Source organism: Schistocerca nitens, chromosome 2 (assembly GCF_023898315.1).
Source record: "Schistocerca nitens isolate TAMUIC-IGC-003100 chromosome 2, iqSchNite1.1, whole genome shotgun sequence".
NCBI classification, from domain to species: domain Eukaryota; kingdom Metazoa; phylum Arthropoda; class Insecta; order Orthoptera; family Acrididae; genus Schistocerca; species Schistocerca nitens.
In genome coordinates, this window is record NC_064615.1 from 677335715 (window position 1) to 677624072 (window position 288358).

Sequence of the window (288358 nt, forward strand, 5' to 3'; positions counted from 1 at the left end):
GTTTTTCTAGTTTGAAACAATTGTTGCAGCACGAATTTCGTGAGGTTAAATTATCGTTTTAGGATTTCCAATGTTTCTAGCCCATGAGGGTCCTGAAGATGCGTTTACTCGATGCCCATTCTTCAGACGGCCGATTTCCGGCGTGTTTCTAGCTTGAAAAATAAGACTGTAACACGAGAAAACTACACAATTAATTCATTATACAGTAATACAGGCCACTGATGATGCTTCATAAATAAAAGAAGCGAAACGTGTATGTCAAAAACAAATCGCCATTCATTTAGTTGCAAACACGGCAGATACCTCCACGTACATTATTTCTACTTTTATTACGGTAATTTTGTGTTAAATATCTGACCTCATTTGAACCCAGTCCAATCTACATATCATAAACGTATTTTTGCGTGCATAGAGAACTGGTACTCTGAGGGACTCCCAGTTTCTATTACCATCCGCTGGTCAGCGCAAAATATGAGGCTTCAGCCTAAAATAACGATATGTGAAATTTAAATCGAATTAAGAGACTCGTCGAACAAGTTGGTGACGCTGTATCTATGAGGCCACGAGTTAACAATGTCAAATGAAGCTGCCGTAGCTGAAGGGGGGCAGTGTGTCGTAGTCAGCGTTGTGGGGACGTCGATTCTCCGTGTGCTGTGTCACTGGAATCGTTTGAAATAATTTCGTGGTAGCAAACAACAGACTCACTCACCTTAAAAATTTTTAAGTAGTGCTTGAACTCGTCTTTTCCTTTTTTTCTTTTGCAAGCGGAAATCTTTCGTTTTAGCATTTACTTATTGGTAATATGTGTTCGAAATAGCCTCAGACCATCAAGAGAAACTGTGGACCTGACCCTCCAAATAAACAAGCGAAGTAAAAAAAAAAATATAATAAACGTCGAATGAAACAAGTCTACTGCTACCAGTCTATTAATTTACTTCCGGAGCCGGCCGTTGTAGCCGAGCGGTTCTAGGTGCTTCAGTTCGGAACTGCGCTGCTGCTACGGTCACAGGTTCGAATCCTGCCTCAGGCATGGATGTATGTGATGTCCTTAGGTTAGTTTGGTTTCAAAAATGGTTCAAATGGCTCTGAGCACTATGGGACTCAACTGCTGAGGTCATTAGTCCCCTAGAACTTAGAACTAGTTAAACCTAACTAACCTAAGGACATCACAAACATCCATGCCCGAGGCAGGATTCGAACCTGCGACCGTAGCGGTCTTGCGGTTCCAGACTGCAGCGCCTTTAACCGCACGGCCACTTCGGCCGGCTCTAGTTTGGTTTAAGTAGTTCTAAGTCTAGGGGACTGCTGACCTCAGATGTTAAGTCCCATAGTGCTCAGAGCCTTTTTTTTATTTCCGCAACAAGACGTTCCGCAGGTTGAAACCTCCATCGCCAGGTGGATTTGTGTGGATTAATATGGCCTGTATGTCTTGTGTCACGACTTCGGGGTAGCCTGTGGCACTGTTTCCAGTGCTCACAGGCTCTGTTCTCTGTTGTTACACATCACATATTCTTCTTCACCCGATGTCTTTAATGTGTGGTGGTTTATATGTGATGTATAACGACAATATCGTGCTTTCCCTTTTTTATTATTATTATTCTGATCTACAGAGAAGAATCACGTAACTGAGAAAAGAGCCTGTGAGCTCTGTAGACAGTGCATACATGCCACATATATCGACCTGACGATGGAGGTTTACACTTTCGAAACGGCGTTGTGTAAATAAACAGAAAACTTTTCATTCGATATTTATAAAAGTCACGGCAAAGCCTAGCCTAAAATGTTCGCATTAAAGTTAATTGCCGCCACGAAAGCTGTGTATCTGGGAATCTACATGTGTATATTCATAACTAGTCAAGTATTTGTCAAATGAACATTACTTAATCTCAAACTACTCCAGACTGAACGGATTTTATGAAATTCGGGGTGACTTCTCGAGTGGTATGAATTACCAGGAACATCATCTGTGATTTCCTCCACACACGATTGCAGAACTAAACCGAAGACAGTAGGACATACATTATGTGATTAAAAGTATCCGGACACCTGGCTGAAAATGACTTACAAGTTGGTGGCGCCCTCCATCGGTAATGCTGGAATTCCATATGGTGTTGGCCGACCCTTAGCCTTGATGACAGCTTCCACTCTCCCAGGCATACGTTCAATCAGGTGCTGGAAGGTTTCTTGGGGAATGGCAGCCCATTCTTCACGGAGTGCTGCATTGAGCAGAGGTATCGATGTCCGTCGGTGGGGCCTGGCACGAAGCCGGCGTTCCAAAATATCCCAATGCTGTTCTGTAGGATTCAGGTCAGGACTCTGTGCAGGCCAGTCCATTACAGGGATATAACCACTGGGCCACAGGCCGAGCATTATGAACAGGTGCTCGATCGTGTCGAAGGATGCAATCACCATCCCCGAATTGATCTTCAACAGTGGGAAGCAAGAAGGTGCTTAAAACATCAATGTAGGCCTATTGCTGCGATAGTGACACGCGAAACAAGGAGGGGTGTGAGCCCCCTCCATGAAAAACACGACCACACCGTAACACCACCGCCTCCGAATTTTACTGTTAGCACTACACACGCTGGCAGATGACGTTCACCGGGCATTCGCCATACCAACACCGTGCCATCGGATCGCTACATTATGTACCGTTATTCGTCACTCGACACGACATTTTTCCACTGTTCAATCGTCCATTGTTTACGCTCCTTACACCAAGCGAGGCGTCGTTTGACATTTACCAGCGCGATGTGTGGAATATGAGCAGCCGGTGTCCCTTCACGTGTCCACTCCACTATCATATCGGAAACTGTGGACCTAGGGATGTTTACGAGTGTGGGAATCTCGCGTACAGACGTATGACGCAAGTGACACCCAATCATCTGACCACATTCGAAGTCCGTGAGTTCCGCGGAGCGCCCCATTCTGCTCTCTCACGATGTCTAATGACTACTGAGGTCACTGTTATGGAGTACCTGGCGGTAGGTGGCAGGACAATGCACCTAATACGAGAAACGTATGTTTTGGGGGTTGTCCGGATACTTTTGATCACATAGTATATGTAACATACTAATATTGTCGAAGTCGATCTGTTCATGGGTATACGGCTCTGTAATTATTCTCACAGTCTCCCTTTTTTGCAATAATTGAATAAAACTCGTTTCGTAAGATTATTGCTTGAGGGGAAAAGGGGGTGGGGGACGACTCATTTTTAACGTTCCAATAATGTAGCAAGAATCACGAAATATGTGGTTGACGTATGATTCCTCTTTTTTTATGCTGCGGAGAAACTGGTCAATTATTTCTTCATCTATAACGCTAAATCGGAGTTTCGTATGCACAGCAAGCGGTCATTGCGCTTATCAAGCGTATAGAGCACTTGCTGCAGCCATTTAGTCTAAAGTGACTTGAGCAGACTTTCTAATGAAGTCTGATTATAACCTGTACGGCAGACTAACAGGAAGCTAATAAACTCGACGCCTACAGGGGACGTTCAGTCGTGCGTGGCGGGCACGCTTCGCATGAAGTACGGCCCAGCAGGCAACTACTGCTCGCACGTCGCAGGCATTAAGATTGCAAGCAGTGCTCTACTTCTTCCAGGCTGTGAAGTTCACAGTTGTTCGCTCCCTTCAAGACAGGAAGATATCGAACCGCTGGCCACACTGGTGAGTTAAGAGTTCAACACAGCTATCAGAAATTAAATTAACAGTTCATAACTAAACTAGTACCAAATCGTCATAAACAGGTGTATTTCCGAAATCAAAGATATAATTTCAGCAAATCCCACGATTGCGTAAATACTAAATAAACTCTGAGGCCACGTTATAGGATGCAGTCTCCTGATATCGTAACTTTAGATTCAACTTCTTCCTGCCTAATCAATTGTTCAAGCACAAATGTTGTGACCCATTATCGGGCGCCGAGGGACCGATGGAAACGCAGTTAGGTCCGGGCAGACAACAATCTCCCTCACCCTCCTCCTCCTCCTCCGCCTCTTCATCATCATCATCATCATCATTGCCACCATCATGTCAGGCACCGGGCGAGGTGGCAATGTGGTTGAGGCAATGATGGACTCACATTCAGATGACGGCTTAAAATCCCCATCTAATTCAGGCATTTACGTGGCTGTTCGTGTGATGTACTAAAATACAAAGCCCCGTTCGTCTCTCCGCTGTATACTGTTATGTGTGTATTTGTGCAATTCTGAATTATGAGACTGGAAGATACTTCGGCTTTAACGACTCTCCGACGACAAGAGCGTTACAGACGGAGCGCAACTTAATCTGGATAATGATGAAAAAGGAAACTGTCTGTGCTCTTCACGAAGGAAATATCTCAACATTCATCTTCAGCGACTTTTGGAAACTAAGCAAACATTAAAAATTTTTATCTGGATGGATGCGAGTTCAATGTTTTTACTACTGAGGCCAGCTTGGCCAGCGACCGAAAATAGAAACTCTTATAGTGATGTAGACTGGGACAAGCCTCTTGCAAAAGGCTCATGCCTCGTACAAAATGGGACGTTTCCCCGTGTAGTGTGTAATGTCCTAGGTGGTTCTGTCCTAGGTGGTTCTGTCCGAGTAAGTGGCTGAGAGAGTGCATGTACAGTCTGCACAAGGAACCATTCAAAAGAAACACGTTTACGACACGAGTTGGTTACGGCTCGCTTGAGAGGACTGCCTGTGTCATTCAATGGAATGGCACACATGGCGCTACCAGTTAGACACTAGTACTTAATCAGTCGGTAGTCAGTTCTAGGTGACTAACTCTGCTGGTCGCCAGAGACTAGTTCCCCGATTCCGAGAAACGAAGTGCGTTTTTACGATGGCGAGTGAACTAGTTCTCAACAATAACATGATCAAAGGAACGCTTCATACACAACAAAATACACTGCCGGAAAAAAATAGTGCACTTCCAACTTACTCAAGATTTATTGTTGCAACCAGTGCGTATGTGGTACACGAAATGATTTCATTTATAGATCAATAGCAGAAGCAGTTCTGAGGTACCAGGTACTGACCATGCTGAAACACTCATATTAGCACAAGGTGTAGCCTCCACAGGTGGCAATGCAGGCGCGACTCTGGCATTCAGTCGAACGTACAGATGGCGAACATTGTCCTGGGATACGTTATGGCATGCCTGCCAGAACCGTTCACATAGTTCTGTAAGAGTTGTTGCTTGACGAGTCGCACAAGTCACTTCTCGTCGCATCATATAACACATGTGCTCGACTGGAGACAAGTCCGGTGATCGTGCTGGTCCGCAGTTGCTGCACGGGCAGTGTGTCTTGGGCGGATGCACTCTACGAGACAGCGCTCACCTAGATCTACTTTGTATAGGCAAACGACCATCTCTTGCGTACAGGCAGAATCTGCTTTCATCGCTGAAGACCACGGAAACTTCCAAGTGATCCTCTGACTGTACCAGTCGAGCCACGCACGTCGATGCTGTGGCGTGAGTGGGAGACGGGCTAAGTTGAGCATCCCCGTCGTTCCACCACTAATAAGTAATAAACCGGTTCGTTGACACGTCTGGGCTCACAAGCCTTCTTATCTGTGCTAAGGTAGCTGTAGGATCTGCAACTGCTGCCTCTAAAATACGACGATCCTGGCGGGTATCTGTACTGCGTGGACATCCAGTACCTCGTCTATGTGTGTTTACATGACCACTGATACCAGCATCGCCGCACAACTGACGCAGCACGTCCACCTTGGGTGGCAATTCTCCGAAAAGATCATCCTGCCATTCAGTAGGCCGCAACTGAACCCCTTTCAAACTCGCTCAGTTGGCTGTTGGAAGCACAAGGTGTCTCTGTGGCATGGCTCCCTGCTTGCTTCACACTTTTGCATCACACTGAGCTTCTTGGCGCTGAGCATTCCCTATTAAAGGGTAGACACAGATGGCGCGCTGTAGCTGTGCCACTAAGCTAGCTATCGACGGACGACGTTGAAACCATTATGAGTACATTTGCTATCCTCCAGGTGGCACATCCCATCATCGGTTAAAAATTGACGTCTTCTTTGTAGGTCTACTATTTTTTTTTCAGCAGTACAATATGGAAAAAGAAAATCACACTATTCGCACGTGATTGACAGCGATCTAATATCATGGCCTGCACGCGTTACCCAGTGTTTCTTTAATAGAGCGCGAAATATTCCCCTGTCACTATTTCTTTCAGCTAAACCAGTCTCGATAGTATAAGATAATCCATCGGCATCGCAACATGCCATTAATGTAGTACAGTGATATGATTTGTAACTGAAGGTGTTGAACTACTATATACCAATTTTTAAATGAGTAAAACGTTCGGCGGTCTTTTTCCAGTCATCTCCTTTTCGTTCAGACTTACACATTCCCTAGGGTACATCTTTAAATATTTTTGTGGTCTCCGCTACAATGTATTCAACAGTGTTTCTCCTCGTGCAAAGTACAATGAAAGTGAAGCAAATGCACAGTCGACAACAAAACATCCGTAAGTGAAACAGTTTGCACTGGCTTTATGGACGGACTGACATTTGATTCTGAACGCAAATAATTGCATTATACTTTGGCAGAAAGAATCACTACAAGCAGAATATAGTATTTGAAATAATAACAGTCGTAAAACATGTATTACGTAACCGCCCAGTGCGACCACATAAAACCAGATGCACGGCTAAAAGTCAGGCTGAGATATATTATATGGATCACGTGAAAAAATTCAATTTCGTTCAGCAAATGTCTTAAAGAAAGGCTGGACCGATCCTCGAGTGATGCTCCTCACTCTTTGATCCTTACCAGATGGCGAGTTTAGTCACGGGTCAGTTCAGATGCATTGTGCAGCGAGAGATTCACTGTTAGCACTACAAGGGCACGCGTTTAAAGAAGTCATTCAACGTCTTACGTGCTCCCACATGTAATTCGCAAAACGACCGCTACGTGAAAGTCAAGTTCAGAGCTAAAGCGAGGACTTCCAGATACCCATTCTATTTCTCTCTCTCTCTCTCTCACACACACACACACACACACACACACACACACACACACTATTCGCAAATAAAACAGTTAAAGGAAGGATGAAAGGATAGTAGTATCAGAAGTATCCTATGCTATGAACCGTAGTTCGCCAACGCAATACAGCCCCCCAGATAGGAGACTACACGCATTTTTGTAACTGTGAGATGGAACATGTGTTGTTGAAGATAGTAGATCACTTGCAATTTGCGTTATGTGAACAAAATTCAACCGTGGTACTACCCAATTCTTTAGAAAATCAAAATTACAATCTCACCACAGTTACTTAAAGGAAATAGGAATCCCGGGATCACTGGTGATGCACAAGCTTGTGATTGTTTTACAATTTTAATTTGACTCAAAACAGACTTTATTATAGACTTCAGTTTGGACATTTGCCCTCTTACTGATGCAATATACAAATCTTCACGTTGATTGAATTACATAAACACGAAATAAGAATCATATTATTTTGCGTCCGCAACCAAAATCATTGATAGTAGGCACGGTGAATAATCAATCACAAACAATCGTTCTTGTTTAACCATGTCTCAAGGGTCTAGTAACACTATACACAGCCACATAATACCACAACTTCGTAAAGAACAAAGAGATCTTAAAGCTTAATAAAACTGAACTTCCTACATAAAGGTCCACAGTGAAACATGCTTATACTAAAAATACAAAGTGGGCCGATCGAGGTCGCCAAACTTGCACACAGGAATAATAACAAGTTGCACGTTCATTAAAGATACACAAATGATTAACATAAGTTTTAAATAAGAAGGGCTAGTAATAACTCAAGCAATAAAATGACTTACAGAAACGCCAATATTAACAACGTGGCCTCACTTAATTAAAGGGCATAAAGACTCAGAATGATTCCCACATTGCACTTAATTTTAGAGAACAGCGTTAAGGCCCATAGCAGTGTTTGGATGCAATAACGCTACGGCCGGCATGCAATGCGAGGGTTCACTCCCTACGGCTTGTGAGCAGGGTCACATAGCAGGCGGTATATATTTATATATAATCTGGCCGGCCCCACAATGAGCGGTCCTGACAAGAATCCATAACCGCGCCGACGCCAGGGAACGAGCTGTCTTAAAAAAAATGGCCTGCAGCACAAATAGATCGCAGTGAAAACAAGGTCAAATTACAGCCACACTGGAATATATAATAAACACGCCCCCAAATTCTTAAGGAGCAATACTCTAAATTACCCGTCTCCCAGTAAATTAAAAGGAAACTTCAAGATCACTTCCAGTTACCTTAAGGCACTTTCAACATTAAATAAACATACCATATGCTGCCGTGACAAATGATTAAAACATTAACTCTTCGGCTGCCAGGCACGGAACCGCGCGACCGCTACGGTCGCAGGCTCGAATCCTGCCTCGGGCATGGATGTGTGTGATGTCCTTAGGTTAGTTACCTTTAAGTAGTTCTAAGTTCTACGGGACTGACGACCTCAGATGTTAAGTCCCATAGTGCTCAGAGCCATTTGAACCATTTTGAAAAACTATTCTGTAATATTCGAATACAGTATTAGTCGTGTGCTGCTTGACACATATCGATTAAATATACAGGGTGTCCAAGGAGGACTTGTCAGTATTCAAGGACATGACAGCAACTACGATCCGGAGCAAAAAAGTCTAGTAAAAAAGCGCTCTAGAATGCATGCCATAAGAGATATGAGCACTTTATCTTCGATACTGTGAAACAAATACTTTCTGATGAAAAAGTGCTCATAGCTCTTACGGTATGCTCCACAGAGCCCATGTTTACATGATTCTTTTTTTTCCTTGTTCTGGTGGATGCTACCACCTCTCAAAATATGGTAAACAAGTAGAAGAGATCTAAGGTCTGCTTCACAGTATCGAAGATAAACAAGTGCTCTTAGCCGTTTAAGTGTGCATTACCAGGCTTTTTTTGTCTCGAATGCTCGTTCCTGTTATATACCTGAATACTGACCATTCCTGCTCGGACAGCTTGCACAGGCGTGAAGCTGTAAAGCGACATGAAATACAATCAGCACGCAGGGTCGTTTGTAGAGAAGGCAAATGATCGATTTCGGTTATTGGGAGACCTTTAAGAAAGTACAGGTCATCTACAAATGAGGCATCGTGAGACTTCTAAGAAAGTATAGATCATATACAAAGGAGGCATCATACAGAACACTTGCGTGACCCATTCTTGAGAAATGCTAGAGGCTTTAGGGTCTCCACCACATCGGGTTAAAGGAGGGCGTCGAAGCAATGCAGGGGTGTGCTGCAACGTATGTCATCGGAAGATTCGAACAATACGCGAGTATTATGGAAATTCCGTGAACCTAAATGGAAATGTTTTGCGTGAACAAGGCATTCTTACGCAAGGGGTGAGGAAGAAGATGAGTAGTTTTGGGCCGCAAATAATATACTTAGCAACACAATAACCACTGGGAAAAGAAGAAAGGTCGGAAGTACATAGTTCACAAATTTAAGGAATTTAGAATTTATTATTTATGATTCTTTACTTTAAGACCCATTTTATATTTGAAATTTCATTAATAATTGTATATATGAGTAATCACAAAGCATCGAACTAATGTGACATTTGACTCTGAAATTGAGAAACAAATATATAAATGGTTCAAATGGTTCTGAGCACTATGGGACTTAACATCTGTGGTCATCAGTCCCCTAGAACTTAGAACTACTTAAACCTAACTAACCTAAGGACATCACACACATCCATGCCCGAGGCAGGATTCGAACCTGCGACCGTAGCAGTCGCGCGGTTCCGGACTGCGCGCCTAGAACCGCTAGACCACCGCGGCCGGCTAACAAATATATAGTATCAGGTTCGATAGAAGTGGTTGCTATTCTCAGTCGTTCATATGTCAGTATGACTATGAAGCATGGGATATTTGTCTCTGGGCAGATATGACTAGCAACAGTCCAGTAAAGATACATGATTAAATTTTTCTTTTAGGTGGATCAGACAACAACTCTATGCATTCCATAGCAAAATCTTATGGCAACGTACTGACCTGAGGTAGGGGCGAAATTTTTGCAACCAGACAGTACAGTACAACCACATTATAAGAAACTTTCTCTACTGTGGGTGGCTGTGAGGAGAATGAGCGCTATGACCGATGCGTAGCGGCAAAGGGCGAGGGAAGCAGCTTCTGCATCACGTGTTGCATTAACTAACGCATTTCGATTTGTACCGATCATAACCTATTGTAGAATTGCACACGAAAGTAAAACGATTTCGTGACACCCCATTATCGAGAAGTTCACGTTCAAACATGCTTCTTAACTGTAGCAATGGATATGATATCGCATTAAATGTTTTATAACAGAATTACAGTGTTGTTATATACCAAAGATCTACAGTAATTGCAATCCACATGAAGATTTCTAACTTCTACTAATTTTTAGTGATCATAAGTACGGTAAAAAGATTCTATATCACAACTGTACAGACATAACACAAAATATCCTTGTATTTCCATAAATTAATTTCATTACACGTCTATAGATGTCCAGTTTCGCAGTTGCAAGGTAAGAGACCAGCACGCATGACGGATTGGCCGATTACGAGAATGAGACTGTGGGTGTTTAAATATAGCACGAGCGGCAGTCTTACGAACGGTGCGGACCACCATCGTGTGGCGAGAGTTTCAAATTTAAAATGTTCAGTTTATCGTACGTTCACATAAACAGAATTTTATGGAACTTTTCTTACCGATCGTGTGATAGTTGCTCACTTCTCGGTCAGCACTGATACTTGCTATATTATAAAATTTAGAGAACGAGCATTTGCGGCCGGCCGAAGTGGCCGTGCGGTTAAAGGCGCTGCAGTCTGGAACCGCAAGACCGCTACGGTCGCAGGTTCGAATCCTGCCTCGGGCATGGATGTTTGTGATGTCCTTAGGTTAGTTAGGTTTAAGTAGTTCTAAGTTCTAGGGGACTAATGACCTCGGCAGTTGAGTCCCATAGTGCTCAGAGCCATTTGAACCATTTTTGAGCATTTGCGAGAGATTGCGGAACGAATCTACTACCACAAATATTTGAAGGCGTGCTGAAAAGTAATGCCTCAGAATTTTTTATTCTGTTCTCAGTGTCGGTTGAGGTATTACATATCATGCATATTACTAGGCCGACTTTCCCGTTTCGCTGACGCAATTTACACCCCTTTGCTAGAGGGCTCCGAATTGTACCATGTGCCATGGCGGTTTGTAACGTAACTATGCCGGTGCGTGAGAAACAGCGTGGTACAATCGAGTTTCTGAAAGCACGAATTCGAAGCTCTCCTTCAGCAAGACAACGCTAGACCACACAGGGGGGCTGTGACATCTGTAACAAGCCAACGTCTTCAGCTCATTGTCATCGATCACCCGCCGTACAACCCGGATTTTTATCTGTTTTCCGAAGCTCAAAGAACGTCTTCGAGGCCTTCGCTTTGACAGCGACGAAGCGGTGCAAGCAGATGTGAGGTTGTGGCTACGTCAAAAAAGTCAAATATTCTACAGCGACAGTATCAACAAACTGGTCTCTCGTTGGGTGTGTTTGTGGCAAGGGTCACTATGTTGTGGAATAAGAATGTACACACGAAGAATAAAAATACAGAATGTTAATAACGCTTGTTTTATTAAAAAAGGTTTAAGAGATATTACATAAACATTCTGAGGCATTACTTTTCAGCATGCCCTCATACATTTCGCGCAACGACCGCGAGGCAATATAATAAAAATCAGGACTCAAGATGGGAGCATATACACTCCTGGAAATTGAAATAAGAACACCGTGAATTCATTGTCCCAGGAAGGGGAAACTTTATTGACACATTCCTGGGGTCAGATACATCACATGATCACACTGACAGAACCACAGGTACATAGACACAGGCAACAGAGCATGCACAATGTCGGCACTAGTACAGTGTATATCCACCTTTCGCAGCAATGCAGGCTGCTATTCTCCCATGGAGACGATCGTAGAGATGCTGGATGTAGTCCTGTGGAACGGTTTGCCATGCCATTTCCACCTGGCGCCTCAGTTGGACCAGCGTTCGTGCTGGACGTGCAGACCGCGTGAGACGACGCTTCATCCAGTCCCAAACATGCTCAATGGGGGACAGATCCGGAGATCTTGCTGGCCAGGGTAGTTGACTTACACCTTCTAGAGCACGTTGGGTGGCACGGGATACATGCGGACGTGCATTGTCCTGTTGGAACAGCAAGTTCCCTTGCCGGTCTAGGAATGGTAGAACGATGGGTTCGATGACGGTTTGGATGTACCGTGCACTATTCAGTGTCCCCTCGACGATCACCAGTGGTGTACGGCCAGTGTAGGAGATCGCTCCCCACACCATGACGCCGGGTGTTGGCCCTGTGTGCCTCGGTCGTATGCAGTCCTGATTGTGGCGCTCACCTGCACGGCGCCAAACACGCATACGCCCATCATTGGCACCAAGGCAGAAGCGACTCTCATCGCTGAAGACGACACGTCTCCATTCGTCCCTCCATTCACGCCTGTCGCGACACCACTGGAGGCGGGTTGCACGATGTTGGGGCGTGAGCGGAAGACGGCCTAACGGTGTGCGGGACCGTAGCCCAGCTTCATGGAGACGGTTGCGAATGGTCCTCGCCGATACCCCAGGAGCAACAGTGTCCCTAATTTGCTGGGAAGTGGCGGTGCGGTCCCCTACGGCACTGCGTAGGATCCTACGGTCTTGGCGTGCATCCGTGCGTCGCTGCGGTCCGGTCCCAGGTCGACGGGCACGTGCACCTTCCGCCGACCACTGGCGACAACATCGATGTACTGTGGAGACCTCACGCCCCACGTGTTGAGCAATTCGGCGGTACGTCCACCCGGCCTCCCGCATGCCCACTATACGTCCTCGCTCAAAGTCCGTCAACTGCACATACGGTTCATGTCCACGCTGTCGCGGCATGCTACCAGTGTTAAAGACTGCGATGGAGCTCCGTATGCCACGGCAAACTGGCTGACACTGACGGCGGCGGTGCACAAATGTTGCGCAGCTAGCGCCATTCGACGGCAAACACCGCGGTTCCTGGTGTGTCCGCTGTGCCGTGCGTGTGATCATTGCTTGTACAGCCCTCTCGCAGTGTCCGGAGCAAGTATGGTGGGTCTGACACACCGGTGTCAATGTGTTCTTTTTTCCATTTCCAGGAGTGTAGACGGTCGTTTCCCTCGCTGTACTTGCGAGTGGAACAGCAATGGAAATGAGTAGCTGTGGAACATGGTACCTTTCGGTTTGCACCGTAGGGTGGCATGCGGAGAATATGTGCAAACGTAGAGGTAGATGAATGGTCTGCTGGCAAGCAGAATGCAACCCCTCATGTGGTTTTCGATGTAATAGTACCATCATACCCGCTTGTATCAACGAGTCCCAGGTAATCTTTTTCAGTGCTTAGTTCGTCAAATGACAGTTTTCATGCACACGTAATATGTTAGAACTTCAGGTGTGGAGTGATGGATTATGCATCCTGTGATGGGGACGTTTGCAGTTGTTCACCGGTTGCTCTTCACAATTTTTAATTTGCGAATGATTTGCTGCTTTGTGGACCGCTCACTCGATGCTACAATTCGCAAAATCTGGGAAGTAGTATGCAACAGTTGTCTTTGGCGGCGACGCTCTTGCCGGAACAGGGATATTCAGGGACACTGTGGCACGTGATGAGTGAAGTGCCTGCACCACCTTGAAGATTTAGTGTTCCACGCACTGAACACCCGCGATCTGGCCCTCTAGGCTCTTCAGTCGCGCCGATGCGATAGATCTGACATCATCTGTCACGTGACACGCCAAACTTACATTCGTCATACGAAAGGAGTGTGCCCCTCCAACCCAGCAGTCACCTCCAATTTAACTGCTGCTGGTCGTATAATGTTATTTGAGCATTATGATTGATGTTACTCTCCAGAATGAATTTTGTAGCATAATATTCACTGGACTTGTTTGGTTAAAATGGATAAAAGGTTAGTTAATGAAACTTCCTGGCTGATTAAAACTGCTTGCCGGAATGGGACTTGAACCTGGGACCTTTTTTTTCTATAACTACCAAAGGATTTAAGTTTTTTCCCAAAATGAGAATTTCACGTGTATTACAAGAAAGTGAACATACGACATTAACGTAATAATATGAATGATTTTTCAAATTTTTTGTAGTGAAAGTGACTTGCTCAGTTTTTGTTAATTATCCTGTGTTTATAATAAAGTTAGATGTGATATACAAAACATAATTTTATTTTCTTACATTTACATTCAACAATGCTTTGTCACTGCTGCACACTCAAGCATAGTCTTGAAACAGTTGCATTTAAGTATATTTTCTTTGTAACTTTGCATGATTTTTCCCAACTGTCTTACTGCATCAGGTGATTGCGTTATTAACTTGAATGCTAACCCTTCATCGTCATTTTCCGTTCTTAACCCATCTCGAGAATCGCTCACAAATAGTTGTCCATCGTCGTCTTTATCTGGTTTCTAAATGAGATTTAACACACAGATTTTGCAATGACAAATTGTCCATAAATTCTTGTATATAAGTGCCCTTGAGTCTGGCGAGGAAAAAATGTCAAGTGTCCAACAAGACAAAAAAAAAAAATGATACTGTCTTTAGCGTGAAGGATAAATTTCCATCTGGTCGCAAAGCTTGGTCGACTTTTATAATATTTATGGACTTTCTCGTAATAGTAGTGTTTTTTCCCTCTCAGTTCCAAAAAAAAAAAAAATGGTTCAAATGGCTCTGAGCACTATGCGACTTAATGTCTGAGGTCATCAGTCGCCTAGAACTTAGAAATAATTAAACCTAACTAACCTAAGGACATCACACACACATCCATGCCCGAGGCAGGATTCGAACCTGCGACCGTAGCGGTCGCTCGGTTCCAGACTGTAGCGCCTAGAACCGCACGGCCAATCCGGCCGGTTCCCAGTTCCAAAGAATAGTCGTTCTTTGCCTAAATTTCTGGGTGCCATATTTGACTATGCACTTCGCATAAAGCTAAAAGAATCACTTTTACTTTGTATTTCTTAGCCAAATCGATGATATTTGTAAGTAAAATCTTTGCCTGGACATTTCTTCAAAATTGCGACTAATTTGTGTGAGGTTCTTTGGTTATCATATGACGCTTACGAGCGAGTTGGATTAATTGCCGATAGATTCTAGCTAATGATTGCTTCAATATGTCGTCTCCTATGGAGCTAGATACAGACATATCAGTAATTTTTTTATTTATTATCGATGTAAAACGGCAGCCTTAAACCTGAAAGCCGAAACATCTGGAAGATATTTTCTGTGATGCGGCTTGCACCTTTCCATGGTATTCTGGTTGCAGCTTTTCAAAATATTTTCATACAATGATAGCATGGAGCTCTCAGCCCCAATTGGCTGTTGATAGATGGGGCGGCTGTATTGAGAAAAGGCATTATAAACAAACTGTACCGCCGGCCGCTGTGACCGAGCGGTTCTAGGCGCTTCAGTCCGGAACCGCGCTGTTGCTTTGGTCGCAGGTTCGAATCCTGCCTCGGGCATGGTTGTGTGTGATGTTCTTAGGTTAATTAGGTTTAAGTAGTTCTAAGTCTAGGGTATTGATGACCTCAGATGTTAAGTCCCATAGTGTTTAGAGTCTTTTGAACCATTTTTTGAACAAACTGAACCTCTACGATCACTGCGCCACGGAAAGTATTTGTTTCAAGTATTTTTCAGGTACAGGTTGGACTGTCCAAGCATCACTCACGACCCGCTCTCACAGCCTTACTTCTACCAGTAGCTTCCTCCTACTTCCCGAGGCAAACCTCATAGGTTCGAATCCCGGTCCGCCACACAATTTTAATCGGCCAAGAAGTTTCAAATCAGCGCACACTCCGCTGGAGAGTGAAATGCATTCTGGTGGTTGGTTAACGGTTATGCTTTAGCTACTCGGATCTAGTCGGTGTTAAGTTCTCAATAGGTCCTGTGTCCAGTGGAGTGTCAGCTGATCGTGGCGGTGGCTGCACCACGAGATTTGTGAAAATTAGCGATACTGTGACATCTGCGTTGAGTTGCGGGCGGGTGCGCACGTTCTCGCGGGATGGTGTTGCGGCACGCACTATCGCAGCGGCAGGAGAAAGTCACGGAGCGCGTGTGATAGCGCATGCGTGTGCGTCCATGTACGTGAGTTACGACACAGGCACCGCCCCAGCCAGGCTGTGATGGACGAGCTGCTGCACAGTTCCCGTGTCAAAGCAGGCTGTCGGCGCCGAGAGTCTTTCAGTGACGCAAAACAGGTGATCACTAGTCTCGCTCGGAACAAACCATTACAATGCTAAGAAGACGATTCATGACGCGCTGGACGCTCCTTAGCAGCTCTGTGACTAAGCGGTCCGCCGGGAACGGTGCAAACTGTTACTCACTGTTACAAGCTGTTACACGCTTTTAGAGTAAAATGGATGCCTCATAACAGCGATTTGCTGGGCCAATACTCGTTGTTATGTTTCCAGGGACGTTCACAGAAGCTTCTATAAACGTAACAAAATAGTCGTTGATGTACATAGCAGTACAAGAGCATAAGGGGCAATTGACTGTTGGCATTTAAAAATAATCTCAGCCAGCGTGTACACTGGCATGCAGACCTTGAGGACGAAAGTAACTTTCGCATGATCAGTACTGCCAAGTAACACAGCTTGATGAAACTTTGACCAAACATAGAAAGAAATATTGCAGTACAGTAGAAAATATAACTGAAAGAATAGGCATTGAGACAATCAGGAAAGACCCTTTTATTCAAGGGCAATAATTCACGATGGTCCCGTAGAAATTACTAAAGATGGCATATGGTTCTTAACAGGGGATTCCATCACCACGGCCAGCAATATTCTCTGCGACATGCTATTTAAAAAAAATAAAAATAAAAAAAGGCTCTGGGCAGTATGGGCTTTAACATCTGAGGTCATTAGTCCCCTAGAACTTGGAACTACTTAAACCTAACTAACCTAAGGACATCACACACATCCATGCCCGAGGCAGGATTCGAACCTGCGGCCGTAGCAGTCGCGCGGTTCCGGACTGAGGCGCATAGAACCGCTCTACCACCGCGGCCGGCTAACATGCTCCAGTGCTGGCCAGATGATTGGTAAGGAGTTCCTGTGGTAGCGGCGTTCAATTCCTCCACAACTGCTGCATTGCCGTTGGTGGATGTGGACTTGCTGCAATGCGTCTTCCCAATGCAAACCACACCTGCTCGATGGGATTTAAGTCGGTGGAACGGGCAGGCCAGTCCACTCGCCGAATATTCTCTCGTTCCAGGAGGTCCTCCACCTGCACAGTTGGCTGCCGCCGCGTATTGACATTCATAAAAATGAAGTCAGGGCCAAACGTACCCCTGAAAAGACGCGGTTGGCGAAAGATTAGTTTTACAATAACGTTGGTCTGTAAGTGCACTCTGTTTAAAGATTTGGAGGTCAGTACACCAATGCAACATTATGATTCCTCACAACATAACACCTGCGCCACCAGATCCATCATATTCGACAATATTAGGCATAACCTCACCGCGAGAGGTGGGAACACGTAATGGACCTAGGAACGTTGCCGAACATGGTGGTACAGGTGTTACGGTGTGACGTGACATATTGTTGCATGGGTGTACTGACCTCTACATCTTTGAATACGGCACACTCATCGGTCACCATTATTGTGAGACTGTACGCCATCCCCGTGAGCCTCTTTTCAGCCGGCCGGGGTGGCCGAGCGGTTCTAGGCGCTACAGTCTGGAACCGCGCGGCCGCTGCGGCCGCAGGTTCGAATCCTGCCTCGGGCATGTCCTTAGGATAGTTAGATTTAAGTAGTTCTAAGTTCTATGGGACTGATGACCTCAGCAGTTAAGTCCCACAGTGCTCAGAGCCATTTTTGAACCTCTTTTCACGGGTGCATACGGCCCTGACTTCATTTTTATGGATGACAATGCGTGAACGCAGATGGAGAAGCTCCTGATACGAGAAGATATTCTGCGAGTGGACTTGCCTGCCCGTTTCTCTGCCTGCCCGAGCATGTGTGGGATGCGTTGGGGAGGCGTACTGCAGCACGTCCACATCCACCAACCGACTGTAACTTACCAACCATGTCCCACCTTCACTAATGTCCACAGGACCGTCATGAATCGCCGTGATTTCAGTGTAATTACTGACTTAGAATAGAAGTGTCATCCCTGATCGTCTCATTTCGTATTTCTTACAGTTACCTTTCGTACTACATCGTAGCAATTCTCAATATGTATATCCCAGTGACACATCATACAAAATTTACTATCGTCTTTAAGTTTCGTACACCAGTGTATGCAATTGGAACACCAATGTTGAGCGATTTTCGTCGTTGAGAGAGAAACTGGGATTCATAACTGCGTATTCAATGACACAATAAATGCAATCAGTACATAAGAGTGCCAACTTTGAAACTGGTACTACTACTTTTTCTATAGTGGCAAATGTAGTAAACTGTGATGTATTATCTACTGAATTACAGAGCTACAACATTTTGAAGCAGCTGTCCGAAATTATATTAAACTACAGAATCACAACATTACTGAAGTATGTGCAGCAAATGCCCGTGTATTATCCACCGGAGGAAATCTGAAAAGACACTTGTAAAGGGCGAGGGTAAATTGCAAAATGCTAATCTACGCCGTCTGAGCCGGCCTGGGTGGCCGAGCGGTTCTAGGCGCTACAGTCTGGAACCACGCGACCGCTACGGTCGCAGGTTCGAATCCTGCCTCGGGCATGGATGTGTGCGATGTCCTTAGGTTAGTTAGGTTTAAGTAGTTCTAAGTCCTAGGGGACTGATGACCTTAGAAGTTAAGTCCCATAGTGCTCAGAGCCATTTGAACTCCGTCCGAACAGACCTCGAGAGGCCCAACGGTACCCACCGACCACTGTGTCGTCCTTAGCCGGTAGGCGTCGCTAGATGGGGATATGGAGGGGCATGTGGTCACCACACCGCTCTCCCAGCCGTTGTCAGTTTTCATGATCGGAGCAGCTACTTCTTAAAGAAGTCATCCCTCTTGCCAACAGCGCTCCGCACACCCGAATGGTCGCCAATCCAAGTGCTAGCCAAGCCGAACAGAGCTTAACTTAGGTGATCTGACGGGAACAGATATTACCACTGTGGCTGGGCCGTTGGCACAAAATGCTTATCTACAAACTCTTAATTAATATTCGCCTTTGAGGCATGCCGTAAGGGGAACTGATGAATGGCACAGAGCCAATTCAAATAAAAGTAATTCGATGTATTACTAACGTGTTCCACAAGCAGAACAGTACTCCATTAATAGTCATCAAATTCGAATAAGAGAATAAGAGACTCGATGTACGATGTCCAGAAAAATTAAAGAATTTATAGTAAAAGTAAAAATAAGTAGGGCGTTTGACATAAAGTGGACCGTCCACATATTCATAATTGATTCAACATACCGACGTAAGGTTTTTGGTAAGAGAAAGTAAGATTTTGCAGTACCACGAATAGTCGTTACGTTTCTATATGAGAGATAGTAAAGGCACATTAGTTTTAAATAGAGAGCAATTTTTATTATTTACTTATTATTTCTTTATTTTTTGTTTTCGTGGCTACCAGTATTTAAGCATAAAATTAAATTATTGGGCTTGCTATCTACTGAACTCCTTTCTGAGCCACTGTCAGCTTTAACAATGAGAGACGTCTTATTGGCGTGCCAAATGTGAAGTTCCTCGCTGTGTAGCACCATGTTTTAAAGCAATTCACACAGAAAACGACTTACAATTACGTGAAAATAAAATTTCATTTTCTTCTGTAATACATTCTAACGTAACGTTAACACCACTCACGGATTACGCCTGTGGTCTGTTACTTCTATTAGATCCTAATCCACTGTAGGTTTTGTTCATAAACTTAAGTCAACTAAGAAATGTTTTAACGAGTGAGTCCAGGGAAAGTTATCCGCTGAGGCAGAGGAGCGCACACGAAACATACCTACTTAAGGGGGTAAGGTTCCTACATGATTTTGTAACTTTTTGTTGCGAATGTGTAATTAAGCTGTGCCTAGCCGGTGCAGCTGCGAAGGTCAGGGGAGGGGAGGGGAGAGGAGGGGTACTTTGCAACGTGCGGCGTGCAGAAGGCACGGCGGCGGGCGCCTCCCACCTCCAGCCAGCCTAGGTAGCCACAGCCGGCGTCGCGGGCGTGCGTCAGTCGCGAGCCAGCCATGGCCTGCAACAGGAGCGTCGCCTTCAAGGCGGTCGAGCTGGTGAGTGCCGCGCACGCGCTGTCTCCTCCTGCCAGGCTGCTTCTCCGGCCGGAGAGTCGCGCTGTCAGACGAGTGTCGGTGTCGAAAACATTGTGTCACCGGGGCTGTCCACGTGACCACGTCTGACTTATTACACTACCTCAGAGACCATCCGCGGAGGATTCTGTCGATTACAGTGGGATACTGTTCTGAGGCAGGTGTGGTGGAATTTGACAACTACATCAGCATGACAACTCTGCAGTTCACATTTGTTTGGCAGACTATTTCTCGACCGTTCCACTCTCTGATAGCACGTGGGAGAAAGGAACACCTAAATCTTCCCGTGCGAGCTCTGATTTCCATGAATTCGTGGTCACTTTTCCCTTTGTATGTAGCAACCAACAACATATTTTAACATTCGGAGCATAAGCTTGGTAAGAGAAACTTTGGTAAACGACTAAAAACAAAGAAAATTTTAATAATTATCACCTCGACTCGCTTATCATATTTATGACTCTCCCTCATCTGCTTCGCGATAATACATGACGAGCTGCCAATCTTTTAACTTTTTCGATATCCTCGTCAGTCCTATCCAGTAAGGATCCCACACTGCGCAGAAATACTCCACAACGGGACGGGCAGACGTAGTATGGCCAGTCTCTTTAGTACGTTTGTTGCATCTTGTAAGTGTTCTGTCCATAAAAGGCACTTTTTGGTCCGCCTTTTCTACGACGTTTTCTATGTGAATATTCCCGCGTGTTTGTAATTATAATTCCTACATATTTACTTGAATCAATAACCTTTAAATATGCGCAGTTTACCGTGTAACAGAAATATAATGGAATTTTTTTTAAAGGACCTCACTTTTTTTTTACTTTCCGCAGTATGCAGATACCTTGTCTAAATAATTTTGCTGTCCGTTTTGATATTCTGAGGACTTTAGTGGACGGTAAACGACAGCGCCATCTGCAAACGATGTTACAGGGTTGCTCAGATGTCTCCAAGTGTCGTTTATCTAGGTTAATAACAGCAGAGGGACTGCAATACTTCATCGGCGTATCCCAGGTGTCACTTCGATTTCACTAAATGAACTTCCCGTCAATTACTATGAACTGTCTCCATTTTGAGAGGAAATGATGAATTCAATGCAAAACTGTGGTGATACTAAGCAGGCACACAATTTGATTACAAGCCACATCAGGAAGATTCGCAGACGATCAGTCGAGGAGACAAGGCACGGTGATTCACAATACAATATCGTTCATTTGATATTTTATTTAACAAAATCACAGAATTGTTTTATATCTTTAATCTGTATTGGCCACCATTGGCCGTCATCAGAACAATTGAAAACAGCTCTGTTGGTCACCAAGTAATGTTTTGTCAAACTGTATAAAACTTATGGTGCAAGCACTTTATCCAACGTGGCAATGCATCTCTTGCCGTTGCTGCCGAAACAGACCAGTGTACTGTCATTGTGCCGCTCTTCCATTGGATACAGTGAACCCAGACACGACATACATATCAACCAACTCTTGACCAGCATGCCTATCCATACTCCTGTGTCTTACTGTCAATATACAACTAACACTGTCGGAAGAAAAACCGAGACATAACCAAGTAGCACTGAATGCAGACTCGAGGGCGAAGAGCAGAGTGGGCAGTACTGTTGTTTACAGCAAATACAGGGAGTTTGAAAAAGAACTCTCTAGCTTTAATGTGTCCTAGAACCTGTACAAAGTGACATACGCTATTCTAGTTTGTGGCTCCCCTGCAGTTGGCAGGTCTGCTTGACCTTTAGACAGCACCAGTGTAGTTTTTTTACTCTGTTGCCTCAGTTCAGTCCAGTGGGCGTGCAGTGCAGTGCAGAGCAACTCAGCAACAATGTGTATTTCGCAACAGAAAGAGCAGTGTGTCATTTAGCTTGTGAAAAATGAGTCAGTTATAACAGTGTAACATGATTTTACACGTCTGTTTGGTGGTGAACCACCTGCGTGTGACTCTTTGACACACGCTTTCGAAAGAGTCACTCGCTTTCCAGGTAGGAGGATAGGCAGGGCTGGCCCAATACCTTGGCCACCACGAAGCCCAGACTTAACCACACTGGAATTTTTCTTTTGGGCCACATGAAAAATGTTGTGTACAGTGAATAGATCAGAGACATCAATCATTTACGGGAAAGAATCGTCGAGCAGTTGTAGCAGTTACACCTGAAATGTTGGTGAATACGTGGCGAGAAGTGGAATATCGTCTCAACGTGTGAGGGGCAACAAATGGATCCCACGGTGACGTCTACTAACATTAAACAAAACTTGAAGGAATTCTCTTTCATGATACGCACTCATTGATGTAATTTTTTATTAATTTCCCCAATAATAATATACTTAAAACTAGGGAGTTCTTTTTCAAACGCCCTGTACAGCGAGTGAATGGTTTAAGTTTGTTTCCGAACACGAGACACCACGGCACACTGTCAACATCTGTGCTGTTGTACACGTATATTTAGTATAATATAGATACAACGTGGGTATAGTGGGGTGCTGGATGTACATGGAATTATGCTGTAACGTGCCACCCGAGATGACAGGTTCCTTACACCAAAATAGTCAGGAAATGTCCCTGAACAAACTCACAAATTTAGTAAGTGGTGTTCCTGTTGATCCTGTGTGTGTGAGCCCTTGGTTGGCAAAATCACGAGATACCTCCTGATAACGTGTCGGACCTCCTTTTGCCCGGCGCAGTGCAGCAACTCGACGTCACATGGACACAACCAGTTGTTGGAAGCCCGTGCAGAAATACTGAGCCATGCCATCTCTATAGGCGTCCATAATTGCGAAAGTGTTTCCACTACAGGGTTTTGTACACGAATTGACCTCTCGATTATGTCTCATAAATGTTCGATGGGATGTTTTAAAAACATATAGCGAACAGTAGTGGTTGGGAGACACGGTGCCCGCATCTCGTGGTCGTGCGGTAGCGTTCTCGCTTCCCACGCCCGGGTTCCCGGGTTCGATTCCCGGCGGGGTCAGGGATTTTCTCTGCCTCGTGATGGCTGGGTGTTGTGTGCTGTCCTTAGGTTAGTTAGGTTTAAGTAGTTCTAAGTTCTAGGGGACTAATGACCACAGCAGTTGAGTCCCATAGTGCTCAGAGCCATTTTTGAGACACGGTGCATTGTCATCCATAAAAATTCCATCGTTGTTTGGCAACATGAAGGCGATGAATGGCTGAAAATGGTCTTCAGGAAGCCAAACATAACCAGAGGACCTAGTCCACTCGATGAAAACGCAGCCCACAACATTATGGAACTAAATGCCTTGGGTTCATGGCCTCGTGGGGTCTGTGCCACACTCAACCCTACCAAAAGCTCTTACCAGCTGAAATCAGGACTCATCTGACCAGGCCACTGTTTTCCTGTCGTCTAGAGTCCAATCGGTATGATCATGAGCACAGGAGACGCGATGTCGTCCTGTTGGCAAAGGCACTCATGTCGGTCGTCTGCTCCCATAATCCATTATCGCCAAATTTCGCCGCACTGTCCAAACGGTTACGTTCGTTGTACCTCTCCTATTGATTTTTGCGGGTATTTCACGACTGTTGCTTGTCTGGTAGCACTGACATCTCCGCAAACGCTGACGCTATCGATCGACAAGTGTAGGCCGTCAGCTACTGTGTTGTCCTTGGTGACAGGTAATGCCCGAAATCTGGTATTCTCGGCACACTCTTGACGTTGTGGATCTCGGAATATTGAAATCTCTTACGATTTCCGAAATGGGATGACCCATGCGTCTAGCTCCAACTGCAATTCCACATTCAAAGTCTGTTAATTGTCGTCGTGCGGCGATAATCACGTCTGAAATTTTTTCACATGAATCACCTGTGTACAGATGACAGCTCCGACACTGCACAGCTATTTTATACCTTGTGTACGCGACACTACCGCCATGTATATATGTGCATATCGTTTCTAAAGACTTTTGTCACCTCAGTATAATGTGCGAATTCACAGATATGGTGATACCACTAGAAAAATACGAACTATTAGGTAGCTCCGAGGCTAAAAGTCGCACTCTTTCAACAGCCATGTCCATTTGTGCATGGTATAGCTCTTAAGAGGAGCATTGACCTTCATGTGTCGTGGCCTGGCGACGACGAATACTGCACGAGAAAGCACAACGCATCAGTGGTGCCGATTTATGCCGCAGGATCAAATATAAGATGTGATCAGAGACAGTGTCATAATTTATACTATATAAAATCGAAGAATGCATTTGCCGTTATCACTAATTCACTTAGCACTAAGTTTGTTAAGATATGTCTGCGTACTATGGCTTTCGAACGTGTGAATGGGGGAACACTGTCTCCGTAGTCTCTGCCTGCGTTTGAAAACGACCAGTCTTTATGGTGTTTTTTTTTTACATTAGTGAGAGGTCTTTCCCTTCCTGCTTTGCCTCACTGAACTTCCTTGGTCACGAACAATACTAGATATTTTCTTATCAGGAAGCACAGTCAGGCTGTAAGTGGGCACATTTAGCTGGCTGCGACGTTCTCTGTAGCCCGTAGTAAGACTGAAAGCCCATTCACGTGGGCTAGCTCTCAGAGAAAGACACAAGAAGTACAATTCGTTGCAATTTTCACCACTTTACTCTCCTAAATCGGTGCGAAAATTGAAAACTGAAATATGTAAAAGTATAAATGGTTTTGGCAAATTGTCCTTTTCTGGGGTCGTTACCCTCGTGATCCTCACATTAGATCCGCGTCTGTAAAGCTCATTGATATACTGCAACGTTTCTCCCGCGACGCTCGTCGAAGTGTCATTCAGATTCAGGTAAAAGATATCTCTATTTTTATCAGTATTATAGGACATCATTCCTCACCTTCACTTTCAAAGTAATGGCACACAGTTTTCTTGATTTTCTGAAAGCAGATTGATTATATTCATGATTCCAATACACCATATTATTCCAACTCTTCTGGCTACAAAATCATATTTTTCAACATAATCTCCGTTCAATGTGACGGCACCACGCCACGTACTTGGACGGCCTGCATGCCTGCACAGTACCGCTCTCCTGATCGTCGTCGGAGCCAACGTATTGCTACAACAATGACATCCCCACCATCCACGTACTGTTCCCGAGTGCATCCTTCATTGGGGGAAACAGGTGGAATTCGGAAGGTGCAAGATCCAGGCTGTAGGGTGGAAGAGGATGAACAGACCAGTTAAGTTTTGTGAGCTCCTCTCGGTTGCGCAGAATTGTTTTGAGGCCTTGCGTTGGCATGAAGAAGGAGAAGTTCGTTTGCCTTTTTGTGCCAACGAATACGCTGAAGTCGTTTCTTCAATTTCCTGAGGTTAGTGCAATACACTTCAGAGTTGATCATTGCACCATGGGGGAAGACATCAAACATAATAACCCCTTCAGAGTTCTGGAAGACCGTCTCCATTATTTTACCGGCTAAGGGTGCAGCTTTGAACTTCCTCTTCGGAGGAGAGATGGTGTGGCGGCACTCCATGGAGTGCCATTTTGTTTCTGGTTCGAAGTGATGAACCAACGTTTCATCGTCTGTGATGGTGTTCAACAAAAAATTGTCACGATCAACCTCAAACGCGCAAGTAATCGCGCACAAATTGTCCTCCGTTGCTCTTTACGGTCTTCTGTTAAGGCAGCGAGAAACCCAACGGGCAACACCTTTGAGTACCCCAACTGGTGGACGAGAATGTCAGCTCCAACAACAGAGACGTTCACGTGAGCAGCCAGGTGTTTGGTTATGATCCGTCGGTCACCTCGAATGAGAGTGATCGCTCGTTCCAGCCAACACTGCAGGAGTCACAGCGGTGTGCGGCTCGCAGGCACGCAGCGGATTGGAAGGTTTGCACGATCTTGCTGCGATGATGGGAGACGCCTCCTCCAACGACTTACCGTGAATTTGTTCACTGCCACGCTTCCGTAGACAATGTGCAAGCGCCTTTGAATATTTTCGGGGGGTCTGGTTTTCCCCCAAAAGAAACTCAATGACAGCTCTCAGCTTGGAACTCACCTTCGTTACAGACGCCATTTCAAGGGCTAGGTAATGCCGCGCCATCTATCGAAACATCACGAAAACATATACCACGGTGTTCCACAAAAAATTCCGCGTTTTTTCAGCCGCAATTGACCGAGAAAGAAACACGTTGCATTTCTTATTGAAGGCCCCTCGCACGTGAACTACATTTCATTCATTTCTGATGAATCCTTCGTGGTACAAGAATTCGAATAAACAGCAGGATTAGCTGTAACGAGTGAAAATTGTTGCCTGCAATGAGTAAAAATTGACGAAATTCCTGACATCTCTTAAGAAAATCACCAGTTATAGAATATTCGCATGAGGGATACCGTCCACATACGAAGTCATGACAGATGATACCGACATAACAGGTGCACATTTCAAGCATCATGTTAAATGTTAAATTACCATTAATACTGAGAATTTTGATGTGCACCATCATGTCGATAAATAGGTAGATTACGAATCAAGACATAATTATGCATATGCTCTTCTGTTTACGAATCTACGATGCTTGATCGACTTCATCTACTGGTGCGGACAACGGGCAGAAGGTCCGTGTAAGGCGAAGCGTGCGAACCTGTTTTTAGAGAGAATGCTTCTATGGTCCCTTTCAACTACGTATCAGCTTGTGTAAAATCCTTCTGGATGGGTGTTGGACCGCGTCATTAAGAAACGCTGAAGCAAATATAAAACCGAAGTTTCGACTGTATTTGTAAAGGCCTTCTTCAAAGGCACTAAACTGCTGAAGAGGACGACTTCAAAAACGATCGAAACCTCGGGTTGATACTTGTTTTAGAGTTTCATAATGACGAGGCCTAGCTCCCAAAAGGATTTTATTCAAATTGACAATCGTCGTGGAAGTCCAAGCATTTATACATATGGGCTGTTTGTGCACTTCTTATTGAAAACGAAAATCACAGATTATATTATTTGCTATTTCGTACAGCACAACAAGTTTCCAGCGTGTGCTTTTCTGCCGAAAAAGTAAACGCCCTTTCTGAGGATGTGAACTGATGGGTGTACCTTGGTCAACTTTGAAATGCATTTAATGCAGGTGTACATCGGGTCATGAGGCGCATCGTTTATGTGATGCTGAGCAGCATGTAAAAACTTGGCAGAAACTGAATGTACAAGAGCGTTGTGCAGGTAGAGATTGTGAGCAAACCTCATTTTACATTGCTTGTTATGGCTTATCTTCTGCCACACCGAAATTAAGTTGTACTCTACGAACTAAGGAATCAGCTATAAAAAACAATACTTCTCTGACTGCTTTAATTTGAAGCTTCATATACATCAGCTATAAATCAAATAAAAGTAAACAACAAGATCATTTACCCAGAGAAAGCTATCTGCAAGCCAGACACGTTCCAGATCTGCTCGATCATTCAAGAGCGCGCCGCAGACGCCCAGCTGAGGAAGAGAACGGCCAGTGCCGCGCTGCATTCAGTGGTTCGACTTCCATTAAAGACAATCGCTTCCTGCCGATAGCCCACCTAACGCCCTGGGGACGAGCGTCAGGCTCGGCCTGTGTACGATTCATGCTATGACGCAGCTAGCTTTCCGAACAAGAGTCTCTGCAGTCATTGGGGAATGCTAGGTTGATTCCCAGCTTGCAAGCTGTTTTTAGTATTCGCAAAAGTGTGTAACGCTGTCTGCAGTTCATGAAAATACAGGGTGGCTAGAACCAGTCCAAAAGTTTTTAAGAGTGTCATAGAGCAGGTTGTGCTGAGAAATAACTATTAAAAAATTCGATACGTTGGCCCGTTTATGATTTAGTTAGCGCTGAAGTTAGCCAGTCAGGCCGTTGCGCACGCTAATTGAAGCGGCCCACGAGTTACCGTAAGTGTCAGTTGTTGGCACTGCGTACGTGATAGCGCATGAGAATGCTCAGCATTTGGCTCGGATTAGATTCTTACTGCTGTCCCACATCTAGTTTTTGTATAGGTGTCTTGAGCGGCTTTAGGAAAGCACACTAGAAACACATTTGGCGACACTGTCTTTGCCGGGCTGCTTGAATTTGCTCGTTTAACGGCCTGATGGGCTAACTTCAGTGTTAATTAACTCAGAAACGACGCAACGTATCGAATTTTTTCTTAAAAATTATTTCTCAGCAGAACGCACCCTCCAATACCCTTACAAACCTTGCAGCCTGTTTCTAACCACACTATATACACGCCGCGTTTCGGAGCTCTATCTCAGTGATTAGATGACCCTAACTGAATTTACGATGCAGTGGTCAAATTTAATCAAACCTGTTACCAATCTGAGGGCTGACTTCGAACTCACAGAGCAGTGGTACTGTTAGCGGTACTGCGATTCGGTCTCTCCCCAACGAGGCAAGAAATTGCTTCAGGGCAGTCTGATGATCACGAACCACCTCCTCTCCTGTTGCCGTAAAATAAATAAATAAATAAAAAATAAAAAAAAGGTTATGAAAATTTCCTACGCCAGTGCATTTCGAACGACTTACTGCCATACACCAAAGCAGCAATGTGCAGCACAGACTGCGGTTACAGAGCCACGTATTTAAGAAGTTAATAAATATGAACTTGTTATTTTTTTCTTCACATCAACATACAATTTCGAATCTTTCGTAGGCCATTAAGATTTGAAAGTTTGCAAGTTCGTAACGTTTTCATGACATTCTATCAATATTTCTAATGCATTATGTTAATGCCATAGTATGGATGATATTTGATTTGAGCGTTGTAATGTGTAACACAAACAACTGTTTGCATGCTGTTTAAAATCCACGTGAAATGAGATGCGAGCTTTGAAAATGCATACTGATCGATACTGAAATGTTGTCGCTGTTTCATCTTAGTTTACGCAATTGCAATTTCACCGCCGTGGCTTTCTGAGTAACAGGCCGAGCATGGATAAAATGTACTCTTTCTTTCAGTTATTGAAAACACCGGACCAACAGATTAACCTACAATTTCTTATCTTAAAATTAAAAATGGGCGTCAAAATTTTCTACAACGTTATATCTTTACCAAGAAAGTTAAACTATAAGACATAGCAGCCGATACAGATCTGCCCCTAGTTGGCCCAACGCTTTCCATTGGGCCAGATCTGATTGGACCAAGTCCATAGCAGTCGCATTCAGGAAGAGCTTGGTTTAATTTGCTATGCTGCCGTCCTGTCATCCACCGCTCCACCAAATCAGTTAAGGCGAATGTTGTGACAGTTTCTTCGAGGAAAAAAAAAATAAAAAACCAACTGGCTCTTTATTCAGGAAAAGTAATGAGTGTTATCGACAAGTCTGTAGTTAATCCAATATTTTTAGATTTCCAGGTTTTTTTTGACATATTCCTCACAAGACGCTTTTAACAAACTGCGTGCTTATGAAGTATCGTCTCAATATGGGACTGCTTTCCTGGTTTCCTTTCAGAAAGGCCACAGTTCGTAGTAATTGACGGAACTCATCTAGTGATACAAGGATGATATGTGGGGGTTCTTCATCTATAAGTATATAAATGATGTAGTAGACTACAGAATAGCCTTTTAGATTATCTGCAGATGATGCTGTCGTTTATCGTCTATTAAAGTCATCAGAAGATCAAAACGAATTACAAAATTATTTACACAAGATTTCTGTATAGTGCGAAAAGAAGCAACTAACTCTAAGTAATAAAGAAATATAAGGTACTAAAGTACTAAAAAACCCACAACATTTCGGTTACACAAAAAAATCATCAATTTTAAAGGTTATCAATTCGACAATCCTATGGATCACTATTACGAACACCTTAAATTGGAACCATCACACAGAAAATGTTGTGGCGAAGACGAACCAGACTGCGCTTTATTAGCCGAACCTGCAACACATCTACTAAAGAGACTGCCTACACTATAGTTGTCCGTCATCTTCTGGGATACTGCTAAGGCGTATGGGATTCTTACCAGATAGGATTGATGGAGGACATCGCAGAAGTTCAAAGAGCGCCGGCCGGTGTGGCCGTGCGGTTAAAGGCGCTTCAGTCTGGAACCGCGTGACCGCTACGGTCGCAGGTTCGAATCCTGCCTCGGGCATGGATGTGTGTGATGTCCTTAGGTTAGTTAGGTTTAATTAGTTCTAAGTTCTAGGCGACTGATGACCTCAGAAGTTGAGTCGCATAGTGCTCAGAGCGATTTGAACCATTTTTTAGTTCAAAGAGCGGTTATCTTGTATTATCGCAAGATAGGGGAGTGTGTGTCTCGTGTACCACACAGGTGTTGGAGTCGCAATAATTAAAACAAGGGCGTTTTGGTTGCGGCGAGATCTTTCACGAAACTTCAATCACCAACTTTCCTCTCCGATTACGAAATTATTTTTTTTACTCTCATCCACGGAGGGAGAAACGACTATCGTAATAAAGAAAAAAGAGAACTCGGATATCGCACGGAAAGATTTGGGAATTAATTTTTTCCTCGTGGAACGGTCGAGAAATAGTTTGGCTTTGCTTCTATGAACCATCAGCCATCCATGTACGTGTGAACAGCAACGAAGTCACAAATATGTAGTCATGCAGACTTAGTTGACTCCAATCCCAATCCTCACACATCAGTAATTATGCTTCCACTGTACGTAGATGGCACATCAAACGATATTCACTGGCCGCGTTCTTGTTTTGTAACCCGCCGCCCCTACTCCCCGTCAATGATAAGGTATAGCCCAATTACAATTACTTGGCAGTTAACGTGTGCCACTTGTCTCTACCACGTCGCCACATCGACTGCTGGCTACCGCTTGGTTATAAGCGACACATAAACACGTAGGATCATTTCACAAATGCTATTAATGTGTACCGTGGAGCAATGTTGGAAGCGGCCGATAAGAGGTATGACGGAAATTCGAGATACTCTGTTGACAGCGGATATTAAGTGACGAATGACCGAACTGCGGCAGACGAAGAGGTTTGTAGGCCTGAATTTAAATTCATGTGCTAAACTCACCACCTTGTGCAATATATCCGAGAGAACGGCAGTCAACAATCTGCGGCAGAACTAAAATCACGATCGCTTTGCTCACAGCGATTAGAGCTAACCTCTGAGAGCAAACCCAAGATAGAAAATTTTCAGTGTCAGCACTAAAAGCAAACTAATTTCCCGCTATCACTGATTAGCTGAAACTATCTTCACACTGGCCGCCGCGTTAGCAACCGAAGTGCAGTCCTCGTTGGCATTCGGTTGAAGATTATAGGAGACACAGAGTACACACGAAAAAAGAATGATACGAAGAAAAATAAAAGCAAATAAAACAGTCTGCAGAATGATGAAAAGGACGCTTAGCATAAATAAAAAATAATAATTTAGACTAATTAACTGACTAAAAATAATAATCAGTCTTTTGATTAATTTAGAAATTAAAAAAGAATTCGCACTATTTGACGAGATCCGAACCTACGATCTTCTGCACGTCAGGTCAAAACGCTAATCACTGCACTTCGCCACTAGGCTACATTTGTGCTGCTATATTTATGACTCTACTGTCGCAGTCGCAACGATGACTTGCAGCCTTAAAAAATTCGGCTTCACGTCATGTCGTACGAGGCTTATGTAATGCAAGGCGATCTCTGTGATTATAATAACCGTATATGTGACGATAAATCGCTTCTTGTATGGAACAATCCAGTAGTGATTGGTTAGCGCTGTGCATGAAACGTACGTGCGCGCGCGCGCGCCATCAAGAAAGAAAGCCGGACAAGGAACTACATGTGAACTGACCAACTAGTGTGGCAGTTTGGCAATGGCGAACGGTTCGGGCGTGATGCTGAGCGCTGATTGGAGTAAACCAGCTCCAACGCATGATGTGTTAGATACCAAGTAATTTTAATAGGGCTATAATTTGGGAGCGTCGTGCAACAATAATATACTCTCAGATGACTGTATTGTTTATGGATATTAAAAATTACGTGTACGGTTCTTATCCTCTTTGGGCCATTAGTGTAGCATCGAAATTTCTGATACGAAGAATTTCCTGGAAGAATTCGTTCAACGATGATACTTTACAGTTTGACTTGAAATTTTTAGCGACGTATTACATCTTTGGCTAACAGATTTAAGCGTTGACTATTCTCAGTTGTCGGCATGATTTGGCATATTTTCGAATTTTTCCTTTTTGACATAGTTATTGAATTATTACATGCACAATAATTCCGTAACCAAGCATTCGATAATAACCAAATAAATAAATGTCTCTATTTCTCGAAAACTTTGCTTCTTAACTAGACTTTAAAAGTACTCGTATTGTATTGCCTGACGCCACCAATGGCTATACTTTTGTCGATGGTTTCTGTTGCTGCCTCTTTGCCTTGACGGCCGCGGGTAGACGCCGTGAAAAGGCTGTCTGCAGTTCATGCTGTGTGTTATTCGACAGAGATTGAGGTCAACTGGTCACTGAATAGACAGTAAATGAATGCTCTGCGACACGATGCACGTGGTCAGTGTGGACAGAGACTTCCTGCATCGTCTTTAATATACTCCTGCTACGAAAAGTGGGTCAACCAAAAGAACGATTCGGAACGGCGGCATTTTGTTGCAGGAGAGGTCAGTGATCTTGTTTTATTATTTATTGAACAAAACAGCGTACATCACGTTTATATTAACCAAATACGGCAGGTTTCCGCCAAATTAGTTCATCCTCGGATTTAAGATTAAACTACGTCACTACTGCTATCACCAGCCTCAGCTGGTTTGCATGTCTACCAACGCTCACCAGCTCACGCCAGTGGTAGCAACAGTCTTGTGTTTTAGTCTTAAATTTGAGGATGAACTAAGATGACCGAATCTGCTTGTAATTAGTATAAAAGTGATCCAGACTGCTTTGTTTATTAAATAAAGGGCGTTTCCTGCTTAAGGAGCCGGCCGAAGTGGCCGTGCGGTTAAAGGCGCTGCAGTCTGGAACCGTAAGACCGCTACGGTCGCAGGTTCGAATCCTGCCTCGGGCATGGATGTTTGTGATGTCCTTAGGTTAGTTAGGTTTAACTAGTTCTAAGTTCTAGGGGACTAATGACCTCAGCAGTTGAGTCCCATAGTGCTCAGAGCTATTTGAAACATTTGAACCTGCTTAAGGGATGTAGCCAGATATGAAGACTTCACTGCAGTTTAGTGCGACAAACTACCATCCCCTGATGGGTACATACTATGTTTTATTTCTTTACTCTTTCTGTGATGATGTGATGTGCTACAATGAGTACTGACCTAGTAGAGTGAGGAAAAACCACTGTATGAGTCAGCGAAATGCGTAATAATAAACAGAACTAGCCTTGATATAATAACGTATATAATATTTTAGAGAGTTCAGAGGAAATAGAAAGAAACTCCTTTTTATGTGTCAAAACCGTCACAAGCATACAGTTTCCTAGAAGGTTTTGACGCTAGTGATGTTCAGAGACGGTTTCCGGACTGCCATTTACTAAATTTTGTTTTAGAGAGTTAACTGAAAACGTCGTCCGTTCATATTACTGCACCTCTGGTATTAGCGTTCAAAAATGGTTCAAATGGCTCTGAGCACTATGGGACTCAACTTATGAGGTCATCAGTCCCCTAGAACTTAGAACTACTTAAACCTATCTATCGTAAGGACATCACACACATCCATGCCCGAGGCAGGATTCGAACCTGCGACCGTAGCAGTCGCGCGGTTCCGGACTGAGCGCCTAGAACCGCTCGGCCACCGCGGCCGGCGGAATTAGCGTGCTAATGATTGTCTAATATGGCAGGTATACGCTACACCAACGAAGGCCAACGAACGACAACCAAAATTTGCATAGTGTGTACGGGCGGCAAATCGGACCCAATGAAGCTGTTGGCCTTGGCTGCTGCTAGGATTACCGACGGTAAGATCAAAGCACTGGCGGTGAGTTTGGCTTGGATCCCACCTACGACTGTGGATGCCGGGACGAATGTTCTTTGGTTCCGTAGCGATTTGCTGTATGTTGAATTGGCATGTACTTACTGTGTCTAAAAATATTGGAGTGCTCAATGGAATAGAGAGACTATATTAAATTTGACAGTTTTTTCGTGAACGGGAATGTTTATTGGACACTGCGAACTCCAAGAGCACAAACAAATAGGAAAGACTGGGCGCTTGGAAGGAAATAAGTGAGCTGTTTAAAAAGTAAGGCGGCCGAAGTGGCCGAGCGGTTCTAGGCGCTACAGTCTGGAACCGCGCGACTGCTACTGTCGCAGGTTCCAATCCTGCCTCGGTCATGGATGTGTGTGTTGTCCTTAGATTAGTTAGGTTTAAGTAGTTCTAAGTTCTAGGGGACTGATGACCTCAGAAGTTACGTCCCATAGTGCTCAGAGCCATTTGAACCATTTTTTAAAGAAGTAACGTGCACGACGTGAAAAAGAAAATGGAGTCTTTATGGATATATTTTTAATGAACGTGCATTATTCCCAAAAGCTGTCACATTTAGAAAGTTAGGGGCTTATGCAATTGAATAAAAATTCGAAATCTGTAGCTCTCACTCGCAAAAAATTATAAAATAGCCTCTATTCCAATTCGGCTATAAGGTCAGACATTACTCGCCCCATCACACTTCTCACTACTTTTTAAAAGAGAGATAGTCCACCAGCGTCGTATCTTCTTCTTCTTTTTCTGAAGATTAGCTTCAGATTTCTGCACATACAAAGGCTACTAAATCCTTTTCTTCCCTGATAATGTAGGCCGGTGGAACTGTTATTAAAATACGATACTGCGGTGCATGTGTTGTTCACAAATGCGATGTAGTGTTCCTTCCGATGTGCATGCATGTCCGAAGGAAGGGACACTGTGGCGACTATGGACATCCATCGGCTGCAACGTTATTAAAACGCTACTTGCCAACAATGATAAAATGGGTGCAACCTGGACAAGTTATCAGAACCAACTGGGATTCCATATTGCCGAATCCTTTGGTCTCAACCCCTTGGTTTGGTGAGGATGACAGGCCGAACGCCAATGCGTTGGCGACCAACTTACGGCCGAATCCATTGGATGTTGTTCGGGCACCTGTAGAATTTTTGTCCCATAAAAAAGTATTTCTTTATATATCCTCTAAACACTCCAAAATTTTGTATAAGATTCGTAGTTTTAAACAACTTTGATTTCATCAGGAGCCGTTGTCACAGCGAGCGTAGACTGTAAGGAAGGAGAGGCACACTACAGTGAGTCGCAATCACATTAGCTTTTATTATGCTTGCCAATCTAGATTTCGGCTATAAACAGCCATCATCAGTGCATTTTCGTTACAATTCAACACAATCACGGCAGTTCATGTCGGTATGTGTTCTTACAGGTGTATAGGTAGAAGGTTAGCTCATCTCACGCTCTGTTAAAAACTAGTGACAGCAATCACGATGTGAGAAACCTGTTGATAGACTGTAATCAAAAACTTTGCCTCCTGTCGTTTTCTAAAATAATCTTCATTACATACAGGGTGAGGCTACTGTGTACTTCCGTAGTTGATAAGGTTAATCTGCTGAGGTTTTTGCATATAAGGAATCTTTATCTCAGCAACGAAATCCTGATCGATCTCTAAAACCCTGTCGATAGATTTCGGATTCGCCCTGCATACTTAACAGTGACTGGTGCGGTTAATGCGGATCGGTTCTAAGTGAAACGACGATATGGAAAACACGGACGCCCATAAAGAACAAACGTAGCTGAGTTCTGGTTGCGTTGACTGCTTTCTCTCTTGTCTTATCGTTAGGGCCATTACACGTCGAGGAAGTGCGCAGTGGTTCAACGCTTTTGTGAAATTTACCGGTAGTCAACTGTTGGTTCTCCCGCCTCTATTCTCGTACTGGGCAACTCTTAAGTCTATCGCTACACATGTGGTAAAAACGGATTGCCCACAGCTGTGAAGGCTCTGATAAAATATAAAGAATTTAAGCTAGCGCGTACTTTTATCTGAACTCATCCTATTTTTTTCATTTTTTCTGGCGATCGCCGGACTGTCTGGATAGAAATTCCATTCAGTAACAGTAGAATGTCAAAGCTGGTTATCAGAATAATCTGAATACCAAAGTACCGCAAAATAGCGCGTTTGAAACGTGGTACCACTGATGATGACCTGCGATTGTGTTCTATTATGTCAGTAGTATTCACTATGCTATGGAAGAAAACACCAAATCCTATCCCGGACGGCTCGGAGGTTCAAGTCCTCCCTCGGGCATGGGTGTGTGCGTGTTGTCGTTAGTTTAAGTTAGATTAAGTAGCGTGTAAGCTTAGGGACCGATGACCTCAACAGTTTCGTCCCATAAGTCCTTACCAAAAACTTGCAACTTCCTATCCCGGAGCCGAAGGAAGAACTTCCGGCTGGAAGGCTCTCAACATGCTCACCACTAGGCTCTCAAATTGCAATTATAATCCTGTCCGATGGGGCTACTTCGATGGGAACTACATTGTGATTATGGGAATGTCCAAACGGCAGAACCACCTCCTGACGAGCGCAACACTTAGCGTAACACGAGATAGATATAAGGAGCCTTTGAGCAAACGTGATATGAATTACGTCAGAACTGAACCATCACCTCGAACACTGTTTCTCTAAACTCTGACGTGACATTAAGTCTGATTTACAACAGTTATTTGGCAATAACTTTCTGCGAAATTTCTATGAAGTGGAGGGCAATTTTGTCTTCGGCCATCGTTGTCGGTAAGCGCGATTCTCGTAGCGGATGTAAACAAAATCTGAAATACCGGGTGATCAAAAAGTCAGTATAAATTTGAAAACTTAATAAACCACGGAATAATGTAGATAGAGAGGTAAAAATTTACACACATGCTTGGAATGACATGGGGTTTTATTAGAACCCCCCCCCCCCCCAAAAAAAACGAAGTATTGCTAGACGCATGAAAGATCTCTTACGCGCGTCGTTTGGTGATGATCGTGTGCTAAGCCGCCACTTTCGTCATGTTTGGCCTCCCAGGTCCCCAGACCTCAGTCCGTGCGATTATTGGCTTTGGGGTTACCTGAAGTCGCAAGTGTATCGTGATCGACCGACATCTCTAGGGATGCTGAATGACAACATCCGACGCCAATGCCTCACCATAACTCCGAATATGCTTTACAGTGCTGTTCACAACATTATTCCTCGACTACAGCTATTGTTGAGGAATGATGGTGGACATATTGAGCATTTCCTGTAAAGAACATCATCTTTGCTTTGTCTTACTTTGTTATGCTAATTATTGCTAATCTGATCACATGAAGCGCCATCTGTCGGACATTTTTTGAACTTTTGTATTTTTTGGTTCTAATAAAACCCCATGTCATTCCAAGCATGTGAGTCAATTTTTACCTCTCTATCTACATTATTCCGTGATTTATTCAGTTTTCAAATTTATACTGACTTTTTGATCACCCGGTAGATGCATTCGCCGTCTGAAGTGGTCTTTGGAGCATCTCCTACAGAATAGAAAACATACGTGTCTTCCGCTATGACTGAACACTTTCATTTGTAGGACTTGATTGCAGGACAGATCAAAACTCGAGTTTTGAAGACCATTTGCTTTTGAATAGAGTTTAAACATAATCGCGGAAGTACTGAAGATGAAAAATGCTACTGGCGTCCATTTTTTATTGCTTTATTGACATTTATGTCTCTACCCTAACAATCATCTACATACGATTTCAATCCTTAGTTTCTCTTAACAGGTTAATTAATTTGTGTATGTAGGTTTAATACAGTATCTTCTGGTTAACTAAATAACAAACAATAAATACTGTAGAATATTACACCAATGTTGTGTGTGTTTCATTTATAATAAATAGAGAATACAACGAGTGAGAAAGGAAGTTCAGAATTAACGTTATGTGGTATCACGTTAGTTTAGAATAATAAAATAACAGAGCAAAAGAGAGAGAAATAAAACTGTAATCTGAGTTCCATACAACAAGCCAGATAATTAATATATTATATCAAAGATGAAAGTTCTGGCAGTATATGTCAGCCAGTTCCTGTCTCATTTTGACAGTTATTCATCACGTAACGAAACGAGAGCAGCGGTGTTAGCGTTCTACGCCTACAGTGGATCCGTGTTTCTCTCGATCCGATGTAGAGTGATTATCTGATCTGATGTCGTCCGACGTCGTCGGTCATGCGTGACTTATTGGCCTCAATTAACGTCCGAATGGAAGTTGCACTGCAGTTCTGGAGGTATCAAGAGTGACTCAGAGAATGATTATTTGCATTGTCTTCTTCTGAAAAAAAACGCACTCCAATGATGACAGATTTTCCAGGGGAGGTACAGAAATTTGAAACCCAGCATTAAAAATATTGCAATAGATATTCACATGTTATTAATAATTGCTCCCCAATATATTTCCACAGACCAGGTTCTTGTCCCTGTTATGGTAGTGTTTGTTGTACTAGTCCCTTACCCGACCCTCATTCCTCACAAGATCATTCTCAAACACTCTGTCAACCTGCGCCGCCATTATGTGCTATCGGTTTGAGTTATCGAATTGGAAAAAAACTTGTTTTGGGATGTCAGCTCGTCGGTCCATAATCGGGTTTCATCTGCTGATGTCGCATCGGGCTTCGGCTTCCATTGTACGCACTTACATTGTAGCCTTGGTGTTTGCTTTCCTTCCGATGTCGGTCGACGGTCGCCTGACATCGGATCGGGAGAATTACACGTCCAATGTAGGTGTGGCTTAAGGCGGCAGGCTAGAAGCTTGTCCGCACAGCTTTCGAGTCTTGTCCCTTTTTCCACTCCTAACACTCGTATGATGATTCTTCAGTCGCTTTCGAAGATCCTGGTAAGCGCTTAACTTCAATGAGTATCTTCGCAGTATACATTGACGAACGAGCATCCCGAATGATTACGGACTGTTGACTAAAACACACACACACACACACACACACACACACACACACACGCACACACAAGCGCGCGCCCCCGGAGGTGCTTTCCATTTTTGATCCAAAATCAATAAAAATGTGTCATGGGTGTCCGCAGATATTTATCCAAGAGGAGACAAAATTTTATATACCGTAGATCGTTCAGTGAGTTTGAGAACATGACGTGCCACAAGCACAATTCTGGCAGCAACTATCCAAAACCAGCTGTATCTCAAATGATTGATGATTACCCACTTCATAGTTTCAAGGTATATTACTTTTGATTCCAAAATAGTAGATGCAGTCTTTGGAAATTATTATCACGAATGCTACTATTTTCATTCAACATTCTGATATTATATCATTATGTAATTACGTCCGGGGTAAACAATGAATTATGAAATATAGGTAGAAAGTATTCGCAAAGATTGTTACGTCCCCCTAACATTAGGCTGACACTGAAGTTAAAAATCTGAAATACAAAAATTCAGAACAACTGAGAAAATCCTGAAGGGTATCAACAAAAGTAACTGACAAAAATGACACTTTAATTTTCCATGGAGAGGAGAAACAAGGAATAAACTTTGAAAAACGCTTATTGCACTTTGATGACTTCCATAGCACCATGTTCGCTTACGAAACTTGACATCTGACCACAGTACTGGTTTTATTGCATTACTTACATACTTCCTATTTTTAATGTCGACTGGCATGACTAAAGTTGAATAAAATGTGTTCCGGAAGCTACATTGTGGGGGTTATTTGGAAAAAGTGTAAATCAGAGCCAGCATTCGTCTTAATCAATGTAGGAAATCTATCAAAACGACCCTCAAATTAGCCTGTAGAACCGGCTTTTAACAGCTCAAAGTTGGAATGAGTCATCCGGCATCTATTCATTTTGTCCTACTTTAGTGCAGAATTCGTAGCTTTGTGAGTGAATCTGAGATTGTGTTGCACCCGTGAAGTTGAGAAGTTCGCAATGGCTGGAGAGGACATCTTATCAAAATTTTCCCTCTCTTCTATCGCCAAAACGGTGTTTTTTTCAGCTGGTGTATTTAGCTCCCAACCGTAAATGAGGACATAGACAGTAAGCGTGGCCGCATTGTTCAGATAGGACTACAGTAGCTTCTTTGTGTACAATTGGCTGTATATTCAGCTATCTATTACGGATCTCCTCCCGCCGGAGGTTCGAGTCCTCCCTCGGTCATAGGTGTGTGTGTGTGTGTGTGAGTGTTGTTCGTTAGTTTAAGTAGTATGTAAGTCTAGGGACCGATGACCTTAGCAGTTTGGTCCCATAGGAATTCACACATTTGAACGGATCTCCTTTGTCTACGGAAAACGGTAAACTAGTAATGCGATTACGTTGTGCAATCTGTAGTTCGGTAAGGGGTGTTTCAGAAGTGCTAGGGAATAAATGGCACTATTTCAGCACAGTTCTGATAAGTTTATTGACTGCATAACAGCGCCAGAATCGCCGCCGCATCTAGCGATCAGTATAATTTTCCGTGAACAGCAATACAACTAATAAAATCCAAGAAACACGGTGATTGCTAAAGTCGCAGTATTTCTCGTCGGGCTCAGCAGTGTCAAACTTGCTCTTCAGCTGAGTTGTTGACAGAAATTTGTGAGAATTATGTAATGAATAAAAAAATTCTACTCAAAAGAGTCCAGGAGTAGGCATATGGCCCCTCTTCACCCCTCTCCCCCACCCCACACACACATTGCGGATGCATATGAAAGGAGTGTATTACCTGCTAATTTAACAATTGCCGGCGGCAGAACGCAGAAGTAAGCTTTCTTTACATACTGCCGAGGCCGTAGGCGTCCGACAATACTCGACAGTACACGTAGCTCGGCTTTGTATAGTCAAGTTATTGTCACGGTGCGTTACTACTGCTGTGTATTCTTACCATATGCTGAAATGGCCAGTGATCGCGCAAATATGTCGATAAGTACTCTCAGACGGAAAAGTCTTAATTAATAACGTACTTCAGTTCTGTCGAGCAGAAAAACGAAAAGGTTCGCTAATATCGTTAGAGCACTGGAGAGAGCAGCAGCCGCATTAGCCAAGAGTGTAAGGAGTGCGCATAACGTTGTGAACGAAGGTACGGAAGCCAGCCGGCCGGAGTGGCCGTGCGGTTCTAGGCGCTACAGTCTGGAGCCGAGAGACCGCTCCGGTCGCAGGTTCGAATCCTGCCTCGGGCATGGATGTGTGTGATGTCCTTAGGTTAGTTAGGTTTAATTAGTTCTAAGTTCTAGGCGACTGATGACCTCAGAAGTTAAGTCGCATAGTGCTCAGAGCCATTTTTACGAAAGCCAGACGGAGCGCACAGATAATTGTGACACCAAGGAAGAACAGACTGAGGAAGAAAACGAAGTGTCTCGACGACTTTGGTAAGTGTTTGCTGAAAAGAAAGTTCTTGGAAAATTACGATGTTAAAAGAGAAATATCCACTGTCTGAAAGCTATACAATTGGGTGAAGGATGATACAGACGTTAATTTCACGGGGAAACGAACCACTTCCTGGAAAATTTTGGAAGGATATGGGGTTTCGTTTTAAAAAATGTAAATAGACGAACATTTCTGGATGAGAGGCAGGCATCTGTTACATTTTAAATTCTTGCTACAGTCGTTGGTTGCACGATTCCGTTACTCCGCTTACTCTAAAGACCTCTACACGCGCACCAATTTATCGGCTGACCCACCGGAAGATCGACCAATTCCATGGCAGGCTACACTCGTCCCGACCGTCTGCACTCCGCGATTACAGTGCCGCCATGTTGTGATTTATTTGTGGTCCATTGCTTTTATCTTCTACGATACCCCACGGTTTTACACAGGAACAAAAACGGGGATTTGCAACGTGATTTATTGCTAACTGAAGAAATACATCATGGCAAAGCAAAATAAATTAAAGGCGTTTACGTAAACGTTATTAATACATTTATGTATATAGAACAGAAGATGACGTGTACCATTAAGAAACTGATTCAGATTCGAAGAAGAAATATTACACATGGTGGTGGCGCACATCATATAATAAATACAACAGCAGATAGATAACAAAGAAGTGAAGGTTAGCAACTGTTAGAACAGTAAAAAATATCCCCCTGTAAAAAAAGTGCTTCGTTTCTTGTATCTATATTGTCAAACTCCTCGCACGACGTTTGCAGTCCTTAAATTTGTCCACAGACGCTGTCCTCAAAGTTTCGTCTGCCTCCCACCCTGTTAGCATTTAACTCCGCGTACAGTGACAAAAGACGAACTTTCGTCGGGCGGTTGGCAGGACAGCGCTACTACACACGGCATAATTTGTTGGGCGGAGAGAGGGTGGGGGAGTGAGGTCGGCTGTCGAGTGGTCCTACCAGCCCGACATTACGACAAGGAAAGTTCGTCGGTTGTCGGTTGGTCGGTCGATCGGTTGGTGCGTATGTAGGGCCCTAAAACACAGATGTGTTTGCTTACTCGGTGCTGGACGCGAACAAGCGAGTGGCACCTACCTAACAATGGCAGCAGACGGGGACGCGGTCGCCGCGCGTGCTGCTTTACACGGGAAAGCCAGCCCGTTTCACATATACAGATTAATCCAAAGCGCAATAGTTTCAGTTTTTTCATGGCTCGAAAGCCGTTATTGGTATACTGTGTGGGTATCTACGCAGGCCCGTAAATGTCCAACACTGTAAAGGCGATATACCAAACATGCAGCGCCTATCAACGGGCAGCTGTTTATCTATCAAGTAACGTCCGGCAGCTCTTTCCATATCTTCGTCAGTGTGTCATTTTGGTCTACTAGCGTCGGCGGGCATCGACAAGAACAGCCTAATTTAAGCACATCTGATGACGAGGTAAGACATAATTCTTAAAAATGTCTACGCCACCTACAAAATTTCAGTGGTTGTTGAGTGCAAATATTGGAGGTACGTGCTGCAAATTGTTTGTTAACGAACTTGGCCCTTTCACTCACGGAACTGCAGCAATACCCACTTTAAACTTCGCTCTCAAGTTTGCATTAAAAACGGCTCACTTCTGTCTCGTGTTGTTTTTCCGTCAGAGTTAGCTGCACGTTAACAGCGATACACCGAAAAACGGATAGGTTCACTGAGAGAGCTGGCCGATATGCACACCGTGTATGAGTTCCCTCAATGCACTGGAACAGCGGCGTACAATCTGTTTTGTACGTTTTGCTGATGGCATATTACAGTATTTTTCACTGCTGTCTTAGGTATTTTCGTAGAGACGAAGTATTCGAAAATATCTCTTGACGACCTCGGAAACGTTTTCCGTGGAGCTTTGGATCACGCTGTATACTGTATCTTTATGAAATCCCATCGCTAATCTGAAAATTAGGTGGCACAGGTTTTCGAAACAATTTATGTCATGAGCATAGAATTTATCTTCTCTTGCACTAAAACAACCCTTAAGTCGGTGTTGCTAATAATGTGTGAACCAGACGAATCCACGTGTGGTACTGAGGCGCGGTCAGGTGAGGCAACCAGTACCAAGCTGCACATAGTATGCAGACATATCTCATTTTTGTGACATTACCGATTTCTTACCAAGTCTGTTTGACACGTTGCGTGTTACAACATAATCTAAATCTTAGTATATAAATTATCTTGTCATAGATTCTTGAGGGATGTTCACAGACTCGCTAAATGGTTTTCTACCACAATGTACTCAATCTGCAATTACAGTCACATCGGTACGTTGCTTATCACTCTGCAGTATGTGGCACAAAATATGTTTTGTGTGTCGTGTTATGACGGATCGTTTCCGTTCGATTTACGAATGGGGGATGGGAGGAAATAGTATTCAAAGGAATGTGTACGATTTTTTATGCGTCTAATTTCATCTTGTTGGTTTCTGATATAGAGTATTAATAAGACGAAAGAGTATTCAAAAGGTTCCTCTACTGCAACTGGATTTAGAAGCTTCATGTCTTTCTTGCGGTATTTGCCAGTTTAAATTCATCAATATTCCTGACACACACTCCCATGCGTAAATACAGCCTGTATGATAACAGTCTGCCGCCATGGCAGCCACTGGTGTGATTGCAATTCCCTTTTAGTTTGCGATCACTACAACTACGTAGTTTCGCTGCGATGCTATTTTCAAGTGGAGGTCTTGCACAAACGTCTCTCTTCTGTGCTTGAGCTCTCTGCCGACCTAATAACATACTTAACACTGAGGTGACAAAAGTCACCGGATACCACCTAATACCGTGGAGGACCTCCTTTTGCCCGGCATAGTGCAGCAACACGACGTGGTATGGACTCAACAAAACGTTGGATGCTCCTGCAGAAGTATTCAGCCATGCTGCCTCCATAGCCGTCCATAATTGCGGAAGTGTTGGCGGAGCAGGATTTTGTGCACGAACCAAACTCTCGATTATGTTCAATAAATGTTTGATTGGATTCATGTCGGGCGATATGGATGGCCGAACTAATCGCTATCAGTTGTGGCCCGGTGATACGGCGCATTGTCGTCAACAAAAATTCCATCGCTGTTTGGGAACATGAAGTCCATGAATGGCTGCAAATGTCTCCGGAGAGCCGAACCTAACCATTTGCTGTAAATGATCATGTCAGTTGGACCAGGGCACCCAATCTATACCATGTAATCACAACCCACACCATTATGGATCCACCACCAGGTTTCACAGTGCTTTGTTGACAAGTTGGGTCGACGGTTTCGTGGGGTCTGTACCACATTCGAACCCTACCATCAGCTCCTTCCAACTGAAATGGGGATCCATCTGACCAGGCTGCCGTATTCCACTTTTTTAAGATCCAACCCACATGGGCACGAACCCATGAAAGGCGCAGCTATACCATGACTTTCGTCACATCAGTGTACGTTTCATATACAAGTTCTCAATCATTCATTCATCATTTTGCTTACATCCCATCAAGAGAAATGATTTATACGAGCGCTAAAACAGGTTTGTACTGTATTTCCTAACTAGTAAATCGGAACGAACTGGGCGAGCTGCTCAAGAGTATTCAAAAGTGAAAGAAAGTGAATTTCAACAGTAGTTGGAATGCATATCCACAACACCCAATTTTTTTAGACTTTAGTGTCATGGCGTGATCGACTAAGGTGCCTTGAAGGTCATCTTCAGACTATGATTGATAAGATGGAAGAACGTAAGGCAGCGTCACTCCTTCACTTAGACACTACTGGATCACTTCGCACTCTAAAGTCAAGAGCACTGGGACTGTAATAGTTCGTTGTCGATTAATTTGTGAGAGCAAGACATCTTGATGTCTTGGCGAATGATCAAAAAATATCCAACAGAAATTAGTACCAGCAAACTCCACAACCAGCAGAGTGGCAGGTAATACGTCACAAATACATCAAACCTCTCCGCAACATTACGGAAAAAGATATAAAGACATCGAACGCACTTTTTCGCTAATAACATCGCACACACAAAGAATCAAAGTATGTAAATGTGACCGACATACGTATCTGGTAAACTACAGTCCAAAGGCTGAAGTACTAGAGCAGACTCATCACTAATGATTGGACAGTTTATCAAAACGAGGGTAATTGACCGCCAGAATTTCTATGACAGTTTAATGCAAGTGAGTTAATGTGGCAATACATTAAGAGAAGATATGCAGCAGTCAGTAACCGTGGATGTACAAAAGAAACAAAATGTATCTGTAGTAAGAAGTGTAGTGAGAAAGCGTATAAATTGATAAAGAGAGCAACAAGAATGGAATATTTGAGAGTTTTGAGTTTACTAGCCAAAAGTTACTGTTTATCTTAATTGTTATTTATAAACATTTCTAAAAGCGCAAACGCAAATACTTGATAAAAATTAGTTTTGAGCAAGGAAACAGAGACAGAGAGAAAGATTGACAGGATTTGATCACGAAGAGAGAGAAAAGAAAAAAGAATGAGCCGAATAACAAAAGAAGCTGTTTACGAGAAATGAACGTTTCGAAATGTTTAGCGTTAGTAAGAAAAACGCGTTTAATAACAGTATCAGACGATATAAGGCAACAGACTTGCCGCAGTGGTTACAACGGTTCCCATGCGATCACCGAAGTTAAGCGCTGTCGGGCGTGGTCGGCACTTGGATGGGTGACCAACCGGGCCGCCATGCGCTGTTGCCATTTTTCGGGGTGCACTCAGCCTCGTGATGCCAATTGAGGAGCTTCTCGACCGAATAGTAGCGGCTTCGGGCAAGAATACTATCATAACGACCGGGAGAGCGGTGTGCTGACCCCACGCCCCTCCTATCCGCATCTTCCACTGAGGACAACACGCCGGTCGGATGTTCCCGGTAGGCCACTCGTGGCCTGAAGACGGAGTGCTCATCAGACGATATAAACGTAACAGAAAAAAGACGAAATCAGTAATTAGAAAACTATTGGCAGTTGCTCCATCCAGTTATAACTTAATTGCACAGAAAGCTAAGGAACTTGTTCAATGACGATATTCTGATTGTGAGAGTAGTTATGCTTTTCATCGGCAGACTGCGCTTCGTTTGTTTCAGTACCAAAATTCGCATGTGTGCATTTACACGGCAATTAAGTAAAACGCGCCCATCTTTCTCCGGATATCTAACAGCAAGTCCATATTATTTTACAATTGCACCAGTCAGGAAGTGTCCATGACCTGTTGGTGTAAAGATGTAACTCTTTTGGCAATAATTATTGGGCATTTATCTGAAAGTTGCATATGAAAGCACTTCCCAAATTACTTATTATTCACTTTCTCTGTTAATTTTATATTACTTTACTCTCACAATATATGACACGTTTACTCTGATACAGAAATTCAGGAAACTGTATATAAATTAAAGGGAATGACCGTGAAAAGACAACATTGATTCGATATAAATGGGGAATGATGGCAACTTTTATTGTTTCGAAAATAACAGTCTTACTAAATCTTAGTCAATATGTTAGGATCATACCAAATGTTAGACAATGCCGTTAAGGGTACAAGATACTACATAATTTATTGTGGATGTTCAGGAACTGCCTGCAAAGTGTAAAACTGAACACGTAACGAGCGAGGATGAAATAATAATATAACAAGTGCTCGCCAAGTTTACTGTGTTATTTTTATATTGTATGACGCTCAGGAGTAGTGGTGACCTGTTCGGAAAGGAAGACACCGTAACGTTCACCAGACGTAAACAATGAGTAACGAAAAACAAGAAGGCTCCCCCGCATGTCAGCCAGACGCGCCGACAAAGCAGCTACGGTGGCGGACTGAATAACTACTTCAATATACATCAGTATGAGCCTGCTTACTGCAGCCAAACTTTGGTCTCCTCCTACAATTTAGCTCCCCTTTTCCTCCATTACCAAATCTACGATTCCTGGATGCGTTCGATCCGGTCTTTAAGTTTTGCTGTATATTATGTTTCTACTAAGTTATGTTAACAGAACAGCCGCCACAAAGGGACCAAGGAATGGTTCCACTGACAAGTAATCACAGCACGCGTTAAGACGTTTATCCCAGTGGGAGACGAGACGATTAATTCCTGTTTTACAGAAAACGGTCGGCCGCTGACGCATCCACAACCACACTCACTCTTGCTTGCATTTCCTCCTCTGACTGAAACCGATGTTCGTGCACGTCTTTCTCCAGCTCGCCAAAGACGTGAGAACCGCACGGTGAAAGATCCGCACTGTACGAAGCATGTTACACTGATTCCCAACCGCATCGCTGAAGCGTTGCCTTCGTCTGATTGGCAGTGTGGGGGCAGGCGTTACTTTGCGACAGGATGAGTCCGTCCAAAAGCATTCCGATAGACCGAGGGAAAATGGCAAAGCCAACAGTGGGAACGTCCACATCTTCTCCGCCAAGGTTATTCAAAGCTGCTCGTACAAGTTCCTCAATATAGCCCAGATCTTTCATAGTATGAGTTTCACATCTCTTACGATTTAAGACATGTGCGAATGTCGGTTTCAGTCGGGTGCGGAAGTGCATGAGTGGGTGCGGTTGTGGATGTATTAGCGGCCGACCGGAAAAGGAACTGATTGTCTCGTCTCCCAATGGTATAAAAGTCTTTACGCTTGTGGTGATTATTTTTGAATGGAACCATTCCATGGTATGGTGGTGGCCGGTATTCGGTTTTCATGTGACTGCCGCTTATTGATTCAGAACCTCATCATTAGTTACTCGTTATCATATAGCGAACGTTTCCTTTGTTTGGTTTGATTACTTCGTCAGCCGACAAATGACAGACAGTTGTCCCTAAAATGCGAGGTTTGGTGCCTTACAAGATTTTTCGGTACTTAACTTTCACCTTCGGACATGCTTTCTGTAAACGTTACAAAAATGCCGGTGATGTGAATTAAACGTTAACTTGCAAGTCGATTACAAGTAGCTGGATGAACCAGTTTCCAAGTGGATGTCGAGAGTATACCAGTTCCAAAACGTCTATACATAGTAAAGAATTGTATTAAAATCAGTGTTCTGGTTGAAGACAGCTTTACTGTTGTACAATCATTACCTTCTGGTAAAACAAAACGCATGCATGGTATCCGCATAAAACGATGCGCTTGGAATACAAAAGAGAATGACAGCAGCATTCTTTCATTGCGTAGCACAAAATACCTTGGTCCACTGTTTGTTATTACTTGAAACATGAAGCAGAAAAAAATTACTCTCCTGGAAATGGAAAAAAGAACACATTGACACCGGTGTGTCAGACCCACCATACTTGCTCCGGACACTGCGAGAGGGCTGTACAAGCAATGATCACAAGCACGGCACAGCGGACACACCAGGAACCGCGGTGTTGGCCGTCGAATGGCGCTAGCTGCGCAGCATTTGTGCACCACCGCCGTCAGTGTCAGCCAGTTTGCCGTGGCATACGGAGCTCCATCGCAGTCTTTAACACTGGTAGCATGCCGCGACAGCGTGGACGTGAACCGTATGTGCAGTTGACGGACTTTGAGCGAGGGCGTATAGTGGGCATGCGGGAGGCCGGGTGGACGTACCGCCGAATTGCTCAACACGTGGGGCGTGAGGTCTCCACAGTACATCGATGTTGTCGCCAGTGGTCGGCGGAAGGTGCACGTGCCCGTCGACCTGGGACCGGACCGCAGCGACGCACGGATGCACGCCAAGACCGTAGGATCCTACGCAGTGCCGTAGGGGACCGCACCGCCACTTCCCAGCAAATTAGGGGCACTGTTGCTCCTGGGGTATCGGCGGGGACCGTTCGCAACCGTCTCCATGAAGCTGGGCTACGGTCCCGCACACCGTTAGGCCGTCTTCCGCTCACGCCCCAACATCGTGCAGCCCGCCTCCAGTGGTGTCGCGACAGGCGTGAATGGAGGGACGAATGGAGACGTGTCGTCTTCAGCGATGAGAGTCGCTTCTGCCTTGGTGCCAATGATGGGCGTATGCGTGTTTGGCGCCGTGCAGGTGAGCGCCACAATCAGGACTGCATACGACCGAGGCACACAGGGCCAACACCCGGCGTCATGGTGTGGGGAGCGATCTCCTACACTGGCCGTACACCACTGGTGATCGTCGAGGGGACACAGAATAGTGCACGGTACATCCAAACCGTCATCGAACCCATCGTTCTACCATTCCTAGACCGGCAAGGGAACTTGCTGTTCCAACAGGACAATGCACGTCCGCATGTATCCCGTGCCACCCAACGTGCTCTAGAAGGTGTAAGTCAACTACCCTGGCCAGCAAGATCTCCGGATCTGTCCCCCATTGAGCATGTTTGGGACTGGATGAAGCGTCGTCTCACGCGGTCTGCACGTCCAGCACGAACGCTGGTCCAACTGAGGCGCCAGGTGGAAATGGCATGGCAAGCCGTTCCACAGGACTACATCCAGCATCTCTACGATCGTCTCCATGGGAGAATAGCAGCCTGCATTGCTGCGAAAGGTTGATATACATTGTACTAGTGCCGACATTGTGCATGCTCTTTTGCCTGTGTCTATGTGCCTGTGGTTCTGTCAGTGTGATCATGTGATGTATCTGACCCCAGGAATGTGTCAATAAAGTTTCCCCTTCCTGGGACAATGAATTCACGGTGTTCTTATTTCAATTTCCAGGAGTGTATATTTGCAGAACTGTCTGTGATGACAGATCACTAACGCAAGCAATCAGAAAACTTATACCGATAGCCTTATACTCCCCCAAACAGCAATTACTTGCGCCAACTTAAAGGCAACTGTGTCTGTGCGGGCGACCAGCAAAGCACGCTACACTACCGTGTTGCGTACAAGCTGGTTTGTGAGTCATAGAAACCTGCAGTGCATGAGAATTGGCTAGTGGGAAGTCCGTCGTGAGGAAGCACATGAACACGCGCTGCTGCTATTCCTGTTTTGTGGGTTCTGCTGCTCCGGTAACAAATGTGCTATTCAAAATTAGCTACCAGACATTTACGATCACGTTTAAGAATCAAACACGAGCTAGAATGGAAAAAAAAAAATCATGACTCTACAGCAGTACACAGTGAGAAAGTTTTATGGTCTCCTGAAAGACTATTGATAATTATACTTCCGCATTTGTACGTCTATAGACACGTTCCATGTTCTCCCTACTCCAACTTCGCTGTCACGTATATCTTCGCGACGCCCGCTGAGCACGCGTTGTGTAACTCTTGAGCCGTCACGCGAACTGATTCCTAACGCCTTTGTTTGGGGCATACATAATAACTTAAAGTCTTTAACCCAAGCGAAGATGTTAATTGTGAACCACTGTAAGTAACAGCCGGACGAATGGAATTACACTTCGATGTGGCAATAGTCGAGTGGAACGCGAGGTTGCATAATAGTGGAGTGAGAAGCATGTGATTCTTTGGAATGAGATTTCCACTCTGCAGCGGAGTGCGCGCCGATATGAAACTTCCTGGCAGATTAAACCTGTGTGCCGGACCGAGACTCGAACTCGGGACCTCTGCCTTTCGCGGCAAGTGCTCTACCAACTGAGCTACCGAAGCACAGCTCACGCCCCGTCCTCACAGCTTTGCTTCTGCCAGTACCTCGTCTCCTACCTTCCAAACTTTACAGAAGCTCTCCTGCGAACCTTGCAGAGCTAGCACTCCTGAAAGAAAGGATATTGCGGAGACGGGCTTAGCCACAACGTGGGGGATGTTTCCAGAATAAGATTTACACTCTGCAGCGGAGTGTGCAATGACATGAAACTTCCTGGCAGATTAAAACTGTGTGGCGGACCGAGACTCGAACTCGGGAACTTTGCCTTTCGCGGGCAAGTGCTCTAACTATTGAGCTACCCAAGCACGACTCACGCCCCGTCCCGAGTTCGAGCCTCAGTCCGGCACACAGTTTTAACCTGCCAGGAAGTTTCATGTGATTCTTGGTTGGAAATGGGTCGTGTCAACCTAGGTCGTTAGCAGAATATTAGCAAATCTGTTCCCATTTCTGTACCACGGGTACAGTCAGAATAAAAGTACTTACTTCCATGTCAAGATCACTCGAAACAACACAGGTTTACCTACACGACGACTGTCTAAGTATTAGATCGTGACTTGACAGATGGAATAACCCAGCATTCCCAAGTGGTGACTTAGGGAAACAGTAAAAATATGAAGCAGCATCTATGCGGGCAACGAATACCGTTCAAGGAAACCTAATTATTAGTCGACAATGATAGACTTTTCTCTACATTCGTCATGTCTGGAGTAGATCGGAACTGTTTTCAACATAGCTGCTGAATGTGTAAACGTTTTAGAACTGGATAACATTGTCAACAATACAACTTGGCGAGCCTCTACTTCCCCCTCTGCCACGAGGGATTTCCTAGGTGGTGTCAGACTACCCAGTCTATTAATCTATCCGGTCCGAGCCCATTTCGCCGACAGATATTGCAATAGCCCGTTCGCCCGATCTCATTCTCTGATATGGTTGCAGCTCCATTCCAAGCGGTTTACTGTTAATGCTTCTCACTGGGTGGGCTCTATTTCATGGTTTGGTTCCCGTCTTCTGAAAATCTTTGCAGCAGTAAAAAATGGCCGTATATCATGTATGAGAGGGCGAAGTACATTGTTAAAATCGTTACTAAAAAAACTTAGCGAATATCGTGAAATTTCGCAGAAGCCTACGACCTCACCATAATTGTTCTCATTGCCCTCTTTCGTCGAAAAACAAGAATAGCGACTGCGTACTTTAACTAAAGGACAACTTCAAAACAGAAAATAAGTCTTTCTGTTAAAAGCGAATGCATTGTACAACTTTAGTTACATTGGTGTTTATTACCCTTTGTTTCAGAGAACCCCTGTACCTATGATACATGGTTATTTAACATGTCCTTACGTATTTAGACCTGTTTTAAAGAAAAATTTGTATCTGTGGCAAAATGTATTTCAAAATACGTCTGTCGCGAAGAACGAATGACAATTCTGTAGTAAGAGATCAACGCTTTTGCAGCCTGAGTTTCTTACGCAAGGGTGAGGCAAGACAATAATAAACAAAATTTCTCGTTTTCTAAATTGTCCTTTCATGTACTGTACATAGGAAACAAAATACCCATATTTATTTATTTACATTCGTAGGTATTTTTCAGAAACAGACACGTCAAGATTGAAATATGCACGTGATATGCTCGTTACATGAAGACTGATATTTGTATTGAGTAAACCTTTTTTTGTTGAATTCCATCTAAAGATATAAGAGCCTACAGCGTTATCCGTGTTGATTGTATATAAAAATACCTTTGTAACTCTTTCGTTTGTAGTGTTGTTGTTGTGGTCTTCAGTCCGAAGACTGTTTGATGCACCTTGCCATGTTATTCTGAATAACTATTGCAACTTAAGATTCTTTTGAATCTGCTTACTGCATTCATCTCCTGGCCTCCCTCTACGATCCCCCCCCCCCCCAAACTTACCCCCAATACTAAATTAGGATTCCCTTCACGTCTCAGAATGTGTTCTATCAACCGATCCCTTCTTCTAGTCATGTTTTGCCACAAATCTCTTTTCTCCCCAATGCTGTTCAATACCTCCCCATTAGTAACGGTTCTCACCAACAAATCTTCGGCTTTCTTCTGTAACACCTCATTTCAAAAGTTCCCATTCTCTTCTTGCCTAAACTGTTTATCGTCCATGTTTCACGTCCAAACATGGCTAGATTCCACACAGATACTTCCAGAAAGTATTTCCTGACACTTAAATCTATATTCGATGTTAACAAATTTCTCTTATTCAGAAACGCTTTTCTTACCATTGCCAGTCTACATTTTATATCCTCTCTATAGCGGCCATCGTCAGTTGTTTTGCTGCCCATATAGCAAAACTCATATACTACGTTTCCTGATCTAATTCCCTCAGCATCACCTGATTTAATTCGACCACATTCCATTATTCTTGTTTTGCTTTTGTTGATGTTCGTCTTACATCCTCCTTTCCCCACACTGTCCATTCCGTTTAACTACTCTCCCAAGTCCTTTGCTGTCTATGACTAATTCTTGAATTTTAATTCCTACTCGAATTTTTGCTTTTATTACCGTTACTGCTTGCTCAATGCACAGATTGAATAAAATCGGTGATGACCATAACCTTGTCTCACACCCTTCTCAACCACTGCTTCCCTTTCATGCTCCTCGACCCTTTATAACTGCCGTTTGGTTTCTGTACAAGTTGTAAATAGCCTTCGGTCCCCGTTTTTTATCCATGCTACCTACAGAATTTCAAAGAGGGTTTTGCAGTCAACATTGTAAAAAGGTTTTTACAAGTCTAGAAATGCTATAAACTTAGGTTTACCTTTCCTCAACCTATCTTCGACGGGAGCTTAAGCCCAATCTTCCTTCCTTCAACTTACTTTGTAAGATAAGTCGTTGGGTCGGTATTGTCTCGCGTGTTCCTACATTTCTCCGAATCTAAACTGATCTTCCACGAGATCGGTTTCTACTAGTTTTTCCATTTTTCTGTAAAGAACTCGTGTTAGTATTTTCCACTCGTGATTTATTAAACTGATAATTTGGCAATTTTCACGCGTGTCAGCAACTGCTTTCTTTGGAATTGGAATTAGTACAGTCTTCTTGAAGTCTGAGGGTATTTCGCCTGTCTCATACATCTTGAACACCAGATGGAAGAGTTTTGTTGAGGCTGGCTATCTCAACGTTATCAGTACTTCTGACGGAATGTCGTTTACTCCCTGAGTTTTGTCTCGAGTCACATCTTTCAGTGCTCTGTCAAATTCATCTCGCAGTACCATATCTTCCACATAATCTTCACCTACAACCTCCTCCATTTCTACATTATTGTCCCTTGTATAGACCCGCTATATACTCCTTCCACCTTTCCGCTTTCCCTTCTGTGCTTAACACTGGCTTTCCATCTGAAATTTTGATATTCATGCAACTCTTCTCTTTTCTCCAAAAGCCTCTTTAATTTTCCTACAGGCGGTATCAATCTTTTCTTTAGTGAAATAAGCTTCTAAATTCTTACATTCGACGTCTAGCCATTCCTGCTTATACATTTTGCACTTCCTGGCGATCTCATTTTGTAGATGTTTGTATTCCTTATCGCCTGCTTAATTTGCTGGATTTTTATATTTTCTCCTTTCACTAATTAGTCTTCAACGTCATTCAAGGATTTCTTCTAGGCCTTGTCTTTTTACCTATTTGATCCTCCGCTCCGTTCACTATTACATCTCACAGCTATCCATTCGTGTTCTACTGCACTCCTTTCGCCTGTTCTAGCCAATCGTTTCCTAATGTCCCTCTGAATCTCTCAACAACCTCTGGTTTTCTCAGCTTATCCGGGTTCCATTTCCTTACTTTCCTACCTTATTGCAATTTTTTTCGGTTTTAATTTACAGTTCATCACGAATAAATAGTGGGCAGAGTGCACATCTGCTCGTGGGGAACGTCTTGTTTCTATACGTTAGCTGTTTTCTTTCTGTATTGAGCACAGAAAATAGTGTTTGATGTTTAATATTATGAATTTCTGCACAGGTGGACCCCAATACAACAGTAATATTCTTTTTTTTTTTTTTTTTTTTTAATTTGGCATCACCTCGACATAAGTATTGAGTTTCTGCAGAAGTGGACCCCAAGAAAATACTAAGTAATTTTTTTTAAATTTCGGCATTAATCTACGTAAAGATCGACCATTAATTAAAAATTGTGCGATTTTGTATATGATATTAAATACAAAAGAAAAGTGCAGCACATCTCACATCTAAAATGTCTCAGATAAAACCGAACTTGAATATGGGAATAATTTGCTGAAAGTCGTCGTCTAAAATATAAATTGAAGCCAGAGCGGCGCAAAGTTTTGCCTGCAGCCAGCCAGTAACTCACTGGAAGTACGGCCGATACGCTGCAGAGCGAACTGCACCCGGACCGGCCGTCGATTACGACGGCAGTAGGGCCTCATGCTGGTAGCCGCGCTCGTGACGCAACACACACCGGAGCTGCTGCTGTGTCGCTAATGCGTCGGCCAAGATGTTCAACCCAAACCAAGTCGCGGAAATAGACCTCGTGACAAACAATCAGCAGTTTAAGTATCGCTGCTACTTAGTTTGAATTGATAACATCTCACACTGAATTATTATTGCTAGTTAATGAGATGTGCTTCAATGTTCATCTAAGAATAGAACGCCTGAGATCGATTTGCTGCTACCTTTCTTCGGTCTGTTATGATGTATCTGTGTCATGTAGATTTGTGTAATGAACGGTATTTCACTCGCAAACTTGCTGCATTTTACGAACTTTACGCAAACATGTTTCTCGGTGAAATTCAAGTGTTGAATTTCACTTGAATCTTCTGTGTACACAGTCTCACTTATTCATCATTAAGAGAACTATGGAACACGTAGAAGCAAAATGTACGCAACGTCAAAATCAGGTACGCCCCTCCTGTTGTATGTCCCGAATCGGATTCTGCAGCCCTATAGAAAAATAATGCGTAGCCTATGCATACGAAGAGAAAAATCTGATGCTGTTTTGAAGCCACCGCAAACGAATTCAACTATATTTTGTCGACACCACGCAGCTCTTAAGCTGCAATAAATTATTAGTCACAAGACAAACATTCCGAAGAAGGCAGCTGCTGACAAGTGTGGATACTACCGAACCAGGGTTTAGGAAGTCAAGGCACGGTTTCCAAACACAGTCTTGACTACAAAACACTGACAAGAATTGTTTACAGAAGATTGGAAGCAACTGGTAAAAGTCGACCTCGGCGAACATTAGTTCAGCTTTCCGAGCACTGTAGATACACGCGAAGCAATATTGACCTTACGACTTATCTTAGAAGGCAGATTAAAGAAAGGCAAACCTACGTTTATAGCATTTGAAGAGTTAGAGACTGCTTTGGTGAATGATGATTAGAACACACTCTTTGAAATTATGAAGGTAGCAGGGATGAAAGACGGTGAGCAAAAGGTTATTCATAGCTTCTACAGAAAGACATAGAAGGGAAGCTGTAGCTGAGAAGAGAATGAGACAGGGTTGCCGTCTGTCCCAGACGTTATTCAATGAAGCAGTTGAGTAAGCAGGAAGGAAACCTACAATAAATTTGGAAAAGGAGTTAAAGTTAAGTAATAACAAATAAAAACTTGCAGGCTTGCCGACGACATTGTAATTCTGTAAGGATAGCATAAGACTAGGAAAAGTAGCTAAACGGAGTGAAGAGTGGTTTTGAAAAAGAGTTCGTAACTTGAACATCGACATCACTAAAACAAAGGTAATGGAAAGCAGTCGAATTAAATCAGGCGAAGCTGATAGACAATAGGAGATAAGAGACTAAAGTAGTAGATGAATTTTGTTACATGGGCATCAAAATAGCTTATCAAGACCGAAGTAGAGAGGAAATGAAATGTAGACTCACTAAACAAGAAAAGCATTTTCTGAAAAAGAGAAATTTGGTAACATGGAGTATATATCTAAGCGTTCTGAAGGTGTTTGTTTGGAGTATTGCCTTGCAGATAAGTGAAACGTGGACGACAAACAGCTCAGACAAGAAGAGAATAGAAGCTTTTAAAATGTGAGGCTACAGAAAAAAGTTACACTTGTGCATGCATAGACTGGGTAATTAATGAAGAGGTACAGAATCGAACTGGGGAAAAAGAGAGTTATTGTACAACTTGACTAACACAACGCGTCCGTTGCTAGGACACATTATTAGGCATCAAGAAACAGTAAATCTGGTAATGGAGGAAGCATGGCGTTTAAAAATTGTGGAGGGACGGAGGAGGATATTAATGTTTAACGTCCCGTCGACAACGAGGTCATTAGAGACGGAGCGCAAGCTCGGGTGAGGGAATGATGGGGGAAGGAAATCGGCCGTGCCCTTTCAAAGGAACCATCCCGGCATTTGCCTGAAGCGATTTAGGGAAATCACGTGGAGGGACGCCAAGGCATGAATACAGTAAGCACATTCTATGGATACAGGTTGCAGTAGTTCGTCAGAGATGAAACGGTTTGCACATGATAGACTGACGTGAAGACCTGCATCAAACATCTTCGGACTGAATATAACAACAACAACACAGGCAGCCACACACTGGCACTTCGCGTGAAACGCGGGAAACAATCTGCCAAGTAACTTGTCTCTGACCCACCCATGCTGCATTCAGGAGACTTAAGTATTTATCAGTCATATTTCTCGATAGGCACACCTGTTTGGACAGAAGAGAAACAAATAATACTATCGGTTTCTGTTTCTTTTTCTTTCATAATCTCTTCGGCTTCAGGCTGTTATTTGGGCCAATCAGCTTCCAGACTACACTTTATTTTATTTTAAACTGCCGTCATGCCATTCTGTTAGCATATTGTCATTCCCATTTGATATTGTAAGAGTTGCATTTATACAGTTTTAATCGTATTGACGTTATTGTTACGATTGTGTTAATTGCTGTTGTTTTTGGTGGTCTTCAGTCCGGAGATTCTTTTGATGCAGCTCTGCACGACAGTCTGTTCTCTGAAACTGTTTTCATCTCCGCATAACGACAGCAGTCTTGTCTGTCTTGCCTTACAACTTTTACCCCCCCAACCACTTTACATTCGGTGATACATTATGTTTCATCAATCTATTCCCTCTTTTGTCAGTTTGTTTTTCCACAGTTCGATTCAGCATTTCTTTATTGATTATCCTATCTACCCAAATAATTTTCAGCGTTCTTCTACAACACCACATTTCAAACGTTTATCTTTTCTTCTTATCTTCATAGTTTGTATAATGCTCTACACTCCAGAAAGCTACTTTCAGAAATGACTTTGTGAACTTCAAGCCCGCATCTCGTGGTCGTGCGGTAGCGTTCTCGCTTCCCACGCCCGGGTTCCCGGGTTCGATTCCCGGCAGGGTCAGGGATTTTCTCTGCCTCGTGATGGCTGGGTGTTGTGTGATGTCGTTAGGTTAGTTAGGTTTAAGTAGTTCTAAGTTCTAGGGGACTGATGACCATAGATGTTAAGTCCCATAGTGCTCAGAGCCATTTGAACCATTTTTGAACTTGAAATTCGATGTAAAGACGTTTCTCTCACTCAGAAAATATTTTCTTTTCTGTTCACAGTCTGCATTTCATATACTGTTTACTCCTGTCGTCGTCAGTTTTTCGTTCCCGAAACAGCAGAATTCGTTTCCTACTTTCGACCTCTCGTATTCTAATTTAATTCCCCCGATTATCACCTGACGTAATTCGCCCACCAGTCAAGTCAAATAGTGATTCTTTGCAGAAAGTTTTGTAGAAGTTTTTTGAACAAACTTTCTAATGGGACTTCTTTGGTTTTTTCGCTTATGACTCTGAAACGACGCAATTTTGTGTATTTATTATTAAAATAAAGAGAGTAAAATTTCCCTCAAAACGGGTCTGGATGACGTTTTTCGTCAGACCAACCTTGCGGCGTGTAGCGCGAGTTGAAGTTAGCCCGATTTCAAAGCTGAGCTATCTCAGGACGTTCCCCCCACCTCCTTTCTGTCCTACAGTAGTGTCGTGGTATTATTGGAGATGGTAGCTGATACTTACCGTGATGGAGGGGTAGGATGTTTGTGAAATAGCACTGATCTCACCCCCCTGACAGGGGAAAGCCAGTTCTTTGTGTTGGTTTCCTGTGTCGGCAGTTATTTACGAGTTCGCCCCCGTATGTCTGTTTAGAACATACTCGTTTAAAAGTGTAAAATAGTCGCACATAATGAGTTCAAGTGAGAAGTGTGTTGTGTGTGATGGTGTACAGGGTGATGGGAGAAAAGCGTCATAACTTAGGCCGGAAGTTGACTTGAAGAATGTTCTTGAGGCAAGTAGGAAGAGGAAGTATGGGATAGTTGCCCTTTTGAAGGGCAAAACTGTGGTTAAGATTGGTGAATCATGTCGAAAAAAAGTGGCCTAAGGAAAAATTAAATGCTGCGGAGGCTAAGAGGGTTGCGGCTGGTTGCAGTCGAAAAGAAACTCGATCTGCTCAACCGAATTCTGATTTTAAAACCAACTGTACTTTGTATGGGTCGGCTATTACGCCAGAATTCTTGGCTCAACAAAACAAGCTCCCAGTCAGTCGAAGGAACCTAGTGTATCGTGGGCGTAGACTGGAGCTGTGAGAGACTATTCTGAACCTCGCTGAGGGACCTAACAATGAACTATGGTGCTCAATAATACACTGGATTTGGCCAGTTCCTGACTTGTTTGCAGGTGATGACCAATAATAGATTAATGCATGAATGTCCTGCATGACAATCCCAAGCAGATAGGGAGGGAAGGAAAAGGTCCATATGCCAACGAAATTGAGGGTACTATGCAGCAATTTTTCAACTACCTCAGTGAAAATGATGAGTACAGTAGTGTCAATTTTTCCTTTAGCAGTTAATAGACCAGATCTATGGTGACTACCATCCTGATGTCAAGACTGTGAAAGACCAGCTTTTGAAGTATTGAAGTCATATAATGATTGCACTATCTGTGAAGAAATGTCACCCTCCAGACCACTTTCTTACAGAGAACGAGTTCCTCATCCCTGATAACGTTCTCGATTTCGTTATTCGACGAATGATGTAGAAGAAGCGAGGAACTTGAATAAATGGAAGACCAAAACTATGGATATAGCACACAGCATGGCGCCAGCTATCAGACAGATTCTTTCTTGTCACCGTTAAAAGATGGCCTGCTTGCATTCATCTACGAGAAGTATGGTCCTAGGAAACTAGATGATGTCTTGTCTGCTGTAGTATACAGTGCCCAGAAGTAGTGCATTTTAAGGTGTTACCATCTGGCAAAGGGATTTGGATTTTGGTCCTTTCCACGTCATTTCAATTTGTCTTCAACAACGCTGACTACAATACCCAAACTCTTCGTGGAAATTAGCACTTTCCATGTAATGAGGAGAACTGACTGATATCAACTATCTTTAAGAATTTTGTACTCGGTGTTTTTGAAACAAACTAGAGTTGATTTCTTCAAAGATGAGGCAATAACTGTATCACTTCCATACTTCTTCAGCAGTTGGGCTTTCACAGTCTTGACATCATGGATCTGGTCTATTAACTCCCGAGGGAAAACTAATGCTCATCATCATTTTCGCGAGTTAGTTGGACATTTGCTGCATAGTAACAGCAATTTCAGTGGCATATGGAAGTCGTTGTTTTCGTTCTAGCTGATTTGGATTGCCATGCAGCACCTTCATGCACTTCATATGGTACTGAGCAACTGCTGCAACCAAATCAGGAACTCATCCAATCCGGCGCATTACCGAGCGTCCTGAATCACTACACTGCCTCTCAACAGTTAAGAACACTATCCCACAGTCCTAGGTTACACACACGGTACACTAGGTTCCGTCGACTGGATGGGAGCCTGTTTTATTCAGCCAGAAAATCTGGCGTAAAGCTGATCCACACAAAATACAGTTGGTTCAGAAATGAATATCTGTTTGATCAGATCGAGTTCCTTCTCGACTGCAGCCAACGCAATTCTCCTTGCCTCCGAAGCATTTCATTTTTCGTTAGTCTACTTTTTTCGACATTGTACATGAACCTTAACCGCAGTTTTGCCCACCAAAAGGGCAGCTACCCCTTGCTTTCTCTTCTTACTTCTTCAAGAACATTCTCCGACACCATTTTGGACTTAAGTAATAACATTGTTCTGCCATCACCAAGCACACCATCACATAGAACAAACTTCTCACTTGAACTCATTATGTACGACTGTTTTATACATTTAAAGTTAGTTAACCAACCGCAAATACGTTCTAAGCAACCATCCGAGGTGAACTCGGAAGCAACTGCCGGCGCAGACGACCAACGCAAAGGACTGGCCTACTCCTATCATACAGGAGAGGTCAGTGCCCTCCTATAAAAATCCTACCCCTCCAACCCGACATGTATCACTACCAACCCCTCCAATAACAAGTGACACTACTGGGGGATGGAATTTGGCAAAGGGTGGCAACAAAGTACACCTTACTGTTGGTCTGACGAAAAAAGCCACAAAGTCTATTTTGTGTGGGATTTTGTCCTCTTTATTTACATAAATATTGAACTTTGCAATTGGTAGACAAAATTGGAACTAATTTTTTTCCAGTGCAAATCGACATTAACGTGTCAGAATATCTACCATGTATCGCTGCCATACGATAACTACAACCCACATTAACGCGTGAGAATATCTACCATGTATCGCTGCCATACGATAATTACAAGCCACACCGGACCTCTTGTGAGTAGCTGCACTTTAACAATAATTCTCATAAAGTGTCTCTGCAGCCTTCGTGCACCATAGGTGCTTCATAATCAAACTATGTGGTTGTATGCAATGCTATTAATTTTTTGTTGGGAAAGGTAAAAAGAGGAAGCTAAAAGACTTATTAGAAACTGTGCTTGAGAAAGTTGCAGGAGCTGCCGGCTATTTTAGTCGCACAGTATACAGAATGGAGGAAAGATGCGAAAGAAGGAGAAGAAAATTTTATTTTTAGGTAATATTGCCGAACAGTTTGTCACGGGAGTGGTACGTAATATCCACAGGACACACTGTCTTTATTTTACACCGTCAGCGTCATATTAAACGACGTTGCCCACTGCGTTACTTTTTTTGTTATAAAACTTGCTCCTGGCAGCATGCTGTCGGACTTGCTTCTGTTGGTTGGCCCTACGTTTGTGTGACTATTTTTCGGTAGTCTAGTGACTACTGACTTTGCAGGTCTATATTTGTCGAATTGTTGGCCATACTGAGAAAACCTGCTAATGTGGTCGGTTGCAGACTCGTTAGGTGTAAAGTATCTATCTGTGTGTAGGCCTCCACTGTGGAACTGCAGCTCCCCTGCCGTGCGGGGTCCTTCACATCAGTCCCTGCCACTACCGTTGTCCCAACCGAGCGAGATGGCGCAGTGGCTAGCACACTGGACTCGCATTCGGGAGGACGACGGTTCAATCCTGATTTAGGTTTTCCGTGATTTCCCTAAATCGCTCCAGGCGATGGTTCCTTTGAAAGGGCACGGGTCGACTTCCTTCCCCGTCCTTCCCTAATCCGATGAGACCGATGACCTCGCTGTTTGGTCTCTTCCCCCAAACAACCAACCAACAGTTGTCCCCTCCCCTTCCGCGCCACAGCGCCTGCACATGTATGGATCAAGTTATTTTGTGCGCGCTTGTACTGTAAAAAGACTTTGTAAGGATGTCTGGTTAGATATAAGAGATGGTCTGAAAACCCTAATCTTGCAAGAAGAAATAAATGTGTACATAAACATTGGGCCTTCTCGTCTCAGTTCTTAGTTGCTCCAAAATAAAATAATTACAAAATTCACAGTGTACTGCTACCGCTCTTTCAACCAGCAGATGCAGCAGAGTCAAATCAATAGTTTGAACTGTTGTTTCTTTTGCAAGGAAACATTACATTTCTGGACATGGGTTTCTATTCAAACGTTCATCTACTTGGCTCTTCCAGTAGTTTATAAAGCACAGTTACAATCAGCCTGCACAATGAGATTTTTAATACACAAGGTCATCTTAAGTCATATCCACTGTGTACAATCAACGAACACACTACTAACTCTGTCACCTGAAATGAGAAAAACTGTTTCGTCTTTAACATTCGCTACACAGTTGTTTGGCATTTCTCGCAATGTCTGAGGTCTCTACTTGCACGGAAACGCAAGTGGAATGGACAACAACTGCTCTTCCTGTAACCGAGAGCGACACTTAAAAGATACCGCTTATCATCTAGACAGCTGGCAGTCAACGACAGTCTTGCAGTGAAAGCACTAAGCCGTTTTCTTGCGCCACTTTCTACACTGTTTGTATACTTTAGAACAGTGGTTGTCAAAGTTAACTTCGGGCCATATCCAGTATGTATCGATCTTATTATTAATTGGTAACATACTGAAATTAGTATGTTGCAAGCCTCCAGCAGACTAGCTATACTCATGGCTCGATAAATTGGCCGCCGGCCCCCAACGTCTGATCGTTAAAAGCCGTCACATTGGGAACACATCATGTTGACTGTTCTATATTTCATATTGCTGCCACCCTCAGCGACCATGAAAGTTTGACATTGTAATTGGCTGGTGAAGTGGTGGTGTGTTGTCTGTGTGAGCCGACGATTAATTGATTAAGAACAGTAACTGCACTGATATTTAAATGCACTGTGAGATACGATCACAAACTTTTACTAAATCTTTTGAACGTGATTTTCCTTCTACTCACTGCGCTGTACTATAACAGAGTCAGTTTAATTTCATATTCCTCACTAAAAAAAATATGTAACGTACTTTAAGAATGTCGTCCCTATGAAGCGCGTTCGCGTTCACGAATCCACGTTACTTCAGTGTCAAAAATTTTACCACAGCAGCTGATCGGTACAAGTCGCGCATGTCCTTGTGTCGGCAGTACTGGAAGACAAACAATAAAACATTCCCCCCTCACACCTTCGAACCCTGCAGCGGCCGCGGTACTTACCCCTCTGCCCCTGAGGTAAGCGAGCAACTTTGCTTAGCTCACGGCCGAATTCACCAACATGAATTAAAATCAAGCACATCTTAAAATATTACTGTATCTGTAAGTATTTTTGTTTGTTACTGAGCAGGAAAACTACGCTCTTGAGAAGCTCTCAACGTTCGTTGAGGTTTCCGGATTCGGGTTGAGGTTTCCGGATTCGGCTGTTAGTTACTAGGTGGATGTTATTATAAAATATGACTGAGAACTGCGGTCTTCAGAACATGTCTCTATGAACACTCCAAAGCGTAAAATGAAAGAGCGACTAAAACAACAACAAACAAAGAAATAAAAACATGTACATTACTTCTTGTGGACAACTTTTGTTCGGCGATAAATAAAACAGTCCTCCTTACTGTAAGGTGAACATCAGAATCAGTAAGTCTGAGTAAAGTACACTGCCGAAACAATAAGAGATCAGACCAAGCATCACGCAGTAGGTCCGTATGCAATTAAGCAAAGCAGTCATCCCAGAATTTTCCTTGCGTGATTTAGTGAAGCCACAGAAAAAACCTTAATCTGCATTCTCGAACGGGGAACTGCAGAGTGTCCAATGTTTCACCACTGCGCAAGCTCTCTAGGTGTACGGTAACTCTTATCCACTGACAGAGTAGGTGGTCACCTCGCTAACAAAGATTGCTGACACATACGTGGCTTGGGTTCCGAGAGACGACTTCCCTAGAGCAATGAAAACTCTGGCCACGACATCAGAGCGACAGTCTTAGCCTATGGAATGCCGTCCACCAATTGAGCTCTTTGGTGCGCACGAAATGTCGTTTACCATGAGGAAATGTTGTCCTCCCAATGTTTGACAGTGTCTACAATTCTGAAATTTTATTCATGGGGATCCAGTGGTGTTTGCTACCCCGTCCTGCGACAGACCATCTTTCGCCCATTTCAAGGGCATATCAGGCCACACATCACGGAAAACCACACTGCTATGTGCCATCTTTGCTGTTACCGAAATAAATACTAATTTTGGAACACCTTTGCTTGAGAAATTGTCCACCTGCCAATCATGCCTCTGTCTGATTTGTCTACGTGCTCAGAACTGCCTATATCTATTCGTGAAACAAAACTGAATGGCTCTACTCCATGTTGTGCAGACAATTATTATGCGAATGTTTATGGGTGTCTTCAATGATCCTTTGATTTATGTATGACCATAAACAAAATTAGTGCTGCTTTAGTCTTTCGCTGCATGGGGCATGAATCACTACAAATGTTGCCAAGATGACTAACGCCGCTCTGGAAATCAGAAAATCTGTCTTTGTCGTTGGATAAATATTACACAGAAGCACAAGCTCAACTTCAGTACTTCACAAAAAAGATCATCAAATTTATTCTCCTTCAAGCAGACAGATGCACAGGCGTACCTGAAACTTAATGTACATTGTTGGCATGTAAAATTGCAACGTCTGGAATGGCGGCAAATAACGGAGTTTGGATTCAGTGCTGCTCCAAATCCGCGCCAGGTTTCAGCAGTCGTAGTGGCTAGTGAGCGTTGGCTTGCTGGTCTCTCGGCAACCCATGACCAGATGTTGTTATAGGGTCAGATTTCGGGACTGTTGAACAACCTCTGTACAAAGTAGGTCAGTACATTATCGATAACATGCGGTCTTACGTTATCTTGCTGAAAGATAACGTTACGGAGACCATGAAGATATGGCACAGCCAACAGATTTAACACGTTATAAATGTAACATCTGCTGTCCAAGAGCTAGCCACGCAAACCAGATATGATAGCGTTCACCCAATGGCACCCCATACCATTACGCCAGTCGCTGGGCTCCTATCACTTGGACAAATGCAATCTGGCAAAGATCGTACTTCTCACAACCTTCACACACGGATACGTCCTTTGTGAAGCTGTACACAGAATCATGACTCGTCTGAAAAGACGATGTGAGGGGCTACGTCTGTGCCCAGTGTTGTTGGGCGCACCACTATCGCTGGGCCTCTTTCTGCTGCCACCTGAAAAGAAGCTGCAACAATGGTCTCTTAGCTGACAGTCCTTCTAGACGTCTTCTCACTGTTCGACTGGATACATGTCTTGTTAAAAACGCGCCAATTCCCTGACGTAAGGTATGTGACGTGGCTTTACGATGCTCTACAGCCGTGTGAGTATAGCTCCTGTCCTCTCGCGCGCTAGACGCGTGGTGCAATTGAAAACTTGCGTGATACTATGACGCTCCTGGACTCATCGGTTCTATATCCGCATGAGAGTCGTGCGATCTCACTCAAAGTGAGCAAGATTAGCGTGGAATAATGGGCCGCACTCTCTATAGGGCACGATGTTGCCCCTGTCTAATTCCCACACGAGGTTTGACAAGATCATCTTGGAAACAATAAAATTCAAATGTAATTTCTGAATGAGAATCTCGCTGAAAAATCTTTCCTTATACTGAGAATTCAGATGGTTTTATTCCAAATTACTTAATGTGGTTGCATTGAAATGCTTTTCATTTCCATCAAGGATCCATTATACTCCATACCAGTTTGACGTTTGTTCGACGCCACCTCATTGTGTTCCAGTTTAATAGCCAGAAGTGTATTTTAAACTAGTACACTATCAGGAAGGAATATTACAGTTTCCGATTAGAAAGTGATTAGTGATGACGGGTTAGATCTGTTTCATGCAAAACAGCGTGTAAAGAGTGCGCGTCTCTTGTAGTAACACTGTAGATGTCTTTTCTAACTTCCACCCTTTTGCCTTCACTGCGCTTAACTCACTTTTATTGGCAAAGAAGTAGTCTAGCGGCAGGCGATTGCCACTGTAACTCTGGCGATCTGTAGCATCGCTGGATGATGGGTTCCTATCCTCGACTCATTCCTCAAGAGGCGCTCTACAACCCCTCGAAGCCTGTCAGTATATTTTTGTTACACTCTGTATGTTTGTACGAGGCATTACTCTGATGCCAATAAATAACAAAACAAAAATTACGTATCCCTGCATTCGGCTTCGTAAGTTCAGAGAAATCAGCCACATTCCACATTCCTAGTTTCCGGAAAGCTTTTGACACAGTGCCACACCGAGAATTGTTAACGTAGGCCCGATCATGAGTAACAGGTTCTCAGATAAGCGGGTGGCTCGAAGGTCCCAACGTTGTACTGCGGGGCGAGTGTTCACCGGAGACAAATGTATCATCAGAAGTGACCCATGAGGATGTGACAGGACCGGTTTTGTTCTGTACATTTAAACGAGCTGACGGATACCATTCTGTAACTAGTTTCTGATGACACTGAAGCGTAGAGAAAAGTGTCGTCTTTGAATGATTCTAGGAGGATATAGAATGACTGGTACAGAATTTCTATTTGGTATGATGTATGACAACTTGATCTAAATGTGAAAAAATGCAAGGTACTGCAGACGAGAAGGAAAAACAAAGAAACAGTATTAATGCTGTGCTGTTTGGCCCAGCCACGTCGATTACATACCTAGGCGCAACATTGCATAGTGACGTGAATTGGAACGAGGAAGCGAGATAGGGTGTAGGTAAGTCGTATGGTTAATTTCTGTTTTTAATGCCGACGGCTTTACTGTGGCTGTTATTGACACCGAATTAAAGAAGAAATTTACTGTTACCAGTCACTTTTTATTCATATCCACAAAACGTTTCAAAGGTTTAATCCCTCCACCATCGGGTGGATTTATAGTGTTAATACGATATGTGTGTGATGTGTGTGTTGTGTTACAATTATGGAGTAACCTGTGGTACTGTCTTCAGTGGTGACAGGCTCCTTTCTGTGTCATCATACAGCATATGTAAACTGTTATATTTTGTAAATAAAGATTATGAACGGAAAACATCTGTGTTTACAAAATGCAACAGTTGTTGTGACTCGAGACCACATGTGTTTACAAAATGTAGCAGTTTATATGTGATGTGTTACACAGAGAAAGGAGCCTATGGACACGGGAGACAGTGACACAGGTTACCCCAAAGACGTAACACAGACATGTAGTATGAAAACATATAAATCCATCTGATGATGGAGAGATTAAACATTTGAAACGCGTTGTGGATAGAAACAAGCAGTGACTCGTAACAGCAAACTTGTTGTTACTTTCGAACTGCTGTGTATTGGAAGAACTCTAGGACAGTGGAGCTCATATAGAAAGGAGAACAATTGTGTAGCCCATTGTAGACTACTGTTCGTGTGTTGGGTATCTCCACCACGTCGGATTAAAGGAAGACATCGAAATAAGTCATAGACGTGCTGCTAGATTTGTTATCTGCAGGTTCGACCAATACGCGAGTGTTCTGTTTCTTGAACTCAAATATGAGTCCCTGGAGGGGAGAGGACATTCTTTTTTGCGAAACCGAACTCAGGAAGTTCAGAGTAGCAGCATAGTGCGACAGACTGGGAAACGATTCTACTGACACCAACGTACACTCTTTGACATAAAACTCGACCGGAGGCCGGTCGCTGCAGAGGCTAAGTCCGCGCCGATCGCGACATGGGACAAATAAACTGACCAACTCGCTAATTCTCTAAGTCCAGTTATCTGCACAATCTGGCAACACTGTAGACTGCGGCACTTCCTGGAGTAAATCATGTTCCACGATAGAAGAATCGTAAGCTGTTTACACCTATGGTCTAGCGGTAGCGTTCGTTGTATCTGTTCAAAATGTCTGTGGATCCAGACCAGCTGGCGCAAAGTCTTTTTATAGCCTCTTCTGTCTGAATGCTGAAGACGTGAATGTAATGGTAGCGCAGATTCAATCTATTTCGTCTTCTGACACACCGTTAACAAAATTTAATCCAGTAACCATTTGAGGCAGATTTCCTGCAGACTGTCCTCTGGACGCCGCATGCGGCAAAGCCCCGGGATCCATTTGCTGGCTACCGGTAGCTGCCGTGGTGACAGCAGCGGCGCTGCACTCCCCCGTTCTTTATCGAATGCGCCTGCTACCGCTCATCGATTTTAAAACGCTTTATTATTAAATGTTGCTCCACAGAAAATTTCTGCGATTTCCATTCACACTCGAAAGCAACGGAGACAGACGCCCGATTAGTAGGTGGGTATTATATTACATTAATCGGCAAGAGCTGAGTATGGCCCGAAATTAATTTTATAGACTGGGACGAAATTAAACCATCCCACTACATCCGATGAGTTTACAAAAGCTTCTTTTCCTTTCAAAGTCAATTACTTGCGCAACTTTTGGCCAATATTCGGATGTTTTCGTCAAGCAAGAATGAGCGTCTGTGGTGTAAAGTATATTACAGTTTTTGTTTCATTCCTTATGGTAAGTCTATGCGATAAACTGTATGAATACCTAGCAATGCATGCTCTGTAGCGGTGCAGGAACACTGCACATTTGGAGTTCCATGTATGGTTTCATAAAGTATTTAACGTTGATCGGAAGTGATAGTTAAGGTCATCAGATTTAAACCAGAAAAATGTATCGTTTTGGAGGTTTCAGAGAACGGAAAGAAACTGCTAACGCCGGTGTCAGAAAGTGTCTACAGTTAAATGCTATTGCAAAAATTTAGAAGAGAGGAACTATATTAATCAACATGTGCACTTCATAAACAACCTCCTGACATGTTAGACCTGTATGACGAACAAACCTCAAGTTTGTTTCGTTGACAATCGGTTTGAATCTTTTCGGGAATTACTTTACAGTGAAGCACCTTGGCATCTGCAAAGGAGACATCCGTGATATTAACGTAATTTACTAAGTCGAAATTCCACGAAGATTGATGTGTAAAGGCATTCTTCAGACTTCGTATAAGGAATTTTTACTAGCAGTTTGCAACTCCATTTATAAAATGGAAAAGAAAAGGTTCTATTCAGGGGGTTTCACCGAGCTTGGAACTGCAATCTCATATAGCATTAGCATCGCAACGCATAAGGGAACCACTGAGCTAACGACACATTGGCGGTAATAGGCGGACTATAGTCATTGCGATATTGCTTGAGCCTCAAAACGCAACCTTAAACACACAAACAGGTGTTTCTTATGTGAAGAACGCCGTTCTTGGAGTGCAGAAATTAAATATACTTTCTAAGTGTCTCATCTTACAGTGGGCTATATCGTATGAGTCTTCGATGCGGAAAACGAATGTCAAGTGAATTTAGCGAGGTAATGCCGGGCTACACCCGGAAGTAAATGCTCTATCACAGTGTTGACAAATACTTGCTACGACGCTACCAATTCTCGGCTCTCTTACGAGGCAGCTCTTCAGCGAAATGCCTGTCGGGATTTCCGATACGGTTCTTCAAGCGGGAGACGCGCCCGCACGTTTGGCTTTTATGCGGCGTTCTCCCCTGATGGTTTCTGACGTCGCCTTGTGGGCCCTGTATAAATTTGAGGCATTCAATCATCATTAACCCAGAATGATACAAGTTTCACCTTCCGGCGTGGAAGAAGTTGTTCACATCGACATCATATCATTTCAACGTAGGGAAAGCAAAACGGATGATTCAGTGTTTCTCATTCAGCATAAAGCATGTGAGATAATTTTCCGTAATGTTCATAATCATCTCAAAATACAAACGAAGTAAAAATACATCGGAAGCTTATCGGAATTGAATATAATATGAGATATAAAACGCTTTGCACCTCGATGTCGAATAACGCCCACGTGCAGTCTTTTGCAGCATACATATAGACTGTCATGATTACCACTAGAATGAAGGAATACATTGGTAGGGATGGAAACAAGAAGAGATGCAGTCAACAAATATTCGGTTCCTCATGGCATTCATTTCATTTGAAATGTAAGAAGAGGTAAAGCGGGATATCACTTTCGTTAACACGAAAGAAATGCCGCACATATGGATAACGAGGAAGTCTGCGTCTTCATACGTTTCCTTCTTGAAATCTGTATACTCTATTATATACTAAGTAGCCTGATCATGTTTCGGTAATGCTACACTTTTGTTTGGTCTCTTAACGATGAACAGATTCTAAATGCATGTCTCTCCACGAAAGTAGTTGTTTGAACCCTTCCTGCGTTCTTTTTGTGTTTTTTTTGCTTGGAATTCATGAAGCAGACCGCTGTGCCCCCCCCCCCCCCCCTCGAGGGTTAGGTCTCAAAACTATACCGTTTTTTATCCAAATAATAATTTATCCAGACAGCATCAGCACAAGAATATCAAACAAAGCCTTCCATTTGCAGTTGCAACACTCTAATCAGCAGCTGACCCAAGGGTAATCCACGGTCATGGTCCGAAATTGGCAGCTCTCTGCTACTGTGGCAAAGTCCGTACTACATTTTCGATTCTGCAGCACCAGTTTATCTGATAACGCTGTGTTAAATCAACAGGAGTAGTTGAAGAGTTGTGCCAGCATATCTGTCCTCCCATTGTCAACTTCATGTATCTCACTTCTCCTGTAGCGTTGATCACGAGGAGCCGAAGTAAATGAGTGGCTATGAAAGAAGGGAATACTGAATGTTACATCATGCAGAATACACTCTTCATGTGCATCGATACCAAATAGGGATATGAAAACTCTTGCGAGTGAGAGAATGACAGTAGTACTCGTAACAAGAGCATACAAATAATGAATTAAGGTTATTGCAATGCAGAACGAGAATGGCTGCGAAAATAAAAATCTACAAAAATAGGTTGATCGTTGAGTTGGCACAATGGATGTTTGCAGAGGAAAAGGAAAAGTCGGTACTTCTCGCTAGTGTAATATGAACCAGCAACTACTCTTTCCCTAGTACACGACTCAAGCAGGTCGCCAAGTAGCTACCAAGGCAGTGCTGCATTCTGTTCTCTGACATTGCTCTGAAGAAGGTTAATGCAGATAGTTCCGATTATGAAATACAAAATGTATTGCGGGTTAGTTCCTAAGATCGCAATATTAAATTTGGGATGTAGATGGCACATGAAAGTGACGACTATCCAGATTATTCGTCAATATAAAAAGACAATATCTTGGGAATTGAGCATGGTCCTTCGACACCAATCCTCAAAGAGAGTGATTCACCACAGGCGTGCCAAACCCTTTCAAAAAGTCTTCCAAGTACCAAAAACAGTAGCTATATGAAGAAAGCATTGCGCTGATCAGAAAAGTCTTACTGCTTTCCACAGCCTGTTTCTGTCAGCCCTAGTGGATCTGCGCAGACAGACGCCAAGCCCCTATAGCTCATCACACCACTGAATTCTACGAATGAATTGTGTACTTATAGTGATCAGCATCAGTGAAATTTGTTATACATGACTAGAACATCAGGTGTTATTGTGGATAATAGTCCAACACATGGAACTAATGTGGTGGATTCACAAAGAAGAATGTAACGTGAGACTACTGATGAAGAAAGGGAACAATGGGAAAATGCGCTGATGCGCATTTTCATACGTTTTTATCTTCATAGCTGCCATAATTAATACGTCAATAATAACTTCGTTTATTGCTTCAGTGACTGTTACAGTCTTGTTTCACACCGAGATGATGGGTAAAGAACACAAATTCTGGTCCCTGACAGTTAATTCCAGTCTCTTCAGGGACTTAGTCTTGTTCTGTTGTTGATGTAAATTGGTATTCGCAAAGAATACTACCATCGCAAATCCTGAGAGGTTTCTAGAGCACATATGATACGGAGGTTCAAAATTGTTCAAATGGCTCTGAGACTATAGGACTTGACTTCTAAGGTCATCAGTCCCCTAGAACTTAGAACTACTTAAACCTAACTAACCTAAGAACATCACACACATCCATGACCGAGGCAGGATTCGAACCTGCGACCGTGGCGGTCGCGCGGCTCCAGACTGTAGCGCCTAGAACCGCTCAGCCACCCCGGCCGGCTGATACGGAGGGTTAAGAGTAGTCTCTTAGTTGTGACCTTCAGAATAGCAATTGCCGGGCGGGGTGACCGCACTGTCTAGGGAGACGTGTCACAGATTTCGCGGCCGCTTCTGCCGGAGCTTCGAGTCCTCCCTCGGGCATGGATGTGCGTGTCGTCCTTAGAATAAGTTAGTTTAAGTTAGTCTAAGTAGATTCTACAACTAGGGACTGATGACCCTAGCAGTTTGGTCCCTTACACACTAGAACTTAAAAAAGAGCACTAGCGGAAGGAATTGATAAGATTAAGATTTTGCAGAAAAACTGGAACTAATGAAAGAAAGAGCTATAGTTATATAAATTGAGCACTTTACTGCAGTAATGCCTTGTTCGCACAGTAGTAAATACTGCCCTTGCCATAATCATAGCTGACGTATACAGCTCGTAACGTGAAACATGAGAGTACGGCTACCTTTTGCATGAAGCGACCATTTTGAAATGAAATACGTTTCCTAACTCAAAACCACTCCTTCTGTGATAATTATTCACAATATTTGATCCAGATGACAAGAAAATATTAAATGGATGTAGCAGATACAAAACAGTCCCACAGCCGCAAATCATTGTCATACCAACACATTTGCCAAAAAATGTGTACGACGTTGTGAGTCCTTGATTACGTTAATGGCAAGAAGATTCCGTTTTCTTAGCAGGAATTCTTCCCGGACGGATGCGGATACAATGCAATCCGAATGACAGATATGGCGGTATGCCTACATGTTTAAAAAGAGCAGGAAACCTAATTGTTAACCCTTTGAGTAATATGTTGTGACTTGGCAAGACAGCCAAGCCACTATGAGGTGAAGCCGAAAGGCACGCGTTAAAGCTCACGCAGGCTGGCGTGAAGGTCTGGAAAATGACAAGGTCTTTATAGTAGTAAAAATAGTACGTAGCTTCTGGAATACTTAACTTTAATCCATAATTGGTGAACATCTACCTGACGGTACATGCATCACAAGATAAATAGCAAATGATAATGGCGCCTTGCGAGGTCGTAGCAAATGACGTAGCTGAAGGCTATGCTAACTATCGTCTCGGCAAATGAGAGCATAATTTGTCAGTGAACCATGGCTAGCAAAGTCGGCTGTACAACTGGGGCGAGTGCTAGGAAGTCTCTCTAGACCTGCCGTGTGGCGGCGCTCGGTCTGCAATCACTGATAGTGGCGACACGCGGGTCCGACGTATACTAGCGGACCGCGGCCGATTTAAAGGCTACCACCTAGCAAGTGGTGTCTGGCGGTGACACCACATAATATTCCCACGTCTGTGACTCGTATCATGGTTATGGACCTTGTAATACCACTGTTCATGCTTACCGACTGTTACCTACATCATCAAATAACAGCAGGAACGGAGAGAAATACTTTCGGAGTAGACGCCTTGATATTTGAATTCATTTTTGGATGAAGCAGGTTTTCTTTTTCAATAAAGCTATTGTTTCTATTTCCAGGCAACATTACATATCCTTCTTACTTCTGCCGCAGCAGTTATTTTGCTGCCCACATGGGAAACCACGCCTACGACTACTATCGTCTCGTTTCCTGACCTAATACCCTCTGCATAGCCTTACTTAATTTTACTGCTGCTCATTGCCCTTTTATTAAAGGATATACACCAAGGAAAGAGAAATAACATCTACATGTAATGTTTACCGCGATGCAATCAGGAAATTGTGCTTATAAAAGCGCTCAGATCCGCTGAACGAGTCTTTCAATTTGCAGCACACTCCAGACCGAATGAAAGAAAATAATATTAACAGGAGGAAGTTGACCATAGCGAGCGTGGGGAGGGTTTGACGTAGTGCCGTAAGTTGGACCAGTTTCCGTCGAATTTAGTTACTGATAGACCAAAATATGGTCTTGATACAAAAGCATCAGTGTACTCATATGGGAACTACTTCCAACGTGTAATTGATAGAATAACTGGTCACGTTAGGTAGCGTTTCGCTTGCGACCATCACTAATTTTAATTTCAGCCCATTCCTTGATGACGCGCTGAAATATTTTCGAACTTTTCTCATTGCTTCCGGCCTCAGAAATTTCCTGAAGCGTTATATCGTGTGTTAGTCACACCGTAAGTTAGACACCAATAAAGCTCTAACTTGCTTTAGAGCATCAAATCATTTGAGCAGCGATACTAAAACACAGAAGACCATTTCTGAAGAAGGGCCTGCTGGCAGCGGGTCCTGGAATACAACACTGTGGGCAGTAGCAATGGCCATGTTTTACGTCACAAGATGCAGAAGTGATTTATATACTTCTCGAGGAACTCATTTCATGAATGCTTTCGAATCTGGTAGCGTATGGGAAGGGTGTTTTTGTTATAATAAAAAGTCAGGTAACGCAGATTTCACTAGTTCCGTTGGATTTGAGAATGGGAGTCAGTTTTTGGGTAGTCGAGTGATGTGATCATGGTCAAGACCGACTGCTGTTTCTACATCACAGTGGCTGGCGCAGCGTTCCTGTTTCGTCAGCACAAACACCACGTGACTGGGCATACTGCTCATGACGTCACATGCTGCGAGTGGCAGTGTTAAGAGGGCGCAGTGTTTTTTCAACATGTTACTTGAGTAATAAGTCAAATGGATTACATGAATATTGCAAGTGGGACAGAAGCCTTAATTTACCTTTTATTGCTTATTTGTGGTCTGCCTTAAATGAACAACAGCATCGTTTAATATCTTGCCTAATGATTGTCGTTTCTTTCTTAATAGTGATTATTGACAAAGCATTTTAACGAAGTTTAAATATTTTTGAGTCAGATAACTGAAAAAGGACATTATTTTATTTTGTCAGTCTTTGTTTCTCCACTGGTAACGATGCTAATATCATACATATCTGAGGTTCAGGAAAACTTATCTGAAAGTATATGACAGGTTTCCTGCTATTATGCAATGTCGCTTGTTTCAGTAGACATATAGATAACACGTGGCAGAGTTTCTCGTCATCCGAATCACGTAAATTGGAATAACAATCAGAGGGTTATTATTAAATTGCAGGCACATGGCCACACCACATATCTAAAATTTGGAGAGCAGAATCTCTCGCGATAGATTGGATGTCTGGATCCTATCATGAAATATTCAGGCTATAAAAACACGTTCTTTTTGCTGTCAGCGTGTTCCAGACTGCAACGATGTAGCATCCTTTAGCAACCCTGTTGGCATAACAATGATTTGCAGCTGTGGGACAGATTTATCCTGCTAAATTCGCCTGATATTTTCTTGTCATCTGTATGAAATATTCTGAATATTTTGTGAGTACAAGGTCATTTCATGCAGAAGCTACCCCTTGTCTCATCCTTCACGTTGCGAGTCATCAGTTATCTACTGCAGCCGCGATTATGGCAATGACAGTGTTTATGCAGGAATTCCTTGGCAGCACGGTTGTAAAGTAGTGACTTTATAAAATGGTAGTTGTCTCCAAAAGCAGTTCCAGGTTTTCGGCAAAAGATGTATCAGTTCCTTTCGGTAAGTTTTAAATCAGGTGCTACCTGTCACATGAAAGTGTGTTCTAGCAAACTCGCAGGGGTTGCCACGATCGTAGACCTGACTAATCTTCAAAAACGGTTCAAATGGCTTTGAGCACTATGGGACTTAACAACTGAGGTCATCAGTCCCCTAGAACTTAGAACTGCTTAAACCTAACTAACCTAAGGACGTCACACACATCCATGCCCGAGGTAGGATTCGAACCTGCGACCGTAGCGGTCGCGCGGTTCCAGACTGAAGCGCCTAGAACCGCTGAGCCACAACGGCCGGCCCTCGCTAATCTTATGTCACATCAAAATTACTGACAAAATTACTGAACAGATTCGAAGCATCTGTAAGAGCCAAGAATTTGTCCTTTTTTTTAATCAACTCGGTGTGAAATAAGAGGGAAAAACACTACAGGGACAGTGACTAAGTTTGTTAGTATGCATTATCTGTGGTATATCTGGAGGTGAAAACGTATGAAAATGCACAACTGCACTTTTGCGAACTTCTGTTTTATTTTCACATCAATAGTATTGTGAACCCACTATCTGGTATCAAAGCATTACATTAGCATCCATTATAAATAATCATTTTGATAGTACACCTGATATTATAGATGAGTAGGTCAGAAGACAGGAGGTAGATTACGTCCGTTTGACGTCAACAGTCTGGAACATTTTATTTTATTATTATTTTTTTTTAATAGGACAATATTACTCTCCAATCATTTTTAGATTAGTTACAATAAGGTTACGCTGCAAGAGAATTCGCTTGTATTTTTCAATATGTGGTCTGTTGTCGGCTTGAAGGCCTTCCATCACATCGGCAACTTAGTGCAGCTCCACCGAGGGCTGTCTGGAGTAGGGTGGAGATAGCAATGAGAAAGCTGCGAGCTGTCGAAGGCGATCTTCACACTGTTAGTGCGATTGGGACTTCGTATGTACTTGACGACGTTTATCACCTGTGCGGTCAGTCACCCAGTTTCAGAATTCATGTTGAGTAATCCTGCTCAATTCCCAAAGTTTGTCTTTTTATATTGACGAATAATCTGGATAGTCGTCACGTTCAAATGCCATCTACATCGCTAATTTAATATTACGATCCTAGGAACTAACCTACAATACATTATGTATTTCATAATCGGAACTATCTGCATTGTTAATGCAATGTCAGGGAACAGAATGCAGCAGTGCCTTGGTAGCTACTTGGCGACCTGCTTGAGTCCTGTACTAGGGAAACAGTAGTTGCTGGTTCACATTATATTACACTAGCGAGAAGTACCGACTTTTCCTTTTTCTCCGCAAATATCCAGAACTAAGTTCAGTAACAAAATGCTAAGAAGATAATTGCATTGTGCCAACTCAACGATCAACCTATTTTTGTAGATTTTTATTTTCGCAGCCATTCTCGTTCTGCATTGCAATAACCTTAATTCATTATTTGTATGCTCTTGTTACGAGTACTACTGTCATTCTCTCACTCGCAAGAGTTTTCATATCCCTATTTGGTATCGATGCACATGAAGAGTGTATTCTGCATGATGTAACATTCAGTATTCCCTTCTTTCATAGCCACTCATTTACTTCGGCTCCTCGTGATCAACGCTACAGGAGAAGTGAGATACATGAAGTTGACAATGGGAGGACAGATATGCTGGCACAACTCTTCAACTACTCCTGTTGATTTAACACAGCGTTATCAGATAAACTGGTGCTGCAGAATCGAAAATGTAGTACGGACTTTGCCACAGTAGCAGAGAGCTGCCAATTTCGGACCATGACCGTGGATTACCCTTGGGTCAGCTGCTGATTAGAGTGTTGCAACTGCAAATGGAAGGCTTTGTTTGATATTCTTGTGCTGATGCTGTCTGGATAAATTATTATTTGGATAAAAAACGGTATAGTTTTGAGACCTAACCCTCGAGGGGGGGGGGGGGGCACAGCGGTCTGCTTCATGAATTCCAAGCAAAAAAAACACAAAAAGAACGCAGGAAGGGTTCAAACAACTACTTTCGTGGAGAGACATGCATTTAGAATCTGTTCATCGTTAAGAGACCAAACAAAAGTGTAGCATTACCGAAACATGATCAGGCTACTTAGTATATAATAGAGTATACAGATTTCAAGAAGGAAACGTATGAAGACGCAGACTTCCTCGTTATCCATATGTGCGGCATTTCTTTCGTGTTAACGAAAGTGATATCCCGCTTTACCTCTTCTTACATTTCAAATGAAATGAATGCCATGAGGAACCGAATATTTGTTGACTGCATCTCTTCTTGTTTCCATCCCTACCAATGTATTCCTTCATTCTAGTGGTAATCATGACAGTCTATATGTATGCTGCAAAAGACTGCACGTGGGCGTTATTCGACATCGAGGTGCAAAGCGTTTTATATCTCATATTATATTCAATTCCGATAAGCTTCCGATGTATTTTTACTTCGTTTGTATTTTGAGATGATTATGAACATTACGGAAAATTATCTCACATGCTTTATGCTGAATGAGAAACACTGAATCATCCGTTTTGCTTTCCCTACGTTGAAATGATATGATGTCGATGTGAACAACTTCTTCCACGCCGGAAGGTGAAACTTGTATCATTCTGGGTTAATGATGATTGAATGCCTCAAATTTATACAGGGCCCACAAGGCGACGTCAGAAACCATCAGGGGAGAACGCCGCATAAAAGCCAAACGTGCGGGCGCGTCTCCCGCTTGAAGAACCGTATCGGAAATCCCGACAGGCATTTCGCTGAAGAGCTGCCTCGTAAGAGAGCCGAGAATTGGTAGCGTCGTAGCAAGTATTTGTCAACACTGTGATAGAGCATTTACTTCCGGGTGTAGCCCGGCATTACCTCGCTAAATTCACTTGACATTCGTTTTCCGCATCGAAGACTCATACGATATAGCCCACTGTAAGATGAGACACTTAGAAAGTATATTTAATTTCTGCACTCCAAGAACGGCGTTCTTCACATAAGAAACACCTGTTTGTGTGTTTAAGGTTGCGTTTTGAGGCTCAAGCAATATCGCAATGACTATAGTCCGCCTATTACCGCCAATGTGTCGTTAGCTCAGTGGTTCCCTTATGCGTTGCGATGCTAATGCTATATGAGATTGCAGTTCCAAGCTCGGTGAAACCCCCTGAATAGAACCTTTTCTTTTCCATTTTATAAATGGAGTTGCAAACTGCTAGTAAAAATTCCTTATACGAAGTCTGAAGAATGCCTTTACACATCAATCTTCGTGGAATTTCGACTTAGTAAATTACGTTAATATCACGGATGTCTCCTTTGCAGATGCCAAGGTGCTTCACTGTAAAGTAATTCCCGAAAAGATTCAAACCGATTGTCAACGAAACAAACTTGAGGTTTGTTCGTCATACAGGTCTAACATGTCAGGAGGTTGTTTATGAAGTGCACATGTTGATTAATATAGTTCCTCTCTTCTAAATTTTTGCAATAGCATTTAACTGTAGACACTTTCTGACACCGGCGTTAGCAGTTTCTTTCCGTTCTCTGAAACCTCCAAAACGATACATTTTTCTGGTTTAAATCTGATGACCTTAACTATCACTTCCGATCAACGTTAAATACTTTATGAAACCATACATGGAACTCCAAATGTGCAGTGTTCCTGCACCGCTACAGAGCATGCATTGCTAGGTATTCATACAGTTTATCGCATAGACTTACCATAAGGAGTGAAACAAAAACTGTAATATACTTTACACCACAGACGCTCATTCTTGCTTGACGAAAACATCCGAATATTGGCCAAAAGTTGCGCAAGTAATTGACTTTGAAAGGAAAAGAAGCATTTGTAAACTCATCGGACGAAGTGGGATGGTTTAATTTCGTCCCAGTCTATAAAATTAATTTCGGGCCATACTCAGCTCTTGCCGATTAATGTAATATAATACCCACCTACTAATCGGGCGTCTGTCTCCGTTGCTTTCGAGTGTGAATGGAAATCGCAGAAATTTTCTGTGGAGCAACATTTAATAATAAAGCGTTTTAAAATCGATGAGCGGTAGCAGGCGCATTCGATAAAGAACGGGGGAGTGCAGCGCCGCTGCTGTCACCACGGCAGCTACCGGTAGCCAGCAAATGGATCCCGGGGCTTTGCCGCATGCGGCGTCCAGAGGACAGTCTGCAGGAAATCTGCATCAAATGGTTACTGGATTAAATTTTGATAACGGTGTGTCAGAAGACGAAATGGATTGAATCTGCGCTACCATTACATTCACGTCCTCAGCATTCAGACAGAAGAGGCTATAAAAAGACTTTGCTCTCGATCCACAGACATTGTGAACAGATACAACGAACGCTACCTCTAGACCATAGGTGTAAACAGCCTACAACTCGTCTATCGTGGAACATGATTTACTCCAGGAAGTGGCGCAGTCTACAGTGTTGCCAGATTGTGCAGATAACTGGACTTAAGGAATTAGCGAGTTGGTCAGTTTATTTGTCTCATGTCGCGATCGGCGCGGACTTAGCCTCTGCAGCGATCGGCCGTCGGTCGGGTTTTATGTCAAAGAGTGTACGTCTCGCGTAATGACTGCGAAGGGAAACCGGTGGTCGTACGTAGGCATGTAGAGAGTCGTTTCTCCCATACTCCATTTGCGAGTAGAACAGGAAACGGAATTGAACCGTCAATTAGGGCGGTTCACAAACAACAACTCAAGTACACATGTTATTCCAAAACGTTATCGTGTTAGTAGGGTCAGGAGGTGCTGGTGAAATAACACACACTGCTAAAGATACCTTTTTATTTTAAACTTTCGCAATAATAAAATTTTAAGTCTGGCATTTCTTTAAAAAAAATATTTTCAAAACAATTTCAGATAGCTTGACAATTTTCATTATGAAAAGGAGATTACCAGATATGACATTAACAACTTGCCAATAATGAGATTTTAACTTAACACATATATATAAGACAACAGTAAAAAAAACCTTTTTATAAATAGCTCTATCTAAAGGATATTGCAAGGTTTGACGTTAACAATAAGAAGATTTTAAACTTGTTCTATCAATAACGGAACAATTACAAAAAAAATGTTGAGTAGCTAGCTTGTACTAAGCAAAAATAGTTGTCTCTCGCCAGTTACATAACTTATATTTGTTACAAGATAAATGTGAATAAGCCAGCACACAAACCTTCACATGAAAGGCAGTTGCCAAAAAAAAATTTCCTTAGCTTGGTGAGGGTGTGACACGTGTAAAGGGGCCCAAACCACAATAGGCGGTATAGTTACTGGTGGTCTACAGGGCCATAGCAGATCAGCCCCAAAACTTGCATTACAAGCCGCCACCTCCCTGAGTTACTCAAAACCAGAAGATGTAACAAGGGCGGTGCCTACACAGACCCGAACCACAGAGACCCGCGACACCGACCCTAAAACACCCAATCGAGGTGTGAATGAAAACAACCCGATCAGAAGCAATTACCACATTCCCGCGGACAGGCTACGAAAACTGCTGTGGGACGACCCCAACAAAACAACTGGTGAAGAAACTCATACAGTTCGCTAGAACTTGGAACCTTCTCTTATATAACTTTATATAACTCTGTTACACAGAGACAGTACTCAACGTCTCACACTCCACCCCATCGCCGGGAACAGGTCGCACTTCCAAATGCTCGTCAGAGCCAACCGCTGCCAGTGGTTTCAACGGCGGATAAGAAGACATACGGTCCCACGCCCTGATCTCCTGCACCACGGCTTCTAAGCTCCATAAGCCTCGTACATGCGGGTAAGGCAGACTTAGCCCCTGACGGCCAAAGCACGTGGCGAGCAGTTGACGACCCCCAACAACAGGGCCCCGCTCGCGCCACCACCTCTCTCGGTCACCGCCCAGTGCTTACTCCACGACCGTCACGCGACCGTACACTTGCTCCCCCTCCCGCCAGAGGGCGCTAGCGATCCAAACAGCGCACACAGTAGACGCGAAGCGAAAGCACTCCGCCTGGCGCGTTTTTCGAAGAGCCGGACGCAACTACGGCTCAGGAATGACTAGTAACGGTACAACTTATGGTGATTTGCGGATTATGTATGTAGATGTGCCGGCCGGGGTGGCCGAGCGGTTCTAGGCGCTACAGTCTGGAACCGCGCGACCGCTACGGTCGCAGGTTCGAATCCTGCCTCGGGCATGGATGTGTGTGATGTCCTTAGATTAGTTAGGTTGAAGTAGTTCTAAGTTCTAGGGGACTGATGACCACAGAAGTTAAGTCCCACAGTGCGCAGAGCCATTTGAACCTTTTTTTATGTAGATGTAGGAAACCTACATCTCGGCTTGTAACGTCTTAGTGGCTAATGCGAGTCCAATGCCTTCAACAAGGCAGCACTATACTCGTTCATGACCCTTCGATTAGCCACGCAACTGCAAAAATGAAGTGCATCGGCACGCGTGTTAGGAGCCACCTGTGGAGGACAAGTGGCGACAGGCGGGCGCGCTGAGGCGAGAGCAGGAGGCGAGGCGAGGCGCACGCACGCGGCGACCGCCGGCGCCCACGCCTGCCGGCTGCTCGTATGACTAGGCGCGGCGGCGCTCGTTAAGTGTTGTCCGTGCGTCTGCCGTGGCGCAACGTCCGCCCCAGAGGAGCCGGGCTGGGCAGATGGCACATGGCGCCCGGCCGCCTGTCTGCTCCGCTCCGCCCGAAGGACGGTCGCGCGCCGCCGGTCACGCTCCGTGCAGTCACTGCCGACTGCTGGCGGTCTCGTCACGCCCCGGCCAAATCAAATATGGCCGGCGGATGCGAGGCGTCTCTAGCGAACAGGCTCAACAGTAGACGGAACGCGCAACGTGCCTGTGATTAGGGACACGCAAATAATATCGATACTTCACGCTATCCGGCACTCTCCTCTCCATACCCGTACTTCTTAACTGATACTTTTACTCACATCATCGGTTTGTAGCAAGAATAGTATCGAATGATCTGACTAATAATTGATTACATTTTTATTATTTACCCAAAAATTTTTGCCGCCTGACTCAATTCTAATACTTTCAATATCGAACGCGCGACCATCAACAATCGACTGAGCGGTGAGGGTGCGAGCGGCAGAGTGCACGAAGACATTTGCGACGCTTTCACAACATTGGCGACGTTTCTTTCGCAGTTCGCTCGCTTCCATTCCCCTTATTTTGACTGTCAGCCTTGTTAATACACTCTATGACACAAAAAACCACGCGCGACGAAGGATAAAATACACTCTATGGCAGAAAAAAAAACCACGCACCTCGAAGGAATCCTCCGACTGGGATTGAAATTGGTAGATCAGATGTACACGTACAAACAAACAAATGATTACTATTTCAGAACGATTGCATGATTTATTCAAGAAATCGAGCTTCGCAAAGGAGCAAGTCAAGAAAGCCCGTATGCGAGCAGTTATGCAGCTTGGTAATTGTTAGTAAGAGTTGTTGGCAGTCCTCCTGAGAGATATCGCGCTAAATTCTGTCTAATTGACACATTACATCGTCAAAATCACGATCTGGTTGCAGTGCCCTGCCTATAATGCTCCCAATATTTTCAACTGGGGAGAGAACAGGCGGGGTAGGGTTTGGCAAGCGCTAAGACAAGCTGTAGAAATTATCGCTGTGTACTGCCGGGCATTATCTTGCTGAAGTGTAAGTCCAGGAGGGATGGACAGAGCAACAACACGGGGCGTAGAATATAGTCGACACACCGCTGTACTGTAAATATGCCGCAGATGTCAACCAAAGGGGTCCTGCTACGAAAAGAAATGGACGGCCCCCACAATTACTCCTGGTTGTCGGGACCTACGGCGGGCGACAGTCAGGTTGGTATCCCGTCGCTGCCCAGGCTATCTCGAAACACGTCTTTGGGCTAGAATCTCATTGACTGGAGTAGAGCTGTCTTCAGTGATGAGGCTCCCTCCCAACTGAGCCCCGACTACCAGCGAAGTAGTCTCCGGCGACGCCCCGCGCAGCGGTGGGACACCAACTTGACTGTCGCCCGCCATACGGCCTGACAACCAGAAGTGATGATCTGGGATGTCATTTCGTTTCATGGCGGGACCCCTTTGGTTCTCGTCCGCGGCGACCTTACAGCACAGCGGTACGTCGAAGACATTCTACGCCTCGTTCTGTTTCCCTTCAAGGCAAATCATCCTGAGCGTACACTACTGCAAAATAATGCCCGCCTGCACACGGCGAGAATTTCTACTGCTTGTCTTCATGCCTGTAAAACCCTGCCTCGGCCAGCAAGATTGCCGGATCGCTAACGATCGAGAACATTTGGAGCATTACGGGCAGGACCCACCAACCAGTTCGGGGTTCTAACGATATAACGCGCCAGTTACACAGATCTTGGCGCGATATCCCTCAGCAGAACAAATTGCAAAGCCGAATAACTGCTTGTATAGGGGTCAGAGGTGGACCAACGAGTTAATGACTTGCTCAATTTGTGATCTCTTTCTCTTGAATAAATCATTCAATTTTCCTGAAATTGTAATCATGTTTGTATGTAGATGTACATCACATTTACCGACTTCCGTTCCATTCGGATAATTCCCTCGTGGTGCCTCGTACTTTTGTCTTTGTAATTTACGGGCAAGAAATACTTATTCAGCAGACAGAATGCCGCCTACCAAAAGTGAAGCTTGGCAGTATTTTGGTAACGTGGATAATAATTACGTGAGGTGCCAAATAAGTTTCAAAAATTTGAAGTCCTCGGGAAATACTTCTGCTGCTGATAGCTGTATACGTACCCGTCACCCGCCTCCAAATCCCGTAAGGACGCTTACTCCCTTTGCTGCACAACGGAATCACAACAGTATTTTAAGGCTACATATGGACAAAGAAGACCCGTGATGAGTTGCTGATTCCAGCTGCTTTCAGTTTTACACGGCAGAACTACTATACTGCTCTCTCAGAAACACTGCCAGATTATGCCGCAAGACTGTACATTTGGTACTTAATCGTGGGAGCACACCAATCCATACAGTTCTCTGCGTTAGAAAGGAAAAAAAGTAACATTTCATCATCGAAACTAAGACATTCCCAAACTCTACGGGATGAGACACAGCGCCATTGGCTTCAGCGTCCCAGCGCCGAAATAACAGATAATCTTAAAATATGTGGAGCTTATGAAAGTAATACCTCTCCATAATCTACGGTTCCCCACAAGGGAAGTTTAAAATTATCGTAGGCTGACGATATTTTTGAAAATTCAGTGGAGGAAATGATCGTTTCATTAAATAACAGTAGTGACAAGAGACATTTCAAGCATATCTGGTAGCAAAGAGAGTCATGTCAGTGCAGTTATTCCGCTGTTGCAACGGAGGTGATATACACGTGGATTCAGCTGAACGTTTGGAATATGTGATTTACAATGGTTAAGTAGCTGCATAGTGACGTTGTAATTTCTAAGCTTTAGAGTCCAGTCGAAGTTCATCTCAGCAACTCAGTTATCAACGCACAAAAGAATCCTATCTTATGTTTGCACCATAACTGTTGTAACACTGCGGTTGCGGTTTCTGTATCGCTATTCTTCTTTCTCCAAATACCGTTAGACTTATAAGACGGGGGTTGAGTAAGTAATGCAACTCATTTTCTTATCGACCAGTTTCAGTTGACAAAATGGGAATTTGGTGTGGGACATCGTAGAGTATTTCCGTTTCAGCCCCTATAGCTTCATTAAGTTGACAGATGGCGGCTGTGAAGGAGGTGCGTTCCAAGCAGAGAGCTGTCATTGAATTTCTTTTGGTGGAAATCAAGAGCTTCACAGATATTTATAGGCGTTGCATAATGTGTACGGAGACCTGGCAGTGAAGAAAAGCACAGTGTTGGGCGAGGCATCTGCCACATTGCAAAGTCGCGCAAAGCTGTCCATCTCCCGCGTGCCGGCTGCCCGGACACAGCTGTGACTACTGCCATGTTGGAACGTGAGGAGACACTCATTCGAGGCGATAAACGGATTACAATCAAACATCTCGCTGCACAACTGTGCGCCTCTGATGGTAGTGGTGATACACTCGTCCACCAGTTGCGGTACTCAAAGATGAGTGCCGATTGGGTTCCTCAGCGCCTAACAGAAGACCGTAAAGAGCTACGAAGGACCATTTGTGCGGAGTTACTTGCGCCTTGTGAGGCTGATCGTGACAATTTTTGTCGAACTCGAACCAGAAACAAAATGGCAATCCATGGAGTCGCGCCACACCACCTCTCGTCCGAAGTAGTAGTTCAAAGCGACCCCCTCCCCTCCCCGTAGGCGATAAAATGGTGGCGACGGTCTTCTGGGACTCTAAAGTGGTTATTCTGTTTGATGTCATCCCTCATGGTGCAACGATCAACTCTAAAGTTTGTTGCCCTACCCTCTGGAATTTGAAATGACGATCTCAGCATGTCCGTCACCACAAAAATTAAAACGAATTTCTCCTTCTCCAGGACAATGCAACGCCTCAGCCAAGTCTGCTCAACCGAGAGGAGCTCACAAAACTTCACTGAACTGTTCTTCTTCATCCATCCCACCTCCTGGATTTCGCACGTTCCATCTTCCATGTCTTTGACCCAATGAAGGTTGCATTCCTCGACAGGCAGTACGTGGATGATGAGGACATACACTGTTGTATTGAGACGTTGGTTCCGACGACAAGTAGTGTGGTACCATGCAGGCGTACAGATCCTCTCAGTAGGGTAACTCAAGGCCGTCGCACTGAACGGTGCTTATGTTGAAAAAAAGGGCTCTGTAGCCAAAAGAGTGAGGGATAATATGGTGTACTGGAACCCTGAATAAAACCAACACGCTTTCTGAAAAAAATGTGTTGATTGCTTCTTGAACGCCCCTTGTATAATATTTCTCACCCCTATTAACACCCAAAAAATTTTAATATTTTCTTACGTTAGAAATAAATAAGCTGACCATAAAAATCAATACTTCGTTAATTATAAAATCAATGAGCTGTCTGTCGTAATGAAACCATATTCGAGACCGCTTAGCTCGTGATGGGCGAGCGGAGCATTAAGCGTCACATTTAACTCATATTATTTCATGTTTGAGGTATCTGACAGCGTTCCTGTTTGGAAAAGATGAAAATAATATTTATTCTTAAGATTCTGTTCGCATATGCGTTCATCCAGATTCAATATGAAAAAGTATTCCGCAGACCGAAAGTTCGGTAACGCATTTTCCGTAAACATCCCGTATATCTTCTTTATTAATTTTCTACCGTAAATAACAAAAAAAAACAGAACATAGTACGGCTCTTCTGGAATCAGTACATTTTGCCAGTTCCATCTTTGGGCCGTGAATAGTTTGCGAGCTGAATGGAAGGAAAGATTACGCGCGTGTTCCGTGGGGAATGTGGCAACCGTTATTTGTGCCTCTCACCCTCCAGATGCTCCTTTCGAAGTATCAGTCCTAAAGTAATATCGAACAAAGCTTAGTAAAGCACTGATGTGTTAAAGAATACCTTTGTTTTTAGCTTATCGTTGAACAAACTTTTTCCATGTGGTAAGTTCCGTTCGCGCCTTATGCTTTTCCTGTGTTGTAATCGCAAGATTACGCGTTACTGTTAAGAGGCGACTGTAATAAAGTCGCTAGCTGGTGAGTTGTATTAGTTAATGATAAGCGACACAATCTCCAGTGCTCAGACAAACGGCTGTTCAAGACATGCGGTCTATTCAATGAAGGACGAAACAGTGTGCGGTACCAGGAAGCAGTAGTCAGTTCGTAGTGACTGGCGTTTTGGTCCGCGAAGATGAACAAGAACTAACAGTTCATCATGAAAACTACTGTTTCTCTTTGTTTTCTGCCAAATTTATCGTCACTACTGCATAAAATTTTGTCGTACAGGTTGAGATTCCACAAAATGGGCTCCCTGACAATTGGGCTTTTGATAACAGGAAATTAAAAAAAAGCAGTGTTAAGCACCGTATCCTCGATAAAGAGGAAGATTTATTCACTGGCATAACATCGCCACTTTGGCGGAGACCTGGGTGTTGCAAAAGACATACACAGAGCGCAGACGTACCTGTCTGCTGCGTAAGACCAAATCTGGCAGTTTATAATCATTACATAATGTATTGCTAACTAACTTTATGGACCGCTACGCCACTGCCAACGCCAAATCTATTTCCACATTTCAAGAAAATTCCGTCGTGTAATTCAAACAAGCGACGCGGTGTTGTTCTCACCCACGACAATGCTCGTCCTCAAAACACGGCCGCAACGCAGCGGCTCATTACGGACTTTTACTGGGAAATATTTCCTCATCCTCTCTCAGCTCCGACCTCGGCGAGTCTGATTTTCTACTATTTTTGCTCCTTAAATCTTTCCTCGATGGCATGGCATGCTAACAGGGGCCTACTTGCTTATCATTGGGAACAATTTTTCTCAGTTACGAGGATCAATTAGCTCGGGTGGAAAAAAATCTGGAAGATAGTCACAGGGTATTGGTTGAAATCTCCATCCGACCGTCGTCAGATCTCTTACGGCAATTCCAGGATGGTTCCTTTCAGACGGAGAGAGCAGACTTACTTCTTCGTCTTTGTCCCAGGCGAACTTGTGCTACGGCTCCGACCTTCCCGTCGACGGGACGCAGAATCCTAATCTTCCTTCCTTCCTTCACTTTGCAATACATAGATCTCTTACATTACAGTTTGTAACTTCGTGGTCATCTGCTGCCCGCCTTAGTACCCTGTGTTCGAACTTCTCATGTTTTAAGAATGTAAAACAATATTTCACCGAGAGGGTGGCAAGAACGCTTGATGTTATGAAATGCTAAGTCTTATTAACTCCAGAGATATGAAATAGTCACTTAAACAATGAATGTTCCGTCCGTCTGCTTAGGTGGGAGGTAACGTGCTTGCCTCCCATGCACTGGGCCCTGGTACGATTCCCAGCCGGTTTGCAGATTTTCTCCGCTCGGAGCCTGGGTGTTGTGTTATCATCATCATTTTACCCTCATCATCGGCCTCAAGTCGCCCAATGTGGCTCCGACTGAAATAAGACTTGCACTTGGCGGCCACACCCGAATTGGACTTCCCGGCCAACCACGCCATGCAATCATTAATGAATGTTCCGAATTATCGTAAAGAATGCAGAATTACAATACAACAGAAATTTCAAGGTGTGTATGTCCTATATTTTGCCATGACAATGTTAATAGAGAAAAAGTAATAACTTAGTAAAAATGTAACGCAGTAAAGACCGAGCCATGTTTAAGGTACAATCTCGAGCAGTTCGTAGGTAAGACAAGTTCTCTGATCTTTATGCCTAACAAACTGTCTAGGCCATTTGCACTTTTCGTAAATCATATGCTTGCCACATCCTTCGCAAGTGAGAAGTGCAGTACACACCCAGACATGAATTCGAAGATTCTGCCGCAATTTTATGACTGGTAGCATGAAGAAAAGAAACACAGACAGGTTCAATCTTCTTTCCTGACCGGAGGGTCCTACGTGTGTATCTGTGCCGTATGACTGTAATAAATGCTTGGGCAAGTGTACTGTCGTGTTGGCGTTGTTATGGGCGAGTATGGAATGAGAGAAAGGGAGATTGTGAACTCTGCTACCGTCTCACATCCAACTCCTCTTAAAATGCACTAAGGACGTCACAATCAAGCCGACTGACAAACCATGTGACATCCAAAAGTACAGTTATTACATTTTACCGAGATTTTAATCCGTATCTTCAAAGTAGTCTCCTTGGGAGTGAATACACCGATACCACTATTTCTGCTACTTTTAAAATGTATCATGGAAGTCTTCCTTTGTTGTGTGTTCCTGCGATTCCACTTGGATGTCTTCGGCCTTTCAGCTTCATTTTCACCTTAAGGAGCAGGAAGCCACGCGGAGCTGTCACGAGTACGGTGGATGGGGAACAACTGTCATTTTATTTTTAGTCAAAAAATTCAAAGTAATGTAGGACGTGTGCGGTCGTGCATGATCATGGTGGAATACCCAGTAGTCAGTACGCCGCTTCTGTAGACGTTTCCTCCTCACGTCTCTCAAAAACGTCTTCGAACGCTTTATTCGCCATAGGATCAGGATGGATGAACTCAAAAACAGTCCGATCCGTATCAAAAATACAAGAACTTAATGATACTGCTGACTTGAGCTTTTTTGGTGGAGCTGAAGGAGAATTCCGCACATTGCGACGATTGCTGCTTAGTTTCAGCTCACAGGCATAAACCCAAGTTTCGTCACCAGTGACAAACCTTCGAAACCAAGTTTGGATCGTCTTGAAGCAAACTTGGCCGCTATCCTTTTCTTCTTCTGACAGAATACGTTCGCAGCTATCATAACTTATTCCCGAGGTTCTGCAGAGATCTTGGATAGTCTCTCTACGATCTTGCAGAATCAGACCCCCTACTTTCTGAACATTTGCTGGTGTGAGGCTAATCGACGGCGGAACGAAAAGGTCGTCATTAGCCGATGTTCGACCGTTTTAGAAACGCTTATAGCAGTCTTAAACCTGTGTTTGACTTAATGTTTCGTTTCCAAAAGCTTTCTGCAACATTTAGTGCATTCTCAAATTTAAAACAAAAATTTATACAAACATGCTGCGCTTTCAGGTCAACAGTAGCAAAACCGCAACTTCACGGAGACACAAGAGTAACATGACCATGACAATTACCCAGACAACTCCGTTCGACTTCAATTGCCACAAGGATTCGGGTAGGGTGTATGGGGATACATGTAGCGATATTTCAATGTACCTGTAACATTTGTGCACAAAATTCAAATTTCGGGAGCTTCCAGGCACAGCATCATATCATCAGCAGTGTCAAATTGCTCCACTCTGTGAGACACTGCAGAGATGTTCGAGTAGGTACTATGCATTTAAAATAATGAAAATATAAAATTACTTGTGCTGGAGATTATGATTGTTTGGCATATGCTTTGTGCAAATATAAAAGGATTTTAGACCAAATCCTTATCGAAGGGCCTAAATGTCAGTTTAAATGGCAGCCTTCAGAATTCGATCCTCCCACTGTTGCTGTCTGACCTCTCGTCTTTGATTTCATAATCCTAGGGACAATTTTTTTGCTGATTTGAGCTTTCAGTTAAAAGCTATACTGTTTGTTGTCTTGCACTTAGTTGTTTTCTACAGTAATAACGTAACATGCGCGATTTTTTTTCTGAGCAAAGAAATGCCGAGATCGACCTTCAAAGTTGATAGGAGAAGCTCTGCAGGACCTTGTGGAAGGGAAAGAGTGAATATAATGAAAATATTAGGTTTGTGTTTGGTATTCAAACTACTGGAAAGGCGTTAACAGCATGGAAAACTTTATGTGCCATTATGAACTTAACAAGCCCTCCCACAAAACTGAAGAAATATAATTCTTTACTGCATTCTGTTTGTAAATCAGTGCCAGAGTAATCTATGACAGATGCAGTGAAAGAAGTTGCGAATTTCAATGATGAGTGCGTAGCAGGAATGAATTAAACTCTCTGTGAGTGCAAGAAAATCTTAAATTCTATTTCCCGTAACTTTTTTTTTTTTTAGTCTAATGTACCTCTTCACTGAAATCCTTTTTTCCAGAACAACGAAATTATAGCAGTCAATTGTTCTAGAACATGAGCATGAACTGACCTTTTTTTTACCTTTCTAGCTATATCATAAAGGAAACTACGATCTGTTTTATTTTAAAAATTTGCCTGAAAATGGGCCATTATTAAAACATATTTCAAAATTACAATTTTAGTACACTAAAAAAGTCAGCGTGTTGCCAAACAGGGCAAATGTACGTGAAAAAAATCAGTGTTCTACTGTTAAAACTTCATGTGATAAGGTACATTGAAAACGGTCAATTCAACATGGCAGAGACAGGAGGTATATTCTCCCCTTAACCCACTACAGTAGTGTGTTACAATCTGGAGGAGAAAATACCCAGTCGGGGTTCCATCCTACTATCTCCTTGTGGAGCGGCACCGTACAAGATGCGTCTGCGATCTCAGTGGGTACGCGGATCCTACTGTGTACAGAGTCAGCAAATTTGTCCAACTGAAGAATAGTGAAAAGAATACGCACTATATTGAGATTCAAAGAACTTATCAAACCAGGTACTTAGAAAATGAATCGACACGAAACTGCTACCGAGGTTTTTCTGCAATGGCTTTGTAAAAGGCTCATAGACAATTCGCATTGTACACAATTTAAAGAGCTGGAATGCAGATTATTTCGGAATCAACAACGTTCTTAGTTTTGCTCACGAGGCAACACACCAAAAGGGACACTGCCCATCTAATAATTGTAGCCTGACACTCAAATAACAGATAACAACACATGAGACTTGGCGTCGCAGCTTCTAGTGATTTAGATGAAACTTCCGACTGTACCACGATGTGTCTGATGTGACCTGGAAGTTGCCTCATACTCGTATAAAGCGTTTTACTACAGGGGGACTGAGCATAGAAATTAATTAATTAATATGGGCGCAACACAGTGGCAAAGTGGTCGCAGAGGCACGCGTAGAGCACTTGCCGAGATACGAGAGGCAGCTAATTAAGTGCGACGGCCACCGACAGACAACACGTGTCTCACGACAGGCAGAGTCACCTGTAGCGGATGACTGAGGGGGCACTGTCGACGTGCTTCGCACCCCGCTCCCACGGCTCACAATGGCTCCAACTCGACCTTGTCGGCCGCTACACTTGCGAAACGGAGTTCCCTCAAGGAAAACGACACAAGGCAGGCACCCAGTTCCTAATCCTCTGTATCTCGTGTGAAACGTGACGCACCTTTACATTTCCAAGTAGCAACTCACTCGTACTTTTCCTACCGGAGCTGATTTTCTTCTTTGAATACTCAGTCCAATGTTGAAGCTCTCCAGATGTTTATGCTAGATGCATTGCCATCCTCACTTACAAAGAGCGATATTTGCCCTTAGTGTCATCTCGTAGGTTATAATGACTCATGAAATAGAGAGTTGTGTGCATGTGATGCTTGGTATTCTGCTTTCATCCTCAGATCTGGATCTGGACGCAATCGTATCAAAACGTAGACAACGAATGTGGCTATATGATTAGGGTTCTGGTTGTACACTTTTCATACGCCTCACTAGTATGGATACGTTTGATCACGCACTAGAACGTAATGGAGAACGTGTATGAAAGCCATCAGGAAACGCAAGACACAATAACTTTCAACAATCAGGGCCAAGATAAACGGTAGACGTTGCAATCTGAAGCGTTATTAGGCGTAAGCATATTGCAAAAAAATGGCGCAAATGGCTCTGAGCACTGTGGGACTTAACATCTGAGGTCGTCAGTCCCCTAGACAGAACTACTTAAACCTAACTAACCTAAGGACATCACATACATCCATGCCCGAGGCCGGATTCGAACCTGCGACCATAGCGGTCACGCGGTTCCATACTGTAGCGCCTAGAACCCCTCGGCCACCGCGGCCGGCGCCTATTGCAGGTGGTACATCTCTACCCTTCTCCCACGTGAGAACGGGCTTTCGTAATCAGTTTAAGTCAGAGCTGAAAGTGACGGTTAAAAAAATGTTTATGGGTAATATTTCCGAAATGGACTGTCCTGCCCACAGTCCCGATATGAACCCAATGAGTTGGGATGAGTCAGAACGTCGGCTTCGTATCAGACCCCAAAGTGGAACATGACTACGTTCTCTGGTATCGGCTCTTGGGGAAGAATTATCTGCCATTCCTCCACAGACATTCAAACACCCCTTTGAAACTGTTCCCAGCAGAGCTCAAGGTGTCATAAAGGCAAAGGGTGGACACACTTCATATTAATATTCATTAATATGTGTCCGGATACTTTTTATCGGAAACTGTGTTTTGACTTATGATTAATAACTGATACCGTGACTATGCTGTAAACTGAAACCAACAGTTGTAATAAAGGCTAATTAAACAGCTGTGTGACAAGCATGTTAAAAAATACATTACAGCTGCTGGAAATCGTCTTTAAAAATGTTTTTCAGGATAAAATAGAATGGGGAGCTGCGTCAAATGTGTTTCACCGCTTTTGATTTTTATAACAGATTACATTGTTAGATATAGTCAGGTTTACTCCAGATTCCTTCTAGTTTCCAAAGGATGATGATGATGTTTGGTTTGGGGGCGCTCAACTGCGCGGTTACCAGCGCCCGTACAATTTCCCAACCTTTGCTCAGTCCAATCTCGCCACTTTCATGAATGATGATGAAATGATGAGGACAACACAAACACCCAGTCATCTCGAGGCTGGTGAAAATCCCTGACCCCGCCGGGAATCGAACCCTGGACTAGTTTCCAAAGGAGTAGGCCTGGAGACCTAAGAACTTTCCGAATATTTTACGTGAGATATAGACGGTTCTTAAAAACTCTATATCTTTTATTTCATTGTCTTTACTACTTCCTAGACTTTTAGACAAAGTGCTTTTCAAATTATTTGGTCTTTATACCAGTCCACCAATGATGCCTTCCATGACATCTGTTTTTACGTTCCACATTCGACTGACTAGATGATTGTATTTTAGTTTCTTCTGAGTCGCCTTATCATTAGTATTCCGATCACAAGGGATTGCAGACATCGATTAAGTTGTGATCTTTCATTGGCTGAGTAAAATAATATGTACTTCCTTTCGATACGTATATATGAGGGGCGTTCAATAAGTAATACAACACTTTTTTCCTCAGCCAATTTATGTTAAAAAAATGCGGAATTTGCTATGGGGCATCGAGGAATATTCATGCTTCATCTCCTATAGTTTCATGAAGCTCTGATAGGTGGCGCTATACGTAGCCTTTAACGTAGGTGCGTTCCAAGCAGAGAGTTGTCATTGAATTTCTTTCGGTGGAAAATCAGAGCATCGCAGATATTCACAGGCGCTTGGAGAACGTCTACTGAAACCTGGCAGTGAACAAAAGTGCGGTGAATAGTTTGCCGAGAGTAGTTTGGCGAGGCGACTGTCATCATCGCAACGAGGTCGCTCTAACCTGTACGACTCCCGCGTAACGGTTGGCTGGTCACAGCTGTGACTCTTGAAATGTTGGAACGTGCGGACATTCACATTCGAGGTGATCGACAAGTCGCAAAAAACATCTCTCTACACAACATGGCGTCTCTAATGGCACTGTTGATCACTCGTGTATTTGTTGCGGCATTCAAAGGTGTGCCGCGCGGGATTAGCCGAGCGGTTTAAGGCGCTGCAGTCATGGACTGTGCGGTTGGTCCTGGCGGAGGTTCGAGTCCTCCCTCGGGCATGGGTGTGTGTGTTTGTCCTTAGGACAATTTAGGTTAAGTAGTGTGTAAGCTTAGGGACTGATGACCTTAGCAGTTAAGTCCCATAAGATTTCACACACATTTGAACTTTTTTTTTTCAAAGGTGTGCCCGTTGGTTCCATGTCGCCTAACAGAAGAGCATACATAAAGTGCAACGAAGGAACATTTATTCGGAATTACTTGCGCATTATGAGGCTGATCGTGACACCATCAAAGACGATGAAACATTGGTCCATCACTTCGAACCAGAAACAAGTGGCGCCACACCATCTCTCCGCCGAAGAAAAAGTTAAAATCCGCACACTTAGCCAGTAAAATGATGGCGACGGTGTTCAAGAACTCTGAAGGGGTTATTCTGTTTGATGTCCTCTTTCATCGTGCAATGATCAGCTCTAAAGTGTATTGCGCAACCCTCAGGAAATTAAAGAACCGACTTCAGCCTGTTCGTCGCCACAAAAATGCAAACGAACTTCTCCTACTTCATGACAACGCAAGGTCTCACACAAGTCTGAGGCAACAGAGAGGAGCTCACAAAACTTCATTGCACTGTTCTTCTTCATCCACCCTACAGCCGCGATCTCGCAGTTTCCGACTTCCACGTGTTTCGACCATTGAAGGATGCACTTCATGGGAATCAGCACGTGGATGGTGGGGACGTTATTGCTGCAGAAGGACATTGGGTCCGATGTCGACCAATGGAATGGTACCACGGGGCGAAAGACCATCCTAGTCAGGTGGCATATGGCCGTCGTATTGATCGGAGATTATGTTGAAAAATATGGTTTTGTAGCCAAAAGAATAAGGAACACGCTTTCAGAAAAAAAGTACTGCATTACTTACTGAACACCCCTCGTATTTGCCAATACTACAGGATGTGCGACGTCCAGCTGTCGTGACTGCCCTACGTGCTTGGCCGTACCATTTGTGGGAGATAACTGGTACTCCTAGAGCTCGGCCTCTTGAGGTTCTCGCTATTCGTCAAGATAGCACAGCTTTGTATTACATTACTCGCCGTTTGAGTCTTATCAATACAAAAAGTGTATCGTCAACCCGTTACATACGTAAAATGTAAAGACCTTTCCACTAAGGGTATCTTCTTCAGAAGGGTATCAACTATAACATTTAAGAGTTTCATTAGATAAACGTCTAAAATACTTAATGCTTGACCTCAGTGAAAAGGAGAACATGGAATACAACTGGTACTTACATAAATTCCATGATGTTAAAACTGTAAAAGTACATGATGAGTTGAGGAGTTCCAATCAAACAGCAGAAAATATGAAATTAAGTCCTCCATGGAAACAGTAAAAATTTTTACAACACGTACAGGATGTTAAAAGAGCAGACATCAGATTGGACGTTTAGCAACTAGTGACTATGCCAGGTAATCACAGCGTAGAGGGCGCCTCCACCACTTACTGGGCACTAGTAGCGTGGTAAACGCTCTACTATGCAGGGTGGTCCATTGATAGTGACCGAGCCAAATATCTCACGAAATAAGCGTCAAACGAAAAAACTACAAAGAACGAAACTCGTCTAGCTTGAAGGGGGAAACAAGATGGCGCTATGGTTAGCCCGCTAGATGGCGCTGCCATAGGTCAAACGGATATAAACTGCGTTTTTTTAAAAATAGGAACCCCCATTTCATATTACATATTCGTGTAGTACGTAAAGAAATATGAATGTTTTAGGTGGACCACTTTTTTCATTGGGGTAGATTGCTTGGTTGATTTGTGGAATGGGACCAAACAGCGAGGTCATCACTCCCATCGGATTATGGCAGGATGGGGAAGAAAGTCGGCCGTGCCCATTCAAAGGAACAAATGGTTCAAATGGCTCTAAGCACTATGGGACTTAACATCAGAGGTCATCAGTCCCCTAGACTAAGAACTACTTAAACCTAACTAAACTAAGGACATCACACACATCCATGCCCAAGGCCGGATTCGAACCTGCGACCGTAGCGGTCGCGCGGTTCCAGACTGAAGCGCCTAGAAAAGGTCGGCCACTGCGGCCGGTTTTCAAAGGAACCATCCCGGCCTTTGCCTGAAGCGATAGAGGGAAATCACGGAGAACCTACATGAGAATGGCCGGACGCGGGTTAGAACCGTCGTCCTCCCGAATGCGAGTCCAGTGTGCTAACCACTGCGCCACCTCGCTCGGTCGCATGGGTAGAGATTTGGAATGTATGGAGGATGTGTAAAGGCTTCCCAACGAAAACTTCTGCAGCATACTCGAAAGAACTCTGGCAACATGTGGGGCTGCTCATCCCCGATCACTACCCATAAGATTTTCATATTTTTGGAACCTGTAGAAATTCGTGGCTGTCGATTTGCTTCGGATGAAGGGGTGAACGCTTCGGTACAATCATGGTTCGATAGGAAACCTGAAACATTTTTCATGATGGCACTGACCGTCTTGTCCCACAGTGCGAAAAATTTATTAAGACTTACTGCGATTACTTTTGAAATAATAACACACACACACACAAATTGATGAAAGGAAAACAGTTTATCGCTTACAACATTTTAGCTGTTCATAACTGCAACACGAGGCATGACCTTTTAATTTATTACTTCTTTACCACTAACTCTATTCGCAACACACCTTGGAGACACTATCCACGTATACCGCCGAGTAACCTGCACAATTACATCATTGACGATACATAGTTGAGAAGATATTAAGTTTTATACAGTGGACTCCAATTCTTTAAAGAATTAGGGGTGGAGGGTTACTGATCATTAATAAATGTTTAGCGTCCTCTCGTCAGCCAAGAGACAGAATTCAGAAACAATACTGGAAGTAACGTCAGCAATGACTTTATCTGGTGTGATTCAGGGAATCCGTAAACAGAATGAACAGAATTACACCTGAAGCGGCTCTTCCAGAGTACGAGTGCAGTTTCTTAAAACGGTTCCGCTTGTTATCTATGGAAGTGCTTCGCCAACTGTGACACGGATGTCAGATCGCCATTAAGGCTACTTGTAATCAAGATTAAAACACGCGGGACGTGAACAAGAGGCAGCCGCCGTAGGCAACTGAGAGGTCTCCGATTAGCGAAACCCCTCAGCTCGGTGGCGTCGGCAGAGCTAGAGGCGAGGTCGTCGCGCCTCGGCCCTGGGGTCGTGCGAAGCGGCCCGAGGTCGTTCCCAGGGCCTGGAGGCCGGCAGGTCGCACGCTTCCCTCTCTTGGCCAACTCTTTCTGGAAAACACACACGACACCCTCGTGTCTCGCTTTCTGACAAAACTGCCGCAGACTCTATTCGGTCTTTGGTTCTCTGACACGACCTTGTGTTCAAAAATGGTTCAAATGGCTCTAAGCACTATAGGACTTAACATCTGAGGTCATCAGTAGACTTAGAACTATTTAAACCTAACTAACCTAAGGACACCACACACATCCATGCCCGAGGCAGGATTCGAACCTGCGATCGTAGCAGCAGCGCGGTCCCGGACTGAAGCGCCTACAACCACTCGGTCACTGCGGCGGGCGACCTAGTGTTACTTAAATAAAATGGAACACACGATATCTTCCGCACCATAGCTGCAAGCCAAGAAACTGATTCGATATCCCACGTGTTTGATGGATCTCGGAATTACGGTTCTGGAGCGCCTTTAGATTATCTCTGTTTCACAGCCATAGCTCCTTCACTGGACATGAAATGATTTCCAACATTGCAGCAACGATTTTTTCTTTTAAAGGATATCGGTTTCAGTGTGGAAATTATTTATTTCACAATTGCAGTTTTGGCCTTCGGGCCATTTTCAAGTGATAGTGCAAAATATTTTGCTTCAGCATGTGTCAGACTTTAGACTCCTCGTCAAAAATAGGCCTTTCCGCTGTAGAAATACGGTAACATCAGACGAGTGTGAAGCTCTGTACATAGTGAAAATATGTAAATTGCGTCAAATGTTACCAATGTTAATATCATTCGCGTACATCGCTACAAATCAATGTTCTAGCACACTGTTTACATGTTAACTTAGGCCTCAAGTTTGCATATAACATTTCACGTAATTTACATCATTTCGCCATGTATAGAACTTAAAAATGGTTCAAATGGCTCTGAGCACTATGGGACTTAACATCTGTGGTCATCAGTCCCATAGAACTTAGAACTACTTAAACCTAACTAACCTACACACACATCCATGGCCGAGGCAGGATTCGAACTTGCGACCGTAGCGGTCGCGCGGTTCCAGACTGAAGCGCCTCGAACTGCTCGGCCACACCAACAGGCTGTATAGAACTTAACACTCATCTGACGTTACCGTATATCTACAGTGAAAAGGCCTATTTTTGATGATACATGTATACATATGGGATGATTTTAAAGTCTGAGATGTGCTGAAGCAAAATCATTTGCAGTACCACTTGAAAATTGCACAAAAACCGAAACTGTAATTGTGAAATAAATGGTTTGTACAGTAAACGGCGAATATGATATCCTTTAAAAAATTCTACATGACTTTGAACCACGACCATGAGAAGTTAATCGTTTTTCTTTTAGGTATGGCAACAAATAGAAGTCACTAAGTACCAAATCCTGTGAAAAAGGATGATGTTACAACAGTTCAGGCTTAAAATTCCTCGGTTCTTCCATCGTAAAAGCATTTTCTACTGTCCTGATGAAAGATGATCTTTCCCTTTCTGTTGACGTTCAATTGTCCTTCGCCATTACAGAATTACAATCTCATCAGCAAACTTATGAAAAAAAACTTTTAATGCTTAGATCGCAATTTTTTTCCTTATACAATTTAAGCACGATAACTAGTTTCGGGCCGGCCGAGGTGGCCGAGCAGTTCTAGGCGCTACAGTCTGGAACCGCGCGACCGCTACGGTCGCAGGTTCGAATCCTGCCTCGGGCATGGGTGTGTGTGATGTCCTTAGGTTAGTTAGGTTTAAGTAGTTCTAAGTTCTAGGGGACTGATGAGCTCAGAAGTTGAGTCCCATAGTGCTCAGAGCCATTTGAACCATTTGACTAGTTTCGGTTGCTTTCCACAACCATCTTCAGATCATCCAACCGCAAAAACGAGGTGAATATGCAGTAAAAACTGGCGTCATTGGCTGTAGTCATGCAGTTACATGCATTCGTGATGTGAATATAGTGACAACAAGACAATGACATTATGAGTTACGTAGTTCGTCGTTAGGAGCCAGGAAGCCAGGTTGTAAATCATAATCTTGCAATATTTTTTTATTGCAGTAACTGTACATTATTTGATACTCCGGAAGGAAACAATCCACTACGACAATCACTAAATTTCAATTCCGCCAAGCGCCATACACGTATCTTGGCAAGGTATCAGCAAGCAAGCTGACACGGAGCTGCCCCCATTCCTTACGAGTGTACAGTGACATCAAAGACAACGACGATATTATAATAGTAGTTGCCCACAGAAAGTAAGATTCATGTACTGCACAGGATGGATAGAGGAGAATTGTTCAAAAACATTACTGCTGAATTTAATGTGAAGTATTTACAAGGATGTTCAGACGTAGGCGTTAATCACGTGAATGACTGGGTGCGAACCGCCAGTAACCTCTGTATGATTATCGCCGTATGTTCCTTTGCACACAGTGACGATGGTGGTGATGGATTCGCTGACGATATAGAGACTCACTCTGAGGACCTTATGACAATATAAACGCAACTGCGCAAAATATGGTTTATTTGGAATGCCAGGTGATCCTGTGTGATCATGCTGCACATTAACGACAAACGAATCCACTTCAAAAGAAACTAATTATTTCAACGAATAAAATTCCCTTTTTTCCAGTGTCAGATAAACATTTGTGTAGAAACAACATTTAATATGTGTCTTTTCTTGAAAATAAATACTTTTTATCTGACTTTCCGGATTTTCGCTCATCCGAATGACCTACGGCTGTACCCCGTCCTGATGAACGGGATTCCACCGTACCTAGGTAGAGGTTGAGCACTGGCCAGGTCAGCGCTGGCAGACCGCGACAGAAATGGCGGAAGCGCGCCGATGCGCACAACCTGTCACAGATAACGCCGGGTGACTTTCACGGCGGCGACACGCGCCTTCGCTCTGGACAGTTAGTGCACAGCAGAGCGCACGGCGTTGGAACTTGCTACTGGTGCTGCACACTTGTCCGGGCTACACTGAAAAAAAAAAAAAAAAAAAAAAAAAAAAAAAAAAAAAAAAAAAAAAACACCACAACAACAACACGATATTACATGTCATACACATTACTCGGTCGACTTTCCCGGTTAGCAGACTTGCGGTGCGGCCGTGGGCCATACGGATAAGCGAACATCCGGAAATTCAGGAAAAAATAGAATGATAACGGGTTAAATCCTATAAACACTCACGTTATAATTGTTTTCCAGTAAAGACACGAATTAAATATCGATTCCACGCAAATGTTTATCTGCTGCTGGAAAAAAGTAGTTTACACATTGAAATAATCAGTAAGTTTCTTTTGAAGCGGATTCGTTTGCGTTTATGTGCAGCATGATCACACAGACTCACCTGGCGTTCCGATTAAACCATTATTTTGTGCAGTTCCGTTGTTTATGTGTCACAATGTCTTCCGACAGTCTCAGTATCGTCAGCTAATCCACGGAAGTTGTTACCCTTTGCCGCTAGAGGGCTCCGAATTGAACAGTGTAAATGCGGTGTACAACGACAACTATGTCGGTGCCAGAGAAACAGCGTGATGTAATCAAGTTTCTAAGCGCAGATAACTTCGTCCGCTTATGGAGCTCCCTCTCCTCCAGCCTGACCACACAAGAGCGCTGCGACATCCGCAACAATTCGACGTCTTGGGTTCACTGTCATCTATCATCCACCATACAGTTCCGACTTCGCCCCATCCGATTTTCATCTTTTCCCACAGCTTAAAGAACACCTCCGAGAACTTCACTTGGATCTCCGTCTACAAACTGACACACTCTACAGTGACTGTATCAACAAACTGGTCTCCCGACGGGAGAACTAGGTTCGTCGCCTGGGTGACTATTTTCAACGAACATCTATATGGTGATCGTTTCTCCCTATGTAGGTCGGTGTGAAGAAAATATTTTCTCATTGGGAGGAGAAAGTTGGCCATTGAAATTTCGTGAGAAGATCCTCCGCAACGAAAAACACCTTTGTTTTAATGATGTACATCCCACATCCTGTAACATTTCAGTGACACTCTCTCCCCTATTTCGCGATAATACAAAACGAGCTGCCCTTCTTCGAACTTTTTCGATGTACTCCGTCAGTCCTATCTGGTAACTATCTGGTAAGGTTCCCACACCGCGCAGCAGTATTCTAAAAGAGGACGGACAGGCGTTGTGTAGGTAGTCTCCTAAGTAGATCTGTTACATTTTCCAAGTGTCCTGCCAATAAAACGGAATCTTTGGTTAGCCTTCCCCACAATATTTTCTATGTTTTCCTTCCAATTTACGGCCTTTAGATTTGACTGATTTACCGTGTAACCGAAATTTAACAAATGCCTTTTAGCGCTCACGTGGATGACCTCATACTTTTCGTTATTTAGGGTCAACTGCCAATTTTCACACCATACGGATATCTTTTCTGAATCGTTTTGCAATTTGTTTTGATCTTCTGATGACGTAACTAGTCGATAAACGACAGCGTCATCTGCAAACAATCTAAGACGGCTGCTCAGACTGTCTCCCAAATCGTTTGCATAGATAAGGAACAGGAAAGGGGAACGCTACAATTCACTTCTGTTTTACTCTATGACTTTCTGTCAGTTACTACGAACTGTGACCTCTCTGACAGGAAATCACGAATCCAGTCACATAACTGAGACGATATTCCATAAGCACGCAATTTCACTACAAGCCGCTTGTGTGGTACAGTGTCAAACAGAAATCCAGAAATACGGAATCAATCTGAAATCCCTTGTCAACAGCACTCACCACTTCGTGCGAGTAAAGAGCTACTTGTGTTTCACAAGAACGATGTTTTCTAAATCCGTGTTGACTGTGTGTTAATAGACCGTTTACTTCGAGGTGATGCATAATGTTCGAACACAATGTATGTTCCAAAATCCTACTGCATATCGACGTTAATGATATAGGCATGTAATTTAGTGGATTACTCCTACTGCCTTTCTTGAATATTCGTGTGACCTGTGCAACTTTCCAGTCCTTCGGTTCGGATCTTTCGTTGAGCAAACGGCTGTATATGATTGTTAAGTGTGGAGCTATTGCATCAGCATACTCTGAAACGAACCTAATTGGTATACAGTCTGGACCAGAAGACTTGCTTTTATTAAGTGATTTAAGTTGCTTCACTATTAAGAGGTTATCTTCATCTGCTTCTATGTTACTCATGTTGGCAGCTGTTCTTAATTCGAATTGTGGAATATTTACTTCGTCTTCTTTGGTGAAGGAATTTCGGAAGGCTGTGTTTAGTAACACTGCTGTGGCACCACTGATTCGATAGTATCTCCATGTTGTGGGATAAATATGTATACATGAAGAATATACATGTAGAATGTTAATAAAGTTCGTTTTATTTAAAAAGATTTAAAAGTTTTCACATAAAAAATTCGGAGGCATTAATTTTCAACACGCCCTCGAACAAAATATATTTACTTATTAAAAACACTTACGCAGAGATTTTTTTCAGTCATTGATATCGTCGCCCAAGTAGCGGTGGTTACCCAACAGAAAATGTTGATGCCATTTGTGGAAGTCGATTTAGCTTGGAGCATCATCGCTGTTGAGATCGTTTATGGAAGTCGACTTAGCTTGGAGCATCACTGTGGGCGGTGCAACGTCGAATTTAATTCCTATAGGAGTGCAGCAGATGAAAATTTCTCTAGCGGTGGCATACTTTCACATAACACATGGAAAAATCATATGGGTCAAATAAAGTGACTGTGTGGTCTGACTTATGTTACTATGGGAGGACTATAGAAGTTTTTAGTCAAAATTGAATAGAAGGCTATTCATGGTACACACACACACACACACTATCCGATCGGAAGTATATGGGCACCTACACTGAAGCGCCAAAGAAACTGGTATAGGCATGCGTATTCAAATACAGGGATATCTAAATAGGCAGAATACGGCGCTGAGGTCGGCAGCGCCTATATAAGACAATAAGTGTCTGGTGCAGTTGTTAGATCTGTTATTGCTGCTACGATGGCAGGTTATCAAGATATAAGTGAGTCTGAACGTGGTGTTAATAGTTGGCGCACGAGCGATGGGACACAGCATCTCCGAGGTTGCGATGAAGTGGGGATTTTCCTGTACGACCAGTTCACGAGTGTACCATGAATGCCAGGAATCCAGTAAAACATCAAATCTCCTACATCGCTGCGGCTGGAAAAAGATTCTGCAAGAACAGGACCAACGACGACTGAATAGAATCTTTCAACGTGACAAAAGTGCAGCCCTTCCGCAAATTGCTGCAGATTTCAATGCTGGGCCATAAGCAAGTGTCAGCGTGCGAACCACTCAACGAAATATCATCGATAGGGGCTTTCGGAGCCGAAGACCCACTCGTGTGCCGTTGATGACTGCACGACACAAAGCTTTACGCCTCGAATATTCAAATTTATGTAAATTACTAAGGGACCAAACTGCTGCGGTCATTGGTCCCTAGACTTACACGCTACTTAAACTGACTTATGCTAAGAACAACTCACACACACCCGAGCCCGAGGGAGGACTCGAACCTCCGGCGGCAGAGGCAGCGCAATCCGTGACATGGCGTCTCAAACCGCACGGCCACTCCGCGCGGCTTTTACGCCTCGCCTGGAGCCATCAACACCGACAGTGGACTGTTGATGACTGGAAACATGTTGCCTGGTCAGATGAGTCTCGTTTCAAATAGTATCGAGCGGATGGGCGTGTACGGGCATGGAGACAACCTCATGAATCTATGGACCCGACGTGTCAGTAGGGGACTGTTCATACTGGTGGAGGCTCTGTAATGGTGTGGGGCGTGTGCAGTTGGAGTGATATGGGACCCCTGATACGTCTAGAAACGACTCTTATAGGTGACACGTACGTTACCATCCTGTCTGATCACCTGCATCCAGACAGGACTTCAGCAATTCCAGTAGGACAATGCGACACCCCACGCGTCCAGAACTGCTACGGAGTGGCTTCTGGAACGCTCTCCTGAGTTTAAATACTTCCGCTGGCTACCAAACTCCCCACATATGAACATTATTGAGCGTATCTGGGATGCCTTGCAACGTGCTGTTCACGAGAGATCTCCACCCCCTCGTACTGTTACGGATTTATGGACAGCCCTGCAGGATTCATAGTGTCAATTCCCTCCAGCACTACTTCAGACATTAGTCAAGTCCATGTCACGTCGTGTTGCGGCACTTACGCGAGCTCGTGGGGCTCTACACCATATTAGGCAGGTGTACCAGTTTCAAATGGCTCTGAGCACTATGGGACTTAACATCTATGGTCATCAGTCCCCTAGAACTTAGAACTACTTAAACCTAACTAACCTAAGGACATCACACAACACCCACCCAGCCATCACGAGGCAGAGAAAATTCCTGACCCCGCCGGGAATCGAACCCGGGAACCCGGGCGTGGGAAGCGAGAACGCTACCACACGACCACGAGATGCGGGCTGTACCAGTTTCTTTGGCTCTTAGATGTATTAGTGAACATTATATGGTGTGTGTCAAACGGCTTGAACATTGCTGGGAACATTTACCGTGTCGTGTCCAGATGTCTATGGGGGAATGACAGTCCACTTTTTCCTCAAGACCCCACACTAGAGGAGATAGTGTTGTTGGACGCTGGGAAATGGAGTGTAGCCGATCTCCTCATCCATCTCAAAGCTGTTCCATTGGATTCGTGTCGGGACGTCGGGCGGGCGAAGCCATTTTAGAAATGTTATTATCCACAAACCATTTCCTCACATATGTTGCATTGTCATACTGATATAAACAATCTTCGTTTCCGAACTCTTCCTTTACTATAAGCAGTACATATTGCTGTAATGTGTGTTAATATCCTTTCACATTTAGCACTTTTCAAGTGCAATAAGGGGACCACGCTCTAACCGCGAAAAACACCCCAATACCATAAAACCACCTCTTCTGAACTCCACTGTTGGCACTGTACATAATGGCATGTACCGTTCTCCAGGCGTTCGCCAAACTCAAACACCTCCATCGGACTGCAAATGGTATAGCGTGATTTGTCACTCCAAATCACTTGTTTCCAGTCATCCACTGTCCAGTGGCGTCGCTCTTTATACCACCTAAAGCGCAGCTTAGCATAAACTGCAAAATGTGTGGCTTATGAGGAGCTGCTTGACCACTGTACCGTGTTCTCTTTAACTCCCTACACACCATCATTATGCTAACTGGACTGCTGCTAGCAGTTTGGAACTGACGAGTGATTCGTTCCGCTGATTTCATGCGATTTTTTACAGCCACCTGTTCGTCAGTGCATGAGGTCAGCCTGGTGTTGGTTTCGCTGCGGTTGTTCCTTTGCGTTTCCACTTCGCAATCACATCACCAACAGACGACTTGAGCAGCTTTAGAAGGGTTGAAATGTCCTCATGGAATTGTTGCTCAGGTAACATCCAATGACTAGAATGACTAGTCCACGTTCGAAGTCACTGAACTCTCCTAGCCGACCCATTCTGCTGGTACTGCTTCTCTACTGACAACACAGTACTCCCCTCATTCTTAAATTGATCAGCCAGAATATTATCATCACCTAATAGCCGAAATGTCCACCTCTGGCACGGATAACAGCGGCGACGCGTCGTGGTCCGGAAGCAATGAGGCCTTGGTAGGGCGCTGGAAGGAGTTGGCATCTCATTTGCACGCACAAGTCACCCAATTCCCATAAATTCTGGGGAGGGGGTGATGAGATCTGACGCCACTCAGGGGCATCCCAGATGTACTTTACCGGGTTCAGATCTAGAGAGTTGGGGGGAGGAGGACGGCAACACATCAATTGGAACTCCCCGCTGTGTTCCTCGAACCACTCCATCACACGCATGGCTTAATGAGACGGTGCATTATCTTGTTGAAAAATGCCACTGCCGTCGGGAAACATGACTGTCATGTAGGGGTGTACGTGGCCTGCAACCAGCGTACAATACTCCTTGGCCCTCATGGTGCCTTGCACGATCTCCACTGGACTCATGGATGCCGACGTATATGTTGCCTAAAGTATAATGGAGCCGCCGCCAGTTTGTCTCTGTCGTGTAGCACAGGCGTCAAGGAGCTGTTCATATGGAAGACGACGGGTTCGCGCCTTGCCATCGACATGATGAAGAAGATATCGAGTTTATCAGATCATGTAACGCTCTGTCATTGCCCTGAAGTTCAGTGCCGGCGGTCACGCGCCCATTTCTGTCGTAGTTGCCGCTGTTGTGGTGTTAACATTGGCACATGCATGGGTCGTCGGCTGCGGAGGCCCATCGTTAGGAGTGTTCGGTGCACAGTGTGTTCAGACACACTTGCACTCTACCCAGCATTTGATTTTGATGTTATATCTGCCACAGATCGCCGCCTGTTCTATTTTGCCAGTCTGCCCAGCCTATGACGTCCGACATCTGTAATGATGGGTGGCCTCCCAACCCCAAGACGTCTGGACGTGGTTTCACCCAGGTTTCAGCACATGTTGGAGACACTCACCACAGCACTCCTCGAACACCCTAAAAGTCGTTTAGCTTGCGAAACGTTCAAGCCCAGCCTCCAGGCCATAACAATCTGCCCCCAGTCAAAGTAAGATAGGTCGCGCGCCTTCCCCATTCTATACACGGACGACACGCTCACTGATACTACATGTACCATGCTTGTGTCTGACTAGCAGTCATTCCTCGCCAGGTGACGCTGTTATCTTCTGGACGTGTTACATCGATAGTAGGTCGTTGGTAATAATGTTCTGACTGATCAGTGTAGCTGTGTGGAGTGGCCGCGCGGTGTGTGTGTGTGTGTGTGTGTGTGTGTGTGTGTGTGTGTGTGTGTTGTTCTTAGCATAAGTTAAGTCTAGGGACTGATGACCTCAGAAGTTTGGGCCCTTAGGAATTGACACAGTTGAGTTGATCAGTGTATGTACCGACGGGGCCGCCTCTCGGGACATCTAGTGAACAGTTCCTAATTGGGTATGAGTATCTGGATACTTCTGATCAAGTACTGTTTTTATCAAGCTCAACCAGTCTGGTCGGCAGGGTGTTCTACAGCTGTTCGTGCATGAGATCCACAAGGCAGTAGATTACGGCGCTCAAGTTAATGCCATCTTCATTGACTTCTGGAAGGTTTGCAACAAAGTTCCACACTGTCACCTGGGGAACAAAATACAAATTTACGGAATATTGGATCAGTGTTGTGATTGGGTTCAGGAAGGCATCTGGGGCATCGAAACTGATGGTTTGGTGTGGAATATGTGGATCTCAGATTCTTGGGCGCTCCTTCTTGCAGAGTACACTAACGGCAGCCTGTTATCCGAGTTTATTAAACGAGGATGGTGCTTCACCTCCTTACGGGCTTGCTGTCTGGGAATATCCAGATATCCGTTTTCGCAGGAGATGGATAGGTCATAGAGACCTGGTGGAGTGGCTGCCATGTTACACGGATTTAAGTCCATTAGATCTCTATCACTAAACCCCAACCCCAATTCTTCACAGAATGGAACTCCCATGTATAAAGCGTCAGTCTCTCAAGCTATGTGTGATACGGTAATAGGCTGTAAAGTTGGAAAGTACATCCAGTTGTATATGCGGATAATGTCTGCAAAATGTGTTGAGATGTATTTAGTAGCAAAGAAGTAATAAATGAAAACGCCATGCCTGATGCTGAAGTTTCTAGTCTGGGTAATTTGTACACCCTTGGCTGGGCTGCCTCAAGAAATACGCACTGTTTCTAAACTTCATATCTGACATTGTGTCAAACCTTTAACATAAGCTTATACTTTGTAATGAGTAGCTTCGACAGCATTCTAAATTTTTAAATTCAGTCAATAACTGTATGAAATACTGAAAACCAAATTTGTCTCGTGAGAGCAGACGTCCGAGGAGTTTACACAGTAGGATAACAGAGTCTCTGAGAGCTGAGAGATCACTCTCCACAAGATTCTTCAGTCATATTTCTGGGCGTGAAGGAAGGGGCTGTGATGGAATAGTGTAAGGCTGCAGCTGCACTTTTAATATTTTTATTGGCAACGAAAGAACATAAACGAACATGTTTGTGTTGGATAAATGAATGAATTAGCATGCACGAATTTCACTGTAGAGCTTGAAATGAAAGACCCATAACAATACAGAATTTTCCGACAATGACAGTGGTGGAGATGGAAGAAATATTCTTTGTAACTGGACCCAAAATTGGCAAGCAAGACACCATTATGTGTAAATCCATTAGTATTAGAGACTTACTGCTTATGACTTACAGAGTACTAAAAGAAGCTTCCGATAAGAAGGCCTAAATACTTACTAAACAATATTTAGGACAAATCTATATTTATATTTATTACGAATGATCTGTGACCGAATGTTTGTAGTATTTCTTTGTTTAAATATTGTTGTAATATATTAGTTTAGTCCAGGAGTGATCAAGCTGACTCACATGAAGTCTGTCGACCATGTCTGTTTGGAGGTTATGGCCTTCATCCAGTGGAATAGTGGAACACTACGGGAGTCACGTGGAGACTGGGACGTTTTCGAATGAAGTGCTCAAGGGAGCGATTCTAGACAGCTTTACACGAGTTATGGAAGGAGGCAGATCTTTCTTGGTAACGATTGGTATTCGATCATGGAAATGTTTGATTCTGAGTGGTGAATAGTCGCTATCATACTTTACTTCTGAAGGCATTTTGTATTTCGAGTGGTCTGAAGTGCTCCAGAGTAGGACTTTTTCCACTTGTATTATGGGAACTGAGGATAGGCAGAGTATGAGTTACTATTTTTTGTGTCTTGTATGATAATTTGTAAATCATCATGCTGAGCTCATAACTGTCTTAAGGGGCTCCGGAAAGGCTCAAAATCATGACAAGTTCACTTTTTTACTTTTTTGCGTTTTCTGAATCTGCAGACTATTACCCTTTAATAGATATATAATTTATTCAATTCCGAAGACTACAACTATTTTTAAATTTTTTTTTGAAATTTGTTCTACATGGGCGTGACCCACTGTGGCGCTGTTAAACTGCTGTCAAATGGTGTTATTATTAACATCCGTGTTCATCAGGTACATTATAGTGATGTGAGATAAAGTATGTGTTGTGGCTAACCTGTGATGGTTCAATATACACTCCTGGAAATGGAAAAAAGAACACATTGACACCGGTGTGTCAGACCCACCATACTTGCTCCGGACACTGCGAGAGGGCTGTACAAGCAATGATCACACGCACGGCACAGCGGACACACCAGGAACCGCGGTGTTGGCCGTCGAATGGCGCTAGCTGCGCAGCATTTGTGCACCGCCGCCGTCAGTGTCAGCCAGTTTGCCGTGGCATACGGAGCTCCATCGCAGTCTTTAACACTGGTAGCATGCCGCGACAGCGTGGACGTGAACCGTATGTGCAGTTGACGGACTTTGAGCGAGGGCGTATAGTGGGCATGCGGGAGGCCGGGTGGACGTACCGCCGAATTGCTCAACACGTGGGGCGTGAGGTCTCCACAGTACATCGATGTTGTCGCCAGTGGTCGGCGGAAGGTGCACGTGCCCGTCGACCTGGGACCGGACCGCAGCGACGCACGGATGCACGCCAAGACCGTAGGATCCTACGCAGTGCCGTAGGGGACCGCACCGCCACTTCCCAGCAAATTACGGGCACTGTTGCTCCTGGGGTATCGGCGAGGACCGTTCGCAACCGTCTCCATGAAGCTGGGCTACGGTCCCGCACACCGTTAGGCCGTCTTCCGCTCACGCCCCAACATCGTGCAGCCCGCCTCCAGTGGTGTCGCGACAGGCGTGAATGGAGGGACGAATGGAGACGTGTCGTCTTCAGCGATGAGAGTCGCTTCTGCCTTGGTGCCAATGATGGGCGTATGCGTGTTTGGCGCCGTGCAGGTGAGCGCCACAATCAGGACTGCATACGACCGAGGCACACAGGGCCAACACCCGGCATCATGGCGTGGGGAGCGATCTCCTACACTGGCCGTACACCACTGGTGATCGTCGAGGGGACACAGAATAGTGCACGGTACATCCAAACCGTCATCGAACCCATCGTTCTACCATTCCTATACCGGCAAGGGAACTTGCTGTTCCAACAGGACAATGCACGTCCGCATGTATCCCGTGCCACCCAACGTGCTCTAGAAGGTGTAAGTCAACTACCCTGGCCAGCAAGATCTCCGGATCTGTCCCCCATTGAGCATGTTTGGGACTGGATGAAGCGTCGTCTCACGCGGTCTGCACGTCCAACACGAACGCTGGTCCAACTGAGGCGCCAGGTGGAAATGGCATGGCAAGCCGTTCCACAGGACTACATCCAGCATCTCTACGATCGTCTCCATGGGAGAATAGCAGCCTGCATTGCTGCGAAAGGTGGATATACACTGTACTAGTGCCGACATTGTGCATGCTCTGTTGCCTGTGTCTATGTGCCTGTGGTTCTGTCGGTGTGATCATGTGATGTATCTGACCCCAGGAATGTGTCAATAAAGTTTCCCCTTACTGGGACAATGAATTCACGGTGTTCTTATTTCAATTTCCAGGAGTGTATATCGCTGGTGTGATTGTCGATCGTTTCATGTTTATTTACTCTGTCGTTATCTCGAAAATATTCGTAATTAATTCTGTTTCTTGAGTCTCTGTTTTGTTGAAGTATAATAATGAGTAAAAGTAAAGTTATTAGAAATCCTCTGAAGGCTTTTAAGAAAAGGAGAAATGTTGGAAAGCCAAAGGTATGTGTTATTACTGTAAACAATAAAGACGATAACCAAGTGAGTGAACCTAACCTCTCAAGTACACCTGCCCATAGCAGTCAAAGTGGGAAAGAAAATACTTCACAGAAGAAGCTTGGTTCAATGAGTGAAAACTATGAATGTTTTATGGGCGAATCGGATGTGAATGAAATATTTGATATGTCGGTTCTCAAAGGAATTTTTTCAAACTGTGTAAGATGTATTCATTGTAGTGAAGTTGGTCTGGAACTCTCCATAATAAAGCACGTAGGACTTGCTAGTGAAATACAGCTGAAATGTGATAAGTGTTCATACATGACCACCTTTTGGAACAGTGTTGCAGTAACTGCAACTGAAGAAAATGGTAGCAAAATCTACGAACACAACAACGAGCGATGCTTGCTTTAGACAAAGAACACCTTCGCGCTGCAGAAAGGGCTGTAAAGAGTCTAGAAATACAAGCAAGAGTAAACAGGAGGAGGAACAAGAGGAAGCTGGAGGAGGAGTTTGCAGAGGATGAAGATAATCCATCCTACGGACCTGGAATGCACTAAAAAGTTAATCCAATCTTTGTCGCTCGATTCCCAAAACTTTTATTTTCTCATACTAATTACATGTTTTCTAAGGATCTTCCAAACATATTTGTTTCAAACTTTCAGTAAATGTTACACAGTACCTTCTGCATAATTTAACACAGCCTTTTTCCAGAAAACTGTATATTTTTGAATATATAAATAAAAAATTGCAAAAAAATGTGAATTTTCATTACAATTGAAAAAAAAATCATATTTAATAACTGAACTAAAATTTTGTAAAATCCCTGTGTTAAGTTGTAGCCCATATTCCAATAAATAATCTGTAAAAAGTTCAACTTCCTACCTCAAATACTTTGTGAGGAAAGATGTAATTTATAAGCGTTATTTTAACATTGCAAGTATAGGGCATTCCGGAGCCCCTTAAGGTGGTGAGTATTTCGTGTATTGTGATTACGAAATGGACTTAGTTTTCACGTATATTTTACTACAATTTAGTTTGGGGACTTTGCTACCATTCTCGTAACACTCTCAATGTAACTTTACTGCATTTGATAAGGGTATTTTCTGTCTACATTTTAAGTTCTCATTTATTTCAGATGTCCTTTCTTGAATTAACTTTATTTCAACATAATTCTCTGTTGTCCGCATCAATGGCAGAAGTTGCAACAGAAACTCGTTATTAAATTATTCATTTAGCTTTTATTTCGTATTTCTGTATATTTTATTAACTTGCAATTCTTGTCAATGCATAGACTACCTGACTGCAAGAGACAGCTACAGATTATTATCTACAACGAATTAGTTGCAGGGCATAAAAGCACACGTGCAGGGTTTGATACTATGACTAAATCGAGCTATTCTTTTTAAACAGATCTGTGCTTAGCCCAAGTACCTTAAGTACGAGTAACTGCAGATACAAAACATAACTAGTTTCTCGTGTGGGATGCTGATAGGAGGAGCAACTACGCTAGCATTAAGGGAAGGTCCCCTATTTTGGGGAGGCTCCTCAATTTGGGGAGGTCGTGTATTTCCGTCAAGTAGGTGGCGCCACAACGTGACGAAGACTGGAACTAGAGGACAGACACGTGACTGACCTTGGAAGTCCACGTTTTCAATAGAGCGCCATTGTATTGTGTTGCTACAATCAGGAACGCTTTGTTCACGTTCCTGAGGGTTTTATTCGTTGCTAGGAAGCTGGAAATATGTTATAATATGTCAGTACATGATTGAATAATTATACATAATTAAATTTACACCGCTTTAGGATTGCAGTAGTATAAATAGTTTTGTTGTTCACAAACTGAGAAGTGCATTAATGGAACATGTTTGGGGGAAGTCTGGGATTATTAATATGGGACTTCCCAAACTGGGATCCTAAATTATTTGTTGGAACTTTTAAGTTCGTCCATAAGCACGTTTAATCACAGTTGCTGTCTATAAAATTAATTATAGTTAAATCCTACTCACGTATCTGTAAACATGTTTTCATTTTGTATGCTGAATGGCGCACCGCAGAAATTATTTTAACAGAAATTGGGACCCAAAACAAATGAAGGCACCATTTTGGATATGTGCAGTAAGGAAATGGAAAGCTATAAAACATCTCACATCTTCGGTGTTCATCAGACAACATTGGAACTCTATGATAAACAAATGTCCAGATGAATGTATGGACACCAAAATAGGAAAAAAAAATCTATTTTTCCTCGAGAAGTAGAAGATGACATGAAGAATTACAGCATCCGCATGAAACAGCGATTCTATGGTCTCTCTAGAAAAAATGTCTGAAGACTTGCCTATCAGCTTGCTATAAAAAATAACACTGGAAACCTGTTTTCGAAAGAAAAATTGCAAATTGATAAAAATGGTTACGCAACTTCCTAAAAAGGAATCCTGAAATCTCTGTTAGGTCTCCCCAAGGACTTTCAGTCGCCAGAGCTAAGGGTTTTACAGCCAAAGCTGCCATCAAGTTTTTTGACATTTATTAGCCAGCCTTAGCTTCAGTCACGAGCAACCCAGCCAGACTGTTTAACTGTGATCAAATTAGTATCACAGTTATGCATCATAAGCACACTAAAAGTGTTGCACTGAACGGGAAAAAGCAAATCGCTTCTCTACAGGTTGCTGAAAGGAGTGCACTCATTACTGTTGTGACATGCATGAGCCTTTCTGGACACTTCATACCACCTCTGATGATCTTCCCACGCAAGAATATGAAGATGGAGTTAATGTAGGATAATCCACTAGCTTCCATTGATGCATGCCATCCTTCAGCAGGGATTCAGACAGACATTTTTATACAACGGTTCCGTCATTTCTCGCTCCATGTGAAACCATCGAATGATGATCCTGTGGTTCTCGTCGTGGATGGACGCTTCGTTCATTTCAGAAATACTGACGTCATTAATTTGGGCAGTGATAATCATGTCTTCATTGTATCTCTGCCGCATCTATCACCCATAAAACGCAACCATTAGAGTTTCGTTTATGGGCTACTGCAGACATTTTATGCTCCGGCGATTGAAAGATGGATCAAGAGCCATGTTGATCGTGTTGTAACAGTGTTCCAAGTAAGCGATATTTTCCGAAAAGCTTATGTACAGGCAGTGACAGCAGAAATAGCAGCGAACTATTTTAGGAATCTGTTTTTGTAGAAGAACTGGCTGATTCTCCCCAGAATAGTCCATCTGCAAATGAGGATCCACAAGAAGGAACTTCGTGGGGATCTAAAAAAATAAAAGAATGGGGAATAATATGGCGTACTGGAATCCTGAGTGAACCAACCTGCTTAATACTTTCCATTACTTATTGAAACCCCCTCGTAATAATGATATTTTATAAACAATTTAGTTTTATGAACGAAATACAATTTAACACTTTTGTTTTTACCCCACAGAAAATTAAATTTACCGCTCAGCGGGTCATTACGCAACAGGTTGGGAACCACTGTCTTAACCATATGGTGCACATGTCCGCTGCAACGGACAACAGTTAATGGTCGCTTCTTTGGTGTTTTCAATCAGCCCTGGAGCTGCAAATGCACACAGTCCACTCCTGTGGCCATTTCCTATTAGTGCTGTGCTTTGCGTGCATTTGTAGTCTGAGGACTAATTGAGAACGCCAAAACGAATTTAACAGCTTTCCACTGCAGACGACAACTGCACCACAGGTTAAGGTACACATTTTGGAGTCCATGTTTACTAGACTTTTTTTGCTTCGAATGATCGTTCATGTTCCCTATCCCTGAATAATGACCATTCGTCTTGAGACACCCTGTATGAGCATCCGCAGTGAAAATGGCAAAAACGTCGCGATTAACCGACTCTAGACGTTGGATGATAATCGGTGCTAGACGCATGGGTCATACAGAGAACATCGGAGATCACAAAATAATTCGGATTTATGAGGTCAGCAGTGTGTATGGTAATTCTTGAGTAGCTCAGAGACAATGTTGGAATACGCGAAAACCGCCGCACAGGACCACCACAGGAGACTGACCAGCGGACGTCACATCGCCCTCGCAGAGCGACGGTCTCCTCTGACAACGCGTTACATCGACACAAGCGGATGCACCGCGCATAGGCCTGCCGACGTCCGAACATCACATCCGGTGACTTCCCATGTCTTGATTACTTGGTGTATATAAGAAAAGTATGGACTGTACAGTACTACAGACTTCACACGACATGTCTTCGTATGTCATCAGCATGTTATGTTAGTTATGCGTAAGGTCGTGACATAAGGGGACGTGTCTGCATTAACCGTATTGAAGTAACTGCGGCTGCAGATGTAAAATCAAATTTGTGGCGGCTACTCACATCGGCATATCAGAGTATAATATGTGGCTTAGGTTTGACAGAAGCAGAAAGAAACAAGCTGCCTATTGACATAAGTGTTATACTGTACCAAAAAAGAGTCACTTTACCTGTCTCTAACTTACGAAGAAACTAGCTTGAGAGAAAAGAGAAATACAATGTTAAATACTACAATAATTTACCCTCGCCTGTCACGAGACGCAAAGATGAAGGCAACAGCGTGTAAGCGTCACCTAATGAGGTCAGCGTTGGCGATAACCGCTGTCTGTTAATCGACAAGCTACGCGCTATTAACAGCCAAAGACTTCCGTTTCAGAGAAATCAACATCTTTTTCTTGTTGCTACGAGTAGCAAGCAAGGTGAGGTATGGCAGTTACTTCAATTCTACCGATAGAAACCATGGACTCAACAGTTATAGTTATTACGCTTCTCGTGTTTAGGGACATGAATCAAGATTTCTGATGATTTCTTTATGTTAAGCCGATCGGATAAGAAAGTGCTGTAATTCACGAAATAAAAAGCTGAAGAGCCGTGCGGGATTAGCCGAGCGGTCTTGGGCGCTGCATTCAGGGACTGTGCGGCTGGTCCCGGCGAGGTTCGAGTCCTCCCTCGGGCATGGGTGTGTGTGTGTTTGTCCTTAGGATAATTTAGGTTAAGTAGTGTGTAAGCTTAGGGGCTGATGACCTTAGCAGTTAAGTCCCATAAGATTTCACACACATTTGAACATTTTTTGAAAGAGGTGAATAAGGTAAAATATGTTCTTAGATTTTGTGTATATCTTGCCTTAGATGACAGAATCAGTGAGGAGACTTCATTGTTTGTGGCACACTGAAGGGCCCCCAGAGAAAAATTACGAGATTGTAATCGAAGGAAAGAACGAGCTGTGTGTATGAACTAGTGCGAAGTTTGATACAGAAAAACGAAATTATTTCCTTTGAGCACATGTTGCTGACTGACTGCAGATTGTATTACAGCTAAGTTTCGTGCTACTTTCTCTCTGTCTTCAAGGCTGTTCCTCTCAAATACATGGTTTTTGGTGTACTATCTGCTAACCAATCAACACGAACATCCTAACAGAAAGAATGTATCGATCATTAAAATATATACATTTGCTTGGCAAAGCCGTGAAATGTCTCGACAAAATCACCCATGCATTAACTAGTTGAGAGGCTCGTTATTTTGACAGAGAGAAAACTCATCCACAAATTCCACCTTATTCGCTGGTAGAACAATCCAAGTGCAGGACTAACAGCGAATGCACATTCGAAGAAGAAAACCGCTCTCCTAGAAGTGAATATAATTTACTATGTAAAATAAAATTTGCTGGCTGCAGCTGAAAATAGACGCATCCATCAAGACCCATGCCCACCTATCAGTTCCAGTATAATGTGAAACATTTGCAATCGTAATTATTTTTATAAATTGTAGAAAATAAGACAGTACTCAAGTACAGCAAATGTCGATATGCTTACATGTTGTTAACGACGACATCAAAACAGATAAATTAACGTTTAGGAATAAGCAGACTCAAAAAGTGAGAAACTATGTTTATTAAGTGACTTTAGCAGAAAACGTAGTGGTCTTCATATTCAAATCAACAAGAGAAGGAAACACAGGAGGAAATTGCTGAAATGATAGAATTTTTTTCCCCAAAGTATTAAACGCCTTACGTCAAGCCTTAAAACCTACATTAGCTGCTGTTAATTCCGAGAGAAATCATGAACGGACTGGATCCTATACCACTTTACTGAAAATTAAACAAACGTACAGTGCCTGAGAAAGGCTGTTCTTTAAGAAGAAAAGGAAAATAGTGCATTTGAGGATTAAGACATTACTATTTCTCTATTACAAGACAATAAACAAACACCAAGCGGCATGTAAAGGCAAAAAATTACCATTTATTATACGTACATTATAATTTTTCACTTTTCTGGGAGCGAAGGACGACGGTTGAGTTCGCAAAGTTGCTAACTTTGCCAACCCTAGCAAATAAAAAAAGCGACACGCTGTGGGATTGTAGCGCACTGTGAATCGTGGGGGTGAAACTCATATAGGGACTTCCAGCAACACCATCTTGGTTCGCTGCAACACCACTTGGAGCGCTGAACGTTTATCAGTTCATCATATCGCTTTCTTATTGGCTGATTTTTAGTCTTCTATGTTTCTTTTTGTTTGATAGTTAACAGACGCTGGTTTCACCACATTTCGCTTCTGATTACGAATTCTAGTGTGTATTACACTCTTTGAATTGCATTGTAAATATGTTCCTCGTATTCTGATTGAGTTCTGCTCGCATCCGTAATATTGGGTGGGGTAAATGGTTCCATATTTTGTTTTGTTTCACATTGTGCTCTGTGGTCTTTTGTGTATTTGTTATGCTTACGAATCTGTGTGTGAAATGGTCAATTTAAATGCATGTTAGGTGCATTGCTTTTATGATACTTTAATTTTCTTTGCATCCGTTTCTTGCATTTAATGCAGAGCTCTGTGTTAGGAGGTTTTGACAGCATTAATATTCAGCTTCATTGCATCTTGTCATAGAATGAGTATACAATTCTGCTTAGAATGGTGCTGCTTCTTGCCACTGAATGCCATGCATTTCACAGTGGCTTGCAGAGTATGGGTGGAAATTTAGATGAGTATGCTTTGTAGTATTGATGACTAGGGCATTATTTCTTGCAAATGATGAAAGTGCGCCAGTGGTTAAGCGAAAGTTTTCACACGTTATTATCACGTACTACAAACAGCACATTTTTGCTGAAGTCAATAAAAATTTCACTGGCCTGCGTTAAATGCGGGAGTACGAAAAACGAGTCTGAACAAAAATAACGTAGAATGCAAACAATATAGTTATAATGCATTTAAATCGACCAGTTCACACACGTATTCGGAAGCAGCAATAAATAAACATGGCCGGCCGAAGTGGCCGTGCGGTTAAAGGCGCTGCAGCTTGGAACCGCAAGACCGCTACGGTCGCAGGTTCGAATTCTGCCTCGGGCATGGGTGTTTGTGCTGTCCTTAGGTTAGTTAGGTTTAACTAGTTCTAAGTTCTAGGGGACTAATGACCTCAGCAGTTGAGTCCCATAGTGCTCAGAGCCAAATAAACATGAAACCACAGAATAACATGCGACAAAACCAGCTTCTCTTCAATTCTTCATTTGTGTGGCCATATTATCCGTAGTTGCTCTTCAGTACTTGAGGGTATGTTTATTCTGTCGTTGAAACTACAAAAGTGCCTGTTTCTTTTCACCAGACGTGTTTCGCTTTATTGAGGTAAAGCATCATCAGTGGTCTGTTCAAAAATGATTCAAATGGCTCTGAGCACTATGGGACTTAACTTCTGAGGCCATCAGTCCCCTAGAACTTAGAACTACTTAAAGCTAACCAACCTAAGGACATCACATACATTCATGCACTCGGCAGGATTAGAACCTGCGACAGTGGTCTGTAATTAAGTTCTTACTTAATCACAGACCACTGATGATGCTTTACCTTAATACAGCGAAACGCGTCTGATGAAAAAAAAAAAAAAAAACACCACACGCATTTTTGTAGTTGCACGACAGAACAAATATACTCTCAAGAACGGCTTCTCTTTCGTATGAAACAAAAACAAATATGAAATCGCTTACCCCACCCAGTATTAAGGATGAAAGCAAAAATTAAGCAGAATATTCGAAACATATTTACAATGCAATTCCATGAGTGAAATGTACACTAGGTCATAATCCGGACCGTAATTGCCATTTTATAACATCCAAATGGTCGAAATTGCGATATTAGATTTTACAGATAAATACACTTTACCAACCATAACGTATAAATGGAAAATGTTATCATCTAGTACTCGTATTTCGCAAAGCAAGAATACAGATTATTGCGCCATGCTTACCCCATGTCGAAGTTCACTGCCAGGCCACTTGGAGCGCTAATGTCGGTCACTATTTCCATAACATGGGCCCTGCACTTTGATATTTTCATGTTCTGTGCTGTGAATGCAATATTAATTCTGGTGTGCTAGCTGCCCTGAGAGAAAGAGATGGGTTAATTTCCCTAACACCTCTTCTCACCCTACAGCAGACCCTGTATTTTTTACATGCTAGGTGACAATCATGTATTTATGCCCCCAGCATCCCATGCTAAAGTGCCATGTTATATATTGGATCTGTAGTATAATTTCGCTTGTGGCGTTTGCTGTTGTTTTGTAAAGTAGACTGCAATTTTGGTCTTCTATTACAAGACTCAAGAATCATTATTCCCCATTGATAGTATAGTGCGAAATAGGCTTCGTAACTAAAGTTACAGACATTCATAGTTACAGATATAAAAATACAATTTGAATTTTAAGAAGAAATATTAACACTATTTTTTGAAAGAAATTTTTTGTACGGATCTTTTATAGAATTGATTTTCCGACGTCCAATAACACAGTTTAATGCGCAACAGTTTCAAAGACTCAGACTAGGGCGCAAGTAGTAATTATTTCCGATTTCAAGGGACTTGCTCTGGGTAAGATTGGCTGTTTCTTAAAATATCAGTTTTCATTCTGGCGCAAGCTGCTGTAAGCAAGTAAAAGGCGTCCTTTTGCAAAGACATTTAATTTCCGTGTGTTCACATTATTTCATCACCCTGATAATATAATTTATCAGATGGATTTAACGATCTATCTGCCTTCGAAGATTGAGTCATTTGTACTCACTGAAGCTCAGGATGTTTTACAGCCTGGAAACAGATTTGCATTTCATCAGGTGCTAGACCAATAATACTCTTGCCTGTAGCCGTCAAGAGGTCAAAGTACATCACTGGTTCAGTGTGAACTCAATCCACATAATGGAAAGTATGCGGTCCCATGGTGTAATGGTTAGCACTCTGGACTCTGAATCCAGCGATCCGAGTTCCCCGCCGTCGCCGGCCGGCCACGAGACCGACCCCGCACCGCGCCCGCCGCCTGAGGTGGACGCCGAGCTGCAGCTACTTGGCGAGTATAAAACTTTGTACCCTTAACGTTTAAAAATCGGAAAATCATGACGACGCTTAATCGTGAAGACACGATCCAGTGCACGTTTGATAGGAATTTAGAGAAGCCGACTGCTTTCGACATCCACAATTGGATAGTTGATGACGTAAAAGTGCCAATAGAGGACATTCTTGGAATTCAGTTGGACTTTATTCTGTACGCTCTGTTTATAAAAATAAGAAATCCCGCAGAAATTGACAGACTGGTGAATACAAATGGGGGAACTTGGAAATTTAAACACAGAGATGGGTCACTAAGCAACGTTCAGATGCAGCCTTCTGGCTACGGGATCCGTAACGTCAAAATCTACAATTTACCGTTTGAAGTACCGGACGAAGAAATCATTAAGAGCTGTAGGCTTTATGGGAATGTTTTTGGACTAACAAGAGAAAAATGGGGGAGCGCTTACCGAATACAGGTGGACTCGGGCGTCCGAACGGTAAAAATGGACCTCAGAAAACATATCCCGTCTTTCATTAACGTTTGCGGGCACAGGGGTTTCGTTTCGTATACCGGACAGCCGCAGACCTGCTCCATCTGTCACGCTACAGGACATATGAGAAATGAATGCCCGCGAAAAAGACCACTACAGCTGCCCCGAGAAGATACATACGCTGGGAGAGCACAGAATCTCGCTGCCGAATTTCCCCCGATTAGGGACGCGGACGCGCCACAGCAGGAGAACGCGGGCAGCGGCAGCCCAGCCGGGGCGGAGACAACGGCGGCGGCCGCGCAGCCCTCCCCCTCGGGCGAGGGTGAACCGGTCCCTGTCCCCGCTACGGGCCAGCCGGCAGGAAACGCAGATAAAAAGCAGATTAGCGACACCAGCTCGGACGAGGCGGAGCAGCAAGGTCAGCCGATGACTGAGCGCGCGCCACAACAACAGGTGCAGGAGGAACTACGAGAGGAACAGGCCACCGAAAATATGCAAATCGACGCGAAGACGCCCGCGGGCGGGAGCGCCGTCCCGACCGTGGAGCAGACGCGCGAGCAGTGGATAAAGGAGAAGAGTAACCACCTGAGAAAAGTTTTAAAGCTCAACCAAAACGACGATGTCACCGCAAAGTCCTCCACCAGGGGAAGCAGTGACAAACCGAAAAAACAACAAAATACAGACGACGAACAGACACAAACGACGAAAACGGTAAACAAACCCGCAAAGAAAAACAAGAAAAGACGCAGCTCCAACTCGTCACAGGACCGAAGAGAAAACAGCCAGAGAGATGTCCGCATGGACACAGACTATAGCACCGACTAATAAACTAAATGAGCAGGCAGGCAAATACAATCTATAAAGTTGTCACAGTTAACATAAATAAAATGAGCACATCTTTAAAAATTCGAGCCCTCGCGGACTTCCTACGCCATAGAAGAACAGACGTTGCACTATTGCAAGAAGTGGTTACGACTAAAATAAACCAGATACCAGGATATGCGGCAATCACAAATATAGACCCAGAATCCCAATGCGGTACGGCAATAATGGTACGGAACGGGATCGACTTTGGCGGGACTAAAATGTTGTCAAGCGGCCGAGGGATAGCGCTAAGCATAGAAAAGACGCTCTTTATCAACATATACGCACCTTCTGGTACAGACAACAAGCGAGCAAGAAGCACCTTCTATAATGAAGAAGTAGCCGAACTGCTGATGCAGAACAATAACAACATCATCATTGGAGGAGATTTTAATTGTGTCGCCGCAGCTGAAGACCAAATACCTGTAGCAAACATGTGCCCAGAACTGCAAGAACTGATCCGACGACTGAAAGTAGAAGATTCGTGGCGCCTTCTCCATCCAACACACACTGAATTTACATACCACCACAAAAATGGTAAAAGCAGACTGGACCGTATATATATCAGCAGAGCAGCAACTAAAAATGTTGCGCACGTCGAAGTCTATCCTGTCATCTTTTCGGACCACTGCAGCTACGAATGCAGCCTGCATCTCCAAAAAGGAAAGAACGTCAGCAAAAGAAGCACGTGGAAGCTAAATACGGAACACCTGCAGGACGCGGAACTGCGCAAGCAAATAGTGGAAATGTGGCAAGAATGCCTGGCACAGCGCGCACGCTACAGCAGCACGACCGAGTGGTGGCTGGCACGAGCGAAGCCGACAATGCGCAGCCTGTTGATAAGATACAGCGCGGAAAAGTCATTCTGGAGGCGAACCACGGCCGAGTTCTACCAGCAGTGCCTGAAAGACGCACTCGACGCACCAGCAGACGACCAGCAATACCTGCCGCGAGTGAGGAGAATCAAGGCAAAACTCCTTCAAATAAAGAAACAGCAAATAAGAGGCGTCCTCACCAGAAGTAAAACATATGGCGAGGTGGATGAAGAGCCACTCACCATGCACCACCTAAATAGGGAAAGGGAGAGAGGCGCAGGAAAGTGCGTAAGTGAGCTTCAGGACAAGCAGGGAAAGACGCTCACGACGAAAACGGAGTTAACAAAACACATCGAGGACTATTTCCGAGACATGTTCCGTCGAGAAGCGACAGACGACGCGGCAACTGCTGAAATCCTCCAGCAGACGAGGAGCGTGCTCACAGACGCAGACAGGGCGTTGCTGACAGAAAATGTCGACGTGGATGACATCAAAGAAACGATGAGGACCAGCGCAAGAGGAAGAGCACCCGGCGCCGACGGCATCCCGCTCGAGTTTTACCTCGCATATTGGGACGTGCTAGGAGGGCAATTCACGGAAATGGTGAACGAGATACTCGATAGGGCGGAAATTCCACCTGGGCTGACCGAAGGGACCATAACGCTCATCCCTAAGAAGAGAGCCGCCCGCCGCATTGAAGAGTTTCGTCCGATTACGCTCCTCAACGCCGACTATAAAATAATAGCCAAATGCATCGCAAACAACTTGAAATCGGCGATGAGGAAAGTCATCAGTCCGTGGCAAACATGTGCGGTACCAGGGAAAAATATATTTGACGCCACATGCACCTACAGGGACATAATAGCACAGGCAGCCACCACCAGAAGCGCAGGTGCCATAATTTCGGTGGACTTCAACAAAGCCTTCGACAGGATCGACCACAAATATCTCGTAGAGACACTAAACAGACTCGGGTTTGGGCAAAAGTTCATCGCAATCATCCAGAAGATACTAAGTACTGCGAGATCGACAGTAATAATCAATAGTTGGAAAACAAAACTGATAAAACTGGACAGATCCGTGAGGCAAGGCTGTCCATTGTCAATGGCTCTATTCGCTATAGCACTGGACCCGCTGCTGCGGAAACTCACAAACGACATCAGAGGCTTCTCCGTAGGAGGCAAAGCAGTAGCATGTATAGCCTACGCTGACGACCTAGGCATCTTTATTGAAGACCAGGAAGATATTGGGAGAGTAGAAACCATCATGAATACATTTCAAAAAGCGTCAGGCGCCCAAACCAACCCCAGAAAAACAGTGCTACTGCCGATAGGGAATCAACGACTCAAACCAGACAGCCAATGGTATAAAATAGCAGAAAGCCATAAAGTTCTTGGAATATATATACAGTCTTGTCCACTTAGAATGGCCGCATACAACTGGAGGGACGTGCTACACACCATAAGAGGCCTCTCCAGACAGCACGCGAACCGGAAGCTAACAATCCACCAGAAAACAGAACTGATAAACACGACGATCCTGTCGAAAGCTTGGTACCTGGCGCAAATCTTAAGCATCCCGACAGAAATTGCGCGAGCACTAACGAGCGCAGTGTACTACCTGTTGTGGCGTCGAAATATATTCAAAGTGGCGCAAGCAACGTGCTCGCTGCCAACAAAAGAAGGGGGACTAGGTCTAGTTGATATAAAGACCAAATGTGCAGCCCTTCTACTGAAACGAACGCTCGCCATCCAGGACAAAAACCCTGACAGCGTCACAGCCGAGATAATTGGAAGATACAAGCCCGCATCACAAGAAGCGCCGGTCGACACGAGACACATTCCCTGCAGAATGCGACACGTCAGGCTGCACTACGCCAACAAAAGTTACGTTCTGGACACCGTGGCGAACCCCAGCCACAGAACAGCCAAGAGAATATACTGGGCCCTCAGGGGGAAGCCGGCAAAAAACAAAATTGAACAAAAACTCCCGCAATACAATTGGAAACAAGTATGGGGGAACGTCTCAGAAAACATGTTGCCTAAACATGCGAAGGAGACATGGTATAAAATAATTAACAGAACGGTACCAACCAACCAAAGACTGGCGGAAATAAAACTCGTCGCAAGTGACAAGTGTGACGTATGTGGCATGACCGACACCCTCGAGCACCGATTCACGTGCGGGAATGCCATCAACATCTGGGAAGCGTGCCAGCAGATGGTGGCCCACATCAACAGAACGGCGCCGGGAAGCATCACAGTGGAAGCAATCACCGCCCCAGACTGCAACCCATTTCCACGACCCAAGCGACTGGCGACTCTCTGGATCCTCGCCATGACGGCACACGCCATCGTAGCGCGGAGGCAGACTGACCGGCTGGCCTTCCTGATGGACCTCTGGGAGGAGAACAAGACGGCCCAGCAGCACAGGCGATACCACGACAACTTCAAAAACTTCCTGCAGATTCCACTGCAGACAGCAATCGCCAGAGTCCTTCCCAGCCTGTGACCCTCAGCACCGCCACCAGCCACCTCACCACACTCACCACAAGAATAACGTGTGCAGTGATAGTGAACAAGTGCAACAAAAAAGATAAAGTGCTTTCTCTTCTCGCATCAAATAGTGAAGTATAGTAGTATAAAGTGTTTCTTCCTAGTGGAATCAGTGACACAAAGTGCTCCTTAGTGGAAAGTGCCAACTACTCATTATTATTAGATATTTGATTTCCTTTACTTTGTGCCTATAAAATTCTATTGATTACTCACACTATCCCTTCTGCTTCTCTTATGTAATATGACAAAATTTTCTCTCTTCTTCAATTAGGTATATTCTGTAGTATATGTAAAAAAAAAAAAAGTTTCTTCCACTTCTGCTCCACTTATCATGGTGACGTTTCCTTCATACTGTCCCACTAAACAGTGTAACTAGAGGAAAAGATCAAACCAGAATACACAATGTGCCTGTGTCATCACAAGTGCATCACATACAGAAACATAAACTCAAATCAATGCAACGATGCCAAATATAAACTGTTATGCCTGTCCTGCAATGTCTACCCCCCTCAAAAAAAAAGACAAATGGCCATGTAAAAGGGTTTAAGGAACAAACAATAAGAGAAAAACGAAAAAGGAAAATATAAAAACGAAAACATATGAAATGACAATAATATTAATCGTCACTAGGATAATAGATTAATAGAATAAAATGTCTTTTTTTAAATGTATCGTTGTTAAAATATTTAAATAAATATATATGGTTACAAAAAAAAAAAAAAAGTTCAAATCTCGGTGGGACCTAAATTTTTCAGACGGTTCTTCAGTTCACACATAAACTGCTTGTCCTTCCTCACAACATAGTTTATATACGGTCGTAATTTGTTGATTTCATGTGCACCCATCTGTCTGAAAAATTCAGGTCCCACCGATATTTGAACTCAGACCGCTGGATTTAAACTCTAGATTGCTTATCTTTACACCATGGGACCACATGCCCTACTTGAGTTTTATCAGTTTAAATAATCGTTGTTTTAAAGTGCTCGGTCACCAAATAAGGAAAAAAGGGACCAAGTAAAATACAAGTTACCGAGGATTTCGAAGATTTAAGTGAAAAAGCAACAAAAATTTTAACAGTCGCAAAAGAATGTCAGAAAGAAATAGGTAAGGACATTTTTTCCAGCTCTTTACTACTTGCATCTGGCTGCGGAACACATCCTTTCTAAAAGCACGCAACTGATTTTGTTAGCAGAACGTAAAGGGATCTCCGACAGACTGTCGCTTGCTCAGACTACAGTTGGTAATGAAATTCTGTTTTTCAAAGAAATCTTTGTAGTAGAAAGCCATTCACATTACAAATTTTTAAAAGTGATTTAAATACTAGTGAAGAAGGCTCTGAAAACGGTGTTAGGTACGAAGAGATTTTGCGGCACTCACGACTTTGGAAGAGCAAAATCTTTACGTAACAAGACATTTTACTAAATGGCGCAAAATCAATCATACATGCAAACTTCTCAGATATCGATCTCTCCAAAAATAGGACAGAAAATTGCGTATATGAAGTACGTAAAAGCTCGACGCCAGATACAATTACGTCAGCAGGTCCCATGGTGTAATGGTTAGCACTCTGGACTCTGAATCCAGCGATCCGAGTTTAAATCTCGGTGGGACCTAAATTTTTATTTCTTATTTTGCATTCGATTCTTTGCATCAACACGTGTATATTCCGTTTATGCTAATCAAATCTAGATACAGTAGAAATCAATTTGCACAACCGTAATATATAGTTGACTCTTTACGGGCAAAACTTGAATAATTGAAGGCGATAACTTAAATAATACAATACTGCACCAGATACTGTTTCATGCACAGCGCAATTTATTCCCATTTTTAAGTGGTGTCGGAGTTAACCTTATATTTGCTCGTATATTATGCCTGCGTGTGTACTGTTCTACTTTTCGTGTCCAGTTGAGTGCTGTCGTACAATGCGTTACAGGAATATATTCTTATTTTTAAGTGTTGGGGGGATGACATTAGTATTTATTTGTATATATGCAGGGCATCACGTACAAGTACTAATGATAAATCGTGTAATGCACGAAAAAAGTAACTGGTGCAGAAGTTGATTATCAGACTCTTTATTGACAATGATCCACGGTTTCGAAAAATACTGTTTACGATAAGAGTGCTGAGCGATTCTAGCTATTAAATACAATCACCATTACCTGCAAGGACGAAGCTGTTCAACGGCTTTCGAAATTTAGAAACAATTAAAACAATGATTCATTTGAACCTATCACGCAACTGATTCCATTTCCGATACACATACGATAACAACGAATATTTATTCAATCTAGCCCGTAAAGAAGATCTTCACGTTAATGGTTTCGGCCAATTTTGGCTATCAACTGACCTGGCGATGTACTGTAGTCACGAAGTGTTACAAAACGATACTTTTCGTGGAAGTTATCGACTGATACAGAAAAGCATTATACCAGAAAATATTGCCGTATTCAAATACATTTACACATGGGAATAGAGCAAATACATCCTGAAATTTTTTTTTATCCATTAAGCTTTAGAGTGTCGTATTTCTCCTACTGGCACTGGTGTTAAAAATTACTCCATCTCAACCTTCAGTGCCAGTCAACATTCCCAAAGATTTTATAAATGTATTCCGTTCTTGCCTTCTCACTCCCCTCGCCACCTTCCGGCACGAGAAAAGGAATAATATTGGTATGTTTGTTTCTTAACGATTGTTTAGACTCTTTTACCCTCGAACATTTTGGTTCCAAATTTAATTTCGTACACATCGAGACTTGCTTTCTCAACAGTTCTGTATATCAAAAGTTGCATGTATCTTCTGTCTTTCGCTGATGTTTTCTTAGCATAAACTGGTAACACATTTCTTACTTTCTTTGGGTTCAGTGATGGTTTTCATTTTCACATATACATTTTATATCGACTGAGTTCATACTTTGTTCACCAATTTTGCTCAGTGTGTGTGTATCTCTCCTGTCACTCGCATTGCAATTTCTTGTCTGAATATCTTTAAATTCTGGTTTGTAGTTAACCCCCCCCCCCTCCCAGAACGGAATCTGAATGAGTCTAGAGTAAATCTAATGTGCAAGTTTGAGAACGTTTTCTGAATGTTTGTGCTGCGTGTATCTGAGGCAGGACCTGGCTATCAGCTCGGTATTCACCTAGTGTGATGAGAGAAACCGAATAAAAACCACAACCAGGCTGGCCGGCTCACTACCCGCCGTCGTTAATTCACGAGGAGGATTCGAACCTAAACTGATTCGCCTCCCGGAGCCCCAGAAGTGGGGCGTTAACGCTCTTGCCTATCCAGTTAGGGGTCTTAATTGAATATCGATTCCATACTGCACATAACATGAATAGTGTCGTCCTACATGGTAACCAAAATCACAATTTTCTTGTAGTGCTGTATGGTTATGATGAAAGTGGCGGTGTTCCGAGTGCTGCAGAATAGGCTGTATACATTGCAGGACGCTGAAACATTGTAGGTATGTTCACTAATTGGTGCACTCGCGGAGTATGCTGAAAAAATAATAAATCCACTTCCTGCCAACAGGTGAAAATATGGCGCTGTAAGCAGCCAGAATGCGATGTGGGTGTAGAAAAGGGGAGGACCTATTAAAACATTGATTATGGATGGTCTGGCACGTTTATTAGAATATGATCTCAAGACACAACATTTGTTCAGTATGGTCTCCCGACTCAGGCACCTGCGGAATCCGTTAACACAACATGATTGACAGTTGCTTGCAGCACATCCAGTGCAATCAGAGCGATATGTCGTCATATGCTATCCTTCAGATCAGATATCCCCACAACCAGGATTCACTTGGATTCAGGTCGGGGGATCTGGACTGTCCAGAGATGATGCGGTCATTCCCGAAGATTTCTTGAAACAAATCTTTCACCTGGAGGGCGACATTCGGAGTATTCCCCTCCTCGCTTGAAAACAGTGGTGTGGACACAGTTGCGTCCTTGTAAAGCTGAAATCACGTGTTGCACAAGGAGGTTCTTATGAAGTGCAGATGCCACTGTACAATTAACAGGCCCGTGAGGTGTCATCTATTGGAAGAAAAACGGACCGAGAGATAAGGAGCTTGTGATACCACACCACACAGTCATATAAGCTGAGTGCGATGGATGTTCCTGCACCACACGTAGCGGAGTAGAATCCCATGTACGACAGTTCTAATATTCCACAGCCACATGCTAGCTATTTTCACGTTTGCCAAAAAACGAAGGGTAAAGTCACAGCGTTGTGGCCTATCTTGGAGCTTCATTTGTTGCACATTCTAAATCTCGTTGGGATACCAGTGTCAAATGCACCCAAAATCTCTCGACCTGTTGACCAGGGGAGAGAGAATTCCCCAACAACTCGAGTACTGGCTGCAGAATTTGAGGTATATGCTGTACGGTCGGCTAGAGGTATATGCTGTACGGTCGGCTATAGCTATAGCAACTTCATCGCCAACTGCAATGGGAATGGATCGCCTCCCTCTCCCTTCTGTACCGACTATTAACATGTTTCTTCAAGTATCTTGATCACATTCTTTAGTCTATTTATTGAAAAGCAGCCTCCTCACAGCTGCTTCTGTCAGCGATATTCTCGCAAGGGCCCGCATCTCGTGGTCGTGCGGTAGCGTTCTCGCTTCCCGCGCCCGGGTTCGATTCCCGGCGGGGTCAGGGATTTTCTCTGCCTCGTGATGGTTGGGTGTTGTGTGATGTCCTTCGGTTGGTTAGGTTTAAGTAGTTCTAAGTTCTAGGGGACTGATGACCATAGATGTTAAGTCCCATAGTGCTCAGAGCCATTCTCGCAAGGCAGTGCTGGCATTGCTGCCGTTCTGATAAAACAACTTTACCAGCGGTGTATGGTACAGCCACTGCACTTCGTACAGAAAACGTCCGCCTTGTTACCCCTTTACACAAACAGTCACTTCACAAACGAAATCAAAAAACATTACTAAGCGACAAACAGCGTACTAATGTCAAAACAGGAAACATTTCACATTCTGATTGCATACACCACCCTATTTTCATCCGGTGACAGAAAGTGGAACTATTTTAGCCTACTCCGCGAGTGCACTGATTAGTGAATTTTCCAGTATCTGCAATGTACACAGTCCTCAATGCAGCACTCAGAACACCGTCAGTTTAATTATAACCACTCAGTTATTGATATTTAGAAGTTAGTTCTGGCGTTTTACTTCCTACTAAAATTTTTGCCAACTTTAGTCAGCTGATGACAGTGTCGACAACTATTTTGCAACAAAAACAAACACATGGACTGTGCTGCCGAGTCTCATGTATCCAACAGTGCTTAGCACTTTCTCTGCAATAACGAAGGGTCGACTCAAATGCAGACTGCACCTATGGAGAAATTACGGACCACGCGGTTTCAATAGCTGCTCAAAGCTTGCATCAAGCTAGCATAGTGTACATTTTCCACGTTGAAACATGATCAGTTTAACGTAGTATAAACTGAAAAAAGAGAACTTCCCTTCTAGCAAAAAATCAGGAGTAGTTTATTATTGCAATTTGTTAATATCAAAATCACATCTGGCTCAGTCATGACGCCATCTCCTTCTACTGCTCCTGCTACTCTTCTACATATACATCTATACCCTGCACGCCACCTTATGGTGTGTGGCGGAGCCGGCCGAAGTGGCCGAGCGGTTCTAGGCGCTACAGTCTGGAACCGCGCGACCGCTACGGTCGCAGGTTCGAATCTTGCCTTAGGCATGGATGTGTGTGATGTCCTTAGGTTAGTTAGGTTTAAGTAGTTCTAAGTTCTAGGGGACTGATGACCTTCGAAGGCATAGTTCTCAGAGCCATTTAGTAAAGGAAACCAAAGGGAATTTTGGAAAGGCAGTTAAAGTTCTGGGGTAGAATAAAACCTTTGAGGTAGATCGACGAATTGTAATTTTAACAGAAACGGCAAAGGAGTTAGAAAATCGATTGAACGGAATGGGCAAGGTATTGAAGAGAGGTTGTAAATGAAAACTGAAACAAGGGTAATGGAACGGCATCGAGTTAAATCTGTTGATGCTTGGGTAACTACATTCGGAAATGAGACGAGTATTGCTATCTGGGCAGCAGAATAACTGACGATGCCACAAGCAAATAATATGCTTGTACTGGCAATAGCAAGAAAAGCTTTCCTGGAAAAACAGAAATGTTAACATGAATACAAATTCAAGTGAACGAAGTCTTCTTTCGTATTATTTGTGAAGAGTTTAGCTCTGCTTGGAAGCTGAGATAAGTTGAGATAAGAAGAGAATAGCCAGCCGTGATGGCCAAGCGGTTGTAGGCGCTTCAGTCCGGGACCGCGCGACTGCTACGGTCGCGGGTTCGAATCGTGCCTGGGCATGGATGTGTGTGATGCCCTTAGGTTTAAGTAGTTCTAAGTTCTAGGGGACTGGTGACCTCAGATGTTAAGTCCCATAGTGCTCTGAACCATTTGAACCCAAGAAGAGAATAGAAGCTTTTCTGGTGTGCTGCTCTACGGACATATCGCGCGACCTGGTGATGGATTTGTACGAGCTGTTTTATATGAAACGGAAACAAACATTGAACCATTTACTCAATCCAATATTAGTGACGGGAGTAAAAATTAAGCAGAATGCGAGAAAGATATTTACAGCGCAATTCAAAGAGTGCTGTACTCACAAGAAGTCAGGTACACAATGCGATGAAACCAGCTTCTTGTCAAGTCATGTCAGATGATTTTCAGGTTTTCATCTCTTCTAAAGCACAATTATTTCCATTTGATAAGGGTCACACAATCGAAATTGCAATATTGTGTTTAAGAAATAAATAATTCTTCAGCCAGAAGGCGATCACGACGTCACAAAATTTTCCACGATTGTGAATGACAATTGCGAGAAGTTAATCTTAGTTTTTGATTGAGATTTCTTGAATATATTACTTTACAAGGTGACAAGAACGTTTCCAGCCACAAACTTCACCGTTAAACTACGAGGCTCAGCCATAAAGTATAAATGAAAAATAGTATCATCTAATACTCGTATTTCGCAAAGCAACATTACGGATTTTCACGGCAAATTTCCCCATATTCGAAAATAACTGCCAGGCCACTAGGAGCCCTATTGTCGTTCTCTGTTTCCGTATAGTAACATTGGCCCAAAAAGTTTGTACATCCATGGAGTGAACGTGGTCCACTGTACATGTTCTCAACATCAAACGGGGCAAGTCAAGTGATTTTGGGGCTTCAATTTGCAGTAATGGCAAAACTTGAATATTACAAGTATTCGGCTTATTTTATGTGCGTTTATGCACGTTTGAGTTTTAGTAACAGCTACTGTTGTTGCTACGGATGTAAAGAGAAGTTTGTGAAAGGAGGGCCAGACACTCTTCATAGGTATGTACAACAAAGTATAATTCTGAAGATCATACTGATATGAAGTACTTTATATGTTGAAAAACATTGAGACAAGGTAATATATGTTACTTCTCTATGAAAAGCAAAAGAAAGAAAGAAAAATAGTAATGGAAAATCAGGTGGTACAAATAGCTTACCGAGTACACTGCAACAGTTTCACAGTTCCAAATCCGTTGCTTTATCGCGACACTCCCGCTTCTTCCACTGTGTCATTTTAACGACATTAAATACAACAGAGATTCAACTATATGAATAAGTGCAATAGATAACGTTGTTGGCTGTCACTTGTTACCCCGCTACCGAAAAAACGTAAATCAACTGCTTTCCACATCTTTGAAGCTAATTTGATATGACCTAAAATGCGCTGATCCGAAATCACTTGGTTTGAACTGCAGCAAATGATGATGTGGACAGAATTCTCGTTCTGTGCATCCGAATGCTCACTTCATAGATATTTATTTACACTCTACGGGTACGTCCCCAGACTGCACAAGTGTGAGCAAACCACAAAACATTTTTTTAGCTATTGCAGTAAGCACTGTTTTGAAGCTTGTGCTGTAGAAGTAGAAATTAATAGTAAGTTGATAGTAACATTCACAATATACTGGGATCCAGCAGGTATTTTATTTATGAAACAAATTTACGCAATTTGAAAGTTTTTCAGTTCCAAACAGAATTAACTGGACATTTTAAATTAAACGTTTAGGGAATATTTATTCTGCAGCATATTTAAGATGCGCTTCATTTCATATTACTCTCCCTCATACACTTAACAAAATTTGTTCAAGCCATCAGAGCTGCTTTTCACAATAAAAAAAAAAAAACTGGCGAAGAATACCTCCTAATGCAAGACACCGTTTTATAGTTCTACAATTACTCAGACATGCTTCAGTGCTATATGCAGTGCGATTTTTGCTATTTTCTTTCTGAAAAATTACTGTTGCATGTTAACCTCTCGTGTAAGTTTTATGCGTTCTTGTCTCAAAAGTATTTGCATTTGCAAAAGAGGCGGCTATTAATACTAACAATCACCTCTTTTGTGAATGTATATACTTTTAAGATAAAAATGCATATGACTTGCGCAAGAGGTTAACATGCAACAACATTTTTTCAGAAAGAAAGGTACGGAAGGTAGGAAGATCAGGATTTAAAGTCTCGTCGACAGCTATACCATTAGTCGGAGCATAAGCTCGAACTGTGTCAATGTTAGTGAAGAAAATCGGCCGTGTCCATCTGTCTTGGTAGTCTTTAGAGAAATCACGGAAGAAATAAAATAAACAAAAATCCCACTGCAGATGGCACTGAAACATGTCTGGGTAATGGACGAAGTATAAAACGGTGTCTAACATTAGGGGGGAGTTCATCTCCATTTCTTTTCTAAGCAAGCACACAAATACGAAGCGCTACAACATCCGAAAGATGGCTATTCATAAAGACACGCGGAGCCTTTAAAGCCACTATGTTAACATCTGTAGTTAAACTACAACAGTAATAACTGAAAAATGAATTGAGTATCTTATGATGTACTTACGAAATACAGACTTGGTGTTAATGAAAAACGTATATCTTTTACATAGCCTACAGTTCCCAAGAAAAGCGTTCCAGAACATATATAATCGAATTTACACCCCCTTTTTTTGGCTTAATTTATTGGAAATATTAGCAGACATACGAAAACAACTGCCGATGCTACTACACACAGCAGTTCATTTTGCGTTGCAGAACTTTATGATACAGTGAAGTTTAAATGCGTATTGAAATAGTTTTGTAAATCGCTCCTGTGAGGTTGTGTCGAAGCAAGTTACCGATTGGAGGTGATTTCGCCAGCGATTTATCGGTCTTTTTTGGAAGGCCCTTCAAGAGAATGTTTACGCTGCAGCGTCGCGAATTGCAGATCATCCTATAGTGGCGCATTTAACGTGTTGCTGTGTTGCCGTCCTAGCGGGTCGATGAGATCCGCGCCAGATGAGGTTAGTTTGCAGCTGCTGCATGTGTAAGCTAACACCCGAACAATAAAACGCCAGCTTCCATGTAATTGTAACTCGTAAAAACGACGAACTGCGAGCAAACTATACAATTGCCAAATACCATTTAGAACAATCCGTCGAAAGTATAATTAGTATACGGCAAAACTCCGTTAATATGCGTCACACGTGGATCAGGAAAAGAGCGCAAGTCAGGGAGGAAAACTGTCTCAAACATCGGATATTTTATCTGCGTGAGGTATATGAAAGTTCCGAGATATTAGGGATTCCGCCGTACAACCAAAACATTGAAACGACTCAGGCCAATACTCACAGTAGGTCGTCCGGCGATGTGTCCTCGCCTCTCATATAAGAATTTGACGTTTACAGTTGACTGGAGTTGTCATCCTTCGTTGAGGTGTCAATCAACAACAAAATTCTCAAAACCATCCAAACGATACATTTTTTTTTCTTTTTCTTTAGTGTAATACCATTTCTACATCCCGCCAGCTTTCTGCAATCACGTCAGGCAGTCGGTGGATAGCATTCTAGTCCGCTGATAACCAGAAAATCTGTTTTTAGCAATATATACTTTTATCTGGCTCAAAAACGCTCTATGGAGTTCAAGATGCAATGGTTCGGTGATAATCTAACGACAATGGGACCGCACCGTTTGCCATTTCATCTAAAAAGAACCAATGTGCAGTGTGAACAATTTGCTTATGTAATTAAAGGTTAACTATAATAGAATGGACATTGACTCCCACTTCTAGCAGTCATTTTGTAATGTCTCACGTTTTTCAATATTTTCGTGATCCTGATTCAAATCTGATGGTACTGTAGGCCTACGGCGCATTGTTCACAACACTGAAGGGTTTAGTTACGTGGTATATCTTTGAACCATTTTCGAAAGACTTCTTCAGCGTTCGTGTCTTTATTGCAATTTACACGTCTTTTAAATTCGAAAATCAAATGAGCACTCTCCATAAAATCACTGTTGCTACATACAATAATCTCCCAATTTTTCCCGTCGGATTCCTCCTAACATGTGACTGGCCTACGGGGAAGGCTTGTCCTTTGTCAGTCATTATATTTTGCAGTTCATACTTTTTGCGTCTCAGGTTCTGCTAAACCGAAGTGTTATTAAGGTAATAAACAACATATTTCTCGCCTCTGAAATCTTGAATTTGATTAAGATAACGCCTCATCCACAAAGAAGTAACATCTCTGTTATCACGTTATTTCGTTTTTATTTTCGCACTTAAAATCACTATCTCTCATTAACTTGCACAAAAACAACTTCTCTAAAAAGTTGGCAGATTTTTATCATTGTTACCTTCCTTACTGCAGGCGCTTCATTCCTGAAACGCATGCACCTCCGACCGAGCGGCACATTCCAAATGCGATTGGCGTCTTCTGTCTTGCTTTGAGTGGACACTTTACTGGGTGATATTTTTCTTACTCACTCGACTGAGAAACACCGGAAAACTCTTTATGTTACTTCTGAAGTCTGCCGTACGCCTAGCGACCGGTATTTTTCTTTTTAAAGATCTTTCGAAAATATGAAGCACAATAATTATGTTTGTTACCGGTTATTAACAACTTCCCGCACATAATTTTAACCAAAGAACACGGAACAGCTTCACGCATTTTCGCAGTCACCAACAACAAGACAACAGGGGCATGACTGGCTCGACAGGAAAGCAACTGTCGAGTAAGATATGAAACAAGAAGTACATGGGTGAAACATTTAGCACAGTGATTAGGAAAAACACTTACGACTTGCATTGCTTCAGCGTGCCTCAGTGCATCATTCAGACTGGAATAAAAACAAAATACCAAATTATAAGTGGGGCCTATTTTCAATGGCGCTACAATACCCGGCGGATGCGCACAGCATGGACGACCAATCGCCGAGCTTGCGTTTGTTTATGAAGCGTTTGACGATGAGCAAGCAAGTCAGCCTGGGTGCCCTGCAGTAGGAGTTTGTTGAATTTGTTCAAGGGAATGCCGGCTTCTGTTTCTTGTATACAAGGCGGTATTATTTGAAAAATTCACTACAGAGCTATCCGCATTCTTGCCCTTTGGCTAAACTGCCTTTTCTTAGCCGCCAGAAGCAGTAAGACTTCGAGCATGTTGAGTACTACAGTCATAATCTGCATGCCAGTTTTGCAACGTGGAAGAGGGCAGATAGTAGTTAAAAAATCTATCTGTACTTAATTATGAATCTATCTGTAACGCACATCACTTCTAACCCAGCCACTGGAGATGGACAAGCATCCCCGAGGCGAAATGCACTTTCCTTCTTAGTATAACTAATAAAGAGCTGTACTCGTATTTGGTAGGATGGAAACTCAGACCCCCAGCAGGAAACTCAGACAGGCTTCCGGTAGTTATGGAAATTCTGAAATCAGCTCTATTCGCTATTCATTCCAGAAGATCTACTTCCGTCAGACGCAAAACCGTCTGGGGAAGTCAGACAATTTACCTTAATTACATTTCATTTCTTTCTCTGAATTATTTTGTGATTTTTTAGCTCCAGATTCTTACAATTTTCTCGGCTACACATTTCCTCAGTAAAGTTGTTAAGCAATCTCATTGTCTAACACAAGTTTGTATTTAAATCTTTGATATTTCTCCCATAAAGTTCACTTTATAGATATCACGTTTGATAGATTTTCACGAATTATGTTTGTTAATTTTACTTTAAAAGCCTCTCAATAAGTTTTCCTGTTTTTTTACAGTTTTCCTTCCTATTTAATCCTATTTTGCCACTTTCATCTTTGAAAAGAATACTTGATACCTTTAAGTAAGTGTTGATAAAAGTTTGATAAAAATTTCTGGTATAATTTTTGATGAAATTTTCTTGTGTTTCTATAAGCTAGAATTTTCAAATGTTCTTTTGATTTTTCAGATTACTTTTGATACTTCTTTCCTTTGTTGTCTGCATTTCTGAACTGCTCTAGATGTCCTCCTTGTATTTTTGAACATCTCCACTACCTCCATTTTTGTGCTCTTTGTTCCAGTGCTGCTTCACACTCCTTGTCCCCCCCCCCCCCCCCTCCCCCCGGGTCCTCTTTTTATTTTTGCCCGATCCTAATGTTTTCTCTACCGCTTTAGTAATTTGTACCTGGAGTTCTTAGACTATGGATACATACAGACTAAGCTAGTACCTTCTGCTACACCGGATGCTAAAGGTATGAGGTCATCTACGAAACTTAGGTAATCGACTACTTACTTGTTCTTTTTGTAACCTATTCTCAGTCTAGAGTCATATGCATTTTCGTCTATTCACTAATAACTTAATAAAGCAGGCATTTAAAGAGAATTGGGAACAGACCATCTCCTTGCCTAAAACGTTCTGATCTTGAAGCTCCTTGACTGTTGTCTGAATTTTACTTTGGATATCGTGTTGGTGAATATTGCTTTCATAAGGTTTAAGGCCTTGCTCTAGGCCTCTGGAAGAGGGAGTGTCTGTCAACCTAGTCGTAGGCCTTTTTGAAGATTTCTACATAAGGTGAGGCTATTTAAGTTGTCTGTAAGGATGGTTTTCAGGCTCTGTGTCTGTTTTGTACATGATCTTGACATCCTGAATCCCTCTTGATACTGTCCAGTCCTGTGAGTAATCCCATAGAGAAGATTATATAAGTCACTGGCAGGAGGTCAACGTCTGACGTCTCTGTCTTCTTGTGTAGAACATGGATTATGACACAGGTTCAGTCATTTGGAAGTCTTACTATCTCCCAGGTCTCGGCAACGATGTTATGAATAACCTGCATTGAATCGTTCCCTAATATCAGTGACGCCATTATATGGATGTGTGGAGTAGGCTGTATCGTTCTACATACATAACAGTTTTTACCGTGATGTTGCTTGATAATGCTCAAGGGAGCGAAATTAGCTAATTGCTAAATTACGAAATGAAACGTTTATTTCAAAATAAAACAACAGCTTAATCAAGAAAAGGTCTTCTTTCAAGAGATATCCTCTTCCCCTTCCGTTCAGTTAGATTTGAGTTCGGAAGTAATCATCTGGATCTCCTCTTTAGGTGGTGGAAGGCTATCCAGCTTAGTAAAGGTCATAGGGTCAAAGTGCAATTCCCCTGCAGCTTCCCGCGAGTTGAGTTCGTTGAAATATTCTGCTAGTGCTGCCGTGCAATCATGATTATTGAGTTTCTATTCCCCGTCTGGCTTATGGAGGCGACGTGTCTACGCTGAATAGGGAGTTACTGCGGTTTGATAGCTTGATAAAGCTCTCGCGTTGCTCCTTTGTAAGCGCCTGTCCACTTAGTCGATGGTGTTCTTATTGTACTGCCTCTTGGTGTTTCTAATGATCTTGGCTGTGATTTTCCTGGTTGTTAGGACGATCGCGTAGTCAGCCATGTTCTTATTATTGTTTCATTTGAGTTATGTCACTTGCTGTTGTCCACCACTGATTTTTGTTCTTTTGGGCTCTGGGATAGTAGCGGCTGCCAGATATACCATGGCCTTCTCTAATTGAGGCTAGTGCTCTTTACTCTTGCTAGTTAGGGACTTGGTGAAGTTGTTATCTTGCAGACGGGCTGGATTGAATCTCGAAACTACTGGTTTACTGCGGTTGTTATTTCTGCGCTTTGTGAGCGGGTAGAATTTTCTTTGTCAGTACCGTTCTGAATCAATGTTGCTACTTCTCAATAGCTTCATTTTAAGTACTTCCTTGCTGCTTTCCCTGCTAACGGCGACATGATCTAGTTTAAAGTCCCCTAACATAAGAGTATCATGGAGAGCTGCATCAAACCAGTCTCAGGACTGAAGACCACAACAACAACAACAACATACTGTTGTGATATCTCTGTGTTTCGGTTTTCTGGGGAGATCTTACAGCTCAGTAGATTTGAGGACCAAGTCGCAGTTTCTACACCTGTCCATCAGTCACTTTCCATTTCTTGTGTTCTCTTGTGAGCATTGTACTCTCCGATTTTGTCCTTTGAAACTCCTCTGTTTTCCAGTCTGGGCGTTAAAGTTTTCCACTAGAACAGCTGCATGACGTATTAAAATCTTATCCATTATTTTCTCTAGTTGTCTCCAAAAGTGTTCTACTTCTTCAATATCCTTCCTATTTATGTCTTTTGTGGAAGCAAAAAAGTTAGAGATCGCATATTATGCTTTGTTGAGAATTTTAAATAATTTGGTAGATGTTTTGCCACTTGTAGATAAGAAGTAGATACGGAGTTTACCAATCTGTTGTTGACGAAGAAGCCTGTACGTAGGTGAGGTCTCTGACCTGGTTGTCCTTTGTAGACCCTGTGAGTGCATCGCATCTTCATCTGTAAATTTAGTTCCTTGGAGTGAATTTATTACTATGTTGTATTTCGTGAGAAAATTTAATGCATGTTTCAGTTTCCCTGTCTAAATGAGGCAACTGATGTTGGTTGTTGCCACTTAGATAATACGTTGCTTATTCTTTCATAAAGCTGCAGACATCCCAAAATCTGTAGCCCTGCTTGCTCCACCATTTGTGAGTTGATTGATTATCACCTAGGCTATCCGTTCCGTTAGCCGTTTGCTCCATGTTACCTGTATGTAAGCCATGAAGCCACCAGCATTAATCAGCTTGGCTATCTAGTTTTCTGCTGGGATTGGTTACCCAGGTGCTCAGCTCGTGTAGATTGCATCTTGGAATTGTTGTGAAAATGGTTCCCCTGCTGAGTCCAACATGTTCTGGAACGAAGATTGGTAACTACGCATTTCACCACATTTTCCAGGGCTAAGAGCTCTTCCCAGGTCAATTTCTGGAACCCTTCTTGTTTGCCACCTCTAAACATGTTTTCTAATAATTTCCAAGCGCCTGGGTTTGCAGTCAAGTTAATGTTGTCATTGTTCTTTGCATGATATTTCACGACTTTTCTAGTCGTCTTCGTCAGGTGTCGAGTACAAGTTACGTTGCTCGCTGTTTAGACTCCAACGACATTGCGCTGAGATTAGATTAGATTCAGTTGTCGTTCCATTGACCCAAAACTGAGATAATTCTCTTTGGTGTGGAAAATATCAGGAAGTATAACATAAAAAACACAGAACATTTGAATATAATATTCCCTTCCTTGGCCATTTGACTCAAAATATACGAATACATTAAACTAGAACTGCTAATACGTAGGTTGGAACTTAAATAGTGGCAACATTGCTGTGGAGACGCTATGCAATGGAATCTACTATTGTCGCTGACAGCACACGTTGTTAACATACCTACCTACCTTACCTCCGAGCAAATGGACTCGCCCGTCCCACGTCACCGGCTCGCACAATCGAGGGACACAGTCACTTGTGAGCCAGCGGTCCAACGTAACAGCGTCACTATGTTTTCGAAACAGGAACAACGGAACTAGATCAAGATTGAATGTGCCAGAAGTCATACAGCACGACAGTGTCATCAAGGCCTTCAGGAGGCGTGCTACGAATTGGCATTGCCGTCATAACAGTGGCACGTTGGTTCAAAAAATGGCTCAAATGGCTCTGAGCACTATGGGACTCAACTGCTGTGGTTATCAGTCCCCTAGAACTTAGAACTACTTAAACCTAACTAACCTAAGGACATCACACACACCCATGCCCGAGGCAGGATTCGAACCTGCGACCGTAGCAGCAGCGCGGCTCCGGACTGGAGCGCCTAGAACCGCACGGCCACCACGGCCGGCAGTGGCACGTTGGGTAAAAGCCTTCAACGAAGGTCGGCAAACAGTGGGAGACTTGCATCGGCCGAGTCGTCCTGGTGTCTCAGAAGACGAAGTGCATACTGTTACCGCATTAGTGGACAGTGATCGACGCCATACTATTCGTGAGCTCGCCCACGAAACCGGATGCGTTACGACGCTGCTCAGACGCACAAGGAGCGCTATAAGCGCGAAGGAGAGGCTTTCTTACGCCGTATTGTAACACTGGATGAGACATGGGACACATCATACGAGCCAAAACTGAAACGCCAATTCAACGAACAGCGTCATTCTGGGTCGCCGCGAAAGTCGAAAGTGCGTCAGAGCCCCAGTGTGGTGAAAGTTATGGCGATTCTCGTGTACGACTGTGATGGTGTTATCCTAACGCATTACGGTCCTCCACGGCAGACCGACAATGCACAGTATTACTGTTAGTTTTTGGAGCACCACCTGGGACCACCTTTGTGGAAGAAGAGGCGGCACTTTCTGCGCAACCCACCCATCATTTTGCATACAGCGCAAGCTGTGGCTGCTCTGTTCGGTCGATGGGACCTGGCTTCAGAACTGTTCCAGAGATTCGACAGGCAGTAGACCGCTCCATTCGCACCATCAACAGAACAGGCTCTGCTAACGGTATACTACGCCTTCCACATCGCTGGCAACGGGCTCTACACAACGCTGCTGATTACTTTGAAGGGCAGTAACAGGTGCAAACATGTAATTCTTTTGTATCGGTTGTGAATAAATAGATGCCACTATTTAAGTTCCAATCCTCGTATTTACAAAATCAATATACTGTCAGAATGAAACATAGTTATGCACTTCTAATAAATTTATTACACACAAAATACCTAATCTTAACTATTGTGACCAAGTGCTGTCAAAACTAAGTTGGTCTAACAGTCCTAGTTAAGATATTCATCTACAGAAGGAGCTGCCTACCAAAAAGTCTTTCAAACTCTATCTAAACTGTGCGTTATCTGAAACCGAGTTTTTAGTGGTTGCTGGCAGTTTATTGAAAGTGTGTCTTCCTGTATGTTGGACTCCTTTTTGGACTAAGGTAAGTGATTTTAGGTCTTCATGTAGATTGCTCTTATTCCTGATATTGGTACTATGTAATGATCTATTGGTTGGAAATAGGGACATATTATTTGCAATAAATTTCATTAAGGAATAAATATACTGAGAAGCGGCGGTGAGAACACTCTGTTCCCTGAACAGGTTTCTACATGATGTTCTTGAATTCATATCACAAATGAATCCTAATATAACTTAAAAACTTTTACTCAGTATGATGAGTTACCCCAAAATACGATTCCACATGAAAAAGTAGAATGAAAGTAAGCAAAATCTGCAAGTTTTTTTCCATATGACAAAATAGAATGAAAGTAAGCATAATCTTCAAGTTTTTTATATTTATATCTACTTCATCTGACATTATTCACAATGCAAATACAAACTTGTTGAGGCGCTTCGGCAATTCTGTGGTATGCCCATTCCAACTGAATTTAATATTGAGCTGTAATCCCAGAAATTTAATACTGTCACCTCTTCTGTCTGCACGTCTTCATATGTAGTACACATGCTTGAAGGAAATCCCTTCCAGATTCTGAACCGCATATAGTGGGTCTTTTCAAAGTTTAATGACATTGGATTAGCTTTAAATCATGGAACCTTGAGGAACACAGCATGTAATTAATTCCCAATCGGATGAAGACTGATTGCTTACCCCACAGGTATTTCACGACGACACCCTTTGTTTCTTGTTAGTTAGCTAAGACTTGAACGATTTTGCAGCAGTGCCAGTGACACAATATTCTAATCTACTTATGAAAAAGCTGTGATTCACACAGTCAAAGGCTTTTGACAGAAAATGCCAGTAGCTTCTAATTTGTTACCTAATGAATTAAGTACATTCTCACTGTATGTGAAAATTGCTTTTTTATATCAGAACTGTTAAGAAACCCAATCTGTGACCTTGACACTACCTTATTTGCAGTCAAATGCATAAGAAGATGCTTGAAGACAGTCTTTCCAAATATTTTTGAAAAAGCCAAATGTTCTGCTGATAAGAGATCGATTACATAAATAACTTAAGATAGAACTCAACTCATGAGAACACACTTTGATTAACTTCGTTGATATTTTATCACTACCACTAGAATACTTTGCTTTTAAGGATTTTATGATTGATACTGCTTCTTTGGGAGAAGTGAGTGCCATTTCCATTTTATTAAACTTATTTGTAGAGACTGGTCTCAGATATTCCGCTGCACTATTTCCTGAACCTGATAATCCCAAGCTGTCGCTAACAGAAACAAAGTACTTGTGTGTTTGCAACACAACATGCACTTTTTACAAATGTCTCTTTTATTTTTATAGCTATTTTGTTCCTCTTCCTTTCTGGCCCCACCTACCTCTGTCTTCACTATATTTCATACAGTTTTAATTTTGTTGCCTGATATTTAGTATCTTTTTCTCATAATAAAGCTGCTTTTATTCCTGGATTATTTGCGTCAATATTTTGCGGTTTTCTTTGTAATGCAATTACAATGCCAACATCAGAGCTGTTTATAGATAGTAGATACAGTTCCCTTTTTGTCCCACATGATACCTCTACAGCAAAACCAACGAGACTTGTTCATTTCTCCACTTCCCATGCCACTATCCCATCAACTACTTTAAAGAAACTGAAACAACCCTCAAACCACACCCTGGAACTAACAATCCTATGGCAAGTCATATAGCAGGGTGTTATAATTAAACTTTCCCTATTTAACATGTTATAACACAGAAACTAATTACCATATGAGGACCACACTTGATAGCTTTAATGTCAAGGACATGGGGAGCAGAAATAATGTAAAATCAATTCAAGTGACACACTTTTAATGTGCTGCTACGGTACATCACACCATCACATACCGGTACCGTTACTGCTACAAAAGGGGCTCAATATGACGCCCATTAGTATCCAGAAGAGTCTGAAAGCGCAGGATTGCATTCTTCATAGCAGAAGGAAGCATGTCCGTAGCTCTCTTGATATCCTGCGCTTCAGATCAGCACATGTGTGAATGTTCCCCTGGTAAACCCTGTCCTCCAGATAACCCCACAGCCAGAAATCACAGGGAGTGAGATCAGGTGATGGTGCCGGCCAAGCATTTGGAAACGATCGGCTGATAATTCGATCGTTTCCAAATGTGTTTCGGAGAAGCTGGTGAACTTCACTAGCGGTGTGCAGTGGGGCCCCATCTTGCATGAAAACTGTTAATTGAGTTCAATGCGTCTCTCTCCTGTAGGGCTGGTATAACATGCTGGCGCAGCAGTTCAAAAAAGAATGGACCAATGATGAACGTAGATGTGAAGCCACATTATACGGTGACACATCACTATACAAAGGAACTTCATACACAGTGACTCTAGGTGAAGATCTCCACACTTGGCAATTCTGTGTGTTCACCTCAACCGTCAGAGAAAAATGAGCTTCTTCTGTTCATAGGATGGTACATCCACTGGTTCATCAACTTCAATCCTTGCGAGAAAGTGGAGAGCAAAGTCAACACGTCGTTGTGCCACCTGTCGTGCAAGCTGCTGTACGACATGAATATTTTACGTATACCAATTGGGAATGGTTGGAAGCACCTTTCGAACAGTGGACCAGAGGTGTTCAACTTTTGTGACACAGCACACGCACTGCCTGATTATCGGAAACTGCGCGTTGTCTGCCATAGCAACAGCGATTTCATCCACCACCTGTGGTGCACCCAGTCGTCGGCCTCTTCCCGGAGCGACGCCCGGTTCTCCAGTTGATTGGAACTACTTCATCATGCTCCGCACAGCAGGTGGAGAAAGAGGGCCCTTCAGTAATCCCTTCAGCCGGCGATTTTCTCGTAGTGCAGCTGCAACATTACTGTTGGTTTGATAATAGAGCTTCACCAATAATGCCTTGCTCCTTTAGTTCAAGCTCATGTTGACACGTCAACAAGTGCACTGCGACTGCTCAGGTGTGTGAGACTATGGATCACGATGACGGATCATGGAACCTGGGATCTATAATTGGAACTAGTCGGTGGCGCTGTGACGCATGGAAATCATGCACCCCATACTCTGGACATTAATGCTACCAAGTTTGGTACTCGTACGATAATTAGTTTCCGTTACATAGGGAAAGTTTATTTATAACCACCTGGTACTTCTCACTCATGGTAAACAAATTTAATCTTTAGTCTATATTACACGAGAATAACTTTCTAGACTAGTCAATTAACACATAAAATTTCTTAGAAAGGATAAGCCTACAATTTGGATACTAATTCAAAAGTTCCAAAGAAAAAGAAACGATTAAGTCTGTAAAAAAAGAAGCGATTAAATCTGTATTGTTTACGTGACGAAACAAAGGTAAATAATGAACGAACTGAGCCTACACTACATGAACTTTTCACTTATTTACAAACTTTTTCACTTTGGCTACTTACGATAGGGTCAAGTGGATAGTGTGTAAGAATATACCAACAACACAAGCTGTACTTTAATGAAATAATTGCATAACTTACTGTATACGGTAATGTAAACAAAACTTAGGCCAAAATTCGCGCGTATGAAATGTTTTATTTTTCCGAAAAATACACAAATAAAAGAGAAACCTTCAATACGTACTTTGCAACAGGTACAAACTTACTTATTTATGATATAATATTGCCTTAATTAATTGTTATTACACAATTAAACACTTATCTTTATTAGAGTTCTAAATGTACACGACTCATCAACAAAAGATCTTGTAAACAAGTATAACCTCGATGTTGAGCGCTCTAAGTGACACATTCCAACGACTTTGTGATGTTCACAGTTTGCTTGGAGTTCAAGCAGCGAACTACTAAATGCGCACTCAACGCCTGACAAAGACAACTACGGAAGTTGTTGAAATAGATATAAAGAAAAATGAAAACAATAATGGCTGCATATCCGAACTACTGGACATCATTAATTAAACCGAAACATCCTGAAAGATAAAGTATTTCTTAAATGAGCATTCTTTGAGGTGTTTGGTCTACAGTTAACACACGAGTCTTGCAACATGCATTCCTTCATTTGCAGAACTTCAAGATATAACACTTACGAAAAGTTGCTATAGAGACACCAATCTAGCAACAGGGAGCACCCTTTTCGTCCATATGACGGCAGCGGCGACTCGTGGTATGGACTGCACGATACACTTAAATGTTGGGGAACAGTCCCAATCCACGACCACTCGAACTCCGCGCACAGTTAAACGACACCGGGAGAGTTAAGTCTACAGACTCCGCACTTTGCTTAGAGGTGTTCGAGATGTGCTCAGTAGTACATATGGCAGGTTACTTGGGTGGGTATAAGCACTTTCTGGTCGTGTAATGTTCCTTAAACCATTATGTCTCAGATTGGGAGCGACTGGCTGGTGCATTGCCCTGCTGGTGGACGGGCCGCATGTGAGAGACTGTATTGGACTGTAGACTGCCGTAATTTTCGTCGTTAACAGGCGATGAGAAACGCACCAGCATCTCCAAATCATGCAGAAATTCCTTGCAAGGTTAAACGGCGCCTTCTTCAAGCGGGACGCAGTATTTTATGTGTTTTTCGAAGTATTCATTGGAGTGCACTGAGACTCGTCATGCCATGCTGCCAATACAGTGTTTAATGCCCATGTTGTCTGTGCCGTCTGATGGACAATAAGCAGAGGCACCTGTGGGAGGTAGGCTGTTTTGGATGGTATGGTTGTTCACAGGTTGATACTGTCCAGCAATGAACTGATACGTGATATGCTGACCCCACTGTTACGGTCTATGATGGTCGATAACAACGTTTGTGAGCAACACGTAGCTCGCCACACCAATGGTCTGTGGTGGAAACAGCTTTCGCCGTCTCGAGATACGCAGGATACATGCTTAACACAGTAGAACATGACAATACCAGTACCTGCACGACCTCGGATACAGTCTATACGTCTGCCAACCATGATCTGGGTGCGATCAAATGCGCTGGTTTCGCACAAAAAAAAGGTTCAAATGACATTCTAGCTCAAATGACATTCTAGCTCATTGAGGAAGAGTGTAAGGGACTTGACCATTGAGTTATCAATGGTACCATCCCAACATTCACCGTAAGAGTTTTGTGGAAATCATGAAATCCTAAAACAAGTTGCTTGATGAGGATGTCGACGGCTCTTTCAACGGATTGTATACCAATGTTAAACGTAGCGCTACCTCGCTCTATAAATATTGGATTTTATGCCTCTGTAAGAAAATCTGTTGCTAGCTTTCAGCGATTTATCATTGACGGCTGCAGGCGGAAATAATAGTCGCCTATAAAGTTGCGACAACACTGAGACGTTGCCATAAGGACGTTACAAAATCACGTTACGTGACTGGTTGAAGCAGGTACAAGATGCTGCCACGTTCACCCTTCTGCAACTGTCAGGAATCTTCTTACACCGACTCCACTATGGGGGCGAGGCTAAATGTGCATTGTATGTTTTCACACAGCCCCCTAGACCCTGAAGGGAAATTTTCTGAGAAAAAGACGCATACAATGGTCCTTTCAACTCTGTCTTGCAGACCAGTTCGTCCTTTTGGACGTCCCTGGAGACCGACAACTGACTGGGCTGTGATCCATTTTAGCAGCTGTAAAACGCTGGATTCACATAGGGTACAAGGTGCCGAATTCCAGTCTGTCGGCCAGTAAATCTTAACGTAACTTGTCAATTTAATGTCCGATGCCATCTGGACCTCACGCCAGTCAGAGTCGCTTTTATTCAGATACGTAATTTAAAATTTGCGTAACAGATTTCAAAGAAAAGGCCCTTGCAAGTGAATAATGGGCCCAGGCTTTGCAAAACCACGGCTGACCAGGCACCTCCATGAAAGTACAATCTCATTTACTGGTAACGGTCAGGTGAGGTGCACAAGCCATCACCACCCTATACTGTGAGAGAAGACTCCCCTCAGGAGTCCAAATCCATTGAAAAATTTGAAAGTAACCTACCAGTCGCCCCTGCGAAAGAAAAACTGTGTGTAACTGCTAACGGTCAGGTGAGGCCCCGAGCTGTTGCCTCCTTATGAACCTGAGCGAGGGCACCCCTGCGAACCCCTCTGCCCAGAGAACACTCAAGACGACCGACGAAACTGAATCGAGAACACTTATCCTCGCTACACGGAGGAAATTTTTATTACTTTAATGAAATCGAAACTACTCGTACACTGCCATAGTAAGAGTTACGTTTAACTATACAGGAAGGGGCGGGATAATGGTGCTGGCTACTTATCATATCGCAGTTATTTCCGTTGCGTCTGATATAATCTTGTTCTCAGTTCAAATCAACTGGTGAAATTAATCTTAAAAGGCAGTCAGAAAAATGGCAGATGCCATCCAGACTGCCGACTATCACGTGTGGCTCCCTTACGCAAAAGAGGGATCCTCAGTTCGCTTGATGACGAGGTCCACGTCTTTCCTTGGGCATATAGTACACTTCTGAACTTCCACCAGTGCTGGGCACAAATGACAACAATCAAAGATGGCAGCGAAAACATCGATACACAATTGTCGCCTACTGACACCACACCTCAAGCGTAGGGAAAAAGTACTGTGAATGATCATCCTGATCACAAATCAAACTCTACAGTGTTATCTGATGTGAGGCATGAGCTGCACTTGCTGTGTGACTGAGGGAAGGGGGAGGAAGCCACACTGTCTGTCCTGTAACCACCAGGGTACACCCAGCCAACAGCCCACACGATCATTTCATTTTTCTTTTTATCACAGTGTAGAGCGCGCACAAAATATCTTGGCGCTTACCTGCTCGGGTGGCGCAGTAGGAGAGGGCACAACGGTAATGAAGGGAGCTCTGTTGTGAACCACAACGGTGCAGTAGGGGGATGCAGTTTGACACCAGAAGCCAACGTACAAACGTGTATCTCATGTAACTCACAGTTAGGCAGCCTGAGAAAGATCGCATTAACGTGTTATGTCAATATGACCACTAATCTGACGAATATAGACACGCAATGTCAACAGTTTGTAAGTACAGTACCGAAAAAGAAATAGCTGCATGAACAAAGAATTAACCAAACAAAAACAAGTCTGATCATATGCTGCTGGGGTAGAGCCTCATTAAAAAAATAGAAAAATAAATAAATAAGTATTACGAATTTAATTATACCAGGTGATCAAAAAGTCAGTATAAATTTGAAAACTGAATAAATCACGGAAAAATGTAGATAGAGAGGTACAAATTGACACACATGTTTGGAATAACGTGGGGTTTTATTAGAACAAAAAAAAAAATACAAAAGTTCAAAAATGTCCGACAGATGGCGCTTCATCTGTACAGAATAGCAATAATTAGCATAACAAAGTAAGACAAAGCAAAGATGATGTTCTTTACAGGAAATGCTCAACATGTCCACCACCATTCCTCAACAATAGCTGTAGTCGAGGAATAATGTTGTGAACAGCACTGTAAAGCATGTCCGGAGTTATGGTGAGGCATTGGCGTCGGATGTTGTCTTTCAGCATCCCTAGAGATGTCGGTCGATCACGATACACTTGCGACTTCAGGTAACCCCAAAGCCAATAATCGCACTGACTGAGGTCTGGGGACCTGGGGGCCCAAGCATCACGAAAGTGGCGGCTGAGCACACGATCATCACCAAACGGCGCGTGCAAGAGATCTTTCACGCATCTAGCAATATGGGGTGGAGCGCCATCCTGCATAAACATCGTACGTTCCAGCAGGTGTTTATCAGCCAGGCTGGGGACGATGCGATACTGTAACATACCGGTTACCTCTCACCCGTCACGGTAGCAGTTACTGACGTTTTGCTGTCCAGCGCCATCTGTCGGACATTTTGCGAACATTGTTTTTTTTTTTTTTTGTTCTAATAAAACCCCATGTTATTCCAAGCATGTGTGTCAATGGTTCAAATGGCTCTGAGCACTATGGGACTCAACTGCTGTGGTCATAAGTCCCCTATAACTTAGAACTACTTAAACCTAACTAACCTAAGGACAGCACACAACACCCAGCCATCACGAGGCAGAGAAAATCCCTGACCCCGCCGGGAATCGAACCCGGGAACCCGGGCGTGGGAAGCGAGAACGCTACCGCACGACCACGAGATGCGGGCTGTGTGTCAATTTTTACCTCTCTATCTACATTATTCCATGGTTTATTAAGTTTTGAAATTTATACGGACTTTTTGATCACCCAGTATATATAGACAACAACAATAATTTCGTGTGGCTCAGTGGCCTGGCGCAAGTCTTTCTACTGGACTCAGCTTTGGCGACCTTTGTCTCCCAGTTATCCAACCGAGGAAAGGGAACATACAGTTTAACATGGAATCCGAACCACACATTATTTCTTGCGACTCCTCACATCGTTGACAGGTGAAGGCTAGGTTAGAAGGAAAACCGAAAAAATCGGTGAATCAGCGGAGATTCGATCCCGCGACTTCTCAGTGTCCAGGCTCACGCTTTACTGCTAAACCAACAGGTCCAATATGTTTATGGGTAGTTCATGTATAAGTTTTGATCAGTGAGTTTGTGACTATCAAAATATGTGTCGTATATAGCCGTATCTTTTGACTGAATTGACTGAGAAGTTTAAATCATTTACACCGCCAAGGGACCTTAAACCTTAGTATGTGACATCAATTTCAATTTGATACCTCCACCTGTCCCTGAGAAAAAGGGGTTTTAACAATGAGAGAGACAGACAGACAGACACACGGGCAGACAGACAGAAAAGAGGCACCGTTTTAACTGATTGAGATACAGAACGCTAAGAAAGAGGTAAAAGGTGTAACGTAGCACAAAAACGTCACTTAGTATGATACTGACAATGTAAAACAAAGAACAGGGGTCATGTGGATTTTATTTGTTAATCCCCTGACAACCTCTTCAGCAAAATAACCTAAAAATAAAATTTCCTCCTCCTTCTTTCATACAAGGGTTCTCCAGAACGTAAGTTCCGATCGGTCGCGGGACACGACAGTGAAAACTTGACGAAGCTTGCACAGAAGTGCGGGTAGTGGCTCTAGTATGACTGTCGATCGCATCAAGACACTGCTTTCAGTTGTGAGCGCACTGTGAGCGAGTAAAGGTGCCTAGAACAACGATGTCTCCCGCCAAGTAGGAGGGGCCGCTGAGAGGCTTCGCCTTAATGAATGCAGCCCACCTAACACAACTGCTACGCACTTCCTTCTTCATGGTAATCCTCAGCTGCACTCTGCAGGGGCAGTGAAGACGCTCCTGCAACCTTTTCGATGGGAAGAGTTCGATCACCCACAACACAGCCCTAATTGGCTCGTACTGAGTATCATCTCCGTTCACATGAAACGCTGGATATGAAGACAACACTTGGGCACAGGCTATGCGCTCTAGACCAGTGGAAAGCACAGGCGGCTGCCTTTTATGACGATGGTGTTGGAAATTTGGTATAACACTCGAACAAATGTCTAAGTCGGAGAGGCGACTGTGTAGAGAAGTATCCGGAAAGTGTAGCTAACTCTTGCAAATAAAATGTTTCTGATTTTCACTGTGGTTAGTCTGGATACCTCAGTCAACAGATGGGGCCGGCCGTGTCACCGAGCCACCGAGCGGTTCTAGGCGCTTCAGTCTGGAACCGCGCGACCGCTACGGTCGCCGGTTCGAATCCTGCCTCGGGCATGGATGTGTGTGATGTACTTAGCTTAGTTAGGTTCCATTTAGCGACCAATCGGAACTTACGTTCTGCAAAACCCTCACATGTTTCAGTAGTAGTGAAGCCCTAGGAAGTACTCGTTGCTAAAGCCCGGCCGGTTAGCCGAACGGTCTAACGCTCGGCTTTCCGGAGCGGGAAGGAGCGCCTGGTCCCCGGCACGAATCCGCCCGGCGGACTTGTGCCAAGGTCTTGTGAGCCGGCCAGTCTGTGGGTGGTTTTTAGGTGGTTTTCCATCTGCCTCGGCGAATGCGGGCTGGTTGGCCTTATTCCGCCTCAGCTACACTATGTCGGCGATTGCTGCGCAAACAAGTTATCCACATAGGCGTACACCATCATTGCTCTACCACGCAAACATAGGGGTTAGACTCGTCTGGTGTGAGACGATCACTGGTTGGGTCCACTGGGGACCGCACCGCACAATAACCCTGGGTTTGGTGTGGGGCGGCGAAGGGATGAAGTGGGATGCAGCAGTCGTCGTGGGGTTGTGGACGACTGCGGCTGGGCCGGGGATAGAGCCTCTGTGTCGTTTCTAGGTCCTCAGTTAACATATAAAATACATACAACTCGTAGCTATGTTTTCCCCCTCCTCCGTTACTCTCATTATTGTGCCATTGCAATAGCTGGCGGTCTTGCAGACCTCTCAAGCGCAGTATTTAAAGAGATTTTTGTTCCCTCGCATGCCTCTTTCGAAATAAATTTAGTGTCACTGCATATAACCACACGTGCCTGGGTCTGCAGAACTTTCTCCGCAGCTGTAGAGTGCAAAGACCCTGACGCAGTGCAATGTGTTAAAGAGATAGCAACAAGAACGGTCGAAGTGCGCAGGTCGGCAGACGACAGCCCGCTGAGGCAGCCGCCCCTTCGGAACAACGGGATGGACTCGCCCAGTTCTGCGCCGGTGCCACGTTATTCTGCGCGAGCTCTCCTCGCAGCTGCCTCTGGAGTTAGTGTTTGTTCTTGTGTTGTGGACAGGTGCTGAGCGCAGCGTGCCTGGTGTTCAAGCGCGTGACGGACGACGAGGCGCGCCGCCAGCGGCTGGCGGACCTGCGGCTGGGCCGCGAGTGGCCGCTGTACCGCGCCGTCGCCATCAGCATCGACGGCTCCGTCGCCACCAACGTCGTCTTCGGCGCCTACGTGCTCATCTCGCTCGCGCTCCTCGTCGGACACCTCACCGGCGAGCTGGGCCCCCAGCGCTGGCGCATGGTTCGTAGTTTACCCGCTCACCTACTCTCACATCGTTACACTTCATTCTGCTCTACCTGAAGACACTCGTAGGTTTGCGGTACATTATACACTACTGGCCACTAAAATTGCTACACCATGAAGATGACGTGCTAAAAATGCGATATTAAAACCGACACGAAGAAGATGTTGTGATATGCAAATCATTAGCTTTTCAGAGCATTCACACAAGGTTGGCGCCGGTGGCGACACCTACAACGTGCTGACATGAGGAAAGTTTCCAAACGATTTCTCGTACACAAACAGCAGTTGACCGGCGTTGCCTGGTGAAACGTTGTTGTGATGGCTCGTGTAAGGAGGAGAAATGCGTAACATCACGTTTCCGACTTTGATAAAGGTCGGATTGTAGTCTATCGCGATTGCGGTTTATCCTATCGCGACATTGCTGCTCGCGTTGGAGGAGATCCAATGACTGTTAGCAGAATATAGAACCGGTGGGTTCAGGAGGGTAATACGGAACGCAGTGCTGGATCCCAACGGCCTCGTATCACAAGCAGTCCCGATGACAGGCATCTTATCCGCAAGGCTGTAACGGATCGTGCAGCCACGTCTGGATTCCTCAGTCAACAGATGGGGCCGGCCGTGTCACCGAGCGGTTCTAGGCGCTTCAGTCTGGAACCGCGCGACCGCTACGGTCGCCGGTTCGAATCATGCCTCGGGCATGGATGTGTGTGATGTACTTAGCTTAGTTAAGTTTAAGCGGTTCTAAGTTCTACGGGACTGATGACCTCAGATGTTAAGTCCCATAGTGCTCAGAGCCATTTGAACCAACAGATGCAAGACAACAACCATCTGCACGAACAGTTCGAAGACGTTTGCAGCAGCATGGACCATCAGCTCGGAGACCGTGGCTGCGGCTACCCTTGACGCTGCATCACAGTCAGGAGCGCCTGCGATGGTGTACTCGACGACGAACCTGGGTGCACGAATGGCAAAACGTCATTTTTTCGGATGAATCCAGGTTCTGATTACACTGTCATGATGGTCTCATCTGTGTTTGGCGACATCGCTGTGAACGCACATTGGAAGCGTGTATTCGTCATCGCCATACTGGCGTATCATCCGGCGTGATGGTATGGGGTGCCATTGGTTACACGTCTCGGTCACCTCTTGTTCGCACTGACGTTACTGCCTCTAACCTTCATTAGATCCCTGCGAAACCCTACATTTCAGCAGGATAATGCACGACCGCATGTTGCAGGTCCTGTACGGCCTTTCTGGATACAGAAAATGTTCGACTGCTGCCCTGGCCAGCACATTCTCCAGATCTCTCACCAATTGAAAACGTCTGGTCAATGCTGGCCGAGCAACTGGCTCGTCGCAATACGCCAGTCACTACTCTTGATGAGCTGTGGTATCGTGTTGAAGCTGCATAGGCAGCTGTACCTGTACACGCCATCAAGCTCTGTTTGACGCAATGCCCAGGCGTATCAAGGCCGTTATTACGGCCAGAGGTGGTTGTTCTGGGTACTGATATCTCAGGATCTATGCACCCAAATTGCGTGAAAATGTAATCACATGTCAGTTCTAGTATAATATATTTGTCCAATGTATACCCGGTTATCATCTGCATTTCTTCTTGTTGCAGCGATTTTAATGGCCAGTAGTGTATAATGGTCAGAGAGTTCTGGGCCAGTTTGTAAACTGTAAAACGTTTCCAAGAGCAGATGTGACCTCTCGCCATGATTTATTGCTTATGAACCGCAGATTAAAATAGAAGATATTACAGAAACCTAGAAAATTAAAGAGATGTAGCCTGGATAAACTGAAAAAATCAGATGTTGTTGAGAATTTCAAGTGGACTATGGAATGCAACAGAATATGACTGGGTAACTTTCAGAGATGACATTATAAAGGTAGCAGAAGTCCCAGTAGAAACGAGATGTTGGATTTAAATGACGAAAGAAGAAATTATAAAAGTGCAGCAGATGAAGCTGGAAAAAGGGAATACAGACGCATAAAAAATTAGACTGCCGAAAAGGGCAAAATGGCTAAGTAGATATAGCCCTTTTTGGAAGGCCAAATGCAAGGCTGTAGAAGCGAGCATGTTTATGCGAAACACAGATATAGCCTATAGGAAAATGAAAGAGACCTTCGAATAAAAGCGAGGCATTTTTGTGAATATCAAATACTCAGATAACAAGCCAATAGTAAACAAAATAGGGAGCGCTGAGAGATGGAAGGAATATGTAGAAAGGACATGAATTTGGCGATAATATTATAGAGAGGGTTCAGGAGACTGGAGATGTACTGCAACGAGAATTTGATAGGAGAAAGGAAAAACTAAGTCGAAAAAGACACCTGCAACAGACGATGTTCCCTCAGAATTATTGAGATCCTTGGCAGAGCCAACCACGACTAAACTAGTTTCTGTATGTCCATCTTTTCAGAGATGGTTGCGAGATACGGTTGTTCGGTACAGAATGTCAAAGCCAATGCCTTTCAGCCGTCTAATTTCGGAACTGTTATTTTATTGGGTTGCCAGTTTCGGTGATTTACTACGCCATCTTCAGGTCCCTGACCGACGTGTCGGAAGATTCCAACCTCGTTTCCGGTCAAAATAGGGGCCAGGATTCAAAGACTGATATCTGTACATTTCTGTTTGGTACAGTGATCACTTCAACCATCATTTGCCGACTGTCGGCAGATTCTATTGCTAATCTGAGAAGATATCCTCAAGAAAGGCAAACTTGCCTTTATGTAAGTTGCAGATTTGCGATATTACAGGAGCCGGCCGAAGTGGCCGAGCGGTTCTAGGTGCTACAGTCTGGAACCGCGCGACCGCTACGGTCGCAGGTTCGAATCCTGCCTCGGGCATGGATGTGTGTGATCTCCTTAGGTTAGTTAGGTTCAAGTAGTTCTAAGTTCTAGGGGACTGATGACCTCAGCAGCTAAGTCCCATAGTGCTCAGAGCCATTTTTTTTGTTACAGGAATCAAATACAAAGAACGAGAAGAATCGTAGGAAATTAAGCTAATCAGTAGTTGAGAAAGGATTGAGACAGGGATGTAACGTATCCCCAAAGCAGGATAGCTACAGGCATCTGGAAACAGATAACGACCCTAATTCCAAGGTGACTCCTCCCCAGTTACCTCCCCCCCCCCTCCCCCTCAGCCAGGTGATCCTCTGCCCTGGCCATGCATCTAAGGCAACTGGGCAACTGTATGTGGTACAGTTAGGATCCCATCCGTCCCTATTCTTCTACACACCCCTCCCATTCTCTCTGTACCATTAATAAGCAAGCTCCCTCTCCCACTTTTATTACTGGAGTAATTGCACGGGCCTTATCATTTGTGATTTGTATGCTGTAGTGGAAGAATCACCAGCAGTAAGGTTATCCTACTTCAAAAATTTATGACATAGTACACTTTCACATTACAGTCTGTGGCTGAATTAGTATAAATTAATGATGTTATGGCATATTCTGCAAAAACTATGAATGTAATCTGAAGTGTTAGTTGAGCTGTTTAATCATTCCATAAAAGCTAAACATCCGATCCCCGCTGACCTACAGGAAAGGGAAGCTCCCCATAAGATAATGCAAATTTAAGGGAAATAATGTCGCACAGTGGATAAGATCTTATTACATCAGAATTACTAGGGGTGGCCCAATTAAATATGAAAGTGTGGATACCATGACTCACACTGATGTATTAATGAAGTGATTTATCGAACTACCACAGGAAACTAGCAGTCAGAGTATCAATTATTTTCCCGCTGAGTCAAGCATACAAATATTTAATAAGTGGACAAGAGATTGCAAATACGAACTACAGGGTTTGCAAAATATTAAACTCCATTACTGGCCATTAAAATTGACACCAACGTAAAAATGTAACGTCCACTGTTCAAAGTGCCGTCAATGTGAACAAGAGGTGACTGAGACGTGTAACCAATGGCACCCCATACCATCACGCTGGGTGTTATGCCAGTATGGCGATGACGAATACACGCTTCCAATGTGCGTTCACCGCGATGTCGCCAAACACAGATGCGACCATCACGATGCTGTAAACAGAACCTTGATTCACCCGAAAAAACGACGTTTTGCCATTCGTGCACCCAGGTTCGTCGTTGAGTACACCATCGCAGGCGGTCCTGTCTGTGATGCAGCGTCAAGGGTAACCGCAGCTATGATCTCCGAGCTGATAGTCCATGCTGCTGCAAACGTAGTCGAACTGTTCGTGCAGATGGTTGTTGTCTTGCAAACGTCCCCATCTGTTGCCTCAGGGATCGAGACGTGGCTGCACGATCCGTTACAGCCATGCGGATAAGATGCCTGTCGTCTCGACTGCTAGTGATACGAGGCCGTTGGAATCCAGCACGGCGTTCCGTATTACCCTCCTGAACCCACCAGTTCCATATTCTGCTAACAGTCATTGGATCTCGACCAACGCGAGCATCAATGTCGCGATACGATAAAGAGCAATCGCGATAGGCTACAGTCCGACCTTTATCAAAGTGGGAAACGTGATGGTACGCATTTCTCCTCCTTACACGAGGCATCACTACAACGTTTCACCAGGCAACGCCGTTCAACTGCTGTTTGTGTATGAGAAATCGGTTGGAAACTTTCCTCATGTCAGCACGTTGTAGGTGTCGCCACCGGCGCCAACCTTGTGTGAATGCTCTGAAAAGCTAATCATTTGCATATCACAGCATCTTCTTCCTATCGGTTAAATTTCGCGTCTGTAGCACGTCATTTTCGTGGTGAAGCAATTTTAATGGCCAGTAGTGTATATAAAGGGTGGCAATATTTATGTTATTTTTTATTCCATTTGGTTTCATCTTCTTGTACTGATGTATGTCATCAAGTCACACATCATTCGCATCAATACGTGAAGATGCAGTAGATTCTGAGTGGTTCGTTCCGAGCCTCGTCTGTATTTTGAAAGCAATATATGGATACTTTCTTACTGGCTTGCTAGGCCTAACGCAAGAAAGGATTTTCTGTTTGGGTTGTCTCCCTTAGCCTTTGGAGTTTCTCCTTCACCACAAGGCAGTGGTTCCCTTCCCATTTAATCCACAGAAAGGAGGGTTGCCTCATCTGCCAGCTTCTCCGTTCCGAAGTCCTTCCTCTCCGCCGTCGCTGCCATTAAGGTCTTCATCCGTGTCCCTGGATATTGGTTCCGTGTCCCCACGAGATTGGGTCCCTGCCTGAACTCAGCCATCCTAGCACTCCGACCTACTGAAGTGTAGGATGTCCACCCCCGCGACGTGGACGCGCCAGACAGGAATTACCCCAGTGGAGGAATAGGGAAGGGCACCCTACCTCCCTGGAGCCGGCTTAATGATCGTGTATGGTGCCACAATCAAAGGCGTTTCGACCAACTTACTGCGGTCGTCGGCAATTTAGTTATTTTAGTAATTTACAATGACGCGGCTCAATACCAAAAGGTATTTTATCCAGAATGACACCAGCCATGGAACCGTACGAACTTACGGTTAAAAATGTTTGCTAAAAGTTGTAATGTCATTTTTGTTATACTCAGTGGATTGTACTACACTGACTAAATTTAACTTCATGTTCCCCGTCTAACAACCTCTTACCCCGTAGTTGCCACGATACTTATCTGTACCCGTGAGGATAGTTGCCAACTTTACTTAACTCACGGCTGGAGTCACCACCCTCAATTAAAATTAAGCCCATATTAAAATATTACTTTTGTTTTTTACTGAGCAGGAATACACTCTTAAAAAGCTCTTAACGTTAGCTGACGTTTTTTGAACGGCCGTTAATTGTTATTATATTATTGTATGTATGTATATATTATTGTATATTAGATATTGTATATACTTTTGTACATTATATGTAGTTGTTGCTGTATTGTTGTAAAATACTGCGGAGAAACGCGGGCCGCATGAATACTTGATTCGGGCCGTATGCAGCTCGCGGGCGCTGTGTAGATGATAGCGCACGAGACTACAGTCTATCGCTTGCGTTCAAAATGGTTCAAATGGCTCTGAGCACTATGGAATTTAACATCTGAGGTCATCAGTCCCATAGAATTTAGAAGTACTTAAACCTAACTAACCTAAGGACATCACACACATCCATGCCCGAGGCAGGATTCGAACCTGCGACCGTAGCAGCAGCGCAGTTCCGGACTGACCGCTCGGCCACCGCGGCCGGCTCGCTCGCGTTCGATCCTTATTACCGTCCCAAGTTCTGTTTTCGGATCGATCTCTTGTTGGGTTTTAGGAAAGTAAACGAAACCGTCTCTGGCGGGCCACTTGATTTTGCGCGCGCAATGGCCTGCCTGACTGGCTAACTTCATTGCCAGTTAACTCGGAAACGATGCAACGTATCGAATTTTTTCTCAATATTTATTTCTCAGCACAGTCTACCCTGCAGCACCCAGACTGTTTCTGACCAAGTTGTACAGGTTACAGCAAAATATTTGTAACTAATGTAGTCGCCTGATTCATTAGACCTAATAAAGGCACCTACAATAATTCACTTTCACATTTTTGTTTCACTTTTGTTCTAAGAGACGCTCTTCTACGTGGTGCCCCATGATTCACCAGGGGACACATCTTTTCTTTCTCCAGCCAGAATAGCTTTCCATGTAAGATATGAGTGATTCCGTCGTGTGAGATTGTTTCTACAGTTGTTTGCCTTCGGTGTATATTAACGACCTGGCATAAAGTTTTTAAGGTCTCAAGAACTGTTCCTCGTCCCTGTATGCCGATAACTGCGCCTGCAGTCACTCGCAGACAACGTCCTACGGCAGCAACAACAGTATAACAAGGCCGTTACAGTGCAAAATTATCACGCTATTGTTCAGAACATGTGAAGGGCTTATTTCAATAGTGGTACAAGTCCATTTTTGTTCATTCTGAGATACAAAGTCCTACAGTTACACGAGAACTGAAAAATCTGCAGTGGAGATACCAGAAATATTCAAGCATATAGATTCTTGCTAGAGATGAACCTTTCTTTCTGTTTGTTTGGATCATTAATTTGAGAAGCATTATAGGCAGAAAAGTGGAGGTAATGGACTTGTACCACTATTGAAATAAGCCCTTCATGTAATCTGTGTGGAAATGTTAACTGGAAAGGAGAGTTGCTTCCTGATTTACAAATATTTTCAATTTAGTAAAGCTAAAGGATATTAGTCACCCACAGCGATCGAAGCTCTTGCATACGCCATCGAAGCAAACGCGAAATCGATGTTGTGGCATTACCGCCTAGAAGAAACCATCACAGAACTTAAGCTAAAGGTGTTAAATTCGTCATGTAGTCCACCAGTATAGAGTCAGAGCAACTTACAAACAGACATCACTCTAGCAAATATGGCTGCGGTATGCCGTGTGAAAGACTGGATGGTTGAGAGTGGAATGCAATCGTGTGATAGAAATATCGTACACTATATCAGTACTGGAAAGATAACCCAAGACGCCACATTTAAAGGGCAAGAACTGCCAGTGGCTATACACAGGCGTCGAAGCCTATCATAAGAGGTTCTAGAGCAGTACCTTTCATCTGGATCGAGACACAGCAGAAACTGAGATATGAAATAAGGACAGCCAGGAAGCTCTACTATACCAGAGAAGCATGAGTCAAGGGGAAAGAATTCGAACTCTACAGGCATGTTAAACAACATATTACGGAAGACGCCTGATACGCCCGCTCAACCCGCTGGGCAGAACAGGTGATTAGGATTGTGGAAAGGGCCAAATAAGGTTAGGGTCAGTTTCACCTTTAAATTATAGTTTATTGTAATTTAATAACACATTTACAACCAAACGGGCACATAGTCGAACTTTTACAACTACGAGTTTCAAACTCCAAATCTTTGAGTATATATATATACTACTGGCCGTTCAAATTGCTACACCAAGAAGAAATGCAGATGATAAACGGGTATTCATTGGACAAATATATTATACAGGAACTGACATGTGATTACATGTTCACGCAGTTTGGCTGCATAGATCCTGAGAAATCAGTACCCAGAACAACCACCTCTGCCCTTGATGCGCCTGGGCATTGCGTCAAACAGAGCTTGGATGGCGTGTACAGGTACAGCTGCCCATGCAGCTTCAACACGATACCACAGTTCATCAAGAGTACTGACTGGCGTATTGTGACGAGCCGAGCCAGTTGCTCGGCCAGCATTGACCAGACGTTCTCAATTGGTGAGAGATCTGGAGAATGCGCTGGCCAGGGCAGCAGTCGAACATTTTCTGTATCCAGAAAGGCCCGTACAGGACCTGCAGCATGCGGTCGTGCATTATCCTGCTGAAATGTAGGGTTTCGCAGGGATCGAATGATGGGTAGAGCCACGGGTCGTAACACATCTGAAATGTAACGTCCACTGTTCAAAGTGCCGTCAATGCGAACAAGAGGTGACCGACACGTGTAACCAATGGCACCCCATACCATCACGCCGGGTGATACGCCAGTATGGCGATGACGAATACACGCTTCCAATGTGCGTTCACCGCGATGTCGCCAAACACGGATGCGACCATCATGATGTTGCAAACAGAAGCTGGATTCATCCGAAAAAATGACGTTTTGCCATTCGTGCACCAAGGTTCGTCGTCGAGTACACCATTGCAGGCGCTCCTGTCTGTGATGCAGCTTCGAGGGAAACCGCAGCCATGGTCTCCGAGCTGATAGTCCATGCTGCTGCAAACGTCATCGAACTGTTCGTGCAGATGGTTGTTGTCTTGCAAACGTTCCCATCTGTTGACTCAGGGATCGAGACGTGGCTGCACGATCCGTTACAGCCATGCGGATAAGATGCCTCTCATCTCGACTGCTTGTGATACGAGGCCGTTGGGATCCAGCACGGCGTTCCGTATTACCCTCCTGAACCCACCAGTTCCATATTCTGCTAACAATCATTGGATCTCGACCAACGCTAACAGCAATGTCGCGATACGATAAACCGCAATCGCGATAGGCTAGAATCCGATCTTTATCAAAGTCGGAAACGTGATGGTACGCAGTTCTCCTCCTCACACGAGGCATCACAACAGCGTTTCACCAGGCAACGCCGTTCAACTGCTGTTTGTGTATGAGAAATCGGCTGGAAGCTTTCCTCATGTCAGCACGTTGTAGGTGTCGCCACCGGCGCCAACCTTGTGTGAATGCTCTGAAAAGCTAATCATTTGTATATCGCAGCATCTACTTCCTGTCGGTTAAATTTCGCGTCTGTAGGACGTCATCTTCCTGGTGTAGCGTATATATATATATTCAGCTAGGCTGAAAGCCTCAAGGCAAGGGTGGATAGGCACACATAAACAAGATGCAATACAAACGGGTGAAGGCCCACAATAAAATTTACTAGATTTTAAAATAAATTACCATAACCTTTCAAAGGCAGAAGGCCGCAATGTTTAAGCTTGAAAGGTAATTTTAAGAATAAGGTTCGAAGGCTGAAGGCTCACAATTAATTTTCCAAAATTAAAGAAAAGTATAACCTTAAGCCTTAAGTTTTAAGTAGCTGGAACCGGACTAAAAGAAAAGACAACCCAATGGCAATAATCTTTCAGCAAATAGCCACTTGCCGGAATTCAAACTCACTTACATAAAACACAGTAAAACAAAGAATTTTTTTATCGTTCACTATGATGGATTATAAACAGAGAATTAAACACTGGCGAGAAAGTCAATAAAGACAACAGCACTCAGAAGACTCCAGGGGGTCGGTCTGCCCTCGTTCACTTAGGTGAGACAGGTGGTGAGCCCAACTACACTTGATCAGTCGGAACCCAGCCAAGAGACAGCCACAGACTGACTGACAAACGACTTGCTTGCCACCAATCAGTACATGAGAATTCAAACACAAAATGTTACGGGCGTGATTATCCACAATCAAATATGTATATGTATTAAGCTGTCAAAACTAAACACCGTGTTGGACAGGGACAACAGGTGAGGAAAGGACACTACCTGAAATTACGTTAGTGGCCAGGCCAGGAAAGCGGAACACTAACGGCCACAAGGCAGAAAATTCCGCTGTTGCACTTGAATTGTAGTCAACCAATAAAGTTAATTCCACCTCATGGCGGCTAAATTTCAGCAATACAAACACTCGGTGTTGCTCACAGGAAAACCTCCCCAACAGCAAACCACCGAAACGAACCATACAACATGAATTGACGTGGCTTGGGTAGTTGAAACCACTACTCAACTTTGACGTCCTGGGTCGGTGAACCACGAAGCTCGTAGCGATCGGACAGCTCCACACACGCTCCGACACTGCGCAGGGACCGCCAGCGGACCCAGCCAACTGCACCGCGCGGACATAATTTCCCTGGTTCGCAGCAACCGACCGACTCCCATCAGAATGGCGACAACATCTGAAATAGTCGTCAGTGGAGATAACGCCAACTACACACACAACCTGACAAACACTTGAACGAAGACCTGAACGATACCCAATAGTAACTAAGCATGCACGAAAACAAATACGGCTGTCGATGCACACACACACAGCCGACTCATGAACGATAGGTGAGCCACAACGCGTCGTTCGGTAGGACGACCGACCGACGATCCACCAAGACCGTGGCCTGGCTCAAGTGATGCATGGCGGCAATGGTCGGGCGAGCCATGTCGACGCAGACCTCACTGCTGCTCCAACCCGACTGCACTAGTGCCGCATTGCAACTCCCTGACTGGCAGGTCCAGACTGCGCTCCAGACGCGTAGACGCGTTCCAACTGACTGGCAGCCCGAACTCGCGACCCGAACTCCTCTTAGGACAGACAACGACCGGGAAGTAATAGCAGTGGAGCAAGGATACGACGAGAGTTGATATATCGATATGCGCTGCTAACGCCGCTTATGGTCAGGCGAAGCAGCAACTCAGTGACAGTAGTAATTAAAATTAACGTAGTGAGGTGGAAGTACGATAAAAACAGGGTGTAAAATACATGATGGCGGGAACACGAGCCACGCACGGCTCAACGCCTGGAAAACAAAAATGGGAGAATGGAAAGGAGATGTGGCTGGGCTGTGTTATACAAAATTGTCAGAGAGAAACGACCACCAACTGTCTTGTCCAGGCTCGAAAGAAACGATGGGACGGTATCAGAAAACTGGGAACAGCGAGCTGCCCTGATAATGAAATCACTGCTCCCTGGTGATGCCGAAGAGGGCTAAACAGTAGGTCAGTAGGTCAGCGGAGATTACGATCAATGTTATGAGAAGACTAAAGAAATAATAAGCTTGTGGATCCCTTCGCACAAGAAGAAATTAGGCAAACAATTTTAATATTAAAAAAGAAAAAAAAGTCTATGACTGGTTGGGATCCCTGCAAGAGTAGTACAAATCTTCTTCGACCAATTATATACCTACCTGTGTCAACTGTACGACGAGTGTCTTTTGTGGGAATTGTCTCTGCACCGTGGAAGAGTGCTGATGTAGTACTTATCAATAATGGATAAGACAAAGATGCTATGATACCCGAATTTTACAGATCAATTTGTTTTCTGAAAGTTGTCCTTGAGATATTTAAAAAACTATCATGAAAAAGATTGCAATAATATGGATTGTTACTCGAGATGAGCGCTCACCAGTACGGATTGAGAAAACGAAAGGAAATTAAAGACGGAATAAATTAGGCGATCCCACTAACGACAGACGCTGCTTTTACGTACGGTCTAGAGTTAATGGTAGACGTTACTGGCGCTTTCAATAACCTATAGCATCCAGCTTCCTTTGTCCACCTCAAGGAGATGGTGTGCTGAGGTGCTGTACAACTGCCTCAGATACTACTGCCATGGAAGACATGCGTCTTTAGTATGCCTAGGAAAGGACATGACGAAGACCGTATCGACAGGTTGTTAGCAGACATCAAGTAGAGTTCTCACCACTTCCACCATTGGTTTGCCGTTCTTCTATTGAGGACACCATTCTTCCTTTCTGCCACTCATTGTTCGTGGAAGCTTAGTCAGGAGGATAATCCCTAGAGTCATTCGAGTAAAGCTATCACAGCCGATTGTAAGCGTTTTCAAATTGTCTGTAATGTGTACGCGCGGTTTCGTGATTGTTTCGACTGTAAGAGCACTTTGGGTTTACTCGAACGCATATTTTGTGTGTTTCGTTGTCTGACCACTTGGCACCTCTGCTGTCTTCGCGTTGCTCATATACTTCTGATTTAAATAACGAAATAGTGCACCTGGTACGTATTTTTTTCTTGCTTAGCATTACGCATTCTCATTGTCAAGTGAAAATGTTTACGTCAGTAACATATTTTGTGTGCCGTTTGTATGTGTGTTGCGCCTCTCTTCTCTTGCACTGTATTGTGTCGTCTTTTGGAGGTTAAGGCACGACACTGTGCCCACCACATTATGCAGCAAAACACACACACACACTCTGAAATTTCGCAAACAATAAGAGTGATGGTTTGCGTGTGTCTTGTTTTTTGCGTAATGGAAAAGGCACTATCTTATAACCACCAAAAGACGGCAACAGTGCAAGGCAGGCAGCGCAACACAAAAATACAAATGTGAATATTTGATCATGACGATGAGAAATTCTCGAATGCATCGTACGAAGCATGAAAAAATATGTAAGTGGTGCAGGGTTTCATTACTGTTTTGAAAGAATGATTGACAGTTGCAGGCTTTCCAAAAACATCAAATATGATGAATGAAATTGGGTCAAATTTCTCTGCATCCCACTTCTTGGAGAACCAATGATACAAAGTGTTAAGTGAAGACGTTCTTAATTATTCCTGACACCACATTACTCGTCGACATGTTTTATTTTACATGTTTTGATTATATGCATACATCGAAAAAATTTGAGCAGCATGTCTCATTGATTTTGGTAACACAAATTTTGTTGCTGACTGACAATACATTGCAGATATTAGAACCAATGTTAATAAACAACAATATAGTAAATGGTCAAACATTACATATGGCAGAAATTATCCAATTAGAAGAAAAGTTATCGTTGGTATAGGTCGTAGGGAGTGGTCGCAATGTGTCCACTGGTTAAGAATCTGGTATGCAGCTTAATTTCACTAACATATGTGTAACGGCATAGCATGCTTGTTTCTAACCACGCCACCTCCCCTCTAAAGAGAGCCAACTTAATGTGCGCGTGTCATTTATAGCAATGAGTGTACTGTGTGACCCCCAATTATCAGCTCTTGTGTGTGTGGAAGAGAAAAAAATTATTCATTTTGAAAGTGACGTTAAATGATAGTGAGATCCTTTAATTTTTGATACCCCAGGCTTTATATAAGCAACACATTTCTACTGAAAATTCCCTCATGGGAATAAAATTACACTAGACTATATTATATTTAAGTTTGAGCAATACATTTTCTGTAAAGGGTTACTAGGAACCTAGAACTTCTTACCTTCAACGAGAGTGATACGAGACTGAACACAAAAAGCTCTGCACATGCGCGCGCTGATATCTTTGGGGCAGGCTTATTAAAGACTTTGGAGCTAGTCAGAAGAATGTCTACTGGTCAGTCGAAAGTAGTTGCAACCATCCAATGGCCGCAATTCCAAAAGATTTCATCCACTCACAAACCACGGGAAATGGGAGAATGCCTGCGTCGAACGCATCCGCGTGGTTGCGACGGTTGCAACTGTATCTCGAACGAACCTCCTGTAACCGCTCGACCGACTACCCATGCGGCCGACAAGCGTGACACCCTGCACTCTAAATGTCCGCTAGCTCTTCCAGGACGTGTGAAAGTTCCTCATGAGATGTACCATTGGAGCTTATACTACATAAATTCCTTACGTTCGTACATCGGAGCCTCTGTGGCGTCGTGTGGAGTCCCAGTCGCGTCCACAGCCACAATCCACGCACACTTTCAGCGGCGCGACACAAACCACGTGACATACTGCTCCGCAGATTTAGCTGTAAACGTTTATTAGCTGAACCGGATCAGTTCCCTGCACTTATAAAATACTTCTAAATAAAAAAAGATGCTCCATGAAGGATTTACCCGAATGGGACGGAAATTGGTAGATGTGATGTACATGTACCGACAAATGATTACTGTTTTTAAAAAAGTTGGATGATTCATTGAAGTGAAAGAGCTTCACAACTTGAGCACGTTAAAAACGCGTTGGTCCACCTCTGCCCCTTATGCATGCAGTTATCCAGCTTGGCACTGATTGGCAAAGCTGTTGGATGTCCTCCTGAGGGATCTCGTGCCAAATTCTGTCCAGCTGGTGGTTTAGATCGTCAAAATCCCGTTCTGGTTGAAGGGCCCTGCCCATAATGCTCCAAACTTCTCAGCTGTGCAGCGATCTGGAGATCTTGCTGCCCATGGTGGGGTTTGGCATGCGCAAGGACAAGCAGTAAAAACTCTCGCCGTACGCGGACGGGCATTATCTCACTGAAACGTAAGCCAAGGGTGGCTTCCCATGAAGGGCAACAAAACGGGGCCAAGAATTTCGTCGACATATCGCTGTGCTGTAAGGGTACCGCAGGTAGCAACCATAGGGGTCTGCTATGAAAAGATGGCATCCTAGACCGGCACTCCTGGTTGTTGGGTCATGTGGCGGGCGACACTCAGGCTGCTGTTCAACCGTTGTCCGCGGCGTCTCCAGACAGTTTCTCGGTGGTCATCGAAGCTCATTTAGAAGCGGGACTTATCGATGAAGACAATTCTAGTCCACTCAATGAGATTCCGGGCGGACGAGTTGAAGACGTGGAGTGATGGTGCTTGGTGTCGTTTGATTTCCTAGCAGGATCCCTTTAATTGGCATCCGTGGCACCCTAGCAGCACAGCAGTACATCGACGATATTCTATGCCCCGTTTTATGCTCTTTCACGGAAAGTCATCCTGGGCTTACATTTCAGCAAGATAATGTACGCCCACACACGGCGAGAGTTTCTGCTGCTCGTCTTCTTTGTTGCCAGACCCTGTCTTGGCCCGCAAGGTCACCGGATCTATCCCCAATTGTGAAAGATTGGAGCATTATCGGCAGGACCTCCAGCCAGCTTGAGACTTTGAAGGTGTAACGCACCAAATCGACAGAGTTTGGCACGATATCCCTCAGGACGAAATCCAACAGTTCTGCTAGTTAGTGCCGAGTCGAATGACTGCTTGGAAAAGGGTCGGATATGGACCGCTGCATTGTTCACTTGCTCACTGTGTGAACTTTTTTTGTTGAGTAAATGTCCGTCCCTTTAGCTGAGTGGTCAGCACGTCTGACAGCCATGCAGCCGGCCCAGGTTCCATTCTGGCCAGGTCGCAGATTTTCTCCACTCGGGAAGTGAGTGTTGTTGTCCTCATCATTTCATCATCATCGACACACAAGTCGTCCAGCCCGCGGTTGGGGACTCCTGACCATCAATGTCAACGACCATTTCTTTTTAATAAATCGTCCGTTTCTCCGAATACTTGCACGGTATGTCGTTTTCTTTTATATTTTGTGTCTTCGAGAACGCTACGTTTGTAGCCTTGTGGAGGAGGCGTGCGGAGTGTGGTTACAAATGAGGACTTAAACACCTGTTATCAGCATTGGTTTGGGTACAGTCCTCGCAGACCGATAAATGCAGCGCACGCAGCCGGCTCCGCCCACGTGGTGATTAAGGCGAAGCTCTGGCGCTTGCAGGAGACGTTCCTCCTGATGGTGGGCGCCGGCGGCTTCGTGGTGGCGGCCAGCATGGCGTACGTGACGCTGGACTCGGTGGTGCCGTCGCTGCTGGACAACGCGGCCGTGCTGGGCACGCTGGGGCTGGTGACGGGGCTCGTCTTCCTGGCCGACGCGCTCATGCTGCTGTCCGCGCGACAGGCCAAGCCGCCGCCCAAGGAGCCGCCCAGGGAGCCGCCCAAGGCGCCGCCCGCCGCCAGGCACGACAAGGTAGCCCACTGCTGCTCTTCCTCACGTTTCAGGTTGCTGCGCACAGTGCCTCGTACAGTCGTGTACAAAATTCAGAACCTTGACACAAAATTAAATTTACATTACATTGTAGAGTGTTAGAAATACCCGGCGGTTATAATTAAAGTGCAACTACTCACTAAGGTCCAATGCGGACCATAATTATCGTGTGGCAGCGAAACTTGGTAGATATTCTAATGCATTGATGCAGAACAGATTCACACTGCAAAAAAATTAGTTCCATTTTTGGCCGCCATGTGTAAATCTGGCGCTATGAATGCAAGAAAGACGTGTAGAAACGTTTCCATATGTTATAGATTAGGAATGGAACATGGTCAGAAAAAGACAAACAACTGAGAAATGCGTGATGTCTATTTTATTATTTATTTATTTTATCGTATGGTGATTTATACAATATACAGTTGATATAAGGCAGATCTTCCCCCATGAACCATGGACCTTGCCGTTGGTGGGGAGGCTTGCTTGCCTCAGCGATACAGATGGCCGTACCGTAGGTGCAACCACAACGGAGGGGTATCTGTTGAGAGGCCAGACAAACATGTGGTTCCTGAAGAGGGGCAGCAGCCTTTTCAGTAGTTGCAGGGGCAACAGTCTGGATGATTGACTGATCTGGCCTTGTAACATTAACCAAAACGGCCTTGCTGTGCTGGTACTGCGAACGGCTGAAAGCAAGGGGAAACTACAGCCGTAATTTTTCCCGAGGACATGCAGCTTTACTGTATGATTAAATAATGATGGCGTCCTCTTGGGTAAAATATTCCGGAGGTAAAATAGTCCCCCATTCGGATCTCCGGGCGGGGACTACTCAAGAGGACGTCGTTATCAGGAGAAAGAAAACTGGCATTCTACGGATCGGAGCGTGGAATGTCAGATCCCTTAATCGGGCAGGTAGGTTAGAAAATTTAAAAAGGGAAATGGATAGGTTAAAGTTAGATATAGTGGGAATTAGTGAAGTTCGGTGGCAGGAGGAACAAGACTTTTGGTCAGGTGATTACAGGGTTATAAATACAAAATCAAATAGGGGTAATGCAGGAGTAGGTTTAATAATGAATAAAAAAATAGGAGTGCGGGTTAGCTACTACAAACAGCATAGTGAACGCATTATTGTGGCCAAGATGGACACGGAGCCCATGCCTACTACAGTAGTACAAGTTTATATGCCAACTAGCTCTGCAGATGATGAAGAAATTGATGAAATCTATGACGAGATAAAAGAAATTATTCAGGTAGTGAAGGGAGACGAAAATTTAATAGTCATGGGTGACTGGAATTCGTCAGTAGGAAAAGGGAGAGAAGGAAACATAGTAGGTGAATATGGATTGGGGGGAAGAAATGAAAGAGGAAGCCGCCTTGTAGAATTTTGCACAGAGCATAACTTAATCATAGCTAACACTTGGTTCAAGAATCATAAAAGAAGGTTGTATACCTGGAAGAATCCTGGAGATACTAATAGTATCAGATAGATTATATAATGGTAAGACAGAGATTTAGGAACCAGGTTTTAAATTGTAAGACATTTCCAGGGGCAGATGTGGATTCTGACCACAATCTATTGGTTATGAACTGCAGATTGAAACTGAAGAAACTGCAAAAAGGTGGTAATTTAAGGAGATGGGACCTGGAGAAACTGAAAGAACCAGAGGTTGTAGAGAGTTTCAGGGAGAGCATAAGGAAACAATTGACAGGAATGGGGGAAAGAAATACAGTAGAAGAAGAATGGGTAGCTCTGAGGGATGAAGTAGTGAAGGCAGCAGAGGATCAAGTAGGTAAAAAGACGAGGGTTAATAGAAATCCTTGGGTAACAGAAGAAATATTGAATTTAATTGATGAAAGGAGAAAATATAAAAATGCAGTAAATGAAGCAGGCAAAAGGGAATACAAACGTCTCAAAAATGAGATCGACAGAAAGTGCAAAATGGCTAAGCAGGGATGGCTAGAGGACAAATGTAAGGATGTAGAGGCTTGTCTCACTAGGGGTAAGATAGATACTGCCTACAGGAAAATTAAAGAGACCTTTGGAGAGAAGAGAACCACTTGTATGAATATCAAGAGCTCAGATGGCAACCCAGTTCTAAGCAAAGAAGGGAAAGCAGAAAGGTGGAAGGAGTATATAGAGGGTTTATACAAGGGCGATGTACTTGAGGACAATATTATGGAAATGGAAGAGGATGTAGATGAAGATGAAATGGGAGATAAGATACTGCGTGAAGAGTTTGACAGAGCACTGAAAGACCTGAGTCGAAACAAGGCCCCGGGAGTAGACAACATTCCATTAGAACTACTGATGGCCTTGGGAGAGCCAGTCATGACAAAACTCTACCATCTGGTGAGCAAGATGTATGAGACAGGCGAAATACCCACAGACTTCAAGAAGAATATAATAATTCCAATACCAAAGAAAGCAGGTGTTGACAGATGTGAAAATTACCGAACTATCAGTTTAATAAGTCACAGCTGCAAAATACTAACGCGAATACTTTACAGACGAATGGAAAAACTGGTAGAAGCGGACCTCGGGGAAGATCAGTTTGGATTCCGTAGAAATGTTGGAACACGTGAGGCAATACTAACCTTACGACTTATCTTAGAAGAAAGATTAAGAAAAGGCAAACCTACGTTTCTAGCATTTGTAGACTTGGAGAAAGCTTTTGACAACGTTAACTGGAATACTCTCTTTCAAATTCTGAAGGTGGCAGGGGTAAAATACAGGGAGCGAAAAGCTATTTACAATTTGTACAGAAACCAGATGGCAGTTATAAGAGTCGATGGGCATGAAAGGGAAGCAGTGGTTGGGAAAGGAGTGACAGGGTTGTAGCCTCTCCCCGATGTTATTCAATCTGTATATTGAGCAAGCAGTAAAGGAAACAAAAGAAAAATTCGTAGTAGGTATTAAAATTCATGGAGAAGAAGTAAAAACTTTGAGGTTCGCTGATGACATTGTAATTCTGTCAGAGACAGCAAAGGACTTGGAAGAGCAGTTGAACGGAATGGACAGTGTCTTGAAAGGAGGATATAAGATGAACATCAACAAAAGCAAAACGAGGATAATGGAATGTAGTCAAATTAAATCGGGTGATGCTGAGGGGATTAGATTAGGAAATGAGACACTTAAAGTAGTAAAGGAGTTTTGCTATTTAGGGAGTAAAATAACTGATGATGGTCGAAGTAGAGAGGATATAAAATGTAGACTGGCAATGGCAAGGAAATCGTTTCTGAAGAAGAGAAATTTGTTAACATCGAGTATAGATTTAAGTGTCAGGAAGTCGTTTCTGAAAGTATTTGTATGGAGTGTAGCCATGTATGGAAGTGAAACATGGACGGTAAATAGTTTGGATAAGAAGAGAATAGAAGCTTTCGAAATGTGGTGCTACAGAAGAATGCTGAAGATAAGGTGGGTAGATCACGTAACTAATGAGGAGGTATTGAATAGGATTGGGGAGAAGAGAAGTTTGTGGCACAACTTGACTAGAAGAAGGGATCGGTTGGTAGGACATGTTTTGAGGCATCAAGGGATCACAAATTTAGCATTGGAGGGCAGCGTGGAGGGTAAAAATCGTAGAGGGAGACCAAGAGATGAATACACTAAGCAGATTCAGAAGGATGTAGGTTGCAGTAGGTACTGGGAGATGAAGAAGCTTGCACAGGATAGAGTAGCATGGAGAGCTGCATCAAACCAGTCTCAGGACTGAAGACCACAACAACAACAACAATAAGGCAGATGATTTTATACAATATACATATGATATTAGACAAGATTAAACCTTTAAGTCCGTGTTTTTCAACCAGTTAATTAAGCTGGGTGTGAGAGTGAACAAGTCATCGGGAATTCCAGGGTATGAATGAAGTGGACAGCGTTGGACTAAACGTTCAGTTGTCTGCTCTTCTTGATTACATTCACACATTGGTGAACTGATCCAGCCCCATTTGTACCTGAAGTACCTACAACAACCATGTCCAGTCCTTAACCTGTTGAGGCGGCACCAAAGGTTCCTCGGTAGGTCAAAACCTTTTGGCTTCTTTGTGGGATCAAGGTGATGGGCTCTTGTTCCCAATGTTTTTGTTGACTATTCATGCTTCCAGTTTTCATTTAGATCAAAACCATCCGCAATGAGTTGTCCTGCAGTAACACTTGCTGACCTTCTTGATCACAATCGTTGCTGTGGCGGATGACAGAATTCCTGGTGTAGTGGTAGAGAAGGAGATGCAGAGATTTTCTTGGCCTCCCTCAGTAGAGCTTGTTTCCACCTTAAGTGAGGAGGAGGGATCCGACTCAGTACAGCTAACCAGTGGCATGGGGTTGATTTGATGGAACCAGTAATGCAGCGCGTTGTGTCGTTAAGTTTTGCGTCTACCTTCTTCACATGTACACTTTCCAACCAGACAGGTGCACAGTACTCGGCAGCAGAGTACAAAAGACTGATGCCAGTTAAACGCAGACAGTCAGGAGGGGTTCCCCAGTTGGTACCACTGAGCTTATGTAGTATGTTGTTCCTTGCAGCAACTTTATGAGAAAGCTTGGTGATGTGCTCTTTGTAGCTCAGGGTTCTATCTAGAGAGATTCCGAGATATTTTGGGAAAGAATTGTACCTCAAAGTTTGTCCATTGAGCAGAACTCTTGGTTTGTAGCTCGCAGCTTACACACTTTGTTCAGTATGAACACCAGAGACGTCATCTAGATGCGACATCCGTAAAAGTACGTGATCAACAGTTGCTTGCAGCAGTTCTAGCGGCGTCTGAACAACGTGTTCCTGTATACTGGCCTTCAGATCAGATAGAGTGCGAACGTGCCACTGATAAACGCGGTCTTTGAGTTATCCTCAAAACTAGAAGTCACACTGATTCGGATCAGGTGATCTTGCAGACCATGCGTCTAGGAAACCTCTGGAGATAACACGCTCATGGAAGGCTGCATTCAGCTTATCTTACTCTGGCCGAGCGACATGATGTGTTGCCCCATCTTGCATGAAAACGGTGGTTTCTTCACAGTTGCTTGCGCTCTTCTTTCAAAGCGGGAATCACACACTGTACAAAGTGGTCTCGATAACGTGCAGATGTCACGGTTCACCTGACACTATTTCTGGGTGTATTCTCTACAAAGAATAACGGACCGAGAATGAAGGTGCTAGTTAATCCACGCAACACAGCCACATTGGTGAGTTTATTGGTTCAAATGGCTCTGAGCACTATGGGACTTAACTTCTGAGGTCATCAGTACCCTAGAACTTAGAAATACTTAAACCTAACTAACCTAAGGACATCACACACATCCATGCCCGAGGCAGGATTCGAACCTGCGACCATAGCGGTCGCGCAGTTCCAGACTGTAGTGCCTAGAACCGCTCGGCCACCCCGACCGACGAGTTTATTGGGTAGATATGCTAATGCGTTGATGTGAAACCTATTTATGCTGGAAAACAATTAGTTCCAATTTTGGTCACGAGATGCAAATCTGGCACTGTACAGAGTTTGTATGATGAGAGCCATAACACGAGTGAACAGTGTGTGGCTATAGAGGAGACAGACCGCGCGCTATTAGTGTTTTATGGGAAAGATAATAATTATAGCGCTGCACTGAGCGAGTATCGGCTGGCGAAAGATATGAGGAGGGGCCTGATACCATTCAATGGTTTAAAGAAGATAATAATGAAATCCGAAAACAGGTGAACTTGGCGTTGAAACTGGAAAAGGAAGGGGTCCTATCGTGGTGGAAGTTAGTGATCCTGCACTGTTACGAGAATTATCCGTCCCATGGTCAACAATAGGGAAAGTTTTGTGGTTCATTTTACACTGGTACCCGTGCTGAATCCAGATGGTGCAGCGACTGAAACCTCATGTTCCACAGCAACATTTTGAATTTGTTGTTCTGTTTCTGGCATGGATCAAAGATGATGACGTGTGGCCAGGCAATAGTATATGGAGTGATAAGACACTTGGCGCAATGAATACACAGAATTGTCGATTCTGGGGTAGTGTTAAACTGCACGTTGTCCGCAAAGAGCCATTGCAATCGCTGTATGGTGTGATTGACAAGCATCTTTGTTCTCAATTCGTTCTTCCTTGAAGAGAATACCCCCAGAGGGCCTGTCAGTGTGCCATGACTTCTACATGTTATCGAGACCTTTTTGTAAAGCATAGGATTCCTGAAACTTCCTGGCAGATTAAAACTGTGTGCCGGACCGAGACTCAAACTGGGGACCTTTGCCTTTCGCGGGCAAGTGCTCTACCATCTGAGCTACCCAAGCACGTCTCACGGCCCGTCCTCACAGCTTTACTTCCGCCAGTACTTCGTCTCCTACCGGGGTGGCCGAGCGGTTCTAGGCGCTACAGTCTGGAACCGCGCGACCGCTACGGTCGCAGGTTCGAATGCTCCCTCGGACATGGATGTGTGTGATGTCCTTAGGTTAGTTAGGTTTAAGTAGTTCTAAATTCTAGGGGACTGATGACCTCAGAAGTTAAGTCCCATAGTGCTAAGAGCCATTTGAACCATTTCGTCTCCTACCTTTCAGTCTTCCGCTGCAGAGTGAAAATTTCATTCTGGAAACATCCCCAGGCTGTAGCAAAGCTATTTCTCCGCAATATCCTTTCTTCCAGGAGTGCTAGTTCCGCAAGTTTCGCAGAAGAGCTTCTGTGAAGTCTGGAATGTAGGAGACGAGAGGACGGGGCGTGAGTCGTGGTTGGGTAGCTCAGATGGTAGAGCTCTTGCCCGCGAAAGGCAAAGGTCCCGAGTTAGAATTTCGGTCTGACACACAGTTTTAATCTGCCAGGAAGTTTCGTATCAGGGCTCACTCCGTTGCAGAGTGAAAATTTCATTCTGGAAGCATATGACTCCTGCTTTGAAAGAGGGCTACCGTGTGTAAACAATGGTTTTCATGGAAGTAGGGACAACACCTTACGTCACTTACTCAGTAAAAGATCTGTTTAAAGCAACCTTCCACGAACATGTTATTTCCAATGTTTGCCAGATACATGGCCAGCAAGACCGCATGATATGAACCCCTGTGACTTTTGGCACTGTGGGTATCTAAAAGAATGCATTTACCAGGGACACATTCAGTTTCTACCTCATCTGAAGATGTTATTTAGATTCCACCAAAACTGCTGTGAGCAACTGTTGATTGCACTGTTTTATGGGCACAGAATCTCATCGACGTCTCTGTTGCTCATATTGAAGAAATTGTGTAAGCAGCGGCTAATAATAAGATAACATAATGCCCTTCTCACTTGTTTGATCATAACTGTCCACACGTCGTTCCTAATCCGTTACGTATGGGAATATTTGTACAAATATTTCTTGAATTCACAGCGCCAAATTTGCACCTGGTGGGCAAAATTGGAAATAATTGTTTTCCAGCCCAAATCAGTTCTGCATTAACACATTAGAATATTTACCAAGTTTCACTGCCATACAGTACTTGCAGCCGACACTTGACCTCTCCGAGTAGCTGCTCTTTAATCATAACCAACAGGTAGAGAGTGCACAGGATACAGTGGCTGGTGCACAGTGACCAGTTTTCGTCCAAGGCGCTGGGCGAGTTCATCCGTTTGTTCAGAAGAGAAGATCTGCTTTAAGCCAGTTGGCTACGCACTATGATGACAGAATCAGTATGCATGCCCTACAGTTTTCCTCAAACGATTTTATAGAAACTATTCAGTAAAATATTTTCATTTTCTGGTTACTTATAGCTTTATATATCAGCTTCATGATGACATACCCATCATATCGTTAGTACACATAGTTATTGTGATATTTCCACTTAAGTAAGACACTGCGCGAAATTTTAAAAAATTTGTAATGACAAATGGGGGTCGCCCTCATTTTACGGTTGGTGCTCAATATTGAATTTTTCATTAGACATATTTCATAAACGGCTTGAGATATTGAAACAAGATTTTGACAAATGACACCACTCAAAAAGGATAATATTTTTTGCATGTGTTTATTATGCCACACTTCATTATCTATCATGTTTTTCCACTAACTACAGACTTCTTCAATGAAAAATTGTAATTTTTAACGGCCATCGGTAGCTGGTGAAACGGGATATGCTGTGGGTTTTGGAACAACATAAGTGAAAACATCACGCATTTATTTTTGTACCGAGGATGTGCTTTTCCATAGGCTATTGATTTTATTTTTCGTCAGTTCCTCACTTGATAAACTTAAAGAACCACTGCTTCAAAATTCTCTCCTAATTACTTCTGCACAAAATGTTAGTGAGGTGACACTGTGTAAACTCCGCTGCGTTTTGGCAAAGAAGCATATTTTAACACGGCAATGAGAGAAATGTAGACGTTAATCAAAATTCGCCACTCATGACGCTTCTCTGAAAGTTGCAAATGGTTAACAAGTCAGGCGAAAATAAATAGCTGCTCTTGTTGCATTTTCAGCGGAATTCTATTTAGATACTTTCCAAAGCATAGGTGACATTAGATCATTTTTGTGGTCATCATTCAATTTTGTGTGTGGAGGGACTCCACTTAATACCTACAAAAAATGATTCAGTTTAGGGCAGCACCTCCTGAATAGCACTCAATATTTCCCCTGCAGCTCCTGCCCGTAACCCCCACCACTACTGCTCTCCCCACAGTTGGCCTGCCGACTGCACATCTGCCAGCCATGTTATTCTGCGTGCAGCCTACCTCTGAGGTTTCAGAAGATGAATGTGCAAAAATTACAAATTGTACAGGAAATAGACATGTATTAGTGGAGAGGGCATCTCTCCGTGTTTCGATTCTTAATATGCGCCCTGCCGTGGCTGAAGAGCACACCACTAAGGGGCAGGTGTTTCACAACATGGCATATAGTGGAACGATGTGTCTATTTTGTGTCCCTGAACTCGCTTTGTGAATCAACTGTGAAGGTTCAGCGACAATTTCGTACCAAATATCAGGCAATATCTCCAACAGAGAAAACAAACCAAAGCTGGTACAACACATGCCGTAAGACGATTGCTTATGTGCTGCGAAGAAGACAGGTTGGCCGGTACAGTCTGCAGAGTAGGTGGAGAGTGTGTGGGAGTCATTCGTCAGGAGCCCAAAGAAACTGACGACACATTCAAACAGCATAAACCGCAATCAACCGTCTTGTGCGTTCTACGCTAATGTCTCGGGGCAGTGAGTTTCGTTCTGACTTTTATTGTGGCTTGCAGCAGCTACCGAACAAAGGTCGTTACCACAGAAGTTGATTTTCATTTATGAAGCCATGTTTCACGTTTCTGGAAAGGTAAATGGTCATAACATGCGTCTTTAGGTCACAGAATAGCCTCACGAAATTTTGGAACACATTAGTGGTTCACTTAAAGTTAAACTCTTTTATGCTATGTCCACTTCAGACATTTAAGAGCCATCTTTCTCTATGGAGAGCACTGTGTGTCGTTTCGTGTACCTGGATATGCTGCAGCAATGGATCATGTCACAATTACAGCATAATGGCGAAGACGTCTTTTTGTAACAGGACGGTGTTGCAGTGGCTATAGGACACCATTTCTGCATTAGTAGACCGGGAGGATAGCCACTGAAACCGTGACCCTAACGTCGGGTTTTGTCCACTTAGTCACGTGTATTTCTTTAATCGAAGCGGCTCATACCTGGAAAACTGTTATGTCAACATTATTTTTTTCGTGTCTTTTCCTGTAATACAGAAACGATACGTTTCAAGATGTAATTTCTCATTCAGAGCAATACGTGCTTGGCCTCACTACAGGTATTGGAGACGCATGACAGAAATTTAGAAACTAGTTGTAGAAATAATTTAGAGAAAGAAAAATGTAGTGTTCGTATCCTTCAATTTCTCCTGTGTCCCTGGCCGTGTCACCTAGTATTATATGAATTAAAAAGTGAGATAAAATCATTAGGTTTGTGCTGTGCTATTTACATTTGTACCTCGCGCTAGCACCCGCCCTTGCTACCTGTAGACAGACAGCGCCCTGTGCGGAGGTTCGGCGTGAGCGGGCGCGGGGTCGCTGACAGTGGTTCTCAGATGTCTGGCCGCGGTGCGGGTCCTTGACCCCTAACTGACCTCGCAGACCAGGGCGGCTTACTGTCGCTGACATATTTTCCCGGTGGGAGACATGTGGAGGCATCGGAAACTGCACAGTATTTGTGGTGTTGCACTGACCGACTGTTCGGCATCGAATTAACATTTCACGTTAAAACTGCACCAAACCGCCGCCCTACATCCAAAATTTTTAGTGCTTTGGGAACGCTCTACTAGGCTTTCTGAGTGTGATGTCGTAAAAATATGCTCAGCAACATACTGGGTTGTATTAATGTGCAGCTACTCGTGGAGGTCCAGTGTGGGCTGTAAATATCATATGGCAACGAAACTTGGTAGATATGCTAATGCGTTAATGTGGAACCGATTTACGCAACAAAAAATTAGTTCCAGTTTTGGCCACCAGGTGCAAATCTGACGCAGTACACTTCTCTGTATGACGATATGACATCCACGCCGTCATTTGACAAGCTGTAACATGAATTTTTTTTAGCATAGTTATCGAGAAGAGAGACCCCGTGCGCTGTTAGTGAAACATTTTTATGTGAATGGCAGTAATTACAGTGCTGCACTGACGAAGTATCACTGACTGAAAGGTCTGAGGAGAGAGACGATGTCGTTTAATGGCTTAAGAGGTGATAATGAAATACGAAAACACGGGTCAGCTTGACGTGGCACCTGGAAGAGGAAAGCGTCCTATGCCGGTGCAAGTTGTTGACGAGGTTGCTGTTGCTGTTACGGAGCAAGCAGCACATACCCCAGGTAGTGCCAGTGCTCGTGTAATGTCACGAGAATTATCCGTCCCACGGTCAACAGTGCGGTAAGTTTTGCGGTCTATTTTACAGTGGTACCCGTACGAGATCCAGACGGTGCAGCAAATGAAGCCTGAAAGTTCTTTGCTCTTCGTTTTCTGGCACCGATCGAAGTTGATGACATCCGGCCAGGCAACATTCTTTGAAGTGACGAGGCATATTTTACATCACAGGTTGCAGTGAATACACAGAACTGTCGAATTTGTGGTACAGTTAAACCACGTGTTGCGCACGAAGAGCCATTGCACTCGCCGTATGTGACTCTGTATTGTGGATTCACAAGCACGTTTCTTAGCGGTCCATTCTTCTTTCAGTAGGACATCCCCAGAGGGCCTGGTAGTTGTACCCTGACGTTTGCACGTTATCGAGACCATCTTGTTCAGCATGTGATTCCTGCTTTTGAGTAGCGCAGTTGTGTAAAACCATTGTTTTCATGCAATATGGGGCAACACATCATGTCACTCGCCCAGTGAAAAATTTGCTTAATGCATCCTCCCCGAACGTGTTATCTCCATAAATTTTCCAGATGCATGGCCTGCAAGACCACCTGATCTGAATCCATGTGACTTTTCGCCCTGGGGATATCTAAAAGAAAGCGTTTATCATGGACACGTTTGGTCTCTACCTGATCTGAAGGCCAGTTGCTCAGATTCCATCGGAACTGCTGCGAACAACTGCTGATCACGTCGTTTTACGGATGCAGCATCTCGTCAGTGTCTCCGGTACTTATATTCAACAAATTGTGTTAGGGGCGATTTATCATAAAATCAACCTTATTCCTTTTTCACTTGTTTGACCTTTCTGCCCACATCCTGTTCCTAATCCATTAACATAGGGAAACATTTCTATACATGTTTGTTGCACTCACAGCGCCAGATTTGCACCTGGCGGCCAAAATCGGAACTAATTGTTTTCCAGCGTAAATCGGTTCGGCATTGACGCATTACAAAAAAATGGTTCAAATGGCTCTGAGCACTATGGGACTTAACTTCTGAGGTCATCAGTCCCCTAGAACTTAGAACTACTTAAACCTAACTAACCTAAGGACATCACACACATCCATGCCCGAGGCAGGGTGCGAACCTGCGACCGCAGTGGTCACGCGTTTCCAGACTGAAGCGCCTAGAACCGCACGGTCACAAAGGCCGGCGACGCATTACAATGTTTATGAAGTTTCGCTGCCATGTGATAATTACAGCCCACTCTGGACCTCTGCGATTATCTCCACTTTAATTAAGACTATCCGGTATGTTTTGTTGCAAAGAGCGGTGCTTTGGCCCAGCTGGATTCCTTTATTATTACTATTGGTGGTAGTATCGGTATTTATTTTGATGCTGTTAAGCCCATTTAAAACAGCACAAAGAACTTATGAACACTGTTTGGTCTTCCAGAGTACAAGGCTAAATTTCCGCTGGAATGTGGCGGAACGACGTTCCAATACCTCCCAGACAATTTTTTTTAACTCTCTGGAGCAAGTCGGCATCGGAAATTTAAAATGCTAGACATGTATTAAATCGTAGTGTAAGTATAATTTGCCAATTCAATAGCACCTTCGAACGTGACAATGGCGACCGAAGTGATGCGATGGGCAGGGGTGTGGGGCGAATACTGTCTGTGTTTGTGTGTGCGTGTGTGTATTCATTTTATGCAAGTATCCAAGATAAGCTACAATGCAACTGTTTAAACGTAGCACTGGCAGCAGTTGCAAACATGGCGTCATAGTCATGAAAACTACCGACTTGTGCCGATATGTATCGACCAGAACTAGAGAGGAAAGTGGCACTGCTACGGGCTCAGACAGTAACTAGTGTTATTTATATTAAGTCGCGTGATTTTATTGTTGTGATGCAAGAAATTGCAATTTTAAAACCTGAATTTCAGGGCAGTATTTTGGGAAAAAAGGATTTCTAATTGGAAGTTTTATTACAAGTTTTCAAAAATTCAAACTTTGTTTTTTGTTGCTGTAGGGTTGGGGATGAATCGTATGGTTGTAGAGATGCGTTCCAGCACCTAACATTTTGGAAATTAAACTCTGCCACAGTGCCCGTATTTCTATCATTGTTTTGCTAAGAGCTTGGTTCCTCGCTTCTGACGTCGTCGCCTAGGTCTTCTTTTTCGAGTTTTCTTTCTGGGAAACTTTCCATTGTTGAATTTAAGATCAAAAACTTTGCCAATTGTGGATGGCTTCTTCTTTGATTTTTGACAAGTTCAGATTTTTTTGGTTTGTTTGCTTCCCTGACCGACTTAATGCCCTTGTTTTTGCACTACTCATGGTTCATAATTTTCAACATTCTTCTTATAAATCTATATAGTTTTATTCTTCTGACATGCTCACGAAATTTTAATTTGCGTTATCTGATTTCACTGCGAATGTATATCGTTTGATTTCTTCATTGCTTCTTAGCCCGAACCGATCACCTATGCATTTTAATCCAAGGATTTTTTTCTCATTCGTTCTCTTACTTCATTGGTCTTGATCTTTGAATTCCCACACTAAATTAGTATTATTAAGATACATTGTGATTTAATAACAGAATTATTATTAGTATTACGATTATTTTCTCAAACTACACTTTGACATCACCGACAACATCTTTATTCGACGAAAGCGTGTTCATTCCAAGCGGACAGCAAGACCTCAGCTAGGCCACACCTGGATGGAGAACTATTTCGAAGCACAAATTTTGCAAGTTTGCTGTCTCAGCCACCGTTGTGCAAGTTTGCACACTGACGGTGCTCAACAGCACACTTGTGTGTGCAAATCTTGGTCGACTCTGCCTTAGCAGGCAGTAGAGGTGGAACCTGCACTTCACCCGATCCACAGCGCTACTCGGCATTTCGTATGGGAGTAGGGCGCTACAGAACCCCAGAATTATTCATATAATCACGTTACGCCCAACCCAATGTGCGCTCCCATCCGTCTAGAAACATTTAGAGAGTGTAGACAAACGGAGACAAACTTGTCGGACTGATCTAATACCTCCTTCGAACATTTTGGTAAAAATAACTTTCTTGTGTGACAATATGAGCATTTAGAAGACGGAAACATTAAGGGTTGAGAGCAAAAATGGGCCAAGTCCATGTCTTACTCTTTCCAGAAAAACTAATATAAAGTTAAAGTAATATACAATTTAACTGCAGACGAAGAATTGAACATTAATTTTATACTACGAAAAATAACAAATACAAGCTAATCTAGGAAACACTGTACATGATCATACTCATTAATGTAAAAAATTTCTTTACTATTTATTTTTAGCTTACTGGACATGGTTCACTAGTACCCTGGAAAATTTTCACTTTCATTCCGACGTAATGAATCATCATGTTAATGAAATCTTGCTCGTCTATTGTGCCCTTTCTCTTGCAGCAATCTTTGAAGTTAGCATGTATGTAATGGTGGAATGAATTTCAGTAAGTCAAGCAAGCCCTTCTTCTTTCCATTTCTAATTGACCTCCGATTTTCGTGAAGCATTTCTTTATGCACACTGGCTAGTGGGTTTAGTTCATTTTCTTTTTTCTTGTTCATAAAATTTATGGTACCTCACTGAATTCCAATAAATCACTTAGTCTTTTTAAACATTACTGTAAGAGGCACGCCGTTTCATAGCTCACCTATCGAATTTTTAACCAACCTATGTTACAGCCACCAGTTACTTGTTTTGTATTTGCAATTGCCTCTTCTAACGATTTTGTACTTGCAAAATTTTCTCTTTTCGTTACATTGACTTCAAACTGTAGTTCTTAGCATTTGCGGATTTTACAGTATTGAACTAATCCTCTGGGTTATAGATATACCGCATCATTCAGTAAAAATGAATGGTCGATGACATAAATTTGTGGTCAATTATTTCCACCTGCATTTCTCTATCATTGATTAGTTTTAACAGGGTTAGATCCATGTTAGTGTTGCGGTTCTGTTCGGAACCAGCATGAGAATATGGAGTGACGGGTTTTGTGGCTTGATGCGTACATTTTTAAATACATTCTGATACGGCTGTCTATTTCTTGAGATCCTCTACCTCCTACGTCTGATCCCACGTATACAGGGTTGGCCAGAAGTAACGATTGGAAATGTTTAATATCATTGTAAAGAAACGAAGTAACATGAAAGGCAAACAGGAATAGGAAACGACTCCTTAGCTCTAACTGATATTGTATTAACAGAAAAATATACATAAGAAATGGAGTAACACAGAAACGAATGTTCCTACATACTTCTTGCATGTTTCAAACTCTCAGTGAATGCTGACCATCGTTCTCGGCACAGAGCTGGATTCGCTGCCAGTGCGTCTGCTTGGCCGGTGCAACATTTCGGTTCAAATTTCAAATATGGCTCTGAGCACTATGGGACTTAACATCTATGGTCATCAGTCCCCTAGAACTTAGAACTACTGAATCCTAACTAACCTAAGGTCATCACACAACAACCAGTCATCACGAGGCAGAGAAAATCCCTGACCCCGCCGGGAATCGAACCCGGGAACCCGGGCGTGGAACATTTCGGTAGTGATCATTCTCAGCGTTGTCTTTCGTCCACATACAGACATTTCGAGAGCGGGATCCCAGATATACAGCACATTTATCCGTCATCATAAGTTTATGGCGAGCCACTAATGTTGGAAAAGCTGCAGAAAACTGTTCACACGAATCAAGCCGCGTATTCATATCATGGTCACTCAATGTACTGACGCAGCTGGGTCGAAATGAACAGCAGCCTTCTTTCTTTATCCAACGACGCATGAAGGTTCTGGGAATGTTCATGTCTGCTAACTGTTCCCTTGTCAGTTTTGCTGGTCAACGAAGCAGTGATGTATTTAAGGTTCATTGGCTTTATTATCTGCGACATATTTCTTGAGTCTTCCACTGCGTGATGCACCTGTCACAGACCCAGTTGTAAAGGCCTTTATTTCCAGTTGGGGCTCCTTTCTCGAAACGATTACAAAAAATTTTCACTAATTTCATCATATTCTTCACCCGCCCGTTGTTTTCCTTGACCTCTTCCGCAAAGAAGAAGACGTTCTTCAGTTGTGAATCAATTTGTAATCTACATTATAATACAAATCTTTAGAACACTATCACCTTGACAGCAAAACAGAGTACAATCACATGCCGTAGCATTCGCCAGAACCACAAGCAATACAACACGGATCACATGCCATATTTTCATGGAGTGATGCCTGCATTGTTGTTAGAGTGCAGCCTACCAGATGACAGACGAACTACGGACGAAGAACATTACTTTCAACATAGAAAACATTTCCAGATTCACCTCACCGTGAAACTGTATGTTAAATTAGTTGAATACTTTACAATCGTGACTACTGACACACTGTACATAAAGGGGGTGGATTTATTGAGGAATGAATTGCAGAATTGTATACATAAGAATGTGTTTAAAATATGCTGTATAAACAGATATTTTAGCAGAGAGCAAAGCTTGCTGCAAATCGTTGCAGCCACATACTTTTCATTGCATCCATTCCTTTTTTGCAACTTGTGGTTCACTGTAGCTTCGCTGGGTGGCGCTATCGTTTCAGAGTATCGAGTAACTTCTGCACCCTGAACTGTGGATTTGGTTCACCATTGCTCTGAAAGATGGCATTATTTGTTGCAGCCTGCAGACTGAATATTGACCTATGGATTTGGTTCACCATTGCTCTGAAGAATGGTTTACATTCCAAACCCAACTATCATACAAGGATTTTCATTTTCCTGGACTCGGTTCACTTTTGCTTTGAGACCCTCCCACAAATCCGTGAAGTAGCTGAAAAGACAACGACGGGAATTTTTCCGAAGTGAATTTCATCAGTGAATGCAAAAAAATCGAATATGTTAAATGAATTTCATCAGTGAATGCGAAAATAATCCAATAAAGAATTCTTGGGGCACGTGCGCAATAAGTTACGCACTGCTGTCTCGACTTCCTCTTCATCAGCGTACCTTGAACGATTGAGAGCTTCTTTCAGTGGGTTAAAAATACACCAAACTTTCAGCTCCCCTTCAAATACGGTGAGGAAATCCCTCCCTTTCAGTCTCGTACTGTTGCAAGAGCTTCCTGCACACACTCATGCGCCTTTCTTTCGTTTCTTCTGTCTATCTTGAACATAAATACGTCATGACAATATGATGGGCTGACCCGATATTAATGTTCATCGTTGCTGCATTATCAAGCACCCTAATACGCCTGCTCTCCCGTATCGACTCGTCAGCTCTCGGAATGTAGTTCTCCGTGACTGCACAAACAGAACGTCCTGGGCGGGCGAATCTACAGCACTTGCTGCACCCCGCTCGAGCTCTCCACCGTATTGCAGTGTCATCCGACAGTGAATTTCGATTGGCTTCAACCCTTCACCTAACAGAAATCTAATGACACTCCGCTGCGCCACTTTGATGCAAACCTGCAAGCGTGCCTCCATATAGTTTCACTGATTCCCAGCATCCGGTTTGAGAGGCGGGCTTGCTAGGCCCATCTGATAATAGTTCCAGGACACCACCAAAAGATAACAAAGAATCTCAAAACTTTGTCGAAATTCTGTATTTTTTATACAAGTTTTCCAGTTTTTATTGAATGGTCCTTATATATACTCATCAGCCAGAACATTATCACCACCTACCTAACACCCGGTATGTTCGCCTTTGGCACAGATAACAGCGGTGACGCGTCGTGACGTGGAAACAATGAAGCCTTGGTAGTTCGCTGGAGGGAGTTGGCTTCACATCTGCACACACAAATGACCAAATTTACGCAAATTTCGGGGAGGGGCGCGATGATGTCCGTCGCGACGTTCAATCACATCTAAGATGTGTTCGATCGGGTTCAGATTTGGCGAGTTGAGTGGCGGGGTGGGGGGCCAAAACATCTACATCTAAACCTAGATCTACATCTACATCTGAATCTACGTGATTACTCTGCTATTCACAATAAAGTGCCTGGCAGAGGGTTCAGTGAGCCACATTTAAGCTGTCTCTCTACCGTTCCAATCTCGAACGGCGCGCGGGAAAAACGCGCACTTAAATTTTTCTGTGCGAGCCTTGATTTCTCTTATTTTATCGTGATGATCATTTCTCCCCTTGTAGGTGGGTGCCAGCAGAATGTTTCCGCAATCGGAGGAGAAAACTGGTGATTGAAGTTTCACGAGGCCCGTCGCAACGAAAAACGCCTTTGGGACTCTTCAAGCTTTCCCGGCGGATGTGTTGTAAATAGCCTTCACGGGTTTGCCGCCGGCGGCAAACCCGTGAAGACTATTTACAAGAACGCCTTTGTTTTCATGTTTGCCACTCCAATTCACGTATCATGTGTGTGACACTATCTCCCCTATTTCGCGATAATACAAAACGAGCTGCCCTCCTTTGTACTTTTTCGATGTCATCCGTCAATCCCACCTGATGCGGATCCCACACCGCACAGCAATACTGCAGAATAGCGCGGACAAGCGTGTGTAAGCAGTCTCTTTAGTAGACCTGTTGCACCTTCTAAGTGTTCTGCCAATGCATCGCAGTCTTTGGTTTGCTCTACCCACAACATTATCTACGCGATCGTTCCAATTTTGGTTGTTTGTATTTGTAATCCCTAAGTATTTAGTTGAATTTATAGCCTTCAGATTTGTGTTACTTATCACGTAATCGAAATTTAGCAGATTTATTTTAGTACTCATATGAATAACTTCACACTTGTCTTTATTCAGGGTCAATTGGCACTTTTCGCACCATACAGATATCTTATCTAAATTATTTTGCAATTAGTTTTGGTCATCTGATGTCTTTACAAGACGGTAAATGACAACATCATCTGCAAACACTCTAAGAGGGCTACTCAGATTGTCTCCTATGTCGTTAATATACACTCCTGGAAATGGAAAAAAGAACACATTGACACCGGTGTGTCAGACCCACCATACTTGCTCCTGACACTGCGAGAGGGCTGTACAAGCAATGATCACACGCACGGCACAGCGGACACACCAGGAACCGCGGTGTTGGCCGTCGAATGGCGCTAGCTGCGCAGCATTTGTGCACCGCCGCCGTCAGTGTCAGCCAGTTTGCCGTGGCATACGGAGCTCCATCGCAGTCTTTAACACTGGTAGCATGCCGCGACAGCGTGGACGTGAACCGTATGTGCAGTTGACGGACTTTGAGCGAGGGCGTATAGTGGGCATGCGGGAGGCCGGGTGGACGTACCGCCGAACTGCTCAACACGTGGGGCGTGAGGTTTCCACAGTACATCGATGTTGTCGCCAGTGGAATGCAATCGTGTGATAGAAATATCATACACTATATCAGTACTGGAAAGATAACCCAAGACGCCACATTTAAAGGGCAAGAACTGCCAGTGGCTATACACAGGCGTCGATGCCTATCATAAGAGGTTCTAGAGCAGTACCTTTCATCTGGATCGAGACACAGCAGAAACTGAGATATGAAATAAGGACAGCCAGGAAGCTCTACTATACCAGAGAAGCATGAGTCAAGGGGAAAGAATTCGAACTCTACAGGCATGTTAAACAACATATTACGGAAGACGCCTGATACGCCCGCTCAACCCGCTGGGCAGAACAGGTGATTAGGATTGTGGAAAGGGCCAAATAAGGTTAGGGTCAGTTTCACCTTTAAATTATAGTTTATTGTAATTTAATAACACATTTACAACCAAACGGGCACATAGTCGAACTTTTACAACTACGAGTTTCAAACTCCAAATCTTTGAGTATATATATATACTACTGGCCGTTCAAATTGCTACACCAAGAAGAAATGCAGATGATAAACGGGTATTCATTGGACAAATATATTATACAGGAACTGACATGTGATTACATGTTCACGCAGTTTGCCTGCATAGATCCTGAGAAATCAGTACCCAGAACAACCACCTCTGCCCTTGATACGCCTGGGCATTGCGTCAAACAGAGCTTGGATGGCGTGTACAGGTACAGCTGCCCTTGCAGCTTCAACACGATACCACAGCTCATCAAGAGTAGTCACTGGCGTATTGTGACGAGCCGAACCAGTTGCTCGGCCAGCATTGACCAGACGTTTTCAATTGGTGAGAGATCTGGAGAATGTGCATGCCAGGGCAGCAGTCGAACATTTTCTGTATCCAGAAAGGCCCGTACAGGACCTGCAGCATGCGGTCGTGCATTATCCTGCTGAAATGTAGGGTTTCGCAGGGATCGAATGATGGGTAGAGCCACGGGTCGTAACACATCTGAAATGTAACGTCCACTGTTCAAAGTGCCGTCAATGCGAACAAGAGGTGACCGAGGCGTGTAACCAATGTTACCCCATACCATCACGCCGGGTGATACGCCAGTATGGCGATGACGAATACACGCTTCCAATGTGCGTTTACCGCGATGTCGCCAAACACGGATGCGACCATCATGATGCTGCAAACAGAACCTGGATTCATCCGAAAAAATGACCTTTTGCCATTCGTGCACCCAGGTTCGTCGTTGAGTACACCATCGCAGGCGCTCCTCCTCTGTGATGCAGCTTCGAGGGAAACCGCAGCCATGGTCTCAGAGCTGATAGTCCATGCTGCTGCAAACGTCATCGAACTGTTCGTGCAGATGGTTGTTGTCTTGCAAACGTTCCCATCTGTTGACTCAGGGACCGAGACGTGGCTGCACGATCCGTTACAGCCATGCGGATAAGATGCCTGTCATCTCGACTGCTTGTGATGCGAGGCCGTTGGGATCCAGCACGGCGTTCCGTATTACCCTCCTGAACCCACCAGTTCCATATTCTGCTAACAATCATTGGATCTCGACCAACGCTAGCAGCAATGTCGCGATACAATAAACCGCAATCGCGATAGGCTACAATCCGACCTTTATCAAAGTCGGAAACGTGATGGTACGCATTTCTCCTCCTTACACGAGGCATCACAACAACGTTTCAGCAGGCAACGCCGGTCAACTGCTGTTTGTGTATGAGAAATCGGTTGGAAACTTTCCTCATGTCAGCACGTTGTAGGTGTCGCCACCGGCGCCAACCTCGTGTGAATGCTCTGAAAAGCTAATCATTTGCATATCACAGCATCTTCTTCCTGTCGGTTAAATTTCGCGTCTGTAGGACGTCATCTTCCTGGTGTAGCAATTTTAATGGCCAGTAGTGTATATATACACTCCTGGAAATGGAAAAAAGAACACATTGACACCGGTGTGTCAGACCCACCATACTTGCTCCGGACACTGCGAGAGGGCTGTACAAGCAATGATCACACGCACGGCACAGCGGACACACCAGGAACCGCGGTGTTGGCCGTCTAATGGCGCTAGCTGCGCAGCATTTGTGCACCGCCGCCGTCAGTGTCAGCCAGTTTGCCGTGGCATACGGAGCTCCATCGCAGTCTTTAACACTGGTAGCATGCCGCGACAGCGTGGACGTGAACCGTATGTGCAGTTGACGGACTTTGAGCGAGGGCGTATAGTGGGCATGCGGGAGGCCGGGTGGACGTACTGCCGAATTGCTCAACACGTGGGGCGTGAGGTCTCCGCAGTACATCGATGTTGTCGCCAGTGGTCGGCGGAAGGTGCACGTGCCCGTCGACCTGGGACCGGACCGCAGCGACGCACGGATGCACGCCAAGACCGTAGGATCCTACGCAGTGCCGTAGGGGACCGCACCGCCACTTCCCAGCAAATTAGGGACACTGTTGCTCCTGGGGTATCGGCGAGGACTATTCGCAACCGTCTCCATGAAGCTGGGCTACGGTCCCGCACACCGTTAGGCCGTCTTCCGCTCACGCCCCAACATCGTGCAGCCCGCCTCCAGTGGTGTCGCGACAGGCGTGAATGGAGGGACGAATGGAGACGTGTCGTCTTCAGCGATGAGAGTCGCTTCTGCCTTGGTGCCAATGATGGTCGTATGCGTGTTTGGCGCCGTGCAGGTGAGCGCCACAATCAGGACTGCATACGACCGAGGCACACAGGGCCAACACCCGGCATCATGGTGTGGGGAGCGATCTCCTACACTGGCCGTACACCACTGGTGATCGTCGAGGGGACACTGAATAGTGCACGGTACATCCAAACCGTCATCGAACCCATCGTTCTACCATTCCTAGACCGGCAAGGGAACTTGCTGTTCCAACAGGACAATGCACGTCCGCATGTATCCCGTGCCACCCAACGTGCTCTAGAAGGTGTAAGTCAACTACCCTGGCCAGCAAGATCTCCGGATCTGTCCCCCATTGAGCATGTTTGGGACTGGATGAAGCGTCGTCTCACGCGGTCTGCACGTCCAGCACGAACGCTGGTCCAACTGAGGCGCCAGGTGGAAATGGCATGGCAAGCCGTTCCACAGGACTACATCCAGCATCTCTACGATCGTCTCCATGGGAGAATAGCAGCCTGCATTGCTGCGAAAGGTGGATATACACTGTAGTAGTGCCGACATTGTGCATGCTCTGTTGCCTGTTGTCTATGTGCCTGTGGTTCTGTCAGTGTGATCATGTGATGTATCTGACCCCAGGAATGTGTCAATAAAGTTTCCCCTTCCTGGGACAATGAATTCACGGTGTTCTTATTTCAATTTCCAGGAGTGTAGATCAGGAACAATAGAGGGCTTGTAACACTTCCTTGAGGAACGACGGATAACTGGAACTGGCTGTTGTGTTCCTCGAACCACTCCATCAAACTCCTGGCCTTGTGACATGGCGCATTATGTTGTTGAAAAGTGCCACTACCATCGGGAAAGATGACCTTCGTTGTCTGCTACCCAGCGTGCGATACTCGTTGGCCGGCAAGGTGGCTAGCAAGAGCTCCACTGGACGTGTGGATAGCCACGTGAATGTTCCGCAGAGCATAATGGAGCCGCCCCCATCTTGTCTCTGTCGCACAGTACAGGTTCATGATGAATGACGTGTCAGGATTCACTAGACCATGTACCTCTCTGTCACTGCACCAACGTCCAGTGCCGATGGTCACGTTCCCATTTCTGTCGTAGCTGCCCGCGTTGAGTGTAAACACTGGGACATGCACTGGTCGTCGACTGCGGAGGCCCATTGTTAGGATGGTTCGCTTCTGTGCACTGTGTGTTCAGACACACCTGGACTCTGCCAAATCATTGGAGTATGATAGTTCCGCCACAGTTCGCCGTCTGTCCCTTTTTACCAATCTGCCCAGCCTACGACGTCCGACAGATATCATGAGGGTAGGGTGTGAGTTCATCTTGGTTTCGCCACATGCTGAAGACATTCACCACAGCACTCCTCGAACAAACGGCAAGTCGTGCCGTTTCCGAAATGGTCATGCCGACCCTCTGGGCCGTCACAGGCTGCTCTCGCTCAAACTCAAATAGGCAGCGCTCCTTCCCCATTCTGCACACGGACAGCGTGCTCACTGATACTACATGCACGGTGCGCGTGTCTGACTAGCAGTCATTGCACGCCAGGTGACGCTGCTATCGCCCGGACGGATTCATATCAATCATAGATTGGTGGTCATAATGTTCTGGCTGATGAATATATGAACACCTTTAGGCGACTGACAGGGAATACCGTGTGCAGGGCTGTTTCTGTTGGAGTTGACTACCTCCGCTTCCCTGTGCCCACCCTCTGTAAAGAGGAATAAAAGATGTGGAGAGTTTGACCGTCAGAAGACGTATTAGCAGCGCGAGGTGTGTGGCTCAGGTGACGCAGACGCCGGCGGGCGAGGCGTACTCGCGCGTGTACATTGGCGGGCCGCTCAAGTCGTCGCTGCGGTCGCCGCGGCGCGTGCAGTTCCCGGCGCCGGGCGCGGAGGCCACGGCCGCGCGGCCGCCGTCGCCGCCGCCGCCGCCCTCAAGCAGCTCCGACGACGGGTCGCCGTCGCCGCCGCAGAGGGACCGCGACGACAGCCCGCCGCCCAGCCGCAGCCGCAGCCGCAGCCCCGGGCCCCTAGCTGCAGCTGCAGCTGGAGCTGGAGGTGCGCCCACCGCAGACGCCCCGCTGCGGCTGCCTGCCTTGGGGCCAGCCGTCCCTTTGCAGCAGCGACAGCGCACCCTGCAGGTACCTATAGCACTTCCGAAATGCACAAAGGATCTTCTTCGTGACTGCTTTGCAGATGACTTGCTGTCAGAAACTACTAGAAAAAAGCAGCAAAAAATCCATCTATAATAACGCAGAGAAACAATAGATAAGGTCATTAGTGAATTTAGTGTTAATCAAATTAGCAAATATAATTCGTGAAACACTAACAGGTACAATATCTAAAGTAAAATTTATGGCAGAAGTATCTCAGCCATTTGAAATAAAAACTGGTGTTAGACAAGGTGATAGTTATAACTCTTCAGGCTTTCCCGGCGAGATCTTGACACGTGGAATAATCGGGTCTACTGCCGGATGTTTGTGCCACTGTGGCACAATATTTCGGCCACGTAACTCGTTGCCTTCTTCAGGTGCTACCTGAGACTGCCGTATTGGAGGATCTTGTCCAGTATTTATGCCCAGAGGGCCCAGCGACCTCTGGGCGTAAATACTGGACAAGATCCTCCAATACGGCAGTCTCAGGTAGCACCTGAAGAAGGCAACGAGTTACGTGGCCGAAATATTGTGCCACACGGCACAAACATCTGGCAGTAGACCCTATTATTCCACATGTCAAGGTTATAGTTTATCACCTTTACTGTTTAACTGTGTTCTAGAAAAAAATTGTAAGGATCTGGAATTCGGACCTAAAAAATCACAGGCCGGCCGCGGTGGTCTAGCGGTTCTAGGCGCGCAGTCCGGAACCGCGCGACTGCTACGGTCGCAGGTTCGAATCCTGCCTCGGGCATGGATGTGTGTGATGTCCTTAGGTTAGTTAGGTTTAAGTAGTTCTAAGTTGAAGGGGACTGATGACCACAGATGTTAAGTCCCATAGTGCTCAGAGCCATTTGAACCATTTTTTTTTTAAATCACAAAATTGAATCAATAACTCTGGAAATTTAACAAATGGAATTAAGGTAAACTGCTTGCCTTTTGCGGATGATTTTGCAATACTTTCAGAAAACCTGACAGAAGCAGTTATTCAAATAAACCTTCTAGAAAAAAAATAGCAAACAGAACTGGTCTCAAAATTTCAGCTGAAAGAACAAAATTCATGACAAATATAAAAAATGTGCCAAAATTCATAGAAACACAATTAGGTAAAATAGAGCGAGTAAATAAATTTAAATGTCTTGGAGAAACTATACTACAGAATGGACTAGAAAAATCGCCAATAAATGTAAGAATTAACAAAATGGGAAGAGCATATCGTCTGACCAAAAATATTTACAACAAGAAATGTATATCTAGAAAAACTAAACTAAAACACTACACCACAGTGGCACGACCAGAATGTTTATATGGATTTGAATGCCTAACTATCATCTATAAGATGGACAAACTAGAGGTACTGGAAAGGATTATTACAAAAACAATGGGCTCAATAAAAACTGCAGATGGTTGGAAAATAAGAAGTAATGAGGAGATCTACAAAAATATAGTGAAAATATCTGAAGTAATGGCCAAACGAAAATTAACCTTTTTCGGACACCTCTATCTAATGGATGAAAACACACTAACAAAACAAATACTCCTATATTTCTGGAAGAAGAAATCGACAATAGCATGGACTACAGAAGTAAGGAAACATCTACAAAGAAACAACATCAAAGAATCAGAAATAGTAGAAAGAAACCGTTTTAAAAATAAAATACTAAATTTGGAAGGCTTTCAAAGCAGAAGACATAACAAATCGGGAACAACATGGACAGCAGAAAGGAAGAGACTTCATGGGGAGAAAATGAGGGAATACTGGAAAAATAGGAAACAACAAAGAAAGAACAGGAACTGAAGTTGTCAACGTGATCCCAGTTTCATTAGCAATATAATTTAAGTGAGCAAGCAAAACAAACCAACCAAAATGCACATGTTATCATTTTTAGGCAAACCGTAGATAAATGATTATAACCTTTATATTATATCTATCAGAAATAAAGACTGGGCCACAGAAGAAGACACATAAGCGTCGAAACGTGTTTGAGCGAATAAAAAGAGAAAGAATAGTGTTTCCATAATGTTTATTTCAAACCAACTAAAAAAAGGTATCTATCACTTCGTCCTACGTGAACAATCTGATACGAATGTGGCACGGTAAGGACAACGCAAATATTCCAGCAGTACAATGCGAAGGGGTGCGATATGGTTGCTCTGGCCTGCGTTTGCAGCACATCTACAATACACGAATTGTCAGTGAAGCACTTGAACAGGTGAGCCGGGCGCTATGAAATATAACTTATCATCTGATTTTAAGAAAACTATTAGGTGAAAAAAATTGATTCTTCCGCATCTTATAGTTTGATGTCATTGCTCGACAAACGACTGAATTTCTTTTCGTTATTTGTCGTAATTATTGTACTGCATCGAAATAAGCTACATCACTGCACGAAACTTTTAAGAGTTTGCAGAGGTAGAAACACATTACATATACTTGGTATAGGGTCCATTTTAGGTTATACCTGCTGTGTATGAAATGTAGCTAACATGTAGAAATTGCTTTTGAAGCTGAGAGTGATATCTGTCTCGGTTCTCGAGATATTTTTACGTCTACTGGAGGGTCAAGCACAGTGCACCCAGTTCTGCCGAACGCAGTGTGAATCGTGTGATTGAACATCTGTTGCGTGTCACAAACGGTTCAAGATAATGAAACGAGGAATTTTGCAAATGATAGCATGCAAATAGGCATTGCCATGTGGTTAATACTCAAAACCTTGTTACGGATCAAGATATATAAGTAACTACAGTTTTTCGACGCAATAATCAACTTCTTTTGATAACCATTTCATCTAACTCGTCAAAGATGAATTCTGTAGCATTGCACATATTAATTGTTACTATTATGGGCCACTTAGCTTTAACAGAAACCTGTTTATTGTTATATACAAGATGTAAACGCTAAGTAACGACGCTAAAGGGCCAAAGAAACTGGTTTAGGCATGCGTATTCAAATACACAGATATGTAAACAGACACAATACGGTGCTGCGGTCGGCAACGCCTATATAAGACAACAGGTATCTGGCGCAGTTCTTAGATCGGTTACTGCTACTACAATGGCGGGTTATCAAGATTTAAGTGAGTTTGAACGTGGTGTTACAGTCGGCGCACGAGCGATGGGACACAGCGTCTCCGAGATAGCGATTAAGTGGGGATTTTCCCGTACGACCATGTCACGAGTGCACCGTGATATCAGGAATCCGGTAAAACATCAAATCTCCGACATCGCTGAGGCGGGAGAAAGATCATACAAGGACAGGACCAACGACGACTGAAGAGAATCGTTGAACGTGAGAGAAGTCCAACCTTTCCGCAAATTGCTGGAGATTTCAGTACTGGGCCATCAACAAGTGTCAGCGTGCGAATCATTCATCGAAACATCATCGATATGGGCATTCGGAGCCGAAGGCCCACTCATGTACCCTTGATGACTGCACGACACAAAGCTTTACGCCTCGCCTGGGTAGATCAGTACCGACATTGGACTGTTGATGGCTGGAAACATGTTGCCTGGTCGGACGAGTCTCGTTCCAAATTGTATCCAGCGAATGGACGTGTACGGCCATGGAGAAAACCTCATGAATCCATGGACCCTGCATGCCAGCAGGGGACTGTTCAAGCTGGTGGACGCTCTGTAATGGTGTGGGGAGTGTGCAGTTGGAGTGATATGGAACCCCTGATACGTCTACATACGACGATAGCTGAGACATACATAAGCATCCTCTCTGATCACTTGTATCCATTCATGTCTATTGTGCATTCCGACGGACTTCGGCAATTCTAGCAGGACAGTGCGACACCCCACACGTCCAAAGTGGCTACAGAGTGGCTCCAGGAACACTTCGAGTTTAAACACTTCCGCTGGCCACCAAACTCGCCAGACATGAAAATTATTGAGCATATCTGGGATGCCTTGCAACATGCTGTTCTCCACCCCTTAGTACTCTTACGGACTTATGGACAGCCCTGCGGGATTAATGGTGTCAATTCCCTCCAGCACTACTTCAGACATTAGTCGAGTCCATGCCGCGTCGTGTTACGGTGCTTCTGCGTGGTCGAAGGAGCCGTATACAACATTAGGCAGGTGTACCAGTTCCTTTGGCTCTACAGTGTAAGTCGTGTGGCACTGCTGGCTGGGTCACCCCAAGGGCTGGGTTCGGCCGTCTAGCCGGAAAGGACTTTCTTTCTTCACCTACACTGGCCCCAGATATGTGATAGATATGAATATAGGTGAGTGTAGTGGATGTGCATATAGTGTAGTGTTACGATTGTGTTATACAATCGCGATGAGCAAATGGAGGGGATGAAGGGCAGTGCCGACACACCTCCTACCCCTCTACTCCTCTCGATTAGCACCAAAGGGGTCGCCGAGATCAAATACCCCATCCGTCGGATTGTTCTCCATCAATACTGCCAGCAAGGGGAGGAGATGTGGTGGTGTCAAGTTCCTGGTCATCAGACTTCGCGCCAGTGTCCTGGATTACATATGAAGACTCTTCGCAGTATCTCATAAAGTAAAGGCGTGTGACACTGACGATGGTGATCCAGACGTCAGATGGAGCTCACTTGCTGCTATTCGAGAGAAGTCGCTTTTTGACTGGCGCCGACTTTCACTGTGTCCCTTCCCTCGATCAGTAACAAGAGAAACACAAGACTGCACTGTACAAGCACTCATCGCAGTCGTCCACAGATCACAGATGCACACTTGACACTTCACGACAGGTCGCTTAGAAACGTTAGCCCTCAGAAATTTGTTTTAAGAAATTTGATGCAGCTGTTGCCCATTTGAGTCTTACGAGTGACCTATTAAGGACGCAACGTAGTGAGGGCAGCGGCAGTGAGCGGACGTGTTGCCGGTGTGCAGGTGGTGGGCGAGCCGCTGGAGGTGCGCAGCTCTGGAGACAGCGCCCTGCTGGACTCGCTGCGCGCGCTGCACGCCATGGACATCCCGCCGCCGCCCAGGGAGCGCCGCCACGGCTCGCCGCCCAGGGACGCGCCGGCCGGTGCGTCGTTTTGCCGCCTCTGCAGTTTCTTACTTACCTTCCTGCTTTATTATCCACTTACCTTAGTATTGACCAATTGGTGCAGGTGACTACTTTCAGTTTCAGTGTGAAAAGTATTACGTTCACCTTGAAAGTCCCTATGGAAGCAAAAAATTCCAGGCTGACGAAGAAACAGGAGCTAATCATGTATTGGGTAGTGACGTTTCCCCTCTATTTGTACATTGAACGGTCACTTTTTTCAAACAAAATATTAGCAGTGTTATTTGGGAACCTTGCTGCTGTTAGTTTTTTGGGCAATTTTACAGAGGCGGCCAGATGATTATGGTAAAGCTGTGGCATCAACATTTGCTTTGAAATTTTATATTTAATAAGCATCTTACACAGTCACGTCAGATAAAACTATTCTGAGGAGAATGTTGAATGCTGAGAGGTAAATTTGGGCATTTGTAGAGAATTTTGAATTGCGTAGTTTGGCTACAACGACTGCAAGACACTGACAGTTGAAACTCGGGTTTGTGTACCCAGTCCTGCTCTCATTATGTAATGATAATTTTTTGAGTGTTGTATTGATTGTTGAGAGTGTCAGTGATTAGCAGTTGTTTAATTAGTGAATAACGATTTAAGTAAACTATTTGGAATTAATGTCAAGTAACAGATCAGAGCCCAAGTGAGCGGTTAATTTCAGTTCTTTTGGAGTCACACAATTTGATGTCGGAGGTTCGAGTCCTCCCTCGGGCATGGGTGTGTGTGTTGTCCTTAGCGTAAGTTAGTTTAAGTTAGATTAAGTAGTGTGTAAGCTAAGGGACTGATGACCTCAGCAGTTTGGTCCCATAGCACTTACAAAAAAATGGTTCAAATGGCTCTGAGCACTATGGGACTTAACATCTATGGTCATCAGTCCCCTAGAACTTACAACTACTTAAACCTAACTAACCTAAGGACATCACACAACACCCAGTCATCACGAGGCAGAGATAGCACTTACAACCATCACACAATTTGATGTTGTAGGTAAGAAGGAAGACATTTCACCCACTGCAGTTGCCATTGTTAGGACACTTTTGGTAGAAGGGAGTTACGTACAGCATCAAATTGCCTCCACACTAAGGATCTCACAAGAGACAGCGAGTAACATTAAACATTTTAAATCCGAAAAATTTGGTGATCGATAACAATGCATGGGCAGATGTGAAAGAAAACCAAAATTGAGCCCTACAATTCAGCGAAAATTGAAAAGTATGATCATTCCCAATTGTAAAGCTACAAGTATGCAACTCTCTGCGCAGCTGGAGATTATGGAGTGACAGTGTCAGCTAGAACTGTCAGGAGAGTTCTATGCAACGCAGGTCTGCCTGCACGTCGACCCTGTCCTAATATCACCCCAGGAACTGCCTTAAAATGGTTAAACTGGGGAAAATCCCTACAGCACTGGACTGTTGAAGACTCGAAAAAGGTATTTACGAAAAAATTGTCTATTAATACAAATTTCGTTAAGCGAACTCATTCCCAAATGTCACTCTTGAAAATTTTTTTTGATGTCGCAGACACGGCTAGCACAATTTGCCTATGAATATCATTAAATATTTTAGTAATGCGATTTGTGGTAGTAATGAAAGGCTTAATATTTACTTTCAGGTGTGTTCCAGTGATGAATCAATGTTTTCAGTCACAGAAGAAAGTAGCCACTATGTAAAGAGGAGGGAATTGGAGGAGCTTCATCAAGATTGTGTATGCCATATTCTGAAGCATCCCACTTCAGTTATGGTTTGGAGTGTTTTTTCGTGGAAGGGTACAGAAAATCTGTACATTGTTGAAGGTTCTGTGAATCAAGAACAATATCTCAGAGTGTTAAAAGAGACTTCTGCCTCAGACCAGGCGATGGTGCAATGTGAAGATTATGTTTTCATGCATGACGTTGCACCATGCCGTAAGGCTGCGAGTGTGGGAAAGTTTCTGGATGAAAATGATATTACAGTGCTTCCATGGCCTGGGAACAGCCCAGATATGAACCCAATTGAAAATCTGTGGGCAATAATTAGGAAGAAAATAAGAACACAGAAGGTCACAACAAAGAAAGGTTTGATAGTATTGCTGGCACAAACATGGCTCTGTGACCCAGATATTCAAAACTGTTGTAAAAAAACTAGTAGAATGCATGCCTAAAGAAATGCAAAGTATTAAAACATTTGTAAACTGACACTGTCATGTAGTTACCTAAATTTTCAATAAAAATTGAGTTTAAAGCAGCTTTATCGTAATAATTTAGCCACCTCTATAGAATCGATGAAAATGTGTTTTATGAACTCACCTGTATGATCTAGTGTTGACAAGGATAGTGAGTGGTCAGCAATTGCTGTCGCCAATCTTATTTCAGAAGCTTTGGCGTCCTCTTCGAGCTCAAGACTAGCGATGCTTGTAGTAGGTAAGTCCATAGTGTCTTTCGATATGAACGCAGGACTTTTCAATTGAAATTGAAAGGAGTTACGCGGCCCCAATTGGTCAATACGATGAAAGCACTGATTGTTTCTTGAATTGTGACACTAGACTTTTGTGGAATCGCGATTTGCGTGTTTCAAAAGTTCGGTTTTTCGAGCACACAAACTATCACACGCCCTGCAACACACATGGTAACTATCCTTGGGCTCTGCAGTTAACCATCCTTTAAACTGTTCTTCCTCTTGCCGCACTTCCCTAAATTTCTGTTTTAGGCTTTGACGGTCACTGTTTTGTAACTCTCTTTTCTTTTTCGGTGCTGAAAACGTAACAAAAAATGCTAATACTAGAGTTACACATCCCAAAAAAAGAAACTTACGTTAAGGCTAAAGGAACTGAACTGATCAACGCGAGTTGTTTATCCTTTATTTTCAACATGTGAACACACAACAAAGTCACAATCGGCGCCACGGAAGTTAAGAATGTAACTGTGGAGGTAACAATGGTACAGAGATAACAGTAGACGCGCTAAAAGCCGCCCGATACTCCACTGGTTTCGGTCACTCCAAGTCGGCCCCATTCGCGTTGATTGTCTTCTATTCACGGTTGTTGTTAGCGTCAGAGTTTCCTCGTCAGTGACCATCTTTCTTACAATCATTGCATTGTATTGTAACAACTTTGTTTTAATTTACGTTCGTTGCTACAAATATGTACTGCATTCGGAAACGATTGCCTCGTAAAGCGAATTCCCGAATCTACTTTAGTTCCGTACGAAATTAGTACCTTAGGAGGCAGCAGCTCGTCACCACGAGGAGCGCTAAGCAAAAAACACGCCAGTATTTCCCCTGTCAGGTGCCCTCTCCAGACAGCGACTAAAATACTTTCTTTCTGCACCTCGTTCCGGCCATGAAGTAGGCCATTATAGGCCAATTTTGCATACGCAATGGTGACAGACGTATACAACGTCTAAAATTTGCACAGTTTGGCAACTTTTCCTTTTTAATTTCTTATTTTGTAAGGTTACTTTCTTGAACAAAGGGTCATTATGCTTTACAGACGGATCGAAAATTCGTCCTTTCATTGTAGAAGAAAGAACCAAAAATCCTTACGCGTGGGGACATTCCCCTTCGGTTGGCAACAATGCGTGGTGCCACTGCCTCCATCGTTGTCGCTGGGCGCCTCTCTCGGCAACCGCGGCAAATAACGCCGCAACAACTGTCTCAGTGTTGGCAGTCCGTGCTGGCGCAGATGTTGTCCTGTTCGTGTGGAGACTTGTCCAGCTGAAAACAGGCTCATTTCCTCATTCAATGCACGTCACCTGACCGTACGATCCTGCACACCCGACTGAACAACACGTCTGTCCTCTGGAGCGATAGTCGTGCAGAGATCCGCATGGGCCTGCAGAAACCATGGATTTCATATTGACTTGTCATTCTTGGGAGTCAGACCAATGCGACCGGTAGTGTCGCGAGAAGATAAAGAGGAATCTCGGTCCTGCTGGCAGACATATCTCCGTCCCACACGAGCCGCAACGCGATCTGATCACGAACGACTAACATTCAAATGACATTTCTGCCTAATCTTTCCCTGTACACTGAATCTAGACGGCGTTGATCGTATGTACTTTGTGCAGCTTCGCTGAAACGCTATTCACTTGCGTATCCCACCATGTCGTATACTTCGTGCCAGTTCGCCTTTGTTGTTTTGCTGTATTAATGTTCAGTGGCGTAGTTACATCTTAACCATTCTGATGAATACATAAGATAGCGTTTTATCATTTTGATGTAGTGTTTTAGTATTGTTTTCTAAAGAAGAATTACTTGTTGTACATATTCTTAGTTTAACTACATGCTTTTCCCCTTTTATTATTTTTTACTTGCATTGCAGATCTTTCTGGTTTATTCTACCGTACGATTCTCCAAGATGTTAAAATTTACTAATAATTTCTGTTTTACCTACTTGTATTTCTGTGCATTTTACTGTTTTTCTTTGTCATAAAATTCTGAGACCAGTTACGTTGCCTGTTCTTTCCTTAAGACTTATTTGAGGAACTACTTCCGTCAAGATTTTACGGAAGTATTGAAAAATTGTCTGCAAGAGTTTGCTGCGTTACTATTCGCAATGAGCCTGCAACTCGTGAGTTTCCTTATAGTGCACTTGGAACTTCATTCTTTAGAATTGCTATCCCTGCTGCCACCACGTCATGCTAATCTAAAGGTGAGCTCTCTGCCAGTAGAAATAATCCTAGCCTCTTGTGTTTTCGTGTTTTACCGACTCGTGCGTTACGTTCCTGAGATTCAGATGGGATTTAGTACGACATTCGCCAAAAACGGCCGACGGAAATCACACTAAAGTATATCGACCACTCATTAAAATCTCTTATCTCGTGATAATAGAGTTCCCATCGAAAGCACTGCAGCTTGTTTTTGAAGTATTTATGCTAATTAAAGTGAGGGAATAGTCGACAAAGAGCCTCGTTTTGCTGTGTTGTCTTCACTTTCACTCTCAAACCAGCACAGTCTGACGCCTGGTATGTAGACATTCCTGTGCTTGTCTAGCGGTGTGCTTTCTCTCTTGGTGACGTAAGAACGAAAGTGTTAAAAATTTCTAAATTTTGTGTAGGGGAACGACTCCTTAAATTGTCGCAAAGTTTTTAGCACGTTACAAAGGCGCTTGTAATGCATAACTGTTGTTTCAGTTTAGTTTTCTCCCATGCCTATATTTTAATACCTTTCATTCCGCATTAGTATTCGGTTTTATCTGTTAATCGTTACTATAATATAGGGTAAGCGGTGTGTATAATTGTATTTAATTTACATGTGAGCACTTACACTGATGAACGAAAATGTTATGACACCTGCTCACCCCAAAACTGAATGCTGGGTGGTGGCGTTGCGAGCATGTGACGCCGCAAGGAAAATATAGAAGCCAAACAGAGAGTAGCGGGGAATCATCATAGAGACGATACGGACCGCTTCTGTGAAAATCTGCTGACATAAGCGACTTTGACAAAAGGCAGACTGTAGTGACCCGGTCCCTGGGATCGAGCAACTAGGAAACGGCGAAGCTGGTCGGCTGTTCGCTTGCTACTGTCGTGAGCATCAATGGAAAAGTGCTTGGATGACGGCGAAACCACGAGTTGGCAACAATGTGTTGGACTTTCGTGCCTCATCACAGAACTTGGAAGTAGGAGGCTCGCTCGCTCTGTAAAGCAGGATAAGGTGCCACTTGTGGCTAATCTGACGACAGAATGCAGTTCTGGTGTAAGCACAAACGTTTCGGAGCACACCATTCAGCGCAATTACTGAATAACCGCACGTGTTCCCTTGTTCACCCAACTACATCAGCAATTACAACTGCAGTGGGCACGGAACCATAGAGATTGGACCATAGTTCAATGTAAACGTGTTGAATGAATTACGTTTCCTGTTGCACCAGGTCGATGATCTTGCCTGGATAAGCCGTCATCCGGGCGATACATGTTCCATCCCATGGACGCCTATTGGTGGATCGAATTGTATGCTGTAGGGGTCTTTCAACTGTGCTTCCATGTGACTTGTGGTAGTAATAGAACTCACCATGACGGCCGTGGACTCCGTGAATATTATTGTGGGCCATCTGCGTTTCTTCATGTCTGATATCTGCTCCAGTATCGTTAGCATGGCTCAGAAGGATAACTGTCCGTCTCACAAGGCGAAAATCGTTCTACAGTCGTTTGAAGATCATGATAGCGAACTTATGTTGATGTACTGGCCACCAAATTCGTCTAATATCAACCCAATGGAACACATTTGAGACGCCAAACGGCGCCGGCTCTGCGCCCACAAACTAGCGACCGGTAATTTACGAGAACTGTGTGAGCTGTGCGTAGACATCTGTTGTCACATATCTCCGGAAATCCACCAAGGAGTTTTCGAATCCATGGCATGCAGAATCGCTGCTGTATTGCGTTCCAAAGGTGGACCAACACGCTATTGAGAAGGTGGTCATAATGTGTGTGTGTGTGTGGGGGGGGGGGGCGATACCTTTCAATTTGTCTTAGAGCGCATTATTTAACTTTGTATCTGACTGATCTAAGGGCGATAAAGACTGAAGTGCTGAGCTTTCACAAATACGAACTTTCCCTGAATAGCTGCTGTTCGCTTTTTAGTAGGTGGTGAGAAGGATCGTGAGCTGGCCGAGGAGGTTCAGGAATCGGCTGCGAGGGCGCAGCACCATCGCCAGCTACCGCAGCAACGGGAGGAGTCCCCGCTGAGTGCCCGCGAGCTGCAACTACTGGACTCTGGAAGAGACGACGGAATGCCTCTGGACTCCAGCAAGGAGCGCGACCTCCTCCAGGTGAGCATCCAGCAGGTAACCGTCGCTACTGGCCAGCTTTGAGCCTTCCAAAATGGCAAATGGCTCTGAGCACTATGGGACTCAACATCTGTGGTCATCAGTCCCCTAGAACTTAGAACTACTTAAACCTAACTAACCTAAGGACATCACACACATCCATGCCCGAGGCAGGATTCGAACCTGCGGCCGTAGCGGTCACGCGGTTCCAGACTGACGCGCCTAGAACCGGACGGCCACACCGGCCGGCTGAGCCTTACACTTCTCTGCATGCCGTCTAGCAGTTCAGGCAGGACACAGTAGTTTGCGCTCTCATTTTCTTATATAAAAATCATTTACAAATAATACAGCATAACAGTTTTTTTACGCATAATGTCGTCTAGGTCACTTAATGTATGTTTATTTATTGCGACGTTTCGACTCCTGCCATCCGGTGTACAGTTAAGAATAAAGTAACATAAGGATGAGAAATGTTAATTGTGCAATACCAGTAGCCAAAAGTTAGAATTCACCCGCTAAAACGCAAAACGAACTTTAGAGCCACTTGTAAAAAGATGTTGTGCCAAATGAAATGCTAGCCGAGAGGTGGCGCTAGTGCAGAATTCGTTCTTTTTTTCAGACCAGGTACATGCGAAATGAATGATGGCGTTTAGAACTACACTTCTTCTTCTGTGGCGCTATAGTGCAGGATGAACCTTGGCCTTCCCAACGTGCTTTCGCCATCGATCATATGCTACCCTCCTCCAGTTTGCGCATCCAAGTTTCCATAGATCTTCTACCTCTCCATCCAGCCATCTTGCTCGAGGTCGAATTCGCCCTCTTTGTCCTCCTGAATTGCCAAATCATTGCCATTTATCATCTCAGACTCCTCCATTCTTGACACATGACCTGCCCATCTTATCCTTCCTGATCGTTACAGTTATTCCAATTTCTTTATCCACCTGTGGGAGTAATCGATCAAAAATAGTATTAGATAACACCTTGTACCCCAGATTCAGGAGGGTGATTCCACAGAGGTTTCCACACTCCATTCGGTCGCCCTTTTTATGTATGGGACATAATATTCCTTCATTCCATTCATCTGGTATCCTTTCCTGTTCCCATATGAGAGTGATAAGTTCAAACAGAGACTGCTCTAATGTTGATCCTCCACATTTAGCAATTCTGCAGGAATGCTATCAGTTCCGGGGGCCTTGTTATTCTTCAGTTTCCTTAAAGCTTTTTAACGTCCTCTAACCCTAGGCCATCCGTGGCTGTTCATCACCAAAACTACAGTTACCACAATTTAACTCAAACAACACGATTTCAATATTAATTCTTATGAAATCGTACCCATAGAAATCGTGTTTTATATTAGCGGCAGGATACCAAACGGGAAACAGTTTTTAGATGTGGAGAAAGATTTTACTAACGTAAACTGAAAATTGTATTCAAAATCTAAGGCAACTAAGAACTGAAAAGGCGAAAAAGTAATTAGCATATTTCCGAGTGCCAAACTGCGATAATCAACATCTACATATACGTCTGTACGCCACGAGTCCCACTACGGTGTGTGGCGGAGAATACTTTGGGTACCACTGCCACATCCCCAGTTTCCTGTTCCAACTGCGTATGGTGCGCAGGAAGCCTCCTCCTTCTAGAAACGTACGCTCTGGGAACTTTAACAGTGGACCCCACCGTGATGCCGAACTCTTGCCTTACGTCGTCTGCCATTGCATCTCCGTGACTCTTTCACGCTCACTAAATAATCCTCAAACAAAACACACCGCTCTTCTTTGGAGCTACTTAATTTCTGGTATCAGTCCTATCTGGTAGTGAAAGCAGTGGAAAAAACGAAATGAAATAATCGGATGGCATTGTTGGCCGGGAGGCCCCTTTCGGAGGAGTTCGTCCGCCGTATTGCTAGTCCTTTTTAGTTGACGCCACTTCGGCGACTTGCGAGTCAAGCATGATGAAAATGATGATAGACATACAACACCCAGCCCCCTGCCGGGAATCGAACTCGGGCCCCCTGCGTGGTATGCGGTAACGCTACCGCTACGCCACGGAGGCGGACCCTATAAGCAGTATTCAAGTGTTTGTCGAACGATGGTCTTGTACGCGACCTGGTCTGTGAGTGAACTACACTTCCCAAGGATTCTTCCAATGGATCTCAGTCTGGCGTCTCCCTTACCTCTCATTAGTTTTGTTTAGTCGTTCTACTCCCAGGTATTTTATGGGTTTGACTGCTTCCAGTGAGTGTTGTGCAGTTGCCTAATCATACACTAATGGATCTTTCCACCAGTTTATGCGCAACACTTTACATATATTTATGCTGATGATCAGGTGCAAATCCATGCATTAAGCGTCGACCCTGTGCAGGTGTTTCTGCATTTCGTTTCAGTTTTCAAGCGTTGCGACTTCTCTGAATACAACAGCATCATTCGGGAAAATCCTCATGGAACTTCCGACATTATTTACTGGGTCGTGAAAATGAATGGTTCCAAAACACTCCCTTGGGGTACGCCGAAGTTACTATTGCGTCTGAAGATTTCTTTCCGTTGAGAATGAAATGCTGTGTTCTGTTTGTTTGAAGCTCTTAAGGCTAGTTACACAGCTGGTCTTATTTTCCGTATGTTGTCTTCTACTTTTGTACTCGCAGTTGGACACAGAGAACAGTCAACTGATAAACACACACACACACACACACACACACACACAGTCAATAAACATAACTCTTTGCTTTGTAATGATAGAACGTTTATCTTACATAGCTCTCCCATCTGCTATGATGTTAACAAGCGTGACAGTATATATAAACTGAGGTGATAAGTCATGAGACACCCTGTACTATCGTGTCGGACCTCCTTTTCCTCGCGTAGCACAGCAACTTGACGTACCGTGGGCTCAACAAGTAGTTGGAAATGCCCTGCAGAAATATTGAGCCATACTGCTTCCACAGCCGTCCATAATTACGAAAGTGTTCTGGTGCAGGGTTTCGTGCGCGAACTGACCTCTATAAATGTTCGATGGAATTCATGTCGGATGATCTATGTGGCCAAATCATTCGCTCGATCTGTCCAGAACGTTGTTCGAACCAGTAGCGAACAATTGTCGCCCAGTGAAATGGCAATCGCTGTTTGGGAAAATGAAGTTTATGAATGGCTACAAATGGTCTACAAGTAGACGAAGATGATCATTTCCTGTCAGTGATCGGTTCAGTTGGATCAGAGGACCCAGTCCATTGCATGTAATCACAGCCCAAACTATTATGAAGCCACCACCAGCTTGCACAGTGCCTTGTCGACAATTTGGACCCGTGGCTTCGTGGGGTCTGCGCCACACTCGAACCCTACCATCAGCTCTTACCAGCTGAAATCGGGACTCATCTGACCAGGCTGAGGTTCTCCAGTCGTCTAGGGCCCAACCAATACGATCACGAACTTAGGAGAGGCGCTGCAGGCGATGCTGTGCTGCCAGAAAAGGCATTCGCTTCGGTCGTCTCCTGCGGTAACCCATTAACGCCAAATTTCGCCGCACTGTTGTAACGGATACATTCGTTGTACGTTCCACATTGATTTCTATGGTTATTTCACGTTGTGTTGCTTGTCTGTTAGCACTGATAACTCTACGCAAAGGCCTCTGCTCTTGATCGTTAAGTGACGGCCGTCAGTCACAGTAATGTCCGTGATGAGAGGTGATGTCTCAAGTACACTCTTGACACTGTCGACCTCGGAGTATTGAATTCCCTAACGATTTCCGAAACGGAATGTCCCAGGTACCATTTCTGTTAATTTCCCTCGTGCGGCCATAATCACGCCGGAAACTTTTCCACATGAATCACCTGAGTACAAATGACAGCTCCGCCAATGCACTGTCCTCTTATATGTTGTGTACGTGATACTACCGCCATCTCTGTATGACTTATGTCACCTCAGTGTATAACTCTTGATTGTCATTAGAACACAAAGAAATAGCCAGCAGCACTCAACACTCAGTATTTTCTATATTTTCTAGTCTGAGATAAGTTTGGCAGAGGGAGGACCCGGACGACTCCATCCACTAGAAGCAAAAGTAGAACTGCGCTGCTTGTCCCACGCGCCTGTATTTCGTGACCGCTGAGCGACAGTGGCGCTCGCAACTCTGGGGGGCGTGGCTCAAGCCTCATCCGGATGGGTGCCGCCGATGATGCTGCGTTGACATGCAACATCTTTGCGGTGGTCGACTGCTGGCGTGAAGCTATCAATGACCGACGATACTGCACCGAACACTCCTATATAGAAGTCAAAATTGTCTCAATGAAGAAGGAAGGAAAGCTACGACACGAGAAGCATCCCACAGCCTCGAACGAGATTCATGCTTGAAGAGGAAGTTCCTCCCCTAAAGAGGAAGGAAGGAAGGAAGACTGGGGTTTGACGTTCCATCAACGACGAGGTGATTAAAGGCGTAGCACTAGCTGTATTGGACAAGGACAGCGTAGGAAATCCATCATGATCGCTCCAGAACAACCTTGACGGCACTGACGTAAGCGATTGACCAGATGGAGATTTCAACCCCGCTGCTGAATGAGAATGCGATCACCCAAGAGATGCACGCACTCGCTGAGCCATCAGGCAGAGGCGTAGTTTGTCTGACTAGTCTTGAAGACTATCTTAATGAAACTTTTAAACATAGCTTTCGTTTCGTCCTGAGAGAGGTCACAGGCCAGCACGAGGCCCCACTCGCAACTGCGGCCAGAACTCACGCGCTGTTCTTAGCGACGAACGGCGCGCGAAAAAAATTACGCGATCCATTGGTGCGAATTTTACTTGGGAAACGTCAGTGGCCGACCCGCATTAATTCTGTGACCTGTTTAAAAGCATTGTAAATATGGGTCGGCAGCCCATCCATGACCTGCGGGATAGGGTTGACAGGTTATCAGTCCAAACCAGAAATTATTACCCTTTATCTACAAAGTGTTCTGACACTATTCGTTAATATTAATATAGGAGGTAGAGAACATAGAAAATGTACTTAGTTAAGATACGTATGGCATGCTAATTGCAACTTGAGATCGTCTACTGTTTCCACAATGGTTTCAGGCACTACCAGCTGCTTCATATGCCCTCAGAGGAAGAGATTCAGTCACGTGATCTGGGCGCCCAGGTCACGTGGTCATCTCGGCCGATCCATCGATTCCCGGTGGATCTCAGAGATTCCTCATGTCAGTGGTGAAATGGGCTGGCGCCCCATCGTACTGGAAGTACATCCTTTGTCTAAAGATCAGAGGTATATTCAACCACTACAGGCAACTATCCGTACAAAGAGCAGTTTTGAAAGTCAGAACACATTCCCAGTCAGCGAAGCCGACGCAACGGCTTATGCCAGCACCACTAACAAAATGTTCACTAACATTACAAGTTGGCTACAGAAACCATATGTTCATTATCGAACTAAATTTATTTTGATGTTCTCTAGCTCCTGTATTAATTTGAACAAATAGTTTCAGAACACCCCGTATAATACTATTTTAGACGGCTAATCCGGTGTAGGTGCATAGATCCAATTGCAGGTCGGCTATCTAACAACGACTTCGAATGCCAACAAAAATTATTGGTCAAATTTAAAAAAGTAAAATGCCGTTATAACCTACTAATTCAGAGTCGTACTCTTATGTAAAAGATTTTGAGAGGTGGCAGAAACCCCCTCTCATATTTCTATCTTAGTCTGAGTAATTCGATCTTCCTCTCTAATTGCATGCAGTGAAAAGTCGCTATTCCTTCACACGCGGACTTCCCACGCAGCGTCTCTCGTCACCCGGGTGGTCCGGTGACAGGCGGGCTCTGCTGATCTTGAAAGGGTTAAGACGACAGGTGTGAGGGAGTCGAGTGAATGCTTTCCAGACGCCGACATTGTCAAAAGACACGCCCGCAGGGGCCTGAAGGAGCGGCTGGGCTAGAGATTCCGTTACTTCGCAGAAACTTAGTGAAAACACTTTATGGCGGGCTACCAGCGAGGCGTGGGAATGACTTGTGTTCCCAGGCAGTTCCCGCGTTTTCTGCAAAATCGTAACTGTGATTGGCTTGCTCAGGGCATAGCTCCGTGACGTAGCAAAATCGGCGCAGAAATTGGCGCCAAGAATCTCCCTTGGTGGAATGGTAGTGCTTCGGCATTAGAGTGGAATGTTCCGCCGGTTTTCGAGTTGCTGATTGGAACGTTTAACCACGGCCACTGTCGTGGGGGCGCGAATGTTCTGTGTTCGGCTTGTACGGGTGCTCTTGAGGGAGTCGGCTCTCGCCTTTCGGTCGGAGTAGGTTACAAGACTGAGCTCTCGCTGCTCTGGACAGCCTGCCTTCCGTTGGCTGTCTAATATACTTTTATTTAATTGTAACTGTTTGACGAAGTTGCTGAAGTTTCGACTTCAACTTAACTTTCTGAGTACAGTTGGCAATTGAGCGTTCTGCGTACAAGCGGCTTATGTTGTCTGTCTTGAGCAGTTTTGGCTAAAGTTGACTGTATCGGAGTTACAGTGTGACTTCGCTTGTTAAAATCAATCACTGTACCGTCAGTGATTGTGTGGCGAGCCTTCTTCGTCTCCCTCAGAGGCGCATTTGTATTGCTAGGAAGTCTTTAGTCTGGAACAACCAGACCAGGATAATTAGTTTCGGGCTATACTCGCGACATTATCATCACCACGACGGGACGTCGAAGCAACCAGCCATCGCCTCCGGTACGCCAGATCGTGTTCTTGCAATTAAGAAGACAGTTTGGTAATGTATGTCCGCTGCACCGGCAGATAGGGATTTTCCTAGGTGATAATCAGAGCTAAGCAGAGCGCGCCTGTTCGTCTTTTTCTAACTTTGTTCTGTCTTGGGTGTTCATTGTCTGAGTTCTCACTACTGTAGCAGCAATTAATGTTGGGTTGGCTGTGTGTTTCTCTTAAGATTTGAGTTGCAAGGAATTGGCTCCACATACCACTTCATCATAAATGTCACAATCTAGTTTAGGGACAACTTCACCTTCACAGCATTTATTTGAGTATCCAATTTGAGCCAATTTGATGTATTGTAAAATGTTTCATGTGTTTTGTTTATTATTTTGATTTTATCATAATAAATCATGTTGTTATTTTGGACAGAACTTTCATTCTGTTAATCGGTAGAGCAACCCTTTCATTTCTCACTACGTTAATGAAACTTTCCTTTATTTAACTTATTTATCAAATTAAATTATTGCAGGTGCCAAACTCTTTTCTACTCCACTTGCAGGGTCGATTACAGTCAGTTCGCGTTTCTTTTTAATCCATGTGCAACAGCAGAAGTCGGAGTTAGAATAGGGGGGGCTTAGTACATCCTTTATATATGAAGATTCTAGAAGAATTTAGTGTTAAATACACTGCTAGCCCCGGCACTTCGCAATTTAACACAGTAAGACAAGTATTACAGTTAGAAACTGTGTATATATCTTATGGCAGACTAACTCAAGGCGCGCAAATTATGCAGATTATATTCATCCAGTAGTTGAGATTGTGGGCGCTTAGTGACTTGCAACAAACCTTATACATGATTCCAAACTTTCAGAAACTTTTTCTCGGTAACACTCTTTGCAAAATGATGAAAAAAAAGTAGTTCATCGCTTACTACATTTTCGCAGTTCGTGCAGTAAAACATTAGGATCAGGCATGACGTTTTAATATATAGCTTCTTGACTACTTACTCCATTCTCAACAAATTTTCCAGACAGTATCCATATATACCAGTGACTGCATCTACAAAATTATATCACTGTATGACACATATTTCAGGAGATGTGACGTCATAAATATTTAGTTGCATGAAAAACTAGCTTTTGCTTGAAACGGAGCGCAAATTGCCCAGACAATACACATCCAATGCTCGATAGTGAGAGTACTTAGTGATTTCCAACAAACTTTCAACGTAACTTCAAACCTTGTTTAAACTTTATCTCATTTACGTGCTTAACGTCAAACATTTGACACATTAACTCGTTTGCAAAGTAATCAGATGTCTGAAGCTGTTTCATTCGTGGGGGTTCGATTCTATAAATAATCGATGGTGGGAGGTGTTTTTGTAGCTATCTGATTGCACTGAGCACCACTGGACTGCAAAACACAGACGCTAACTGTGAATACACAGCCGCTAGCTGGTTTCTAACAACATCCAACAGTAATCTCCACAAAGACAAGTCTGGATAACGGTTCAAACTTAATTGGCCACAAGTCACACGAAACAGGCGCCTCCAAGCTCCCACGGAAGCAACCGTAATTTATTGGCTTCAGTATCCTCGCCGTTCCGTCTCGTCCATTAGACGATATGAGCCTTTGCCAACCGAGCAAGCACACACAGAAAACTGCAACTCTCGCCTAGAGCGTTAGAGAAAGACTAACAATAATTCCGCACCGCGGCGTGGGAATGCACCTCGGAATTATCATAGGCTTTCAGTATCAGAAAAATAACTTTTGTGATCGTTAACAACCACAAACTACCAACCAACATCCCGGATACTGGCCACTTTTAAAACACCGCTTCTGGCCCAGAGAACGAACAAATTGGTTCCTACACCTGCAGGTAGCTGTCTCCAAACGACTCCTAAAAATAATTTTTACATTCAAGCCCATCAGCATCAGGAGCATAATGCAGGCGGGTCACTGGTCATTTTCTGCTATCACTGGTAGCGCTCCTCTGCAAAGTGCTGCTTCCTGCCAGGAGTTTTCAGATATTTGTTTCTGACAGGTGTGGGAAAACACCTGCTTTTATGGGAAAATCACCAGCACTTAAGGCAGCCCGGTAGGCTGCGGCCATAAAACGCTTTAGACAGAATGCGGAAACACCAATCCATCAGCTCTACGCAGGGCGCAGTCCCTTTCACTGGAACATCTGATACCGGTATAATGTACCCAGTTAAAAACTGTTTATTCTATTTCTGTCTGTTAAGATCCTGGCATGTGAAGCCATGTATAAGGTGATTTGGATGTATCCTGGCATGTGAAGCCAAGTATAGTTTATCCTGCCATGTGAAACCAGTTATCACAAGATGGTACTTTCTTAAACTGTTTGTGAACTTTTAAATGTTTATTTGTGCAACGGATTTTGATATCTTTTCCTACGATTTTATCCGATTTCTCTAATATATAACTGAAAGAATCTGTTGCAAACAATCTTTTTACTCTGGTCACTGACATACCTAACTATTTACCTTGGAAGAATTCCGTCGCTCAAAATCTTCTGTGTGTTACGGTGAAGATGATGATTTCAGTGTGACTATGACGATCTTTTCTTGTACTTATTTCACACGTGAGTGATTAGACGAAATAATATATATTTAATTGTTTCCTTTGGGTTATCACTTATTATTTTCGAACCGTTTTTGGCAGTAACAGTTATCATGTGCAAATATGGAGATAAACCGCTTTTATTTTTCCAATATTATGACCGATTTCGAACTAATAAATGCCCATAATTAGGTGCAATGTTACTGAAAGCAAACAAGCATAACACTATGGAAGTTCCTTTTACAAATGCTTGTTAGCGTAAGACAACAGATACTAATAAGAACTATCTTAGCTAAAATTCTACCTACGGTGAAGTTAGTTGCACTAAAAAATGTAAGAGACGTCGAAGAACAGTGGCGATTGGAGTATCAAGAATGGAAGCATGCGTAAGACAAATAAGAAGTTGATAATCGCGCTGCGTTTTGCAACACCGCAGCCGTGGGGCTGTGTAGAGCCAGGGCACGCATTGGCGCTCGTGGAGAACTGTAGTAAATACATAAGCTCTAAATCTTTGGGGCGATGCTATAGCGTTCTATTAGGATGTGAAAGTGACTAGCCCGGCCGTTCACTACAAGCTGACAATCTTAAATATAAGCTGAGAAAGTATGCTATGAAATGTTATAAATGACGCCGAAGGCGCTTGGAATTTAAAAATTTCCGATAACTAATAAGACAAACATCAAACAGACCATTTAAAAAAATGAGGGGTTGAAAAAGTATACTATAATGTAATGTGAATGACGCCAAATGCTCATAAAATGTAGAAGGCTTAAAAATATGGGCTAATGGATTAGATAAAACACATTACAATAAGGAAACAACTTTTTTCATGTCCATAAATACAAACACAGTAAACAACTCTAAAAATCTTTCTAAGTACTGAGAAAGTGTAATTTAGAAAACATTAATTCACTCTGTTCAGCACTTTGTGAAGTACACTGAAGAGCCAAAGAAACTGGCACACATGACTAATATAATGCAGGGCCCCCGCGACCAGGCAGAAGCGCCGCAACACGCTGTGGAGCGAATTCACACGATGAACCCTTCACGGCTGTCCATAAATACGTATGAGTACGAGAGGGTGGAGATCTCTTCTGAACAGGGCGTTGCAAGGCATCCCATGTTCATGTCTGGGGAGTTTAGTTGCCAGCGGAAGTGTTTAATCTCAGAAGAGAGTTTCTGGAGCCACTCTGTAGCAATTCTGGATGTGTGGGGTGTTGCTTTGTCCTGCTGGAATTGCCCAAATCCGTCGTAATGAACAATGGACATGAATGGATGCAGGTGATCAGACAGGGTGCTTCTGTACGTGTCACCTATCAGAGTCGTATCTAGACGTATCGGGGGTTCCATACCACTCCAACTTCACACACCTAACACCGTTACAGAGCCTCCACCAGCTTGAACAGTCCCCTGCCGACATGCAGGGTCCATGGATTCATGAGGTCGTCTCCATACCCGTACACGTCGATCCGCTCGATACAATTTGAAATTAGGCAACATGTTTCCAGTCATCAATAGCCCAATGTCGGTGTTGACGGGCCCAGACGAGGCGTAAAGCTTTCTGCCGTGGAGTCATCTAGGTTACACGAGTGGGCCTTCGGCTCCGAAAGCACATATCGATGATGTTTCGTTGAATGGTTCGCACGGTGACACTTGTTGATGGCCCAGCACTGAAATTTGCAGCAGTTTGCAGAAGGGTTGCACTTGTGTCACGTTGAACGAATCTCGTCAGTCATTGTTGATCCCGTTCTTGCAGGATCTAATTCCGGCAGCAGCGATGTCGGAATTATAATATTGTACCGGATTCTTGATATTCACGGCACACTTGTGAAATGGTAGGTACGGGAAAATCTCCGCTTCGTCGCTACCTCGGGGACGCTGTGTCCCATCGCTCGTGCGCCGATTATAACACCACTGTCAAACTCATTTAAATCTTGATAGCCTGCCATTGTAGCAGCAATCACCAATCTAACAACCCCGCCAGACACTTTTTGTCTTGTATAGAGATTGCAGCGCCGTATTCTGTCTGTTTACATGTCTGTATTTGAATACACATGCGTATACTAGTTTCTTTGACGCATCAGTGTAAAACTTGATCAATAACTTTCTTATTCAACAGTCACTTCCATTCCGTCTAAACTGTTAAGTATTTCTATATTTCTAAAGCAGTCTCATGTAAATTGTCACCTTCTCTCTCAAGTCCGAGCATTCCGAAATCCGTGGTCACACTCTCGTTTCTCTTGTGATACTACCGACGCTGCTGTGGCGTCCCTTCCCAGTAATTTAGTTCATTTACGTCACACCTTCTGCTTTCCGCCAACTGACCCACATGATTTCAATCGATGTGCCAGTGAATACAATATTCTTTTAACCCTTATCCTTTCATTTAGTTGCTTTTCCTTAACAAAGTTCTACATAGAATTGGGATTCTACATCTACATCTACGTGATTGCTTTGCTATTCATAATAAAGTGCCTGGCAGAGGGTTCAACGAACCACCTTCAAGCTGTCTCTCTACCGTTCCATTCTCGAACGGCGCGCGGGAAAACCGAGCACTTAAAGTTTTCTGTGCGAACCCTGATTTCTCTTATTTTATCGTGATGATCATTTCTCCCTATGTAAATGGGTGCCAACAGAATGTTTCCGCAATCGGAGGAGAAAACTGGTGATTGAAGTGTCATGAGAAGATCCCATCGCAACGAAAAACCCCTTTGTTTTAATGATTGCCACTCCAATTCACGTATCATGTCTGTGGCACTATCTCCCCTATTTCGTGATAATACAAAACGAGCCGCCCTTCTTTGTACTTTTTAGATGTCATCCATCAGTCCTACCTGATGCGGATTGCACATCACACAGCAATACTCCAGAATAGGGCGGACAAGCGTGGTGTAACCAGCGTCTTTTGTAGACTTGTTGCACCTTCTAAGTGTTCTGCCAATGAATCGCAGTCTTTGGTTTGCCCTGCCCACAAAATTATCTATGTGATCGTTCCAATTTAGGTTATTTGTAATTGTAATCCCTAAGTATTTAGTTGAATTTATAGCCTTCAGATTTGTGTGACTTATCACGAAATCGAGATTTAGTGAATTTTTTTTAGTACTCATGTGAATAACTTCACACTTTTCTTTATTCAGGGTCAATTGCCACTTTCTCACCATACGAGTATGTTATCTAAATCAATCTGCAATTCGTTTTGGTCATATGATGACTTTACAAGACGGTAAATGACAGAATCATCTGCAAACAATCTAAGAGGGTTACTAATATTGTCTCCTACATTGTTAATATAGATCAGGAACAATAGAGGGCGTATAACACTTGCTTGGGGAACGGCGGATATTAATTCTGTCTTACTCGATGACTTTCCATCTATTACTACGAACTGTGACGTTTCTGACAGGAAATCACGAATCCAGTCGCACAACCGAGGCTATATTCCATAGGCACGCAGTTTGTTTGGAAGACGCTTGTGAGGAACGGTGTCGAAAGCCTTCTGGAAATCTAAAAGTATGGAATCAGTTTGACATCCCCTGTCGATAGCACTCATTTCTTCTTGAGTATGAAGAGTTAGTTGGGTTTCGCAAGAACGATATTTTCTGAATCCGTCTTGACTAAGTGCCAATAAATCGTTTTCTTCGAGGTATTTCATAATGTTCGAATACAGTATATGTTCCAAAACCCTACTGCAAATCGACGTTAGTGATATGGGCCTGTAATTCAAGGGATCACTCCTACTTCCCTTTTTGGGTATTGGTGTGACTTGGGCAATTTTCCCGTCTTTAGGTACGGACCTTTCTGTGAGCGAGCGTTTGTATATAATTGCTAAATATGGAGGTATTGTATCAGCATACTCTGAGAGGAACTTGACTGGTATACAATCTGGACCAGAAGCCTTGCCTTTATTAAGTGATTTAAGCTGCTTTGCGACACCGAGGATATCTACTTCTATGTTTCTCATCTTGGCAGTTGTTCTTGACTGGAATTCAGGAATATTTACTTCGTCTTCTTTGTTTCGGAAACCGTGTTTAATAACTCTGCTATAGTGTCACTGTCATCAGTGACTTCACCGTTGTTATCGCGCAGTGAAGGTATTGATTCCGTCTTGCCACTGGTGTGCTTGCTTTATGCATGCCCAGAATCTTTTTGGGTTTTCTGCCATATTTCGGGACAGAGTTTCCTTACTGAATTTATTAAAAGCATCTCGCATTGAAGTACTCGCTATATTTCGAACTTCTGTAAAAGCCGTGGGGATTTTGCGTTCTTTTAAATTTGGCATGCTTTTTTTCACTCCTCCTGCAACATCGGTCTGACCCGTTTTGTGCACCAAGAGGGATCAGTATCGTCACTTATTAATTTCTGTGGTATGTATCTCTCAGTTGCTGTCGATACTATCACTTTGAAATAATTCAAGTTTCCTTCGCTTCCATGATCAGATCGGAAGGGGTGAAGACTGTCTATTAAAACAGCGTTAAGAGAATTTTTATTAACTTTTTTATATAGATGTACTTTGCGTTTCTTTTTGATGGTTGTAGGTGTTACGGCATTCAGCCTAGCAGCAACTGCCCTGCATTCGTCACAATTGAGTTTGGGGTGCCTTTCCTTACCTACATAATAGTTTTAGTTATTCAACAGTTAACAGAATGTGAGAAGACTTCGAGGTTACCGAAGGTACCGCCATCTTACGCCTGTTTGGCATCCCTGACTGTCAAGAGGAATACATTACGGGGTGGCAAGGAGCGATGTGTTACAACTTTCAAAATAATTTTAACTGGTCAAGGAAAAGGCTAGCACTATTCATTTACGCCTGTTACACTGACTTTGTAAGGTAGAGCTAGTGAATGTAACTGCATTGAACGATTAGCACATGTGGTGCAGAAATCTGCTTATACATAGATTAAAGGAGGATTCGGGAATAACAGCTGAGAAAAGATAGGCAAAATTCTAAATTAGCGACTCGCACAGGTTTGAGCTTTGTAACATTCAGGATGGACCCCATACTTCGCAGAATGCAAACCGTGTCGCACTCATGTACTGGCAGTTGGAACTCAATGTACGACTTCTGCAACCTGAAATCGATATTCATGCCCTTCAGTGTTCTCATGGGCGGTCAAGCAATTCTGCGTACGGTACGCTGTTTCATATAAGCAACGTTGATATGGGTGTATGGAAGCAGAATGCGGACTGCGGCTGTTTCTGTTGCAGATGTTGGCACCCCTGTCACCGGCAGAGCGGGAGCGGCTGCTGCTGGACTCGCTGCGAGGCTCCGGCAAGTTCCGCTGGGGCCGGCGCCAGCAGGAGCAGGTGTCTCCGCCGCCACACTGGGGCTACGATGCCAGGGTCGCCAACCGCGCGCACAGGGACCGCGAATCCCCCAGCTCGCCACTCGATCCAGGTAATATGTCGTCACGTATTTAGTCTCCTGGGTTACCAAGGACACGGAGAGGATACAAATACTGCAAAACCTTAAGCAGCTCGTAGGCAGTAACAGAAACTTTCTTAGAAAGTAGAATGTGTTGTGTCTAGACAAGACAGCCTAGACACAATGAGAGGAAGCCGAAAGGCACGCGCTTAAACTCACGCAGGCTGGCGTGAGGTCTGAAACAGGATACGTAATGAATGCTATAAAGAAAAGTACGTAGCTTCTGGAATACTTAACTTTAATCCACATTTGTAGAACTTCGCTCTTGATGATACATGTTATAACCACAATATATATATGGCAAAGGATTATGGCGCCTTGCTAGGTCGTAGCAAGTGTAGCTGAAGGCTAGGCTAACTATCGTCTCGGCAAATGAGAGCGTATTTGTCAGTAATCCATCTCAGGTAAAGTCGGCTGTACAACTGGGGCGAGTGCCAGGACGTCTCTCTAGACCTGCCGTGTGGTGGCGCTCGGTCTGCAATTACTGACAGTGGCGACACGCGGGTCCGACGTATACTAATGGACCGCGGCCGATTTAAAAAGCTACCACCTAGCAAGTGTGGTGTCTGGCGGTGACACCACAGAATGGATAAGAGTTTAATGCACACGGTAGAGGTATACATTCACAGTGACGTAGAAATGAACAGGAATACTGGAGGCCCATCAGACACGGCGCTCAAATAATCCAGAGGGAGAAAAGAAGCATATTACGATCAGGGTATACGATCACCTTGTACACACACAGACACACACACACACACACACACACACACACACACACACAATACAGGCACAACATTTTTTCTTCCTTTTTTTGGGATCCTTTTTTACGCAGTTGCACTTAAAATATACAACTTGTATTAGTGCCCTCTGCCGCAACTCTAATAAAAGTCCTACTAAGACCAGACGCTTTTCGCTGTATTTTCAGTGGTGACTGTAACAATATAGTTTTTGTCTTCCAATTTTGTTTGTTTTGAGCATTAACAGTTTGCATACGTTACTTATTACTAGAAACAGTTTTTATTCTTTTCGTTATTCATGTTTGTTTTGTTGTCTATTCCATTCTTCTTCGCCTCCACGTGTATGTGTTGAGTATTTGCATTTGCACACAGGACTTTCACTGCGCTTAACACATTTACACTTCTGTGTTGGGAAGTATCACTGTCCCCTTGTCATTTTGCATGTTTTGTTTTGTTATTATGGGATGTGTTCGTGTTTTGTTTGTTTTGATAGTGGTGAAGGCATCTCCTGTCACTCGGTGAGTGTTTTTGTATTTTCTGGCTAGAGAGAGAGAGAGAGGGGGAGAGAGAGTGTGTGTGTGTGTGTGTTTTGTGTGTGTGTGTGTGTGGGGGGGGGGGGGGGGAGCTAATATGTCCTGGCTACTGTGTGTGTAAGTTATTGCTTTATTATAGTACAGTGGTGGATGGTCTAGGGTTTGCCTAGTTTGTGATATTTTGTGGTGTCTCTGGGGATTGTTCTTTCTCAACAATATGTTTCAATGTGATTTCTTCTGCTCTTTGGAGACAGTGACAGTGGGGGCTCCTGGTAGATGTAGGTATCAGATAAAAAAGGATATAGGGTTTCTATGGGGAAGGAATTAGCGATTGAGAGACTAGTAGAATTTTAATGAAGTAAGAAGAGAGTGGGTTGGATTCTTAATTTGTGATGGGACGGAATAAGTTATTGTTCACAGGAGGCACAGATCTCAATCAAAATGATTAAAATTGCTCTGGGAATGGATGTGGAGTGTTTAGCGCGAAAGAAAGGAAACGTGTGTGATATACACGTGGCCAGGCTTCTCGTAAATTGGGGACCACAGTGGGGTATTGAGACTCAAGTTAACGGGAGATGTAAGATAAGGAAAGCCATTCTTGAATCTGGATACTGTATCTGAGAGGGTATAGGTCTGTAGGAGCAGGTAGTGATGTGGGTGTGAGAAGGAAAGTAAGACAAAATGCATGTTATTCGAGGATTTGGTAGGAGTAGAATAACTTGGGGAAAGCAGGGATGCATGCTGCATCTGTATATGTGTGATTGAGGCAGATGTGGGACTTGCATGTGTGAATGCGTCATTGGATGTAGGATGGAGGGACATGTGGTCACCACATCGCTCTCCCGGTCGTTCTCGGGTTTCTTAACATCGAAATCGCTACTAATCTTTTGACTAGCTCCTCAGTTGGCCTCACGAGGCTGTATGCCTATCAAGGAAAAATCCCTGACAGCAATGGAGGCGGAATATTAGTGTTAGGTGTACTGATGTTTTAGTTGGTTGGATTCGACGACTGTAGGTCGTTGGATAAAACTCTTGCGACAGATTGAAAAGGTGTTTTTCACCGTAATTATTGTTGCGTTTTTTGCAGGTTTGATGGAAGGGTGCCACTGTTACCTTGGAAGAGTAGATAGTTTAGTTAATGGTCAAGGGATCGTTGGAATGAGTGAAAGCTGGAATGGATGGAAGGGGAGTTGATGTTGTCAGTATAATGGAGTAGGAACGTGGGATGGATCGATTTTGAGGCATTATCTGTGATGGAGACAAACCAGCGGATGACACAATGATCTTTGCGGTACCCTGCTGTGGGGTGGAAAATGTGATAAGGGTTGCATAGGATTGACAGCTCGCCATAAATAATGGAAATATGTTGCTGTAATTGACTGCAAGCGCTTATCAGTGATGTCTCAACTGGAGGCTACGATTCAGTATACGATAGTAGGCTTTTTCAGTGTCTAGTAATAGGATTAGTGAGTGTTGATGCCTGTTGTGTCCTCTATATTCGGAGTGGACAAAGTGCAGGACTTGAGTGTCTGTGGAAAAGTGGGGACGGAACTCACACTCGCTCGTTGTAAAATGAAGAAAGAAAGAGTAGGGCTTAACATTCATCGTCAATGAGGTCATTAGAGAAGGAAGAAATGAAGATTAGGTTTTAAGATCCCGTCGATGACGAGGTCATTGCAGACGGAGCGCAAGCTCAGATTGGGGAAGGATAGGAAAGGAAATGGGCTGTACACTTTCAAAGGAACCATCATAGCGTTTTTCCAAGGCGATTTAGGGATATCGCAGAAGAATATGGATAGGAAGATTTTGGCACACTGGCACCTCGTTCGGTATTACAGACGGAACACAAGCTCGGACGGGACAAGGATGGGGAAGGAATTTACATGTATCCTTTTCAAAAGTACCAACTGGCATTCGCTTTAATCGGTTTAAGGCGATTACATAAAAGCTAATTCTGGATGACTGGAAGGACTTCGAACTTCGTTTCCTGGGAAGTAGTATTGTGTGCTAACCACTTCACCACTTTGTTCAGTAAGAAACACTTTTCGGTGGTGTTTTCGGATGCGTTTGGAGAGGCTGAATTCAAGGACTATGTTGAAAAATGAGGCAAGGCTAGTGATCAGGAAGGAAAAGCTATTGTAGGAGGTCTTTTGGGTTTTGGGAGCATACAAATTTTTGAGGTGGTCAGCCACCCGACGTTAAAACTTGTGCAAACAATGGCGTTACATAGGGCTGTTACCATTAATCAGAAGGAGAAAAGTCATTCCTTATGATGACAGTATGTGATGGAGGCATAACTGAGGCTGTTTTATGTTTCATTGCGATAATGGATTTTATGTCGTTTGCTGTGATCGGTGGCTTTAAATTTGCTTGTGGTGTGGACTGTAAATACTGGAAGTGATGTGCTACTGATCTCGTGGTGGTGGTATGGGTCATGGTAAGACCATAGTTGGGATTATCTTGGGATTATCAGAGAAGATGAATATGTCTTGGACGTAGACGGCGAAAACTTTGGCTTTACTTAGGCTGCCAGGAAGGAGTTAATTGTTTCTGAGGAATTGGTAGCGTGCACAAAATTTATGGCTTGTAAGTGATAATGATTATCGAAAAATCGTTTGGTTTGCACCGTTGCGAATTCTGCGACTTAAATTATTCCGTTTTATTGGCGGCATTGCAATGCTATTTCATCCTTTCAATTCAATTCAACTGTGTCGATTGCGACATAAAGTGCGATGCGAATAATCACATTTCAACTGAAAACGGACAAATGATTCACTTTGTTGTTACTGTACAACTGTTTGTCACTTCAAAATTCACAGTATTTCATAGGTAAACCTGCAAATTTGAGATAAAACGACGAAACCTAATTCATTTCGAGAAACTATTGCGATGAATTTACTACACAATCACATTTCAACTGAAAATAAACAGTGCATCAGTTTTTTCCACCATGTAAGCGACTGGCTAGATTCACAATTGGACTATGATAGTCCGCTGTCAAACGACATTTTCACACAAAGTAGCAAAATAAACTGCAATTTGAATAAAAATAAAATAACTACATTTGTTGGACAGAGCTCGAAACAACACAACAGTAAAAACAAACGGAATTTTGTTTTAATTTAGGCTAGAATGGTTTTACAGATTTTTCTCCAGCTCTTCCGATTTTTTTCAAATGAATATATTCAACTGAGCTGTTTCCAACCCTGGGAGCACGACGAACAAAACAAGCAACGAGTTCACAAAATACGTCGTTCCTATCGTCAGTTATGATAGAGAGTGCGTACAAAAACTACGGTTTTTACAGTTTGTCCGAAATTGCGACTTCCCTTTGTAATTGTCCCGATATTTGTTGTGAAAATTTCTCCAGTACCATAACGAACAAAACATAAAAATAATTAAGTTTAGCCATGTTTCGAATCGTGAGTTATGGTTTTCCCGAATTATCCGGCCAACTTTTCGAATTTTTCCTTCGTCCACAACCTTTTTCAGACTACTACGAAAATTTAAAAATTAGCCAAATCTCTCTAGCTGTTCTCAACTGATGCACTTACCAACAAACAGCATTTACGTTCGTATTCTACCGTCCTCAATGTCAAAAAAAAAAAAAAAAAAAAAAAAAAAAAAAAAAAAAAAAAAAAAAAACGCTGTTTCTAGTTCGTTTCCATGCACACCCACTGGATTATACGAACAATACTATGCCGTTTCCCCGTGTCACAACCTCACATGTTCTAAGTCAGTGGTACAGGAAGACAGTGCGTAACAACAGTTGGTGTGTTTATATTTCTGATGCTAGTGTACACAGGATTCGTATTTCATTTTGAGTACCTCATAGAGCAATCTAGCACAGCTCATACACGATCAGTCAAAATATTTCTAAGCAGAAGCCTTTTACTTATTTATTTATTTTTAATAATCAACGCAAGAGTTTAATCACCTATTCCCCAGGCTCAACAACTATTTAAAATGTCTTTTGGCTATTTTACTGCGGCTATCATTGCAAAAAAGTGTCTTTCCAGTTCACTTTTCAGATTCCAAAAATCGGGAAAACGCAAAGTGCAATTTTTGAGCTCTGATTCTCGATATGCGATCAGTGCACGTCGTGAACGGCTTTTGTGCTGCGTATATGGACGCACATTTCATTAAAACTTCAACTTCATTCATCTGGGAATGCTATTAAATTAATCTTAAATTACTTTCTGACTGTACCAAGTACTTTGACAATGCGTATTGAATAGCAATGGGCAAAATTATTAATTACGAGTAACAACCAAATAACAGGTCCCAGAAATCGAGTGATTATATAATAGGATCCGAGAAGTACGCTGAAACCAGCGGGACAGTTTCCATTACAACTGGAATGTTTTCTAAGTACTGATGTAAAATTTCTGTACTTGAATTTCCTGTAGAACTGTATAACCCATTTGCATGATAGACGAGTACATTGCAGTGCCTGAGTAACACCTTGCCCGGTCGGAGCTACTAACTGATGACTCAAGCCTACAGCGTGGAACGGCCGTGATGGAACTTTCCCGAGGTCCAAATGCGTTTCAGGAGCACACTGACTACACAGAGCTGTCTGTGCTTGATGGATTGCGAGACGGAAGTATTGAGGCTGCCTATTACATTGGCCAGACAGGAATGGTATTGATTTGTTTAAAATTACTTAAATTTTAACAGCATTCCATTAAAATCATGGTTTTCTCATTGCTGTCTAAAAAAGAAGCTAATGATGAAAACTCGTTTTCTGTTGGTGAATCTTACACTATTATTGTTTGATTAACAGGCACTACTCATTCCGAATCCCGCTCCAGCTACTGCCGGGTCTGGGTGCTGACGAGTCCTCTCCATTTGGCTCGGTCCTCCCATCACTTTTCTTCCTCCACTTGCTGCCATGTCACACCTCTCCTTTCAACAGATATTCTCACTACCATTTTCCACCGTGTTCTTGGGCGCCCTCTAGGTCTTTTCCCATCCATCTTTAGTTCTTCCATAATTTTGGGGACTCTCTGCCCATGCATCCTCTTAACATGCCCATACCATCTTAATCTCTTTCTTTCAATTTCTTCTCTCATACTTTCTTGTTTGAGGTCCTTTCTAATCTCTACATTCCTTACTCTGTCCATTCTTGTTTTTCCCTTAACTGCTCTGAGAAATTTCATTTCCCCTGCTTGCAGTCTGCTCCAGTCCCTTTCTGTCATTGTCCATGTTTCTCCACCATAGGTGACAATAGGGATGTAATAATTCTTATACACAAGGAGTTTTGCTCTTTCTGAAACTTCATTATTCCAAATCAGATGTTTTATTGTTTGGTAGAAATTGCCTCCCTTCTGTAACCTCCTATTAATTTCGTTAGTTATTCTTCCATCCCTAGATATTTCACTCCCTAAATAAGTGAAACTTTCTACCACTTTGAGGGGTTCTCCATTCAAGGTAATATTTCCGTTGATTCCTTTCTCTCTTCCAAATACCATTACTTCACTCTTATCTTTATTTATTTTTAATCCCTACCTTTTCATTATTTCCTTCCACTCATCAAGCTGTAACTGTACATCTACCTCTTTATCACCCCATATTACCATATCATCTGCAAAAATCATCTTTTTGTCTTTTTCTTTTACTATATCTTTAACTGCCCTATTCATTCCCTCCATCACAACATTAAAAAACGCGGGAGATAGAATATTTCCTTGCTTAAGTCCTTGTCTTATTTCGAAGTATTCAGAGTTCCCCAATGGTGTTCTAATTCTACAATTGTGGCCTCTGTACATTGTCTTAATAACATTAATGTATCCATCTTCTACACTCCTGGAAATTGAAATAAGAACACCGTGAATTCATTGTCCCAGGAAGGGGAAACTTTATTGACACGTTCCTGGGGTCAGATACATCACATGATCACACTGACAGAACCACAGGCACATAGACACAGGCAACAGAGCATGCACAATGTCGGCACTAGTACAGTGTATATCCACCTTTCGCAGCAATGCAGGCTGCTATTCTCCCATGGAGACGATCGTAGAGATGCTGGATGTAGTCCTGTGGAACGGCTTGCCATGCCATTTCCACCTGGCGCCTCAGTTGGACCAGCATTCGTGCTGGACGTGCAGACCGCGTGAGACGACGCTTCATCCAGTCCCAAACATGCTCAATGGGGGACAGATCCGGAGATCTTGCTGGCCAGGGTAGTTGACTTACACCTTCTAGAGCACGTTGGGTGGCACGGGATACATGCGGACGTGCATTGTCCTGTTGGAACAGCAAGTTCCCTTGCCGGTCTAGGAATGGTAGAACGATGGGTTCGATGACGGTTTGGATGTACCGTGCACTATTCAGTGTCCCCTCGACGATCACCAGTGGTGTACGGCCAGTGTAGGAGAACGCTCCCCACACCATGATGCCGGGTGTTGGCCCTGTGTGCCTCGGTCGTATGCAGTCCTGATTGTGGCGCTCACCTGCACGGCGCCAAACACGCATACGACCATCATTGGCACCAAGGCAGAAGCGACTCTCATCGCTGAAGACGACACGTCTCCATTCGTCCCTCCATTCACGCCTGTCGCGACACCACTGGAGGCGGGCTGCACGATGTTGGGGCGTGAGCGGAAGACGGCCTAACGGTGTGCGGGACCGTGGCCCAGCTTCATGGAGACGGTTGCGAATGGTCCTCGCCGATACCCCAAGAGCAACAGTGTCCCTAATTTGCTGGGAAGTGGCGGTGCGGTCCCATACGGCACTGCGTAGGATCCTACTGTCTTGGCGTGCATCCGTGCGTCGCTGCGGTCCGGTCCCAGGTCGACGGGCACGTGCACCTTCCGCCGACCACTGGCGACAACATCGATGTACTGTAGAGACCTCACGCCCCACGTGTTGAGCAATTCGGCGGTACGTCCACCCGGCCTCCCGCATGCCCACTATACGCCCTTGCTCAAAGTCCGTCAACTGCACATACGGTTCACGTCCACGCTGTCGCGGCATGCTACCAGTGTTAAAGACTGCGATGGAGCTCCGTATGCCACGGCAAACTGGCTGACACTGACGGCGGCGGTGCACAAATGCTGCGCAGCTAGCGTCATTCGACGGCCAACACCGCGGTTCCTGGTGTGTCCGCTGTGCCGTGCGTGTGATCATTGCTTGTACAGCCCTCTCGCAGTGTCCGGAGCAAATATGGTGGGTCTGACACACCGGTGTCAATGTGTTCTTTTTTCCATTTCCAGGAGTGTATATCTATCTTCTTCAGTTCTTCCCAGAGTCTTTCCTTGTCAACTGAGTAATATGCCCTTTCTATGTCTATAAAAACCATTATCACCCTTTTGTTATACTCCCAACTTTTTTCCATCAGTTGACGGATTGAAAATATCAGGTCGATCGTGCTCTTTCCTTTCCTAATCCCATGCTGTTCTTCACTCAGCTCCTTTTCTATCTTTTCACTTATTCGATTTAGTAAAATTCTTTCAAAAATCTTGGCTGTATGACTCATGAGGGTTATTCCTCTGTAGTTTTTACAAAGTCTTTTATTGCCTTTCTTGAAGATGGGAACAATGTCTCCTGTTCTCCAGTCGTCAGGTATTTTACTATTTCTCCACACGCTTGATAGTACTCTATATAGCCACTGCATTCCCACTGGACCTGCTGCTCGTATCATGTCCACTGATACTTCATCAGGTCCTGGGGCTTTTCCCCCATTCATCTTCTTCACAGCTTTTTCCATTTCTTCCCGTATAATTTGTCCTAATTCTGCTTCCCAGCTTCTCTCAATTTCTCCATTATTTGTTGTTTCCTCATGTACCTGCTCCTCAGCGTTTAACAGCTTCTTAAAATGTTCTTTCCAGAGATCTTTTATATTCCCTGGATCTTCAATAATGGTACCGTCCTCTGTTTCCATCTTTACTGTACTTCAGAAGCCTTCCTTTTATTTTTCATCATTTTATAGAACATTTTCTTATTGCTCTTCACATCTTCTTCAAGTTTTTTTTGTAAACTCTTCCCATGCCTTTTTCTTTGCTGTTTCCACTATTTCTTTGCACTTCTTCTTTTCCTCTATATATCTTTTATGGTCTTCGTCATTTTTAGTTTGCCACCATTTTCTCCATGCTCCATTTTTTCTTCTAACTGCTTGGATTGTGGTATCATCCCACCAACTTGTCTGTCTTACTTTTCCCTTTCCAGATGTTCTGCAACATACTTTTTGTGCTGCTTCGACTAAAGTGTCTTTGAATAAACTCCATTCTCTTTCTACATCGCAGAAAACTTCTTTTGGAAATTTTTGTGTTATTAATTCTCTGTACTTCTCAGCACATTCACTCTCCTTCAATTTCCAATCCCGTATCCTCATCACTTTCTTCTGTTTTCTATTTTTCACACACTGATTCATTTTCCATTGTCCCTCCAGTAACCTATGGTCTCCATCTGCACTCACACTTGGAATTACCTTCACATTTGTTACTTTCTCTCCCCATTCCCTATCTACTAGAATATAATCAATTACACTCTTCGTTCTTCCATCCCATCTGTATCTGGTGATAACATGACTTTCTCTCTTCATAAACCAGCTGTTTGCTATTTTCATTCCATTCCTCTGGCACAAATCCAGGAGTCTTTCCCCTTCTTCATTTCTGCCTCCATATCCAAAACATCCCAATACTTGCTCAAATCCCTTTCTGTCTTTGCCTACCTGTGCATTAAAATCTCCCATCACTATATTAGCACTCTCTATATGGTTTTCTAACACATTATCAAAGTCCATCTTCTCTTCTTCGCTACATCCCACTTGAGGTGCATAAATCTGGATTACTTTTAGTGTTTCTTTTTGGAATCTCAGGTTTAAGATTATGATCCTGTCTGATATATATCTCACATTTTCAATACAGCTTTGTACATTCTTATTCACCATCACTGCCACACCATTTCTACCAGACCTGTTATTCCCACTCCAGTACAGTTTTCCTCCTCCTCTCAAATTCTTCTCACCTTTTCCCTTCCACTTTGTTTCGCTTAATCCCAATATATCTAACTTCCTCTCTGTTACTACATCTGTCATTTCTTCCATTTTTCCATTGAGGGTTAATATATTAAGGGTGCCAATATTTAGGTTATTTTTTAGTCCAGTTGGTTTCATCTTCTTGTACTGATGAATATCATCAGGTCTCCCATCATTTGTAACAGTACTTGAAGAAGCAGTGGGGTCAAATCTTGAGTGGTTCGTTTCGAGGCTCGTCTGTGTTTTGAAAGCAATATATGAAGACTTTCCTACTGGCTTGCTAGGCCTAACGCAAGGAAGGATTTTCTGTTGGGGTTGTCTCCCGTAGCCTTTGGAGTTTCTCCTCCACCACAAGGCAGTGGTTCCCTTCTCATTTAATCCCCAGAAAGGAGGGTTGCCTCATCTGCCAGCTACGTCGTTCCGAAGTCTTCCTTCTCCGCCGTCGCTGCCATTAAGGTCTTCACCCGTAACCCTGGGCATGGGTTCCGTGTTATACCCCACGGGTTTGGGTCCCTGCCTGAACTCAGCCATCCTAGCACTCCGGCCTACTGAAGTGTAGGATGCCCACCCCGCGACGTGGACGCGCCAGACAGGAATTACCCCAGTGGAGGGATAGGGAAGGACACCCTACCTCCCTGGAGCCAGGTTAATGATTGTGTATGGTGCCACAATCATAGGGCAGGCACCTTTCTCTCGTGCGCGTATGCACACACCATAGTTCTTTTGACAGCCTGAAACCCATCACAGCCGAGGGCTCAAGAAGTCTTCGGGGTGCTCGAGAGGGTGTCTGCTGTAGCATCCCGAACGAGATAGCGGCGTTTCGCGCAGTCATTATTGCAAGTCATATCAGCAAAAACAATCACCTTCTTAGCAGCAGGCAGTGGGAGCCCAGCGGTTACTCATTAATACTGTTATTTTAATAGTTGCATAAAATATCGCATGTTCCTGTCACTGTAGGATTTGCACAGGGGTTCTATCAGCCTCTGGTTGGATGGCGCATTAGCTCATAGTTCTGAGAGAAGATTCCTGTTGCAGCGAGAAGGGGCTGCTGATTCGCGCGTTTACCTTAACCAATCAAGTCACACGTTTTTGTGTAAGTTCCCATGGCAACACCATATGGCTGTCACTGCTCAGTAGGCGGCTACTATTAGTCGTCAGAAATTTGCACTTTGCGGCTGAAATTTGGCAACAATGCTGCCACCTCTCAGGGATCTTCTCTGACCAACTGTATTACAGGCCCCTGTAAACGAGCACACTTGTTTGTCAAACGCACCTTTGTCTAACAGCAGATTTGTCAAAAGAAGCCCGCAGACTAACAAAGTTTGCCTCTTTGAAGCAGACTGTGTTCGTGAGTATTTTGACATTAGTTAGTATGGGAAAATTTATTCTCTTCTACGTGCTCCTCAAACAGCATTTCTTTAAAATACGACACCGTGTGAACATATAGCTCACATCGTTTGTGGAAGAACCAGAGAACTCCCGCTTGTATGTTACGGGTAAAACATTGATTTTGTTCTTAACCTATTCCTGCGTAATATATGTCTGGGAAAGATGTGATGTCTCTATCGTTTTGGTAATTGTATGTGCTGTTTTGTTTTTATCAACTGGTTCAAATGGCTCTGAGCACTATGGGACTTAACATCTATGGTCATCAGTCCCCTAGAACTTAGAACTACTTAAACCTAACTAACCTAAGGACATCACACAACACCCAGTCATCACGAGGCAGAGAAAATCCCTGACCCCGCCGGGAATCGAACCCGGGAACCCGTTCTTTTTATCCTTGATCTTAGGTTCCGTAGTGGTGGAAGCTCTCTATACAATGAGATATATTGTTGTAAAACAATTTTTCACTAAACTTATGTGGCGAACCATCGACGCAACAAATCCGTCATCTTGTCAAATTTTCCGCCAGTCAAAATTTCTCACAACCACGTCAAACACGATGTATGCTTGACAAACGCGTCAAATAGCACCGTACGGGGTCAAATGTTTAGCAAATGTAGCCAGTTTGACAAATTATTATATCATATACGTGTGAGGGAGGGGGGCTTAGACAATAATGTGTGTTACTATGAATGGTACCGCGCATGCGCATGCGCAGGCTACGTGCGGCACGCGGCGTCCAACTGGCCGGTGACGCCGCCATCTGGCTCCCGTACGCCGCGCACACCGTCTCAGTCGCCCTCTGGCTCCGAGTCGTCCGGATCTCCGCCCGCGGCGGGCCAGACCCCGGGGGCCGCAGCGGGGGCGGCGCAGCGAGCGGGTGGCGTGGGCGGCCGGGCCCCGCGGCGCCGCGACAGCGACGACGATGACGACGACGACGACGTGCCGGCGGGCGGCTCGCTGACGACGCAGCTGCTGCAGCGCTGGCTGCGCTCCAGGCACGCGCGTGTGGGAAAGACCACCTCACAGCCCTGAGCCACGGCCGCTTCACATGTCCTCATAGTGCATGCTGTGGTGCGACTCCAGGGATCTCGATTTGCAGATACGTCACGTGCAGTTATACTGACACTTGCGAGCAGCTACTCCAAAATGCCATAAGTTCGTGCAATCGATAATTAGTACATGGTTATTGGTTTAATATGTGTTTGACAAAATTTTTAATAAGATCGTGCTATTGTTATACTACAGTAATTTTAGCAGTCCACCATCAGTTGTAAATAAACTCTAATCTCCAGCAAAGAGGTTCAAAACTGTAAATAAAATTACACATATTGAAAGGGGCCATGTAAATACTGCCGAATGAGGCCAATGCGGTATTGCCTTTTAAAAGACACTCCTCAGAGCGGAATCTTATTTCGCACCGTACACGTCGCTTTCCGTAAAAACGTCTATTCATGTATTCTTTGTCATACATAATGATTTAATTTTTCTGAAAAACTAACTTAATGAAAAAATACGAGTAGTTACTGTCTGAGCACAGGAAACATAAATTTTACCTATATTAGGCAAATAAAAACGATAATTTTCCAGAAGAGAACCTCACTCATCATACCACTCTCTCAAACTGAGGTACTGTAGTATGTTCATTAGACACTGGACCCGTCTTTGGGAGGACAGTCCTCTGAATCCTTGCCCAGTCTTCCATATGTAGGTTTTTCTAAACCATTTTCGAAAGGGCATGGCTAATTATCTTCCCCACTCTTCCCCAATCTGAGCTTGTGCCAGCCTCTAATGATCTCATTGTTAACAGAAAATTAAACCCATATCTTGATTCTTTTCAGACAATATTTTTGCCATCTTAGAATCAATTCTTTTTACTAAATGAAATATTCAAAAAAGTTTTGATCAGAACCGCCAATCTTCAGAGTTTTAACTGTTAATTGCTAAATAAAATATTCCAAAAATTTAAAGACTAATCCATCCTCCGATAAAAAATATAAGACTGAAATTACATTGTTCATACGCAGTTTCATTTCAATTCCTCATAGGGAGATGCTCTTTTGTAAAAATATTAACAAATTTCTGATTGTTAACCTTTCTGTTGTTAATGTACCCTACACTTATTGATATTGTTCAGAATGCATTTTTAGGCACAATTTTTCACCCTAGATTCATAGGTAATTTTCTGCTTCCCACATCTCCATAGTCGGGAAAATACATCTTCTTACAATAATAGCAAAATTTACTTATCAGTAAAGGTGGAAATATTACTAGGTATCTACATTTACACATGTTCTCTACATGTCACCATAACACATGTTGAGAATACATCATGTATAAATATCATTTTCCCACTTCCATACACTGTTCTCTAATAATGAATTGGAAGAGCAATAATTGGAATGTAATTTGTGAAATTTTCTCATACAGACTAAACAAATGGTGACTAATTATTTAGTTCTTATCTGAATGTTCTATCACATTCACCATCAAACATGACAGGTGTCATCCAGTGTTAAATATATTTAGGATTCCAATCTTGCTTCTATTCCACCACAGTTCCTTCTTCAGTGGATTCTGTGTAACCAAAACATTTTCAATTGTTACTATATCAAGAGCATTATTTGAAAATTAGCATTAAAGAATGACAAACAAATACACAATTATGCAGCTTGTTGAGAAAACCATACAGTTCATACAATATGTGTTCATTTATTTATCCTGCATGTAAGAAGATGATTATGATTTAACTGTAATCAATGCTCAGAACTGCTTATTCATCTAAACCAGATTTAGATGTTAAAAAGCAAATATAGTCAGCCAAAAATACTTGGTAGCATTCACACCATGCACATTTTCTTTAATGTTTTTTTTTATGAAAACTAATCATGCAACACTTCTGCAATTAGTTTACCTCAGAGAGAACTATTAATTTGTGAATCTTCTTTTATCTTAAGCTGAATGGTCAGTACAATTCTACATTCCCAGGGCCAACTCAAAACTATTTGTATCTTCTAGTTCAAGAGTGTTGTCTTGTCAGACGCATTTACTGTCTTCAGAACCACGTGGAACAATTATAATTATTTTATACTATGATAGCAGATGTGCTGAAAAACACAAATAATGACAGTAAGGCCTGTTTATTATATCTGATTGCTAAACTAAGCTGAGTACATTGATTCTCATTCAAATATGGAAACCATTTACCCAGAAAATTAATGAGGATGGTAGTTAATAATTAAACTACATGCTATAAGAGATTAGACTGGCTGTACATGATCAGAAAATGAAGGTAGAGAAATAGAAAGCTAATTGTAACATAAGGAAGGAACTGAAAGGGGAAAGAAAGAGAGAATAACGAAACTGACTTCAGTGTTATTCTCAGAAATTTCTTTTTGGTTAACAGAAAGCTAAAATTATGTAACAATTTTCTGGTATCGTATTTCAGTCACTGCAAACGAAGTGGACAAACTTTTTTAAGAGACCCCATGTGCTATTTAAAATCACATACATGATTTTTCTATCACAAAATAAATAATTTTCTGCAAACTGACAGTGGGACATGTTAATGTCATATGAGTCATCCATCATGATGACATGAATATGTTGAGTTTTTGAAGCTATTACTTTTTACAGGTCACAGTAATAGAGTTTGTGGCTGACTTAATCTAGTTGAAATACAATTGTTTTGTAGCCCTGTAGCCTTGTAAAATACATTTAGCTTTATGTAGTTTGCTAGTAATAGAATTCTAAATTTGTCTAGTGGACATTGTTAATTGTATGAATTATTTTGAATATATTTATAATTCAAGTGATCTTGTACTTTAATTGCAAATGCAATTTTAACTGCAATTAAACAATATATCATGTGTAATAATGACTGACTGTGCAATAGCAAAATAAATAATGCTAGAAAGATGTTACTTATGTGAGACAATTCTCTTGAACATCATTATCCTACCATACTTATTGTGCCTATCTTCAAATTTTCGTAAACAACCTGAATGTCACCAACAGCATTTCTTCAAAAAGTAAAATATATTTATATTTCGTCGTCTAATATGAGTCAATACTAAAACTAATAACTGCAAAGAATTCTGCATTTTGGCAAAGAAGATTGGAATGTTTGCAAGATTCAGTAAGATGTTTATGTAAACTTTAAAAAGAGCTAGGCATTTAAATGAAAAATGTTGTCATATTTGTAGGAGAAGACTTTGAAATAAAACATTGGAGTTATGGTCTGTCTTCAGGTGGGGGATAGCTTGGGACTCTTCTTAAGTAAAGTTGAGGGTTTCAGTGATATTTTTCAGGAAGGACTGAAAAGCAAGGCTGGAAGTGGCTGTCTAGAACATTTACAACCCAAATCCCAAAGCGATCCTCCTTCTCTTCCTCCTCTCTAGGCATTACAGAAGTTCCTCACTTCCAGCATTGCCTCTCAGTCCTTGACGAAACTATCAGTGAAACCTTGAACCTTACTAGAATGGAGCCCCAAGGTATCCATGTTCTAAAGACAGACTGTTCTATCATCATCCCCCACCACCCCCAACCCCCTGTAGACAAGAGCTTGGCATGAGGAGTATGTGGGAGAGGGATAATGTAAGCTCTTGGGCACTTCAACATAAAAAAAATGGTTTCTAATGACTCCATTTCTCCCATTCAAGCTGAACTGTAGAAAGTCCTGAAAACCCCAGGCCCTCACAAGGACTCATATCTTCTTGCACATAACTCATTACCCCTAATGATCCCCGCATCGCAATTTTCTACCTACTTTCCATAATACACAAATACAATTATCCTGGTCTTTCCATAGCAGCAGTCTTTAAAATCCCCCACCAAATGCACCTCACCCATGGGGTACCAACACCTCCAACCTATCACACAGAGCTTCCCATCCTGCTTAAAAGTTATCAATAATTTCCTGGAATGACCCAAATTCGTTCCCACATATCTCCAACCCGGAACTCTCCTTGTCATCATTGACACAATCTCACTTTACACAAATGTCGCAGACACACATGACACGTCAGCCCTAGAACACTACCTCTGATAACAAACACCAGAAGGTCTTCCAAAAACCCTGTTTATTGTCACTCTAGCCTACTTCACTGTTCCTGTAAATACTTCTCTTTTGAGGGCCAGATCTATAAAAATGCAGGGAGACTGCTACGATAACCAGGATGTCTTGGTACTAGGGCAACCTTCTCGTGGACCACATGGAAGATTCAGTCCTCTAGACCTGAAAGCAGGGCCCCTGGCTTAGTACAGATTTATTGATGACATCTGTGTGGCTTGGACTCATGGCAAATAACAACTTCCCCTCTATTTCCTGCAACAATGTAACTGCTTTTCTAAACTCTTATTCACTGGTCCATTTCCAAGTCTAAAGCCACTTTCCTTGATGTTGACCCCATCTCACTGAATCCCAAATACAAACCTCAGCCCATATAAAATCAACCAATAAGCAACGGTACCCATTCTTTGACAGCAGCCAGCCTTTGCACATCAAATGCTCCCTTCCCTTCTGCCTGGACACCTGCTGCAAATATATATGCTGCACCATTAAATCCCTCAACACCTGCAGCAACAACATCTACCAGCAGAGGCGCCAAATTGAAAATATTTTTGGGGTGCAAGAATCATTTTATTAGGTACTACATTTGACAGTTAACTTTGTGTTTCCATCTACATGTTCGACACCCCAAACCAGTCCTATTTGCAGATGACACCAATGTATTGACTGAAGGTAGAAATAGAAACGTCTTAGGCTGTATGCTGAAGTCACAAATGAAAAGATTTCAGAGTGGTTTGTGAGGAATAAGCTACTGATTAACACTTAAAAAAAAAAAAAAAAAAAAAAAAAAAAAAAAAAAAAAAAAAAAAAAAAAATGCCCCTATACAGTTCCACACACAGCAAAATTAAAAATCCATTAAAACCAAATATTTCTTTGGAAAACCAAAATATTAAGTGTCACTAAAACAAAATTGCTTTGTTTACTTACAAGACAATCTGAAATGGAATTCCCACATCACATTCTTAAACTCTAAGCCATCTAAAATGACCTATGCAATGAAAATTATATGGAACAACCCAAGTGGTGAAGGAAAGAGGTGTATTATGCATGCACACTGTTATATCCTAGCCAGTAATGCCACCCGAGTCCGCTGCCAAAAGGTTGGCAGCATCAAAGTCCGGACGCCGTCCGCATAAGCAGCGCCAGCGAGACAGGAAATCGCCGCAAGTCTGCGCGCGCCACCGCTGGCTTCTGGCTTCTTAAGCGCTGGAGTCGCGAGCGCTAGGACAGTTCTGTATTCACCGCTCAGTTGCATACTCGCCACCGAATTGTGTACTTGCTAGTCAGTTGTGTGTTCATCGCAGCAGAGTTGTTGTGTGTCGTCAGCCGACACTGACCTAGCCGCTCCGACTCGAACTAGACAGATTTCTGTAGACACAGAGTTCACTACTGTGTTCCTGTATCTTCGTTAATAAAGATAAGTACCGACTTTTATTTAATCAGAGTGTTTGGGTTTTCATCTTTCTGTTCACTGTTCCAGCGGACCGGTCGGCCCGCTATTAAAAGTGTGGCGGTGACTTCGTAAGCCGTTTCTACAGCGAATTGTTTGTCGCTACGAACACCGCCACAAAACACACTTTCCCTTTTGAGTTATGACATCATATTCTTGGGAAATTCCCCTCACAGCTTAACAACTTTCAAGAAACAAAGATTGTGAGGATAATGAAAAATGCAAACAGTTGAAAATCATGCAAACTGCAATTGGCTGGCATCTAGCCCCTACCTCTCGACTCGCTGAAATGTCAATCACAATGTCATTTCAGTCAGAGTATAGGTCAGTAGTGGTACAAAACAAATACATAAATAAAGTTGAAGAAACATACCTTAATTTTTGATGACAAATGTACTCCTCCTCAGATCATCCCTGCACATGAACTCATCACATATGGCATCAAGGTCGAGTTTCATCGATTCATCTCTATGTGTGTTGAGAAGGGCGATGGCATTAAGATGATCCTGCCTCATTATAGAGCGAAGATAAGTTTCCACTCACCGCAGACAAAAAACAATCGCTCAGTGGTGCAGGACATTACTGGAATCGTCAGCACTAAACGTATGAATTTCACTAGTTCAGCCAGTAGGTCAAACAGGTGGTTTTCCTGTTTTGGGTATTTCACTATGTCATCCAACGAACTAATATTCGCAGAATCACTACTTTGGATAATCTCATGAAACATGCTTCGGTGGAGAAGCAAGGGTTCTTTGTCTATATCTGGTTTGTAGAAAGATAAAATATCGAATGAATGTTTGTTATCACCAATTACCCCGTTCAATTTCATTTACAAACATGAATGATTGAGTTTTGAACTGTGATTCCAAGAAGCTGATGGATGTATCCATTGTTTCATAATACAATCTTCTATATTCATCACATACTTCAGTGAATGTTTCTACAGATGAATTGATGGAGTCATCATATTTCTTAGGGACTTTTCTTCTACGGGGTAATTTTGGGGAATCAACATCCATATCTTGACATGTTGAAGTTACTTCACCCCAGAATGATTCAAAATTGTTTCTCATAAATTTAATAGAAGTTACAAGAGTGGAAATCATCTTATTGGCCTCCTCTAAGTGTAGGGATTTCCTCTGTAGTGCTATGTTCATGGAATCAATGTGACCAAACAGTTTTACCATACGTGATAACATGAAAAAGAAATCACGTGTCTGCATATTAATCAAAAAGCTGTTTGCTTTGGCCCCAGTGTCTGAACTGTCATTTCTTGAAACATTTAGAAAAAATTCCTGGTTCTGTGTAGTTGGTCAAAACTGAAGACATTGCCAAGTATCTTATGGCCCATCTTGTAGGACACAGTGGTTTCAAATTTGTAGAGGCATCTGCCTTCAGGTGAGCAAAAAGATCTAATCTTTTAGGTGAATCTCTCACAAAATGTAATAAGTCCTTCATAACATTCAATGCATTTCGACATTATAAAACTGCTTTCACAGTGTCTTGTAGTGTTAGATTTAAACAGTGTGCAACACAGTGCACAAACATAGCACTCTTCTCCATTTCCATAAACTTTACCTGGACACCGTGATATAATTCGGCCATGTTAGCTGAAATGTCAAAGCATTGGCCCCTACAATTAGATGTAGGCCAATCAAATTGTCTTAAAATGTCGATAATAATATCAAACAGAGCCTTAGCTGTGGTACTTTGTATTGAGTATAGCCCTAAAAAATATTCTTCTATCCCCAACGAAGCATAAACAAATCTTATACCGATACTAAATTGTTCTTTGGTGGCTATGTCTGTTGTTTCGTCTGCTATTATTGCAAAACACTCTGCACTCTTGATATCCTCCAATAATTTTCTAAGAAGTATATGACTTAAAATGGCCAAAATTTCGTTTTGCAGATCATGGGATGTCCATTTGTAAGTTTCACACTGTAGCCATATTAAAAGTAGCTGGTTATCTTCATATCGAGGGCTTAATTAATTGTCAAAGTTACTTGTTTCATCAGTATGCCCATGTATTGCAAATCCCTGCACTGCTAAATAATGGAGGGAAGATATGATTTTTAGTAAACAAGCTTGGTTTTCTTTCATTTGTGTCAGTTTTTTTTTTTTTTTTTTTTTTTTTTTTTGGAAATCTGGCTAAATACACTGACATTCGATTTTAAGGATTTGAATTTCAGTACAGCTTCTCTGTGGCAGCTCGGTGCTTCATGCACTTTCAACTTTTCTACCCCTTTCTTCCAGTTTGAAAAACCAGTTTCCATGAAAGTTTTTTCCATTTTGTGAGAAAACTGAAAACGATTTTCTTCAAACATTTGCAAATTTTGCAAAAAATAACATCTCTTACCTTGTTGTTGCTGGCTGGAGTGGCCAAGCGGTTCTAGGCATTTCAGTCTGGAACTGCGCAACCACTACGGTCACAGGTTCGAATCCTGCCTCGGGCATGGTTGTGTGTGATGTCCTTAGGTTAGTTAGATTTAAGTAGTTCTAAGTTCTAGGGGACTGATGACCTCCAATGTTAAGACCCATAGTGCTCAGAGGCATTTTTTTTTTTTTTTACCTTGTAATCAATCCATGCAAATTGCTGTTTCCAAGAGGGCTGATAACAGTGCTGTTTTTTTTCCGGGAACAGTGTTTTTTGTCATCGCCACAGTTTCATCACTATCTGTGTCTTTGTTGTCACACATAGCATCACTAACACTGGGTCTAGCTTCACCATCGCTAACACATGCCACATTGTCACATTTCTTCCTAATTATAAACTTGTCCATTTTAAACTGGACAGTAAGGGACGAAAGATTAACAACTGAACTGAGTCACAGTAAGACTAACTGACCACTGGCGGTGCCCAGCTCCGGAATATTTACGTTTGCTGCCAACATTAGCTGCGGCCTGCGTAACAGTACTGTATGCCTAACGAGAAGACAAGAAGTAGCCATGTAACAATAGTGTTGATTATTGTCAGGGCCAGCTCTAGGGAGGGGGTGGGGGTGGGGGGGGGAGGGGCGAACCATGCCAACGCCCATATGGCAGATTTTTGGGGGCGGCAAATACATCTTGCGTAAATGAAGGAATGTGAGAATAAATTGGAAATACGAATTATTCATAAAATCAAGGGTCTTACTGAAAATTATCTATGGTACAGAAACAGTGTGCTCTGATTTAAGAAAGAAAATGGCTTAAAATGTATGCACTGTAAACATATCACTGACTGCTGCTTTGATCTTAAAGACATATTCACAACAAAGAGACGAATGGGTGTGATATGCGAAAATAAGGCATCATGTATGAAATATATTATGGGAAAAGTTGACTATGTCAAAAAAGGGGGTGGGGGTGGGGGGCGCTTGACATTTTTGCGAGGGGCTGCAAAATCCCTGGAGCCGATGCTGATTTGTTTGGTGTTGTACCTAGTGATTGTCGATAGAATTTACAAAAATGAATGAAGAGTCTTTAACGTTACCTAGTCCTTCTAGCGATCGCCATCAAATTCGGTGTCACTGTTGCTCATAAGTTTCTTTTACAAGCTGCCAGCAGGCTGCTGTGGGAGGAAGTGGAGCTTGTCCTAGCAGCCAAAGCGCTGCGAGCTCATGGTGAGCTTTCGTTCCCGGCATACCTCCATACAGTAAAAGTGTGCAAATAGTGCAGATGCAGGGGACAAACCCTGTCATGACAGTTCGTCATATGCAGAGGTTGGAGGAGTAGCAGAAAGGAATACGCAATAGCTCATAAAATCGGTGTTTTTTTCCTTCATAATCATTACACAGTATTATGCAAAAATGTATGTGCAAGTTTTAACAAATTTCCCAGTAAAGTATGAGGAAGGGGGAGAGAGCGGTGAGAAATGAATGTTTGATTATTGGGGCAGGGTGGGAGGGGGGGGGGGGGGCGAAGCCCCTACTTTTAACTATTGGGGGGGCACAAAGTACCTTGCCCCCGTAAGTCGGCACCTCTGTCTACCAGTCTTCACTTTCCTGCAATTACCCTGTAAATCTTATACACAAACAAATCTCCCAGACAGTATTTTTTTCTCGCCCTCTGGCTAATACAGTTCCCATCTCCAGAAAACTCAGAAGCACAACTCTCATCACCCAGAATCACCCAGGCTTTGAATACCTCAATACTTTAATCCACCAAGGCTATAAATTTTTCAAATAAAGTCCCAAAATGGAATCCCCTCTCACAGGCATCCTTACCACACCACCTTCTGTCACCCTCCTACCCTCCATAATACCCCAGTAAAACCTTATGACAGTCCCAAACCACTATCCCTACCTGTTCAGCCAGCCCCACTGTAAACCCTGCCCCATAAACCTACCCACTACCACCTGCTCCAGCCCCACTGTTCATAGATCATACAATATTGAAAGCAGAGCAACTTGTGAAAGAGTATGTTATTTATCAACTAACTTGTGTCCACTGGTGATTTATATAAGGATGAAAACCACTAAACTGACTGAATACATGCATGAGAACAGAAGTACAATCTCTATCAAGGACACACAACACCCAGTTGGTGTATATGCTCAACAACATGACTCAAGGAACAAAAATGGTTTTTTTCTCACCCTTTGGCTAATACAGTTCCCATCTCCAGAAAACTCAGAAGCACAGCTCTCATCACCCAGAATCACCCAGGCTATTAATCTCTCTTCCCACAAATCTATTTTTACTTATCACCCTGTCCTCATTATTTCTGGACTGAAGCTGGCAAAATTCTTACAAATGGAACTTCTCTAAACTACTCCCTCTGACACCTCTCCCTTCATCTTTGTCTACCTTTATCCATTGACCTTACTACAGCTGAAATCTGAGTGACCTATCCTTCCTTTTAAACCTTCACCAACATATCCCTCTCTTCTCTTACCATTACTTCTGAAAGTTAAGTAGTGTGTCACTTACTTTTAAATTTATGTGTTGCTAGTACTATAAATTTCACTTCTAATGGTAAGTAGGTTACTGGACAGCCCTGTCATACAATTTTCTTGATACATAATTAATTAATACATGTGAGTTATTAAAATAAATAAGATTCCCAGAACAGTATATGTACAAAACCTGCAATAGTGGTATTTGTAAAAGTTTGGGTAGCACTAAATATGAACATCGATGATTTCATTCTTTTGACCTGGGGAATATGAACTAACGTTAAGTGAATAAGAGATAGTGAAGGAAAAGACGAGTACTAAATAGTCTAGATCATAGTTCAAATCTGTAGTTAAATTTGAAACTGAAACAGTAATGAAGCATCAAAACTTGTTTTCTCATTGTGTCTCACATAGCTTTGGACAAATGTTACCTACTTCCAGCAGAATGAGTGCAAAATATGACTAGTTGATGGAATAAACATATTTTTGGAGCAGTGCACTGATGGTTTGGCAGAAGAAGTTTAATGGTACAATGATAAAAGTCTAAAACTTATTCACACAGCCACATACTTTTATAAGTTATTCAGGCAGCCAAAGGTGTTTGAAACCAATTAGTAAGTGGTAAAGTACCACCAACATGACTAGAGTCAAGACTATTCTTGCCTTACAGATTAAAACTATGTCAGACAGAGAACTCATAACACACTGCCCACAAAAGGCAGAAGTAATGTTTCAAGTAATGACACGAGATAGTCTTGGTTACTTTGGCAGATCCTCATTTTTAGCTGCAAGGAGACAGCAATGTTTAAATCAACTCCCAAATTGCTGGTAAAGTATTAACTAAGGTAATTATCTTCTCCTATATATTTGTTAGACATGTACTGTTACTAGGGAGCATCAGTAGAGCCTGCAAATTGCACCACAATATTCATTTCTGGTTTCCCTTTGTCCTGCCTGTTGACCCAGGACCTTAGGCAATTATTATACCAAATACCTAGACCGCTCCAGTTCTTTCTACCCTTTTTCTATCTTCTTGTAGGTGAAGGAGCATCATCTTCTCTAGGCAAAGATTTGTTACCTGTTGCCTGTGTGTTTAACTGTAACAATCAGGCAAATACGAGAATGTTTTCTCTGTTTTTCTTTGACAGAAAATTTCAGCTTTATCCTAAATTTACTTGTAACTGAGATATTAATCTCATTGGCATGTAATTGTCAAACATATGTAGATCTCCATTATTTTGAAAGACTTATTTTAACTTTAGGGAATGACCTGAACTGGCCCCAGTACAAAACTTTTCGAGGTATCTGCATTTATTGGTAGTTATTTTGTCTTAGTAATATTTAATTCTACTGAGTGTTTTTGTACAATTTTGCTAACTTGAATGATTTTTTTCTTGAAGAAAGACACTATAGTCTATTTCTCCCCCACTGAACATGGCACCAAAGACTTTTGGAAAATCAAACATCTTGATCTGAAAAATTAAATATTCACATAATAATGAGAAATCTTGTGGAAAACACAAGCAACATGATGAATAAAGGAAGTACTGAGCAGTTGACTGATACACATACAGGATGTTAAACATTTCTAAGTCAGATTTCAAACCTGTATTCTGCTTTAGGGAAATAAGATGGCAGGAAAATGGCGCAAGTTAAAAAGTTTAGTAACAATATTTATCTTCTTGTTTATTTGTCTATTTATCACTATTTTCTCTGTGTGAAGAGTAGTTATTTTTACTGATACCAATGTTAAGATATTAAAGTTCTAAGGCTTTTGTGTTGAGCACACCTTCTGAAGTCTTAGTTACTGGTGAAAAATGTGTGACTACTGAAATTTTTGCCATTGTCCTTTTTCTTTGTTATGAGACAAGGTAATTGCTGAAGAATGAGAATGAAATGAGTATGCTTCTCTTGTTTCTGTTCCTAGTCTTGTAAAAATTGCTCCTCCATGTTTCAGTAATACAGAATTTAAGGAGAAACCTTCAAAGCAGAAACTGATACACTTAATCATTAGGAGTATATGCACAATAAATTATCATATTTTATGTATTGTCTCATATATTGGTTCACAAAAGGACATGGTTTGGGAATTATTATGATAATTATAATTATGTAGAATGAATAATAAACTAGTGAAGATTTTTGTTCATACACTAGAGTACAAAAATTAAGTACAATCAAAATATGAGTGCATATTTTTTGAACATAAAGCAATACAGATTATGGAATAGGTCACTACTTAGTCATAGGACAACAGACCTAGAACAGTGTTCAAAATATGTAATTATAAAACTATTGAAAAAGAAAATCTCTTCTGCAACAACAAAAGTAAAAAAGTGACATCCTTACATTGTGGTGAAACTGGAAAGGTTGCTTTCTAAATCTACATCTACACTTTGCAAATCATTGTGAAGTTTATGGCAAAGAGTATGTCCCATTTTACCAGTTATTAGGGCTTTTCTCTGTTCTGTTCATGAATGGAACTTGGGAAAATGATGCTTAAGGAACTCTGTGTATTCTGTAATTTGTCTAATCTTGTTTTCATTGTCCATAAGGGAGTGATACATGAGAGACTGTAGCATATTGATGGATTCATTGCTTAAAATTGGTTCTACAAACTTTATAAGTAGGATTTCATAAGACAGTTCATGTTTGTCATGAAGAACTACCAGTTCAGTTCTTTCAGCATCACCCTGACACACTACCACGGGTCAAACAAACCTGTGATCATTTGTGCTGCCCTTCTTTGTAAATGTTCGCTGTCTCCTGTTACCATTTGCTTTTTGTGGGTAACACAGACTTTTGCAGTATTCTAGGATGGATCACATTACAGTTTCATATGCAATCTCCTCCGTAGATTGATTCCATTTCCCTAATATTCCACCAATGAGCCACAGTTTGCCACCTGTGACTGGGTCTGTGTAATCACTGAATTTCATATCCGTACAAATTTTTATACCCAGGTGTTTGTATGAGCTGACTGATTCCAAATGTGTCTCATTGGTATTGTACCTGTAGTTGTAGGATATTACATTTTTTGTCTCGTGAAGTGAGAAATTATACATTTTTGAACATTTGAAGTGAGATGCCAATCTTTGCACCACTTTTAAATCTTATCAAGAACCGAAGGAATATTTGTGCAGCTTTTTTCCAATAGTACTTCATTATAGATAACTGCATTCACATACAAAGAGTCTACAACAGCATTAATATACAATATGAACAGCAAAGGTCCCAAAACACTTTTCTGTGGCACAGCTGAAGTTGCTTCTACATTTATGATGACTCTTGGAATGTAACTGCAATGATTAGCTGGTTACAGTGTGGTACACTCCATACATGATTAGTCACCCTGATGCATCTGTGTGTCAGCTTTACCTCTTAAATAGTTTCTGGTTGCCAGTCTTGAAGCGGATTACTTTTGTGGTCGTGGTATGCAGTGCCAGAAGACGGTGATATATGACTTCTTCACCTTCTGCAAAGGGTGTAGGTGCTGGAAGAAAGCTTCAATCTGTCCTAGCTACAAAATGATGTAAACCAGTTTTAAATAACTCTTCTGCATTATACCAGGACCCTTTTCATGTACATCCCAAATTACAATGGTGGGTGAACAAATCTCTCTTACTTTGCAGCTCAGAACAGAATGCAACATACAGTATATTCGTGTACCCCTTTTACATTACAGAGCAGCACATAACCAACTGACCGTTTCCTCTAATGAAATTTCATTTCTTCCATTGTTTAGATTCTTGCCAACACCCCTTTGCTCCTTGATCTCCAGGACATCACCAGACCATGTTGCAAAAGCATGAGCAAGCGTTTGCAGCAGTTGGAGATGTGCATTTGTCATTGCACCTTGCTAATGTGCCCAGTGGGGTGTTCTACTTTTAATAACTACCTAAACTACTTTTCCAGTTTCAATGAACTCCTTTCGTCAGCCTAAGAGGATGAAAGTGGTACACGATAGTCTGTAGAATCCCATCTTACACTACAGATGTCCCCCATTCAGATGAAAGATGTCAGGTAATTCAATTTATTTAGTTACTTAGAGTATTACAGAACAAAAATTATTCTTTAAATAATAATAATAGGCTCCTCTTTATTCTGTTAAAATTAATGTCAGTTCTTAGAGTACTTTAAGACATAATCCAATCTTACTTTTAAAAATAAATCTTCACAAGTAATTCATCTTATTTATACAGACAATAAGTTTATGCTTAACACATCTCATTCAAAATATTTGTATATGTTCAACTGTTCATTCTTTAATTCATTACATTCTATAATATCATAATTTTGTATTTTGTATTTTGTTGCGTCCTTTGTATGGGGTTTCTGTGGATATTGTTTCCTTTTCATATTGAAACGTTCGAGAAATAGCCAAACTTCTTAATCAGACTATATTATGGTTACTCAAAAATTGACTATGTTCTCTTTACTTTGAACTTATAGATCACAAGATCAAAAGTTTTTCAAATATATTTAGGTATAAAAAGTTTATCTTTACCATAAAGAGTTACATGCTGACATTTTGATTTGTAACACTTTGCAATTTCAAATCTCAGGTTTTTGGTAAGCCAAACATGTGTGGAAACATGAATGCCAAGAATCACCAGTGCCCAGGTAAGTCTGTTACACTTGCTTCTTACCTCTGTATGGGCTGCACTTGCACATTATTCTATGGGCAGATACTGTGTACATACCGTATTATCTCTTTGATGAAAGTGTCCGTCTGTTCATCCCTTTACATAAAAAAAATGGTTCAAGTCATTACTTTGTGGCTTGAGAACTTTTAACATTGCAGCACATCAGCAATCATGAATAATTTAATGATTATAAAGAATCTGCCTCAATTGCAAGTAGAAACTGGATGTTGACCTAGGTTTCGGTGTGGATAACTATGCCTTCTTCGGAACACACTAAAACTACAAACTGCCTAAAGAGGCCTTTATGGCATTCTGTGTTAATGTTGGACCATGCCTCTTTAGGCAGTTTGTAGTTTTAGTGTGTTCCGAAGATGGCATGGTTATCCGCACCGAAACCTAGGTCAACATCCGGTTTCTATTTGCAATCGAGGCGGTTTCTTTATAATCATTACTTTGTGGCTTCACATGACCTAGGTATAGGCCATCCCTTCCATGTGTCCACTCACACTTCATTTCTCCAATATCTACACAAAATTGAGCACAACTCATTTTAAATCTTTAACATCATGCACAGCTTCTGACTCTTATTCTTACACTTCCCAATGATGAAGTTTCCCCACAACAGGTCATCTCTCCTTGGTTACTCCAACATGTGTGTCCTGACTACTCCTTTTATAGCTACTAATTATGCTTCTTGCATTATTATTTGCTTCCTTTCCATAAATACCATTTGTTAATTATTGCTTACCTGGGATTTACTCACTACTACTAGATTGTATGGTTTATGTGTTTTTATTATCACAGAAGTCACATTCCTTCCAAACTAAAAACCTAGCAGAGAGGTGGTTCAATGAGAATTTGCTCTATTTTTCACTTCTTGAGATGGATACCCATACCACATATTTAAAGCCTCTTCCGAAGTTCTATTGAGAATAACTGTAAAGTTGCCCTTACACTGTATTCTTCTCCATAATTATAAGGTAAGACACAACTACTCGATGTCTCATTAATCCTATGATTTTACTTTAAAGATTATAACATATGAATAACTTTAGCCTTTTTACTGAATTTTCAAATCATTTATTTGCTATTCATTTCTTTTCAGAGATAAATGGAGTCTCCTACATTAATTTCAGTCTTTATCTGTTAAGCACTTCATTAATGCTCTCTCTCTCTCTCTCCAGAGATCATGTCTTGTTAATTACTTAGGAATGGTTTCCATTTTTTTGATGTGGCTAACACATGTAGTTCTCCCAAACATCTTGTCTGCGTCAACTTACTGTGTAATTGTGTCATTGGCGAATGTGTGCTACTGGACCATGCTGTCCTACCCTACTAGGTTGTGATTACCACAGTGTGGTTCGCAGAAAAGAATGGTTTCAGTGATAGAAATGAGGAAGAAGAAATTGTTCTTGGGAAAATGAAATGTGAAATACTGAAACAGTTATCTTGGGTACCTGATGGTCATCAAACTGCCAAATCTGCAATGATTGCAGATTCCCCTGATGGTCTGAATTTCTTTACTATATCAATCTTGTACAAACCTTTTTCTTGACTTGTCTCAGGATCTGCTAGGTATACTGCTTTTGAACAGGGAAGACCTAGTACCTTAGAAGGTCCTCAACATCTTGCTAAAAACTTGCTTGTTTCCTTCTTTAAATTAAAAGTAGGGTGAAAGTCCTTGACTAACACAAATCATTAATCTGAAATGCATTTTCTTATTCTACCTTCCACTTGTTTTTGTAAATTTTTCTTCAGTATATTATGTAGTCTTTTGGTTTTAGTTAGTACTGAAGGCAACTTTAATAGTGATGCACCAAGAACAGTTACATTCATAATTTCCGTTGGGGTAGTTCATTCAAAATAGTCTGAAGGGCTAAGCTGAGCGTATATGTATGTTTATTAGGACAATAGGTTCTACACAGACATCCAGTCTCCTTCATTATTTAATATTAAATAAATCAACAAATGGCTATATTGCCTCAGGCAATTAGCAATAAACCTCAATTCATAATACATACATCAAAAAAAGTTTTGCATCAGCCCGGTTCCCAGAACTCCTGAAGACAGACATTCACTGTGGATATTGTATCACAGACACAGTCCCTTTGACTGTTCAGAGATGTCACTAAACCCACCCAAAGATGTAAACAATCATGCATGAGCAGAGCCTATTAGACGGAGGGGGTCCAACAGCTGATCAGTTCCAGTCATTCCACCAGAAAGGAGGTACACAGCTCGTGTTGTCTGTAGTTCAACCATGCCTAGATGGGCAATACCATGGTTCAATCATGTCCACATTGTTACGTTGTGCCAGGAAGGGCTCTCAAGAAGGGCAAGAAGGGAAGTGTCCAGGCATCTTGGAGTGAACCAAAGCAATGTCGTTCAGACATGGAGGAGATACAGAGAGACAGGAACTGTTCATGACATGCCTTGCTCAGGCCGCCCAAGGGCTACTACTGCAGTGAATGACTGCTACATATGGATTACGGCTCAGAGGAACCCTGACGGCAATGCCACCACGTTGAATATTGCTTTTCGTGCAGCCACAGGATGTTGTGCTACCACTCAAACTGTGTGCAGTAGGCTGCATGATGCGCAGCTTCATACCTGATGTTCACGGTGAGGCCCATATTTGCAACGACGACACCATGCAGCATGGTACAGGTGGGCCCAACAACATGCTCAATGAACTGCTCAGGATTGGCATCATGTTCTCTTCACCGATGAGTGTCGCATATGCCTTCTACCAGACAATCGTCAGAGACATGTTTGGAATGCCTTAAACACACTGTCCAGCGAGTGCAGCAAGGTGGAGGTTCCCTGCAATTTTGTGGTGGCATTATGTGGTGCCGATGTATACTGCAGGTGGTCTTGGAAGATGCCGTAATGGCAGTATGATACGTGAATGCCTTCTCAAACCGATAGTGCAACCATATCAGCAACATATTGGTGAGGCATTCATCAATTCGCACCCCATCGTGCACATCTTGTGAATGACTTCCTTCAAGATAATGACATTGCTCGACTAGAGTGCCCAGAATGTTCTCCAGACATTAACCCTATCGAACATGCCTGGGGTAGATTGAAAAGGGATGTTTATGGGCGACATGACTCATCAACCACTCTGAGGGATCTACACCAAATTGCCATTGTGGAGTGGGACAATCTGGAGCAAAAGTGGCTTGATAAACTTGTAGATAGTATGCCACGATGAATACAGGCATACATCAATGCAAGAGGATGTGCTACTGGGTATTAGAGGTACCGATGTGTACAGCAATCTGGACCATCACCTCTGAAGGTCTCACTGTGTGATGGTACAGCATGTAATGTGTTGTTTCATGAGCAATAAAAAGGGCAGAAATGATGTTTATGTAGGTCTCTATTCCAATTTTCTGTACAGGTCCAGAACTTTCGGAATCGATGATGATGCAAAAAATTTTTTGATGTGTGTATAATAATGTGACAAATATAAGTAAATATAATTCTACCAACATGTATAATATTCATTTAATGCTCAGTTTCAATAAATTGAATATAATATTTATTGTGTGGAAATGCCCTATTGTCTGCAAGGAATTTGTTTATCAGTAATCTTGCATTCTGTTGCTGAACCAACAATGCTGTTATATCTAACACTAGACTTGTGCTACAGCAGTTAAAAACAACTGAGTTTTAGACACTTCTTGCAGTACATCAAAATAAAAACTCTCTTTGTCTCTTCCTCTCTTTAAACAATACATAAATAAGTGAGTAACAAGTTGATCTCACCTCTAGCAAGCAATTAAAATAAATAAGATCATATAACTTTACCAAATAACCTATGAAATAAATAAAAAGTCTTTCCTCCAATTCTGTAACTGGGAACATGAGGCATACTGCATCCATAATGATTCATAATGCCCTCTAGATTAACTGCTGTAACCTTTTCCCAGGCTGGGAGACTAGATATACCTTAAATCTTTACTTTCTATCTTCCTCTTAAATAGTACCCTTCTTTCTAGTAAGTACAGGGCATCTATATGATATAGGATGCCTGAGGTATCACCAAATTTGCTACTAATAAACCTTTTTCCTTCAGTTAACAATAAATAGCATAACAGGTTGCATACAGGGAGTTTCGAAAAGAATGCTTGATTTTGGATGGTAATAATTGTGAAACTTGGGACATGCATCTCATTTTGCACTCAGACAGAAGTAAGACAGCACCAGCTCAACAGAAGGCAGTGCTGCAGTTTGCAAAGTCAGTGATTTCAGTCCAGTGCACTTTTTGTCAGCATTTTGGCACTATGCATGTACATCTGAAAATATTCATCAGTGGTATTGCCAATCTGAAGAGACACAGTGCTTGTACAAATACAAGAGCTCAGCTTGACATCACATTTCTGATAAAATGGTGGAAAAAAAATTGGCAAACATTTGATCAGAGTGTGCAAAAGTCTACTCACCGCGCAAACAGAGAACTGGCAATACCTCATATGACTGTCTGGTGAGTCTTAAGGAGGCATCTGGTCTATAAACCACACAGGTGGCAATTAGAGCAAGCCCTTCTGGTTGGCGACAAAAGTAAATGGGTTAACTCCAGCAATGCTGTGCTAGAAGACAAGGAAGACAATATGGTTAATTTTCAGTTATGTAGCAACATTTCATATTTGCAGTGAAGTAAACCAACATAACATGTGCATATGAAGATTATAGAATCATCATGACATTACTAAACATGAAAGTGGCTCACCTAAAGTGAATGATTTCTTTGCCATTTCTCATGAAAAAGTGTATGGTCTGACTATCTGCCTCAATGATGGATAGGGCATGCAGAACCCAAAGAAACTGTCCTGTATTCTTGGCCTCCAAGGTCACCAACATGACCCCATTCAGGTTTTTCTCGTGAGGATATTTGAAGGAAAGTGACTTCATCTCGCCTTTACCTCATGACATAGTAGAACTGAAGAACAGAATAACACCTACCATAACTTCTGTAAACGTGGCTATATTGTGTAAACTTTATGACAAATTTAGCTATCACCCAGATGTTGTTCATACTGCTGCTGGTGAACACATACAGCATTTGTAATAGCGTAGCTAAAACTTTAAGATTTTGTGAATTTTTTGCAATTCATCCCATGTTTGTAGCATGTTTTTATCAATAAATATGGAGTTTTGAAATGAGGTCATTCTTTTTGAAATGCTCTGTGCTATGTAATTACAATGTAAAGCTTCCCTCAGGTAATCCACAAGACACACACCAATCTCATAAACCTTAAAACACAAACACACTTTAGTGTCGCTGTATGTACCCACACCATCTCCAGCTATACCACTTTGAAAACTGAAGTCTTTACACCTTGAATATTTTTGAAATTAGATTTCCTATCATCACAGACTTTAACAATTCACTAGGACACAGAAATTCTATTTGGTATTCTACATTATTCCCCATTGAATTAGTTGTAGCACTTTCTTCAACTTTCTCATGTACCTTTCATTCAAGTAACTCTTGTAGATGATCTTCCAAACTAGTCAAAGTGTTCAGGGCACCAATTACTTCACCAAAATCTCTATTCTGTTCTAATGTCTCTATTGAGATCTGACTATGTATGTCTTCAAATTCCTGGGTGAATAGTTCCTCTATAAGCTTCATTTTATCATCTAACTCTTAAACTGTTCATGAACCTCCTTTGAGATTAAGTCACATTGTTTTTCTGCCTCAACCTATAACTCCTTAGGATTCTTCTATATTAGAAATTTTATCTATTTCCATAGATACCTTCACCCCTTGTGTTTTTAAATTCATATTTAACTTTTTTAATTCATTCCCTTTTGGAGTAGTACTATTAAAAATTCATGTGATATCTTTGATTTCTCTAATGTTTGTAATAAACTGCCCTTCATTGTGTGGGTAGTAACTGGCATACAGTGTAGACGAGAATATATTCACTTAATAGCACTGAAACAAATGTGAGACTATTTTGACATGGCTGTTTGCAGTTCACCTAATTGGTTGCACAGCAAGCTGCACTGCACTGCCAGTGTGTTTTGTGTGGGCTTGGAGAAGCAGAGATGAGCCGCTGCATACTCATTGCGTTATCAGTTGAACAGCAACTGCACTGTGAACTGCGAAGTGGAGCTGCACTATTGTCAAGCTGGCTGGCTGCTGCAGTGGTGCCCCCAGAGATCTCTGGTGCAGCTGTTCTCTTGATGTCACAACACAAAATCTTCCATGTTCTCTATAAGATTATTCTTCCCACATGTGCCAGTTGTCTAAGCATGTGAATATCTATTGCTGTTGACCCCATTACTCTGGTGAAGTACTATTCATTCTCAGCCTCTGATATTACTTAGCACTTTTTCTGTTTTAACACAGAACAAACTTAGTTCTTCTTGATTAATCAAATCAGTTCAGGCACCTCTACTGTGTCTAACTGCTTGTATCTTTTCAGTTATTGGCTTGGATTTGCTCTGGGCAACATTATATCTTCCCCAATTATTCTTGAAAATTACTCAGAAAATCATGACTGCGCTCTTCTTTTCACACCAGTAATTCGCATCCTGCACTAGGATGCATTATTATGTAACTGCAGTGGCTAGTTGATTACAGTATGGTACGCTCCACATATGGTCTGTCATCCTCATGCACGTGTGTCAGCGTTGCCTCTTAAATAATTTCCGAGACCATGACATATGACTGCTTTACTTTCTGCAGTGGGGAGGGTGCTGGAAGAGAGCTTCAATCTGTCTAAGCTACTAATGGATGTAAACCAGTTTTCAGTAACTCTTCTGCATTATACCCGGTCCCCTTTTCATGTACATATCAGATTACAATGTTGGGTGAACAGATCTCTCTTGCTTTGTAGCTCATAACAGATTACAACATATATTCATGTACCCTTTTTACATTACAGGACAGCACATAACTGACTGACAGTTCCCCCTAACAAAACTCACTTTTTCCATCACTTACATTCTTCCCAGCACCCCTTTGGTCCTTGACCTCCAGGGCTTTACCAACTCATGACTCCAAAGCTTAAACGGGCCTTCCCAGCAGATGGAGATATGCATTTGTAATTGTGGCTTTCTGATGTGCCTCATTAGCTCCATTTTTCATACAGCTCCACATAAATAAAATGAGGCCTTGCATGGTAGGGTGTTCTACTCTTAACAACTACCTAATATACGTTTTCAATTTCCAGAAACATCTTTTGTTGGCATAAGATGATGAAAGTGGAACACATTACTTGATAGAATCACCCGTTACACTACATTTTCCATCCAATATAATGTGCTGTCTTCTTCAATAAATCCTCAATCCAGTTACAAATCTCACCTGATATCACTTATGATCATACTTTTGATAAAAGCGCATGCATGGTACTGAGTCAAATAACTTTTGAAAGTCAAGAAATACTCCCTCTACATGACTGCCTTGATTCATGGCTTTCAATATGTCACGTGTGGAAAGCATGAGTTGGATTCCACATGATCATTGTTTTTAGAGTCTATGCTGGTTAGCATGGAGAAGCTCATTCTGTTAAAGATACCTCATTATGTTTCAGCTTGGAATACAGAATGTGTTCTCAGATTCTATAACAAATGAACATTGAGGATCTTGGATGATAGTTTTATGGATCACTTCTGCTCCCCCTTCTTGTAGATGGATGTGATGTATGCTTTCTTCCAACCACTGGGACTAGTTTTCTGTCAGAGAGCTCTTCAGTATATTATAGTTAAAAGAGTAGCTAACACAGTTGCAAAATAATCCTATAAGGATTCCATCAGACCCACAAGCTTTGTTCAATTTTAAAAAGTTTAGCTGTTTCACAATGCCAATGACACTGATACCCATTTCACTCATCTTTACAGTGGTGCAAGAATTAAATTGGGATAATACCCATTCAAAAATGGAGTTAATCATTTCTGATTTCTGTATTTTCTTTGCTACCTTCAGTTTCAATTTCAGTTTCTCTCCCATCCATGAGTTTCTGGACACAAACTTTGGTGGAACTAACAGCCTTTACATACCACCAGACTTTCTTTGGGTTTTGTGAGAGATCTTTAGATAATCTTCTGTTATGGTAGTTTTAAAGACTTCTTGCATTGCCCTCTTCACAGCCAAAAGCGTTTCATTCAGCATCTCTCTGTCTGTAGTTCTACAGTTTGTTTTACACCAATTATGCAGTAGAATCTGTCTCTTTAGAAATTTCTTTACAGTGACTGTGTACCATGGAGGGTCTCTCTCATTATGAACTGTTCTACTGGATACATATCTTTCCAGTGCATGGTCAACTATTCTTTTAAATTTGAGCCATAATTCCTCTACATGCTTCTGTCCTGAGCTAAAAGTTTCAAGTTCCTTACTGAGTTATGACACTACAGTCTCTTTACCTAGTTTACTCAACACATATATATTTATATTCATGTTAGTTGCTATTTGTACTTTGATGGTTGTAGTTTCAACAACTGTGTCATGTTCACAGACACACAAATACAATGTTGACATCTTGAAAGAGGTTGGGACTGTTTGTTGCCATTACATACAATTTGATTTCCGTTGTGAGTGGGGTTACAAACTGTCTTTTCTTGGTAGTTGTCAGACGAGGTATTTAGTAATGTTTCACAGAATGTCTTGTGATACCCACCACTAATGAAAGTGTAATCATCCCAATTGATTGTTGGATGATTAAAGTTTCTTCCAGTGATTGTAGTATATTTAGACCACCTACATAATAGTGGACTGAGATTTTCTCAAAAGTTTAAGTTACATCTTGGTGTAAGTCTGATGGTCGACAGAAGGATCCAGTTATAAGTTTGTGGGGACGTAGAACCACTGGCTATACCCTCCCCCCCCCCCCCCCCCCTTCCCCAATAATATCGCTGCTCTACCACAGCAAGAACAACTGTATCTTTGCTAGACCAATTCTCTGTAGTATGCACTCTATGCTACATGCATTGTGTATATGCTACAAGAATAAAAGTATTCAAAAGTATTCATAGTAAGTGACAGGAGCGCGAGCGATTATTTATCATAATTACCACACCTACTCCTCACTACCTACAGTGGTGACTTTGCTATTTTCTCTTCAACCGCACCATGAACCACCAAGTTATACTTACAGCAGCATGCTGCCAATCACCGTGGGATACAAATTTCATGCCACAAAGAATACACCTCACAATGGTGCTTCATCATTTGGCATCACTACAGACCATTTATTTGTGCATCTATTTGGTGTTCTTGCTGATTTCCAGACGATATAACCAGTGCAACTGTGGTTCTTGAACACCTGACAATGTTCCCTTTGATTCAATAACTGCCCAACCAGGGCATCGTTACCTCTCATCAAATGAATGAACACACTAAATCACAAATCAAGTACAATATTATCAGTGAAGGTGGCAAGACAAAGCATGTCACCCCTTAATTGACTGTGCTGCATCAACACCATACATGGTGAACAATGGCTGCCTGCCACCATCCCAGTCTCCCACCTAACCAGTGCTACAAATGTACCGACCAGTGATAGTGTTAATGAACTACAATGCTCTCATTTTCATTCTAATGACTCAGTGCATATCAACATTTCGTGTGGAATGTACCTAATTACAGACACCCTCCAGAGTACTACAATTGTTGACAAACAATCACCACCATATACAACTGCCTTCAACTGCAGAGAATCGATATTTACAGTTTATTGCAGACAAATCTGTGCTACAAGTGACCTTCCTGTGGCAGACCACATTTTTTCACGACCCACGCCTGAATTTCACATTACATGTGATACCGTACATCACCTGCCTGGTGTCACACATGTTACAGCCACACTGTGACCCACATCACATCATAATGACAACATCACACTGACAAAAGCCATGCTGTGCTCCGGGGCAAGCCTGCCATGCAACAAGAAGGCACTAAACAAACATGCACTCAACAAGTAGGCACACCATGTCTACCTGCAACCGCACAGGGTTTTCAAACCTTGTGACCACAGCATATCAATATGGCAAGCCTGACTGCAATTACGACCCCCCCCCCCCCCTACAACAGCCGCCGCGTTGGGTGACCTACACTGATGCGCCATCCAGCATGATTGTTACCAACCAGGGCCTGTCCACTGCGCTGCATTCCTCAGTACCCCACTACGATGCTGTCCTCTATGATGCCGATGCACCAGCTGTGACACCCGCACCGCGTCCCGTGATAATCAGTCACAACAGCCACATTATCATCACACCTACCACAACTACCATGCCGCGATGCCAGCTGCTAATGCTATCAGCATCACCAGATACCGTTCATGAACCAGCACCATGTATTTCGCACAATTACGACAATGTCAAACTGGTCCCAGCCCCTCGCCATCAGGCAGATTACCTCCAGCCACACACCAAGTTACATCTGCTGCTGCTACAAGTTGATTCTCCGCAAGTATGGTTCACACTCTGCGAGTTCATAATGCAGTCGGCCAGGATCACAGATGTAGAGGACAAGTTTTTGGTGCTTTTGAACCACCTCCACACCAACACCGATCTTATCAGTGACGTCCCATTGCACGTACCAATCAGACATGAGACAATGAAGATGCTCATATTACATCACCTATTGCATTCACCTGAACAACAACTCCACCTAGCCATCGCTGAGACATCGCTGGGCCACAACACCCTGTCAGCGCTCTGTCACAGCTTATGCCTCTGGATTGACACAAACCTCTTACCAGATCATGTTATCTGGTCACTATGGCTTCTTAAGCTGCCTGAAAATGTACAGACGACCATGCTAATGCACAAGGACAAACAGCTAGAAACCCAGTTACATCTTGCCAATTGGATGCTTGGCCTCACACAACATCAAACTCTGATAAACATTCATATCAGCTCTGGCATTGCATCAACACCGGTTGCATCTACAGCCAGCCTGGGTCAGGCTGCACACTGAACACACCCATGGAGATCATCGCACAGTGCTTACTGTGCAGTGCCTGACCAATTGAGTTGCTGAGCTGCTCCGACCTCAGCCGAGCCCTTCCACACTGTGCCTGCAGCATCCCCGCAAAACTCCACTGCAGAAAAACTCCAACAATCAGATACCACAATGGACCCAGGTGCCATGTTTGTGTTGTTGTTGTTGTTGTTGTGTTCAGTTCTGAGACTGGTTTGATGCAGCTCTCCATACTACTCTATCCTGTGCAAGCTTGTTCATCTCCCAGTACTTACTGCAACGTACATCCTTCTGAATTTGCTTAGTGTATTTATCTCTTGGTATCCCTCTACGATTTTTACCCTCCAACTGCCCTCCAATGGTAAATTTGTGATCCCTTGATGCCTCAGAACATGTCCTACCAACCGATCCCTTCTTCTTGTCAAGTTGTGCCACAAACTCCTCTTCTCCCCAATTCTATTCAATACCTCCTCATTAGTTACGTGATCTACCCATCTAATCTTCAGCATTCTTCTGTAGCATGACATTTCGAAAGCTTCTATTCTCTTCTTGTTCAAACTATTTATCGTCCATGTTTCACTTCCATACATGGCTACACTCCATACAAATACTTTCAGAAACGACTTCCTGACACTTAAATCTATACTCGATGTTAACAAATTTCTCTTCCTCAGAAACGGTTTCCTTACTATTGCCAGTCTACATTTTATATCCTCTCTACTTTGACCATCATCAGTTATTTTGCTCCCCAAATAGCAAAACTCCTTTACTACTTTAAGTGTCTCATTTCCTAATCTAATTCCCTCAGCATCACCCGACTTAATTAGACTACATTCCATTATCCTCGTTTTGCTTTTGTTGATGTTCATCTTATATCCTCCTTTCAAGACACTGTCAATTCCATTCAACTGCTCTTCCAAGTCCTTTGCTGTCTCTGACAGAATTACAATGTCATAGGCGAACCTCAAAGTTTATATTTCTTCTCCATGGATTTTAATACCTACTCCAAATTTTTCATTTGTTTCCTTTACTGCTTGCTCAATATACAGATTGAATAACATCGGGGACAGGCTAAAACCCTGTCTCACTCCCTTCCCAACCACTGCTTCCCTTTCATGCCCCTTGACTCTTATAACTGCCATCTGGTTTCTGTACAAATTGTAAATAGCCTTTCGCTCCCTGTATTTTACCCCTGCCATCTTTAGAATTTGAAAGAGCGTATTCCAGTCAACATTGTCAAAAGCTTTCTCTAAGTCTACAAATGCTAGAAACGTAGGTTTGCCTTTCCTTAATCTATTTTCTAAGATAAGTCGTAGGGTCAGTATTGCCTCACGTGTTCCAACACTTCTGCGGAATCCAAACTGATCTTCCCCGAGGTTGGCTTCTACGAGTTTTTCCATTCGTCTGTAAAGAATTCGCGTTAGTATTTTGCAGCAATGACTTATTAAACTGATAATTCGGTAATTTTCACATCTGTCAACACCTGCTTTCTTTGGGATTGGAATTACTATATTCTTCTTGAAGTCTGAGGGTATTTCACCTGTCTCATACATCTTGCTCACCAGATGGTAGAGATTTGTCAGGACTGGCTCTCTCAAGGCCGTCAGTAGTTCCAATGGAATGTTGTTTACTCCCGGCACCTTGCTTTGCCTCAGATCTTTCAGTGCTCTGTCAAACTCTTCACGCAGTATCGTGTCTCCCATTTCATCTTCATCTACATCCTCTTCAATTTCCATAATATTGTCCTCAAGTACATCACCCTTGTATAGACCCTCTGTATACTCCTTCCACCTTTCTGCTTTCCCTTCTTTGCTTAGAACTGGGTTTCCATCTGAGCTCTTGATATTCATATAAGTGGCCCTCTTTTCTCCAAAGGTCTGTTTAATTTTCCTGTAGGCAGTATCTATCTTACCCCTTGTGAGATAAGCCTCTACATTGTTACATTTGTCCTCTAGCCATCCCTGCTTAGCCATTTTGCACTTCCTGTCAATCTCATTTTTGAGACATTTGTATTCCTTTTTGCCTGCTTCATTTACTGCATTTTTATATTTTCTCCTTTCATCAATTAAATTCAATATTTCTTCTGTTACCCAAGGATTTCTACTAGTGCATGTCTTTTTACCTACTTGATCCTCTGCTGTCTTCACCACTTCATCCCTCAGAGCTACCCATTCTTCTTCTACTGTATTTATTTCCCCCATTCCTGTCAATTGTTCCCTTATCCTCTCCCTGAAACTCTGTACAACCTCTGGTTTAGTCAGTTTATCCAGGTCCCATCTCCTTAAAATCCCACCTTTTTGCAGTTTCTTCAGTTTTAATCTACGGTTCATAACCAATAGATTGTGGTCAGAGTCCACATCTGCCCCTGGAAATGTCTTACGATTTAAAACCTGGTTCCTAAATCTCTGTCTTACCATTATATAATCTGTCTGAAACCTTCTAGTACCTCCAGGATTCTTCCATGTATACAACCTTCTTTTATGATTCTTGAACCAAGTGTTAGCTATGATTAAGTTATGCTCTGTGCAAAATTCTACCATATGGCTTCCTCTTTCATTTCTCTCCCCCAATCCATATTCACCCACTATGTTCCCTTCTCTCCCTTTTCCTACTGACGAATTCCAGTCACCCATGACTATTAAATTTTCGTCTCTCTTCACTACCTGAATAATTTCTTTTATCTCATCATACATTTCATCAATTTCTTCATCATCTGCAGACCCAGTTAGCCTATAAACTTGTACTACTGTAGTAGGCATGGGCTTCGTGTCTATCTTGGCCACAATAATGCGTTCACTATACTGTTTGTAGTAGCTTACCCGCACTCCTATTTTTTTATTAATTATTAAACCTACTCCTGCATTACCCCTATCTGATTTTATATTTATAACCCTGTATTCACCTGACCAAAAGTCTTGTTCCTCCTGCCACCGAACTTCACTAATTCCCACTATATCTAACTTTAACCTATCCATTTCCCTTTTTAAATTTTCTAACCTACCTGCCCGATTAAGGGATCTGACATTCCACGCTCCGATCCATAGAATGCCAGTTTTCTTTCTCCTGAAAACGACGTCCTCTTGAGTAGTCCCCGCCCGGAGATCCGCATGGGGGACTATTTTACCTCCAGAATTTTTTACCCAAGAGGACACCATCATCATTTAACCATACAGTAAAGCTGCATGCCCTCGGGAAAAATTACGGCTGTAGTTTCCCCTTGGTTTCAGCCATTCACAGTACGAGCACAGCAGGGCCATTTTGGTTAGTGTTACAAGGTCAGATCAGTCAATCATCCAGACTGTTGCCCCTGCCACTACTGAAAAGGCTGCTGCCCCTCTTCAGGAACCACATGTTTATCTGGCCTCTCAACAGATACCCCTCCGTTGTGGTTGCACCTATGGTACGGCCATCTGTATCGCTGAGGCACGCAAGCCTCCCCACCAACGGCAAGGTCCATGGTTCATGGGGGTAGGGCCAATGCCTGGCTGTCAAGCCTTGCCTAACTGTCACAACACCTCAGCCGGCCAGGACACTGTGCCACCTCAGCCGCACTGCCCCTGCTTTTTCCACACATACTTCGGTGCCAACACGTGTAGCTGTCATCCACCCTGCAGCTGCTCAAACCAGTACAGCAGCCTGACACAGGTGCATCAGGTCGTTCCCCTGTTTCAAGCCACCTCGCTACAAAACATGACAACATTCATCATATCCCATGTCTACATTCCAACGGTGCATAGCTCTTCACCTACGACAACCATCTTAGAGCATATTTCCTAGTTGGCATGGTCGCCGACATTAGCAAGCTGCCACCTCAGCAGGCACCTGGGAAACGTACACCATCCACTATACAACTACACACTGTGAATGATTCAGTAATTCCTGTGATAGGCACAGCCTCTATCACATTTCAACTGGACAATGAAACCCCTTGCTCAAGGACGTTTTTCGTGGCTGACACCATAGAGTCAGTGTAGAGCCTTACTGCTACATCACAATGGCCACATGCCATTCAGTGGAGTAAACAGTGACCACCTACCGATGGACAACCCCCTTCCAGCAGAGCTCATATCACAAACAACCAACCTCATGGATGTCAACCTGCCAGACCTAGTAAAACATGTCAAAGACCACATCTGCCATATCAACATCCCACCGCCATCCCATAATGCCAAACTGACCATCTTCATGCACAAGGACCTCCAGTCATGTACACACATCATGCTCAGGACTGATCTGTCAAACAGGCCCTCCACCCTGCATGCAGTGGTCCTTACAAGGTTTTGAAACAAGTGCCAAACACTTTTGATATTTTTCAAGCTGGAAAAACGACAACATTGGCACTGCCTAAAACTGGTATGGATTTTAGTGGACACACATCTGGTGTATACCCTCCACTGGCCCCAGCTCCAGGCCCCTTAAGCCAATTCACAGTCCACCAAGACCTGCTAGATTGCCTCCTAGAAGACATTTCCATAACACTGCAGGCTTCACTACTCATGGTTATGGCCAAATTCAACAATAGACAGTTGGGCTACAGCATGGTCTCCAGGTCATTAGAGCACTCCATGCCCATTCTGCCTATGATCGACACAGCAGGTGTCAGCCCCAAAGCATTCCATGTTGATGACTGAAACCCTGAACACTGCCGCTGGCTGACCAACAGCCTCACCAACACAAGACAATGCACCACTGGCCACCAACACCTCAATGGGCACTGCCACTGCCCCATCAGCACTGCCACAGATGTCACAGGCTGGCTGCCCTTTACAGCCGCCCAGGCACCTCACGGACTACAGAATGTCTGCCCTTGCCACCGTCAGCAGGACAATGCATCATCACATACACCAGTCACCATGCTCCGCACTTGTGATTTGGGGGGGAGGGGTGGCTCTGTGGGGACGTAGAACCACTGGCTCTATCCCCCAATAATATTGCTGACCTAGCACATCAAGAACAACTGTATCTTCACGAGATCAGTTATCTGCAGTATGCAATCCATGCTACACGCATTGTGTATACACTGCAAGAATAAAAGTATTTGTAGTAAGTGACGGGAGTGCAAGTGATTATTTATTGTCATAATTACCACACGTGCTCCCCACTACCTACAAGTTTATACACACCCCTGAAACAGAGACTTGCCCAAAAAGTCTCACATACAGCTTCAGTTTCTATCTTGGTAGATTTGAGTTTCTTGTTTACTGCAACAAATACACCACCTCCATTACCCATTAGCCTATCCATTTAATACATGCTTAAATTTTCCACAAAAATCTCACTGCTGTCAATTGTTGGTTTTAACCAGCTTTCTTTATCTCATATTATTGAGCTGAACTGTTTGTTAAGAGTGCTTCAATCTCTGGCACTGTTTTGGAAATGCTTCAACAGTTATCAACTGCCATTTTAATTCTCTCACTTGTGGAGGGCATTTCTATGGATCTTACACTTATACTTCTGTGTCTCTTACAGCTATCGTTACCTGGACTGGATGGAGTGTTGCCAACTCTAAAATAATCCTTGTGTGCACTCCACACACAGTCAGCTACTTGGATAACAATCTCTAACTAAGATCAGTTTTGGTGACAATGCTGCAGATTATGAACATGACTGGTATTCTCAGCCTTCTCTGTCAGTTGCTAGAATGATACAAAAATGACCTCGGAACCCAGGCTACAGATGCTGTTTCTCCCAATATGTGCCACAATCTGCAGTAAGATGATCCTGTTTCCCCAATGGCTACCATAATAGCCTCTTCAGCACTTTGAGTAAGACAAATAGGCATACATACTGAGTGTACATCAAGTTACTTCCAGTCTCTTGCTGCTGTTTTCTTAAGGAGTGTGATTATCCATCAACATTTGAAATGCTGACTATTAATAGATCACTGTTCTCTCCTTGACACATCACACAATAAATGAAATTAGTCTCACAATCTCAGGTTCAGTTTAGTGGAACACAGCTCCTGGAACTTGTAGGTTAAGGGGATGAGTGTAGCGCTCTGAATTTTCCCTGGTCCCTGACTTCCTGTACAGGGCACTTAGACCATCCATTGATGTGACACTCAAAGTCAAGTGAATAGGCAAGGACAGATCTTGTACTTCCCGCAAAGGAGGCATTATTCACAGGAGCAAATAGTACTAAAGGTATCTTTGGTATCACTAATAATTGCACCTCAGACAATGCACTTGCAGCAGCTTCCAATCGCCTGACAGCAGTCAGGCCAATTTTCAGATGTTTATGAGCAGCAGCTAATTCATTACAAGTCAAAGAATGGTATACAGTATGGGGCTGCAATATGGCTGGTGCAATATTTTGCAGAAGAGTTACTTTAAACTAAGCTTACTGATTCTCTTTTAATTTAGTGGGGCTGCACAGTGGCTAGTGCAATTTATTGATTCTCTTTTCATTTATACATCTTGGGTGCTATAAGGATTATGAGTAGCGTTAAAGAACTGAAGAACTGTACTTGATATGAGATGTTTCAACCTATCTAGTGACAGTCAAACCCAACTCAAAAAAAAAAAAAAAAAAAAAAAAAAAAAAAAAAAAACTGCACAAAGTTCTTGAACTATCTTTAGAAATAGCAGATGAGCCGCAGTTTGCCTTCTCAGTGAATACCAGATGAACTCTGTAGGATTTAGATGGGAGTTCCTATTGGTCAGTCCATGCAGAGTATATTGTCATGTGTAAAAAATTTATCCAGCAGAGTGGCTTGGTACAGTTGGACCAACTGCACCACTGAAAAGGTACATATGTGAGTGCATTACCTAATATTTTTACCTCTTGGCATTATTTGAATTCCTGGAATGATCAGTAAAGATGGAATATTTGTACACCCTTTCAGCATTATGCCTACTCACCTGGACCCCATCAGCAGCGAACAGGGATTTTCTGTTATATTCATTGTCTGTATTGGCTACCAATGTCTCTTCAGCTGAATGTGCAAACTGGAATAAGTTTCATGTGTGAAGAGTACACTCCTCAATTCATTTGTGATCCTATCTTGGTTTTGCTCACTTCACAATAAACAAGCCAAAATCTACACTGCTGTGAGGAGGATAAACACTTCTGGATGTAAAGGGAAGAGATGCAGTGCTCTGTACCTCCAACATACAGTTTGTTGGGAAACTGCAACTTGTTCACAAGTGTTTGATGCATACCAAATAGAACTAACAGAGAGTATTGAAGATATACAAATAAGGGCTACACAAATGGCCACAGGTTTGCGTGATCCATGTGACAGGGACACAAAGATGCTGGAAAAACTGAACTGGCAAACACTTGAAGATAGACACAAACTATCTTGTGAAAGCCTGCTTAGAAATTTTCTAGACCCTTCTATTAGAATGTACTACAACCTCCTATGACAATATTATGAAAAGGATAGATTTTTCTTGCTCATCCTATAGTGGAGATGTTGAGTTGCAGACAGGCTGCTAGACAAGTAACCTTTCAGCCAAATCTGGATGGTGGGGCTAAGAAGGAGGAGGCTACGATTGTAGGAAGTGTTTAAGGCAGCTGGATGCAGTCGGAAAGTTAGACAGAGAATGGGAGGGGGGGAGGGGAAGGGGGGGGAGCTATAAAGGAGAGAAGTTATGTATCACTTGCATAGGAATCACAGAGATAGATTAGACTAATTACAGCCCACACAGAGGCACTTAAGGAGTCATTCTTCCCATACTCCATATGTGAATGGAATACGAATAAGATGTAAATGAAGTACCTGTAAACTGGTTGTAAGCTTAAACAAGAGTGCTCACAAGCACAACATTGCCAAAGACATTTTTTTTTTAATTCATCAATCTCTTGACTGGTTTGATGCAGCCCACCACAAGTTCTGCTCCTGTACCAATCTTTTCATCTCAGAGTAGCACTTACAACCTACATCCTCAGTTATTTGCTGGATGTATCCTGAACTCTGTCTTCCTCTACAATTTTTACCCTCTACAGCTCCCTATAGTACTATGTAAGTTATTCCTTGATGTCTTAACAGATGTCCTATCATCCTGTCCCTCATTCTTGCAGATGTTTTCCATATCTATTTCTTTCCTTGCCAATTCTGAGGTGAATCTCCTCATTCCTTATCTTATAAGTCCCCCAAATTTTCGAGATTATCCTGTAGAACCACACCTCATACGCTTCTATTCTCTTCTGTTCCAGTTTTTCCACAATCCATTTCTCACTGCCATACAATGCTGTGCTCTAAACGACGTACATTATCAGAAATTTCTTCCTCTGGTTTGGACCTATGTTTGATAATAGTAGACTTCTATTGATTGGGAATGCCCTTTTTCCCAGTGTTAGTCTGCTTTTTATGTCTTCTTTGCTCCAGTTGTCATGGGTTATTTTGCTACCTAGGTAGTGGAATTCCTTAACTTCAACTACTTCATGATCACCAATTATGATGTTAAGTTTCTGACTTTTCTCATTTCTGCTACTTCTTATTACTTTCATCTTGCTTAAGTACTCTAATTCCGTACTCTGTTCTCATTAGACTGTTCATTCCATTCAACAGAACCTATGACCCTTCTTCACTTTCAGTGAGGTTAGGAATGTCATCAGTTAATGTTAGCATTGATTTCCTTTTACCTTAAATTTGAATCCCACTGTTAAATCTTTCTTTTATTTCTGTTATTGCTTTTTTTACTTATAGATTGAAAAGTAAGGTTGAAACACTACATTGCTGTCTCGTACCCTGTTTAATCCATGTCCTTCATTCTTGGTTTTCCACTCTTATTGTCCCCTCTTTGTTGTTACACATACTGTATATTACCTGTCCTTCCCTATATCATATGGTATTGACCTAATTCACTGGTTTTCATTGTCTTTGAATTAAGTGCTTATTCAAATCAGGGGTTCATTTATTTCACTCACATATCACATTCTGTAAATTCCACCATGAAGAGAAGCATTTGGAGATATGGAATGAATCATGTTATAAATTAATAGGTAAAAGTCACAACTGGAGGCTGCATCTGTAAAGTATACCAACAACAACTTATGACTAACCTACTGACTTGAAAAATTATGGAAATCACTTCTAGATATCTTTATATGTGTATGTAAGTGCTAAGAGAAAAGCAACTACTTTGAAAAAAGGCACAGAACCTCCTCTTACATTTATCAGCTCCTGTTTCACTTAATACTTCAAACTTAATTTAATACTTGAAACTTATTTAATACTTCATACAACTTTACAGAGAATGCTTTCAGATTCATATGTGCTTGCAGAGTCTAGAATTGTGTAGTAAAAACGTTGGAGTGTAGCAGAATTTGCATCCCTGAGTCCAAATATTCTGAAAAAATATTATTTTCCTTTTTTCATTGAGCACATGGAGATTTACTGCATGACTTCTACTGTCAATTTGTTATAAACTAGTTAGAGATGCGTAGTCTGTATGGAAATTACTTTTAATTCTAGTATTATGATTGTAAACTGCATGGTTCATCCTACATTCATTCTTGTTATTAACTACAAATACCTTTGAGAAGTAATTGTATTATCACTTGCCTGACTAGACATTCTTATGGAAAATACATCATCTTTCTGTGTAAATCCTATGATGTCCAGTGTAGATGATGCGAACTGCCTGATGTAAAAACTATGGAAGAATACCACATGAACCAGCCAATGTGGGTGCCAGCAGACCAGCTGCAGCCTGTTGTAAACAAGTTCATTGTTTACCTGTGACAGTGTTCCACAGTGATTTCAATGTGTCCTTTGTAATGGGATTATTATTAGTCCTCGCCTACACAAATCAAACAATTTCAGTTTTTGGGTAAAGTCTTGATGGTCATTTAGATTGATTGCTCATCTTTTCTCTCTCCATTTTCTTTCTTTCCTAATTACAATTAACTTTTTGAGACTGTCATATTTAAGAATGGTCAAGCTGAATAGTCAAGTTGAATATGTCCATAAATGTGATTCATTTACTGTAAGTCATCAATATGTGTTGACAATTATCTCATACAATATGTACATTTTTAACATTTAATGACGTTATGCTTCAGTGAAGAGGTTGTTGACATCTGCTAAACCAATATTAAGGTTCTGAAAATGACAGGTTACTCTGATGAAACTGGTAAAATGAAATGAATTTTATTCAAAAATACATATCACAGTTTCTGAGAAAATAACACCTATGAATAAAATCATTAAACATTTTGCTTATGAATGTGTCCTGGAGTTAAAATGAAAGCATGTCACTTATCCTAAGTTTCTATGTATACATTACATACAGCTCTTATGTGAGAGTGTACATAGTACTGGTAATGTAGTAATATAGTGATGTAGTAATGTAGCAATATAGATCCATGGATACTAGCAAAAACAGATGTCATTTAAATATCTTCACTCTTCCATAAGCATATTAGTTGCCTAAATAAACAATTATTTTTCATTTTACTTGTCTTTGTTCAAAATCAAATTGACACAGTACTTCAGACATAATTACTTCCACATTATATAGAGAATCTACACTGCCTGCTAAAAAAGAGAAACATGCGGAAGGAGAGGAGGAATGGAAACAAAATTTCACTGGTTGAGAGGGTATGTGACATCATTTCAGTGATTAACAAATCAATTTAAATTTACAAAGAACTTGGCAGTACAGGCTCACTTACCTGTATGACACTGCAGCCCCTCTGACCTGAATGGATGCATTGATTTGATTGGGAAGACTGTCATAAAGCCACTGCATCCTCTCCAGAGGCAAGCTGGCCTACAATTCTTGTAACTGGTCCTTGACACCCTGGACACAGGCACTGGGACAAAGTTGACATCCGAGGTGGTGCCACATGTATCTTGCTGGCATCAAGAGCACATCAACATCATGCAGACAGTTCATAAAGACACTTAAAACTTGTGGACAAGCATTGTCCTATTGAAAAATGGTACCATAATATTGTTGGATAAGAGGTAACATATTTATTATTTATTTAGCGTATGTGGTTTTCAAGTACAAATAGTTTCATGTTTAAATACATACAGACAGATAAAGATAAAATCAACATACATTATAACACATAAATAGTGTCTCATCTTATGGACACTCAATTAAGGATAAAGTAGGCATACACAGGTTGTTACAATAAGGTATCTTGTCACAGATAAGATAAAATTATCACATCGAAATTGGTGTTATAAGGTCATTCAGCAATCACATATATGGAATCTATGTCTAGGTTTTCCATCCACTCGACTGCTGCAGGGGAGGCTGCATAAAGTTCTCGAATGGATCCTTTAAATGCATGTTTAGGGCATTCCTGAATGATGTGCTGGATCGTTTGCTCCGGATGTCCACAATCGCACTGTGGTGAATCTCGTATGCCCCATCTACAGAGCATCTCGCCACTTCTGCCATGACCAGTTCTGATTCTTTTGAGTATAACCCAAGTTCTTCTTGGCAGGTCTGTACCAGGTAGGTTTCCACCAGGTGATATTTCATTGCAGTTCTTGGATAGTCCAGTCTGAGACCATTCATTTTTCCATGAATCCATAGCATTGTAAGACGTAGCCATAAGGTTTTGAGCTGTTCTCCATGGTGGTCTTCTAGATCTTAGTCGGGAAAGATTTGAGGCAATGTCCTGATGGATTGGAAGGTTGGTATTGGAGGAGATTTTACGCCATTCATTAACTAAGGCAGTTTGCCGCCTAAGATGTGGTGGAGCTATACTGCAGAGAACAGGAAGCCAAGGTAGGGGGGTGGATTTAATGGTACCAGTTATGGTTCTCATGGTATTGTTTAGTTGAGTATCCACTTTAGACGTGTGGCTGCTGTTAAGCCAAACAGTGCTGCAATATTCCGCAACAGAGTATACCAGCGCTACAGAAGAAATCTTCAGAGTATGTACATCAGCTCCCCAGCTAGTATTGGCGAGCTTTTGAATAATATTATTTCTTGTACGTATCTTAGCAGCAGTATCTATTAGGTATGGTTTGAATGTAAGCGATCTATCCAGTTTAATACCAAGATATTTTGAGTTTGGGTTATGCTTTAACTTTCTACCAGCAAAGGTAACGTCAAGGGATCGGGTTGCCTGTTGGTTGTTTAAATGAAACACTGTAACTTCTGACTTTATTGGGTTAGGAATTAATCTCCAAGATCTGAAATATTTACCCATTACTCCAAGGTCTCGGTTAAGGGATTTTTCACACTGTTCAAAACTTTCATGTTGCACAGCCAGGGCCATGTCATCTGCGTAACAGAACCTCCGTGCATTTGTTGTTGGTATGTCGCTTATGTACATATTGAAAAGTAATGGTGCCAATACAGAACCTTGTGGTAAGCCGTTGTTTGAAACAATGGTTTGACTCTTCTTTCCTTCTAGATGAACTTCATGGGTTCTATTGCTGAGCATATCACTTACTAATTTGTACAAGGTTTGGCAAGGGATAATCTCAAGTATCTTGCTAAGAAGACCATGCCTCCATACAGTATCGTATGCAGCGGTTAAATCTACGAATGCAAAAGCTGTTTTAAGTTTCCGTTCATAACCGTTCTCGATATGTGTTGTTAAAGCCAGTACTTGGTCGCAACAGTTACGTTGTGGTCGAAAACCAGCCTGCTCGATGGGGATTCTTTCATTCAAAGTCGTCCCAATACGATTATACAAGAGTCACTCCAAGAGTTTGAAGCAGGTGCTCAGGAGAGAGATTGGTCTAAAATGCTCAGGCTTGTCTGGTGTTTTCCCAGGTTTTAATATTGGCAATACTTTAGATCTTTTGAATATCTTAGGCACTTGGCCTTCTTCAAGGATGTTATTATAGAAGTTCACGAGCCAGTTGATAACATTTTTCCCGCTATACTTAATAAATTCTGGGTATAACTCATCTGACCCAGCTGCCTTCCTAGTTTTGATGTTCAAGATAGTCGTTTTCAGTTCTTCCACTGTGAAAGGTGCTGCAGGGTGTGATCTTTCAGTAGCTTGTCTCCACCATGTTTTAATTAGTTTCTTAATGTTTCTGGCAGTTTCTTTGTCAAGAGGTGCCCTGGACGTATTGGCTATACGGCCTGCAATTGCACTGGGAGTGGTTTTTGCTCTTTCACAGGGATTGTATGCACCAGATCCTAGTTTCCTGAGTAGGGCCCACGCTTTTCGACTGGACTTTCTAAAGTCTATACCTTCCATGGTTTTTTTCCACTTTTCTCTTCGGGTGATGTCAAGTGACTCTATAAGTCCCTCTGCCACTTCCCTGTCTCCCCATTCTTTGAACTCATTATAGAGGCATTTAGTTGATTCATTCCAGGCAGGTGTATATTCTTTCCTGAAACCATGTGGTATAGTTTTCTTAGCTGTTGCAATAAGAGCTTTACTAAATCGTTTATAGTTGTTAATGATTGGCTTTATCCACCGTACAGTGGCATCGGCACATTTTGCGTATGACTCCCAATCAGCCTTTTCAAAATTCCATCTTGGTTTTGGAGCTGATTTTATAAGAGGGACTTGTATTCCAATGTGGACAATGACAGGTCTATGCTGGCTGTGTGGGAAGTTAGTTAAAACTTTCCTGCTTGATGGGTAACCTTTACACTTGTGGTCTCTACTAACAAAGCAGAGATCTGGGTTTAAACCACGTTGCCATCTAGCTGGCCAGAAGGTGTGTCTCTCTTTAGCATTATATATTAGTTGCAGGTCTTCAATATCTGCCCACTCAAGTAGGGCTTGACCATTACCATCGTTTTCACTATAGCCCCATAAACTGTGGTGGCTATTGAAATCACCCATTAAGAGGGTAGGGTATTTTGTTTCAGGGAGTGCTTCTTTTGGCCATTGGATGTTAGGAGGCTTATATACATTGACTATTGTGAGGTTACTTATTAGTGTTTCTATTAAAAATATGTTATCCGAAAAACTTATTTTTATTGGAGCCCAGTCATCAATGTCACTATGCACGTATGTAGCAGATCCATAGTTTTCATGGTGAATAGCTCCAGCAACGGTGTATCCACTTATGAGACCTCTTTTCATGAGATCTGACTCGTGGGTTTACATGTGTTTCTTGGACCAGTATGACATGTATATTGTTATCCCGCGCTAGTCTTGAGAGGCTATCACATTTAGTCTTACTTATACCTTCTATATTAATTTGCAGTACTCGGACTGATGGGCTGAGGTCTCTTGTCATTGGGTTTTGAGAAGACCCATTCATTTTATTGTCTACTTCCATTTGCACTTTTAAGCCGCGAGATGAGTTCACACTCATAGTGCAGCGCCACAATAGTAGTAGACTTTTAGCTGCCTTTCGGCATTGCCCGGGGTGTATCACTTGGAGGCAGTCTACTTTTACACCCCAGAGGTAACATATGAGAACACTGGATGTCCGTGATGTACTGATGTGTGGACACTGTCCCCTCAATCATGCCAGCCACACCCCAGTTGTGCTCCACACCATGACATTGGAAGAATGGGACCTCTCCACAGGTCGCCACTATACTCACTGATGATGGTCATTTGAGTGTTACAGAACTGTGATTCATCACTAAAAACAGTGAAATGTCTTTTGTCAGCAGTCCATGCTTGCCAGTCATGACACCACTCCAAACACAGCCATTTGCATTGTGGTATTAATACCAGCCTTTGCATGGGATAATAATTCCCTTGTCTGGCTGCAGCTAGTCTTTGACCAATGGTGCAGTATAACATAGACTATTGCAAGGAGACTGTTACTTGTTCTTGTATGGCAGGCACCAATGTGAAGGGGTTATAATGAGCTTTGTGTGCAGTGTGGTGACTTTCCCATGTGGTAGACAGTCATGGTTGACCAGAACCTTGGCAATGTTTATGCCAACCCTCATGTTCCACTGTGGTCCAACATCAGGCCAGTGTCCCATCCAAATTCCCCATGAATTTGGATATTGCATGATTTGACCAGCTAGCCAAATGAAGACCCAAAGAGAGGCCCCTTTCAAACTCTTGTCAGATGCTAAAAACACTGTCTTACACAAGTACACAGCATCTTTGTGTCATTTGCAGTGATCACTCAGTGTGTGTCACTGTTCATACCCCTTATATACCCTACAAGGCCTTGTAACAATACTGAACATGGACAACAGTAATGCACTTTGATAGTCTTTCTACATGTCACAGAGAATTGCGACTCTAATCGTTTATATGCACGCTAATAGTGCATACATATATGAGGTTACATAGTCATCTAACTATGCCTTCTGAATACTTCACTTGTTTTGATGGGCAACGTATTTTTCCACATTTTCATATTTCAGAGCTCCTTTGTAATTACATGACTATATTATATTTCATGGTACTGTAGCTCTAACAACAACTTCATTTCCCAACTTCACGCACTAAGTCATTACTTCTCATTACTTCTCATGAATAATCCCTTATAAATCATCATAATCCTCATCAACATTATAAACTTCTTTAACTTTGTTGTCAGTAGCATCGTAAAGTAAGCATTATTCACAGAGGACCCTAACACAACTTTGTCATTCACAGTTCAAAATATATCTATTTTGCTTCCTAATTCCTTGCAGTATTTTATAATAATTGTTTCTCATTTAATTGCTATAGCACAGAAGCAGTATGAACACCCATTACAATATCATTTCGCTAAAGGTAACACATTTTTTCATTTCATTATCTAATCGTTATGTAATCAACTATTAACATTTCGATACTCGTACATTGTTTGCTCTTATTTTACACAAACTTATTCTATTCTTTCAAGCACATTAAATATTCCAAAAACAAAGTAAAATAACAGATAAAAGATGTTTCTCATACGTGGAAAGCACATATATTCAATAAAATATGTGCTTTGCGAAGAGCTAAACAAATACACTGACAATGTAGTTAAATAGCTGTCAGTAGAAATTTTGAATCCAGCCCACCAGTTCATCTTTACATCTTCCATTTTTATTACAAGTTACTTATTTAAGATAAATTAACCATCAAAGTATCCCAAAGGTAAAAGTGCAATCATTACACTTACCACTTACCAGATTTTCTTATGAATTGATAGTAAATGTAATATTCTTCTAAATGTATTATGTCCTGTTATTTACAGAGATATAAGGTCACTTGATACATAAGATGAAAAATACAGAAGATATGTCAAGTATATACCATTCATGCTCCACAGCTTCCTCAAACTTTTAATAAAAACTGTAAAATTCTTTAGGGCAAAATAGCTATCTTAAACAACACAGTTAAAATAATGGTTGAAAGAGAGAAAATGTAACTAATTTTTAAAAGTAACATAAAGTTTTAGTAGCATCTGGTTAGTAATTTTACAGACAACCTAAACATCCCTTCTACAGTCATACTATCTTTTACTAGAGTAGTATTTGCATTTAATTTCAACACAGGTTTTGAATCTGTTTTGTGGAAGTTACACTATCAGTCAATAGTAATAGGCATTTCTACCATAGAACACAACATTAATACTAGTGTACAGGAACTAGTAAGTGTAAGAAACTTCTCAGGCAGTAGGCATTATAACTCATCATCGTATCTCATATTGGTAAAATCATGAAACCAATATAATAGCATTTAAGTGGACATGCAATTGATTGCATAAGAGTTTGGCTAACTAAGTTATAAGCTGATAATGATCAGTTAAGACTGCTTAATGCAAAATTCAACTAGGAGAACCCTGATTCCTTATGGTCATTACCATTTATTCTCTGTTATATTATAGATATAGTAAATTATTTTTCATTTTTCCTGCTTTGATACAGTATGATTACAAAGTAATTAGAGAATTCAGTAGTATTTTTATGTGAGGTAGTTTTATATGAGATCAACATCTGAGTGGACATTTATAACTCATGCATATGATGTACCCCACTGCACTGACAGCCTCGGCTTTGAGCACCCGTAAAACTCCGAACATACACTGTATCCCATGCTCATACCAGTGAAATGGTAGTTCAAATCCTTGTGGTGGAAAAAATTTCCACTGCCAGTATTTGGCTGGCAAGGGGAGGAGAGGTGGCATCATGAAGTTCCGGATCACCCAACTTTGTGCCAGTGTCCTGGTTTAAATACTAAACCTCTCCGCAGTGTGTCATGAAGTGAGGGCATGTGACACTATTGATGGTGATCCATCTGTCACATGGGAATGTTAAGCTTGGTGGCCTCGTTGGTGCTATTCATGAAGAGTAGGCATGTGTCTGCACCATGTTTCATCCTCTCTCAGTAGGACATGGGTCACTACACACATTGTGTTAGTAGACAGTTCTAAGTTGACATATAATACATTATCAGAAATATATTGTAATTGTGAAGTTTGATGAGGTTTATCATATACATTACATGGGTGAATGAGCAAGTTAACACATCAGCAATGACCATGCAATATTTGCCACCTATATTAAACCTGGTCAGGAACAGTCAACTGCCATCATGCATATATATCTGTGACAAAATTGTAGAAGACACTGTAATGCCTATCTAATTAGGTAACCATGATTCAAAAGAATAAGCAAAATACTAAGCCAGAACAGAGCTACTGCTAATAACACAGTCATATCAAAAGAGAACCTGCTGGATTTGGGAGAAAAGGAGTTGGATACAAACAGTGCATGTATAGCTGTAAAAAGGGGCTTTAGTGGTAATAAGGATTGACATTCTCAGTGTTATGGGGCAACTTGTGTATTGTGTGGAACCTGTTGTACAACCAATCTTATTCATATTAGATACAATGCTCAACAAGCAGGAATATCAAACAAATCAAATGTAACAAAAATATAAGTTAAACGATTTGGTAATGCTCAATAAATGTCTTAAGCCACACAGTCCATCTGCCTCCCTAGACATTTGGTTATTGACTTTCATCCTCTGACATCTGTCACATGTTGCTAATTTCTTTTTCAGTTTCTTTATAAGATTGTACTAATATGTGTTCTCTTCAATTTTCTTAATACATTTTTGAACACCACAATGACCAAAACATAATTACCAAAACTTTTGGGTACACGTATGTATTTTATTAATAAACCAATGAACTGTTCCACCAACATAAATCCCAATTGAAGACTTGAAATAAAAGAGGCTCTAAGTGCCATAATGATGAATTTGAGGCAAATAAGTTTTAAGTACTGGTATAATAGATAATTAATGGTCATAATTTCAATACTAACATGTTTTATTTGAAAGTTAAGCATAGTTTGGATCTACCTTAGTAGCATAGTAGGAAAAACTTACTGAAAGTAGAAATTCAGTGAAAGTCTCTAAGTTTGTTGCAAAAATATACTGAAGAGAACAAAGAAACAAAAAAAAATTAAGTTTGTTCATACACTAAAAGTACATTGTGTAAAGCTCTATACAACTGTTTATGGTATCATTTGCCAGGTATGGCACCATTTCTGACAAATCAGTTTTCTTTCCTTCAGAGCTTTGGTATGTTACATCCAGGGCAGATAGTTGCATTTTCTTGATGTCCAATATTTATACATCTTTTTTTCGAAATAGTGATACCTTCACAAGCCTCAGTTTCATTTAAGCTTCTCCTGGTCTCAACTATATGTTTGTCCAACTGCAGGCACTGTACTTCAGAAATGTTTAGTTTTGCTGTGTTTATATTACAATCTGCTGCTTTCTTGAAACCTAAGAAGCCAGATGCATTCATTTTACAGATGATAAATGGCTTTATTTGTCTTGATTGCTGTATCACTTTCTTTTTCTTCTCTCAGTATGGGCAAAACTCCTGTCACTACTTAAGGTGTGATCTGGTACAAGGAACTTGTTGTTTATTTTTTCAATAACTCCAGTTATAACTAGGTACATCAGGATAAAGAGAATAACTCTGTTTTTGCTTTGGCCACAACACGTATCATTCCAGATAATCACTTTTTCATTAAAGATGCACCATTTGCAGGGATTTTAAACAAACATGAAGCAATTTTGTTAGCACTATGCCTTATCAAAACTTCATGTTACACAGTCAGATATTCATTAATGTCTACAGCAATGTGCACACCAAAGTTGTAAACTTTGAGCTGTTTGAGGTAAAACATTTGAGTACATGTCATAGTTGGAATGAACAGTATTTTCTAGGATTAATTCTGATCCTGTTTCATCAGAGACTTAGCTTTTTTGGCCTTTCCTTGGTGTAACTCCAGATGGGCTGTCAGTTACTTTTCCTCATTCGAGTTAGTGGGGATCTGTGCCTTTAACTGATCACATTTGTGACACATGTCTGAATGAGAATGGTGAAAAGAGAGGTTAAGGGAAATGCTTCTTAAAAGTAACATAATACAAATGGCATGTCACTTGTGAATCACTGGTATTCTTCAAGGCTTTGAACATTCTATATACATTAAGGTCAGGACCCAGAGATTCAGTTTCAGTTTTGTACATGCTGTATCATTTGATTTTCTATTTCTTCACATGAATTTTCTATTTTGTGTTTTATTATTGCTTGTGTCCTTGTGTATGGTAAGATATTTCTTCCTCTTTTCAGTTAGTACCTGGATTTTCATCTGAGTTAATGAAAGTATTTCAGCAAATGTTGCTCTGCAAATTCGCACTAAATCACCTTGCCCACCTGGAACAGTGTGTAATGAACAGTTGCTTGTCTCATGCTCTGCTAAGGGTCATTGCTGGTATTATGGCATCTTAGTTTAACATGTGATACTTGCATCAACCCAGTCAAGTAACTTCCTTGCTTTTCAATAACTTTCAGGTCGTAAAAAACTTCAGACAGCCAAACTTTGTGCTCATAGTTAAGGTTCTTGTAGTATACTTGCGTGCACATAGACTTTGAAAGCAAGACGGAGAACCTTGCACACTACCTCATGAGTTATTTTTTGGTCACAATTAACATAATTTAGTTAGACTTTATTATTGTTTTTGTGTAGGATTTGGGTTAGTGATCAGTGTGCCTAATCATAAAAACTATACTAGTGGCTGGACTGACAAACTTCTCACCTGTTTGAATAAAATGTTCTCGGGTTTCCAACCACGTCAATTGCTTAAAACTACTCATTTAGTTTTAAGAAATTGACGTGGTTGGAAACCCGAGAACATTTTATTCAATGTTATCGCTATGAGACTCTGCAGTCATACATTCTCACCTGTTTGTTAGTTGCATTAATTTGCATTTCTTTTTGTTCGGTTAGTTGTGCAACTTCTGTATTATCACAAATTGTCTATCAAACCAGTGCTAAACTAAATGGGTCTGAAGAAATTACTCTCAAGCAATATTCTTAGTTGACTGCTACATATTTTGCAAAACATTTCTGTATCTTATTTTATTTCCCTTTGGTCACCACAGACACAATCTCTTTTCGGTTAAAGGAGAAGGAGTGAGTGGTTTATAGATTTTATCAGGCTGGAGTAATGCAGAAAGCCAACAAGAAACCTACAGTGTTATGACTGAAACTGGATTTGAATCTCAGTCTACTTAGTTATACAGCTTACATCTCTGATACATTGTTCAATTTAATAAATTATTCACTTATCACGATCTTGAAAAGTACACCACTAAGATGATTCCTTCTCCTCCACTGAGTAAAGCTTTCATTTATTGATACAGTTACATATTTTACAAAACATAATTGGATCATTTCAGGGTTATCAGGAAGCCTAATTATAGAAATTTTAGTATTATATGGAATTTTTATGTGGATACACTTTTGTGAAGATCACAATATTTTTATTGATGCCAGAAGACTTGAGTTATGCTGCTTAGTTTTACGTGAAAAAGATCATTCACACCAGGAACTGTAACACATTGATGATGAAATTACAAGTGCATTACTAATTACTTCTAAATATACAGTTCTCTCTGCATTCTACTTTCATTGTTTTTGGGTGTGATATCTCTTGAGAGATCTTTGCTAACAACTTTCTACAGTGTAAGCAGTTTTTTATGTGAAAATATCAGGATTAAATGTAAAATTAGTCAGAAGTAAGTTGTAATTAAATCTCAGTCAAGTTATCATTGCCCGTGTGTTTGTGACTGGTAACTAAGTGCTCACTATTTGGCACATGTGCTGCCAACATGCACATTTGACAAGGAAACTGAGCACATATCCTTCGAGGGTTGCCATATCTACACCTACATCAACATTCATACCCTGCAAAGCACTGTGAAGAGCATGGCAGAGGGTACATCCCCCTGTAACAGTTACTAGGTTTACTTCCAGTTCCCCATGCATATGTAGCATGGGAAGAATGACTATTTGAATGCCTCTTATTCTAATCTTGTCTTCTTGATCCCTATGCGAATGATGTGTAGGAAGTTGTAATATAATCATAGAATCATCATTTAAAGCCGGTTCTTGAAACTTTTTAGTAGGCTTTCTCAGGATAGTGTATGTCTGTCTTCAAGAGTCTGCCAGTTCAGTTTCTTCGGCATCTCTGTAACACTTTCCCATGGCTCAAACAAACCTGTGACAATTCTTGCTGCCCTTCTCTGTATATGTTCAACATCCCCTGTTAGTCCTATTTGGTATGGGTCCCACACACTGAGCAATATTCTAGGGCAAGTAGCACAAGTGATTTATAAGCAATCTCCTTTGTAGATTGCCTGCACTTCCCCAGTATTCTACCAATAAATTAAAGTCTAACACCTGCTTTACCCACAATTAAGCCTATGTGATCATTTCATTTCATATCCCTACAAATTATTGTAGGTTTAATAAAACAAAGAGGAGTTATCCACATAGGTCACTGTTGTAATCCTGATGTCAGTTAATAGTGTACAGCATGTATTGTTTAATACTATGCAGAACTAGAGAGGCTCTTTGAATGCTATGCCACACTAGCAGATTTTGGACACACATTGGTAGTTCTACTGTGTAAAAATTACCAATAAAAACATTTTTTGTTTTGACCACCAATTGCAGAGTGTGTTAACATATTTTTGCAGAAACAGTTGAAGTATCCTTTGTATGTGATTGACTTAAACAGCGAGTTTATGTTAGTCACTGCTGATCAAGTAAATCTAGAGTCACTGATGTGCACCTTTCACTTATACTCTAGTTTCTATTTCCAATAAGGATTGAAGCACAGTGTGCAACTGACATTAACAATTAGTTTTAGGTCAAACAGTCTTTAATGGGTCCACAACAAAAGTTTGTCAAAGTGCAATGTCACGAAAGGCTCAAAAGTCACAACCAGTGTTCTAACCACGACGTAAAATATCTTGTTCATTTAGAGAAGTTGGAAAAAAGGATAGTGAAAAATAAAAAGAGGAGTAAAACTGGCCTTTAGCTCTTTTTGTAAATTATATGGTGGGTGTTAGCAGTTTATACTTGTAGCAGTGAGACATGAACTTTTAATATGAAAACAATTCAAAAATTAATTAATTACTGTACAAGTTTTTCGAATGGGTGGATTGGTCTTAAAGAAGTTTTTGATTTTGTGTCATGATAGTGGCAATCTTCATTTCTGTCAAGTTTGTTTTGAATGTTGTGCATGACACATTGTTATCAGAGTACTCATGTTTATAATAATCCTCATTGATCTGACCATAAAACATACCATACTTTCCTGAGTTCTGTGCTAGTACCAGAGGATTTCTATTTTGAGCAGTGTGAAAATATCTCTTTTACATTAGAGTGATGTTCAACAAGCAATGGAGAGATTCATATTAGGAATTGCCAGAGCAGACAGAAATGTAACAAAATGCCTCAAGTTACATGATACAGTGGAGATCAAGGTGGTCAGTATATACAAGAAACCAAGAAAATTCTTCACTGTATTCCAGGAGACTAGAATAGGCTGACAGTCAATAGATGACATTTGAAAAAATATGAAGTAACATGGGTACCTTGAGCTGAAGACCATAATACATGAAAAATCTAGAGAGACCTTTATGTAATCGTGGATGTAAAATGAATGATGGTCATGGTGATGATGAGTTTCAAGAGAACAATAGGAGTTCTGTTCAAAAGAAACTATACACTTGCTAAATTACAAAATGTGGAGAAAATTTACTGTAAGAACTATGGGAAGAGGTTTACCAAGCACACACTGTGGCTGAGTACTATAATAGATTCATAATGAATTCTTATAGCATTTTGAATCTATTTTTCTATTAAGATAGGTACCAGTAACTCCAAAGAAAAGTAGAGAGAAAAGATTGCTACCTTGTAGATCTAGAATCAAAAGATTTGCCAGGAAGGAAAAACTGCTATAATTCAGAGCATTAATAATAACTAAGAACTGAATTTGCTTTACTAAAAGTAGTACAAAGTCTTACATACTATCATTAAAAATTCAAAAGGTACAGGCTATGCCATGCAAATAATACAAACAAGTTAAAGAACAAAACAAAAAATTGGGAGTATTACTAAACGGGAAACAGTAAACAATTATGCCAAAAATGAGATTTACTTGCCTTTTATAGTGATAGCACAAACCATAGGTATCAATAATTAAACTAACAAATAAAGTTGCACTAGATTAACTCAGGCAGATACTTTGGCCATGTTTCACAGATTTCAGTTTCAAATGCAAATCCTGTAGGTTACAAAACCATTGTAAAATAGTAATTCTCTTCATTACAGTAAAAAGTCTACCGAACCTTCTGTGATGACTCTATGGTAGAGCCCTTACTGACTGTTCTTGCAATCAGTTAATCAATGGTTCATATTGTTTTCTTAAAGTAGTGAAAGCTGTAGAAGAAATGGTAAATAATAAATACATCTTGGCTCATGAAAACAAATCAAAGGCAGTCTAGTCTGTCATAAAATGAATTGGGGATGAGAACTAACAGCAAAGTTATCTCCAAAATTAAGGTGGGAAATAAAACTATAACAAATCCTGCTCTGATTTCAGAATCTTTTAACAATTTTTTAAATAAATGTATCGAAATTAGTTGTAGATGTAGATGGTTATACCGAAAAAGTACAATTAGGTCAGAAGGTGGAAGAATGCTTGAACAAATTAAAAAAAAAATTCAGCCAAATATGTAGAGAACACTAAATTACAGCCCAAAAACAAAAATTCAGCAGGGTGGGATGGCATACCTACTAAACTAGTTAAATCAGCTGCCAGGATAATAGCTCACCCCCTTTGCTCAATAATCAATAAATCACTCAAAGAAGGCCACTTTCCAGATGCCCTGAAGCATGCAGAGGTATAACCTTTGTTCAAAAAAGGATCAAGAGAAGATATGGGGAACTACCACCCAATCTCTATTTTCCTAATTTTCTCAAAAATATTTGAAAAAGTGGTACTAATGCAAATCAAAAAATTTATAAAAAAATCAAACATACTGTCAGATAACCAATACTGCTTTCAGAAAGGCAAAAACACAATAGATGTCATAAACGAGTTGGTGAAAAAAATTTGTTCTGCCTTGGACAAGTCTAGCAAAGTTTCAGGATTGTTCTGTGACCTCACAAAAGCATTTGATTGTGTAAACCATCAATTGCTCCAGTATAAAATGGAAAAATACGGAATTGGAGGTCGATTTTAGAGTGGTTCAGGTCGTACCTCACAAAGAGAAAACAAAGAGTAGTTATATCATCAAGCAAGGGAAATTTCTTCTCTGAATGGATGATTATTTCACAAGGGGTTCCACAAGGCTCAATTCTGGATCCAATTTTATTCTTACTTTACATAAATGATTTGCCACTGAACATAAATTCGCACTCAGTTTTATTCGCTGATGATATGTCTTCCCTCATCGAAAGCAATCACTTAGAACAAATTCCCTCAACTAATACAATTAAGCATCTACATCATGTCATGAATGTCTATCTGAAGAGCAATTCAGAGGCCAAAAAGCATGGCTTGGGGGAAGTGTGTGTGTGTGTGTGTGTGTGTGTGTGGTGAGAACGAGAGGATATGTGTCGCACATGTGTCTCTATACTACGAAGCTCTTAACAAGGAAAGCTGCTGTGCAACACTGTTTTGGTAGATATCCTCCCAATAAAATGGGATTGTCTCAGTGGTGTTACCGTATCATTCATTCTATTCCCACCTTTGATTTCCATTATCTTTCTCTGTTTGACTCTCATTCAGTGTGGGAGGGGGGTGATTCCCCCCCCCCCCCCCCTCTGTATCAGACCATCCCCTCCTCTGGTTTTAGTTTATGCATGCCAACCTGGGATGTTTATTTCCCAAGCACTGGAGTAAAACTTTACATATAATTTAAATTTGTGGAGCCGAACACTGAAAGTTTTTAATAAGTCTTACTATTAATATTATTAATATGTTTCAGTTTTCTATCATCAGAATAAGTACAACTTTTCACAAATGTGCCTCTACTTTTTGAATTCCCCTCGTATATCTGTACCTGTATGTAAATGATTTTGTGAATAAGCTTTACCTACAATGTACTTTTAAAGATATAACAAGGAATGGCTTTTCTAATAGTGCATACGCGTCAATAGTGAGTTTCGGCATTAACATCTATTTATAAATAGCTGTTTAACCATGCGTAACGCCACGGTCCAAGCTAGTAATATATTTAATTCTACTAACACCCTAAGACATCCCCCCCACTGGTAAAAGCGCAAATCGCACCCTGCTCTCATTAGAGGAGCACCCCGTTCCTGTTTCACATTTGAATCTTACAGTGCTATCTGTAGGCAGACTAATAATGATTGTCGTTGTAGTGACGCTTTGTTGGGCATAACACGCCTCAGAATGTTTGTCATCACCGAACGGTGAAATCTCATTCCGGCAAGGTTGACCGCCCCACAAACGAAACGTCATTATCATTATCATCATTCCGGCAAGAACTAACGGTCGATTCCAGCTGTCATCTGACGTCCAGCGTGTATCGGGCAGTGACGCAAAACTTCGTTTCTGGCTGCCCGGCCAGGGCCGGATAAAGGAAAGAGAGAAGACGGTGCTTTTCCGAAATGGTGGCCGTGCGGTACGGAACCTTGGCTGCAGGCGGCAGGTGCGAACCGGCACTCGCGGTTCGCTCGCGCCCGCACCTGTCGCTGAACCAGAAGCGGAGAGCAGCTGCTGGGCAGATGTCCGGCGTGCGGGCGCCTGCCCGCAGTACTGTAGTGGCTCTTGTCTGCCGATTCAGCGCAGATGGCAGCAACCGCAGGCGCGCTGCCACTTCGCGCTACAGCCGCTACTTTGACTAGCGTCTGCTGCGGATCTTCAGTCCGGGCTGCAAAACGAACGGCACTAACTCACGTAACGCATATACTTACTAATTACACAGGGAGTTCATTGCGTTCAGACGATTCGTCGACGATATCTCTTATAAGAGAGAAACATAGTATTAGGGAGACCGAAAAATAATGTCTTTACAGGGATCCGTACCACAATCAGTGAAAACGGAACACTTTTACAGGATCACTTTGTTGTCCGTCCGCCTCTTAAGCTCCCTTTTTCTCAGAAATGGGTTGACGTATGAAGTTCAAATTTATTTCATATACTAAGGTCAATGGTTGCTTGGCGGTGAAATAAATGTTGTCTTCCAAGTCAATGCAACCAAAAGATACGGCCGTTTCTGTCACATATTTTAATACTCGCAAAACTCATTCAACAAAACTTATAGTGTACTTCCCGTTGACTTAGAATCGTGAAACGTGGCAAGAAGCAAGGTTTCATAGTACAACCGAACGAAAATTTATTGCACAAACTACGGTCACTGGTTTCTTGGCGGTAGGTGTAAGCTTCTGAGCAATGCAATCAAAAGATACGGGCTTTCATGTCACATATTTTGATTCTCGCAAACTCAAAAAGGCTGTAAGGCACTTCCTGTTGATCTAAAATCACGGAATTTGACAAGAAGCAAGGTTTCACAATACACCCAAAGGAAAAAATCTGAAAACTACGAATTTGTAATTATATCACACGAATTTGTTATTCGACTTCAAACTTGATATTAAAATGTTCTCGAAAGTTTTGGAATCCCTGTGACCTATGTTTTGAGAGTATCAACGTCGATAACATGCAAAAATCGTCGAGATTCTTGATTCCCGTAATGGATGGGCTGTCTGGCTACATAAGTCTGTACGGAACTCCCATTCCGCTAGTCCTACTCGCTCCTGGCCAATTTTTTACATTAAATTCAAACAGATAAACTGTTAACAAGTTTTTTAAATTATTAATGTTATCACCGTCGTTATCAACAAACTTTTGCCATCTAATGTGCAAATTTTCATTGCTGGACCGATAAAAATCGATTAGTTTTAGAGCAAAATATCTGGAGATGATATTTTGGACATAATCCACATTTTGAAATTTTTTGTCGGTTAGAAAATGTTGTAGCGATCGGAATAAATGGAAACCCATAATATCGAGGGTATGGTGGGTGAGGCAATACCTCCCACCTCACTTCATTAATTTTTTCCAGGGTTATTCTTGCACAGTGCGATCTTGCAGTGCGCTTTGCAGAATAACGCCTTTTCTGTCGACAGTCGCTGGGAACTTTTCAGTTACAAGATTGATTTACTCGATCCAGTTGTTCACGTAAAGATCTGCCTTCACAATTTGCCCGGGTTTCGGCAATTCTGAATGAACGACCTCGCGAATACTCCACCAAACACACAAAATCGCCTTTTCGGGATGTGAACCTGTACTTCGTACCGATTCATTCGCAAAGAGTTACTGCCTTTTGCACTTTGAGTTATCATAGGGGAGACATTTTCATCTCTAGTGACTAAGCGATCAGAAAACGCTTCTGTACTGTGCTGCTGTTGCTATAAGCTGCGTGTGGCGAATCGGTTAGCGTCGCTTGTCAGCAAAGCAAATGTTCGTGGGTGATGTTTCACAGTCCCTTGATTGTCCGATACGGATTGCTTTCAATTTCGACCCTGCCGACTCACTCCTTCAAGTTGTTGCCTTCCTGATCGATACGAGTCGGAATGACCAAAATTACCGGTTTTGAACGTAGAAAACCACCTTTGGCATTCACGAACGACTAATTCACTTGGATATACATCGCAATGTTTTTGGTAGCAACTGTTGCGTTACTACCCTTGCGGAACTCAAAAAAATGAACCTGTTCTCGTATTTAGCTGGTCATTTCACCATAAACAAGGTAATTATTTACGACTAAACAAATCATTCTAATCTTAACATGTCTCATAATGAGCTGATAAATGACTAACGGCAATCGACATGTGCAGAAACGACTTTACTTTACGGTCCACCTAATACGGGTAACGATGTACATAGTAGGTTTAGAGGTAGTTTGTAATTTCTGTAAAGATTGTGGGAATAACACCACACAGGCTTATTTCAATAACAAGATGACTCAGACAAGGTTAGCTTAACTACAAGGGCTGGTTTAAGGCCCAATCCACACAAGCCACCGCTTGGGGCGGCAAGCTGACGGGAGCACCCATGATTTCTATACACTACGTATCACTACCTGTAGCGAAAACTGACATGGGTGGAAGTGTAAAAAGGACAAGGGGCGGCGGGGGAGGTGGCGGGGTAGCCGAATAACAGGTCATTTGTGTGGAAAATGTTCTCGAACCAGCCCTATTAACTACCGTCAGTAAATTTTCAAGAGACACAGGCTCTGTGGAGAACTAAGTGTTCAAGAACGAGAACGGTACTCTTTCATTGGTATCATACTAGAATAAAAGAGAGAGAGAGGATCCAGAAACACAGAAATTATAAAAAGAAATGCGACGAATAATACAACGCCTATACTGGCACATAGATGTAAATGACAGCAACTTAAAAAAGGCGATTAAATTCACAGAAATGGATTTGCCCCAAAGAAGGTTAAAAATATCTGATATGGACTGTACATTTAACGAAATGTGACGTTGGTACGAAAGTTGCGTAAGAGTGTGGACAAGATAACAGTGTAGGTAAGATGATTACGACTTTTTTGTGTTGTTGTGTTGTGGTGTTCAGTCTGAAGACTGGTTTGTTGCAGCTCTTCGTGTTAATCTATCCTGAGCAAGCCTCTTTATCTCCGAATAACTAATGCAACCTACATGCGTTTGAAGCTGCTAGCTGTATTCATCTCTTCGTCTCGCTCTACAATTTTTAGCCTCCCCTCCCCCCCCCCCCCCTGCTCACCCTCTCTCCCTCTTCCTTCCAATCCTTGCTTCAGTCAAATACCTTCAGAAAAGACTTCGTAACACAAAAATTATATTTTTGTATTAGTTGTTAACAAATTTCTCTACTTCAGAAACATTTTTCTTGCCAGTCTATATTTTATATCATCTCTACTTCGGCCATCACCAGTAATTTTACTGCTCAAATAGCGAAACTATCTACCACTTTTAGTGCCACGTTTCCTAATATAATTCTGTCAGCATTTAATTCGACTACATTCCATTACTCTTGTTGATGTTCATCTTATATACATGAATTGTGTTCAACTGCTCTTT

At 42.8% G+C, this 288358-nt stretch overlaps 1 protein-coding gene, 1 non-coding gene and 1 pseudogene across 2 annotated transcripts; all 3 read left to right on the forward strand.

Annotated features, from left to right (window-relative positions):
• The first annotated feature begins 20225 nt into the window (after positions 1-20225).
• Positions 20226-233274, forward strand: LOC126235241 (BUD13 homolog). Its single transcript, XM_049943972.1, has 9 exons — positions 20226-20267; positions 154107-154337; positions 169933-170181; positions 193664-194020; positions 198896-199034; positions 205621-205820; positions 220258-220447; positions 232835-232983; positions 233203-233274. Exons 1-9 carry the CDS (start codon positions 20226-20228, stop codon positions 233272-233274), a joined length of 1629 nt encoding a protein of 542 aa, XP_049799929.1.
• On the forward strand, positions 46118-46235 carry LOC126238216 (5S ribosomal RNA; annotated as a pseudogene).
• On the forward strand, positions 127911-127982 carry Trnaq-cug (transfer RNA glutamine (anticodon CUG)). The gene has a single exon. It is a non-coding gene; the product is annotated as a tRNA-Gln (tRNA).
• Positions 233275-288358: the final 55084 nt, after the last annotated feature.

Coding starts and splice junctions, on each gene's coding strand:
- LOC126235241 (XM_049943972.1), top strand. CDS start 20,226: ATGGCCTGCAACAGGAGCGTCGCCTTCAAGGCGGTCGAGCTG. Junction 199,035..205,620: donor GCCCAGGGACGCGCCGGCCG/GTGCGTCGTTTT, acceptor GCTTTTTAGTAG/GTGGTGAGAAGGATCGTGAG. Junction 220,448..232,834: donor CAGCTCGCCACTCGATCCAG/GTAATATGTCGT, acceptor GCGCATGCGCAG/GCTACGTGCGGCACGCGGCG.